This window comes from Rhyacophila brunnea, unplaced genomic scaffold (genome assembly GCF_057557595.1).
Source record: "Rhyacophila brunnea isolate RB1 unplaced genomic scaffold, BYU_Rbru_1.0 scaffold_85, whole genome shotgun sequence".
Classification (NCBI taxonomy): Eukaryota; Metazoa; Arthropoda; class Insecta; order Trichoptera; family Rhyacophilidae; genus Rhyacophila; species Rhyacophila brunnea.
This window is the reverse complement of record NW_028233356.1, coordinates 1,211,328-1,499,685: the sequence shown is the minus strand read 5'-3', so window position 1 is coordinate 1,499,685 and position 288,358 is coordinate 1,211,328.

The following is a 288,358-nucleotide window of genomic DNA, read 5'->3' as shown; positions in this document are numbered from 1 at the left end:
ATTTTTTGTAATTTTTTTTATAGGTGTTAAGCATAATATTTTGTAATATCTTAGCACATATACTTCATATGATACTATTGATAATTTCTCTTTATGGATATAAACCATTTTCAGATAAAAATTTTATTTCATCTGTCAAGCATCTTCAAAGTAGTGTTTCTAATTATTATCTTTATGTTAAATATCATGGCAATAAATCTATTTCTAAGTTTAATTTTGGAAAAAATAGTATTTTAGTAATTAAAACAACACATATTGAACTATTTTTGATTTTAAATGTTGTTAAGTCCATTTATAAAATTTATTATGATATCGCGCATTAAAAGTGAATAAAAACAATAAACAATATAATTTAAAGGATGGCAATTTTTTTTCGACTTAATACGTATCTATAAATAGGCTAAAAAATATGAAGTATGTGATTAGTTTAAAGTATGTAATTAAGCATGCTAAATATAGTTAAATGTATATAAATAGAAAAAATCCAGAAAATAAAAAAAAATTACCATTATATATGTAAATCGTATTTAAAAATAGATACTTGCTCTTTGAACTATTTGTAATCATAGTTTTCATTATTATTTCTTCTTCTATTCTGTATTTTTGAAATACGTTCATTCATCTTGTTATATGTAGTTTTTATAAATAACATATATTTACTTTTGTAGCTTATGAGATTAAAAACCCAAAAATTCGTTTTCTAAACGTACAAATGACAGTTTTGGTTTTTAAATGTTTTTTTTTGAAAGCATAATTTTAAGTTTGTTTGATTTTCTAGCACTTGATAATGTCAGTTGAATAAGTAAATATATTATCGATCAATACAATAAGCATTAATATATAAATATGAAAACATTATTTAAAAAATAATATAAAAGCGAAAACATCCTCTTTTTATTCATGAAGCTTTTTTTATAAAATATGTACCACCTCTAGCACATTTATAAAATTTAAAATTCCGTAAGTGATAAATTTGAAACATGCGTATTATCAGGTTTATAAAACCACAGCAAAACAAATATATAAGCTATAACTAATATGAAACAGCAGAAATGGTTTATTTAGTAAATTTAAGCGCAATTTATGGGTCTTTTCTGACAAAGAAATCGTGGTTTTTTAAAAAGAAAATTTAAAATTTTTGTAAAACCCCAGCATATTTATAACGACAAGTTAAAGCTTTATAATTGCATAAAAAACCAAAAAATGTAAGAAGATGAATTTCGCTTAGTACTTCAGAACATAAGTGTCATAAATGGATAATAAAGGTACCCTATAGGTATTTTATTGCCTGTGCATTTGTAAATATTTTTGAGCGCAAAATTTTGTCTTTTTATACAAGAAAGCCTTCATACAATAAAAAAGCCTTTTTTAGAGTTATAAAGTTAATATCTTTTTATATAAATTATCTAACATGTAAATGCACAACTAGCGCGTTATCTATACTACCTATAACTAATATATATGCTTTTAATGTGATATGTTACTATTTTTACATCATCGAAGCGGTTAACAAGCTTTTCTTTGTAAGCTTACTTCCTTCATATGTGGTTTCTAGTTAAGCACATAATTCACAATAAACTTATTATGTCACCTAGTCTTTTTTGGTTGAAAAGACAGAAACTTTTCTTAGTTGTTAGAATGGCTATATGCAAAATTGTGTTAGTCAAAAATTTTATATTTTAACGAGGTTTATTCAGAACCTTTTAGTTTGATGTAGTTATAAAATAGTCAAAAAATAAGCTTGATTATGCCCAGTGGGCCTATGAATTTAAAAGAAGAAATACTTTAAGATGTGGTTTTGAATGTTAATCATACTAAGTTTTTTTTTTACAATTTACCTTGTAAAAATGATCTTCTGAATTCTTTAATATATTATTGCCGAAAGATCCTTTTGAGTTATCCGTGATTCAGTATTGTTTGTGATCTTTATAGGTGTAAAGAAAGACAAAAGTATAATAAGATAGCACAAAATAAAGGCCCATCAATGAAATATTATATTGAATATTGGAATTTTTTTTCATGCTGAAAGAAAAAAACATATACAAAAAATATTTACTTTAATTACAAATCTTTAAACAATTTAAAGATGGATTTCTATTTAAATTCAATCTTTGTTTGGTGAATCTTTTAAAAATTACAAATTGTCAACAAAACCTTTTTAAAAGAATTCGAATTTACTTTCTAGCTTGAAATTTTTATTTATTCAAAATTCAGTATAAAAGCACTCTTATTGATGTGTTTTCAAGGTTATTGATATCTATATTGTACTAAAATTCACTTGAGTTAAATACAAGATATTCACACAGAAAGTCAAAACAATCTTCAACTTAATCGATGTGAATTGTATATTTTATTTTTAAGATGTTTCCTTAAGGTAATATATTTCTTAAGATAGAATCGTATTTATTTCACAAATTTATCTTTTGAAATGGCGCATAAATCATTTTTAGTTCGTTTTTGTTTTGTTTTTATTATTTAAAATAGATATATTTTTTTCCATGCATTTTCTTTTAAATTTTGTTTTTCTTTCGGCATTTCTACCGAAGCGTACATGAGAGCATCAAGTTTTCTAATATGATTCAGACATTTTCTTAAACACTGTATGTATTCTGAGATGATGTTTTTTTCTGATTTCATGTGATAATATATTAGATATTGCCAGAAAACAGATAAAAACGTTTTCTTTGAATATATGTATAAAATTTTCTAAAGCGTAAACGATCAGTTTTTGATTCTATGTTCTTCAATTATTTGAGGCGTCAAAAATTTAATTATGAGAGTGGCTATTATGCTTTTATTGCCAAAATATCGTGGTCCAATTTTTAAAAAAACAGTAAGACATTTACTTTTTGATTCTACGCTATATTTTACGTATTTAGCTTGCTCGTCTACAATTTTGTTCTTTGTTTTTGCTATCTTTGTGTTTCTCATTAAGACTTGAACCTAACAGATTCTTTTCTTTGCTTTAAATCGTTCTTTTTTTGCCTATATATCTTTCTGATGCATTTAAGGATCCAAGTAAGTGTTAATATCATCAATATTATTTATTTCTTTTGAAAATGATAAAAGTTCTTTTTTGAAGGTTTTTTGGCACAGTTCATTTTTGAGATTTTATTTGATCGATGAATTGAGTTTATATGCCCAAAAATGAAAGAAGAATTTCGAATTCGATATGAGTCAATGTCGTTGACATTCTTATGCGGAAATAACAGTTTTCTTAAATTTTTTTGTCTTTGAGCTCTAGTTTGTCTGTAATTTCATGGTCAAACTCGATGATTTTTGTATAAGAACTGTAATAAAGGGAATTTACATCACTGATACTGTTTGTATATTCATACATAAAATATTTTAAACTTGCGATTTGCTTAGCGTGTCTTAATGGATATAATTGATTATCTTCAGGGGGCTTTTCAAATATTAAGTCGTTCAGAAAAAAAAATACGATAAATTCAATAAATTTCGTTAATATATCATGTTGGGTCAAAGAAATTTAGATCGATACCAGATTTTGTTATTTTAATATCTAAATCACAATCTTTCGGAACTAAAAGTAATAATAGATGTTTATCATAAGTCTAACCATCTTCATTTGTACCTTGTGTATGTAATATGTTTATTAGGCACAGGATGGATGTTATATTTTATAATTGATTTTACAGAAGTTATAATTACATGATTTACTATTATAATCGCGTAGTTTTCCAGATTATTATTTTGACGCCTAGTTACACCATTAATATCTTCTCTTAGATATAAATGAAATTATTTTACTATATAAATTTTTATATTCATTTATATCAGGTCTATTTATATTATCACTGTAGTTATTACTACCGAATAAGTGCACATTTTCATTATAATTTAACTTATAATCGAGATTCCTAAATTCCATGGCAGTTTATATTCTAAACAATCCAAATTATCGTATTAATTTATAAATATAAAATCATTAGAAACCATATATTCGAAGCCTGTATTTTGGTGTTTCTGGCAATATAATTTCTTTCATCTTCTTGATTTGCTGCTATATACAAAACGCACAACATTTTCTTTTCTTTAAAATATTGATCGTTGACACAAAGATTAGAAAATCGAATTCATAATTGAATTATTTATAGCGAAAAATATTTTCAACTGGATAAATTTGCATTAAATGAGAAGTACTGTATGTGTTTTCATAGTATTTTCTGTTTTGCCTTTTTCAATTTATTTATTGTTCCGATCTTTAATTAATTTTTTATTTGCTGTGAACCAGTATTTTTTGTTTTCATCATCAATGCTTCGGATGAATAGTAAATATTTTTCTATAATGATCAATATAATTTCTTTGTGTTTGCAACCCCGCCTTGTAACCTCTTTTGACATCCGAAAATATGAAGTAGAAATCGTATCATATATACATGTCTCTATCCTTATAATTGATTTATTCATCTTTAAAATCCAAAACAAAAAATTTTGCCTTTGATAGTCATCAAAAATTAATAAAATACAGTGATTCTTTCATGCTTATACTTTGAAACATTGGGATCTCGATTGATACAATTATTTTACTTATTTTATTTATGGATTTAATTATAATCCATTTATTGTGATATTTTTATCATAAAAATCTATAAAACCTTTGTTTGCTCTTATTTTTTTTGTATTTTTGAGAAATCTTATCATCGCATTTGGATCATTTAAAATTTAAATATGAAACCCGTGATTATCTATATCTTCAAGAGAAATGCAAAGGTTGCACAACGGAATACAAGAAAAACATTGTTCTATTTTATATATCACATTTAAATATTTAAACTATTTACAAAGCATCATTTTAAAGAGATAAAATTAGTTTATCAAAACAGAATAATCATTTCTTTGAAATTAATAATGGATAGTGTATATTTGTTACTACATGTAAAAGCCTTTAATCTATATCTTAAAAAACAATAAAATAATAACACTGTTATAAAGTAGATATATTTCTTGTGGCTTAGATGTAATTCTGAATCTATTATTTTAATTTCTTTATTAAGAAATTCTTTTTCAAGCTCAAGATTCTAAAAAATCTTGAAAAAAATACAAGAGATTTGATAAACGCATTACTAAATATAAACATATGCAATTAGTCATATCATCAGAAGTTGCAGCATTTTTAAAGCCACTTTTCAAAAATATAAGTTTTTTTATATTTTTCATGGCAAGTCTACCTGCTCCATTTATCATAAGATGCTCAAGCAAATGTGCAGTCCCAGTTATTTCGTTCTGGAATGATCCGACTGCAATAGATAATGAGCAGGGGATATAAGAGAATTGATCATAATATGCAATCTAAACACATCCCAGTTTTGAAGTTGTAAATTTTCATATTTAAATTTATCGTCTGCAGTTTTAATCATTCTGTTTGCTTCAACGAGTAACAATAAAGAGGTTATTTTTTGTAAATATTTTAATCTTGATAACATTCTTGTCGACCACTTATTATTTTATAAATAATAGGGTTTTTAAAATTAAAATTGAGCTCCAAATCGATAACCCAGGAAAAGCCGAAAAACCAGATTTTACTTAATAAATTATCCTGATCAACGCATTTTTTTCCCAGCGTTGAATATAACTATATAGATTTCCAGATAAATTTCAATATGTGTATTTTCAGTGGATCTATATATATATATAACGTGCTTTAATTAACTAAGAAAAAAAGTAATTATTTTGATATCACAAAAAATCATATATCATTGTTTATTGAACTTATTATAAGCAGATATATTGATTTTTCGTGTATTCTTATTTAATTTATATAGTTTGCTTAAACTACACTATATTTCTTTCATGGATTGAATCCAATGAAGTTATTTGAATATAAATATATTTTTATGTTTTGTATGTGACTGTAAAGTGATTTAGGGCTATAAGTCGTAAACATTAATTTATATAATCAACTTTATATTTGTTTAATTCACATTGTCTCGATTTCATTTGCCATATGTAAACATTATTTTTAATCAGCTATTACAAGAAAAGGATAAAGTTTAGGTTATTTTTAGATGAATATAATTTTTGCATACGTTTTATATAAAAATGAACAGTAAAAATTTTGTTATTTTTCAGTGCGTTCTTTTTTTTACCATAAAAAAGCGAGATTTGCTTACATTTATATATATAATTTATTTATGATTCGTGCAGTTATGGTCTAAAACAGATATTCTACAAACGATTTTCTTTATCAAATATTCTAGTCTAGATTTTCTTGATGGAAAATGAAATATTGAAATTGACTGGACAACTATGTGTATATATATAATTTACCCTTCTTGTGTGTTAAATGCAAAACATACAATTTATTGGTGACGAAATCTGGAAAGAGACAAAGTACATCGAAATTTTTCTTGAATATTATGTAATTTTCTTTATAAAATATAACAGATCTCACAAGCATTCTAAATATATATATAACTAGAAATTAAGTTTATGTGTGAGGATTTTATATCTATAAACAATATTATACCTTTAAATGCTTAGTAATTAGAAAATACAGCAAAGAAAGATATAGATAGATAGTAACACACACAATTCTTAAACAGAAATATATGCTATTAAATAAAATTTATTAATAGTAAAAATAAATTTAAGCTTGTGTAGTTTAAAATTTACACGTCAATTACATTTGAATTTGTAAATTTCTAATTACTACCAGTAAATTTACTGATTAAATATATATAGAGAATAAAAAATACCATGGCAGTATAAAATATATATTATCATCGTTATTTTTATTCATATTGCCTATATTAAGAAAAAGATTATTACATGTTAATTTACAAAATTCATCTGTTTTAAATTAAATATAGCGGTATATTATGTTGATTTAAAAAACTTATATAATCAGGTATATTTCTTTTATTAAATATAAAAACCAGTAATATGAAATATTAAGTATATTAAACTTTATTCGTATATTAGCATACAGTCAAAATTATTATTCAAAAGGCATTAAAAAAGTTATTAAAAAATTTATTTCTGGTGATAAATAAAAAACTCAATGTATTTAAAAGCTAACTTCCTTGAAATTTCAGTATATTTACACATTTTTATATTTCAAATATGTAAATAATTAAGTGTTTGCTAGAAATTTTAAAATTATTTGTTTTATATCTATATTACTATGAAAAGTCTTATATATCACGAAAAATATTCTTTAAAGAAACATTTTTGCAGTTTTATTTCATGATGCAGTTGGTTTTGATAAGGATTTCTAGCAGTAAAAGATTTTAAGATTTCTTAATACCTGTTGGATTTACATTATTTTAATTTCACATATATATGATAAAATTATAGATAAAAAACATAAAAGCCAACCACGTGACATTTTATAACAGTTGGATAGATATTTGGTGTAATATTAGCAAATGAATTATTTTTTCTTGTAACAATATTTGCATATTATATGCATAATTATTGTCATAATAAATAAAATGTGTGAATCGAAAGGATTTACATCATTTTTAAAAAAAGGGTAATATGGTGCATCATTATTATATAAAACCTATGATGCTAAAATTAAGCCTTCACTTACATCCTTTAACAAAGATTTTTAAACAATCATTAAAACATCTTAAATTATATTTTAGAAAGTAAAAATGAAAAGTGGCATGATAAATTTCTAATAACATATATATTTTTTATATCAAAGATAATTCTGTACCAATACATTATCGCGATTTTTTTTGTCAGGCATTATTTGCCTATAAAGAAGTTTGTTGTTTATTAATGATATATAAAAAAAACTATAAAACCTCCAAAAATCTTTCTTCTGTCATTTAATCCAATGAAATTCTAACATAATATTTTTCAGAAATATATCGAGTTTAAAAAATTCGATATATTTCACCCTCAAATTTAGCCTTTGTTTATTATAGTCTAGAAAAGTAAATTTTACACAAATCAAAATAGTGCATACGATCGGATTGTTTTTTGGGAATTTAGATTTCATTTAAAAGGCCAATTAATCACTTGATAATTTATTTAATAATTTCTTCTGATGTAATATGCCGAAAATTTTATATTTTATTGTAGATTTCACTAGGTATTATATTATTCTAGTCAATTTATTCAATCAATATAATATTTATATATTTTATTTTGTTTCTTTAACAAAATAAAAAAAAACATAAAGATGTTTATCAGACATTAAATCGATAGGTTAATGCATTCCAAGAAGCAAAAATAAGATTTGATATATGCTTTTGTAACATAAACTAAGTTTTATAATAAAAAAGTAGGATTGAGCTATTTAAATAAACTATCGCATTTTCTAATTTTTTAATATAATATTTTGGTCAAAATATATTGCCAAATTGCCAGCTTCTAAGGCTGAAGATTTCACTTTCTGATTTGATATACGACTGTTTATATTTTTAAATAAATTTTCTTAATCTCAATTTTATATCAGATTAAAATTCTATTCATTTATGATTAAATCAAAGACATTTTCTTTATTACTTTATGATGCTTGTTTTGCAAATTACAGTTAAATTTTATAAATGCATTAATTTTTTTTGGTTGGTCTAAAACTTAGCTATTTGATTTATGTTTTGTAAAAATTATGATATCTCATATATAATAAATTTATTTGATAATGATAAATTTCTTTAATCTTTACATTCTTCCACAATTTGCTTTCTTATAAGTGGTGAAAATCAATAGGATTTATTTAAGCTATCTTAATGTGTTCTTTTTAAAAAAGGCTACCAATATAACATCATGCATTAAAAAATCAATGTGATCAATTTAATCTATAAATTCTTATATATTTCAATAATTTACATGAAAATATTCGTGTAAATATGCATCTAATATGTGATGTTTATTAATTCTGCTACCATTAAATAACTGTTTTTTTTCTTAATTACATAATGACGGGTAAGCTGAATATGGATTTCATTTTTTATTATGGGCTAAGTTACTTTTTATCTATTTAGATATGGTCATCATATTGGGAATGTTAAACAACTTCTTGATGCTTTTTTTGACACTAATCTCTGATATATCTTCATTAACTGCACCTCTTCTCACAAATATGATGAGTTCAGAATTATTTGAAGCGTGAGAGCTTGTTTTTATGCTTCTAATTCGTAATAGATTTTTGCTGTTTAAAATAAATTTATATATAGATAGCGTTTCGGAAAAAAATATTTATTTGTAGAATTACAACTTATTTATTTGATTCTTCTGTATATCACTTTATGTAATTTTGCATAAAATAAGCCAAAATTTAGAATTTTATAGCCAAATTATAGGTGTTTATAAATGCATTGGATACTTTGGACTTTCATAATTGCAAATGTACTAGTTATCGGTATACATTACTTACAAAATTTCCATTAAATATTATTGATTATTTGATATAATTTGAACATTATGATTTAATATTATTATAAAAGACTAAAGAACGTAAAAAAATAAGATTAGGCAAAAAAGACAATCTTTATATCCCTAAGCAACAAAAATATAATTTCATATTGATTTTATATTAAAAAATAATTAGAGATATGAAATTTTATTTATCAGTCTTAAATTTATGTGTTTTTAAATATATTTTTTCTACACACACAAAATCACCTAAAATCCTTTAAAACAATATCCAAATAAGAAACATGAGAAGACATTAAAATAAATCAGACTAATTTAGATCACTATTTTTATAATGTCCAAGTAATGCATAAAATAACCCACCGCATAAAAAACTACATCTTAATATAAGATTTCGATTTTTTTAATGTAAAAATTATGGCTCCCATTTATTATTCATGTATCATCTACATTTAAAATAAAGGGCCATTTGTTATTATTTTTTAATAATAAATTTGCTTATATTACTTTCTATAAGGCAATCGTTTTGATTGCATTAAAAATAACCTAATATCCATAATAGTCTCTAAAACACCTTAACATTACAAATACTTGGAATTTTGATATTTTGCTAGTTTATGGCCCATATTTCACTTCAAAACTATTATTAAAACTTAAGTTTATATTTCAACTACTAAATATTATGCTCATATAAGATCTCTGAAATATTTAAGACTTGAATAAAATAATCACACATATAAAAAGAATAACATAATGATTTAGATATAGGTAGATTTTGTGAAATTTCCAAAAATATTTTTAGCATGAATTATAGCAAATTTTGTGATAAAGACGCTAAAAAGTCCTTTGAAGTTCAAAAATATATACCCGAAAACTATAGATAGCCGATAAAGAGCTTAAAATAAAAAATACATGTGTTTTATATACTTAATATCGAAATTTTATTACTAGTGATTTATTAAAAAGAAGAAAATATGGATGATTTTTTTTTGATGTATATAGAAAAAAACTGTTCACTTTAAAACATAAAAAATAATAGCATTTCTAATGATTTCATCTCAAAAAAAAGAAAATTTTTTCTTGTCTTTTATCGTTTTTATTTTTACTTTGATGTTTGTAAAATTATGATTCCTATATACCTTTATTTGATTATGAGTTTTTTATCATATATAAAAAACAAAAAAAAACATTCGCACGTTATCATAAAAAATTCAAAATTTTTAGCTGGTAGATTTTTTCTCACATTATTATTAATCCATTAATAGTTTAGTATATATTTTTATAAACTAAAGCCACAGAAGTAAATTAAAAAAATTAATCCTATGAAGACAGAAGTTTTTGGACTGTCAAATGTATTCAAAGAGATTCATAGTATCTTTAATAATTATTCGAATTGTAAATACACTGTGTAAGATTTTTTAATTAAAAGTGTATAATACAACAAAAGGGGTTTTTTTGATAATTTATAGCTGTAAAGCTTTGTTCCAATACATCAGCAGTATTCAACGAGAATAGCAGGGTATTTTCTTACGCTGGTTAGTTCTACAGTGTATCATCTTTCTTAGATAAAAGATATATTTATAAAACAAAAAGTCTTTTTGAATAATATATATCATCGCGAAATAAGAGCTAAAAATAACTCAACTTCATCAATCATATTTTTGAATAGTTTTCTTGTATTGTTTTATTGGTTACAAGTGCAGGTGATCTTTATATTTCTATATAAATCAAATTTATTTTGAACATTATTCTGGTTTTAGACATGTAAAATGCGAAATATACCAAGTTTAATTCATTTTTATCGTAATATAATTCAACATATAATCATCATATTATAATAATCAGAATATTCTTTTATGTGGTTCCCAATCTAGAGCAAAAAAATCATATTCCTGTACAATACAAAAATTATTTTTCTGCATATGTAAATTTTTAAGCTGTTATATCAATATATTGTATATCTTTTTAAAAATTTGCTGTATTTACTTTTAGCATCTAAGAAATGTGATGCAATGCAAAAAAAAGGTCAATGGTATAAAAGAGCAAAACATTTATTATTGGAATTTATATTTTACATATTTATAGTTTTTTATGGTATAAAGAAAGAGATTTTTTACTCTTATTATGATAATGAGTTTCATAAAAAAAGCTATATATTATCGTATATCTGAATTTCATGCTAGAATCTATAAAATTGTAAGAATATACGTTCATATTTCACCAAACATATATTGATTTTTTCATGGATTTATTATAAACATTTTATAAAAAATACAATACCTCTATAGATTTTATTATCGCCTAAAAAGCTTATGAATACGTTCATGCACACAATTCTATATACTAATGTGATCCCTAGGTTCTTTCTTCGATATAAAAAGGCAGATGAAACTTCAAAATTTATATGTAGTAACAATACGCATCTATTTTTTTATTAGCATATTAATAAACAAAAATTAAGCATTAAATACATTTTTAATAGATTATCGTACATCTGACATACATAGTGACAGCAGCAAGTGCAATATGCGACTTATATTATACAGAAAACTGTGATTTGGGGCTTTGAATACGAAGTTTTAATTTTTTATGCACAACCGCTAGTCTAAATATAAAATAAACAAATCTATTCCTAACAAATACGATGCACTGCACAAGCGTGGGACAATTAAATTACAAAGATGCGCTAAAACTGCTATACAAGCAACCTTAGATAAAAAAATATATGCTATTTAACATCAAAAAAGTTTTATATGATACGATTATATTTTTTATAAAATGAAAGATGATAAAAAAAGCTAAATTTATACAATGTCAATAGAATTCAGACAATTTTGTTAGGAAAAAACATATTTAAATGTAATCATCCAATGTTATTGTAATAGTAAGAGCCCATCCGAACTACATTGGATTTTCTAAAATAGCTAAATTTATTCTAACCGGCAAGATTAGTGCAGCGCTAAATAGGTTCACAGTAATACTTTATAAAACTAAAAATTACCGATGCAGCAAATTTATCTAATAAATAGCTTGAAACTAAACTATAATATTTCAGAAAAAGGATTGCATAAAAAGGTACTTAAAATTCGGAATGATACTCTCATATACGTAAAATTAAAACCTACGTAGTTTAAATTATATGAATTAATATAGAAAGAGTATCCAAAATCTTCAAAACAATGCGCGTACTAGCATTGGGAATCAAAAATATCTCCAAAACCTTTCACAAACAAAAGTTAGTAACATCTTCTCTGTTTATATAAAAATTTCTTTTTAGACATTAAATTGATTAAAGTTAATATTAACAATAAACGAATTTTAGCTTTGATGTATAAAGGTGCAGACTCAAATAAAGAAATCACAAAAATATACATATAAACAAAAAATTAAATCAATAGTACATATTTAACCTATCAAAAATCAGAACAATAAATTTTAGGTATAAGATCTAATTCCAACCAAATTAAATTTACTGTCACAACGTGGCAATCTAGTACAAAAACAGTAAATACACATGCACAAAAGAACTACATAAATAAAAAAAAGAGAATATACAGGAAACAAATAGCTCTAAAATTTTTTTAATATTCTTAATAGATCATTTTTCCAAATATTTTGTAACTAGCCATAAAATAAATTTAGGTATAATTCCCCTTCAAGAAAAATGGTAAAATTATGATTCGTTGGGCACATGAAATGTAAAAAAAGTATGACTATATAATCTCACACATATGAAAGACCATTCAGATCACAAATCTTGCCTATTCGTAAACCAGATTCTAGATTTTGATTCTACAGCACTAAAGAGTGTTGTAAAAAAAGACCATAAAAATTTCATTTTATTGAAAATGTAGATGGAATAACAGATTATCTATAGAAGTAAATGTATACATAATTTAAAATACTCAATCGGATTTTTATTTATTGCAATCGCGGAGAATGTCACCATAAAAACCGTTTTTATTCCAAAAAATGGTCCATTTGGGTTTTTAAAGAATTATTTACTTTAAAAACACGCTCAATGCCTTACTAAAACATTTTAAAAAAATAAAAAAAAAATTTTATATGAAATGGTATACTTAGATGGTTTAATTAAATTTTATGAATCCTCAAGCAACAGACAAAGGACTCTTCAAATATTTTCATTTAACTTATTTAACAACCATTTTTTTCCGAAATTTAGATCTATTATGACTAAGATCAAAATATTTATGAATAGAAAAATTTGTCTTAGATGGCTTAGCTAACTGAATCTATTTAAAATCACAGCAATATTATACTACATCTAGCCCAAATAAGCTATGGAAAGGCAAATTAACCGCTTTATAAGTAAGATAAAAAATATACTATATTAATACTCGCGATACCACGATCACTTTTAACACTAAGCAAAGTAAAAAAAAAATTAAAAAAATACCCGTAATAAAAGGATTAAATTATAATTTAAAAATCATTTTTTGTACATTACACATATAAATCAAACGAATGTCGATATAAATATATATTGACCATTGACTCCTCTAATTTTGCAATACCTTCAGTTCTATTACAAGCAAAAAATCTATTTGTCTAATGATCTACGATCTTTAGGCTAAAAAGAGCAAGCAAAAAGACTTAGACATATTTTAATAACGAGTTTAGAGTTTCTTAGAAAGTAATCAGGGATTTGGATACTGATCAACAAAAATAAATATGCTTTCATAACGACTACAAGGATTTTCAAACTTGTAGAAACAAAAATCATATACCACATATATATATTTTATTGTTTTACATATAAGTTTTACAGTTTTACCCAAGATAAGAAGCGGAGAAAAAAGTTTAGTGGAAGTAAAGCAGACCAATTAGAACAAATTTGACAAAAACTGCAAATATAAAATTTCATGCAAATTTATTTTTATACGTACACTTACAACAGAGGTATAAAACTCTTTACTTTGTATTTTTTTTGATCTAATTATACAAATACCATACAAGAAATAGAGAATAGTAGAATATCTGTAATACTTCCAAAAAGCATATTTTAAAATATATGCATAAATACATTTATCTTTGCATCAAAATCTAGAGAACAATAGAAATGCAATTTATAGAGAAATTGTCCCTCAGTGTATATAATGCATATTTATTTTTTGGCTGAAGATGTTGCCAAAAATATATTTATACAAGCTTATAAACTATAATACAGAAGATCATATTTAATGCCTTAAAAACCACTTTGTTGACGCAATTTAGACCCCCGATATAAAATTAACAGATAGCGGTCTCGATTCACAATAAAATTGTATTGAAGATATTAAATTGTCACATCATAAACTATATAAAAACTGATTCATCAGTCTCACATAACGTAATGTGTTGTTTAAAAGAGTTATAATTTCTACTAACAAAAAAACAACAAATCATTTCATACGCTTTTGCAGAATGAAAACGAACTAAGAGCTGCTCCGCAAAATATATACTGCATATAAAATTGAATGCTATGAAAGTATTTATGCATTTAAGATACGAAAAATGCAATATATAGATCTACGATATTAAAATCACATAAAAATACGAATGAATGGCAGAGAAGAGACATTGAATTCTTAAATAGACTGTAAAAAGACAATAAATACAAATTTTATAAGATATTAAAAGCTAAAATTGATATAGGTGTGTTATTTTATACTTGGTTTAATATTCGAATTTACATAATGGATATAGAGCGTGCATTTATGGAGTTTTTTTGTGAATTCGGTGTAGTGATAATGATCATATATTATATTACACGCCCTACGAGCATAAAATGACAGACAACAATGACACATATATCATAATAAATTTATCGGATACATTAAATATAAAAATAGACTTACATATAAATCCGAGAAACATATTACAATAAGCATGTGAATTCACACAGACCTCAAGATATCGAATATAAAAGAATGGCTTAAAAATCAGAAATATATATTATATTTCCACATATGAAATAATTAGCAGAAAACTAAATGTTTGAATGATCAGAAAATGTATGATACTAAAATTTAAAATATAATCTATGAATAACAGATATAGAAAGTAATTTGAAAATTTTGCATAAATTCATTGTTTTAAGATTTTATAAGTTCATTTTAATTTTTTATCATGTTTTTTAGACATCCATAGTAGTATTTGAGGATAAAAAGCGATAAATAGATCAAATTCCTTTTTATAATAAAACAAAATTCACATAAGTTCGTGGATGTTCATACATCAAAATGTATTTGCCATATTATTTATTTAAAAAATTTTCTTAAATAACTCCATAGCATTAAAAATCCCATAATTTTACTTATTAAATAAAAATTAAGAAGTTGTCGAATTTTATTCCAATATGTTTGCTTTTATTTACATGCACTACTTACGAATGTTGTTTTATATATTTTTTTGTGATTATTTCTGCAAAATATATAAAAATAAATTTTTCATCAATGTTTTTGTCACAAAGTTTTTTTAAAAATATGTTAAGGTGTTATAAATCCCGCACGAAGGGGAAGCATGCATCACGCTCGCAGACTCTACAAGACACTTTATAAGATTGCATTTGAGAGGAGAAGAGTAGTTTATGATGATGAGTCAGGGAAAGGTGTCAAAAGATACAACAAGAAGTTGTACAATATTCCCAATGTTCTGACCAATCTAAATATATAAAGTGAAAAAAATAAAAATTAACTAATAAATAAATAAAATAATTTATAATTTATTTATTCATTATGTTTTTCTATATAACATGGACTGACAGATTAGTTTTTTCTTTTAGGGAAAGACTACAGTTTAAAAAAATGATTAAATGATACACATAGTATGAATGTTTTTAACTGTGATATCGTATCTTTAAGCATTCTAGATGTAAATTCGTCTCTAAATTCTTATACAAATTTATTTAATATTAAATATAAGATATGATATAATTATTTTTTTAAATGTCAAAAAAAAACACATATGAAAGAAATTTCTAAAAGAATCTATATTTTTTATTTTATTAAGTTTAAATGAGATTCCTGTAAAATAAGGATTCATCTTTTATCTTCGTTTTAAGAAATCTTAATTTTACTATAACAAAAGCCTGAATACTAATTCATTTTGATGAGCCATTATATTCACAAAAACTCAATATTGAGATTTATAGTTTAGATTTGACCGTTCGCTAGTGTTTCTTAGTATAAATATTCATATCATAGCAATAATGGCGTTGATTGATTAAATTTGAGTTTTAAAAACAGGGAAGATACTTCTGAGAAATCACTACTGTGTGTGTTGATCCAAAAAAAATATTCCACCTGGTTTCAGTACACCATGTTTGGTATAATGCTTGGTGTTGGAGAATATCATTGCCCATTTGTATTAGATTCATGTAACTTAAGTACAAGTATTCAAAACAAAAAAAAATCATTTTAATATATAGTTAATAAATAAAATCTTACTAAATTGGCATGGCTTTTGTGTTTTTTATAATTTTTGTCTAATAAAGAGTGATAACCTGGCTGAAATATTCTTTCAAAAAGAATAAAAGTATTGAATTACATCAAATTCATTTTAAACTATAATGGAAATAAGGTGTCAAAAAATGCTATAAATTGATACATTGGTCCTTTATGTACTCTAATTTACAGTTTCGGATATGGCTGTAAAGTTATTAAAAATGTATGTTTCATCTGTACAACAATATACATATATAGGAACGAGCATTTAACTATATATCGGATCATAATACTTTCACAATTCTAAGACGGAAATAACAGCGGTCAGAAAGACTGAAATATCAAAGAACAGTTGACATTATATGTTCAATGGTCATAGAGAGTATATGTGTCGAATTTAAATTTTTTAATCTATAAAATTCATGGGCCCAATTTATTAATACTGCTTATATGCAATTATAATTGCAAATATTATATATTGTAAACTTTGCAAAGGGAATCACATATGTTTAATAAAACATCATTAAAAAAAGCTCGAAATTTAAATTGTGATATGTCGGTTATATTTATTTTATTTTACGCTTCGAATTGAATTTAGAATAGATTTGATATTCATATCTTGTAACTATATACTCGGAAACATATTTTTATTGTAAAATATTGTTCGTGGTCTACAAACAATATGATCTTCAAAGTGAAAATTATAAGGGGTATTAATACGCATTATAATTGAATTTTACATGAATTACATATTTATTTTAAAGTTTTAACTGTAATAATTGTAAGTAAAATGAAAGAATAGATAAAATTATTGTTAAAATTACATATGCAACAATTATAATTTCTTAAAAGAAAAATTATTAAATGATATCAGATATTATTTAATAGAACCATCAAAATACAAAATTTGATGTTTTTTGTTGTGTTATAGGATTAAACTACAAAAAATGAAAATTTTAAAATCCGATTAAAGTAAAATATAGTGGAATACATTTTAATAATTGCAATTTAAGTAAAATTTCAGAATTTTACTATTAGCAGCTCTCAATTAATGCTTTTAGCACAATGAAAATACTAAAATGCGAATTTTATTACACCAAAATCACAAATAACCAAAAATCATCTAAAAATACGGAATTCACTTCTTTTTAAGACAGAGATATTAATAACATCTTGATTCTAGTCTCTATAAATCTATATATATTTAAAGAAAATTTTTAAAGCTTATAGTTATAATTATATAATATTCGTTTTTTTGTACGATTTCTTATTATATTTTTTGTTTATATATAAAAGCCACAATTGTGATATTTTTTTCATTTTTGATGTTAGGTTTCAGCTTTTAATGTAATCATATGGTAAAATAGATAGTATAACAATAATATTACACACCGATTCATCGCATATTTTGTAATCTTACTTGCTGTTCTTCTTTTGTATGTTTTGAGTTCAATTTTCTAAACTAGTTTGAAGATTGTATGTATGCTTCTACTTCACTGGGATTTTGAGCTCCTAGTAATTTTTTTTTATGAAATTTTAGATCAACCATGTCTTAGTTATAGCAAATTGTATTTTTTTAGTTTTAAAAGTAATAATTCAACCAAGTACTTTTCATTATTTTCTTACTTTGTATAGTTTCTATTTTCAGATTCAATTAAGTTTTTAAGGCTAGACTTATTAGAATCAACGCAATAAATTCCATTTTATAGCGTATGATAACCTAAAAAGTCTATTCTGTTAAGTAGATGAATATGTACATATTTTTGGATCTGTTTTATTTCTCTAGTTTATTTAAGAAAATCTCTTATATTGGGTTGTTTCTAAACCTAAAAGTTTTCTTAAAGTTCACGCATCTTGCAAGGAAAAATTTTATACATACAACGATTTTGTACATTCGCATGCAAAAAGAGACGAATATTCCTTTGTATTTCCATGCCATATTATCTATTTTAACATTGCTTCGTAGCAAAATAAACACTTTCCTGTCAACATAGAATTCATCCTCATCTGTCTAAAACAACATTGGCTACATCTTTTATTTTTTTGATTCATTCTATTTCTATCTAATCAAATCAAAGACAATAACGAAAATTATTCTCATAGTTAAAAAGTTTTTCATATAATTTCTTTCTTTTATTGTATTAAATGTCATTTCTTGTAGCTTTTTTTCAGTTCCTTAGTCGATTATGTCGATATAAAATTAGTTAAAAAGACATTTTTACATTATGAGAGCTGTTTTTATTTAATTTTTTAAATAGACATATTCACAAGACTGTTTTCACTGATTTCAGTCAGTTATATTTAGCTTCTAGAAAATTTTCTTCGTTTACAATTCAATATTACATAGATAGGATCCAATAAATTTTTATTGTTAGATATTTAACTAGGCTGGAGAAGATAATAATTTACTTGAAAACATTTTTATTCTTATGATACAGTCGATTTTATACAAACGGTTTTTATTAGGTTTTGCTTTTATAAACATTTATTAGCAGTTATGCATGTTAATATGAAAACTTAAATAAATTTTTACATTTGTTTAGTTTAAATCAATTTCTTAATCTTTTATCATTTAATTTTTATAAAATAACAAGTTCTAGTTTTACGTCACTTTGTTACACTTAATTACTTAAAATGATCATATGCGGCCAGTGCCTCGATAAAATTTCCCACATCTGTGCATATTGTATTGTTAGGGGCTAATTTATTTTTGTAAATTAAAAGGTCTATTGCATTTTATGTGTGACGTAAAATATGTCGTATGCTTAAGCAATTATGCAGTCAAAATCATAAGTTCGAGTTTATTTATAATCAAAATTTATATTTTTTCGCATGATAGTTTTTATTTTTTTACTGCGCCTATCCACTAATTGCATCCACTGTGTTTATACTAAAACTTATAAATACAAACAACAAAGAACAGAAACAGGCTTTCTTCAAACAGTATGGTAGCATTTATAAATTTTTTTAAGATTTCTTTACTTTAGAAGAAGACAAATTAGTGTATTTACGTGTTTTATAAAGAATTAAAAATTAATTTTATATAGAAATTTGTAAGTAATACGTAAAATTATGCTGGTGAAAGTGTATCTTCGCGTGTGGAATGATTACTTATAATATTATAAGTTTAATTTAGAATATTCAGACGTTCTAAGATAATTGAAATTTGAAATAGCCTGTATTTTATTTATTAAACCTTTATTTAAATTGCGTATCGGTTTTCAAAAATATATAGATGTATCTATATTATTTATGGTTTATTTTTGAAGCAGCTTTTGTAATAATATTTTTTAAGGTAAACGAAAGAGGTTGATCTAAATAACATTTTTGTCAATTTTTACAATATAAGAAATTATAAAAATATAACTCTTTCGCTTGATTTTCATAAAACACATATATCTGATCGATATTTTTTTATAATAGGATTCATGATGAAAATTATCTTTTACACTAAAAAGATCTAGAATTATATTTGAATCAGTGTATTTTTGAAACGACAACGATCTTATTATGTCATCAAATACGAATTAAGTTAACAAGCATATTTTTTACTTTTTTGGGTCAATGGAAATAGACACAGAACATTAAATAAATACTTAATAACAAAGCTTTACATTACGATTCTAGCATCTTAGCTCAATACAATCCTTTTTATATTTGATGGGTTGATTATATTGTTTTATTAGTCGTCAAACATCATTAGAAAAATCCCCTATTATGCAAAAATCTATGTTTTCTTTGCATAAAGTATTTTTTTTATTGCTCTATCATAGGATCATCTTTAATGTTGTTTTCTAGATGTTTTAAAATTCTATACACAATAGAAAAGTATAGACAACAAAATCTATGAACGGATAGTAAATTTTTTTGTTTTATCTTGCATTGAGTGTGTTTTTTTAGCACAATCTTTTAATCAGATGGGATAAATTTATACATTCAAGATTAAAATTAAAATACAGACTAGCTTTTATTTGACTATTATTTCAGAGTAACATAATTTGTTTTTCAATAATTAGAAAGAGTTTTATAAATTCATTATATTATCACATTGATTGCTAAATCATGATGAATTCCTATTATTCTGCTAGAAAATTAATTTCAAGGGTCTTAATAAATCTGGAGTTTGATATCTGACTCGATACAGCAGAGATTTTTTACAAATAAAAAATCTACATTTTGAAAACGTGTACATAATATTAAATGGTACATAAAACAAAAAATCGAAAAGCATTATTGTTATTCTTACAAGAGTCAATAAAATTATTGCTATCTTTACGTATATCTACTTATTTATCATCTAAAAATTTATATGATGTTATAAATATAAAAAAAATAATTCCTACAATTTAAATTATTCTTTGATCTATCTTTTGACAGCTAATAATACAAAAGTAAAATTATTTGCTTAAAATCAAACTCTTTCGATTTTTTTAAAGCTAACAGGGATAAAATATATACATTCATGGAAAAAAGACCATATAATCGGCTATATTATACACACAATATTTAAATACTCAATAAATATTTTATAATTTTCGGTTGATATTCATCTAGAATATTATTTAGGTCTAAAGGACTATTTTTTTTAAATATGATCCATGAACGAACGATTAAAAATGAAACGCCGATAAATAATCATGAATAAAAGAGAATCAAAAAAATTGGAAATAGGATCTTTAGTAAAAGCAAATATCATTCCTCTTATCATTATTATGAAATAAAAATGCAAATAGATTGAAGTTTTTTATGCGATTCAATATGTGTTAATATTGTGACTAAAACTGTTTCGTTTTTTTCTTTTGATTTAAAAAAAATTATCTTCAATTTATTTCGACCATGTTCAGTTTAATTGTAATTAAGTAAATCTTTATTGGCTAATGATAAAATATTGCGACACATAAATGATTCGGGTACAACAAAGAATGCAGTAAATAGATAATTTTCTAGAAGACTAGATTTTTATAGTTTTTTAAACACTATTTTTACCCCTAACGACTAATGTGGATTAAAATTATAAGATATTTCGCAACAAATTTTATAAGTAAAATTTTAATAAGGGAGAAATGTTACAAACATATATTTTACAATCTATAAAAACATATTATCCGTATTTCTAATAATATAAGTTATATCATCCATTATCCGATAATTTTGGCACAAAAAGAACCGATTTTTAATTAGGTATCAAAATAAGTATATTTCGTTAAATATGTATGTATATTCTGTGCTTTAAAAATGTTAAATATTTGGCACGTCCAATATCATAAGCGATGTTATTTGTAAAAAAAACGTACCTAAACGATAGAAAACAGCAATCATATCATCGCATTATAGAAAAAAATGGTATAAGTTTTAAGCAAAATAATCCAAATATCGATTATATCTATATAAAATAAACTAATATATACCGAGTGCTTTAATATGTAATATTATACAAAATAACCTTGCTATACAATAGTGTATATATTTTATGTATTTATTAACAGAAAAGTCAATTTATGACAAATTAATACTCACCATACGATTCAAAAACATCTTAAAAAAGCCCTTTAACTCCGGCACTTGGTGAAAAATTAAAAACATGTTTTTTATTACATATTTAATATCAAAGCACATGATTTATGTTTTATTTGCTTTTTAAGTTATTTATATATTTTTAAATTTTAATTAAGCTACAGAAGTATTATATACAAATCTTTCTGTGATACTTACTATTATATTAAGCTAGATAAAATTCGCTGTAAGTATACAACACCTTAGTAATACATGTATCGATTTTTTCGATATTTTTATGGTTTTAATATGTATTTTTTATGTCAAACAATTAAACTGTACTGATATATATGATAGCTTTCTTTTGAATTTACTCATAAGGTATGGCTAAAATATCATAAGGCGTCATATTAATTTAATACCGACATTGGATTTCTAGTGTTTAACATTTTTATTTTAATTATTATATTTTTATTTATGAAATGCAACATAAACCTATGTTTTTTGTCTATTATATAATTTTTGAATGTAGTATGAATGCATGTAAGTATATTCTTCTTTAAACGGCTTTCTTATCTATCATTTTTATTTTTTATTATCAAAGAAACTATATAAGATTATATGCCTTTTATAAATTTTAGTTATATATGTTCACCTATTTAGTATATTTTTATCCTGTTTTTAAATTTTATTATTGAATATCAAATAAATTGATTGATGTACAAAAGTTATTCATATAATTTATAATTTATTTTACAAAAAAATTTGTCTTTTTAATAAAAAATAGAAAATGATTTTAAAATCAAATCTGAATATAGAATATCTTTTTTTATAATTTTTTCTGCGATTATCATAACGTGAAGCGTTTCATTAATTGTTAAAAATAATTTCCTTTTTAAATGAGAAACTATTAAATTAATTTGCATGGCTGTAATATCAAATAAACATAATCGGCATCTGCTAAATTAAAAATTTTTGACCATTTTAAATTACATTTCAAGTTGTACGAACAGATTTCGAATTAACTTATAACATTATTGAACTCTTAATTGTAGTATTGTTATCCATTTTTTCGTTTTTCATTAAATCTACACACATTAAAATTTTGAGATCTATATTAGATTAAGCTCTTTACGGCTATAAATACATGAAAATTTTATTTGTCATTTTTTTTCATTTGCAAACTTATATTTTTAAATTAATGATCTCTGTGATATATATTAATTTTTTAAATAATTTTTTGTAGTGCACAAATTTCTAAAAAACATTTCATTTATTTTCTAAGTAAATATCTTAATATTTCCCATTTCTTTGATCAAGGCAAAAGCTAATTTAATTTTAACAAACCTGCTCTACAGGAAACATCTATCCACATATTCAATCTATGATATTATGTATATAATTTCGCATTTGCTCATTTTCAGATCATTAAAATCTATATTTATATAGCTCAAGGGTATTTTTAGATATTTTTTAGAATACAGCATTTCCTTAAACTCATGAGATCTACAGAATCCAAATTTAATTTTTAGCAGTATGTCAAAATTTTATTTTTAAACCAAATTTAACAAGACAAGTATATAATTCCAATTAAATATACATCTTAACATCATTTTTTTTTGCAGTGGATGGTAAATAAGGCTTCTGTCCGGTTATAACCGAAAAGTGTGATACTGCTTCCAAGTCTTTATGCTCAAAAAGATGACTAAGCTATTCCCGATTTTTTTACAAAATCTTGAGGTTCAAATTTTTTTAAGCAATGCACACATTGACCGAAATGGGCTGCCATCTTTTCTTATCTGACGCCGATTGGCTGGATTAAGAAAGTTTGAATAACACATGGATCAATTCTTGTTTATATCTTTTGTTTAATATTGACACTATCATTTAGCAGAACCGATGATATGGAACATACATTTTAGTAAATTAATTGATGTCTTAAAATTTGCAAATTATCAGGGTTCAACAGAATTAAATATCAAGTATATTGATATTTCATAATAACGAGAAAACATAGTTTAAAAGGAGATAATTTTACGATGATCTCTTTCTAATATCAGCAAATTCAATCTTTGTGGTTGAAAAACGAATGGATTTGTATAATTATCCAAAGATCCAAATCTTTTTAGAGAAAATCAGCAATTACTTTGTTTAAGGTATTTAAATTAATAAATAATGGTTTTAATTTGTAATAAATAAACATAAACTACTTAAATCTGTATAAATAATTTTTAATAAAAATGAATGGGCTTTGGACCTAATTAAACGTTAGCTGTGTTTAAAAATAGACTTTATTGTAAAAAACTCAAATTTTGCCTATATAGTTCTTAATCGCCCACAATGTGCAATTATCGGGTTTAATTTATATTTAACGTGTTATGTGTGTTATTATGGGCATATAAAACCATGTGGTATTAGTGCCATTAATATTTAATGTATCATATAAAAATGAAAGAAAACTTTTATACCTCAAGATTTGGTATATAAATTTAATTTCACATATACTAATGAAAAATGTGCTACGATTAGTATCTGGACATATGGATAAACATATTATTGCTCTGTGTTTAACTTTCATCAAGTATGCATATCACTTTTGTTTTCTCATGATTTTGTGTTTAAATATCCGCATAGGGCGATGTAAAAACTAAAGTAACAATAAATAATGTTCTTTCTATGTCATTTTCAAACTAAATGCAACTACAATATATTGTTTTATTTGAATTAGGACGTTTTTATATACTCATGTGATATAATAGAGAAAAAATATAAAAAGATTCAAAAAAACTTTACAGAATTTTAAGCTATCGTTAAAATTATTGCATTTATTATAGGAAATCGGATTTTCGCTATAATTTTTTTAGGCATGAAAATATCTGCATCTTGTGTATCATTTCTATATTTTAAATTTTTTGACATTTAATTAAAAAGATAATCCTAAATTCATGATTATATTGTTTTTTTATAAGCAGGGAAATGCATCTAATATAAATTTCATTGCATAATTCATTATATATCTATTGAATTGTACTTTTAATAAGAAAACAGTTTTAAAATATTTTTGAACATTTATATCTTATCATGTGATTTTTTAGACATTTTTCATCTTGTATATATAAATATTTACAATTATTTTGTATTTAATAAGCCATTGCAACATGGAGCTTCAATTTTGTTGATTTTTAGTATTTAAGAACTACAAATAAATTGTATTTGTAATTTTAACGAAAAAAGCTTATTTAAGTTATTTTTTATATAAAACATACAATTATTATAAATTGTATCTTAGAAAAAGATGCATTCTACCGCTGTAAAGTATATTATAATTCTTATTCTATGCAAAAAAAGTTTTGCTTAATCTTCAAATAATAAGAGCATAATATATTTAGCGAAATCTAGGTGTTAACAAACTAGTAAATTTTATGTTCGATCAAATAAGTTTGGAATAAATTCTGTGTTGGTCATAATTTAGAGAATAAGTAACCTATATGTTTAACTTGTAATTTTATCGTGTAAATTTTGTATAATAAGTTGAAATGCAATATTCAAATAGTCTAGATAAAAAATATATATTTTAAAAGCATTAAAAAAAAAATGCTTTAAAAAGAAGATTTAATGATTTCAAAAAAATAATTAGATGTAAAAATTTATAATTGAAGAGCAGGAATGTACAAAGATGCATTTATATTATTTGAATGATATAAATTTTTGTTGCGAGTATCTAATAATAAATATTCTAATAATTTCCAAAAGAATATTGCTTTGTCGTAATGTGAATGATATTATTTTTTCTTGCATAGAATTTCATCGGTATCCTATGTATACGTAAATAATTTTTTATAATGCCCAAAATGTTATTTTTGTGATTTTATGATGCATAAATTTGCACTTAAAAATAAACTAGTTGCATAAATATCAAGACATCTTTTATTATATATTTAGTGCTAAACTATAGCAATTAGAAAATATGCGACTTATTTAAAGAATATTGACTTAAAAATTTGGTGTCTTAAAAGAATAGTTTTGCTATTATTCGTTCTTAACATTTATATGAAAATTTTTAATCATTCGTAATATAATATAATAAAATAAATCGATTTTGTCTTGCAATAAATCTATAATGAGCAAATAAATAAATTCAAGCGCGAAATTTATTCCTCTAAAGCAAGAATATATTGTATCAAACCTTCCGTAATTCCATTGTAAGAATAAAAAATATTGATTGTCTGATTTTTCCTTTTCTATAATAATAATAAACATGAAATATACGCTTTGGATAGATAATCAATGATGCTAATATTTATTTTATGTACAATATAAAAAAAATTACCAATCTTATGATTTATATATAATAAATTCCGGTCTAAATTAATTAGCTGATAAATGTATGGAAGCAATATTTTACTAATAAATACTTTAAACATAGATACAAAATCTAGTGATGTACATCTAACTATTGTTCGTAGATTTGTGAAAATTAACAATTACTTCTTAGGTTTTAAAATGATGGTTTATTGTGTATATTAAATTTTTATTTTACAAAATGTGCTATAAAATTTATGATCTTTTATTTTTTGAATATTTTGTTTTTTGAATGATAATGAGTTTGTTATATCTATAAATGCGGTTGAATTATACAGGTGTTGCTTTCTGCACGATTAAAACATTTTATATTTTAAATTACTCCAGTGGTCAAAAGAATTCATTTTTTGTTTATATTTTGCTTTTTGTAGCATTTTGTTTCTTTTTTCTCTAAAAATAACCAACGACTTTTATGTATATTTTGTAGTTGGGTAAAAATTTCTATACATTAAAAAATTTCCTTAATTCATTGTTGATAAAAAATTCAAATTTAATCAAATCTAAAAAATTGTAATTATAAATAAATTATATAAGCTTTTCGTCTATATAAAAATAATAATCTTTTAAATACTATTATAAGATTCTAATAGTATATAAATCCCCATTTAGTTTATTGTGCGCTACAAAAGCGAAAAATATTGAAAATTTTTATGATCATTAACAAAATTACTGCATAAAATTAATGCTATTACCTTCATAATTTTAAATTCGTATGCCATAATTTATATCTCAAAGATGCATAAAAAAAAGATATGGGCATTTATGTTTAAATATAACCTTTAATTATTCTAATTTAATTATCAAATAGCAATTTATCACTAAAATTCAAAGCTTTTGTGTTTTTAAAACGCACGATTTACCGCCAAGTCGTATGCTTTGATCATTGAATATTAAAATTGAGTGTGTATTTTTCATGTAACAATCAGATCAACGATTTTTGTACAAAATGTTTATAATTTTTTCAAAGATTCATAAAGTTAGACATCCTTGCATAAAACTTTTTTTGTTGCTTCATTACATCTTGTTTTATAATCTTATATAAAATGTTGAATAATTTTTTTTTGATTTTACTAATTAGAAATATTAGATTTCCGAAAGAACAAAAAAATATTATATTCTCTTATTTGAAGATTTTTTTCGATAATAGTAAAATATTCATTTCATAATTTTGACATATTCCTTTTTTTTCTTGCATAAAATAAATTAATATCTACTGCATATTAATGATACTATAATTTAAGCCAGATAATATGAGAACGAAAATTTTGTACATATGTATATAAATATAATAAAATCCAATCATATTATGCATTCATAAATTTAATGAAATAAATCAATATTATAATTTATTTATGAAAGTCTTATAGATGCTCATAGAAGCCTGTTATATACAAAGGTTTTGTATAAATATGCCAGCAGACTTTTTTGTTAGATTTTTTGCGCAATTATACAATCATTTTTATTAGACCTAAAATCACTTGGTCTTGATTTAATATATCAATAGAATGATATTTATAATAGAGTATGAAATTTATATGCTTTTTTTATACTGGAATACAATTGATTACTACTTAGAAGAATTTGGTATACATTATACAAATTAGGCTATTTTTATCATTTATCTGATTGTTTCCTTCCTTAGTTCATAGATATAAGTGTTTTAATAGCGTTTTTTGTGTATTTGTTCACCATGGCATTATAATTTTGTTTGGAAAACTTTCTGAGATTGTTAGCAAATAAAGCTTGTATAATACAAAATTTAAATAGCAAGAATTTATATATTTTTTTTTATGAATTAAATTTTACACATTAAATGCCTACAATTTTTTATAAATTCAAACTATGAAATAGAAAGTTAAAAAAGCGGTATATTAACAAAAGAATATATTTTAAAAGGTTTTAGGCATTGGATTTGCACATTTTAATGTTTTTAGATGTACTAAATATCAGTCTAAATATTGCAAATGTAATAATATGATAGGTCTTTTTTCTTAAACCACAATCAGATTCAGTAAGATGTGATAAATTACAGGGCATTAAGACTTTAAAATTTTTATATCTTTTGTTTATTGAAAGTTTTTTTAACAATTAAAAGTCAGATTATTCTTTGTAAGACACCAAATACGATAAAAATAATATAAAAGTAAGTGTTATTGTTATTTTAGATAAAAAATTAGTTTAAGTATAGAATTAAAACACATATGCCATATAGATTTTCTATGCAAGAATTAAATATTGTATTATGTAATTTTATTCACCATTTCTTTTATGTGTACTTTTGTATACCAAACCCTTTACACTAAAAATCAAAACATTTGATTTTTTTATAGAAAGTATAATTTAACGTTAATGGTATAGTCATGAAAATTTATGCTTTTATAGGTACGAAACCTCGGAAAACTAGAATCAGCATATAAGTAAATCGAACAGTGCAAATAGTTTAATAATAAGTATACAAGCAAATTTGAGGTGTGAAAATGTTAATAAGATTCTAAATTGTATCAAAAATATAAATTAGAACTTTTTAATAGTTTATTCCGCATATTATTTTCCTTTTTTTTAAAATGAGCCTACGATCTGTGACTTTTTTTCTAAGAAAAAATTATAAAGTAAGCATTCAAGATACAATTAAGATGATGAATTACTAGCAAAATTCATGTGAAAATATTTAAAAAATTATCTAAAAGCTTAAAAACATATTACAGATCAAATCCAAATTAATTGGTCAAATAAAAATATAAAAAATTTATAAAAACCATGTAGATAAATTTTTGATGGTGTGAAAAACAGTAAATAAAGATAAAAATTTTCTTTTGTCTTAATTAAATGCATAAAAGAAAAAATTAATTTTTTAAATTAAAAATGCTATGAAAATATAATGTTTGATCATATGATAAAAAGTAAATAAAATTATTGTTGTTTCTTGGATTCAACTTATAAAAAATCAAGGAAACAAAATATTTTTAAAAAGAAATATATTAACCTTTTTATATCCATTCCTACGATTTATATTTTTTATGATTAAATTTTCTTATATATTACCAATAAAAATTCTATTATACATTTTTAGCTATAAAAAAACGTTGATGATTCAACCATATAAAGTGGAAGGAGGTGATTTATACATAAAATATGTTTTACTTATATTAGAAATAATTAAATTTCTGCTTATGTACATAAAAAAACAATAGGGAACAATTTTTATTTCTTTATATCATTTTCTCGTAGCAATTTTTTTAGATTTATCTAATCAATAAAAATAATTTTTATGTTTTATTTATTCTAGTCTAAGTTATTTTTTGAATCATAACAAGGACATATTTACACGACGAAATTGATAAAATATATTTTTAAAGTCAATTGAAATTGTTTTGTTAAATTTGTATAGAGAGTATTATCGATGCTTGGTAAACTTAAATATAATATAGTCTGCAAATTTACAAATATACTTAGCTGTCTAAATATATAAAATTATTGAAAAAGAAATTAAGCCATAAATTATTAAATATAATTCGGTATAAAGAAATAATAATTAAAGGGCCGATTATATTTTAAATAGAATACATATGCAATCAGATATATTTGATCTGTTATCTTTCGATTCTGTTCTATTTTTTTAACACCTTTTATTTTTAGCTCTTTGATTTGCTTATTCGTTCTTAATTATTTATAATAAACGTAGAATCAACTAAATTTGCTAAACACGTTAGAGATACCATCTTAGCAATTATTTTTGAATATAAAAATTTTGAAAGCATCCATAAAAAAAATTGTTTTCTTTCTCATTTTTTCCATCTTCATGGAATTGATTTACTGGATACCGTTGAACAACTCAAAATAATCTAAGTTCTGCTGCTATTCAATTTTTCTGTGGCTTTAATTATTGTTTATTTTTAAGATTATGATTTCTTGATTTTTATAAATTACTAATAAATTTTGAATTTTAATATCGGCGTATTTCACTGAAGGTGTTCCTGTATCTTTTTTACCCCTTTTTTATGTCATATTTTGATTATGATTATAAAAAAAAACTCATTATACTTCCTAAAAATGATTTTTTTTTATGTGTCAGTATATATTTCTACAATCAAATAGGTTTTAAATTATTCTATATATTTTTCTTTCATATATATAATATTGATATTTTTTTTTTATGTTGGAAGATATACCAAAAACATATCGAAAATCTTATTTGACGTGTCTCTGCATTCTATTATAATCAGAAGATATTTTTTAGCTCATTATTATATTAGTGTTTAAAAAAAGCAACTAAAACATATGTCTGTGTATTTTTGTTTCATTTAAACCTAACATTATTAGATGTTTTTTGACGTTAGATAAATGGGCTGAAGAAAACATTTATTCTAAAAATTCAATATGAAACGGATCTAATTATAATGCGAATTTGTTTTATCACACATATTCTAGGCTGAAATAAAATACTTTCTATTTATAAAAAAAGCCGTAGAAACATCTCTTGTAAGACCGAATGTCGAATATATTTTTTTTATTCAACCAACTTCTGATTAGGGAAAAGCAAAAACTACGTATTTATTATACGCGTTATAAATAGATTCTAATTTACAGAAATAAAACCTGTGATTTTTTTGTGCTTTCCAATATAGTTTATAAGGGATTTTATACACTATTTAAGGCATTGATATGTTTAGTCTGTTTTTCTATTGAAATAGTTAGTATGTTCGTTTCAAAATTAAATTCGTAATATATAAAATTTGATACTTTTTTTCTTAATGTTTACCATCTACTAGCATCGAAAAACATATAAATTGTTTTGATTTAAAAAAGCTGGCATAAATCATATAAAATTTGATGAAAAATAATCTTTTTACACAATTTATTTCGAACATTTATAGGACTGGTTTTTTTAGTGGCTAGACTTTGAATAGTATACATCTAAATTTGAAACGATTTTTATTGCCTAATATGTATATAGAGTGAATTTAATATTATTTTGTGGGTTAATTTTCTTTTTATCGATTTTATCTATTTTGACGTGGTCAGCGTGTTGGGTATATTACACAACCCTCGATACATATTTTGACACCTTCCCCTATTCTATCTTACTCAACTGCTCTTCTTCTCTCGAATGTGATGAGTTCAAGTGTCTTGTGGAGTGTGAGAGCTTACATGAATGCTTCTACTTCGTCTGGTCTTTAGACTCCTTAACATATTTTTTGTGAGATTTTATGCCGACACATCCCAAGTTATCACATATGGTAATATTCTTGTTTTACATTTGTAAATTACTCTAAGTTCATTCGCCAAGGTGTAATACTCCCTATTACTTTAAGAAGAAAAGTATATTAATATTTAAACAAATCGTTAAGCCTACTTTAATTTTTTTCTTATCTTCTATATTTATAAGACGTAAAATTTAAGAATAAAATTATATGCGTAGCATATATCAACTTTATAGTATAAGGCATAAATTAAACCCATAACATAAACACGTATAAAATCCATTATAATTAGCTATTCTTACGACAAAAACGTGATGTAAGGTAAAAATATTTTTTGGCTTGTTAATGAACTAAACACAAATATAGTTTAAGAATAGTACGGATTTGTATTCGTGAATTGAAAGCTACCAAAAATAAATAGTTAATCTTGTTTGCTATTTTAAAGACAAATTTCTGTTTTCGGATTATAATCAGGTATCTTTTTTTTCTATAGAAAATGCATGTAATACTGCATTATGACTGCTTTTGAAGTATTTATTGCAAAATAAATAAATTAAAGCATAAAATTCAGTAAACTGTAACAGTGATGTTTTTATTTTAATATAGATAAAATATGACCGTAAAATAAAATATAAGATGTTTTAATACGAGAATATATTGCGACTCAGATTATATAATTAATATGCCATAGAAAGCGTCTTCGGCAATAAAAGATTGGAAAGCCAAAGAAGGCCCAGATTATATATTTTTTGATTTAAAGAAAGAAATAATCATCGAAATATAAAGATGTAAATTTATTCAAATATCTGAGCTTACTAAAATGAAAATATTGAAATCATGTACATGGTTATCAGCACAAAGCAATATGATTACTTCGCACCATAGTATATATATTTCCGCATAGAAATTTCAAAATATAATGCTATTGCTATTATGATTTGATTTCAAGCTTCAAAAACGAATTTGGTTCATATTTTAAACATTTATTATCCAATTTTAAACACATCTAAAAAATAAATCTGTGATTTACTCACAGAGTCACTTTTCAATCAAATTTACAATGAATTAGTTTACGCATTATAAACAAAAATGTGTTTTTTATATTTATAAAAATAATGAAAGCTCCAAAGAAATTTATATTTTAGCATGAATAAGATAAATAAAATATTTTAAATTCACTAAACATAGAATTCGTACGATGATAATATGTTTTTAAAATGTTTTAATATCGCATTTAAATAAGAATATATATTGCCATAGAACATAGCTCAAATAAATATTCTAATATTTTAAATAAAATTAAACTGTTTAACAATATATACAAAGATAATAAAGTCTATTAGTTTTGAAGAGGTCTAAACATATTTTATTTTTATTTTTATTTTATAATGTTGCCAAATTCTTGGTTTAAAACTCTAAGAAACCAGGATCAAACTTTAAAAATCGTCTATATTCTATATATAAATACGAGATGATCACAAAGCACTTATACAACTTTTAAAAAAAGTCAATGATCAATTTTTAGAATCTAATGGTACAAAAAGATATTAATATATAAAACAAGCTAATTTTAAAGTTTATATTGCATGGTCATAATTATTTTGTGTATTCACGTAATTCTAGTTACCGAATCAGTTGTTCCATCCGAATAAATTTATATAAACTATCTATAAGTATCAATACATATAAATAATATAATAATAAACTTATAAAATTTCTAAAATTCTTTATTATATAGGATTGAAAAAATACAGTTTTTATGTGTGTTTAGAAAATATTTTTACAACAAAACCATGAATTTGTGCATAATACTGCAATTAAATCGATATTTTTAGAAAAAATGGATTTTTTATTTGAATTAATTAATGCGAATGAGTAAATACCTTTTTCCTAAAATTTGATAATGCATTCTCAAGGGAATTATATAATTATTTTCTGAAATATTGTTCAGAACGAAATTCAGAAGAAATTTCAAATTTTATAATTTCTTTTTATAATCTGTTCTTATTTATCGGAGATAAATTTAGTAGTTTTTTGTAAAGAGATTTTTTTAAACTTAGTTATATTCTATTTTAGACTTTATAAAATTATATGTTTATATATTCCCGAAAATTTAATATATTCTTGCAATAGAATCTGTAAAGTTGAAAAACCATATACGACATATAAAATCTGTATATTATTTACTATAAAAATAGTCAAATATTTTATATGCACATATTATATTAGTCAGCTTTACCTATTTTAAAACTACCTGAATATCAATTTATATCTTTAATTATACGTTTTATGCTTAATTTATATTTTTTAGTATGTATCAGGTTATCAAAAAAGATCTCTTAGTTATAATAAATATATTCACATTTAAAATATAAACATATATTCAATTGCACCCTTTGCATAGTATACTGGAAGCGAGATTCGGTGAAGCGTAATTACCAACCTCATACGTAAATTCAATTTTTATCACATGATTAATAGCACTTAAAACTTCATTGTCTGTTCTTACGCAAATTATAATTATAAAAAAAGGTTTTTTATAGCAGATCCAACTTTTTTTTTATTTTTGAATTAAGCGCTACTCTGATATAAGCAAAGAAAATCCGAAATATTTTCAACAAAACTATGAAGCTTCATTATTACAAAATTATTAAGAACAGATAGATTTATTTTAAATACTTTTTCATACTAAGGCATTGTATTTAGTTTTAAAATCGGATTTTTTCTGGCACGTTAACATATTAATCATCTTCATACGGTCGAATTCAATAGACTTTCTGTAAAAAAAATTAAAAAATGTAATTTATGGTACATGCATAGGAACCTTATATATTTATTGCAAACATTTTTATCTATAAACGTAAAATGATAAATTTCATATTAATTGGATTACATTTTAGCACACCGAACTTTTATGTTTGCTGTTTTTTATATTTATGATAAAATAAAACAATTGAGAAATTGTGAATCATAAACTTGCCATTTATCGAATGTTTTAAAAAGCTATAAAATATGTTTAAACATAAAATTGCGCATAAACTTGTATTTGTATAGAAATTTGCCCTTCATTCTAAACAAGTATACTATATTGATTTAATAAGTTTGATCTTTCTGCTGCGTATATCATATATACAAATGAATTTTATATTCTATCATGGATGCAATACACAAATAAACCACGATAACTATTTTCTATTCCTCCTTTTTTTTGCAATCTATCGTTAAAACTATTTTTTTATAATATTATCTATGAATATAGAAATCAGATTTTACAATACTTAGAGTGTCATATTTTTGTCTGTAGGACATGCAAACACAGTTAATTTTGATTATATTTTCTTTCATTTTGAAAGGTGTAGGTGGCATTATGGAAATTTCATATATGCTGATTTATGAGCAGCGCTAATCTAAACCATTTTTATATATAAATTCTAACAAATAGAAATGGTATTCATATGTTTATATATTTACTTTTAGATTTTATATATTGATATTCCAGTGTTTTGTACTCATAACATGACAATCATGTTAAAAAAATAATGATCCAATTGATGCGTATTTATTGGTTTCACTAAAAGATTAACATAAAAACTAGATCATTCAAATAATTTCGATATCAATTTTCCAGAAATACTTTTTGAGAATAATTTTTATATTTGAAAAGCTTAAAAACTTTTATTTTGTAAGATTTATATTTTTTTTTGCGGTTTTAGTACGATAATAATACAATAGTCAAAAGAAAAACTATTTGTAGAATATTTTGGTTCGCATTATTGCAAATAGAGTGTATACAATGATATTGTATTAGCAAATAAATTTTAAAAATAGATTAATAACTAAATTTTATGATTCTTTGGGAGATATAGCTTGATTCTTTTTCGCAAATTGATTATAACAATTAATTTCAATTTTTTTTGTGTATTCTAGGGCTCTTTTAGACGCTGCTCCTCTTATTGTCAATATCCAAGCATAAATTCTAAACACCCATGCGCTAGTATTTGCTAAAAATAATAATTCTATATTGTAATAATAATATTTTGTCAAGCAAAAAAAGAAGATATTTAAAACTAAAAATCTATGTCTTGTTAATTTTATGATGTAAAAAATTCATATTATTACATATTGAAGATATTATTTGTTTGTGATCTTGTAACTACTATTTTATCAAATATTCAGATTCCTAAAAAATATATCCGAGATATAGTATTATATGTATGATATAGGATTAATATTAATTGTTTATAGAAAAAAAACATATATTTTTTGATATACTACTACACGAATTTTATCTTATATCTTATATAATTTAAATATTGCTAAATTATATTGAAATCAACATATACAAAGAGCTGTAATAAATTTAGATTATTTCTTACGGCTGTGTGTCTTAGAAATAGAAGATATGCCGATAATTCAATGGGTAAATTTCAGGCCAAGAAAATATAAAGTACAAATAATGTTATTAAATGGTTTTGATAAAAAATCCTACAATCTACTCAATAGATTATGTATTATACCCAATAAAATATAAAAAGAATACGATATTTAATTGTTAAGTAGGTAAATTATTACGTAAAAAAAGGATAAAAAACATTCAATGCGCATAAGTATCACACAGCATTGTTTTTTTTTTGTAAAAAATAAGTTTATGTAAACAAAAAAAGATGAAATAACACAATTTATTTAAATATTACAAATATTGTAATAAATATTTAGTGTTTTCAACAGTATTATGGCAGAAAAAAAGTTATAGTGATAATAGGTACTTTTTTGATTGAATATCGCCATGCGAACATAAATAAATATAGAGTTAGTAATTTATGAATTCTTAAATTATTTTGGTGATAAAATTTTACTAAAATCATATAAGAACCATACTTTTTATGTGTATTAGAGTCAGGATTATCCTTGAAATATATTTCTTGATATTTAATTTTTGTTAATACTATGAGATGAAAGTATTTTATTACGAAATAGATAACCAATGAAAAGGTTTTGCGATTTTAAAAAAACTTACAAATATTAAATCATTTTTAAGAAAAAAAAATTTAGTAAACATAAGCTTAGTCACAAAAAGAATTCACCAACAAGATTTTGAAATGATTTACTCAAAAAACAAAAAAGGTCTATTAATTTATGTCATTTTGTTTTTTATATCTTTTATCACGTAATTTTTGTATCTTTAAATTTTCTTACATAATTTTTTAGTTTTCTTGTTATTATAATCTTTGATAATCAATGAAAATATATTTTGATCAATTACATATGACTGTAGATTGTTGTGCTTATAGTAAACGCTTATTTATATATGTACAAAAATAAGATCGAATCTACATAAAATGCGAAATAAAAAATGGATTCACTGATAAAAAAATTATGTTAATCGAAAGAAATCCGTTTTCATATAATATGCTATATAAAATGTAATTTAACAAAGAATTCAGAATAAATTGTTTGCTTATAATAAATTTTTATGCATTTTTATCTTATCTTATGTTATTTTCTATATTTATTTTTAAGATTTATATATTGTAGTGATTGTATAAAAATAGCCCTATCGTTAATAGTAATTATATGTGAAATATAGCTTCGTGTATATTTATTACGCTTAAAATCAACATATTAAATTAATCAGAAGAACTTAAGAGTTAAAAAACTTAATTTTTAAAAATTTCAATTAAGATGTGTAGCATATAGGTTAAATCGTAAATATAATACTTTTTTTTATATTCTGAATTCTAAGAAACCTTTAAACTAATTTTATTGATATAGAAAAAATTGTTTATACTTTAATGTGTATCAGAATCATTTATAATTATAATTCACAGCCTTTCAATCAAATCTTACTAAAAAATATTAAGAAGATAATAAGTTTATTAGGTGTATTTCTTAAAATAAAAATATCAATTGTATGAAAACAAACTTCGGTACCACATAAAAAATTTGTATTTTTCATGTATTAATATAAGGGCTTTATCATTCAAAAATGTATAAATTATACACATTACTTATTGTTATATCAAATATATCCAATACCATTCAAAAACAAAAAATGGTATTTAGTTTTAAATATTCTTTTATAATAATTAAATTATTATTATTTCTGTTCCCAATATGTATACTACAATTGAATTATATGATTTATACGGAATTTATTTATTTTCACGTGATTTTAAAAGAAACTTTTAAGGCTAAAATTGGGTCTTTAATTTTAACATGTTATATACAAAAATATAATATCAGATAAAAAGCTTTTAATATATATGATAGATGTAATTGTGCACATAAATACTATATCTGAATAAATAAACCGAAATTTTCAAAGATAGAGATTAAATAGCTATAGCTAATAACATACGAAATTATAATATAAATTATTAATATATTAAAATTAATCTAAAATTACGACTATAAATATAGCCCATAAATAAAAATTAATATTAAAATTAATAAAAATTGATTTTTATTTTTTTAAAAAATGGAATAATATTAAAAAAATAATAATCCAGCAACTAACGATTGAAGTAATTCGTGCATAAATTAAAACTCTATTTTATATAAACCTATATTTAGCGTATATTATTATTAATCCAGATGCAATTCCGATCGATATTTTAAGCTTAAAACAAATTACATGAAATTTAGCTGGATTTATTTGAAATGATTTTTCATCTTTTTATTTATTTATACGGGCATCCTACATTTATCATATATTGCCTATATAACATATACCACATAGATTATGCATTTAAGATTAAATCCGACGTTTTGATATTGAATTATCTGGTTTCAACATTTAATTCTATATAAAAGATATTATCTTGTTTTTGTATGCATCTCTATAGCTCGTGTTAGATTTAAAATTGTAATTATATAGTTAGAACAGTATAAATTATAAGTTCATCCCTTTGATACTCATAAATATTGCGTGCAGATTCCAATCATCAGAAAAACATATATGCATACAAAATTTCGCTTTTTATAATAATTATATGCATCTATGAAAATAAATGATCGAAGAACAATTCATAGAAAGCAAGTAAAAACACATACAAAAATATTTTCAATATGAAAAACAAAGTAACAGCTAAGCATTGAATAATTAGAATATCTTAGATATATAGTAAAGATGTTACAGAATAAAAAAGCATTTCTTAAACTTTAATTTTCCGTATATAAATTCAGTAATCTACAAAATTTCTACTATTTAGAAATTAGTTATCCAAGTCAAAAGATGTTAGTGACAAAATATTTTTACGCTTATATTATATATAAAAAATATTATATGAAATATTGTTTTATTTTATCTTTATGCTTATAAAAAGTCGAAAAGGCGTTATTATATTATTCAATAGTTTTGATGAATTTTTATGCGCCATGTGCCAAAAAAAATATTATGATCTATGTAAATACCATTATGTATAAAAATATGTAAATACGCAATAGATAAATCATCATCCGTTTACAACCAAATGTAAATAGCAATTGTGCATAAAATAAAAAATATCAATTTTGGTTATGAAAAGCGCGAATTTTTATGTATTTATCTTAGAATCTTGGATATCTATAAATTTTGATTATATGAAATTCTTCGTTTTTAAAAATAAAGATGCCAATTTTTTTATGTGTTAAATTAACTGCTTGGCAAGCTAATTTGTTTGACTATAAATATAAAATCTCAGTACAGCATTTTTAATAAAAAGTTCTATAATCCATACAATAAATCTAATGTCTAATATTGACATAAAAAAGTTATGTTAAAAACAAAAAATAAGCAAAAAAATCGTGTTCTGTACATATAAAAATTTAAAATGATTTCTTTGTCATTTATTGCATTTTATCGTGCATTACAACCCAGTTTTGTAAAAGAACGACTTTTAAAATTTGTGTATCTTACAATTTTGTTTTATTGGGTATTTATTTCATTGTAAATCACATATGATCGTAAAATTTTTGGTAAATGTATTGACATTTTCTCTTTCTTTTGTTCAAATACGCTGTTAAATAAAATATTGCCTGATATAATTATATGACATATAAACCTTTATCGTGACAATTTTCAATATAAATTTATCAATAAAAAGTTATATTTTATATAGAACTTCTACTATAAATGATTACTGTTCCATAAACTATGATTATAGCAGTATTTTTTGTGGAATATTTTCTGGATAAAAGTCGCATTAGAACTTAATTTACTTTTTTTAATTCATAAATGTATGTATTTTAAAGAATATTAAAATTAATCTATAGCAAATATTGATTATTGTTTCTAAAATAATATTTTTTCCTGTGAAAACAAACTAATAAAGATAAATAATATAACTCAATCCTCATTTGTAAAAAGGCGTCACAGAATTCATTTTCAGAAACCAAATTTATGTACAAAAAAGAAACAGTTTAAGTGTTGTTTTTAAAATATTTTATGAAGGGAAAACAGCTTTTACTTCAGAAAATAGACAATCTTAATAATATATTTAAACAGTGATTTTTCCATGAAATCTAACAAAATGTTTGTATAATACATAAAAAATTTTATAAAAAGTATAGATAGAAAGCTTTCTAGCTTTTCTGTTACATAAACACTATAAAAATACAAACTAAAGAGCAATATTTATACATACTTATTTAGAAAAACATACAAGACGAGCAGATATCCATATATAACATTGAAAATGTTATTTATTGGTTCACACGAACTTTATTTATTAAATTTACAGATTGAATAAGTAATTATAAGGATAAAATATTTTACTTGTAATTACTCAGAATATACTTTTTTTAACTGAATTTACAAAAGAATTACCCTAAGTGTTCATTTACGATCAAATATGCAATTTGTATATGCTTCGAGAATAAGAAACTGGCATATTACATTTTTTTTAAAGATGTTTAAGTGTTTTTTATCCGTATTAAAGAATGTATTTTATCCTAATTGTTATAGATTTTTATTTTTTCAAATGTATTTCTTAGAAGCCTAGTAAACAGATATATGGCATATAAGCTCGCTCAAAAGTATTAATTTACTGTCACACCTCCTGAATCGATTCCAGCTCTAAAAGTTGTATATTCTGTTAAAGATTCTGCCTCCTTCGTAAATAGAAAGAACTTTTACAGTTTTTGGTACATCACTTTAGTGAAAATGATCGTAATATTAGGCATTCTGATTGGTTATATTTAATAAATAGGTATAAAACCAATTTAATTTTATTATTAGATCAACAAAATATTTGTTTTTCCTTTTTAAGATTTGTTCTGATCTATTTTATTTTATCAGATCTAAATAAACAGACTTATTTCTTTATATGATGCATTTTGTAGCATTTTCATTAATGTATGTTTCTAGATTACATATTTCATTGTATATTATAAGAAATTTTTGTATTAAAAAGTAACGAAAATCACGATAAAAATGCTTTTCACTAGCTCTATTCATTTTAAAGCCTCAGTTAAAAAAGTCAAAATTTCATTTTATAGAGATTAATACAGTATAAAATACATTATATTCTAAAATTTAAAATATATTGAATTGACTAATAAACAATTTATGTTTTACATAAATATTGCAAAAATTGTTCGATGCTACGAATATTCGAGTTGATGGAAATAAAACTATAGTACCTTATTTATTTATGGAAAGTAAAAAAAATTGTGCAAAATCAAAACATAAAGCATATAAAATATCTAATAAATTTACATTTTTTCTAAATGTGATTTTTTATTCCCAATTTACGAACTAAGAATGCGTTTTATAAGAGTTTTTGTGCTCATATATTTAAAAATGCGCTGTAATGTCAATAGATTAACTATAAAGAAATAAATATTGATACTTTTATTACAGTTAAAATAATTTTTATGCAAAAATGGCTATATAGCATATTAAAGAATATTTTAAATGTGATTTTATGGCGTATTTTGCTTCTTTACTTAGGAATCTCCTGAAATTATATAAGAAATTGCCAAAAACTGATTGAAACAAAGCTTTAGCTCAGTGAAAATGTTTAATATTAGAAAGATTTTGTCATATCTTATTTTGGATATTTATGATGTTGATATTTTATCTAAAGAGCAAGTAGACTATGAATAAGTAATTAGGGTAAATAGTTTTTATTTGTTCTGCGTGGTTATCTATAAAAATATAGCAAAGATGATTAGTAAAAAGTAATTTTTTTCGACTTACTATTTTGATTATATACTCGTATAAATAAAATTTAATTTTCTTAATTGGGTATTAATAGAAATCTAACATATAACCTTCAACATGTATTTAAAAATGATTATGATATGTATGCGGATATCATATTTTTTATATTTTTAGCTTATTAAGATTTTTAGAACCATCAAGCCACATTTTTCTATAATTTCAGATTGCATATGTGAATAAATATGTCTATATAAATAAAATGGATGATTTAATGTACCATAAAATCAAAAATGACAATTAAATGTAAAATGTGTGTTTAAAAAGATGTTAAATTTCCGTTTGCAAAATTACGATTGAATTCTTATAATCATAAACAGATATCGCTTGTTATGGTGTAATTTTAGTATATCTCCATATACTTCGTGGAACAACGTATTATTATAATGTTTGTAATGTGGGTTTTAAATGGGATTAACCTATAATTTTGTTCTTTAAATCTTTTATAGATTAAATTTTGTTTAGGAGATACAAAAAAATATAAAATATTCGTTCTAAGGTATTGAACAAGGTATTGAAAAGGGTATGATTTTGACAATCTTTGATAGAAAAAATGATCTTATATTTTTTATCTAATAATAAGAGTTTCAAATATTAAACTTGTATTTTACTGCATCTTATGACGACTATATGTATAAGTCTTATTGTGAAAATGCATTTTTTGGATTTGTATATAAAACCTATTTTTCTTAAGCATCATTCAAGAAAGTTTTATAGTGAAGTTACTATTAAACTTATTTAAAAATTCAGATACAATATCGTATATCAATCAGTATTAAAAATTTATTTCTTCATGCATTCATTATAGATAGAATCATATCCTTTCATCTTAGTAAATATATATAAAATGCTCTAAACTCGAGTAGAATTGTTTAATAAAGTGGCAGGAATCTTTTGAACAATAGGAAACTGCAAAATTTTATTTTGATTTTATGTTCGTGACATAAAATTGTCATTAAAAATAAAATCATTCCTTTAAGACTTTAATAATTTATTTTTAGCTGTTATTAAATTTTTTGAGCAATTTTGCATCTTATGCATTTTTAAATTCATACATTAAAGAGTATTTGGTATAATTTTCGATTTACAGAAAACTTAAAATACTTAACATCGACATCGAAATATGTATCTTTATAGAATTGATATATATGTGAATTTATATTACTCATTTCGTTTGATATTTTGGATTTTTCAACAAGACATTTATAAGTTCAAAGTTCTGAATTTCAGCATTTCACTAAGATAATGATTAAATCAATAAATACACCTTAAGTTTATTTTTAATTGTCTTGTATTAGAAATAGCAGAATCGTAGAAGCAAATAGAATGGGTAGGGAAAAATTAATTTTTTTAATGAATCTGGAAAGTGAAGCAGAGTTGTAATTTATTAGAAATTTACCAGTGTCATCGGAAATCTATGCTATCTGTTCAATGTAAGAATACAAAACAACATGGACTAAATATATAAAAATAGTATAAAACATCATTTAAAAAATTCATAATGTTATCAAACTATGCAGTTTTAATGATTAAATCTATATTGGATTAATTCATATGCAATTCTACTAGTATTTCCCAAAAGGCAAGACTTGCTTGATTATTCAGTGTATACTGCATATTTATACTTTCGGCTATTTTTTTCTCTTCGAAGACTGTATCAACACATCTCATTTTAAAGACACCTATATATTCTTTAGTCTATCTATACTTCAATGTTTATACATATAACACTATCAGGAACACTTAACAAGTTATTTTCGGGAAAATATAGATCGAAATATGTATTTTGTTATCATCAGTTTAACCCGATGCACTGTGGGTCATCTTATTCGTTTGAAATTTATTTTTAGTAGTAAATTGGTAAAAATTTGATATAATTGTATCAAAAATTACCAATATAAAAACAGCTATCTAATTATCAATATGACAATTTATTTTGTAAAGTTTTGTCTATATTTAATCGAATATTATACTAAACCGATTTTGTTGCTGTTCTGGTGTGTATTCTACTATAAAGATCATTTGAGACTCTAAAGGACACTATTGAAATGGTTTTTTCTATACTACGGTGAATAATTTCAGTTTTAATTTAAATAAATAAATAAATTAAGTTATTGGCTAAAATTACATCATATCACTATGTTAGCAGTTAATAATAGTATAAAAACAAATAAAATAATCTTTGGGGACTAACACTAATGGCTCCAAAAGTGTGATTATAACATAACTCATAAGCAGAATTCTACGTACAGCAATTTCATTAATAAAACACTTGAATTAAAATGTCGGGCTATTAATAAGTAAAAATATAATGTAAATAAGGCGGGAATTAAACAAAAATCTTTTTTATCTGAACTATGTACAAAATAAAAGCCTCGTAATATTCAATATTGAGATTTAAAAACTCAATCTATATCGATACAAAGATGTATTATTATTATTCGCAAAAGATTATATAATTTATAATTTTCTAATGTATATTTAGAAAGATAAAAAAAATCCAACATATACTTAGCATTAAACTCATTAGATGTTTTACCTTTGTAGTTAAATTTTTTTTTTACAATAAAAAATATCCAACTATAAACAAATTATCTGGCAAAATAATAATATTGAAGGAATTTTTATCGAATTCTAAATGCTGTTACAATAAGTTAATTATTCAAATTTAGAAATTATATTGTATGACTATAATACCGACGGGGTAAAAGGGCGAATGTTGATAATTTCACGCAGCAAATAAAAGATTTGAAATAATAAATCACAATACAATTAGCATAAATAAATTTAAAAAAATTCAAATGCACTGTGTACAGCTAAACACTTTTTATGTAATTTGTTGCAAAAATAAGCTAATCATCTGACAAAAACTTCACTTACACATAAAATATTCTTGTTATATTTATATTTAAAAACATATTACATATAAGTCAAATAAATGTTAATCACGTCTATATATTTTGTACACCATTTGTGAAAAAAATATCCAGATTGTTTGATTTTTATGTTAAAATGTCAAAAATATGTGAAAATTGTAGCATTAATATATTTTTCATACAAATTCATAAATAGGTTTGATTCTTGTGTCTGGGAATTGCATTAAGTAGCATATAAAATATTAAATATTTAAAAAAAATCTATTCTTATAACCATAAAGTAGATCATTCAGAATATAAATACCAGATTAAGCTTTATAAACGACAATCGTCTTATCTTTACAAATTCAGATTTTCCCGTTTTTTCTAAAATATTTATTTACATATTTATAATGAAAAAAGCTTTTTGCGGCACTATATAACACTATTCTGGTTTTATCAATACTATAAAAGATCTAACTGATTACGGGTTCATAGTTCTATTTTTATAAACATAATTATCACTATGAACTCTAAAACATCTTTTGGTATAACTACACATATTTTTATTATTTAATAAAAAATTCCATGTATATAAAAAGCATCTTTCTTAAAAATATTTGAAATTTTAAAATGGTAGGATAAATACTTGAAAATGTACCTATATATGAATTCGATTCACAATAAAAAATTTCATCGTCATCTAATTGAATTTTCTCATGGTTTATTTTTATTTAATTCTGTTAATAAAAAAATATTGTTTCTTAAATTCATTTCTTTGGATCAAAAAAATCGTTTACTCCTCAAAGGTCAATTTTAAATATTGTTTCTAATAATTTCATGCGATTTAGATTAGAATTTAGCTCTAAAATTTTTAATTTAGTTTCTATGGTTTGTTCTAATTATTCATAGCTTATAATACCCATAATTTTAAACTTTAATTTTAATCTGAGATAATCTGTCCCTAAACTCATAAAAATTGAATTTTATGTAAATGTAAATGTTTGATTCCACACAAATACAGCAAGTGATAGGTGCTTTTATTATCGTAAATCTTGGTTATTATTTTTAATAGCTGAAATTCTATTAAATTATAAATTTTAAATTTATGGCGATATATGTATTGTCTTAATTAAATTAAAAAATAGTCGGATATTGAATACCTCTCATGAAACCACCCTTAAATTTTGGAAAGGGGTGCAAAAGCTGTTGTTAATTCAAAGTGGGGAGGCAGATGATGTAAGCATCATCTTTAAGTATTTAAACTCTGTCATATGTATTACAAATATCATTCTCTGTGCATCTGTAACATATGTGTCTGAGTAATTGCATTGCAACCATTACAAAGGGTACAATAAAAATGATTAAAATTAAGCCTGTGTTGCTTGAACTTTACATAGAGAGAAATATGAAATTTAATCTACTTGACATGACCAAAATAAATTCTTATTATTGCCATATTTAGTATATGTCTAAAATGAGCTCCTGTAATAATTTTGTTAGGAAAAAGTACTTTTATGTGTCTTTAATTGACAGAAAAAAAAACTAAAGATAAAATAAAAATACTAAAAAACAAATAATACTATAGGAATACCTGAGATCTATATATTATTTCGTGTGTTGATTTCGTGAATTTTTTTATATATATAAAATATCAGATTATGGTTCTAAATGTTATTATATCAATGTTGAAGTGCTTTTTTTATTAGGATAAAAACAAGTTGAATTATTTATATCGCACCTCATGATCAATTATTTATAATATCAGAAGACTTTTAAGGACAAACATTAGATCTCTGTCTCATTATGAAAAAATGATATTATTTACAGCCTATCAACGTCAAAGAAGTCCTTTTAATGAGATAAATCATTTATAATTAGCTATAAAAGCATTTCGCTCACCATGAATTGTTTCAAACCTTAATAATTTTATCTCTTTCTTTACTTGTATAGAGATAGCAATTCAAGTGATAAATATTTTAAAAACCTGTGAAAGTTTTTTTAACATATAAATTGCACATCAGTCTTCGGTAGGTAAATATTTTAAAACAATATTAGACGACATTTTATACATTCCTTCACCCGCTAGCAGCATATAAAAATTTACTTTTATAAAAAGTTTATGTAATATAAATATTAGTTTCTTATTTCGATGCTAAATTGATCTTGTTTTTGTTTTAAGATGATAATAAAAAAAATAAGATATTTTGTATTGTATTTATAGAAGCTGTTATTTAATAAATATAAATTGATTTTAATTCTTGCTCTAAGTATTCTTAATCAGAACATTGAATTGAAGAAATATTAAAAAAATAAATTTCTTGTACTTATATTATCTTAAACTTGAAATGCACTGAATAAATGTTCCATATGGTGATGTATATATTAAAAGTATTATTTTACAGTCTAGCCTTCGTTGATCTTCTTAAACTTATTTCTCTTTATAAAATTTTTGAATCTAAATATTAAATCATATACCACTAAAAAATGTAAAAAAATTAGTTCTAGAATATCGTGTGTTCAGTTCTTATGTAATCCTATTATTATTTACCTATACCCCATTTTAAATCTTTGGTGATGACGACGAACGTGTAAACACAAACAAGGAATATAGATAACTAAGGCAGTCCAAAATATGCGGTCTACGATAAGAAAAGTAGAAAAAATGAAATTTCGTGTCGAGATTACGATTTTGAAAAATTTATAAAACCCATCTAAGTCTATCTATTATATGACTTGAAAAAGAGAAATCAGAACCGAATTAATATAAGAGAACCATCAAAGACCAGTTTATTTTACGTATACTGGTAAATGCTTGCATATATAAGTGTAAAGAAAAACATTTGTATTTATCTTTATCGGGGACGTATTGAGGGCAATTTATTAAAACCAAGCAATATAGGAAATATAAAAAAAGATATGTTGAGTCGAATTCGATTTTCTAGATTAAGTAACTTGGGGCTCTAGAATAAAATAATATATAGTAAATAAATGCAAGTTACTAAAGTATTCTATCTTATGCTAAAAAATATCTTTTAAACGTTTCTTAATTTATTTTGAATTAATGGTATTATACAGGGTGCAATTATAGACTTATTACTTATATTTACTCATGTCTGCATTTTTATACACATTTTCCCTTAATAAACATATTTTTATTTTAATAAATCACCTTTATGAATTCTTCCTATATTTCGGATACATATTTTTTTATGTTCTTTTTTAAAGTATAAAATATAATAACTCACATGTATATATTATTTATGGGTTTGATTTTCCTTTTATCAATTTTATCTATTTATACCTTTTCAACCCATCGGGAATATTTCACAACTCCTTTATGTATCTTTTGACACCTTCATCTGATCTATCTTTGCCAATTGCTCTTCTTCCCTCAAATGAAATGAGTTCAAGTGTCATAAATTAATACTATAAACATAAAAAAATATAAAAACCCATCATATTGAAATATTCTTTGATAAAAAATGCAATTTGAAGAAATAAAATTTTTCTCGTGTTTAAAACCGCAATAATAATATATATTGAAATAGGTTTAGGGATGTCTTGGCATTTGGTATATTGCATAAAATGCCAAATCAATCTTGTTGTCATTTTTGAGAAAATTTCGTGCCATCGGGTTATAACCAGAATTGCTATCTTTTCATAATAAAGATACAAAATACTATATCTATAGCTGTTCTTTGAAGTATCTATGAGAATAAGTATAACCTGAAGGATTAAATTGAGTAAACTGCAACAGTGACTTTTTATTTTAATATCAATAAGATGGCATCGTAAAATAAAATAGATATTGTTCAATACAAGAAGCATCGAAATATTCTATTTATATTAAATGTTGACACAAGATTTCAAAATATATTGCCACTCAAGATTATCAAATTAATATAAAATAGAAAGAGTGATAAGCAAATAAAGTTTAGAATGTGAAAGAAGCTTCAGATTATATATTTTATGATTTAAAGAAAGAAAGTTTGGCCAAAATAAAAAAAGACTAAAACTATTCAAAAATTTATACTTACTCAACTGATAATATTGGAATTATCTGTAAAGTTATTAGCACAAAGCAATATGGTTACTTCCCACCATAGAAAAATATTTCCGCATACAGATATCAAAATAACAAACTATGATTATTTGAATATAGTTGCAAGCAATAAAAACGAATTTAGCTCGTATATATAAATTTGTATTATGGAACTACAAACATATTTAAATGATCATTTAAAAATTAACTCTGAGATTGAATTCAAAGATTTCCGACTTAGCTGTGAAATTTACAATGGATTGATCTACGCATATAAACTAAAAAAGTCTTGTTTTAAATACATAATATTAATTATAATGAAAACTTAAAAGAAAAAAATACTTTAGCATTAATTAAGGTAAATAAGAAATATTTAAGAATTACTTGTAATAGAAGATATATCGATTCTTAAATGTTATGAAAATTTTAAAAATAACGAATATAATAGGTAATAGATAATTATGGAGCAAAGCATAAAAAAAAGATCAAATATGTAGAAAAAAACATATAACTTGATAATAATATAATAGAACAATTAAATCGCTTATTTTACAAGAGGTCCGTAAATACATCTTCATCGTAACTTGCGACTTAATTATTGCCATAAAACATCTAGGATCAAGATCAAACCATAATAATCGTTTAAACTCATAGATAAATACGATAAAATTCTAAAGTACCTATATGATTGTTAAAAAGTTTAAGAACAGATTATATTAATGTTCTGGCAATAACAAAAGGTCATATAAGAATAAAGCTAATTTTCTAGTTAATAAAGTCTTGCATTTTTTCTTTGTGTTCACATGTTCTTGTTATCGCATCTGTTAAAATCCTTCGATATTTAATCTTTCAAGATATATAAAAGTATCAATTAATATAATAAATGTAAATTATATCGTTAATAGTTATAAAATACTTAATTATATATAATGCAAACAAACAAAGACGGCTCGTACGAGTGTTTAGACTCTATATAAACTACAAAACCTTGAATTTGTAGATATAACTACAATAAATCAGATTATTTGTATATCAAACAATGTTTTTATATAAAATAATTTAAGCAAATGTATGATTACATTTAGTAAAATTTTATAATTAATTCTTCTGGAATTATGGATAAAAATTAAATTATTTAAAGAACGAAATCAGCAAGAAAATTTCGGATTTTATAATTTCTGCTTATGAGAATATTCTATATTTTTTGAGGATAATTTTGATGCTTTCTTGGTAAAGGTATTTTTTCACTGCCTGGTTTTAGTTTTTATGTGACTTTTGTAGGTTTATTTATATATTCCTAAAAAACGCATGAATATATTCTTTTTTTATACATTAATCTGTATAGTTGTCAAAACTTCGTATATAGTGCAAAATATTTCTGTAAATTTACCAATAACTTGGCCAAATATTTTTCATATACATAATATATAGACGACCTTCCTTGGTTTGACAATCACCTGAAGATATATTGATATCTAGTACAATATGTATCATATTCTGAATTTATATTTTATGATATAAATCATATTATCAAAAAGATTCCTTGGTTCTATATAAGATTCTTAGTTAACAATTAGAATCTGTAATTAATTTATGCCATTGTAGTAACTAAATGGATAATAGTTCTAAAATATTTTTCTTCACAACTATATAGGTGTAAAAGGTTTACTTTGCAATTAAAAACAACATTAAAATGGCATTTTATATTATTAAGCATAATAAATATTCTAAATTATTTTTCTGTTAAGTATATAATTATTTATATGATAAGCAAAATTCTTAAATATAAAAAGCAAATTTGAATAATTAAAACAAACTTATAAATATCTCATATATAAAAATCTATATAAAATGACAGAACGAAAATTTGATATTTTTCTATGCTAAGACATGATGTTAAATTTATAAAATCATACGTATTGTGACATACTGACAGTTTAATTATCCTTAAACTTTCAAATTTAATAGAAATACTCTGAAAATGAAGGTAAAATGTAATTTGAGGCAAATTTAATTTTGTATTTCGAATTTTTAGTTTTGATATTAGTTCATAAACGTAAAATATTAAATTTTAAATTTTTTATTTTACTCTGAAGTAAACTGAGAATATGTATTTTATTTCTATTTTACTTGATTTTCAATAATTTATATAAATACAAATTTTTAAGAGATCGTGAATCATAAACATTACCATTTAAGGCAAGTAAAATAAGCTATAAAAAATGAGTTTCAACGAAAAATCGAATCTACTTATATTTGAATAAATACTTGCGTATGTATTCCAAACAAGTATTTTATAATGAATTGAATAGGCTTGGTATTTTTACTGCGTATATCATATATAAGAATGCATTCTTGATTCTTTTATAGGCTTTACACACAAATCTACCAAAAATATATATTTTCCATAATGTTAATTTTTGCATATGATCAAAAAATTACAATTTTTTTTATATGAATATCTATAGATCATAAATGCTGCTTTTTAATCCTTAGTATTCTAATTTTGCCATCAGAACATATAAACATATCGAATTTAGATTTTTTTTATATATAGCGACACTTTATATTTATTTTATGATTCTCATATTTAGATGTGTTAATAAAAGCCATTTTTCTATATTTATTCTAACACGGTTAAATTTATGCCACTGCATATCAATGCTTTCTAGTTGCGATAAAATGATGTTTGTAGTACTTTTTGATCATAATATGACATGATATTATATAACATATAATTTTAAGATGCATGTAAATTGTGTTTTATACTTAAAAAAAAAACTAGAATATACAGGTTTTTAAGGTACAAGCTATAAGTAAATATTATAAAATCAAATGTATATATTTATCTAGTTTACCAATAAGATATCTTAGCCATATATTCCGATCTTCGGGGTTTAAATTCTGAAAAAAATATAAAACAGAACAAATATTTGTACGTATTTTTTTAATTTAAGGGCTCGCAAAATTATATTAAATCTTTTCAATGTGAAAAATAGATTCTTATAAATGTCTTTTGATAAAAGCTATATTCCTTGTGCTGAAATATATTGAGCTAATTATTCAAACTTGATTTTTTGGTATTTAAAAGTCCCTCTTGCATACCTGAATCTATGTGTGTCATTTTCAAAATTAAAAGTTTTCTTATTCATGGGCTAAATTTTAATAAATTATTTTTAATTTGTGGATAAATTTTCTTTTATCATTTACATATATTGAGACATAGTCAGTTTAATGTGAACTTTGCATAACTCCTTGATGTATCCTTTGAAACCTACTCTGATCTATATTCATCACTTGTTCTTCTCTCTCAAATGAGATGTGCCCAAGTAACTGCAATAAAATGTAATACTTATGGCAATACAATTACAAATTTCTTAAAATTTTAAGGTGGTCGTAGGTTTTAATTTTATATTAAACCAATGTAATTTTCTTTTTCTAATTTATAAAATAACAGTTTTTGCAATAAAACTGAATCTAATAAGATATCAATATTTTCCTATATATTAATATGTTAGCTGCTATTTATATGCGGGTTTTATTTTATTATGGCGGATTTATTTTGGTAAATACATTTATTATCTTATACTCTTTCTATAAATAACAAATGACAAGAATACGTCATATAAATTTTTTTTTTCATATTTACTAGTTTGAAATTTTACAAAAAATTAGTATTAGGATTTTAAATGGTTTGGTAGGCATAAAAATAAATCTTACTTACACTTCAATTGAACCATATTTATGCATAAATAATTTACAAATTTTAAAGAAAAACAAAAAAAATATATAAAATATAATGAATAAATATGAGATACATAATACGTATATTATATATTAGAAATTCAGAGATTTTGAATTTTTGGTGGAAAATTTAAAGCTCAACTCATATATATTCACAATGCGCTATTATTATAAATAATTTGGTTTTTTTAGGTCAAAAGATATAATTTTGCGCTATCTTAATTATGTTAGCAGGTAGTTTTTTTGAAAAAAAATTCATAATTATGCTTGTATAGTCTTTTTATGTTAACTAGATAATGTTTTATAATATTAGACAGTGTGTGATTAAGATCCAGCTTGATAATACAAGCAAAAATACAATATAAATAGAAAAATTTACTTATATGATCATATAATAAATCCTATATTTTTATTATATGTTAATCTTAAAATATTACAAAATCAAATGTTCATGCAGGTAAATTTTAAATAAAACAGATTTAGTCGTCACATAAGAATTCATATAGTAGACTCTATAAAATTATTTTTATAATAGATATACAAATTATGTTAATTTTGATTTGCTATTATTTATAAATATATAAACATGTATTTTTATACTTTTATATGATTATTTATATTAATGATGCCCATCTTTATGTCAATTTATAGTCTAATCCACCATTAAGATTTTATATATTTTTTGAGCTTCTATGGGTTGGAATATTACTTTAACATAGCTATCTAAGATCATAAAATATAAATATTTTTTATATCTATAATAATTTATACAATATGCATCCCAAAAGACAAGTCTATTATCATAAAATTCATATTCTAATTTTACATAATAAAAGTCCTATAATATAAGTGATCTTTCTAAAGCTACATATGTTTTGCACAGCAACGTTTATTTGCTCTTTCATATAAACTAAACTTATAATATAGATATTTTCTATTTCATTATATAAATGGTCAATAAAAGGGCACAAATTATATAATATTATATTTTTATGTAGAATTTCGGCTGTATATTCATATTTTTACAGCATGAAAATACACATTCGATCTTAAAACTACACGATTTCTCTAAACATATCTTTAATATTACTTTTTAGACTTTAACAGCTATACTTCTTATATTAATTCATGTACTTTATGTTGCCTATTATCTTATTAACATATTATAGATAATGGTAAAAAATTATAGTTTTCAAGGGTCAAATTTATATCATTATTTTTTGATAAAACTCATAATATTGTGCTCTCTATATTCATAAAGCCAATTTAAATAAGTGAATTCTATTTTTATAATTTCGTTTACAGTAATTGTTCATGTAAATCGATAATGCATAAGAAATGATTTCATTAAAATGCGTGTTCATGAGTATAAAAAATAAATAGAATGTTTTAGATTAATTCTTGATGACATTTTTAAAATTAATTAATTTAAATAATGTCGATTATTTTTTTTTTATTTGATTCAAGGCATTGAAATCTCGTTCATTATATTATAAATAATATTTAAACGGTATCTTAGCGCTAGAACGCATAAAAGATATATTTTTTTATAATCCATATTAGAACTTGCATAATTAAAGTGTCAATATGTCATATTAATATTATTTAATTTTTTTTTATTTATGGGCTGAATTTATAATCGTAATTTTAGTTTTTGTTCTCAGGCACAGCTTGCTTGATTCTCTGTACACACAGCGTATTTATACTTTCAACTATCTTCTCCTCTCCAAAGTCTTCTTCAATACCCGTCCTTCTTTCGAGACGTCATATTAATATTATATCCTTTAATTTATTTGTTTGTTTGTTTGTTTTATATTATATGTTAATAAAGGCATTTTAAAGTAGACTAAGCATAATCATTTACAAAAAAATATACTCTTACATGTCCTTTGATATATTTATAATTTCATCAATACCTTTCTTATTTTATTTTTTTATGCACTTATATGGAAAAAGTAGCATTAAATCTACACATAAATTTATTTTTCATAAATCTGGATTAAAAAATTAATTATTTGCTGTAATGTTCCAATATTTATATTTCAATTTGTCTATTCTAATGGTTCACTTGGTATTTAATTATCTTTTTTTGAAAATTTATTTCATATGTTAAATAATGCAATATGAATTCAAATCACGTAAAGATAAATTTTAAGATAATAATTGATTTTATCATAGCTTAAACACTGTGAACTTATAATTTCTATTCAGTCTTAAAGCTATATACGAAAAAAATAGTCGTCAGGATGATACGTCACATAAACATATTAGATCCACAGAAAATCAGATCGGTCGATTTAATTAATTCAAATCAAATTAAATTTATGCAAGCTTAGAATAAAAACATATGTTTATAGTTATAAATTTATGTGATATGTAAAGTAATATAAATTATATTTTCATATTTAATAAGGTCGAGCGAACATAAATACAGCCTAACTTGTATTATAATCTGAATTATAGCATCTTTTGATTTTAACCATTTTGCTTTTCAATCATCTTGTAGATTAAAAGGCTTTACTTAAGCTTGCTTTTGTGTGGCTGAATACGCTGTCATGGTGCGAAAAATCTAGTATATAAATATAATTTTTCCGTGATTTTATAATATTGACGTCGGTTGATGATTCTTTTTCTTAGTCTTCTCATTCGTATGTACATTAAGTATCCTTTTGTGATACTTTTCAAATGAGATTCTTATTTGTAGTTTTAGTTTGTGATAATAAGAACTGAATCTAATCCTAAGACATCTTTTTCACTTGATTCTACAATAATTGTGAATTAAGTATTATTGTTTAACTCTTTTTCTCGATGATGGGAAATTTTAAGCTAATCATTGTCTAATCGCTTAAAAAATGCACCCAGATTGTTATATTGTTCTTATATGTTACGGCAACGTTTGCTTATTGGTTTCTTAATCTAACTTATTATCTGCAGTGGATTTTAAATATGATGTAATCAAGCATTGAAATCTTGTAAGAGGGCTTATAAAATAGAAATGTTTATATTTAAGCGATTTCGGATACTGATATCTAATTTATAAAACCGTTTTTTATTTTTGCTGATATATTAGAAAAAAAATTCACTGTTGGTATAGGTACAACTATATTATAGACATTATAGCTATTCCACGAAAAGTTCAGATGTAATAGTCAAGTTATTTCATATTTAAACCATACAACTTATATCCGTGCAATAAACTCTAATTTATATGCAAAACTTCTTTCTGCTTTTAAGAATATTAACATAACAATTTAGTTAGTTTTTTATTAATCTAAGATTTCCAGTGCATATGTTTTACTGTCATAGTCACGTAAAAATATATTTTTTTTGTTAATAAATATGTTCCATATTTTATATTAGAACTTTAAGGTATGTGTGCTTTAATATAAAAATATATACCATTAAAAATACGTAGCTTTATTCTTCTTTTCTTAACATTAAAATTTGCGGTTTTTATGTGTATTCTTCCGAATTTTTGTAAGGATGTATAAGTATATTGATATGAACAGAACTATTACAGGTCCCACCAATAAACTTATAATAAAAACGCGTTGATATAAACAGCACATCTTATTAAGAATAAATTCTATGTATTCCATGTGCAAGTTTTAGTTAAAATATATGCTTTATACTAGATCTAATATGTAAACTGCATATATATAACAACTATTGAATAGATATCATTATTCATGCCGTATTTTATACAAAATTAAACAATATACTTCTTACGATAATAATAATTTAACACTCAAAATATCGTTTTTATTTTTGAATATATTTTATGTGAACACACATTTAAAGTAAGAATTCTTATGAGGTATTAAAAAAAAATTAATTTTTATGTTTATACTTATATATAATACATAGAAGATATTCAAATAGACACTATCAATAAAGTCATATACTATTATTATAAATTGGGTTAACAAATATGACGAATTCAGTGCATTACTAATCACATGCATATCTATAAAGCAAATCATTTCTGAAATAATCGCTGCATTTAATTTGATAAAAAAAAAACAAATTTTTTTATTGTTGAAAATTTTAAACTAGTAGATTTTTGGTGAGTTTAATCTTAAATTAGCTTAGATAACAAAGGTAAATAAAGAGAATTTTATATAAATTAAATAAAAATTCATGTGTATTTACACGACATCGCGATAAAAAAATAGATTTATATAAGGAATATTAGCATAAATTTACAATTATCTAATATAATTTTTTCTAGTAGAACTATGCTTAGTATGCAAGTCATGCCCGTAAGTGTTAAAATAATTGTTAAACGAAGTCTAAGCAAAAAAAATCTAATTTCAAGTAAGATATAATATTTTCGGTGCTCAAAATATATTTTACGGAACAATTATTTGTATGCATTTGTATTTAATACCCAAATGATTGTTTAGTCGGGTTGTATATCACAGTTTGATTTGGTAGATTATTAAGTTTCAAATATAAAATAGACCTTTTTTATTTGTCTTTGATATTCAATATGATGCATATAATATGCTTTAAACAAAACATTTTTATAATATTTTCATTATCTATAGAAAGATTGAACGCATTTGAAAATTTTTCTAAAACACATATTGTCAAATTATGCTTTTTATTTTTTATTTTCAATATAAAAATCCAGAATATTAGGGTTAATTATGTAAATTAATATTAACATCGGAATGTCATGCATTAGTAACATATTGAAAATATTAGTAAAAGAGAATATAGATAATACGACACTTGCTTTAAAACATATATTTTGTTTAAAATTCTTTTAAGATCAAAACAATTATTATTTTATCCACTAATAAAGTAAAAAGTTGCAAAAAAAATTTCTTGTAAATTTTATAATCCCTTTGAAAAGATATTTTTTTATGAGCTACGCTAAGTCTATATCATGGGGAATTGCATGTAAAAAGAATAAGAATTATCTTATATGTTTAGTTTGTTTTATGTATATTTTAACGTTTCTTAAAATTAAATTTTTCAGTGTAAAAATCAGAACGTTTCCAGAATGATTCATTTGACGATAATTAAAGCTCCACAATTATCTGCGATACATATGAAATATATCTCTTTTTGTATAATATTCAATCATACCTAAAAATATAAAATTTCACATTGCAATTCCAAGTAAAAATAGAACAACAATCTTTCTCGTGTTATTATAAGTGATATTTACCAATTTCAAAAATTTTTCTACAAGCACTTTAGTATCCTAAAATTCTATACATTTCCAAACAATAATATGTTGAGCTAAATTTGTTATACTATACACGCTTCGAAAATAAAAAAGCGAATATAAAAAATGCAAAAACAATAAAAATAAATATTAAAGTTAAAAAAAAAACTAATTAGACACAAAAATTGCATATTTGGTTTCTTTTTTTATAAGAATATTATTGTTATTAAAACTATATTATGTAATAACATTTTTTTTTATACTTTACAGTCAAGATTACCATTTTTCATGCCAGAATCAGTTTTTCAAGTTTATTATAATTTCATTTGCGTAAGAAAAAGGTTTCATACTTTGATTAAATCGAAGGCTATTGCAAGAGTAATAAAAATAAAAAATTAAATATTTTATTTTCTGGGCTTTTTTGAACTTATTATATACATGATTTATTTTTTATCATATAAAATAGCTTCTTTATTTATTGGTTTAAATCTTGCATCTATCTTTCTGAATGCTGTTTTTTAATTTTTAAATTCGAAATTACACACCAGATATATAATATAAAACAATTTATGCATTTTTAAGCACATAAAAATAAATTGCAAAATTAAAATTTTGAACACGCTCAAGATTTGATTACAAGTTTTATTTCTTTTAATTTTATTTTTTTGGTTTTTCCATAGAACCTTGGTATTTTATCAAAATATACTAATTTATGATAATAATTTTGTATGTATGTTTTTTTTAGGTATTATATTAGAATGCAGTAATTATTGCATGGATTTGATCATACAATTTAATTAGATAATTCAAACTATTCGTATAAAGCAATGCAATCTTTTAAAATTGTGTATAATGTAAAAAATATTGAGTAATATAATATTTTGACTGATTGTATTTATGGATTCTTTAATGTTAGTGAGATTCAAATTTAATTTATTGTAATTAAAAGCCTAGAACCTAACTTATTAATACAATATTATACTTAAAAGATCCAATAATATCTGAATGTGAACTTCTTATACTTTTTTTAAAAAAAAATATGCATTCTAATTAATACCTTTATAATTATTTACATTTAATTTTATTATATAATATGCTTTGTTATGTTCTTTTTATCTAAATCAACATAAAATAATTTTTTATAATGATAAAAAGAATTTTTTTACGAAGAATATTTTTTAAAGACCTTTTTTATGCATAGATAAACTTTCTGGGCTGAAATTTTTTGTGCGTTTTATAAAAATGGATTTTTGTGTGATTAACATTATTAAAAGCCTTTTAAAATCAAAAATTACCAAGTATATATTAAGATACATGTAATATGTTCTTATCTACTAAGAAAAATATCGATTATTATATATGGTAAACTTAAATAAAAGATATATAATTTAGATTTATGTTTATGTTTAAATTCCTTTATTACCATTTTTTGTCAATATATTTGTCGTATAAGTTATATTTACAAATTAGAAATCCATGAATTTGGTTTTAATAATATTTTTGTCTTAATATTAGCAAAAATACACTATAAGAAATTTAGTATATAAAAATAATGGTTCTGTACAGTTCATCAAGCTCAAAATATGATTTAATGGAAAACCTTGATGTATAACCGATATAATATTAAATGTATTTTGTAATAAATTGTGCTTTATAATAAAGTGTATGATAATATCGAATAGTCGTAGATAATAAAAAATGTTTTTAGAAACATTGTAAATATAATAATGATAAAATTCTATTAAAAAATCAAGGCTAAGTTATCCGTCGAAAAGCTTATAAATTTTATTAATTCACTTGCTATAATTGTACTTCCTTTTGAACTACACGATATCGAGAAAAACAAATTAAGTTTACATTAAATTGGCACGTGCGCAACTACTAAGCACATGAGTACATATTAAGTTATAAAACACACAATATAAAGTATATGTAGATATCATTAAGCTATAAAATTTAACTTATATTATGTGAATATTTTTCTCCCAGACATTGAATTTTTTTAAAGATGTTGTGTATATTATAAAATTAATAACCTCTAAAAATAGATAAATGTATATTTGATTTATTTTAATTTTTCTGTGTTTCATGATATAAAATAATAGCATAATTTTTTTTTGATACTCTTACAAAATCTATAACAATGAAAAATCAACCATGTATAAAGAGGAATATATGAATTTTATCTTCTTACACATTTAAAGATATAAGTTATCAAATACAAATGCATTCGAGAAATAAAAAACACCTGTTCAATACTGCCTATGTGCAATGAACTAAGAAAAAACAGAGTATGTGACCTATATTATCAGAAAGATTTTCAAGTAAGCTTTGCATATTATTGAGCAGCATGAATTTTGAATCATTCCTCGACATAGAAGCAGTGTTATGAGCTGTAAAATTAATTATTGAAAATTCCCTATACATGTGAACTATCTAAAATTGTGATATGAACCGTTATTGCTTATAGAATTTGGATTTTTAATGTGAGAAAATCCGGATTTCGAACTTAATATTGAATACATTATGTTATACATGTGCATTTAATACATAAGAAACGTTTAAAACATGCCAATCAAATATGAATTGACAGAAAGAATAGACATTTGACATGTAAAATATGCACAGCTCACGTGTGTTTATAAACCACGATATGCTCTATGTATTTCTACTAAAACACAATGTGATATTGGAATAGAAAAAAGAATAAATAAAACTGCGTTTAAATATATAAAAAGAGAATTATTCGCTGAACACAGATCATTAAAATTATATAAATCTATAAATTTATAAAGTCTTACATGTAAAAACATTTCTATCATATTTATATTTCGAAAATTCTTGTAGACATACATTAGTAAACACATCAAAAAAAATTTACAACTTTATTCTAAAACTCTTCTGTATTAATTACATACAAACCAAAATAATTTTTTCGATATCTCGTCATTCCAATTGATTTCTATATTTTTATATAAACTTATTCGAAAAATCAGTCACATACTCATACAAAGACTCAAAATGTATTTTAAAACAAAACTGTAAAAATCAACATATAATTGTAAACAATATTTAAAAACAAATTGTTGCATGTTTATATTACTCGCATCTCATATAAGTATACTTTCACTTTCATCAGAATTCTGTAGCCAGAAAATTTAAATTCCATATTATAACATTACATTCTATGTGCGATCAATAGTTAAAGCAAAAATTTGGTATTAACCATGGTTCTTTATTCTGATTTCAATTTAAAATTTATACATTCGATCAGTTGAGTATATTGTGATTTTTTAACATAATAAGTTTATTTTTATTTTATAAAATTTGATTGATAACTTTAATCTTTCTTTGGCTATTTTAATTTGAACACATGGACAGCAAGAATTATTCTGTTTTATATGAAAGGGATAAAATTAAGTCAAATGATTTTAAAACCGATAAAATATAAATATTTACGTAATATATAACAAACAATTCTAATAAAAACAGGATTGGTATTATTAAAAGATTAATTCGTTATAAAGGTAATAATTGGAGCCTCGGGATGTAAATCTTTAAGCCAATTGTTTCAGACCAATTTTGGCAAATTGATCTATGATTTTATATCTTTTCACAATCATGGAATTTCACATCTGAAATTTCCATTTAACCGTAAAAATTGTTTTAGATCACGTGTTTTTGCGCATGATAAATGAGTCAAATTTATTCAGTGTCATAAACATACATGTTACGGATTAAATGCTATTTGCTGTGAGGCAGTTTACAGATGTATGCTCTAATTCTTGCAGATGGTCTGGATTGAATAGCTGTTTGATGGTTTAAAAATGCACATACCGAAGAATATCTGAAAGTTCAATCTTTAATCATAAATTTATGGTCAATTATACAATATTAATTCATCAAAACTAAAAAAATATATCATCTTTAATATATTATGGTATATCGAATAATAACCGGAAATATATTCTATCTAAACACTGAAAGGTATTGCTTTAATTAAAATTAGAGTCACAAGCAATGGTGATGATAATAGGGCAATAAAATATTAAAACTGATAAAAAATGGTGAAATTATGCACTTTAATTTATAGATTGTGAAATGGGATTGATATCAAAAATATGATTTTTAGATATGTTGATGTAAATAAATATTAAATCTATTTATAATTTATTAACGACATTTTACCTAAATAGTAGATAGAAGTATTCTAACTCTAAATTATAATCGAAGCAAAGCTTGGAGAAGGTGATTTAAAACGTAAAAAATAATTTTATTAATGTTTCTAGAATCAAATATATATTTAAATCGTAATAAAAAATATTTTAAAAATTAAGAAACGTTACATTAATTTATATTTATTATATGTAAAAAATTTCTATATCTGAAGGATTAGACGTCACGAACCAGGTTGAGACATATATACAAACCTTGGGATTGAGAAAAACCGTTGTATGAATAGGTCTCGAAAAAGGTGAAATATTGAAGAATACTTTAAAAAGTGAAGATAACTGAAAGTATAAAAACGCTGTGCATGCAGGGAATCAAGAAATATTAGGTCAAAACTAAACATAAATCATAACCATGAATTTAGCTTATAAAAAAAAATCCTTTCAAAGAAATATGAATTTTTTTCATTATATTTATGATAAAAACAGAAATGCATGAGTAAATTGAGAATATCTATATAAACGCATAATATAAAAATAGTGGTATATCGCTTATGAAATAATTTTTATTTGAGCCGAGAAAATCCAATAAAAATTAAAATATATTTGCAACTTTAGACAAATAAATTATTAAATATAAAAAAAAATATTGTCAATGAAAAAATAGTCAATAACATTTACCTCCTAATCTACCTGCGTGTTATTTTCTCATAAATAAATATAGCAATTTTTATTTATTTATTGTACCAACTTTTGAATCAGAAGTGCAATCAAAGGCATAAAATGAAAGAATAGAATTATATTGTTCTATTACTAGTAAATAGCATTCTGGAAAAGTATATTAATAAATTTTTTAATGAGCAACCTAGAAAAATATCTTAACACAGTCTGTCTACAAAAAAACAGTTAATTTACAGCTTAGATGTTTATTCCAACTGTAATACAAAATAAAAGTTGATCATATAAATACTTAGCAAAAAAAAAATTAAAAATACCCACTTACAGATTTAAATATATTTGAACATATAAATGCACTTTTTATGTAAGTAAGATTGATACACTAATAGTTAATTGTTCTTTATAGATATCCTAAAGCTTATTGTTTTTTTCTATATCCTCCGAATCAGATTTATATCAAGACATTAATTAATATAAGCCAAATAAAGTGCCAATAAATTTCTTGATCTGATAAAAAAAAAAGTTATTTATAGATAAAATTTTATACTTCATACGAAAAAGATATGTGATCATAATTTATAAGAATCGCAAATTTAAACTAAAAAAATTGGATTATTTTAAATACTTTAGAATCATTAAATACCTTTGTGAATTAAAAATGTATTAAAAATGTAATCTTAAAAAAATATACATTACATCATATAATCATATTTCATCATATCAGTAAATTTCTTTCTTAGACTAAAACCAAATCTTACTTTTTTTTATATATTCATATTTTTTTAACATCGATCTGATCTAATTAATGTCTAGCGGATCTCGATTTACAATGTATATTATTTTATGATATTATGCTATACATCCGATAAATAACGTGAAATAATATAAATTAATATTTATAGAGTTAGTATCGATACATCTTTAAATTTTTTATTTTTAGGCTTGAATTTTCAGAAAATGTGCAGATAATATATTCACCCCCTTTAAATATAAAATTTGCTTTGCCATAAAAAAACAGATTTTGAGCTGTTAGCTTACAATTAATTCAATTGACGTTTATTATAATATATCTAGAACATAACTGCCATTATTCATGATAAATAATAAATTATTTTAATCAAATGTAGCAAAATAATATTATTGTATGATATAACAAATATTTATATTAGACTGTTTTGATATTATTCCTAGTATAGGGGCTATTTACGGTATTTTTTTATATCCTTTATATGTTCTCAACAAAATTTACCCAATAAAGAGCACGATTACATTTTTGTGGACTTATGATGTGTAAACTATGTAAAACTAAAGTTATGTGCATCAAAACAAAACATGAAAAATATAATATATTTTTGTTATCAAATATATTAAAACTTTAAATATCATTTTAAAAAAAAACTTTAAACCTACAGTTAATAATAAACACAAAAAACGATTTTATATGTTTCGTTTTTATATGGGTGTATTCTTATTATTTTTATACGGTTGATTCATATTCCTCATAATTAGAGTACAGAAAGGGTAACGAATACAAATTTTAAATTTTTTAATATTAGTGATGTTACCTCTGCATAATTACAATAAAATACTATAAATTATATAAATTTATTTTATTGATAAGTTTTATGAAAGTATGTTTTTTATGTGATTCATTAGCTCTATATGTTTGATAATATAAGAATATAGATAAATTAGCCAACAATCAGTTAATTAAAAAATATTATAAATTGATTATTGTAATAAATTTCCTATTAAAACGGATATTGGTATTTTTAGATGTTTGTATATGCTTATATCCATAAAATAATATTTCAAATTTTTTGTTAAAAATATAGCATGGGCTATAATTCTAATTATGGAGAAATGAAAGGTTTTCATCAATGATTCGACGATTAGTATTTCTCTAAATCATAAATTTTGTATTTTTATACATCAAAAATGCCGATATTACTTTATAAAAATCATCGAAATGCAACCAATAATTTTTTAGAGTCGTTTTTTGTCTAAAGATTATATTTGAAATATAATAAAACGACTGAGACTGTGTACTATCAATCTTTTCTTATTTGAAAATTCATATTTTGGAAGATTATTTATTGATAAAAAACAGTAAATAATAAATAAATTTCCATTAAAATAAAATATGATAGTAATATTTAATTCAAATTTTATTATGTGTCTAAAATACCATAAATTCTTATAACTGAATAGTAAGATTATTTGAGAGAACTTATTCAACCATTTTAAACCACACAAACCTATAAAATCACTAATAATTAGACGTTTTGAATCAATTTTCTATAAATTCGATAACTCTTAAAAGATAAATATTATTATATTCTAGGGTAAATATTGCTTTGAATTATATTACAAATAATTTATAACAAAATTAAAGATACTTGAACTCATCCCATTCGAGAGAACACAAGCGCTTATGCTGATAGATCAGGGGTATGATTCAAGTGTTGGTTCAAGGAATTGTGTAATGTTCCCAAAAGACTGACTACGTCTAAATAGATTAAATTGATAAAAAGAAACTTAACTCATAAATATAAAATATTATATTTGGAATTTTTAACATATTGTTCAGAACTGAACATATAAATTGTTGATATATAGTAACATAGTCATATTATTAAAGATACATTATAATATATTTATCGTAAAGTAAATAAAAAAATCATAACTTGTGATCAATGATAAGTATATTCCCCTTATTTTTATATTATAAAGGCGATGCTTTTATAATATCTGGAAATATAAAATTATCTATTTTCCATATTAAATTATGAATCTATTGATGTTTATTGATTTTTGCACAGTGGCCAGCGCGATTACAGAAGAATTCAGTTTTAAAAAATAGATATATAAAGAAAAAAGTAATAAATACGATTTTAAAGTAACATTTTTATTGCAGACAATGCATATATAACGATATAAAATAAATTTAAACTTTAAAATTTTACTTTAAAAATAAAAGAAATGAACCAGTGGTGCTAAATGATTTAAAAAATGTTTTTGATAATAATATTTATAAAAAATGTTAAATTTGTTTGAATAAGTTTCATATTTTTTAGTTAGTTACCAATTCTTATATATGAAATTTCAACTTTATAAATTATTATCACATATTTCGTACAAATAAAAATATAGCATCGAAATAATTTATATTTTTATATGGGATAATTAACTGGAATTTTATATATTTTATTGACCTAGTATACTATTTTTAAACCATCAAAATACTGAATATTCTGATTTTATATCGATTTGGATGGAGTGAAAATTCACAAAAAGATAATAAGAAAATATAATTAACAGGCTTTAATGTTTTTCGAACTTAAAACTTCTATTCTCGTCAACATTTTTATGATATTTATTTTTCTGATATATACTGACATAAAAAAATTTATATACATAGTGCTTTGCAATATATGTTCATTTATTAAACTGGTATTTTTGTAAAAGAAAGTGCATCTTTATTATTTTGATTCGAAATGCAATTTTCTTTTTATGATCATATATTTTTTCGGCTAAATAAGGAAACCAGAAAAACACATTTGTATTTTATTCTCTATGATTTCAATATTATAAAAATATAGAATATATAAGCCTATATATATCCATGGTATCTCTTGACATATTATTATAAATAAGAAACCTTCAAAATGACACTTATTTCTAAAATCTAAGCATGATAATTAGAAATCTGGTATACCTTTTATTTGTAATATACTTGAATCCTTTTTTTTGATCTTAAATGTAATATAATATTTCTTAGGTAAACTTAAAGTCTATATAACTCAATATTTTATAATAATGCGGGTTATTGAAAAATAAAAAAATCGAAAAGCCATTTAATAACCTAAATCTAATATATTTATAAAATAAGCATAGCCAGGAATCCTCATATGTCATAAATATATTCAAAAAATATTCTTTTAATAACAAAAGTTAGTTCTGGCGATGTTAGAGAATATAATTTTGTAAATTATTGAATGCTGACAATTTTTTTTATGTACCCTTTGTCTCTGAATTAGTTCTGCAATTAATAAAGCTATTTTTATAATACAGATATGTATGTCTTCTTTGAAATTTACTCAAATTATTCAATAGTTCAATTTATTTTTGTGTATAATTAGTATATTTATGAAATTTTTATCTGTTTTCTTCTAATTGGGAATTCGTTTGCATTAAACAATAAATAATCTCAAATATTCTAGCATAATTTTTTACTGAATTATTTTTCATGTACCTACGTATTCGAATATTCTATTACAAAAAAATCACTGCGCTTGGCGGCCACTAATTAGAATCTTTTGTTCACTCAACAGCCATTATTGATCATTATTAAAATTACCATTAATTTTAAGATTTTGATTTGAGTTTAAATCTGTGAAATATCCCAACAAAATTTAGTTGAAATAAAACTTTTAACTCTTTTTGGTGCCGACGATTATAACAAAAACAAGAATGTGTTTTTTAAGTATGGATAAATTTCTAAATAAGAACATTTCCTAAAATAAATTATTGCATTAAGAAATATTGTTTTGGAAGATTTGGAATTTTAGGAAATTTTAATTTAATTTGCATTGTACCAATTTAAATGATTAAGGTCTATTATTAAATAAAAGTATAGAAAATGTAAAAAAAGTAACACTTATCTAAAAATATCTTAAAGCAAGCATTCTAAGATGTATGTTAGACTTATTTATTGGTGTCTATCGGTTCTTTTTTATTTAAAACACATTTAAAACATTTCATGCCAGATTTAAATAAATTTAAATCAAGAATCGGATTTGATACGAAAAAAAAATTTATGAAAATATAAATATAGTGCATATCTGGATATTTTTTGGCGCAAAAAAAATTAAAAAATACAGTTGATTTGGATGTAACAAAGAGAATAAAAATAATGAAAGGTTATTTATTTTTATTTTTACATTTGCACATGTATCGATATAATATTGCAAATTATGCAATAAAATAGTAAAGAAAAATAAAAAATGTTATCACAATAGTTTGTGAACTTTTTTATGTCTAAGCAACGACATTTTTAAACAGTACTCGCACAAAGCTATACTAATTGGTAGATTGAAAAGTTCTTGGATGAGCAAATATGTGTGAAAATCGTGTATTTTAGTATATATTAATATGATTTTAGCATCACAAAGTTTTTCATAAAATTGCATCCATACAAAATTACATAAGCAGTATTAATATGATATCTAAAATGATTTTAAAAAACCAATTGACTTTATTACAGAAGTAAATACATGTGGTTTAATATTTTTGCTTCATATAAAGATTAGCAAGATATGTGTTTTATATGTAGAATATAAATGTGATAGACAAAAAACCAATAAATTTAGATTTTAAATGATATTTATAATCGTGCATTTGGGAAAATATGCAAAATGAGAATTATTAAAATTAAGAAAAAATTATATGTAACATAAGCATTGTAAAATGTGTAAAAGTACTTTTTATTTTCATATCAAAAACACTATTGTTATATAAACTCGAAAAATTTTCGTATTTATAATCATATATTAAATTCTGAAATTACATATAAAAAATTAAGACCATACGTTTATTTTCCTTGTAAATCATTATTATTTGTTTTTTTCTATAATATACGTTTTTATTTAATATTAAGAGCAAGAAAAAATAAATTTATACCATTTTAGAAACATAAAGTCTGATATATGTATTCATTAAAGATAAGAAAATGAAATAAAGATAGAAGGTTTTTATCATAATAAAGGGATGAGTATAGATTGTATGTAAAGTTTATAGTGCCAGGACTATACACATAAATCTTAATTGAATCAGTTTTTTCCTACAAATCCATGGAATTTTTTATTTTTTCGAAAAGCAACAGTTTACTTTTTGTTGCAAATCTTTAATCGAATTCTAGAATAAACTACAGAACAAAGGTTATTTTTTATTGTGGATATCTAGCTTCAATAAACGGCACCATATTTATTTTAAAAAAATACTATACGAAAAAACTATCCTGGTATCTAAAAAAAAATACAATATCTTATAGAAAATATAAATACTTTGTCATTATTTCTAGTATACTGCAGTCATTTTAACTTAGTTCTGGGTTGAAATACATTTTATCCCCAAATAAATATATTTATCGATGATTTAGCGTCCTTATGCGATTTGCTTTATTTTCTTATAAAAAATCTATTTCTAGTGTTTTGATCTAAAAACTTTAAATTTGAATATATAACTTGACTAAATAATTTTATCTGAAATAAAATTTTTGTGTGATCTTTGCACTTTTTTTTGTTAGTATTATAATCTGAAGCATGAAAATCCCATCTTTAATGATTTAACAGTTTCAAGCTATTTGCGTCATAATATTGCGTACATACGATATGCAAAGTTTGTTTAATTGAAATAATTATCTATTCAAGAATCAATTCTTTTTTATATTCTATAAATAAACCGTACAATATTTTCATATACTTCATTCACACAATTTTTTCTATCTTAATAAGTTCATAATATGACTAAATTTCAAAATTTTCATAAATATGTAACATTTTTTTTTCTCGTTGTTTCATCGCAACAGAAAAAAATTTGCTATAAATATATCATTATATCTTATGTTAAAATCCGTGCAAGAAAAAATAATAAAAATTCCTTTATCATCGTAATATTCTAGATATATATGTTTTGACATATAAAACTATATTTATTTTTAAAAACCTTTTTAAAATAATTTAAATTTAAAAAGAAAATATTTATACTACGTTTAAATTCAATTTCTTGATAATAGATAGATTTTTTCAAACTTTGAACATGCGTCATTACTTTGATCTGAAGTTCCTAATATTAATTAGTTGATATTTTTTTATTATAGAAAAAAAAAATTGAGTTGATGTCCATAGCGCTTTTACGTTTTAATATATGTTTTTTATACGATCAAATAATTTTTCATCCACATCTATATATTTCGTTTTTTACAGAGCTTCTATCATTATCCGTTATTTTTTCACCAAAAAACCATAAATGAAATTATTAAAAAAATAAACATCAAAAAATAATGTGCCATCATTTTGAATATGGTATAGATGGTATTTTTACCTTTTTTGGTTGGATTTGTTAATTCAAGCTATACCGCTGACACAAAGAAAGAATCATTTCATTGCACTATCGATTATTATAATTTAAATACATAAACAAAATTTTATATCTTAAATTTTATGGGAGCAAACATCGTTTAAAAAATGCATTTATTTCATAAACTAAAGGGAAAATAAAATTACAGTTATGATGAACGATTTTTACTAAACAAGAAGTTTAATTTGAATTCTTTGCATCTCAAAATTTTATATAGCTTTTTAAACTGTACTTCATACGATTCACGGTCAATCTACGGGTGTGGAATATATTCTATTCTCTTTTATAAAGATAAATGTTTAATTATATGCTGTATCAATAGCTATTTATCACAGATTCAAAAAAATCACATACTGGATATTTATTTTTGCTTCGATATGTATGACAACCAGCTGCCATGTAAGAAATAATTATAATTTGTTATAAAATATATATTAATGATTATTTAAAAGTAAAGTAATATTTAATCCATATAATACATATAACTCAAGAATATAAATCGATTCTTCTATATGATGAAATGAATATTAACAATAATAGGTAAAAAAAAATATGTCTTATGTTTAATCGTTAAATTGACTATCTAATAGCTTATAAACCGACAGAATAAATAAAACAACACTGTAAACTAGAATTTATTGATGTTTTTATTTTATTTTTATCTGTAAACAGAAAAACAGTATTCAGATGTTTAAATTACACACACCTAGCTAGATATAACTATATAACGTCTGTCATGCTTCGAAATATCTACTAACGCAAAGTTTAGTTATATATATAATGTTTCGTATTTATCTATATATCTTTGCTTTTTAATACAATTAAAATTATTAAAACTCTATAGCATCTTTGAACTTTAAATGTGTCAAAATAGAATCCGGGCATCAACGCAGAACAACATCATAATAAATTGATACTGTGACGTATGGTATATTTCCATATTTTTTGAAAAATTTATTGGGCTGAAATATAGCACAAAGGGTAACTTTTATTTGATGCATTGAATTCAAATATAATATATTTCTTGATCAATTCGAAACTAAAAAAAGACAAATAACTTTATGCAATATTTGAGCTAGTAATGAAAATATAACAGATAGTAATTTTATCAGTAAAAAACATTGTTCGACCAATTAAGAATTTTATATCAAAAATAACTTTTAGCATCTACAAGGTGTTAATATCTATGTCTATATTTCTTTGAAATTATATACTTGTCTAAAATTTATCTATAAATATAAAGATCTTCATATATTTCAATAGAAACCTCTAATTAGCAAATATTATAGATTGTTATTTTGTTTTATTTATCATAGTGTATCACGTAAATGAATAAATTATTATAGAAGACTTTTTAATTTAATAATTTATGATTTTAAATTTATTTATAGGAAATTTTGTTTTTTCTTAATTCCTAAGAGCTGTAAAATTGATATTTTGCATCCATTTAATTAATTGGGTTTTTTATTTTGAAATGATGCTAATTTTTTAAAAGTTATATACAGCACAACATCTTTTTCTTAAGTCTTGAGAAGAGTATCTATAACGTTCGTTTTTTTCAATAGTCTGGATTTCGCCTCTTTAATTTTCCAAAATAAGTATCAATTAAAATTTAATGATTAATCGTTAAATTCTGCTGTAATAACAAAAATTTACTGATGCTTTTTAATACGCCACAAAAGTAAATTATATAATTTAATAACACAACTATTCAAATTATAAAATAAATGTGCTATGATTAGATGTAAAAATCGGTAAAGAATACAAAATTAAATGCAACAACATATAAGTGTACGTTGTGTAATTTAAAACACATCCACACTTATTAGCAATTATATTTATGTCAATAATGTAAAAGAAAGAGATCGATAAAATTTCTATTTAAAACATATGACAAATTATTACATTCCAAGCCGTTTAAACTTTTTATGATTCATTATAATGTATTTGAGAAATCTTTTTTAAATAATATTAGCATAATTTATATTTCTAATTTATCACCAGCATTATATTTTACAAAACTAATTATTTGATTGAATTTTCTTTCCCACGAACGATTCTAGTTCTAAGAATTTCAATTTATATCTATCATCTTGTTTTTAAAGAAGGAAATCTAACTTATTTTGCTTAATAAAAATACACAAAAAATTATAATGGCTTAAGCAACATTGAAGAGCAACTTGTGATTGTAAATAGAGTCAAATTTTAATATAAATGTCACGCAAGTAAAGTATATGTATTAAAATGAATATTTTCATAAGTTAATCCTTTGAATATTTTTATATATATATTTAAAGCATGAAAATGGAAATTAACATTACCAAATCAGCCACTAACAATAAAAATTGCAAAGATATTGCCACAGTAATAGAAGGAAAAGAGGGATATAAATACCTCGGCATACTGGAAGATTCGAAATCAAGAACTAAACCCGAAACGATATAAAAACTAGAAAAGAAATGCTAGGAAGAGTTCAAAGCATATGCAAAACAAAACTAAATGGTAAAAACATAATAAAGGCGATAAATGAATATGCGATTTCACTGATAAACTACTATGTGGGTTTATTAAAGCTAGAACCGGAAGATTTTAGAAAGCTAGATGATGAAATTCGGCGAATACTAATAGAAAATGGGATACACTTACAACCATCCAATAAAGAAAGATTATATCTTAAAAGAAATGAACTAGGACGTGGATTGGAAAATATTGAGTTTAAATCCGAAAGAATACTTTACCAACTATATAAAACTCTAAACCAAGAAAAAGGACAATCACCCAGAAAAGCCGCGATATTGAAATTTGAAAATGAAAATGCAACCCACTTATCCGTAATAAATGAATTCCTCAGAACAAAATATGGCCTTGTTGACATAGATCTTTCTACGCTCGAATTTAAACAAAAAGAGAGTTTATTGTGTAAAATAAAACAAAAAACACTACATCAAAAACTCTTCGATGCTCATAAAAATACAACGCTAGAAATATTAGGATCCTCAAAGTGGCTACAATATGGAAATATCAGACCGGTAGAAGAGGCGAGATTTTGCTTTATTCAGGATAGGAACGTATTCTTTGGAGAAAGATCAAGGTGCCCGCACTGTAACGACTCAATAAAAACTGTCGACCACTTAGCAAGCAGATGTAAAAAAATGCTTGTACATGACTATACAAGAAGACACAGCGAGATTGTAAGATGTATTCACTTTATGTTGGCAAGAAAATACAATTTCAAAAAAACCAAGAAAATCCGCAGACACTCTGTACAGGAAATAATGGAAAACGAATTCGCAGAGATCAAAGAAGGTACAAGAGTTAAAACAGATATCAAGCTATCGAATGACAGACCTGATATTTTTGTATATGACAAAAAGAAGAACTGCATCACTCTGATAGAAATTGGCGTGACAAGTATTGACAACATAAACATAGTTGAAAACGAAAAATTAAGAAAATATGACCTGCTAGCATCTGAACTTTCATTAATATACAAATGCAAGACAAAAATTATTCCATATGTTATAACATGGGACGGCGTGGTGACACGATATCATAGAAGGTACCTGAAGGAACTAGATGTCACCAACCAGGTTGAGGCATATATTCAAACATTGGGATTGAGAAAAACCCTTGAATTAATAGGTCTCGAAAGAAGGAGGGGTATTGAAGAAGACTTTGGAGAGGAGAAGATAGCCGAAAGTATAAATACGCGGTGTGTACAGAGAATCAAGCAAGCTGTGCCTGAGAACAAAAACTAAAATTACGACTATAAATATAGCCCTTAAATAAAAATCAATAAAGCATGAAAGGGGTGGTATGGTTGTGTGGTTTACAAGTCTGACCCCTAGGTCAGGGGTCGCGGGTTCCATTTCCACCCACCCCACTAATTTCGAAACGAATTTACTCTAAAGATAAATACCCAAGGGGGCGGCCAGTGAACCATAAAGCACTGACAAGCCATGAGAAAAAGGTGGTTGCTGTGTAACCCGTTAAACTGTGCTTTCAGTATTGAAAAAGATCCTACATTGTTCAGCAAGGATATAGGTAAGTGTAGAGTGTGGTTGTAGCTTGTAGTGACGAACAGTAGATAGAATCACATTTCCTCCACATAATGACTGCCGCCTATGAGAAAGGGCCCAATCCACGGTGATTACGGGTGACAAGAAGTGCTGGAGGAGTCCCATGGAGAGACGCAGCAGTTAAGCAATAGTTCCTATGTATATATAGCGAACTTCCTAAAAAGTAATAGAAGTAAAACATAAATAAATAAAGTAAATTCGATTAGAATTTTAAATTTTTAAAGCATGAAAAATTTAATAGATAAAAGATTAACTTTTGATTTAACGAAAAAGATGGAAATATTAATATTTATTAATGGTTATCTTTCTTTTTATGGATTTTATACCGTTAGACGTGGTCAGTGGGTTTGGAATATTTCAACTCCTTGACGCCAGTTTTGACTCCGTCCCCTGATTCATCTTCATCACTGCCTTTCTTCTCTCAAATGAGACGAGTTAAGTGCCTTGCGGTGTGTGAGAGTTGCATGTGTGCCAATACTTAGTCCGGGATTTTTAACTCTTTAACATCATTTTGTGACCACCCATCCCAAGCCATCACATAAGGATGAAAATGAATGTTATTATATCTAAAAAATTTTGTTTTGTTATTTTGTATTTGATCAAGCTATGATTTATGAGAAGAAAAAAATTTCCGTCCTTATGTGAATAAAATAATAGAAAAACTAAATGCATTATAATGAGTGTATGAATAAATTCTAGATATAAAATAATTTCAATTCGTATACTAAGATTTTTGGTATAATTTAAAACCAACACAATAGCATAAAATACATAGTTTAAACCTAAAACTTTTTATGGTAATAATTACGGGTTTAAAAGATTTTAATGGTTGTTTGCGCAAAATATTTACAATTGAGATTATCTTCAATTTAAAGTATATATAGCAATCAATTAAATTTAAATAAAAACAAATTATTAATTAGAATAACATTTAATTTCGATGGAAAATTAAAGATAAATAATAATATTTTCCGGATGATTAATATCTTTTTTTCATTGCTTTTTTTTATGCTATATATTGAACTAACATTCGCTGATAAAAATAAATATTAATAGTTGATTTAATAAAATTATTTAATATCTAAAATAATAAATATAACATCCATTATTTAAATATCTGATTTTCTGAAGAAGAAATAAATTAACTATACTTTCTGGTGGTTCTATAAAAAAATTTATTAAATTGATTATTTTTGAACAATTTATATAAAAAAATAAGTTTGAACAAGCTAGAAGAGAATATTTATTCTCATTAATTTTTTATATTATTTAAAATCTCTAATAATATCAGTTAGAAAAATGAAGATCAGCTTTTTTATTGTTAGTTTGCTTAAATTTAAACCCTCCAGATCTTTTTTATTCCATCAAATTATCTTATAATATCTAAAAAAAAACAAATATTTATTTCGTCGATATTCTTTTTTTTGTGCATTTGCATTTTGAATGTGCCTTGATGATAATATACTCGGATACTATTTATATAAACTAAAAATAAATTGAACAAAGGCTCTACTTAAAAACATATGAAGTTTGCGAATATATGTCTTTAGATTTAACTGTTTAATATATGAATATCAACGTGATTTACGATCTTACTTCCGTCACAATATATTTTAAAGCTTCCCACTTGATATTCTATACATAGGCCTAGGCTTATATAAATTGAAAATTTTTTAAAATATGATGATTTTTTTTGTACCTAAGAGCTAAATTAGTTGTACGAAAGTTTTATAATAAAAAATCACTTTGACTCGATAATAACATGGAGACATCACTTTGATTTAATTTCATTTTGGATGTTCTTATGCTTTTAACATCAAATGAGACCAGTAGTATATAATAAACTTCATAGATTAATATAAAAGCTAAGATCAATTATTTACTGAGTTTATTATATAATAACATAAAATAGTGGCCGAAGCGTACAGTAAAAATGATTATTTTGGGTTTTAGATGTGATCATATATGCAACTACCATATAAAATAGATCTTTCACGATCATCTTTTTAATGTAATTCTATGCCTAGGTTTTATTCTTTAGAATTAATGAATGTACCATTTACTCTAAATTAGCAAATAAATATAGTAATTTTCCCAATATTAAGATAAACCTGGTTTCAAGTTTTGATTTGTTCAATAAACTATACATGAATAAAACAGGAATATAGTTTTTTGTTCAATCTATTCAATTGATTAAAAGAAATCCAATGCATAAAATATAAATATGGCATTGTAAATAATCAAAAACATATTTTTGCAAATATGAATATTTCAAAATCTACACGAATTTAAAAAGCTCAAACTAGTGGGTGAAAAAATATTAAAACCGATAGAAATTTGAAAACATCAACATATTCCGAATAAAATATCATTATTTGATTCGTGATATTTAATCTTCAATTTTGCTTTCTCTCATGAATTAGACGCTATATAATTAAATCTATCCTTTATATTTATAGCATAAATATTGGATTTCAAATTATCAACATGCAACATCGTAAAAATGATTAAATTAGAATATTAACATGATTTCAGGTGCGGAAAAATTATAGACAATAGTAGATGGATCTGATTTAACACCATAAATTAGTATCCTCTATATCACTTACTTGTTTATATAAATTTGTGGTTTAAGTTATGAGTGGAAGCTTGTTAATAAGGTGATATGTTTTTTTTATTACGAATATAACATCTAAACATGAAAATACACACCACATACGATTATAATATATAAGATATAAGATATATTGTGATAAATTAAACAAGTGTTCAACGTAATCGTATAATAATAATTTTAGAAAGAATAAAAGATATATAAGTTCATAAAAAAATATAGACTGGTTCCTAGAAACGATAGTCGAAAAAATGTGCTCGCAAATCAATATTTTAAGGAGCTAAATTGTTTTTATATCAATATTTTACATGATAGCTAAATTGTGTTTATATCAATATTTTACATGATAGCTAAATTTGTGAACCTGAATTTCGTATATACATTTTTAATGGATTTCTGAATCATACATTGTTTATTTCAGACTCTGATATCACTAAGGGATTCTGTAAAATATTGACCTAAACTATTATTTAATTTTTTATTCTATATATTACGAACTATCGCCTGAGAAAGTAGCTATATACGTATCAAAATTATTATAAACTATGATATTTTTTTGTGTGTGGTAATATTTAGATTTTTGAAAATGTTAAAAATGTGAAAAAAAATCTTAGAAAAGATTGCATGATTTTTATCATGATCTAATAATATGCAATTGACGTTTTATTGTGGATCTAAAAGACATATCTTGTGACAAATATGTGTGAAAACGGAAATTAATAGAGATGCTGTTTATTGCACAGTTTTTATATAAAAATACACACAAATTAATTATGCAAGGCAAAATTACTTTCTCATCTTTGCATAAAAACATATTTAAGCTATACATGTAAAATTTACACATATCATTCTTATTTTTTTCATCAATGCACAGATCCACAAATGCATTACAAATAAATCGCACATTTAATTTTTTTTTGATGCTGTATTATTATATCTCCAAAAATTTGTTAGAAATAACTGTATAAGCGATTAGCCTAACCATGGTCAAATAAATAATTATTGATGAATAAATATGAAAATATTTATAAAAACCGTTATTTACTTAGTTGCTTATATATAAGCAATCGAACGCATTAGTTCATTTGTATGGTCAATGTCTACAAACCTTTGTTATTCTTTTGAGCCTCTAAAACATCTAAAATATATTTAAGATAATAAGCGATCAGATTATTATCGTCTAATTATCTTATATTACAAACGATTTCTTAAATCACCAAATATTATAGCATAGAATAGACAAAAATGCAGAAATTCAGATGAGAAGCGACAATTATATGCTTGTGTGAAATATTTTAAGAACAGAGACATATATAACTGCATAATAAACGAATATACAAAAATTACTGTACATTTAAAATAAATTTCCGGAAGAAAAAATTGATAAATGATAAAAAAAAGACTTGCAATACTCTACGTTGAATAATATTTGGAAACCATAAGACACGATGGATGTAAATATAAAAAATTAATTATATTAAGGTTTGATATAGTGATTTTTAATAATAAAAAAAATAAAATTTCTTACCGAATAAGTGTAAATGTTCAGATTAAAACACGAGCATAATTGCATTAATTTCAATCTGTAAAATCGATATTAAAGTATGCCGAAACCCTTTCATTTACGGAAAATAAAAAGGTTTTTTTAGAGATAGTATATGTACTTATATGAGGATGAAAAACCACGCAAATTTAAAAATATCATAATAAAAATAATTAGATTCTATAAATAAAAGATTTAACCCTCGAAAAAAAAGGAGTAAAATACATATGCTTTTAAACATATGGGAATTTTTCCAATGTTTAAAACATTTATTTTTGGCGAAATTACAATGATATGATTGTCTAACACTTTAATATTTCTGATGTAATTGTTGCGATGCCAATCTTCCAAAGATATAATGACATTTTTTAAAAGATAATTAAAATGCTTTTCGAGAATAAACTGAACAATTTTTATAAATCTACGAAAAAATTAAGATTAATCATAATTTATTTCTTTTCTATTAAATTTTCTTTAAAAAATATTAACACATCATGAGAAGCAAAAAATACATGTAGTATGTCATATTATCGGGATTTATAGATAATAATCAGGTTTGAGTAACTTTAAACCAGGAATTTTATGCCTTAATACATCCCTTTATATTGTTTAATACCAAGTTGCCTACCTATAACTTAGTTTCATTTCACTATAAAAAAATCTGCATGTTCTTTTTAAATTTACTGCTTAAATCCTGCATTGATTCTAAAATTTTTTATATACATCATGAATAATTGTTTTTGTGTTTTGTATTTATTATGAATAATATGCGATTCATATTAATTTATAAATTTATAACCAAAAGTTTACAAAAAATTTAATTCATATCTTTGGAAACAGAACCGATAAAATTGATCATTATTATTGCTTTTTTGTAAATAGAATAACACATTTTTTGTGATAACCAAAATTTGGTTGTTTTGCATACATGATTTTGCTATTTAATAAAAAAACATTAAATACTGTGGTAATTTATTATTTATAATTATCTTTTTATCTGTTTTTTTTCCGTAAACGCAAATTCAATCATAATTTACATTAATTATGCATATTAAAAACTTCTACAGAGAATAAGCATCTAAAATAAACACAATGCAGCATACAGTTGCTAAACTTTTTTTTATTCAACCTTAAAACCGCAATAATTTGTCAAATCGATTTTAATTTTCGATTTTTTTTTAAGTTTTTTATTTTACAATCATAAAACCTACAAGAATATCTAATCTTGCCATATGTTTTATACAGTTTAAAGTAAGCTTGGCAAAAAAAAACATAGAATTGTAACAGATTTTTATACTGTTTTTATCAATACTTCAATTTTTTATGTTCTTGTGATATTAGACATATACAAATGTATAATTTTATCTTAGAATAAACTAGGTGTGCGCAACCTGGGGCATTTCGGTAAAAAATGCCTTTAGAGGTAACTTTTGTGGCCTCATGAGCTTATTCAGTTTATTTTGATTTACATAAAAAATTAAAAAAAATATAACTCCCCCTATACTATGAATTTACAAAAAAGATAATTTTAAAATTGATTGGATACTTGCTATTTTATCATAGCAGTACAATATAAGATGTAACATTTGATTTTGGTAGTATTTACTCTACGTTAAAGAAGCAAAATACAAATATATTTTATGCTTCCTATAAAGAACATAAAGACTTTGCGTTAGTAGGAGAAGTATGTAAACAGAAGCTGTTTAAATTTATTAGACAAACGTAAGCAAACCAAGCTATATATTTACTTTGTTAGCTATAGTAAAAATTCTACAATCGCGAATATCTGAGTAGCTAGTCTAGAAAAAGACAGGGTAAACTAGTTAGCAATATCAAGCTAATCAGGATGAACAACAAAAACAGTAAAATACATTAATTCTGATTTAGTTCGAAAGCTAGCTATGCCACATTATTATGAAGTACCATTACCAAAAGACAGATAAAATTTCAATATATCTTAAAAAATCATTTGTTTATATTTTGTATAATCTTGATATCAATTTTTCACTATTGTCGATGGACGGGCTGAAAAGGTATATTCTGTCAGATTCTTTATTTTGTAAGCATAATTACTAAAGATCCTCCCCTTGTGAAATTTTTTTGTCCAATAGATTTTTTTTGGAGAACACGGACGTTTAATTTTTTTAAAGACAAGGAGTCGATGTAAATAATCATATATTAGTATATTATATTTATAGGTAAACGTACTAATATAGCACCTGCACTGAAAGGCAAAAATAAGGGATATATTGCATTGGTAAAAAAAAAGAATCTTGATATTTAATCTGTTTGAATTCCATAGCATTTTACATGAAAATGTTATTTGTGATATGAAAGCATATATAATTAAATCTATAAAAGACGGTGTTAAAATCGTAAATTATATCATAAAAAGTGAGCACAAAACGTTTATTTTTAAAAATTTCTACTTTTAGAAGAAAAGAAACCAGGGGTTTTATCTTCCCTATCATTTTAAAAATTTGTTTGCAATCGTAAGGGTGTATGTTATCAGTAAGTTTTTGAGCTACAAGAAAACATTATATTGTTTGTAAGTAAAATGGATCAGCCTTGTCGATTGAAAGATGAATAATTCCGTCACGACCTTGCTTTTTTTGTGATTTAAATATAAACAAAATGAACACAATTTGTCGCTATTAGGAAATAATAATAAAAAATTTTATATGTGGAAAAATATAAAGTTGTTCGAAAAAATTATGATTTTTGAGGGGATATCTTTTTAGTGTGAAAGATCAAAGAAATAAATTCCAAAATATTTCAGAATATGCGAAAATAGCGGATATGGGAAGATATTCTATAGATTATGTTTCTGAAACTAAATGTGATAAAAGATTTAAGATTCTTTTAGAACATGTGATAAGCATGCATCTTGCGTATCCCCATCTTTAGGTTATAATGCTGGTACCTGGTGAGACTTCATTTGAGCTACCTACATTAACAGAAGATGATATAACTAAATCACGCCACAGCAATAAGACAGATCCATTATATATCTAAAAAAATATAATGGTGTATCTCTATTTCAAAAAACCTTTTTCGTTTATTCTAATGTTTTTAAAGTACGTAATGTAGGTCTTACTATTTTCACTATACTTAAATTTAAGGTCGACTAAGAAAACAATTGAGAATAATTTACACGAAGATTAATTAAGATAAAAAATGTGTGAATTTGAGATAGATATATAAAAAGCAATACCGACTAACGCACTTAATAAAATGTTCTTAGAAAATTTTTTGCATTTTTTATATGTTCAGGTAATTTATATTTTTTTGTTTATAAATTATCTTATAATGTGGCTTCGCGACTTCTTCAAAACAAGAAACGTGCTTAGGGCCAAAAAGTTCACCCTTCCCTGATCTAGTGATTATTAACGTTCATTTAATATTTTCTATTGCTATATGCAATTTTTATATCACTTAGAAAACTATAATCAATTCTTTTTTATTAGATACAAAATCATATCTAATGATATATTCCTTAGTATTGTAAAATGCTTTATTTCTTAAATTCATTCTTGAATCATTCAATTGCATTTTTTAGCAAATAAATATCCAAATAAATTCAAAAAATCAAACATATTCCTAATAAAATTATTCATAGATCAATTTATTCAATATAAACATCTGCTTACGGAGTAAATATTTTTTTGCTTGCTTGCATGTATAGAACATAATGCATCATCAGTTTTTGCTTTTTTAAAATGCTATGTTTGTAAATTCTAAATATAATTTTAAATTTTCTTTATATACAATTCTTTTCTTATGACGTATTATTCCCCTACAAAAATCGAATTATTTAATTGTACTGTATAAAAAGCCATTTTTATCTTATTTAAAATATTTTTTTACATTTCCATCCCCCATATGTCTTCATCATATGATTAAAAAAATGTGGTTATATATAATCCTATTGCTTGAAAATTTTATATTTCCACAAGCATATTTTAATAGTTTCAAGAGAACCTAAGTGATTTATTATCGCTCCATTAACGTTATTACGAAATATATAATTCTTGTGCTATTGAAAATTTGAAAATAAAATTGTTTAACAAATAGTCTCAATGTTTATTCTTGTAATTTATAGCGTTTTAATCACTATAATTTTGATTTGAAAATTATTGTAAGCTTTTTCTTTTGTTATCCTTAGAAATATGAAGTTAGTATTATAATATTTACGTATATTTCCTTAAAAAAAAATTCAACTTAGGCGCCTAAACTTGTATTATAGGAGCAATACTTTTAATTATCTTTTTATTTTGTTAAAATATTTACCAGAGACTATATGTATAATGCACTAGACCAATAAAATATTTTAGTTTGTGATTTTATACCATTTTTACTGTATCTGGTAGCCGGCAGTTCATATTTGATATGGCTCATATAAATTAAATTTGAAATAAGGCAATGCTATTCGCCAACAAAAAAACAAAAATTGCTCTTTTTATACGTTTTTCCACGAATTAACTGACTTTTATGTTATGTATTTCGTTTCAACTCAGCGAAATCATGGCTATATAGCTGCAAATTTTACATATTTTACATATAGGAAATAAGAAAAGAATAAAAATACCCTTAATGTCTTTGATAAATTGCTGAGAATAGATATCACTTCAATGGGTTTTTTTTAGTTAGCGCTCATGAATTCGGCTAATTTATAATTATTTTAAAACAGCATAAGTTATGCTAGAATATAACCGGTAAAAATCGACATCGTTTTTATGTAATTGCATATAGCTAAATGGTATTCATCGGTGAGTGTAAAAGTATTTTATTTTATAATTATTCATATATATCGTTTAAAAAAATGTCTTAAATCTTATAAATTGTTTAGCATCTCGAAAGACTTTGTTTTGCGATGCAGCTATTTGTAAACATATTAATTGATTAGCAATTTCGCTTTTATTTATCTTTTTGGCTAGTTTTTTGTTTTATTAGAAAATTCAAACAAAAAAACAGACTTTGTATTTCCTTCTGCTAAAGCTCTGGTTGAGTTTCATCCGTGAGTTGTAGAATATTCAGATGTTGAAATGAAACATTTAATCAATAAAAATAACTATCGGTTTAATCTATATGTTACGTTGGTTTCAAGTATTCTCCTCTTTACATTTTTAGATGGTATGCTCTTTTTTTATCTTTGATTATATAGTCAGCGTTATTATTTTTCTCTAAATTCTTTCTCCATATATTTTCCAGAAACCAGACCATATGATGTTATTTAATTTTGGTATATATTTTCTTCATGCTTTTCTCTCTTTAAATTCCAATATTTTTAGTTTTTAATTTGTACTGGCTTTTGCTACATGACAGAAATAATTTTTCTAAAGAACTTGTGATACTCCAAAAATAATAGACAAGAATAACAAAATGAAATTGAATACATAAATTATATATAATTAATTGCATAATTTGTGATATTCTAGCTCACAGGATAATATTGCTTGGTAATATAACGAAATATTTTTATGGTTAAATATTTTCTCTGATCGTTTTTTATGGATTCCGCAGGATCACTTAATACATTTGGATTTTTTTATATATATACTCGAGCTTATTTTACTTTTATTGCTCATTAAAATACATGACCGTTCTCTATGTACCAATCATTGTCTTAAAAAATTTAATGATAATGATTTAAATGGAAATGCTTGTTTTGCAAATCTAAATAAAATTATTGTCTACGATGAAATCTTGCCAGTACTTTACATCATCCTTTGGTTTATTTTTAGAATTTAGTTGTACATCACATGAATCTATTAATCATTCCTATCAGTTTCTATTTTCTGCTACATCGAGTGTGATACATGACTCGTTTGATAGTATATAGAAACGAGGTATTGTGTTTCGCTTTCACACTTATGATGATAGTTATATATAATTTTGCTATTTTTTTTATCTATTCACTCTCCTATTGTGCCATATATATTCCTCTTTATTTGAAGTACACTGGTAAAATATGTATGGTCAGTTTTTATTTAATTTAAAATAAGCATGGAATTCTAATTCTGGTAGTTTTGTAGCAAATCAAACATAAATATTGTATTTAAAATTTTTTAAAAGTTAAAAGCATTAAAAATAAACGAATCAAAAATATAACGATAAATATCTTCAAGATATATATTAAGATAAAAATATAAACCGTATTATATATAATAACCCATCAATATTTTCATTATATTACAAGCCAATGTGTATTTAAACACATAAGTGTTCTTTAAAACAAACTTTTATACACGAAAATATTGATAATAATTAATCCGTAACATGAAAACGTTTTTATATTTTAAAATAACTAATATTCATGCAGCACACAAATTTAATACACCTAACACACATTTTAAATAAACGAAAAAAAATATTTATTATAGTAATATTATGAAACTTCATATTAAATTAAAATACATTATAGTGAAGAATACTATGAGTAGAAGATATTATTTTACAAACAAAAGGCTATAAAATGAATCTTTTTACGCTTATAATATAACAAAAAGGCTTCATAACCCATTTTATTCAGTTATTCATATAATGAAATGATCATCATAATTCATTCGGGTGACTTCTATACATTGATATACCATGCGTCATGTAAATTACAATTAAATTGTTTCATAATGTTATATATTATAATCAAATCCATCATATCTATAAAAATTCACACTTTTCAAGACTCTTGAATAAATATTTTTTGCTAGAAGAAGAGAAGTTAGTAGAGAAAGAAAATTAGGAAAAGCCATGGAGCCTTATAGAGTTGAGCAATGTTCTTATAGGCTTTCTATGTCTCAGCAGGTGGAATTTATATATAGAAGTTACATACCCCATTTATGCAAACTATAAATCTACAGAAATTTTGTCATAACGTGAAAAGTTCAATCATATAAAAACAATTGTTTTGTTACAGAAAGTAACAATATATCTAATGTTTTAGGTTTTTGCTTTTCGTTTCAACTTGTATTCTAATTTTATTTTTTTTATTGTAAAAGAATTAATCCATAGGAAAACAAGCAAAAAATCTTCATATTTTTAGCTCCTATGCTATATTCAATCATTCATGCACCAATACGAACAATAAAGAACAAAAAAACAGTCATCAAGTTCTTAGAGAATTTTCAAAATGTTATATATCATGATATACTATATTTATTAGGGTTGGCGATGAATATTTATTTTGCTTTTAAATTTAAAATGCAATTTTTTCGATATGTAATTGTTTTGAATTTTTTATGGGTGATAAGTAATCTTTTTCTCCATTCTATAATAAAAAAATAAAAAGTTATTTTTTATAAATTCTCGAGCTATAACTTTTGATCCTATTAGTCAAATTTTCTTTTGAGCTAATGCATATTATAAGTACAAACTATAAAAAAAATATTCTTATATTGATATTAATTTTGATTAAAGACTTATAATAGGATTGTTTTAATTTGTTTGTTAATTTACTTACATATTGGGTAAAAATATTGAGATACATTAATTTTTACCACTAGAGTATATAATTAAATGTAAAAAATACAGTATATTAATTTTTTATAGTTTGGAAAAAATAATTTTACGAAATTATATAATTATCTAAAAAACTTAAATTTTTGTTTTTTTTATTTATCTCTTACCAGTAAGATAACAATATTAATAATTAGCTCATTGATAATGATTTTAAAATTTAAAAAATAGGTTCATTGATAATTATTTAGAATATAAAAAAATCTGTTAGACAAAAATCAAACGCGATTTAAATATTGACTTTTATGTTTAAAAGACCAAATCAAACGTTTTTTTCTTAAATGTATAAATTTTTATTGCTTGTAAAAGCCTTTTTTGTTGAATAAGGCAAATGAAATATATCTCTGTGTTTATAGTTCCTACGAGAGCCTATTATCTTCATTTCTAAATATTATCATATAAAATATATCGAACTTAATTAATACATACATTGGAGTTCGAATTCGAAATATTCTTTTACAAAGAAGTCTTATGTTCAATTGATACATAATAAAGCAATATTATTATAGAAAAATGCTAATTAGTTACCTTTTAATTTCTATTTCATCTAGATATTTTTAACCAATTTTCGGATAAATTTTTTTTATTATTTTATTTCAAAGTTTTTCAGTGATTCATATATTTTTATTTGTTCGAAAATTTTTACTTTGCCACATACGTTTACATCAATTTCTTAGCATCATATCACTTATATTAATGTATTTGGCGACTGTTAATGCTTTTTTATATATGATAAAACCGGTGAATTACTAATAAAAAAAATATGTATTTAATAAAATTTATACATAAATGACATCCTCTATTATTTTTTTATTTTTTATTTTATCTAATTTCGTGAATTATTTTTTGGAAAAAAATACGTGAATAATACTAACTCTAGATTGATATAGAATGGCAATATTATTCAATCATCTATCATTACTATTTGTGTGTCTTTAAGGTTAATATTTATTCATATGTTTTTTTCAGACTTTAAATTAAGTCATTGATAATACTAGGTTGAATATTCTAAACTAACCGACAATCTAATAAGATTTCAATTTTTTCTTGTAACTCTATATCTTATATCTATAGTTTTCGTTTATATATGTTTTCATAACTTTTAAAACCACAAATAAGAAATTATATGAATCATAATGTTCTGTTAAATTTTTTTTGTAGTACTTTCTTTTTTGATGTGCAAAAGTTCACGATCAAGCATGTTTTTTGGTTCAACATTTCTATCTAATAAAATATCTAGCAATTAAGAATCAAACAACAATATTAAATTATACAATGGTATTTTGTAATAAAATATCTTATATATTTAATTCTTAAAAATCAAGGAATCTTTTACAATTGAATCCTGATGCTTTCAGATGAAATTTATGTCAGAACATCAAATATAGATATTAGTAACTCTATCAATCTAAGTAAATCAACGTAAATTATTACATGATTACCTTATAAAATTTGCAAAAAAAGCTTTTGAATTTTTATGTAGGAATATCATTTCAAGAGAACATATAACGTGACGTCAGCATCAAATCTTTCTTTATCGAATGAATTAAAATCAAGCAATATATTTTTCTCTTATAAAGATAGATAAAACCATCGCATGTCAGATTGCAATTAGAATGGAATAAATAGAATTCTTTCTCACACATAGATACATTATCTTGTTTTATGATTCTTGAAAAATAGAATAAGGGTTTTAAATATCTGTTTAAATTAAATATTTTACAAATATAAAAAGATATTTTCTATTTCACATATGTCACTATAAAAATATCTAAAGAGACATTTTGTTAGTAGAATCTAATCAGAAATATTGTTTTTCAAGTTTTTTGAAAACATAATTCATTGCAATAAAATATTTGATGAAACATGCAATACACGAAACGATAATTCTACTAAATCTCTTTTTTATGAACAATCCTTTATTTTAAATGCATATAAATCAGTTTTATAGTTTTAACTATGCAATTTTATATTTTTGGTGTTATCGATTTACAGGGATACCTATAAAATCCATTTTAGTAATGTATTCATCAAAATTATGTAAATTTGCCTATTTTTCTCGTGAACTTGGTATGTTCTGCTTTTTCAATACATTCTATACATCATAAATCATTCATAACATATTCATTGGTTGACCTGGATTGATCTTAGGTTTAATTTTCACGGCATTTTAATGGAAATAAAAATAGTAAAAGCATTTTTATATGGTTATTTAATTTTTTATTAAAAAAATTCGATTTAGATAGATGACATGCATGTTTTCTATAATTATATAATATGAAATGACAAAATGCGCCAGAAACTTGGTTTTTACTTATATATTTTATAAACACGGGATTCTATATTTTTTTCTATACTGCTCATAACTTATGTAAAATGAAGCTTTAATTCTAATTTTAATCATGTCAGATACACCTATCTTATAACGAAAACCTTTTTTCTTCTCTAAAAACGTTTCTTGGTTTTTTTAAATTGATATATTGGCTAAATATGAAATCAAATAGAACAAAAAACTGATATAATCTAGTTTTTATATGTAAAGGAATCCAAATAAATATAAAACATTTCTTTTATATTAAAGTACACAAATATACTTTGTAAAGTGTGCATTTTTGAACTTTAATATTGTTATTTACATGTAAAATATCTATTGCACATATAAAATGGTCGAAATATTGACACAATAAAGTATGTGATTTTTCTTAACACCAAACAAAAAACAATACTTCGAGTAATTAAAAAACATCAAAGAGTCTATTATTAGTTATATTGCATTGCAAGTTTGAACAATAACAACTATAAAACTAAAGAATATAAAATATAGCAGTGTAAAAAAAAATACATATTTAAGAGATATATCACAATCTTTACGTATATAATTTATAAACTAGATATTTTTCAAATTATTTAGTTTTATTCAAAAAATAATAATGAATTATATGAAGACGCGCAAAGACGTTGATTTTATTTTAAATGTGTATAAATATAGGCGATTTTTTTTGAGAAGTCGTAATAATATATTTTTTAACCTATGGCGTTATTTCTTATACTAAACAGCTTAACCAACTTATAAAATCGTATTTTGGGGTTTTTAGAAATTAAAATGCAAATATATGTTGTTTTAGATGTTTAATTATTAGTAAAATAATCAAAGCATGTCGTAACATCCTTGCAATATTAGACATTGTAGAATGTACGCGTTAAATATACAAACAATAAACGTTATGAATTTTTTATAAATGCTTTTAATATTAAAAAATAATAGGATTATATAAATTCAATATACAACAAATAAAATATTCTAACTGCAATAAAAAGGTGACTGAAGCCAAAAAAAATTTATAATAATTTTGTGTATATATATATAATTATATTTTAAGTTATATTTTACCCATATTTGTAGATCTGTGATTCATTATAGGGTTTTATAAGCACATTTAAGGAGTAAAATCTCAAATAAATACAAACAAAGAGTCGAAAAAATCATTAATTGAATTTATAAAGAAAAATCGATGATTTATTATAGAATAAAAACCATATTAAACTATACCACGGATCATTTGGAATAACTAATATACCCATTCCCTAGATTTATAAAAGAATATATGTAAATTTGATAATATCATATTGTATTTCTATAATTTTAGGATACAAGGTTACGATTTCTACACATTAATTTTGTACATTTTCATATATATAATTTTTCCTATAAAGAGGTTGCAGCATAAACAATATATAAATTCAAAATTGATAGTATATTTAATATAAAAAGACTATAAAAAGATATATATTTAAGCTATATATAATAATACATGTAAAATACAGTTCAAAAATTATTTATATAAAAATATGGATTACTTTATCTTACTAAATATTTATTTTCATGTAATAATTATTTTTTTATGGATCCATGCAATTAATGTCTTCTATTTTAGAGAAAATAAGATAGTAAAATTATGAAGTTTGATGCAATAAAATTCAAATAAAAATATTTTCAATCGATTATAAATTTTATGTGTGTTTATATACTTTCTATATAATTATTATGTTTAGTTGGAAATCTTGTAAACCTTTCAATCATATTTACTATTTATATTCAGGATAAGTGGCTTTTTTAATTTTAAAAAAAAATTTTAAGAAATTATATAAAAAGTAATTTTATATAATATAAATTTGCAGGGTCAATATTTTTTTCTGTCAAGAAATTCTTAGAATCATAATACTACATTTAATCACAAAAATTGACATATGTCTATAAAAATATTGATATAAAATATAAAAAAAATATATTTTGCACCTGATCTTTAACATAAGTATATTCGAAGTTCAAAACCGTGCAAAGCGTGTGCTAGCTTATTTTTTTAGGCTGAATTTGCATAAAAAATTTAAAAAAACATAAAAAATTATCTCAATTTTAACAACTAAAAGGAAAAATATTTTATATAAATCATAAATTAATCTTTTATGGATAAATAGTGCTGTGAAATTGATATATTTATCAATCTTCCGTTTTGGAATAGTTTTTGATTTAATTATTTTTTAAATTATTTTAGGTTAAAATTAAACCATGGATAACAAAAAGATATCAAGCAAAGAAATATTGAGCTTCTGAAATTTGAATTTAACACACAAAAAGAATGTTTATAATGATTACTTTAACGAAATATACAGTTTTAGGTAATGACATGATTATATGACAAAAAAAACATTTTTAAATATTTATATATCATCTATATAATTATATAAAAGTTTTATCAAACTCTTTTTGCTAAGAAACGCTTATTATTGATTTTTTCTTAATGCTCTTGTCTTCTTTTTGTATGTATATTTATGTCATTTATGAACATAAAGTCTGTAATTTGCATTTTAAATAACAGACTTGCATAAAAGTCCAACTAATTAACAAAATTACTATCCAGGAAAATATTAATTTTCCTATAAAGCCTCTGTAATCGTAGAATTTCACTTATTTTAGTATATTTATTTCGTAAGTTCTTTCAAAGCAAAATAGTATAATTTGGTATAATTAGACTCAAATCATTAAGATAGAATTTAGTCTTCATCGGGCGTTAAAAACGCATTATAGCTGAATAAAATACACTTGATACAAAAAGTAAAACAGGTTTAACTGCAATGGACATAATATAAACCCATTTAGTAAGTTCTAAAATCTTTTTGCATATATTGATGCAATAGGTCATTTATTATTTGTAATCATTATCCCGAAAATATATTTCTTATAAATTTTATAATACATATATGCCGAAAATAATCGAAATCTTTATATCTAGTGACCTAAAAAAAATTAATTTTTAAGATAGAATAAAAAGCGGATTTATAATATATAAAGTATTTTTTAAGCTTTTTATTATAAATACGTGTAAGTTATCGTATTCTAGATTTTCCTGTTTTTGCAATATAAACATAAGATAGGGTATTATATTACAGTAATTCAACACAAATAAACTATTTTTAAAATTTTAACATTTTCATATGATTCGAAAAAAATATTTAGAATATGTGCATAATTTTCCTTATGAAAATAATAAGAATTTCTATCTTCTCTATTTAGTAAAATAAATACAAATTTTTTATTTAATAAAATTATATTTAAATATAAATTTGCAGTGAAACGATAAAAAAAAATAATTTTACATCTATTAATACATAAGAAATCAACCAAATAAACGTTACTTTAGAAATGGAGATTTTTGGATGTAAATACTTTATTCTTGTTTTCAAACCTTGAAATTTGATAATGTAGATAGAATTTGTAATTTTATTGGGATAAAAATCTTACATCTTTTTCACATATCCTAAAATTACAACCACTATACTGAAAACAATTTTTGTATAAAATTCATACAGAAATGCATTATATGGTATCCGAAAATATATAAAAATCATGTAATTTTAAATTCAAAGATGGGCTATATATTATTTTACAAAATGGAGCACTATTATAATATAATAAATCTTCGTATGGTGTAATAAGATTAAAGATCGAAATTTCCAGCATAATATGCAAAACTTTCACAATTTACTTTTTTAATGCTATCATTTAGTCGCATATCAATATATGCTATACCCAAAGATTTGTTTTATTATAAATGAATATCATTTCATGTTGATAATATGTTTCAAACGATTTATTTATACATAGATCATAATCGTTAGCATATATTAATAGAATTTTGTAGTTATATCTTGCGATACTAAATTCGGACTATAAACACTGTGATTGGCAGTTAAATCTTGATGCGATCCTGTTTAAGGCAAAACTTTATATTAGGCAACGGGATTTTCTTCATTTTTTTGTTACAAAGCATTATTATTGTGAATAAGTCCTTCTGTGCAGCGATTCTGCTCACTTATTATCCAATAATTATTATTTTTTTAAGCTTTGAATTTACTGTAAAAGAGCAGAAAAATACAAATATAGATTTAAATAGCCACATTTTGCAGTGATTATCACAATTTTTTATATTTAATGGAATATTGTAAAATCAATTGTTTTTAGATATCAAAGGCTTTTAAAATGCGAAGGAATCTTGATTTTAAATCTATGAATAATTTAAAACTAGAACTGTGTACAAGACCAATATTAAATAGAAATAACGTATTTTTACAAAAATTAATATCACCAATATGTAATATTCAAGGGAATCTACATATAATAGACGCGTAAAACAAAGATTCGCTTTTAATTTGGATTGTAAAAAAGAATTATAGCTAGACATAAAATGTATCCTTGAAAACGTAAGATAGCAATCCAATAAATTTTTAATTGTCAGAAAAAAATCATTTGTGGCTGCAATAATTTTAGGTTTGCTGAATTAATTTTGAAAATACGAATTAAATTATTATAAATAAAATTCATAAAAAGATTAAACCTTAACTAAAACAATCTAGGAAAATTATAAATATCAATTTTACATTTAAAACATGTTTTATCTCCGTGTATAATAAATGCATGATAGTGAAAAACCAATTATTAATTTTGTCATGTTTTATAGATATCTATTTATCTAGTTCAAATTTTATTGTTATCATTATTATTTTAGTAAAAAAATCTTATCTAACCTAATATCAATCAATCAAATGTTGTTCCGTGTAAACTTCAATCTTAACGTAAAAACTATAACTATGGAGCTTCATACAACATCCTTTTTTCCCTATCTGTATTAAAATTTTTAAAACAATCTAGATGCAAACACTCTCAATTTTTTTTGTATTCTAACAATGAAAAAGATACAATGAACAAATTTTCATTATAAAACAAATATGCTATATGTTTCTAAATTGTATACTATCACTAAACCTTAGATTATTAAATTTTTTATTAATAAACATAAGAAAAATTTATCAGATAATTATATTCACTGTATTTTGGTTTCTATCATGGTCAAATATACTTTGATGATATTATGCAATTATTTCTTTGGCGGGTTTATCAGGCTTTGATATTTAATTTAAGAAATGTTTGAAGCGAATATGTATTTTTGTTTATTTAAAACATTATTTAATTAAATAAAATAAATCGATAAAACGTATTTATTTAAATTTTTTATAATATAAAAAATCAAAACATTGCATAAGCTTTAATATCATTTTGATCTATAAAATTAAATTTTTATATTGCAAAAGATTGCTTGAAGACACATTTGATCATATTAATTATTAAAAAGTTTACAAATAGATGAAATATTTTAAAGACGTAATGTGGCTATTTAGATGAAAATATCTGGTCAAAATTAAACGTATCGGCTATCTTGTATTTAATACATAAAATATCTATAGCAATAGAGCATGGGAAAGAGAAAATTCAAGATTTAATTAACAGAACATGTGCTGGAATTTGCAAATACTATATTTAACCCTAAATTATTGAATAGGATTGTGTTTACTTCGACACTACACATACCATAAAAATTTATAATATAAGATTAGAAACCAATCACCAGCTTTTGATATTTATTATATGTTACTATACACAATCAATGGGGCCAAGAAGGAATGTAAATAGTAGACTATAACTATAATAATGGGTATTTAAAAGTATGCTAAATCAAGATAATATTCAATTGAAAACAAATCGATAAATTTATACACTTTATCATGCTTACGTGTAAGTTTTGAAGAATGAAAAATATATCAACATTTATCAACTAAATAAAGCTTTTTATTGAAAAACTATTAATTTAAGATATCCATATAAACACACAAAACATTATGATTGGCAATTACAATTAATTGTTTTGTCGCAAACATTTATTTTCTAATAATTCACACTACGCCTATGAATTAGAAAAATATGAAAATAATTTCAGTATTATAGTAAAAGATATTGTTTACGTAGTAGGGGTAGACAATAAGTTTGGTCCGTCCAAATTAACGTGTGCAGGTTGCGCATAATAAATAAAATCTATGATTTAAAATTTTTATATATGAATTTAATGTTTTTAACTGTATGAAAGTTTGATTATAGCATGAATTAATAAGACAAAAACAATTAAACGAACATAGACAATCAAGAACATTATATGGTGATATGTTGAATGTTTGTTTTATAATCAATAAAAATTAAAAGCACCAATGTAAAAATCCAAGCTATAGCCAATGCCGAACTAAAACAATAGGATTAAGAAAAAAATGAAAATAAATATTTTGATTGAACATAATGATTAATTAAGACAAAATATGATGTGTCTGATAGAAGTTATGATCCTTACTGTATGAATTAAATCTTAAAATTGCATTAGACGCTTTTATATAACTACTGGGTAAATAAAGCAATAAATACAATCCACCAAATGTATATAAATTTTATCATTTTGCCTAATAGAACATTATTACTGCTTAAAAATGAAATTCTGAAATTTTATAAAATTTCTATCGTAAATTTATATTTAATAGCTAAATTTAATAAAATTAAATTTAAATTTGCATTGCAAAAAAAAGATGGTAAATTAGATCAGCTTAGAGCTCTAGATTAATTTGCAAGTCCATAAAAGGAAATTTTCATAATATTTCACAATCAACAGATGAATTGTATATTTTGCATTTAGCATTAAATACATATGTATAATTGTTTTATTGTTAGTTATATAATCCAGAATTTTTATATAGTTATAATCTTACTCATCAACTGAAACAAATTTAAAGTGCAAAATTATTACAAAGTATATGAATGTTCCTTTTATTTAATAACACTTGTTTTTATACAACATGTGATTTTATGCTTGTATATTTCATATTATTGCTTTGTTTATAAACAATTATCCGTTACTTATGAGGTATCTGACGACAATCAATCTATAAGTATCATATCTTAAGAACCGAGTTTTTCCTAGGCTATGCTTAAGTCAAATGGATAATTCATCAATAAAAAAAAACAAATTTAACAATTTATTTCTGGTATTTATATCAATTCAATCATTATACTGATAATTAAAAATTCCTGTGCAAAATATTTTTAATTAAATTGAACTGTATACAAGAAAATTTTATAAATCGAGAAATTTGTAATACCTGCAAAAATTTAATTTTTTTTGCATCAAAAAACATTCGATTTAATGACATATTATCGTAAAGTTTGATTCTTATTTTCGACAATAAAATAAATTATTCAATAAATAAAATATTTATAGTTTTTCCTTATTTATTTAGCGCAAAATAAACTGTGGCTCGGTTTCAATTAGGATATTCTATTTATTAAGATAAGCATTTCTATTGTTTATAAATACATTAATATGATTTTATTGTAGTAAAATACGAATTCATTTTAAGCTGTATTTTTGCTTTTGATAAAATTCTATTTCTTAATAATCATCAGAAAATCATAAGTTTTCATTTTTTTAAATCAACCAGTAGTACCTACATTTTTAGATTATAAATATTATTCAAATTTGTTAAGTCTTCAATGACGTAATTCGAGGTTTTAAATTTGTATATTTTCAGTTAATATGCAAGTAATACCCGTAAGTTGTTTATTATATTTGTATTTTTTACGCATTGCTCAATCTAAAAAGAAGCAATAGATACTTCCGATCCATATTGAATTTATCATTGTTTTTAGTAAATATAACGCTGTAATATCGATAATAAATTATTTCTCTTGTAAAAGATCTTTTTTACGTATAATTATATATAGTCGAAATTCTATAGTCGAAGAATTTGATATGAAATATAAATTCAAGTACAATAACACTGTATATTAGACAATGTGATAATTTCAAATTTTAAAAACATTATAAAAAATTGAAAAGATTTATATGCTATGGTTTATCTTCAATAATTCTATTTTAAAAGCAATGTAGCATCGGGAAATCATTAAATCATAGGCACAAAAAATAAATCAAATTATAAAGCAGCTTTAATTTTCAAGCTTTCTGATACTCTTAGAACTGATCGAAGTGTATTTAAAAAAAAAGATTATCAGGGTGGATAAAAAAATATCTTCATAAAATTTTCAGAAAAAAAGTCTATATAATCTCAAAAACGCAAAAAGCGTTTACTCATTTCATTAAATGGTTTTCTATACCAAAATATAATAACATTCCCGCAAAACTTTTTCTTCTACATCGTTATAATTCCTTTTTTTACTGAAAATTTAGATGAAATAGGCTTGATTTGCTTAGACTATATAGGTTTTACACGGTTCATAATTTCAGGTTAATATAGTATATTAACTCAAATTTATTTAAGGCCTTTTACTTGCAACGCTTAAAAAATTTCAAATAAAATCTTACATTTTTTATAGACTCCGATATTATTTTATTAGTATAAGTACCAGCTTTCATATATATAATACTATTTTCTGTTTTTACGAGTGTTTCTGTGTGAATTGAATTTAATTTTGTTTTCTGATATTGCGAAATGATATGTTAAATATGTATTTTCGGCCTAAACATTATATAAAATGATCTTCTGTTAATATTTTGCGTAATAAATATCTTAGAAACACATATGGAGATAAGCATCAAATCAGCCCATATAAGATAAATTTATTGAATGTGTATTTATTCTGGTTTTTATAGAATGAAATTCTTATATGAATGTATCGCTTCTCTTGCACTTCTTTTGTGTCACAAGTATGTTTTAAATAGAAGCGTATTTATGCATTTTGATTGGAACATCGCTAATATAATTTCACGCGCAAAAATAAAACAGCTAAAATGTTTCGATACATTTTTTATTATAATTATTATCACATGTTCGACTTCACCATAAAAAGATGAAATTCTTTTTCACTTTTGTAGGAAAATTATCATGTTTTAATTTAAATTGTAAGCTTACATATAAATTAAATTCAACTAGCAAATAAAATACAAAAAAAAAATTACCGGAGAAAAGAAAAATATATTTTTGTTGCATTATACTCCACGAAAATGAATTATTCCATGATTCTCATTGCTTTTCCTGTCTTATAAAATTCTAACTGGAACGATTAATTACAGCTCTATCTTTATATTTTTCTATATAGATACAATTTGATGTCAAAATACTAGTTAATTCTTTTTTATTGCATTAAATAGTTTAATAAAATTTATTGTGAATTATTTGCAAATTGTTTGGGTTTTTAAAATTGTATTCTTTGTACCAATGGAATTTTTTTTATTCCAATAGTAAATCAAATTCATCTATTTTTTGAAAAATTTTACTATCAAGTTGAACTGATTATATTTAGTTGGTTAACCTTTGATTTTTTTTTAATTTATATTAAGAAAACAGAAAATCGCAATCAGAAACATTCGGTTCGATTCCGAATATTTTTTTAAAACAATTATACTAGATTATAGTGCTATTGCACACATAAATATCACCAATACATTTTTAAAAAGAAAATGTGAAATTTATATCGTTGAAGGTAATTTTATAGTTAGCTGAAATTTCGAGTGATAAATTGATAGAAAGAACAAAAAATATTGTCTAGGTTTAATTTTAGAACATATGTGTGTAATAAATACTGTCTTCTATATCCAAAGCATTGAATAATTACCATTTCATAACAGTATAAGGGGAAAATTTTCGATCTTTTTTTGTTGCTTCTATGATAACTAATGAGTATCTAAAAAATAGAATAAAATACATGAAAAATAAATTACAATTTAAAAATAAAGATCATATAATTGATTTGCAGATGTAAGTCAAGCCATTGCCGTAAAAACGATAATTGTATATAAAATTAGGGCTTACCAATCATATTAAAATACGAATCTCATTTAGACCATCGTCTAAACAGACAAACTCCGTCCACAAGCTGCTAGAAAAAGTTTTAAAATATGATGTAAAGCATAAAAAAACGACACTTAAACCACAATCTACAAATTGAAAATATTAATACATGATTTTTGATGTAAACATATAATTTTAGATTCAAAAAAAACAATTATCGAGAAATCATGTGGTAATTATTCTATCTTTATATTCAAATACCATTAAAAAATTCAGAAAATACCATTGTACGGATAAATGAAAGCAGTTGCTCGTTGTTTTTTGTATTTTTTGTTCCAAATAATATTATAACGAGTGACGATAGAACCTAGCTGCAATTAAAAATAGAAAATATAAAGATTAATGGATTCAACCCTTTAGGTTTTTTTTTCATAATTTATATCTTTAAGATATAGCATTAGAAAGATTTCTTGCTATTTATATAGCCATATGCACACAGAGCATATAAGTGTTCCTATGGTGTCAAACGTATGCATAGAAAATAAAAATGTCGCTTTTAATATATATAGAATTGCATAACATAATTTTTTAAAGAATTTTCTAGAATTGCAGCTCGTTTTTATATTTTAATATGGATAACACTTTTATATTCCAATTTGTATATTTAAAATACAAAAACAATTTTTGAGATTAATAAATTTTTAAAAAATAAAATATTAGAAGTGAAACTTACAATTTTTTGCTATAACAAGAATATTTATAAGTAAAAAAATATATTTTTTGTTATCTTAAATTCAATTCATGCTTATATGTAAATTGTGTTTAGAAAGGATTAAAATTTATTTAAAATTTTATGTCGCACTCAGATGATGTTTACACATAAAAAGAATTCATTTTTTTTATTTAATTTGCGATATAGATTGTATTTCAGCACTGGTGCACTATCTATATTATAAATTTCTAAATTCCCCTTTTCGGCATAATATTAATATATAATAAATAAACTTTTATATCTATGTTATAAAATATTTGTGAAACATAAATAAAGATATTATCTGTGACTTGTATTTTTTTAAATATTCTCTATATATAAAATGATCTTTGTGGTCCTTCAAAATTAAAATTTCCTACCTTGCGAACCTAGTATGATTTAAAGTACATATATAAAAGGTAGATTGAAAAAATAATGTAATATTTGTATACTTTGAGTTATCATAGCCTGAAATCTAGATTCGTGTGATTATAGTATCATGAGACTGCACTTAAGATAGTTTTAAAATTCATTGTGTATTAGAAATCCAAAATATAATTCCCATGTATATTTTTATTCACGAAATAAACAAGCTACTATTAGAAACATATTTACACAGCCTATATACGCTGAATTATTCATTGTAAACTTTATTTCCAATTACTCAAGCAAAAAAAAAGCGTAGCAGTATTTAAGATGTACATTTATGCAAATCAAAAATAAAAATCTGGCTAAATTATCTAGCAATGGTAATATTATATCCTAAAAAAAATAAGATTTTTATTGTTACACAAAATCACATAAATATATATTATTGTAAAATAAAAGATGTAGAGATAATTATTTATCATCATAAAATTCTTTTTTTTATATTTTAAATGTAAACTTATATATAGAAATATTATAAAATCCACTTTTTTTCTATTACTTGCGTAATTAGTTAGGAAATTTATATTCTTAATCATGGTGTGTTCGTACTTTGGTGTAATTTACACCTGCTGGATAGATTAAATATAGAATTATAAAAACAAAATTTATTATAAATTTATATTCTTCAATATATTTTTTAATGAATATGATAGATGAAATATTAATGAGTTCAATTTAAAACCAAACTATTTAATTTAAGTAAAAAAATCTATTTGGATTATGGCTTGGCAAAATTCTAGATTCTCTAACTAGAAAACACATAAGAAACAAAAAAATAGTAACAAAATTAGTTTAGTACTTTATTTTATTTTAGGTGTAATATATTCCGCTATTTTTGTCGATATAATATAAGGCAAAGGTAATTTTGAATATTACATAGCATAAATTTTGTTTTTGGTTTTTTTTAGAATCTAAAAAATTATTTTTTCGACATAACCTATCTAATTTCGGTAGAAATTTTATAATTCAAGCAACTAAAAAACTTTGAACAAGTTAAGTTCAAACATATTGGCTTTTTTGAGAAACTAAATTTGAAACAGACTAATTTCAGAGGCTTCACATGTACATAAAGACTATATTAGTATTTTAATGAATTAATACCTTGGGTTTTTATAATTTTACAGCTCGATTTATTATTTTTAATATTGATATAATGATTCATGTGATTTTTAACATAATAATTTAGCCATTGAGTCTTTTTTATTTTATTTGACAGATTATATTTATATTTGATCAATTTTCCATCTTGGGTACATTTCTGTTTGGTATATAAACACAAAGAACAGGCTAGTTTTTTTTAATAAAATTCTCTTATTGTTACTATGATTGCATATAATGGTCTTGTAATTTAGTAAAACATCTGAATCAAAAAATATATATCTATTTTTATTTTTATTATGAAAATGCGCCCAACATGTAAAAAATATATAATTATGACTTTACCATCAAAAACTTGAGTTAGATGATATATACACTGCATTTTTTATAGACTGATAAAGGGGTTTTAATTTGGTTTATCAATATTTTTTTTTGTGATAGATCCAATATTTATATTAACATATCGCTACTGTTTTAGTAATTTTTTTGTATGTTTGCATTTTTTTTAATTCATATTCTCATTTCTCTAAACCTGTTCTATTTGAATTTCTAATGTATCCTATTTTTCATTCATGCTAATTATATTAATTTAGTTTAGCATCTATTTAGAGATAAATTTATCTACAAAATCATATATATTCTAAAAAAATGTAATTCTTAATTAAAAAATACATATATTACATCCGATAAAAGGTTTTTCTTTGCATATCCCATTGTAAATTCATAAATGGCGATAGTATAAATTTTTGCCTTCAAAAATTCGAAAAAAATGAAAATAGAATATGAAATTTATGTTATTATATGACTGTATTTGTAACATTATGCTTAGAAAGTCGGTAATACTCTATGGTAAATTCCTGAAGAAGCGATTTGCTACAATTAAATCCTTGAATTATGAAAATTACAGAATAGGTTAAATGATAAAAATTAAATCATGTAAATCTGATCTATTTTCGTGATTGTAGACATGCCATTTTTTGCTTTATAATGTTGCCAATAATGATCAATGATTTTTCTTTTAAAAAGCAAATTTTAAATAGCGTGAGGCAAATATAATATAAAAAACATGTATAATTGATAAATTAAGTGTTTTTTTAAAATATATTAGCAGAAATATTCGATTAAGAAAATAATATATTAAGTTAAATGTATTTAAAAGAAAAACTGCATATGATCAAATATAAAAACAAAAAATTTAATTGCTGAAATGTGTAAAATCTTGATAAATTGTTTTTTGTAAACGAATTTAGACATTTGTTACAATATCTAGAAAATAGCTTCATTCCATATCATATAAAATAAGTATTCTCAAATAAATAATCTTTCATAATTATCAAATCGATTAGAGCCCAAGCAATTACATATTTTAATTTATAAAAGAGTGGTATAAAATACAGAATACATTAATGCTATCTAAAGCTCAATTCATTTTTTATCATAACCCCCATAAAAATATGCCAACATAGAATACACAGAGAAAGTTATATAATTTGAATAAACTAGTGTAAAATATAATTAATTGACTCAAACTACATTCTTATTTATACTATCTTTCACATAATGATCTTTAAATGCTTTAAACTTTAATATATATTCTATAGGTCAAATAATTTTCAAATACGCCAATTTTGATTTTGAATAATACTCCAGAAAATATCATACCAGAAATGAAGAAAAGTGGCTTTTAGTTATATGTATATTTGGTTAGAGTTTCTTTGTTTTTTCAAAATTTTATTTTTTGGATAAAAGTTCATTAAATAAAGTGTTATACAGTTTCTTGATTTTTATTGCTCAACATATCTATAGAAAAATTTAGGCACTATCTATAATTACAGCAATATTTTTTTACAGTAGTATTTTGATTTTTAAACATTTTTTATGGTTTTTTTCTGTTATATTTTGCTCATTTGAATTTCTGAACTATTTGACGATTTTATACATTATCATCTGACTTACGTTAATTCCTTACCTTTAAAACACAAATTATAATATAAAGCTATAATTATCGATAATATGGGCAAAATAGATGTTTCATTTTGGCATCAATATAAAAAATAGAGGAATTGGATACTGTTTATTGCATCAAGAAAACGTTTCTTTTAGTGTATCGCTTTAAGTTATCCGATAAACATAGCCTTTTTAAAAAAATGTTTATGTGATATCTCATAGTAACCCGAACATATATCCTTGTTAAAGGATAGAATGGCTATACTTTACTTTAAATTGATACTTAAAGAATTGATTGCAAATAGGTAAAATAGCAGGAAACGATTTAATCAGCCGTTCAAGTTTTACCTGGTATATTTATCGGTACAGCAATAAATAATAGATTATATAATATAATTGTTTTAAGTAGTATAAATACAAACAATGCAAATATATTATTGATATTGACAAAAAAATACGGATATATGTTGTACTCACAATTAATAAAACGTTAAATTTCTGAATTTATGTGATCAGAATATTATTCTAAATCCAGATAGAAGCGAATTTTTTTTCGGTTGATCTATAAATTAGGGCAGGAATGAAGATATAGTTTCTTATAAAAAAACCTTATGCTTATCAGAATTGTAGTTGTTTATATGCCATGAAAAATATGTTGTGGATATTAAGAAGCACAAATAATATGTTTATAGGAGATAATAATCAACGATACCCGACTGAAATATTTTGACATGTCGCCCTACAAATTTTTATTTTGAATCGAAGAAAAATTCCGAAATATTTCAAATGTTGATAATATAAAACAAATTGTTATTTAGAAGTTTATTTGATTTTTAGCTTTTTAATGGTGCTCGTATAAAACTTTAGAATACACATTGGAATAGAATTGGCTATTACTTGATTCTATTACATCATCTTCACCTTCTTTTTCAATTCATCTTCTTATCTCAATATTTATTATTTCAAATGTCTTTCTAGATCTTATTGTTTGTGGGTAATACAATGATTAGAAGCATTTCAAAATCTTATATTTTGAAATTCCAGGTGAATTCCCTTTATTTCGTATTTAACCATTCATTATATTCTTTTCAGGAATTTCATTTATGACTTTTAGAAATTTTTGATTACCCAACTCTCCTCCACATGTACTTTTCACATTTCCCAGTACCATTCAATTCTCCTTAAATTAGTTCTATTTACTACGGTATTTTTGTTTGGAAGGGAACGGTATTCTATCTACTTTTCGTCACAATTTGATTACGATACCACCACCACTCTCCAATTACCTATATCCTTGCTGAAATAGTAGTTTTCATATGATGCAATTGCTAGCTTTGGGCGTCTTACACAAAATCTTTAATTTATTATCGGTTATCGGGTTTTTCAGAGTATACTTTCTGTTTTGACAGACCGCATTTTCGCTGCTATTGCTCGTTATGAGTAAATTTATATGAATTCACATTTCTTTGCGGTTAGATCACAAGTTTATCCTATAAGTGTTTCTAAACTAACTGTATCACTGTATTGTATGTTTGAATATATATCTATTCAAACGTCACTATACCATGAATTCTTTCTGTTTGAAAATCAAAAATCTGCATATTTTTACTAGATAATTTGTGATAGAAAAAGGATAAAAAAGTCAAATTTTGGGATGTTTCAGTGCAAAAAGATTCCTATAATTCGACTATGGTGGTTTGTAATAGCAAAAAGCATTTTTGGGGATGTATAATATAAAAAATATATTTAAAAGGATAGAAATCAAATTCAATAAAAATAAATTTGATTCTAAAGCAGATTTTCAGTATATACACTATTATTTTCCAATTTTTCAACTAAAGTAATTTTTTATAATTTTAAAAATATACAATCGAATTTTTGTTATTAATTTAATATTTGTTTTAAAATAAGATGGAGTTAATAGGCATCTTTAAAATTATTGAATTTTTTTTTGATATTATTAGATCTTTTGATATCACTATATGTGAATATATACACATTCACTATGTTAGAAGTAATATAAAATTTTAAGTTTAAGTTTACGTACTATTTTATTTGTCTAAAAATATACAATTATAAGCAAGTCCCGAATCTCCAGGATTGTTTCCAAATGTATGATAACACGGATAAGATATTCTGAATGGTGATTTGTGGATAAATTAATATTATTTAATTTAATTTTTTTAGTATTTTTGATGGTTTTTTATGGCTGATTCGTGTGTATGAATGCATTTATGTTGCTACGAATCAATCGTATTTCAAAGTTTTTTTTTGTATTTTAAAATAAAAAATAAACCAAGAATCATTTATATAAGTTTTCTACTTTATTTTTATTAATAAGGTATTTTAGATGCTAATATAATTTTGTTTCGAGAAATATTCGTTCGTGTGCTTTATGGCGTATAGTTGCTACATATAAGAAAAAAATATTCTGATAGTCCTGATTTGATTTTTAAAGTCGTGCCAAAAGAATTAGCTGTAATCCTGACATCAAAATAACCTATATGGATACACATCACTTTATGGATGTATAATATAATTCAGATTCAAGTAATACTAATTTACTAATGAATATTGAATTTGAGCTAGCATAGCAGTCTCTACTTTTTAACAAAGGATGATGGCATACTTAGTCTAAAAGTGGTTCACAAGCATGTTTTACAGATAATTAAGATATATTAGTAGGATTATAATATATTAATGGATCATAGTAGTATTTTTTTCTACTAAAATTGACTTTTAAAGAAGTTTTTTATTATACTTGGTTTGGTGGATTGATTTAAAATATTTATTCCACTGAAATCTTTCTATATAAACTAAAATCTAATTTTACAGTAAATTAAATAATTTTTTGTGTGTATAAATATTTATAACTTAATTATAGATCGATAAAAAGCGATTTTATGAATTTAGCTAATAAATATATAAAAGGCTAAATGGTCAACTTTATGCACAAAGATCACAATAAAAATAAAAAATATTCTCGTTAAAATGTAATTATATAAGTTAAAAAAAGCCATGAAATTTTTTTTTGTTATATAATTTACAGTTTAAATCATAGATTTACAATTTTCGATTTTGTAGTTCATTCTTTAACCTATCTTTTTATTTGTAAATAAAAGTTTTCAAACCTAAAATCCATGATAGGCCTCTTTCACCTTAGCACTAGATTATGAAAGGCTTCTCTAATTGTAAGTTTTTAATTTTAAACCCTCCAGGTGCCTTAAGACGGAAAAGCGCTAAAAATTTGAAATAAATCTTTTTTTTAATAATTATAATATAAATTTTTCATGATTAAAATTTTCTCTAGATATTTATAAGCTTGAGTTTTAATGCTTGGAAAAAATAAATTATCTTTATTATGGCCGGATGATTTTTATAATTTAATTCAAATACATTTAAAACAGTAGAACAATGTTAATAATGACAAAAGAATAAATATTAGGATATTATCATTATTTGATATGTATATATTTATAAATTTGAAATATTCACTTTTCTGTTAAATCTAATATTAAATATGGCATGCAGTGCTAATTTTTATTCATAGATTAATTTTATTTTATGATATTTTACTTTGCTTATCAACAATATTGATTTTTATATAATTACAGAAATGGCTTAATACTTCCCAATACACATCATATTTACGATCTCCCCAATGAATCTTCTTGCAAGACTTATTAATTCAATTCTTTTATTTGATTTTATTCAGATTGTGTATCTTTCACTCCTTCCTAGATTCTTAATATACCACCTATGGTAAATCACGACAAAAAAAATCATATTTATAATGTTTTGTCTATTATATGGCTTCGCGCATAGATATTTCTAATTTTTTCTATTGAGGATCATAATAAATGACAATATTTTATGATCTTTAATGAAGTGATTTTTTTATTTTTGTTTATATCCATCAAAGATAAATATTTATAAAATATACTTGTAAAAATGTTATATATTGATATTCCTAATTTTAACATATGCTATAGAAATAGCCTTTTTTCTAGCTATAGATAAATTTTCAAATATACGAGAAAACTTTTTAAGATACGCCAATATAAATTTAATGTACACTATAAGGTGAAATTTAAGCAAAAGTAAAAATGTATATGATCGGGTTGAACCTGTAGAAACAAAATGAATTATAAATAGTGGAATAAAATACAAAACTTGAATAACAATTTTATATAAAATAAGATGCATGTAAATGTTATGGATATTTAAATGTTAGTAAGTACAGTATAGGCTTATTTTAAGGCTTATAAGTGTTTTTAATATTTTTAGCCCCTGATAAATATAACCTAGCATAAAATCAATAATTTTATTTTGGAAATTAATGATTGGAATATATCTCAGCTATCAATTGGTATACTACATAGTTATAGATCACATTTATGTCATGGCTTGGTGTCTAATGTAATATTTTCTCTTTTCCGGATTATAAATATGAAGTTATCCCAAGTAAATAGATAATTTCATGCAAGGAAAATACTGTTATTCTTTTTTTGGTGTTTTATCTTCATTCGTAAAGAGCTTAACCTTTATAATAGAACTTCTGATTGCGGATATATTTTTGTATGTGATTTTATAGTATTCTGATTTTAATAATTATAGTACTTGCGAAATAATTTTTATTTTAGTAGTGCATTGTTTAGGATTTTATTGGTTTTAAGCAGCATATATTTTAAATAAAACACTTTTTGATTTTCTATTATTTTAATATGTAAATTGCGATAGATTGTGGGGTCCAATTCATGTAATTTCTAGCAGGCGAATACTTGACTTTTGATGATTCGAAGAATATATTTATATTCAATAAATAAAAACTTAGCATAAAGATTTTTTTACCACTTATTTTAATTATATTATATGATTTCAACTATATTCCTTGTGATTTCTTTAGATAGATTTTTCATATCATACATCTTATAGGTGAAAAGATTGTTTCTTCTGGGTTTTTTAATCTTTTTTTTGTAAAAACCATATTTAATTTTACATGATAAGTTTTAATACATCAGTTTCATCTCTAAATAGTATAAATAAAAGAATAATGCCTTCAATGTTTACATTGTTTTTTGCGAAGATTAATATTTAATATCGCATATGTTTTCTATCATTATTTTAATTTTACGGCGATTCGTTGTGTATTATATAATCAGAAGAATAATTTTTTCAAGATGTTTTACAGCGAATTTTCATAGAATATTATATAATTTTGTGTTGGTTTCTTGTTATTACATTAAATACAGCGGTTTTCTAAATATAATAAATTATATCTCAACTCTTATTAATAATACTTCGGATAATAATCAAAATAAAGATGGGTTAAACGTGCTTAACAGTTATGCATGTATTTCATATGTGTTTTAAAATGCTAAACCCGTAAAATCTGGTCGTTTAATCTTTAAAATATTTGTTATTTTCTTTACGATATTTGAATCTATACTTTCTATTTTTAGAGCCCTTACCAAAATGTCAAATAGTTTGGATGAACAACGCCGAGTATTTGGAAAATACAGTTACTGAGCAATTGATCTTAAAGAGATTCAAATTTTTACAAAATTAACGTTTACAGATCTTCTATCATCATTGTTAAGACAACATTTTAAGCGTGTTTTTTCACCAATAGAAGTCATATTAATCAAGAAATACTTATTGATAAACAAGCATGTGTGGATCCAGAAGAAGAACCGTATAATTAATAAGATACATGCATGTTATATGATCATTTTACCTTCTTTGGTCGTCAATAGTATTATTGTTTTTAATGGAAATGTATTTGTTCCTCTTGTGATTAAGCCAGAAAAAATTAACTAAAGGTTTAGTGATTTTATGGCTACTGTAATTACGGGTCGGCAAGGAAAGCCTGTTGTTGGGGCTACTACAATTCTAAGTTTACTCTGTTAAAATAAACTCTATATAAGTATAATATTATAATTTAAAATTTAATCAAATTGTGCACCCAATTTTATCGAATTATTCATATATAAATAAAAAACATCTTCAGCTGAAACACTTGATGTGGCATACATTTTTTTGTAATTTTTAAAGGCGTAGATATTCTTCAATTAAATAAGGAATTTTCATGCATTTATTTATTTATCGAATTTTTGATTTTTTTTAAGCATTTATATAAATTAGCGTTACCGGAAGTTCATGATGGTTGAATAAAAAATATCAGATTTTAATAGAATTTATTCTTGGGTTTTTAAGACAATGTTTACGTATTTATACATTATAGTTGAATCCTCTTCTTTCTTTATTTATCCGTCATCAGCAAGTAAAATTTTCTGATATTTTTTTTTGGCTTCAACATTGTATAAAGAAGCTTTATATTAGTTGATCATGCTTCAGTTAAACAAATAAACGATGTACAAAAATATAGCTTTATAATAAGTGACAGTATTTCAACGTTTTCAATCTAGAAAAAAAACATGTAGCTTAACTTATAATAATATATTCATGCATGGGTCATAATCTTAAAATATAAGGTAAGATTTATCTTCTTCACGTGTATAAAAGTACTTTTATATGAGAAGTCTTAATGGTTTAGAAAATCGAAAACATATCATTTTCCCATTTGTAGAACGATATTATCAATCAAACTTTTTCTATGCAGTTTGTATATATATTTTTATTGAAAACGAAAAATTATATGTACGATTGTTTCTTATATATATCCCATGCGTTAAATAAGAATAAAACTAAATTAAAGGATTTTATTCGACAAAAAAGTTGCAAATTCAGTATTTTTTAGTCTATATCTAGATAAAATTTTTAGTTTTCAAATATAATTATAATATCTTTATATATATAATGAACACCCCAATTTTTTGACATTAAAATGCATCGCAGAAACACAAAATTTAAAAAAAAGGCAAAGTTATGCATAAATCTTATTAACTAATTTTTAATGTAACAAAATAAAAAACTATTTGGTGTATCTTTTTATTCCTCTTTTTATGCGTTTTAACCTGTTAAATTAAAAAAATGTATTACATTACCAAAAAAAGATTAATGACGTAACGATATAAATTTAAGGTATCTTATGTCTTGAATCGTTTATTATATATTTTTTTGTGTATTTTGTATTTGGGCACAAAATTTTTAGAATTGTAAAAATTTTGGTCATTCTATGCATTAAAAAATATTATCGAAAAAAGAAGTCACCAAAGGTTGCTTCTAGTGTATCTTTCTCTTATGCTTTTTCCAGCATTTTTTGAAATTAGATTCAAGGCTCATTCATCTTAAAATTTAATTTTTCTAATGCTTTAGAAAGTTTCGACTTAAAATCTAAAGTTAAAAAAAATCATTTGCTTCTTTTCAGAATATGCTAAGATTCAAGTTATGATTTATTATAGTTATGTTGCAACTAAATGAATAAAATGTACCTATAAGAACTCGAACTCACAAAATAAACTGAATCATATATAATAATTACCATTGGGATATGATCCTAAGTTAATAGGCCCATATAAGTACAGAATTATTATAGAATATGTAAGAAAGATGAATGAAAATAGTATAGAAATGATGTGTCCGCGGGACATATATCAAGTTAAGCTTGAGAAAAATATTATAATTGTTCTTCAAAATTTAGCCATAATTAAACTTATGGAGCAGATATTCTCCCAATTAAAACATATTCATATTTATTCTATAATTATAAAAATGATATATTATTATATAATATAAAAATTTGACAATTTAATTCTAGCTTAATTGAGGTATGCGCGATGTTTATGAAATTACATATCTTCTTATATTTATGTGCTGCGTTTCTTCTTTTTTTGACCCCTTCATCTGCATTTGGTACACCCTTTTAACCATTTTACAGCTCTTTAATACATCCTTTAATACCTTACCCTGATATTATCGTTATCTGCGCATTTTCTTCAACGAAATTATATCAGTTCAAGTTTCATCTGAATTATGAGAGCTCGCATGCGTTCTTCTACTTCATCAGGGATTCTTAAGTCCGTTACATATTATATATGAAATTTTTTAAACACACTATGAACGAGTCATTACATGTGATTATGATATTTTTTGAATAGATCACAGGACATTTTGGATTTTTCAAGATTTAATGCTTGTTTTATATATAAGTTTAATTTTATTATAAGCTGTAAGGCTTATTATACCAGTTTTAAATAGCATAATAATACTTTTTTCATATTGTGCAAGAAAAAGAGCCTTTCATTTTTGTTTTTATAGTATTTTCTATAAAAATTATAGAAAAATACTATTTTTTTAAGTTAATATAGCCAATAAAAGTAAACTATACACACATTAATTTATTTAAATTTATGGTTAAAATTTTATGCATGATTTTTTTCTAAAAATATATAAACTGGTTAAATTTTTTTAAACAAATACAATATTAGTATTATCCTAAATAAATAATATATTGTTATGGGTTATTTGATGGTGACATGAATTAAAAGATCCTTCTACTGGGATAAATAATATATATTATATCTTACTCTAGAAAATAATTATGCTAGAACTATGAAAAGAATATTTATTTTTGAGTCATCGAAATAAATCACATATTGTAAAAAAAATAAAATTAATAATCAGAAATAATAAAGTATGAATTTTACTCATAAACTATATTCATTTTTTTAACCAATATTTTTAATAGGATGTTAAAAGAATTTAATCGGTGTAATTGCATATCTCATAAATTTACCATATTTAAAAATCTGTAATAATAAAAAGTAGTTTGTAACATATCAAATAAAATAAGCTGAAGCAACTTAACTTTTAACTTTATTCATTGGTGTTATAAACAGAAATTGTTCATTAGCTTATTTGAATGGTCTATTTTAGATTTTGTTCGATTATCATGCACTATTGTACTATCATGAAAAAAAGGAAAATAGACATTCTGTAATGTTTATGATATGATTAACACCATCCCAAAACCTTTTTGAGGATTATGTTGCACTTTTCACACTTCATAGGATTCAATTTTTTTTAAAATCTTAATATAATTTAAAATTTCTTCTTTTATACGATAAAAAATTGGAACAGTTCTTTATTATCCCTTTCATTTTCTGATCAGATTGTTAGTTTTGGTGCAATAAATAAATATCTTATACATTTTAACAAAAATAGACATTGGAATCTATCATTTTGAATGATTGATATGTGTTGCATAAATATAAGGATATCATAAACCAACACGCTATAATTATCATGTATCTACTTTTTAAGTTTATAAAATATATATCGTCTTCAATATATATCGATTTAAGCCACATAGAAATCATATTGAATTAATATTTTGCCAAAATATTTATCTTTCGATATTTACTTTTTATAATTGAATATAGGGATTCGACCAATGTTCATAATAATATACTAAATAACATCTGAATAAAAAACATTAGATACTATATTGCAATAATTTATAGATCTCAAACCAAAATAGAATTTCTTTGTGTTACAATAAGAAACAATATTTTAATGTTTATAAAAAAGAATTTGCGCTTCACAAGTGTCATGGCTTTATTCATCACCATTTTCACCAAATACCATACAATGCGATCCCATGGATTATAATAATTGTAATCTGTATGCCGAGGCCATGTTGTATACAAATAAATTTTAGCTTAGAACTTGCTCTATACAAAGCTATTATTTTTTTTGAATTTCATTCAATCGTGAATAAGTATTTAAAGAAAAGTATAACAAATTTTAAATATCATTTCATCATACAATATATAGGTTTTCATATCGATGAATGATCATAAAATCATTTTTTCAGCCCAATTTTAAATATATCTCATTAATTGGCAAATTAACTTTAAATCTATTGACAGATTTTATTTATATAAACTCTTTTATATTTTCTTCAAAAAAATATTGTATATCTAGAAACAGAATAAAACCATAAGCTTAATATGAGATCCGAATATTTTTATATGGATGGATTGACAAATCTTTAAGTATAGAGCTTATAAAAGTAAAATAAAAAAAATTGTAAATAATTCTGGAAATAAATAATTATACTTATGCTTATGTTATTCTGGGGATTATGATCATGGTAACATCGTAAATATGCTTCTTTATTTATTTAAAGATTATTTATGCATTAATTGATCTTTTATAGAAATACTAAATTAAAACATGATGGTGGAACATTATAGAAATTATTAGAGCAAAAATTAGTAAATATATATAAAAATAATCATTGCAAAATTTTATTGAATGCACTTATATTTTGCTCGTTTTAAACATTTCCAATGTAGTTATATATTCCTAAAATAAAATGTTGTTCTATTTTTTGCCAAATCATCTCACGATTTTTTTACAATATGATTTATAATTTGTAATATTTAACTTCTGGTTTTCTTTGTACCCTTAAGTACATAAAATTCACTTGTTTAACAGTTCAAAAAATTATTTTATAAAAATAACTATAGGTATTAACACAGTTAGCATCAATATAAACATTAAAATATGTTATCTAGAGCTTTTATCTTTAATTTAAACGCTTGAATATATTTTAAATACAAGATGTTTTTTATGTTCTAAGAAACTAACGTATTTAATTAAAATATATGGATGTATTTTTGATTTAAATTTAAAATTTTCTATATATGTTATATGTCTAAAATTTCATAAAATTTTTTTTTGTGGTATTATGTATTCATTTGCACTAATCTTATCTTTAATAAAAATTCACTTGACTTAAAATATGTGACGATTTTTTTATTGTCCACCCATGAATATTATGAATAATTTGCTCATAAAAACCAGTGACATTTCCTACCGAAAATTTTTTTTTTGCTTATTATGATAAGAAGATGTGTGTATACCAGTGTAAAAATTTTATGCAACATTATTTGCTTTCTATAGATATATTTTTTTATTGAAATACATAATTTTTTATATTAATAAGCATATTTCTTTTGGGTGATATAGACTATATCAATCTAAATATTAATATGTAAGAATATAAGTTTTGTAGTTGCAGCAATAAAGCCCGCGTTTTCTCAATTGTATTCTTCATATTTTACACGTTAAATAACTATATACAATCTTTTTCTATAATGTATCTTCTTTTGGTTTTTAGCTCATAGCATTAGAATGTAGTCGTTTTTTAGCGTTTATATACATTTTTATCCATTAATTAGTAGATTATACCTGTTTTTTCCTAATATAAACATTATTTTGGTACATACTTTAATTTTCTACATTTTTAATTTAGAAAATCTTAAAAAATAAGCCTTTTTTTGATGTTTCTAATTTTTTTAAATATCAATTTTATAGATCATATAAGCTTTTTTATGTTTATAAGCTGTTATTAAAGATTCTTGTTTTTTTAAAAAATGCTTAGAGCATTTTAATGGGGGATTGATCATCCTTATAGTTTATAATGCAAGTAGGAAATGTATTTTGCCATAATAATCTTGAATATAACACGAATCTAGTCTATAAAGATATATATAACATCTATTGTAATTTAAAATTTAATTTCAAATATTTATTGGTTTCTCTTTTGCTTTTTCTCCAAATTTTAAGACATAAACTATGCGTTGATTTTTTATTTTATATCAGAAATACGACAATCAGCCAAAACTAAATATATGGAAAAATTCATTTTTTTGATTTATTTTAGCTGGCTAATAATACCGTGAAATAGTTTTAAGGTATTATTTAATGTATAGTTCGCGGATTAACTTCCAATAATAATACCGAATTTCGAGATCAATATGCAAAGGACAGAAATACTAAAACGAGGTGATTAATGTTCTATAAAGTATTGTGTTTTTTACAGATTAAAATAAAGTTTTAAATAGGTGGTGGCAATTTATTTTTGAATTCACATTTTTATCCAATCTGTTGCTATTCGTTATATCAATGGCATTGCTAGATATAAAGTAAATATGACGTTTAATATACAACGAAAATAGAATAATATTATAATTTCTTATATATATATTACAACCGACTTTGATATGTCATTTAAGAATTGTTTGTACTTCTATATTGAAGTAATATTTAGATGAAAAGCTAACAATAAATTCTATTGATAGAATGCGAAGTTCTCATGTAATAATATAAATCAAACTATGGAGTGTTTAAATAAAAAATAATCTAAAATGAAGAAGTAAAGCAAAGAAAAAGAGGAAATGATAAGAAACCGACTTTAATATTTATATATTAACTAAATAAAATATTTAATCTTAGCTATTTATGTCGTAGGTTATAATTTTGAATCTCCAGCAATGAATTTATTCGCAAAAATTAATGGTTTAAAATTTTATGAATGAATACATTACAATGGATGATCTTGTAATTTTAAGTTCTGTATATAAATGCAAAATATACCATCAAATTTTTGCATTACAAATATCAATTATCATAATTTATTTTAAATTTTTTTTCAAAAGACACATTCCATTGAGCATACAAAGAATTGAATAATTACTTTATGCATACAAATTTTTTAACTATAGAAATTTGTGTATTATTCAAGAAATTCTCGCGGCTTTTGCCTGTATAGAACAATAATTTGTTAAAACAGAGTTGCACGGTTAGAAATATTCAAAAAACAATTAATAAGTTCTTTTTAGTCATTATTATATTTAATATATTGTAAATTCAATTCTTTCGGTTTCATACCATCAAGATATTGTGTTTTCTTTCAAATAATTATGTTTTATTAAAATTGCTAGTTTATATATTTTGAGAAAATGAAATTTATATAATTTTTCATATGCACATATTCCTTTAATAGTAAATTACCTTTTATAATTTCCATAAGTATCTGGGATTGTATAGCATTTGTATACACTACAAAAGTTATATTTTTTCGAGATGCATATAAAATTTGATGATAATTATATGTTGAGATTTAATATTGAATATATTGCAAACATAATTATAATAAATGTATTTCAATTCAAAATTCAATAAAATTCGTATAGCAAGACTTTGTACGTTAAAAAGGCATGAATACTCTTTTAAATGCGTAATTATTGTTTTAAACATTTTTATAGGAGGTGACCATATTTCTTTGTCTTTGTATTAATATATATCCTTTTCATTTAATAATAAAACTTTTATGTAATGAATATTGATTTATATGCCGTGATATTTTGATAAGGACAAGAAATTTATATGCGCATTGTAGTTTTTTTGTTTAGATATCATATATTAATTTAATTTGGTAGTTTCATTTATTTTTGTTTACATGCTTTTATCATCAGAAAAATATTTTATGAAGCTATAAAGTTGTTTTCGATAAATTGAGCAAATTTTTGTCTTTATATAATATTATTACGCTGCAAAAAATATTTTTATGTATATAGAATCCATTAATATGGAATAAAATGCGTATTTACAATCGTTGTGTCCTTAAATATTTTGCAAACTTTATATATTTCCTAAGAGATAAATGATATATGCAGCATAATTGATTTATCACAAAGAAAGTGTGATTTATTTGATTTTTTTAAGCGTTTCTTTTCTTCTTAGAAATCATTCTGCATTGTAAATGCTCAATCTTAAGATGTTTATTGCTCAATTACTTTCTTAAACATATCTATGGAATCAATATAACACGCTTTCTTTATTTTTATTTATAATTTATCGGGATTTTTATTGCTTAAAAACGCATCTTTGTATTATTTAATCTGGTTGACCTCGTAATGTATGTGCAATCAATTTATTCTGGTTATATTTTTAGATTTTTTTATCACAACTAAAATAAATTAGATATATCTTTTTGTAAAAATCTGATTAGTTTATAATTTTTTTATAACGGATAATTTATAGTCAAGAAAATTTTTTCATAAACAAACTAAGCCAATATTAAAAATCCTTTATTTCGTAGAATATGTGTAGTAGTATTTTTTTCAAAATTCCATTTAGTAAAAAGAGATTTAATTTTATAAAAGAATATAAAAACAGAAGTTTGAACCATTTTGTTTTGATATATATATGTAAACACATTTTTTTACTAATAAGAAAAATCTGTCTAAAAATGAATATGGGAATTACATTGACCATAATAACATTTGGGTAATGCAGACAAAAAATACTTGTTGTATTTATTACGCACAATAAGTAGATGTATGACTTGTTACATTATAAATTCAATTATTACTCCTTTGTAACTATTGCTTAATTTGCTATTTTAGATCTTTTTTTAATATAATAAATAGCATAAAAACACATCAGATAGAAGAAAAGTATAGTCCGTATACATAAACACTTTTTAAAGAAGAAAATGAATTTAATTTTCTACGCGTATTTAAAACACACCTATTGGATTCATTTAAAAAATTCAATAAAATTAGAAATTAGATGGAATTTAAGTTAGACTTTTTTAATAATATTTTTAAACTTTAAAACCAGAGTTCGAACCATCATATTTTTTTGTATCTTTTACCGAAATTTTTGTTTTGTTTATGAGTTTCTATGCCCAAATCTTTTTTATTTCTAGCTAAGCAAGATTTATATAGATTTTGCATTTGTGTCGATAAAATGTAGTAAACTACATTGCAAGTCTTAAAATAATTAAAAAGAGACTTACGTGAAATTATATTCAAGCACACATAGCTAAACAAAAACCATTCATATTAAATAAAGTAACAAAGATCTTTTTTATGATAAAAACGTTTACAGAGATAAAAGAACTTAAGTAACAGATTTTAGCTCAAATTTAGTTTTGCTATCTTTCATTTTTTCTGGTGACTCCACATAAATTGACAACATTCAAGCCATAGGGATTTTATATGAGTTTCATTTATTTTCATATTTTTAAAAACTAACCAATGTATGCAATCAGATAAACTAATGAATTATCTTCTATCTTATGCTTTAATAACAATAAAATATAAACGTTAAAAATAAAAATAGTTGAATAGGTTAACAAAAAACAGATTTATAATAGGAAAAATTACTCTTTAAGTCTGAAGTTTAATAATAAAAATTAGTTTTTTTTATTTCACTCTTATTCAAAAATAATTTTTATGACTTAAGCCGTCTTAGTTACAAGTAAAAAGCATATTTAAATAGATTAATAACAAAAAAAACACGCAGGACAAACAAGCATATCAACTTATAATTTTAGAATCACATATTTTCTGTGCTTAAACTATATTTCATAGAGCAGTGGTGCATTTTATTTCACACTCACACATATTTTTATTTTTAATATGAAAAAAAAAAGTAATATACCGCGTATTTAAATTCTAAATTGACCGTTATATTTAAAACATACATGAAATATATTATTTAGCCGTGGCTAGACCAAAAAAGTGTGCATTATGACTTTTCAAACACCAAATTATACATTATAAATAAACACAAGTGAATTATATACTATTTAATAAATGATAAGATATAAAAACAGAATTTTTACTATTATAGTAGATATTAATAAAGCTTTGTTAAGTGTAAAAAAATAAAAAGATTAAAATAAACAATTTAAATTAGTATATTCCATTATGCTCAAATTTATTATATCTGTAATAAGAAAAAGCAAAATAAAATACACATATGACATAAATAGGCCAGAAAATATATTTTAAATGCTTTAGGTTGTTTTGTGAAATTTTTTTTTTAGGCACACATAAAAGATTTTTTTATTTTTGATACAAAACAAAATCCGATAAAATTTTTAAATTTATGTGATTTCATATATAAAAAACATATTCGATATTTTAATCAAATATGTATACATTAAAAAGCACTAAAAACATTTATCTGCTAGTTTTAAAACAATTATGAAAATTATTAAAGCAAAAATTTTACCATTAGTTTGACAAATTTTAAACTTATAAATTTTTACATGTATTTTTTTAAAAACAAAAGGTGTAAACAAATGTTTCATATACAATATTAGAATTAGTATTCATAAGCATATTAAAGCCTTTAGAACCAGACGTATGGTTTGAATTACCATTGTTTATGAAGTTTAGAACGCATGAAAAAATAGATCTTTCATTGTATTCAGCCCTTTATTAAAGCTAGTCAAGATCTATCAAAATATTATGCTTGGCATATATGTAAACATTTAGATGTATTAGATAAAATTTTAGTATTTATGTATTTTTAAAATACAAATGTAGTGATATTGATACTATTTTTTTGTTGTGTATGAAGCGATAGAACAAAATATCAATTGATTTTCTATGTAAATAACGAAATAAGAATATAAAAAACTATTCCTAATGACACTTAAAATAAAATCTATCATATATTTTGCAAACACAAAATATTTTTATTTTTATGTTTTTATTGTGATAGTTATACCTTATTTTTACATGTGTGAAATATCATTTATTTATTTCTTTTATAGAAAAAAACAGAAGAAATTATATTGTCACAATTCTTATCCATGCAACTGTAGACATTTTCTGTTTTTTTAAATCTCAAACTATGCAATAAAAAAGAGAAAATTAAAGGCTATATATAATTTTTTTTCTAGCTGATCATAGTCAAAGAAAGCTTCTTTTATTGTGATTTTATTTATTTAACAATCACAAAAGGGTTTCGCAAGCATTTTTTTTTGCTTTAAATAACAGCTATTTTCTTTTTAAAGTATTTGTATATAATATACTTGTAGTTATATATTACAATTGATTTTAATATAACAAAACATTATTTTTTATCTATATTTTATATTTAAAAGTTTCACATGCTTTAAGATTTGAAAAATGAAATTTTTTAAGTTATAAAGTAAAGTTCGTCATTATTAATGTCTGTTGCTCTATATCATACTATAATATCAAAGGTTATCAATTTTTCGTATTTTATTTTAGTTCTTTAATCTGTTTTATATCCTTTGGAAAATAAAAAACGCCTTTATGCTCTAAAAAAGTACTTTCAGAACGTTTGCATTTATAGCCAAGTAAATTTTTAAAACTTTTATTTTTACACGATTTTTTAAACTATTATGGATAATGCACATCGTCAAAATAGATTTATTTGTGTTTTAATATAAATCAGCTTATTTTATTTACCGATGATAAACTAGCATCGTATAAAACTTTGCATATGTACAAACCTCCTACTACCATAGTTGCAATTTGATAAAAATTATGTGTACATATATTTTATGTTATCAAAAAAATATTGATATTTTCAATTTAATTTTATTTCTATTCGATATAGTGTATAAATCTCTAATGTATTTTAAAACTTATTTAAATATTTTTCTGCTATTATGAAGAAACAAACTTATAATATTTTTTTAATAGAAAATATTACTTACTGTAGTTAAACTTTTTTAATCTATAAGATATATAATTTGAAGTACAAAAATAGAAAAAGACGGAAAAGCATTTCGTGTTAAGACTTTTTATATAAGTTGCATTATATTCTATATTTTTTGTACCATATATTTCTAGATATTATGAATTTGTAAGCTGATTTGAAAATTTATTATCTAACAATATATTTAATAATATTTTACCCATGCCTTTTACAATATTTTTGTAATTTGCAGCATTCATAGGGAAAATCTAATTAACAGTACATAATCAAAACTTATTTATTATAAAAAAAATGCCATTTTAATACCCTTAAAAATTAAAACCGAATATAAAAATGCGAAAATCTCTATGTCAAGACCATTCTATAGCTTTATAATATGGAATTTTAAAGTAAATAGTCGAATATTGCTAGTTAATCAAAACTAAAGACATGAAAAAGTAATATAATAGTATTTACAAGAAATTTTTATTATCTGTGTGTTAAATAGAACGTTAAAAATACATGTTCGGTTAAATCCGACTTTTTGAAGCTCTTAAGTTTTTGCATAGCTAATCTAGACAATGAATTGTATTTTTGTCTAGTTTTCAAAATATTCAGCGCACATTTACGATGCCTTATCGAGCTTAAAAACATTCATTTCATTCTGTGTGTTTATTACAGTATTTAAAAAAACTTTAGGGCAAAAATATGTTTTTTTTTGCAATCATAGTAAAAATGACTAAAAATAAAAAGATGAAATACATGCTGGTTCCTATTAATTAAGTTTGCAGCTTATTTGGTGGTGTTTTCGGCGGATTATTTTAGATATTATTTATTAAATCCCAAAACGGTTAACAGCTTAATAATGTAATTAGTCTATTTTCTTTTTAAACTAAAATTGAGGAATCAATTTTATTATAGTACGAGCCTATGAAAAAATAATAAATTTTAAATATTTCTACAAACATAGATAGGACGATTAGTATTGACTAACAAAAAAAAATTGAAATTATAATTATAATTGACTGTTAGTATATATTTTATAAAACAACAATTTATTAAATCGAGTTTTTTACTATAAGAAAATCGATTTAATTTTTGCATATATGCATATTGAAATGATAAAAAAAAATTCGGCAATAAAAAAAGTAGATACAATTTTAAGTACGGATTAACATCTAATAATTAAAGATGAGTAACAAGTTTCATTCTTATTAAAAGTGAATATAATATCATCTTTAGGTATTGAATTTGCCTTTAAGGCACAAACTATAATTGAACAGTTTACAATGAGACAAATTCGTGCGAAATAAAGATGTTCATTTTATCTATATTGGTTGAATTTTTCGTTGATGATTGTATGATAACAGGTGAAAAACCGCATGAAAACATTTTAAAAGATTTAAAATTAATTACATTCTTTAAATGTTTTATACACATATTAATAAAAATTTATTTATTGTCACAAATCATGCAATAACTATTGCTCATCGTTTGGACTGTATAACTTATATCTTTTCTATTGAATTGGATTTTATAAACAATAAATTGTCTGATATTAAGTATACAATCAGAATTTGTTACTTATATTATAGGAAAAAAGTACATGCATAAAAATCTCATAAGATTATCATATACTTCTCGCAATAATTCATTTATAAAGCAACCTGTTTACATATTTTCATTATGATTGTTTTTATTTATCGAGATTTTAAAATTTTTAACCTATGATACTATTTTGAACTATAGTTTCTATCTTTTATTATGTTCTAGTTGTCTTAACCTTAGATTGAATTTTTGCGATGAGAATAGATTCCCAAAAACTCAATGAATTTTTATGGTTATAAATATTCATGATAAAATTTAAATAATAATGTGATTTTCAATGATATTATATAGTTTTTAGATCTTATAGTTTCATTGTTATCTAATTTCACACAAATAGAAGTTATAAAGACAGTGCTATAATAAAGGTTAGAATATAAATCAAAATTTAATTTAAACATACCTTTACAATAATATTTATTTTTACACATGATAATGGTAAAATTCATTTCCGGTCTGCATTTATATCGGATCTCTTTTTTATTGTATATTCGTTTATTCTATATATATTTTATATTCTTGAAGAAGGAAGGGTATTGAATAAGACTTTGGAGAGGAGAAGATAGCCGAAAGTATAAATAAGCTGTGTGTATAGAGAATCAAGCAATTTGTGCCTGAGAACAAAAACTAAAACAGCGACTATAAATATAGCCGATAAATAAAAAATAATTTAATTGAAATACGTTTAAATAATAATATCAGAACGAAAGTATAAGTAATTTCGAAAAATGGTTTATGATTAAAAGTTAATTAGATAAGTTATAGATTCTTGCTCGTTTTATAATTATTTACATATGTTTAGAAAAATTAGTTTATATCTAAACGACACTAAAATTTCCGAATAGACATGCAATATAATATGTTTTGATAATGTTTAGTGGCTTTTTTGTTTTAATTTGCTTATTTGAGTTTCTAAAATTATTTGATAGTTTTATATCATTATCAATATGATTTGCATTAATTTTAATTCGTAAAAAGCATAAATTATAAAGAAAACTATAATCACCGAAGGTTTTTATGATAAAAACCATATATTTACATAAATATTATAAATAAAGGCATAAGATTCTTCTTCTTACTATCTATAATTGAATTTATTATCAAGATAATTTCTTAGAAGCGCCGTCGCTTTTAGTTTAAAAGAAGATATTTATATTTTTAGCTAATGATTTCGAGATATATAGTATTTACCGACTTAAAATACCTTGTTAAAAGAAGAAATCGGTTCGCTTTACTTTAAATAGATACACGATTAATTCGTGGTAATAAGAGAAAAGGTGAGAAACTATTTATTCGGCTGTTCACGTTTTACTGCGGTAAATATTAGTACAGATAAAAAGCCTTTAATATCTTAATGAAATATAATATTTTAGAGTAGCATAAATATCAAACTATTTTATCAATTTATGAATAGATACATAGATACGTAGTTACAACTAATGTGAGAGCTCAAATTTTATACCTATGATTATAATACCCGAGAAATACTTGTGATCAGATTATTATTTTAAATCTAGATGAAAGCATATTTAATTGTTATTAATCTATAAATTGTATAATTAATTTATATAATTTAATATAAAGAAATTTTAATATTTCGAGCAATTTATATGGTTCATAGGTTAACTAAAAGGAAATAATAGAAAAGTATGTCTATTAATACAGCTAAAATTAACATGTTTGTAGGTAACAATAATTATAGACACTCGACATTAATATTGTGATATGTAGCAATATAAATTTTATTTGTGATACGAAGGAAAATCATGGGAATACTTCAAATATGGATGATATCGAAAAAAATTATAAATTGGCTGATTTGATCTTTAGCTTTTTAATACTGTACAAGCAAAATTTTAGATTGATCTATAGAACAGACTTGATTGATACGTCTTTAAAACACACCATTTTTACAAAATTATTCAATGCATATTCTTCTCTTAATATATTTTAGCTAAGTGTCTTCCTAAATGTTATTGTCTGTGTGCATGGTTATAGTACAATTGTCATTTATATCGCATAAATACTTGGCTGTTTTAAAATATTTATTTATTAGAATAAAACATCAGTATATTTATTATAGTTTAATACTGAAGATTTGTATTTAAAATCTAGAGGTTTTGATTGCGCATAATAAATTAAAAATTGATATTTTATAAATAATAAATAAACAAAATTACCACGAAATTCAAGAAACCATGAGTATCTTAAGTTGTTAAATGAATACGGGAATCGCGTTATATCTGAAATAATAAGATTAAATAAATTAAAGTGTTCTTTAACGTACTATCTTAAAGCAATTGAAAAATATGGTCAAAATTCGTGCAATAAGTGCACAATATGCAAAATCCATCACAATTACGATATAACTACATTGAGATACACCCAGTCATCAACCACAGAATATAAAAGTGGAATATAAAAAGAACATAATTAGTATCAATTTAAACCAATTCTTAAATATCAAAATCTATACGTTAGATAGTTTTCATCTATTTTGCTAGTTCTGTGTAGGTCTATAACAAATGATTCATATTAAAATAGCTGGTTTAAGATTTATAAAGATTTGAGACATTTCTTTAATCCATCAGTGTTGGGTTAGCTTGATGTTATTAATATATAAGGCTATTCAAAATTTTAAAAGCATTGATGGAAATTTAAATAAAGAATTGGGTTTTAAAATATAAAAATATCAAAAAACTTGTGAAAAATAAGATAATTGAAGTTTATTTTAGTAACTTTACAAATGATAATACGCCATAATCGTGCTATGTAGTAGAATTGAATTGATTCCTATTTAGAAATTAAATAAATCTATGGAAAAGGGTATAATGAATATTTCATACTATATCTACTAAAATTATTCACTGTTTTATTTGAATATATAGATATAATGAGAAATATTATAAATAACAATTTTATGAAAGAAGTCTCTTGGATATTGAGCTTCTGCCTATAACTAAATTTTCGATCTTCAAAAAATTAATTTTGATCGTATACCTATATATTTTTTCAGCATCGTATTTATTTTCAAGCACATGAAGCAATTGATATTATTAACTGTTCACGCAATCTTTATTCTATTTTTGATGCTTTAATCTCTTAATTTTATGTTTTCAAATCCTTAATAATTTTACTTTCAATCGAGACCGAATCCTCTTTTTACACAGAAAAACATAACCAATTCATATTTTTAAAAATTTTACAGTATCTAAATGATATCACAACAGTCTAAGAAAATATACCGATTTTACTATGGATTGCCTTATAAAACAAATTTAATATTTTTAAAAATGTGAATTGGTTCTGAAATTTGTGATATAGACGAGTAGTTTACAAGGCCGCTCTTTATGTGGGGTCGCGTGTCCACTTCCACTCACCCCCTTATTTATCATACGAATTTCAAATAATAAATACCTAAAGGAGGCGACCAGTGATAAACTTAAAGCTTAACATAAACGCTATAAAACCATAAAAAAAGAGGTGCTGTGCAAGCTGTTGAACGACACCTCTAGCATAGGAAAGACTTTATGCCGTTAAGTAAAGATATAGCTAAGTGTGGTGTAGCTTGTATAATTTAGAAATGAAGAGTAGAAATAATTTATTCCACCATCTGTTGACTGCCACGTATAAGAAATGGCTCAATCCAAGGTTATTATGTGCGAAAAGAAGTGCCAGAAGAATCCCACATAATTATACAGCAGTTAAGCAAGGTTCTAGAAGTATGAAGCGAACTTCCTAAAAAGTAATTTAATAAAAGAAATAAGATAGGCAAATTTAATTGAATTTTAACACGGATAAAATATAAATAACATAAATATATATGTTTCTCCATTCAGATGCAATATATTGCCGATATTTTATATTTTTTAAGGTCTAAAATTATAAATTTAGATAAAAAACTATAAGTAGCTTGAAAATAGTGGCAAGTAAATTGTAGATATTTAAATGTGTAAGTTCAAATGCCTCAAGCAATATTCTTCTTTTATAAGATTTTAATTTCTTTTTAACAAAATTATCTCCCGTCGATCCGTAAAAACAACATTATATGGTTCGTTAAATTTCATAGAAATACTTAGACTAAAATTATATTGTTTACATAATAAATTCATATAAATATGTGGATCACAAAATCCATACCATAATATACATTTGAATTCTATTATGTATGTAGCAAATAAATTCACATAATTTGTGGATATAGCTACTATGTATTTAAATCTTTAAATATTGTAATTGTAATTTAAATTCTTATTTGACAATTAAGTATAAAAACTTATGTATATAAAACTCAAAGATTGACTATTAGATGGCACAATGCTTTTATTTTATGCACAAATTTTTGAATCATACAATTAATATGGTATAAATTTATTAAATAGGATTTTTTTTATGGGTAAATTTTCTTTTTATCAATCATATCTATTTAAATGTGGTCAGCATACTAGGAATATTGCACAACTTTTGATACATCTTTTGATAACTTAACCTGATCTATCTTTATCAACCATTCTTCTTCTCTTAAATGAGATGAGTTCAAGTGTCATGTAGGGTGTGAGAGCTTGCATGTATGCTTCTACTGAGTTCGGGAATTTTTAACTACTTCTCATATTTTATATGGAATTTTGTAACCACCCTATCCCAAGTCATCACCTATGGTATTATTCTTCTTTTAAATCTGTAAATTAAACCAATTTCATTCGCCAAGAAGTCATACCTCCACATTTTTCATTCTCACTACATTTAAGTTGTCAGGGCTAGTTATACCCATTTCAATCAACGTAATCATATTTTCTTTGTTGCTGATTAAAAAAATATTCTTGTTTATTTTGTTTGATTTAATATCTGTTTTATTCGGGTATCAACCTTTATTTCTGAATTATGTGTTCGCAGATCTCTTATACTCAGTGATATCTGATATCTGATCTTTTATTTTTTATTGCTGTCTTAAATAGTAAGAATTAAGAGTTTTTATATCATATGTTTTATGTTTTATTGCTGTCTTAAATAGTAAGAATTGATGTTTTTATATCATATGTTTTATGTTTTATTACTGTCTTAAATAGTAAGAATTCATGTTTTTATATCATATATTTTGGTTTCAGATAATTTACATGAGTAAAAATACCTTTATTTTCTTTTTTTTAAATAAAAAATTTATAGTATATTTAATTTAATATGCGCGAAGTAGGGAAATGATACTTATTTTTAGTATTGTAATCTTATTTTTATACAAATTGTTTTGAGCATATACAAAATATAGATTGATTGACCAACTCAAATTGTATCTTTTAGAGAGTTAAAATCTTATTTAAAATGAATCGGCTAAAAAAATGTTTTATGTATAGATATAACTATAAGATCAAAAATTCAATGCAAATTTGTAATTTCAATAATTCTAACGAGGACATGGTTGACTTTGTTTTTGCTTAGGCATTCTTTTTATTTGGCTATCACACAAAAACGGCATAAAATAACTAAAATTTTATTAATACCATGGTCATTGTTGAATACTATGTATGTCTTTTTCTTGTATCTTTTTAGATTAAATATTAACTAATATGAAATGCGAAGTAAAAAACCGATCTCCAATTTAAATTTTATGCGTTGGTTATTAACATCTTCTATGCATAAATATGGAAATTTTGAACAAAAGGTGAATGTTCACACACAATAATGTAAAAATTGCAATGTTTTCTGCTGATTTGCATTTATATTTAAGAATTAGGGTTCAGCTCTTAAGGGAACTTTATTGCATCTAGTCATACTTTTTTTAGGTCAAGAATATATCATACACATTTATTAGCAGTTTTAAATAAATATTATTTTTTGAATATAATTTTACTATAACATGAGACGTTGTGGTTACACGATATCATAAAAGGTACCTGTTTAAACTAGATGTCATGAACCAGGTTTTGAGTATATACAAACCTTTGGATTGAGAAAAAACCTTGAATTAAAAGGTCTCGAAAGAAGATGGGGTATTGAAGAAAACTCCGGAGAGGAATAGATAGGCAAAGTCTATTTACGTGTACGCACGAGAAATCAAGCAAGTTGAGCTCTAGAGCAAAAACTAAAATTATAATCATGAGCGTGGCCTAAGAATGGATCTAATAATAGGTTGAATATAATTTTACTATTTTCGAATATACACTTATCGAAATATGTAGGTGAAGATTAATTATAATCACAATTTCTGGGCCCTTGAATGTTTCATGATAGAAAGATTAATATTTTGGATTGTAAGAACTCAATGCTCGTTTTTAACAATTTAATCGAGAATTTTATATATCTTGGCCTTAAGTTGTATGTTCAAGAATATTTTAGGTTTTATGTTTGCTATAAGTCTTTAGTATTTATTGAATTCTGATTGGATATTTAGATATAAGAATATATACAAGCTTGTAGCTTATATGGTCACTTAGAGTTTGCTATACATATCATTATGAAATCATAATTGTCAAAATAGAATGTGCTAGTTTCGATCTTTTTCAAATGTTGATAGTAATAACTTTAAAGTTTTGCTTGACTTATGATCTTATGTTTACAGAGCTGCAAAGCCGAATATTAAAAACCTCATATCTTATAAAGCGTAAATATGTGCTAAAATTCACAAACGTATGTAGGAATGTGGAAAATAAAGGCTAAAGGATGTAAAGCAGAAACAGAGGAACATGTAAAAACTATATATATATATTATATTAGAAAGTAGATTTTAGAAAATTTAATGATAAAATAAATTAAATGAATATATCAGAATATTTGACAATAAAACCATCTTGTAGTTTTACCTTTCCAAAGGCTAAAAAATTCAAAGAATGTAAGGCTAAATTTTATAAACATTGCTTTTTAGTTGGAATATAAATGTGAAATTTTTTTATTTATATACCGAACTAAATTTTATTATGTTACGCAAATTTGAGATAAAAAGAAAAATTTCAGGAAGAAAACAAATTGTATATCTGATTAGAACTTGGAAATCTTAATCTAAAAAATTAAGTAAAAATTAAAATAATTCTTTTTATAAATGTTTTGTGTGTTTATAGCATATTTTCATAAAATAATTATTGTGTTTTTTTTATTAGAAACAATTATATGTAATTATATTTGAAAATGTGCCTAAAATGTTACCAATAAGTTATTTTATATTAATCTGGTTCTGGTATCTTTAAATTTAATTTTTTTACTCATTAAAAGATAATTCGAAATATTGTTTAGATCATTAATAATAATAAATAAAATTATTTAAAAACGGTGTCAGAATTATTATCTTAGAGAGCATAGATTATCAAAACGTCCGAAATGATTTTTGTGATAACAATCTACCATATAAATTGAAATTTCCCAGTAAATTAACTATGTCTCAATAATAATGCTTATAAAATACAAGGTAGCCCTCGAAAATGTAATATCTAGTCAAATATAACAGATTAAAGTAGTTTATGATCAATAATAACACTATTATGAATAGAACCGAAAATAGTTGGCAAAAATAAAATATGATTATTTTACCATGTAGCTCCTACATCTTAAGGGACAGCAATAAAAATTCACCATGTGTCTTGAAAGAGAATGATCATACACGAAAACAATTACAAAGGTTCATAATGCTAAAAAACAAAAAAAAATCATTTAGCGATAAAAAAAATATGGAAAGTGTATTAGTATTCTATATATTAATGTAAATGAAATTTTTTCTAAATAATTAACAAAATATAAGTATGCTTAAGAGTTAAAAACAAAAAGATTGTCTGCTATATGTTTAGTAAAGCGTAAAATTTTGTTTTGGTAAAGTGGCCAGTATTATACACCCAATTTCATTGCACATCGTATGTGATATTGCCAGTAAATTAGCAACTTAAAGAAATGGCTAGATAAGCCAATAAAATTACCAATATTATATTAAAAACATATTTGATGTTTTAATATTCGAGATAAACGAGAAGGATTAATATAAGAATACAGATTTCTTAAACTAATTAGGAGGGCAATAAAAATTAAGTTTGAACATAATTTGTGCTGTATTTTTGTGCATTTAAAAAAGATTATACATAATATTTAAAATATTTAAAATAAAAACGGAAAATTATCAATATTTAGGTAGATTGTGCAAATTAGAATATTAGTTCAAGTAAATCTGTTGGGATTTTAGTACACTTCCAGCCCAATATACCGTTACATTTATATTAAAAAAGCGCAACGTTACAGTTTATTCTTTAAAAATAAAATTTGAAAATTGCTGGAAAATTCCGGACATTTTAGAAGCATACATGCAAGCTCTCACACTCCGCAAGACACTTAGACTCATCTCATACGAGAGAAGAAGAGTAGTTGATGAAGATAGATAAGAAGAAGGTTTCAAAGGATGCAACAAGGAGTTGTGCAATATTCCAACACGCTGACCACGTCTAAATAGATAAAATCTATAAAAAGAAAATCAACACAAAAATAAATTATTTTAATTAAAATTGCTGGTATAAAACGTGTCACGAAATATAAAAAAAATTACAATTATATTCGAATACAATTATAGAAAACGCGTTTTTAAACATTGAAACAAATTCAGAAATCATAATATCCAATGTTGCGGAATTTGGTATCTTTTGTTTATCAAGGGATATGATACAAATAGATGCAGATTTTACATATATCCAGTCGCATATACATATAAAAAATATTGATAAATTGGGCTTTTCTAATTTATCATGAGAAACTATTACAAGAAAAAGTAACGTAATTGAATCTAATTTTATGTTCATATCAAGTAACTTTTTTTATTAAAATAAACAACCGCTGAAATAAATGACAAATGCTTAAAATGTCTTCTATTAAAGACCGTATTGTAGTTACATCTTGAAGCATTTTTAGATTACAAAATACTGATATACTTTATAATAATTTTTTTGCAAACTGCTAATATAAAATATCTTGATTTGTAGCGCACTTTATTTAAATGCCACTCTTTTATATGATTACCACTTTTATCACATTGATTTTTACAAATATAAATACTGATGGGTGTGTAATCTACACTATAAGAAACAAATAAAAAAATTTATGTTATTTCTTAGGATATTTTTGCCAAAAACATTATAGAAAATTGCTATGTATTTTTTTATTGTAAATTCTAACTTGATATGGTTTGTCTTTTTAAGGATCTACCTGGCAAAAATACTCAATAATTCATTTTATTACATGTATAACCATTAAAGGTTCATTAAGCATATTTTTGTTTTATAATCTAAATACCTGCAAGTACTAGACAAACATACATTAAGAAAAAAAATTAATTAAATTACAATCTAATACAATATTTTAGCAAAATATACCAACATAAGGTACAAGATACAGTTGTATAAACTTTATTAAAACAAATTTCAACGTGATAAATGCCGTAAAAAATAACAATTTAAATATCAATAAAAAGTGGTACTAAAATATGCATGTACAAACACAACTTAAGGGTCAAATCAAAATAATTAAGGGCTTTATCAGTATGCACTGTCTAATATATTAGTGTAGTAAGACACAGGTCGAGTGATTATAATGTATAAATTCAGAATAAAGAAGTATGTTCGGATGAAATGGCTTGCAACTGCGTTTTCTAATGAAATATAAATTTCAACAAGAAATTAAAAAACTCTATCTAAATATAAATAAGCCTCTTAAAGTTGTGTAATTGAAAGATTTCCATGTACGGTTTGTAGAGAAGAGCAAAAATAACCATATACAAGAAAAAAAAAACACTTCTTCAAGGTAAAATAAAATACGCCGAAAAATGTATCGACTTTACCTGAATATACAAAATAAGACTAACAAGCAGATAGCGAGTAGATTGTTACGACTTAAAAAAGAAAATATATAAAGCTATAATAAGTCTGTATAAATCAAAAAATTTATAGAAAAATTTTATATCCATTATATACGGAGTAAAAAAGAAAAACACCAAATAAATATATCTTTTATTTTCTAAGATAAATATATAAAAATCATATAAAAATTTAAATGCCAACACTGTAATTGACATAAATATCAGCCATCATCTTGCGAGATGATAGATTAAAACAATAGATTACGACAAAAGTAGAAGATAATAATATAAATAGCGTGTAAATATAATAAAATAGTCATGTCAAATATTAAAAATTTGATATAGTACTAACATTCAAATTAATGAACTTTCGGATTATAAGTTAAAGGCGGAATAGATAGTAAACTAAGGCAAAAATAACTAAGAAATAATAAATGGTTAAAAAACATTAATCATAATGAATTAGTTGCATTATCTTAACAAGCATGGCAATAAAACTCAGGCATGATTTTCTAATTGTACATTACGTGCTCTATTGTTTGAACTGTTTTGAGAAAAACTATAATCAAAATGACTACCATATATCGTAAAATGGTATGATTAAGTGCAAAATATCCTTAAAAGCATAAAAAATTACAGTTTCGATAAAATTAAATTACATTCCTAAACAGTAAATTTATAAAACTCTTGAAATATATTATTTAAACATTGATGTAAGAGAAGTAAAGAATACAACAAAATAATCTTTGAATTTGAGCATGATGTATTCTATATCACTGTAGATATAGAATAAAATCTAAAGTATAAACAAATATATATGTGCCTATAAAAAATATATTTTTTTAGTAGCAAATTAAATTTTTATGAAAATATATTATTAAAATAAAATTGTAGCCAATTTTAGAGTAAATCATCAAAAGATGTTAAAAAAAGAGAATAAAGAAATTTTATATGTTTCTATTTCTTATATATATACTTTGAATTTATCATGGCATAAGAGACTAATACAATGTTAAAATATCAATAAAATATGCTTTTTTCCGTATAATATTATGCTACCTTTAAGTTCCAGAAAAATCTACCGAACAGCTACGGCCAAATATTTTGCAATAATAATGTTATCTAAACACCTTATTAGTAGATAAAACCAATTTTTAATTACTAAGATGGCCTTCTCAATTTTTTCATTGATATCATAAAAAAATAAAGACTTTTTTTAGCCTACGAGATCGGTATATTAATTCTTGATTAAAATTTGCTGTGTTTATTTTATAGGAAAAATACAAAAAAAATTATATCCACTAATTAAACAATTAAAGAGTTTATCAAAATAAAAAAAACCTGGAATTTCACTTATAATGATTTTTAATTTATATTTTATGTTTACACATTTTTTTGTAAAATATTAATACACATATAATTAAGTGCGGTAATATAAATAAAATGTCGTAAAAGTTGAATATTGGAAGAAAATGGTGCACATCAAGATTTGGCACAATTATAAAAGTTTTTGTTCAGGAAATAGACATTATACCATCCAAAGAAGATTTCAAAATCAAAAAAAATTCAATTTAGGCTAAGATATGAGATAATTTTATTTACATTTTTATGCACAAAACGCTTTATTTCATTTTTCACGGCTTATTTATACTTTCACCTATCTTTTCTTCTCCCAGATCTACATATTACCTCTATTTACAAGACCTATAAATCAAAGGTGTTTTCTCAATCACAACCGTTATTTAGGTGGGTTTATCTAGTTTTTGACTATGAATTTCTACAGTTACGCGTACATATAATTATGATTTAAAGTTAAAACATCCATACATAATTTTAAAGTTTTTACATACAATTAACTATATAAAAACAGGCAAATCTATGATTTTATTATTATTTTGCGTTTATTGCTTCTAAGATCTCTTTTGTTGCTTTATACATCATATGAGTCATATAAAAAAGATGCAAAATTGTTTTATTCAATTTTTCGAAGTTTTTTTAGGGCCTTTTTTATGTTTTTATGATTCTTTTTAGGAAGAGAATAATTTTTTGTTAGTTTCTATTATGCTACTATGTTCTTTATTTTCCTAAATCCAGGTACAATATTATAATAAATTGTATCTTTTAATAATTACTTACAATTTTATAACCCTAAATGTTGTTTTTCTTGTTTATTATTTTATTAATTTCAATCCAACTGTGCTCTATTTTTTTAAATAATTTTACTATAAAGTAAATACTCGAAAGAGACTGTTTGATATATTTTTCATGAATATATAGTTATTCATATGTTTTTATTATGAATTATTCAGCAAGAATATTTTTTTTATATATATTATAAATATTAATTGCGCATTTAAATAGCTTTAAGTAAGAAATTCTCGTCAGTATTTTTTTGTAGGTGATAATATTGGTGCTATAATAGAATTTAATTTTTAGAAAATTGAAATTGTAGGATATTGGTTCAATCTAAGTAAGAAAATTTTTAATACAATATTTAATATAAGCAAGAACATTTTAAAATGTTTTCATTTATATTTGTATGTTTAAATTGACCTAAGGCATATCAAAATATAATATTATATCATTCTTATAGCAATATCTTTTGTATTATGTGAAAATGGCAAAAAAAAAGGCTTAAGCTTGAATATCAAAAGAACCATTAACTTATTAAAACATGCTATAAAAATTCATATCATTTATATATGAAATAAAAATGACAGCGTTATATGTGAAAATATTTCATTAAGGTATTTATATTCACTTTTTATACTTTATAAAGTGAAAAAAATTCAAACATCTTATATGACTTATAATATTAAAAGATATAAAAAACTTGATCTGTGCCCCAAAAGTGTCAATAATCCTTAATTTATACACGTCGAAAACAATTGCTATGAAATCAACAAATACTATGAAGATATAATAAACTGTTAATTTTATAATTTAACTAGGTTATATGTTAGAAAAATTTTAATTTTTTTTACAGAGAAAATAAAATTCAAATTTTTTACTTGAAGTGACATATCTCGCCATTTTTAAGACCCGAAAATCAAAATTATTCAATGTTCGATTTTTTGTGCATTGATATCCGGAAAACTTTATAAAATTTTAGGTAATCATATGGACAAGATTCAAATATGAATCTATAATTTTTACTTCAAATATTAAAATTCGAAAAAATTATTTCGGTTTAATAATATTCGTGAGTTCTATATAATTCTTAGTTGACAATTACTGATGAATAAATAGTGCTGCAAAAGAAATTGCATTCTACGCATCTAAACTGGAAAAAATAAGCATTTAATTTTTTAGATTGTGCTATTTTAGTTAAAATCATAATTTTTATATACGAGGCAATCATGATACTACACTTTTTTATGTGGCAAAGATGAATTTCATTATCTTTTGCACTGTCTAGATAGTTTATTGAATTTTTATAGAAGGATACACAGGCATTTCCATATTTTTTTTTTCTGCCTCTCCAATTTCTAAAGCATTGCGAATACTGAATACTTTAATATTATAACAATTTTATCATAATGATAAAACTCGACCGAATGTTAATAACCATGTTACCGAGTGGCTTCTTGTATATTTTTTTATTATATTTCAAACGTATGAAAATCCTTGAATTTTTTGAATTTTTTTTTATATGCAAATTTTTAATATTTTCTATAAACAAATTGTGCTTTTAAATTTATGATCGTTCCTTTTAAGTTGGTTTCTTTGGAACAGATAAGGTATATTTTTAATATAAATATAATGTATTCGTATTTTTTTATCGAAAATCTTTTAGACGATCAAAATAACTATAGAAGTACTTTTCTATTGAATCTTTATGTTTTCGAGTTTTTAATATACTAAGTACCGTAGGAAACAATATTCTTCCATGGGTACATTAAAAATTCTAAAATGTAAAACTTCAACTCAAGCATAAGTATGATGATTAAATCTACTATGTTTTTACTGTAATTATTTTAAATTCGCTTTAGTTTATCTTGGATTAAATTATACTAATCTCGTACAAGATTATCCCATACAAACTCAATCTATATAATGCAGGCAATTAAAAAGTTATATATCAAGATGATGAATAGAATAAAAAGCCAAGTCATCTCGTAAAATTAAATAGATAATAAAAAAAAACTTTGTAGTTTTTAAACAATATTAAAAGAATATTCATTGAACACTTTATTCATAATTTTAGTTTAGATGAGGCTGTTATAGAATCATTATCGATTCAAAGATACTAACCGAAAGTTTTTTAAATATTATTTTATTTTAATTGTAGATCATTTTCGCGTGTCCTTTATTTTAAATTTTATGCTTCTATTTTGTTCGTTTTCTTAAAGCAAAATAAAAATAATCGATCTGTATCTTTTTCGTGTTCAGTTATATATATTAAATATACTAATTCGGCATTCAGCTGTCTTTAGTATCCATTAAATGTATCAAAATATTATTAAATATCATTTCAAATATTTATCATAAAAATCAAATATTAGTAAATTTATTTTTACATGAAAGCATAAATTTTGTTATAATCTTTATTAGATTATTATTTTAGAAAACGTATGTTTTTTATATCAAATATTTAAAAAAAAAGGTACGTTTTGATAGAATATTTATTTTGAATCTTTTATTCATCTTATAAATTTTTATTTATTTATTCTTAAACAAAATTTATGTTTTCATAATAAAGTCAGAATTAAATACTGTATAAATATAAAGTATATATTTAGTCTACAACAACAAAACCGTTTTAAATTATTCGTGATTATATAAAAGAAATTGATGTATTTTTTACTTGAATTTATTTGTGCATTCAAGTACATAACTGTATATAAATGATATCGAAGAGAAAACATTATGTTTATGAATTAAATGAATATTTTATTATGGACACCGAAAAGACGAATTTTCTACTTATTTAATTAATTTTTAATCTTAAAAATATGTATTGTTACATCCTATTCTAATATCTATATAAAATGCTAGTAGAATAGAGGATAAACATTCACAAAGATCTATTATAGTTACCTTAAATATTGTCAGATATCTTACATTCTTTTTGGTTAAAAAAATAGAATTACTAGAAAAATAGAATTAACAAATGATAAACGATTAAAAGGTTTATATTCAATTTTGTAGATAAAAAGAGTGGCGATGGTTTAGCATAAAAACATTTGATCTGTAATCTTCAACGTATTTTTGAAGGATCTTATCCTTTTCAGACAATGTATTTATAAATTATCTAATCGGCAATATATACCTTCTACTTTAAAGGTATGTAGTACATATTATGGCCGAATCACGTAAAATTTGGCTTTACTCTTCATTAAAACACTTAAATGTTGCTGTAATCTAGTTTGACTCAATATGCGAACACAAGTGACCTTAGCCCGTTGCGGAGCCCCTTTACGTGGTCAGCATTCTTAAACTTTTCTAATATTAGAAAACAATTAAATCAAGATGTAAAAATTTTGCGATATAAGCGATATACAATGGAAAAACATTTTTTTGCCTACTGTGTTTAAACATGCTCTTCCGGTTTTTAACTTAAGTTCGTGCAACACTAAAACCAGAACTAATAATTACATCTCAGAATTAACAAATATATGCAATATATATTTTCTATATTAAGTTCATTTCATGTATCTAGTTTTACGATTAAATAGTTATGCGAGTAATTTTCATAGAAAAATTGCGTATAATACAACTTTTATAGACATCAAGCAAATATATATTAAAAATATGGAAAATGAGTTTACACGATAATATTATGTGCCCAGAATTGTTGATATAATAAATTTTCTTTCGACTTTCTATGGTCATTTATTTCAAAAATAAAAATTTAAAAATTTAAAAGCTCAAGTCTTAGATCATATCAAACAAAAATTTTTCAACTGCATATTTTGCCGCCTTGTTAGTAATGTGAGATTCATTTATATTATATAAATTGCTTCGTTATTTTAAATGATACTTGAAAATTCAATTATTAATTTTTCGCTATAATAGATTTGTGCATGATGTGTGTAAAATTATAGCGAAATGAAAATAATAAATTTTCGAAAATTAGGTATGGAACAGTTTAAATTGGATTTTTTAATTTAAAAGTTCCAATCTACAAATATGTAGCATATAATATCTAATAAAAGCGGTTTTACGAATATTATACTTTATATTTTTTCTGCAAAATTTGAGATACAGAATCAGATTCAAATAATTAATAAAGATATAATATATGCAACACATGAAAAAAAAATCGGTCTTTGTTTTCAATTATTAGCACTGATTACATCTATATAAAAATAATAACCCAATACTACCCGATTTTCTTTTTAATGGAAATTTCACTATAACTTTTATGAGACTTGAGTAAATATTTATTGGTGATCTCAGGTATAAAAACTTGGTTCGGGTAATATATAATTTTAAGCTTCGATAAAAAAAAATTGTGGTTTTTTAAGCGAACAAAAAAACACCCTTATTTTTTTCAAAATATATAAATCTTTTAGATTGTATCGATATGAAATATTTTATATTTATTGCAAGATTTGGGAAAATATAACTTTTAAATCAAAAATGCGTAAAAGAGTTGATACTTGTATTTTTTGCTATTTAAAAACACTCAAATCATGTCTTTGATATGGAAATTATTTTTGAGCCTTATTTGTTACCTTTCTTGCATTGATACGTTATGGTGAGTTTATTCTAACAAAGATATTATATATTCGTTGATAAAATATTCAAGAAAATTTCCCTATTTCATAACAATTTTGTCATTTGGGTTTTGTGATTTTTTCTAAGACTCGTTTTTTTTCCGACGATTAAAACGTAAAAAAATATGAGATAGACCTTTTTCTCCATGTTTTTAATTCATAATAAAAAATTTGGTGAAAATAAATCCATATTCTTTCATTTCTAAATCTAGACAAAAATTAAGTTTTTATATATTTTTAAATTTTTGCGGCTATTCTTAAAATTTAGAGGATGTATGATTGATTTTAGTTAAATATTAATCTATCAGGAAATTTATTTATTTCAATTTGAACGCATTTTTGTTATAAAAAATTCGTAATATATATTTTGTTATTCGATATTCAGATATACCAAAAAATTAATTGTAATAAGAAAATAAAAATGCCAATTTTAACATTTTTTTAGCTTGTATCTACACTGTTTTGTTCAGAGCTTCTGATATATTTCCATTATTTTCGTCATAAAATACATAATTTCAATATTTAATAAATAAAAAGAATTTTATGACATAACCGTAAACAACATATAGGGGGATATAAATTTAACTTAGTTTGATTGGCATTTATAGCAATTGGCCACCAATAAAAAAACCATAATTTAAAATGAAAGATTGAAAATTTAGACCACCGAATATTTTATTGGAATTAAAAATTACGAAAATTATAGATTAAACATTTTATAATTAACAACTTCCTTTCAAGAACATAAATAAATGATCTAGATAAAAAGGATATAAATTAAGGCTAAAAAATAGATTAATTTACTCTAAAAATAATATATATATTTTTTTTATTTTACTTAAAAATAGCTTCGCTTCATGTGTATTCATATGATTCATGGGCATCTATGTGTCCGTAATTTATATTTATTTTTTTACTCTTGGAAATTTATTATAATAATTACAATACAAAGAGGCAATAAATAATCCTAAATTGTTTTTCTTAGCGTAGTTTTAAAATTCTTCGAAAAAAATGATAGTCAGTAGCCATAAAAACTAAAATTATATATATGTTAACAAATATAAACAGATTAAATAATTTCTTGTAACAATACCATGCATCTATATCAATCAAACACCTAGAATCGAGTGATTTTTATAGAATGGTTTTATCTTAAAAAATGTTGTTTCGTCATTATATTTTAAACTGAATAATAAACCCTTATTCGCTCATAAATTGAGCCGTTTGTTCTTACCTTATGCATACTTTATATTGGAATCTATACCACTTGATATATCAAAAATACTACAAAAAAACAGAACCGATAAGATTAAACTAAATTTCAAGTGAATTTGTCCGTTTTTTCTATTATTTAAAACATGTTTTCAATTTTTATGTTCGAATTAAGCTTTGGTGTTTTTCTGTTAATATTGTTATTTCACTCCGATTCAAGATAATTCGACCAGAGTTTGGAGCTCTCTGCGGCATCAAGAGATGAAATCGGCTTAAATCATAATACAAACACTGAATGCTATGAAAATCATTATGCGTTTTTATTGTGGCGCATAGTATATATTCTCATCTTATAAAAAAGTATCGGGCTTGAATATGGCATAAGGTCTAATGTTATTCTTTAAGTAAATTCAAACACAATGTAGTCTTTTAGTCCATTAAATACTGAAAAGGCGATAAATAATTATATGCAATATTAATTTTATATTTGAGCAAAAAAATCAAAGATAGGTCTTCTATTCATATAACTTAATTCGATCAGTCCAGCGATATATGCAAAATTATACCTATATTATTAATTTATTACGGATATTAATGTTTATTTTTTTATTTCACATGGCTATGAGAATGCACTTCTAATCAAAAAGTATTTTCGAAATTTTAATAGTATCGCTTAAGAAAGATTATATATAATGATGCGGCTTTGTTCATAAATATCAATTTTTACACGTAACTAGAAGTTAAAATTTAGAATTCACTTTTAATAGTATAAAATCGGAATTCCTTCAACAAATTTTTTATATTTTATTTATTCTAAATAATTAAAATCATAGATTTTTGCAAGCATTTACATATTATTATGTTTTTGAAATTTTTGCAGGACTTTTCAGAAAAGTATAATTTATGTGGATTTTTCAATATATTAAAAGCGAAACTCTTATGCATTGTACGGATTTCATCATTTGTATTGATGCTCTTTTTTATTTGCCATTATAACATTTTATATTTTTATCCATACATGGGAATCAATTATTAATACATGACAATATCAAAAATTATACATATACATATATACCTTGCCGAAAAACCACAAAAAAATATAAAAATATGTATATAGATTCTACTTTAAAACTTGGTATTTAGATAAAAATAAGAATATTCAAAAAAATTATAACAATAATGATATAATTTAAATTAAATGTATCTACGTGCACTCCAATGCTTCATACTATGTTCAAATCGAAAGCAAGAATAGAAACATTTTTTTTTTGTAAAATGGGAGGTCTTTGTAGCAAACACCATAGGTCGTATAATAGGAAATGAGAATTCTATTTCATGCAGAAAAATGCGCACAAATAATTGAATGGGGGTAAAATTGTAAAATTATTAGATTATAATTAGAAGTGTTATGTAATGTTTGAATATAATGAAACACAAGGAATTAAAACGAATATTTCTAAAGAGAATTCTTCATTTTCCTTGAAAAACACATTTAAATAGATTTAAATACAACCCAATTATTTTTTTTTATTTTCTAAATTTTTTTTTCATTATTAATAATTATTACGCCTATAAATTTACGAGCTTTTAAGTGCGGTGCTTTGATGGGTGGTCGTGGTTACCACTCTATGAATTCAAATTTCGTGTATGATAATTAATGTTTCTAGATTTGAAATAAATTTATTACACTTTTTTTATAGGATTTTATTTAAAGTTGGTGTTTAGTCTACCGATCTTTTTTAGAATATGAAAGGAACCCTTATCTTCCAGTAAAGATATAGATTGCATAGAATATAATAAAAGTATATTCATTATGCGTACAAAAAGTATAATCTTATACACTCCTTTCGAAATATCGACTGTATCATTCAAAAACTTTCTAATCTATAATAATTATGGCCAAAAAAAAATTAAGGGTGGATCCTACAAGCGATTCTGCACATAAGTAATGTTTGTGGAGTAATAAACAAACCATCTTAAAGTATATTTATGAATATAATACAGAAAGAAAATCACACTCATTAAAATATTTATTTAATGAATTTTATTTAATATATTAGAAAGAATAAATAAAAAACTATTGATAAATCCATAATTATGAAAAAAAACACAGATTCATTAGAAATAAACGAAAAATTTGAATGAATAGATGCGAACAAATTAAATTTTCATAAAATAAGGATGTAATAATATAAACATAAAAGAACATGCTTATAAGCAGGAAGAAATTCACTTATATCTAACATATATAAATGAAATATAAAAGATACAGTTTATGGTAAATAGCTTTATTAAATTCCAAACTAAAAAAATATGTTCATTTTTATTGTATGAATACTTTAAATATGCAATAAATCAACCTTTAGGCATACACCGTTTGTTATAATTACTGTTTTATTTGACCTTACATGCGGACATATACAATTTTATATTCGGTATATATACAGAAATAGTGTGTAAAAAACCCGGATTCGATGCATAAAAACCGTTTTCTTTTGTATATGATTCTTATTTGTATACTTATAGCAAATGTTAAAATAATTAAAAAGAAAGAAAAACGGTGATGATTTTTTACATCTTGCACATTAAATAACTAATTTTTTATGATAATACGTTTCTATGTAAATCTAAAGCCAATTAAGCAGTTTTAATGGGAAATCTAGGTCTTCATGACCAATAATATAGGTATATATATTGTAGAAAATTGAATTTTTTCGCTAATTCTGCATTTCTAAAAGAAAATTTCGTCCAACTAAAAGCATATTATTATTCATTTTAATATCCAAACAAAAAAAATCAAACTTAATCTAGGGATGGATATTTTATAAGTCGATGATGGTTTTTGTTATAAATTCCATGTGCAATCGATATTTATTTTATCTGTTTACTTTCTATGGTATCGAGTAATTCATAGGGGTTTTCTTGGGATAAAAATATTTATCATACCAATAATAACTATATTTAGTTGCTTTTGAATTTTTCATTTGAATAAGGTTTTTGTAGCTGATTTAATGTTGTATTTCCAAATATTTTGCTTTTTATTCCCAGGCCGTGCTACGAGGGCTCTATATTGCTTAGGAGCAGACGGCAAAAATTATGATATTTGTAATATGCCTATATACCTTATGTGAAGTTTATTCAAACCTTTAATCACTAATTACGGATTCTTAATTTAATATTTATCATTACATTAATTGCGTTACTATTTACTAATTTTTTAAATTTTTATAAGATAATCTTGTAATAACGCGCAATATTATCATGTGAAAAAAATAAAAATATATCTTTATGGTAAATATACGTTTCATGAAATGATGGGAAAAGGTAAAAAATACAAATATATTCCCAAAATCTACACTGTGAATGTATTTTTAAATATGGATGGGGCTGTAAAGTCATGATATAATGAGTTTTTACATGTAAAAATAGAAAATTATATATCTAGTAATTAATCAAGCCTGATGATTTGATTTAAACAGATCATGATTGTAAAACTAATATTATCACTAACAAGGGGTCAGAAGAAATTGAAAATCTAAATAACAACCAGATTGATGCTTAGTAGTCCAAAGAAAGAATATATCAGTTTACAAAATTATATATCACAAAAATTCATGCGTCTAATAAATTTACATTCGTTATATATGATGTAAATTAAATATTATCATGTCAACAATAAAAGCGTCAAAGAATTTGCTTGTTGGAAAAAATCATTGAAAGACCCTCGAAATTAAAATCGTGTATGTGAATGCTACAAATTTTAATTTATTCTTAAAGCCCGATACGGGTACGATCCAGATCAGGATTATAAAACATTAGACATAGACAAATATACATATTTTGAAATTATTGATTGAAGTAGAACAAACATTGATCTTTGAAGAAAATATTTATCACTTGAATAGGTTTCGCATAAAAAATAGATATCTAATGTTTTATAAATAAGTTTGGATTTTATTCTTTAAACTGTAAGAATTATAGCCAAACATGGAAAAATTGAGAAAATCTAAATTACAGAAACATAAGCATTCATGAAGATTTAAAAAATAAAAAACAATTACAAGCATTGAAAGAAGATTTAAATATCCACTAAACAATAAAACCGTAAGATAATACTTTCTTATGTGTCAGAGCTAAAAAAACATAAATAAAGAAAGAACAGAACGTTATGAATATATTATAATAATATATATTAAAAATAAATTGCGTTATAATGTATATCAAGGCACACTCAGAGCCATAAACTACAGTTACAAAGTAGTTTAAACAAAACGAAAACCAATACAAGTCAATTATTACTAAATAGAAATTTATATATAAATAAGAAAAATAATTATTTTATTTTATCTAAGAAAGGGTAAATGTTCTTTGCCTAATTAAATACAGATCTTGGTTGATCTATTATGTATAAATGGCCGATTTTACCTTCAAAGCACAAATTATAACTCTATATCATTCGTATTTATATTTTCACACCTTGAATTTTTATTTTATATATATATGAAAGTAGAAATGAATGTTTGTGTGCTATATAAAAAATAAATGCGTTCTAAGATAACAATATAGTGTTAATTTTTTATTAAACATACATTAAAAATTGTATGGAACCTAAATTTCGCTGGACTTAAATTTGATTCAATACATATTTATAACGTGAAAAATACTTGTCTCCTTATTATTCTTTAATGGCTGAAATTACAAAAGAATTTGAATGCAATGTTTATTGGAATTATATTCTAAATTACAGTAGAATAAAAATTATGCACAAAATTCTTAAATTATAATTTCAGACTTAAAATATTCTAATTTGGGTTTAAATCTAGTAAATTTTAAATTGAAAATTTTGATTTTATAAGTTATTTATAGTTTTGGAAAATATGCGCAATAAGTATATGTTCTTATCTGTCGATATATATTTAAAAATTGCTTTGTTTGAATACCATGTCACGATTTCTATTTTGTATTATTAAGAAAATTTTACCTTGGCCGAGACTGAATCTTTCTTGAATAAAAAATTACATTTTATGAAAATCTAGGGGAGATAATAAAATTTCCATAATATTTGCGTAAAATCCATCAGAATAATTTTATTCATTTTAAAAAAATCGTAAAGACTTTTAAATGATTATATTATATTAAAATGTTAGAACTGTTGCATTAACTATTTGAAAAACTAGAAAGATGTTATTTGATCATGATAAACATATTTAATTTGAAATGCGATGCTATATTGGTGCTTAATTTAATTTATATATTTATAGAGTGCTTTCTTACAATTGCATCTATTTTATATAAGTATATATTTAACGGGATATAAACAACCTAATTAGGATTCTTCCTAAAGTAAAATATAACTTTTTTATGTATAATGATTCCCTATTTCTTGCATAGTCGAATATTTTTATTCTTTTTATTATATAAAGATTAAATTATATCTTTCCAATCACATATATTTGTGGCCTATTTACTGATTTGTCTCACGACGTAATAAACGAAATTTAAAATAATGAATTTAATTATTATAATCATAAATCTTTTATATATTTTTGATTGTCTAATATAGTAAATTATAAAAAATTTGCAAAATGCTCTTAAATCTAACATCTTTTTATTGTACTTATGGATACAATTGGAATTATATTATGATTTTTCGTGTACCTGAAATCTTAAAATCTTATATTTGTAAAAAAAATTTTCATAAATACTTTGATTGTATAATGAATAAAGTAAATATTAACCTATAGAAATCTTTATTTTTGAAATTTTTAGTACAATTTATTTTAGAATCTTATTATTTATCAGGTCAAAAAATGTATAAAATATAATATAAAGGTATATGTATACTGTTTGCTAATTTAAATTTCTTTACAGGCTCAAACACTATCATACTTTTAGATGAAGATATTTAAGTAGATTGTAACTGGTTTAAAAACAAAAAACTGAACTAATATAATATTTTATGCTAAGTATTTATATTACCGAACACTAAAATATAGCATTAAAACGAAAAAAAAAATATTAAAGGAATTTGCGTTATGAATTATAATAAGAATCTATTTTTTTTGAAGAATAAATTTTTACCCGTAAGCTATATCCATGATGTTTCAATTCAGCTAAAGTAAAAATTCGATGATATTTTCCCACAAAAAATCATTATAATTTATTTAAACTACTATTAGAATCATATCAAAATAAATATGTTTTTAAATCACTTTTATATAAAAATTCAGATATAAAATATTAAGCTTATTATATATGCAATATAAAGTGCTAATTATTTGATTGAAACTAAGATTTTGGAGCAATTTGATACTTTTAAACGTCGTAAATATAAAGAAACTATGCATTAAAATAGGAAACTCCTATAAATCATATCAACTTGATATTATTGTCAAAAAATATTTTCATATATGAATATTATGGAACAGCTTGATTACATGCGAAAAAAATTCATTTTCAAATCCGATCCATAAATTCAATAAATATACAACTTTTATTAAAAGAATCTATATGATTAATTTTTATTCACTTTTGAAATTTCTTAGATAAATATCATATTTATATATTATATTGACTTTATTAAAATATCAATAAACAGGTAGTTATTTTCTCAATATTTCAAGTCAAAAAAATATTTTTATTTATATTGTTTGATCACTAAGGTGCGGTCGGCATTTAGGTGTTAAACATATAAGGGGTGGTCTCTTTTAAACTGCAGCGCATTAATGAATTCACATGAATTACTGAAATGAATGATTATCGCATAGAGCCAGGCCGTCATACTAGAAAGTAAATCCAAAACAAGATTGATATGCTGACAAAGATTAGGTGAATGTGTATAAACGCATCAAGTGTCCGAACATTGAATATATGTAGCGCCGAATAGCATGGATGTGGGTAGTTGCTGACTTTATTAGCATAATTTATCGGTGAATTCAAGTAAATAAAAATACATTCCCTCCTTATCGACTACTGCCTGTTAAAACAGTCTAATTCACGGGAATGAGCTGGTCGCAGATAATTCGAAGGATCAAGTTCGAGGTACATCGGACAAGCGAGAAAGTTTTTATTAATTATAGCAAACTTCGTAAATCAAATTTTACGAATAAATAAATGAAAATAAGGAAATCCACCGTAAATTTTATATAATCTATATGAATATTTTTATATGATTAATATTTTTTCAATCTTTAGTTTTTTGTAATATTTAATAAATTACCTAATATTCCATTATTTAATGAAGCACCATAAACCTAGCAAGTTTTGTTGAATTTTGCTTTTTTTGATCCTATTTATTCTCTTTGTTGATGTATACCTTTCTAAACACATTACAATTATAGTATGAATACATAATATCGAAAACTAGTTTTTGCTTTTTCTAATTTGGATTCTTCCTTTTTTAGTTTACAGCATTAAAGAATTCACAAAATTGCCATTCCTAATTTAATTTTTAGTTAAATCACTTTTTAAAAGAACATATTCACTGGCTTTCTTAGTTTTTAATGATATGAAAAATTAAATTTATAGTAATGCATTAACAAGATGCAACATATTTTATAATTTCATTGCAATGATCAGAAAAATATGCATGTATATTTAAATAATATTAAATTCCAGTCAAAATACGCCCGTTTCTCATTTTTGCTATATTTGAAATATGCTAGGATAATATATTTATAAATTTAATCATGCAATAAAAAAAATTTACTATGTGTACTTTTATATCCAGTGACAGAACTATAAGCCTGTTGATACATAATTTTAATTATTGGTTACGTAATATTTCCTGATTCAATAATTGACTATGAAGCTCAACCAACTGTACTTTGATACTTCATTAGAATTCAAATTCCCAATCATAATTATTTTAATCAAGCTAAAATGAAATGTAGAAGGCTGTATTAGCACATGAGTAAGACATTATAGTATGAAATAAATTTAAACCCATAAAAAAACCCAAGTGAATAATATTAATAAATAGACCCCAGGTTTATGTTTCTTATTGCCTGTACTTCATAGTATCATGATTCGTGAAAAGCTGTACACTAGATGACATAACATTCTATTAATATATTTTGAAGTCTTTCTAGGAATGTTTGCTGATCTTTCACATAATATTAATGGAAATAAAAAGTAGATGATTACTTTCAAAATATATAGTTATTTTTCTAACTATATCAATATGTGGGTTTGTGAGTAATATTGAAGATTATCATCTATAGATTATTGGGAACAAAAAGTCCTGGATATTCAGGTGATGACCACAACGAATAATTGGCAGGATTTCTTCTTAAAAGGCTTTTAATCCTTTATTTTTCATACAAATTATGTTAACCCATTGAAATGACAGAATACAAACGAATGCATTGATTTTAGTAATCGGTTTCATTTTCATACACGATATTAAAAATTTGATTACACCCTTCAAATCTAGAATTAGACTATCAGCAATTGAAAACATATGAAAACGAGAAATTGAAGAGTATGCTTTTCTTACGAATGAAGAATCGCCAACTTTAAGATGCTTATAAAGAAGAATTACCCATGCCTTTACGCAAGATATTCTGATCACATACATCCATTTGTAATATATATATAGAATTGGACGTGTCGACATTGCGCCTTTTAAGGCAGGAAACTTGGAGTTCTATTTGTACATTATAACCATAGACTTTTTTTGAATTTATAGTGAAAGTTGATGAATATATGGTGAATTACTAAGGTTTCAATATAACATAATGTTTCAATAATCCAAATTTTTGCTGATTTGATATCATAAAAAGGTTATATAATAAAATAAATCGATAAATAATTTAAACGAACAGTTAACTCTATTGTCATTATTTATATGATAGTTGAACATAACAATGAATATTATTTAGCGCATAAAATAGACGAAATTTGGGGATGTTGATCATCGATTGATTTGAAAACAATTCTTGCATGATTGAGTGATCAAAGAAAAATAACGAGTATAGTTTGATAAAAACAAATTAAATTGTTTTAAAAATGAAGATCATTTATATCGAGATTCAAATTTAAATTATTTTGGCTACATATAAAAAATCTTAATATAATTACTTTTTTTGTTTGAAAATATTCATGTTGCCATTTTTTGGTTTGGTGTTATATATCGTTCCATGTTAAAGCCTAATCTGAAATGTTAAATTTGTTCTAAATATTAAAAATCTAAATCGATAAAATGTAAGAAAATATGTGATTGTATTAAGCTCAAATGATTTAATTTAATTTGGTGATTATAAAATGTTTAAAACAGTTTTTATATTTTAAAAATATAAAAAACACAAAAATTTTTATTTATATATCAGTTATTGTTTGGATTACAAACGATTTAACATTCTACGGTATATATCAGCAAGTGTCGAACAGCTATTATATGCAAAATTTATAATTTCAGTTTACAAATTTCATATTTGTGGCGTTTAACTTTTTCGATGTGAACCAATTGTTAAATATGGCATATATTTAAAGGTAACGCAAAAAACATAGAATTCTAAAACTACGAGAAAATGTTAACTGGCACAGATTCAAATCCTATTAAACAACCTAATTTTTTTTATTGATTTTATGCATAGAAATGTACTTTAAAATTGCCATAATTACATTTAATTTTTTATCTGTAAAAAAATGAGAAGCATTTATGTTTAATTATTTCTTTAAAAAGAATTAAACAAATTGAAATTTACAACGGGGCAACATTTTGTATCTTATGCTATATGCGTTAATTTTAGTATTATAAATAATGATTTTTTCTTCATTCCAGACCATTGATTTACTTATACATTAAATATCTTTACTCTTAGAAGTATCCCAATCTCATACATCTTCTTGGTACCCCTTTTCAAGACCTATTAGTTAATACAAACAGAAAAATATTGATAGAAAGTCGTGAGATGATCATATTTTTTGATCCAATATAAGTTTAATATAAATACTAACTAAAATACAGATATAATTTACTTGATTTTAGCCCCATAAAAAAAAATATTTATTGTATAAAATAATTTTGTTAAAAACCCAGAAATTCAGGTACCCAGTATTAATGAAAAAAAAATTTTGCTGGAATAAAATATTTCTGAAGTACTGTATTTTTTAATATTTAAATTATACAAAATTAAATTTTTATTTTTTGAATATAAAATAAAGTTAGCGAAAAAATTATTTATAGGGGTTTTCTGTTCGACACCTGACTGATTTTATAACACATAAGTATCATATAAATGCAATATGTTTCAATAGAAAACTGTCAAAAATTAAAATATTGATAAATTCAGACTAGTATTTAGATTAAAATTGTATTTTCTCCTTTATTTTGCAAATAATGTATCATGCGAGCTAAAATAAACTTATAAATAATTTTTATATTCCTATTTATGATTTATTGTAACTCTAACCCTTATTAATCACGTTATAAGTCTTTAATTCTGAGTTTTTATTTATTTAACTGTATCTAATTCCTTAGACCACTGGATATAAATTTTTTGGAATTAGTAATATGTGACTTTTTTAATTGTATTTATATGAATTTTAATAATTTATGTGAGCATCTATTCACACGATATCTTCAAGTGAATACGTTTAATTTTTTTTATCAGAATCCCAAAGTATATTATAAAAAGGTACATTTGAATGATCAATATTTTTGATATAAAAATGCCACAATATATTATATAATCTAAAAAAATTCATGCCTTTTCTTATATAAAGTTTGCATAAATAAGGCACAAATGTTTTTATTTTTTATTTTGAAAATTAAATTCAATAGAATCTATCAGTTTGCATAGAAAATTAGCTAATGCGGTGCAAAAACACGATTGAACATAAATCACCATCCAATTTATTTACATTTAAATATAAAGATTATATACAAATATCACCCGTTCAATAGACAATAAACAAAATGATCATAGAAATGAAATATTTTAAGTGTGCAAATATTCAATATTTGCATAAAGATATCAAAATTATAAAATTTTAAATTATTTATGGTAGAAAGCTTACAATTTATATACATATAAAGTTTTCGGAAAGTAATCTTTTAAAACATGTTAAGTTAAATTTATAGTAAAATACATTCCATCTATTTCTGACATATTTATTGTGTTTTTGTGAAAGCGATATTTTTTTACCTGTAAATTTTTCTTTCCCTTTAAAGTCTGTTTAAGAACAAAATGGTTTTTTTAAAGACATTCAGATCATTTTCAAAACTGGACTCTTTAAATTTTTTATTAAATACATTCATTAAACATGAACAACTATTAGAGAATATTTTGTACTTAGGATATATTAAGATCAATTAATGTAATTTAAATTTGTATAATCGAAAAAATATCAAAATAAAATGATTTTAGAAGTGAAATTAATATTACTTAGAAATCTTTTTACTATATTATATATTTAAATGTTAGTATTTATCACAAAATACAAGTAATATTAAATCCAGATTAAGAATTTCACATAATAATTATAAATATAAACATTTATCATCTATGATTTCAGCTTTTTATGCATCATTCTATTTAATTAAATATAATAATTCTTTCACTACAAACTATTATCTTCAAATAAAAAGAATTCTGTGATAAAAGTAAATATATATTCACCACTATTAATACGCTAAAAAATAATAAATAATTGACTTTTTAAAATATATAAAAAACTATACAAGCAATATTCATTTGATACTCCAATAAATATCAGCATCCGAATATTTTATCATTTTTTTATTGAAATCATCTTTAATATACAAGCGATAAAAACCACTATAAAATGTACTCAGCCTTTCATATATCTGAGATATATTATAAGCAAGAAATTGTTAAATTAAATGGATGTAATAATTTTCACTGGCTAAATGTGACGTCTTTTTTTCGACATGTTGATTTCCAAGTCCGTTATGAGCCTGAGAAACGACTAATTTAATAATAAGTAAGATCTAACACACAAATTTAACTCAACAATAGCATACTTGCACATATACATCAATACTTCAAGTCTTTATGTTGATATTTATTTGTTATACTTTGTATATATGTACTTCTCATATCTAATGCAGCATAATTTGGCACGCCAAAAAGAATAAAATTAATCCAAGAGTTTAACTTGAATTTATTCGTGTTTATGCATCCAAATTTCAAAAATGCATTTTTTATATAAGAAAGATTATTATTAATCCCTTAGAAAATTTTTTATCTGAAAATGTCATTCCGTGGTCTTTTTCTTCATAATGTGTTACTTTTAGGTAAATTAAGCATTTGTATTATTTCCCTTAAATTCCAGGCAAAATGGGTATGTATAATATCAAAAGGCGCATATTTTACCCAATAGATATTTAGAAATCCTATAGAATCGAAATCTGCTTCATAAAAGAATATAGATTTAAATTTCAATTTTTATTTTGTATTCATTCGCAATTTTTTTATACGCGACTTTCTAGTACAAAACCATGAGTTTTTTTTATTGGATCTATTCATATTCGAAATGTTTAAACAGCACTAAAAATCTTCCTCGCGCGATTTTTTTTGTCGGACGTAACTAGAATTCTACTTATGAGGTAGATAGATCAAAAAAAATTCAGCTCTTATTATGCAGTTTACTTAGGCTTGTGGCGAAATAATATAATCCTCGGATATTATGATTTAATTAATTTGATATAATTTTTTCGTGAACTAGCATAAAATGCTTTCTAAATTACAATAGAACTAAGAAAGACGATTGAACCGAAAAGTCTCAAGATAAGAAGATTAATCATTGAATAATAAAGGAAGAAAGTGACTCTAAAATGCATTGATATAGTCAACTTCATACATTGTATCACACAATCTGTTCATATAAATATATTTATAAAATTGAAATTAATTTATAAAAAAACAAAAAAAAAGCTTGGAAATATTAAGCGGGATAGAAAACCGAAAAATGTTTTTATAGTTGTATTTATCACATATTTCTTCATTTGAATATTTTTTATTTTATTATGCTTATATTAGATCATCATTCTACAATTACGAAGAATATTTGAATAAAAAAACCGTTCAAATATCAGAGTTAATCCGATGTAAAGACAGAATCTATTATTTCTAGCTTTTTTAATTAGTGATAAAATACATTTAAATATAAAAATTGACAAATTCACGCTCTAATTATATACAAACTTTCTTTCGCTTGTTCCATTGCGTTTATTCTAGCCAGCTGTATAGATTATTATGTGTGTACTATTGAAAAAATTAAAATATGGCTAGGAATTTTTTTTTTGAAAAATATATCTGAAGTTAGAGATTATCAGTTTTTAAATGATGAATTTTAGATTCTAATTCAGTAATGCATAAATAGTAGAGAATTTGGTGTAAAATTATTGCTTTTGATGTGAGTTAGCATGATATAATATATTTTTCACGTATATACATACTCTCATCAAATGTTAGATGTTTGATCTTCAATAAAAAAAAAATTTAATATGATTTATAAAAAAAATTTATGCCAGCATAATTTAAAACATTTCTTAGGCTTAAATAATTTGAGAATAAATACATGATAAAGATTTAATCGTATAATTTAATTTAGATGTTTTTTTTATAACTTAGATCATTTAAAAAGCGATAGAACCTGTCCAATATATTATATATTTAACCATTTGAATTTTGTTACTATATCTACAAAGAGCCTATTTTAATATTTTTCATTTCTAGAATATATATCTGTATTTTGATAGAAACCTCGAATTTTTTTTAAGTTACAGTTTTATATCTAAAACCCAGAGTTAAACTTTAAAGATTGTTAGCATAAGTTTCTATATTACTTTTTTTAAGGTAAAATAATAGCGCTAAAGTTAAATAATACTATTCTATTGACTTTGGCTTAGCAAGTGTATTTTTAGAAACTTAATTTTATTTTGTTTTTTTTGTTTTTGTTCTCAAGCCCAAATTGTTTGATTCCCTGCGCAAAACAGCGTATTTATACCATCAGTTATCTTCTCCTCTCCAAAATCTTTATCAATACCTCTCCTCTTTCCAGACTTATTAATTCAATGTTTTTTCACAATAAAATGGTTTGTATTTGTGCCCTGATTTAGTTAGGACATCCTGTTCATTCGTTTGACATTCTCTTAATTAATTTTCTTTTTTTTTATTTTGCATTTATTGGCTAAATTTATAGTCGTAATTATAGTTTTTTTTCTCAGACACAGCTTGCTGAATTCTCTGTGCTTACACGTTTATATACTATCGGCTATCTTCTCCACTCCAAAGTCTTCTGAAATACCCCACCTTTTTCGAGACCTATCAATTCAAGGGTTTTATATATGCCTTATTTAGATTCATACCCTTTTGTACCTCTAGGATGATATTTTATTATTATTTTTTTGTTATTTTAAATATATTCAGATAAAATAAATCATTATTTTGCGATCTTTTCCACTATAAAATGAAAATATTTCTTATAACGTACAAATAACTGCAAAACATACAAAAAAATACAGTCCTTTTTTTCACCGTTTTTTTGTGTATATTTATTACATAGCAATAATACCTTTTCGCGTGATGTATGCTATAATATTTTATCAGCTTTTTTTAATTGTGATTATTGATTAAATGAGTTAACATGAAAAACTAAATATGTAGCAGTTAGCCTGTAAATAAGAGAAGTAAATGCCAAAAAAAAGTATTTAAGCATATAAAAAAATGTTTAAACTTATGTAGAAAACAAAGGTCAAATATTTGAAAATTTATATGAACAAATTCAACTTTTTATTGTGAATAAATCAGCCAGTTAGTTTTTATAGAAAACAGAAATATAGAAAAGTTCATTTATAAAACACATTATATATAGAAGACAAAAATTAGACTTTACTTGCGTTTACAATAGCATAAAAAACTAGACCTCTGAGAGCAGGAAGATATATATATATAGACGCAATATAATATAGTACATTAGCATAATTCCAATATAGAAAAAACATTCAAATATGCATAGGAATGAGTGTGCACAATAATAGAACTAATAAATATTTAGATACTAGGCTATTTACTAATAAATTTTACCAAGATAATGTATAACGATAGATTAACGGTAATTGTACAAACAGAAAATTGAAACGCAACCAACTTTGTATTAGACAACTTTTTAATGTAATCAGCGTATAGCTAACTATATTCTTTATCTGCCTGAATTGAAAAGAAAAGTGGATTTTACCGTTCAATTAATTATAAAACGCAACAAGAATTTTTTTCAAAGTGCTCAAGAACTCAAAAATCGAAAAACATTTTGCCTCAAATTGTCTTATCATAGGAAAATATAGACTATTCCTATAAGCTTACATTTTTTTTATAAAAGATTAAATATTTTCATTATTGAAAGATAAATATCCACGCACAGTAACGAATCTTCTAAACAGTTTAAAAATAGCAAAGAGATGTAAAAATGCGGAAGTATACAGAAGAAAAATAATATACTCAGTTTTCTAAAGATTTGTTTACCAATAATTCAATTAAAAAACCCATGAAATATATAACAACCCATAAGAAATGATGGAAATACATGTTCGTGACCATCATGATAGTTCTAACAATATAAAGCAAACATGAAGGACTAAAATGCTAATCTCTTTACTTATCTGACAGTAAGAAGAACTGTAGTACTCTTATAGAAACAAGCTTGACATGTATTTAATATTCAAAGGGCGTTCCTTATATACATAAAAGTCTGTTTTATTGGCTAGCATATGACGATACTAAAATATAGGTGTTAAAAAATATTTATCACACTATAATAACTTGTGTAATGGTGGCACATAACACCACAAAAGAAACGTAAATGAACTAAAAGTCACAAACTTGATCAGAACTCGAACATAAACCTTGGGTTGTGTTAGACTTCAATTACAGATCTCTAAGGGTTGAAAGGCATTTAAAAAGACTTCTGCTGGAAGAAGAAGGATGAAAGTATTATAAGCTGTACCCACAGGAAATCAAAAAAAGACATGCACGAGAACAAAAACTATATATTCAGCCATAAATAAGCATATATTAAAAACTTAAATAATAAATAAAAAAATTTAAGAATTTAAATTTATTGTTTCAAATTACACATAATGATATATTACAAGTTTCTTCTGTAAAAAAGCTATAGTAAATATAACCTTGATTAATTAATACATGCTTTTTGGAATAGTATTTAGATTTAGTACTCATTTGATATACATTTAGGAAAAAGTTTGGCAAAACTTTATTAAAATAAAAAATTTGTTCTTTATTGATTGTATGATCGTTTTTTAGACAAAATCATAGAAAAAAAAAGATTCTTGAACTGTTAGGTTTAAATGAAATAAGAGATACTTATGATAATCAAGAAAAGGAAAAATTGCATATATTTTATATAAGTTTCTCAAAGTATTTTATCAGAAAAAAAAGTTAGACATAATAAAAAAGACAAATTAAAAAACAAACCAATGCCAAAATTTTATATTTTAAAAAGAAAACTTTCTTCACAATAAGAAATTTATAAATTTTAAAATTAAAGTTTTTTTTAGAAATTATAATAAACAAATCTATATAAATAAATATTTACAAAAACATAAAATTTTTATATTACCATGCGTCATTAAAATATGCATAAATACTTCATAAATAAAATTTTTTGTCATTTATAAGATGAAGGAATAAATAGCTGCTATTGCAAGCTATATTAGACAAATTATTGGCAGGAAAATTCTTTTTCTAATAAAAAAACCATCATACTCAGTTATAGACATTTGATTAATTTTCATATAATGAAATCGTGCAATTTTTTTTTTGGTTTTACTTTTATCTTTATTGGTTTTAATTGCAGTTATAGAAATATCAAGCATGATTTACATATATATGAGTCATATAATATAGTGTTAAAAAGCAAAGCATGACTAAATTTTACTTGTTAAATACATATAAATAAATGCTCATTAAGATACTGTATACGTCAAATATGCAAGAAATGATAGCTTAGACCTGTATGAGTAATCCAAGAAGAATGATTTTATAGGTTTATGGCTCTAAATGTATATGAATAAAACATTAAAAGTACAGTTTTAATCATTTTCTCGTATACCCATGGCCCAGAAGACTTGAAAATCAATATAAAATTATAAAAGGCATTTGAATTAGGCAAATAGGTAAGATACGGGAAATTGAGCATAAATAAATTTAGTTTTTCATTTTTTCGTCGTAGCAATGATATCAATATAAGATACAATGATACATCAATAATATTCTTAGAACTTGAATAAATGACACATAGAGTGTCGATAAAAATAGTAAAGGAAACATTATATAAACAATATTTTCTAATAAGTTTATTTTTATTTAATAAAAAAAAATAGGCCAAGCTATATAACTTAAAAAAAATTAATTTTAACACGGTTTTGAATATATTTCGCACAATAAAATTGAGAACAGATGCTTCAAACATTTTAATTTTTACAGTGATGCATGCTTTATAACATTCAATTATTATAATATATTTTGCTTTTTTAATAGACAAGATATTTTAATATACATTTTTCTAGAAAATTCTTTACAAACCTTTTGTTATTTTAAATATCAATAATATCATTCGATAATCTATTTTAGCTTTTATAATTTACAGTATTATAATTTCATGTAAATCATGCCATAAAAATTGCTTAAAACCCAGTTGTCACAACGAAATAAAGACATCTATTCAAACTAAGGAATTTGGAAAAATATTGAACTAATAAGTCGTTTGAAGATTAAGGTAATGAATAAAAATAAAAGAATGATAATACCATGTGTACATATATTACGTGCCCATGGGCAATCAATCATGTTAAGTTTATAGAAAAAATATTAAATTAAAATGCAAAATTGAATTATAGATAAAGTTCATATTATTTGAAATAAATGTCTTTCATACTTTCATTCAAATTAGATACATTATTTGTTTATAAACAATCAACCTATTTAATCTTACATAAGATCCACTTAAAAATGCTCTTTATAACAGAGTTAGTCGATACTCATTTTCATTCATGACTTTATTATATTTATTAATTCACCTTCTTATTCTCCAGACTTATAATTCAAGTATTCTCGTTAACTTATTTTTTAAATATACCAAATCGCCAACATTTTCATTTTTCTCATTTAAATATAGCTTGTTAATTAAACTCCCTATTTAAAAATGCCACAAAAACAGATACATAGAAACACACATAAAAAATATGATAAAGCACCAGATCACACCATTTAGGCAGAAAAGAAACAGCTCGTGAGTAACACAAAATATAGAAAATAGGCCTTAAGTTATATGGTCAAAAAATAAATTTCTTTAACAAGAATTGACGTGGAGAAAATATCGTGCTTAATGAAGAAATATAAGAGAAAACGTGGGAAAAGTGACCTTAACGTAAATGCTGATAAATCTCACCCAGAATTCTTACTTTTTAGTGGTTATATATAAAAAGAACAGTTAGTGGTGCAATAAATCAGCAGCACCAGTAAGAAACAATATAGAAGGATAGTAGCAGAGCCTTGTTTTGTTGGTGAAGGTTTTACGAGAAACCACTAAAATATGAACGTTGTATTCGACCGATGGCCATGCGATATAAATTTGCACATGTAGGTCACTCTGAACTAAAGGCTACTTCTAATCTGTTAATAATTGATGCAAAACAAAAATCAAAATAGTTCGATTAGAAAACAACTTGGAATATCACAAAAAGGGACAATAATTAGAGTAAATGTGAGAGAATTAGATAATGTTTGTGGATGATAAATGTGCGGGGAAAATATACCTAAATCACCCATCCTCTAGAAAATGATGGTTGCGTCAATGCCGCCGTCTTTTTATTATAATAAAATAAAATATTTATCTAAATTTAATTTATATCGCCAGTCAATATTTTCTTTTCTATAGCAAATAAAGCTTTTAATTTTACTGCATCATAGCCTATAGTTATATACTCTTAAAAAAAATACTAAGCTTTTCGAAGTACATAATAAAAATAATATACTATTTGTGCATCTTCTCCATATAAACCCAAATATACTTTGATTAATTTATAAGGATTAATATTAGTTTTCCCTCAAATTATATTACTCAAACACAGAAGGTCTATAAAATAGTAGATAAGAGGCGAGAATCGAAGATGTATATATTTGGCTGTTTGATAGAGTCACCTTCAGTTTTGTTAATAAGAAGTAATAAAATCAAATAAGCCCATAATTTAATTTTATATTAATTTATTTATAAATTACATCTACAGAGATAATGACTACCGATAAGAAAAAGTGCACAACTCTTTAATGCATATTTGGGCACATTTCTCTGATCTTTCTGGCTCAAATGCTCTTCTTGTAGCATATGATATACGTGCAAGTGTATTGTAAAGTGGATATGCTAGCATGTATTATTCTACTCTCGTATGATTTTTAACTTCTATTCATATGTTTTAGGGATATTTCAAACCACCCCACTCTAAGAAAACAAACCCATGATATTATTTATTATATTTAGGGGTAAATGTTGCTTTAAAATTAAATTCCTAAGCATATTATGTGATAAAATCCTTGATACAAACTTTATCAATCCTTTTAACATTCTATTTATCTGCTACCACCTCTTCGATTACCTTTTCTTCCTAAGACTTATCAGTTCAAGGGTATTTTTTATTCCCATGGCTTGCGAATATGCTCAAATCGGTTGGATATTCCAAGTTTTCAAATTTTTTTATAATAAATTTAGAGACTAGCGCATCCAACGTTATTACATATATTAACATTTTCGCTTTAAACTTATAGATCAAAGGCAGTCTAATTGAAAGAGATAATTTTTGCCTCAATTTATCGTTTTCTACACAGGTTATGCTATCGATTTTAGTAATAAATAATTCTAACAGTGCTATTAAACTATTTTCTTGTCATAAATTTATATATTAGGTCATCATTTTAAATCATCTCATTTTTTCGTAGTGCCTCAACTTTTATTTCTGTGAATTAATTATATATCCTTTCTTGCACTGGGTCTCTACGGATTTTCTATGTTTTTTTTTAATTGTATTTTCTTGTATCAATAAATCTAATCATTATACTATTTCATAGTGTTTTCATGTGTAATCATGACTTAAAATTCTGATGCATCTACATTTTAAGTGGTCAACAGTTTTATAAGATTCATTATGCTGCGAGCACTTTTATCTATCCCCAAATATTAATTTTTTTCCTTTTAAAAAAAAAAGAATCATTTGTCTTCTGCCAGTTCAATTTTGCTACATAAAATATATTTGTAGACTAAGTATCTCAAGTATTGAATTTATGTATATGCTAATGAGTTTTTGTTGCAAATGCTTATTTTTTTTACACAATAAAATCACAGTCTGTTTAGCAGTAAGTATTTTCAAATAAATCTATGTATAAGTATATTGTATCCACATTAGTTTTTATCAATTCCAAACGTTTAACATTATCTTTTTGAAGTTAAAGATTAGCGGATTGCTATTGGATAAATGGATTCTGAATTTGTGATCTTTTTGATTAAAATAACATCTTTTCTATGTTAGTAATCCCTCTAATCAATTAAATTGTTTTTTTAAATAAAATCATTGTTTTATTGCTGGTTTAATATGTATTTTTTAGCCACTAAAAAATATGTTCTATCATCATCAAGTTTATTTTAATCTTCCGTGGCGAGCTTAATTACTCATTGTGTTGTTTATCAGGGAAATAGTGCATTCTGTTATTGAATATAAAATATTTTGTGCATTCAATCTTGTTCTACATAAATTCTTCACCCTAATGATAGTTCTTTTTTTTATTTTATCAATGGTATGTGGATTTATTTTTGTGTTTGATTCTTTATAAATTCCGAGGTATTTGCATGTGTCTTTTCCTTTAATAACCGTAGATAGATCTTTAGAATTTACGTTAATATTTGCTGACTTTTCTTTGTTGATTTTTATAACTATTTTTGTAAAAAACAAAATAGCTTCATAAGGGATTCATTTCAAAATTTTGATGGTCATTTACAATAATTTCAATGTCATAAATACAGACAAAATGATTTATTCTATTCGAGCTTTCGTTTACTGGAACGTAAACAGACGGATATTTAGGGTTTATTTTCGGACTTAATGGATCCATACATAAAACAAATAATATTGAAGATAACATATACTCCGATAATATCTTTGTAATTCTTCTTTTTTAAATCTATGTGTGAGGTTGTAGTTTCCAATAAGTTAAAGCATAAAATACATCCTCAAGTCTACGAAGGTTGTGTTTTTTATAACAACTTAAAATATAATCGTGGTCTAGTTGTGAAAAGCCAATTTGAATAAACTATGTGGCAACAAGCATATTGCTATGGTGATTTTTAACTGCTAAAAATATGAGTGCTTGCTCTTTGATGCTTTTTGCTCCCTTACTTCATGCCATTTATATATCTGCTAGGTGATTTCTTGATTCGATCCCATTTTTTTGCCAACAATGACAATATGTGTGGCAGGTCTATGCAAATTTGACATGCAAAGAATGTATCGTAATTCTAATTCTCGTATTACATCCTTTTTCATGGGATGAAATGTAATACAGGTGTAGAACCAATTGTTTTCATAGTTGTTCTAAAAGAAAATATTAATAACATTTTTTTACAAACTCGAGAGGAGACTAATCAGCTTTTCTATAATAAAAGTTCTAGATTCCATCATGCTCAGCAGCTTTTTAATGAGAAATTTTTTTTTACAATACTATTAAATCTATTACGAGATACAAAGCATATGCCTTTGTATTCTTGGTAATATAACAAGTATAGTTTGAAATCAAACTCGTTTGAATCTTATATCTTTATTTTCGTCAAGTATCTATTGTTTATTTTATAGCTGCCTTTTTTATGTTTTTATGTTTTACTATACTGGTCTAAAGGCTAGCCAGTTTGATAGTTTAATTCATATTCGTTAACGTGAATTAATAACATTTTACATGCTGAACTAAATGCTTTGCAAAATTCTTAATTTTTTCATTGTTGATATTTATCAATTATTTTAATAATGTTTTTTTTATCGGGAATTTTATGTTGCTGTCAGCTTATTATTCTTATGAAACAAACTTTATTTTTACACATGTGTGCTTTTCTATACATATACGCTTATATACACTATTCATATTAATAAAATTGTCTATTTTTTTATTTTTGTTAGCTTGTTAATGCTTGTTTTAATTCGTTTTCCGTTATTCTTTCGTATTTTACATGATCTTTTTGTATGTGTTTTGCTATTCGCCCATATTTTTAGGTGGGTCGTTTTTAATTAAGCATTTAATCACAATTATTTCACACATATAAGAATTTTTGGGTCTTTATTGTTCATTCTTATCTTTTTGGTTCTTGAGAAATACATTATGTTCTATTTATCAAGGTCTGCTATAGTAAAGATGAACATTTTCTTGCATCATTCAAGGGTACCTAAATGTTTTTTTATTTTTATTTCAAGGTCTTTGTCATCTTCTCTTTTAATTCATTAACATTAAAAATCCGCATCGATTTTTTTCTTCCATCCTTGTCGTGAAAATTTTCTAAATCATCATTTTAAGTTGATGTAGGCTTTAATGCATATCGAACCTTTTTGTATAGTGTTTTTTTGACTTTATCATACAAATATAGGTATTTTGAAAAACGCATCAAGATATTTAGACATACCTCTTGAATCCTTAAGTTCTAGCGTAATGTGATATATAAGGAAAGCTTAAAGTATAAGAGCTTCTGCTGTCTCATTTGGTTTGCTCCAATGTAGTTTTTGTACTTCTTTGTTTTGATTTTTTCGAGACATGATTGGATTTCAATGGTTTATCTTTGTCGTTACCTTGTCATGGTTTTTCTGTTTTACCAATTATCAAAAAATGACAATATTGATTCTATAATAAATAGTACAGAAGAGCAGAAATAGATAATAGATAAGAAGTATGTAGAAAACGACAGATTGATATAGTTATCGAAATTTTCAGCTATTTTTATAGGTGTAATGATGTAAAACCCACTCCAATTTGATGTTAGGAGTCGCAAGAGGCTATATTTTGTTTATAAATTGTGTTTTTATAAAAAAAATAACTTGCTTGAATTTCCATGTGCAGAGTGTACCTAAGCTCAGGGTATTCTTCAAATATCCAGCATTGACCAGCTTTCACGGCATAATAATATAAAATCTTCCTTTATTTTTATTTTAAATTTTTTTCTATGATCTGATTCATGAATTTTATTTTTCGGGGGTATCTTTTATGATACTGTGCAACCATCTCGTCCAAAACAACCTATGAAATTGTATATTATATGCAAAATTATATACAATATAGTGTGAAGAGAATTCCTTTGATCTTTTTTATAAATAAAAAGAAGCTTGATAACGTTTTCTTAAGTTTTGCTTAGCCAAGAAAAGGTGATGATTTGATAGAACTAACCTCCGAATTCTATGAATATAGAAAAAATATTATAAAAAAGGATTGTACGATGGAATCGATAGAATTTTATATAATGTGACGGCTTGATATAGCCATTTTTATAATATTTTCTTGTAAAATGTGATAAAAATAACTATTATCATTAAAATTATATTGCAAATTTTTTTTAGCCATTATAATTCTTTCAAACGTATATTTAAATTCGCTCTGTTATTTATTAATCTTCTTCATGCATAATCATACCTATGATATACTTTTTTCTGGCCTTTTGTTATTATTTTTTGGTAAATTTTTATATATTTATAGTAAAATTTATTTTTTATAAAGCATGGGTTTTACATGTTATTAAGTATAATTCTGTTCTATTTTTTAACTTGTAAATTAGGGATAGTTTACTTGCTGTAAGAATACCTTTATCTGGATTTTTTTAAGATAAACAGGCTTTGCTCAGATCATGTTAATTACATTACTATTCATATAGTAGAGTTTTTATTTTTATAAAAAAAAGATTACTGGTTTTTAAAAAGCTTATATATAGCGATATTTCAAAACTAATGCACCTTTTTTCTTCTATAATTCTACAATTATTTCTTGTACGTTTTTATTTTATGCTATTAAAAAATTTTGTGTTTTTAAAAATATAAATATTCCTCTGTGTTATCGACTGGTTTTTTTACAGCCCATACATTCTTTAAAAATTATTTTTCTCAAATTTTATCTTTTATATACAAACTTGCGCCCCGAATTTTTTTTATTTCGCAAACACACGTTATTTTTAACGAAAAAACTGTTTTTATTTTTTCTTATGCAAAAAAAAATTTTTCATTCAATTTAGTGATCCTTCTGTCTTAATAATCGAAATGCCTGACATTTTGAAAAATAAATTATTTGAATCCTTTTTAATATTTCTGCTTATATTTTTGATTTAATTTATGATGATTTTATAAAATCTTTTTTTATTTACACCGATGTATTTTCACATGTCTTCTATTTTACTAAATTCTGGATTTATATGTAAAGATTTATTATTGGTAATTATTTCTAATTATTCGAAAATGTATGTTATCTTGTTATAATATAAAAAGACTAATTACTTCAAAAATTTTGAAGATTTTTTTTTATAAATTCGCCTGTTTTAGCTTTTATATTTATTTGTTCATGGACTAAGAATTCTTATGATGATCTTCTAGTAGCAAGTCTACGTTTCTAGCGCAAAAATGCATATATAATTTTAAATTGTTTTTCAATATATACAAACTTATTTACAAATTTTTTGACGCTAAGATTTTTTATAATTCGTTCTTAATTCTACTATAGTTTCTAAAATTTTGGTGCGCGATTGCAACTTAATGGCAATCATATATACTTTAAACACAAAAAATCTAGCCCAATAACTTTATCTGCTTAAATATTAAAAATATACATTTTGCACCATATGTTTCCAGATCTTATTTTTAATTTCTAGAACTATGCTTATGAGACATATCTTCTGTTATATGTTTTCTTTTTAGCTTATTCTCTCGTTCTATACAGTTTTATGGCTAAGTGGATAGAAGTGATAGATTTAACAGAAGAAATTTCAATAATATGCTTACGGAACAGATAAAACTACAAGAAACTTGATTAGTATGTCTCTGATAAATACATTTAAAAGATAAAAGGTTGCAACTGTAACATTTATATGTGCATAGTTTGACTAAAATCCAAGAAGTTTTTTGTCATAACAAAATATGTGCAATAATTTCGATTCAAATATATATATTATTTACATTAGAAGATATTGGATTTTTTTTGCACTAAAATTAAATTGTCTCTATAGAATGGATATTTAAAAATTTTATTATAGCTCATTTTCTACTGTTTGACGTTAAATTACTGTAGATTATAGTTTTATTTATTACATTCTATTTAGGTTCATGCACAGGCGTACGTTGTCACTTTGATTTTTTATTAGAAATTGCATCGTGTTTTTTTTCTTGCTATATATAGTACAATTTTATTCATAAATCGAGTATAAGACTAAGCACCGATATTTTTTCTCTATATGATAAATATTTTCGAAAAGAGCTTGCATCTATATTGAAATATAAATAAAACATATTTATAGATTCGTTTCATCCATTAAAAACTATAGAAATGGTATATTGTTATGATTACGTTAAATTTACATCCGTTATGGATGATTTCCTTTCTGCAAAATAAATTTTATTTTACACATTATTGCAAATTTGATAATAAATTTTGGCTTTCCAATCTCATTTGAATAGTTTCAGTGCCAAATAATCAACCATTCATAGCACGCATTTTCTAAAATAATCTATTAATTTTGTCGTGATCTATAAATATTCGAAATTTAAAAATCACGCAAAAAATATGTATTTCTAGCTTGAAATAAATTTTTTAATAGTTTAAATTATTTTTTAATATAATTGAATAGACCATAAACTTGAATTTTGCTATAAATTTGGCATTCGAATCTCGTATAACTATAAATAAATAATATTTTGCAGCTCAATCTGTTAATTTCATAAATATTTGATTTTAAGGGATTATGCATTTTATCTTTATTTATATGCATCTATGTAAAATTTTTTTTCAATACGTTTTACAGATCGTTAAAAAATAAATGTAATATTTGACCATCGCACAAATTTTCATTTTTAAATTTTATTTATAACCAAAATAATTAAGGAAAAAACTTTCTTTATCTTTACAAAATTCTTTATCATCTGATACATAATATTTTCTAAATTTTAAACCAAACTTTATTCAGCAAATATTTTGGTTTTAAATCAAATTTGCATAATTAAAAATTTATTTTAAGTACAGGTGCCTTTAAACCAGTATCTGTTGTTAGTAATTAGTTTTAGAGAGTTATATGGGAAGATTATATAAAAATATAAATGCATTATATATTATAATATTTAAATTACATAGTCTTGAGCGTTGATAATCTATTGAGGAAGGCTGTAAACGGATGTTTAAATAGAATATACTGCAAACTGTAGTCTAGGCAAAAAAAAAGGTTTTGTGCATATGAAAATGAAAGTAAAAAGAAAAAAATAGCATATAAATATAAATACTTGTTACTCTGGACTAATCACATAAGCAAACGAGCTTACTTATTTAAAAAGTTTGTAAAATACAATTGCTCATAAAATATTTAGTTCTATTTATGCGATCAAAATAGAATTATTTTCATGGAAAATTTATTGAGATATTACAATTTTAAAATTGGAAAGATTATACGCTTAATTAAAAATTTTTACAATTTTGAACGCTTAAAAAAGACATTGCAAATGTTTAAAAATAATCGAAAGGGATATAAATAGAATTCATTTATAGGGTATAACTACAGCAAAACGAAATATTATGATTGATACATTAATTAAGCAAAATGAATCAAGTTTGGCTCTCTAGAATAATTAATGGCAGAATATAAGCTTACGATATATGATCGAAATTTTATTTGGAATGAATTCGTATGATTTTAAATTATTCGTATATTGTTTTTTACATATGAAAAACGGGTTATTTTTATCAATAGAAGTATTTTTTACATTTTCTGGATATTAAAAATTTTTCACTGTTAAATATCAAAATGAAAACCAAAATGAAGAAAATTGATCGGGTATTAATCAAATTTTAAAATCAAAAATCAATAAAAAATCAGTCAATATAAAAAAAAATCATAATCTTATATATTGTGATTTGCGGAATATATAAAAACTTCTGAATCAAATTTCATAAAAAATTATATGTTATTATTTTTATTTCTATTTACATACTCTATGCCAAATTACAGAAAATTGAGGACAATTGATGAATCCTGCATGAAAGAATGGAAAGAAGATGTCTTCAAAGTTATTTCAGATTTACATGAAGCACAAATTAACGGAGCTTACAAAAATAAAGACAAGATTCTCTTATCAATAAAATATCCTATAGATAAATTATCTGGCGTTACTTACTCTGACATCAACCATGCCTTTATAGAACTACACGATAAAAAATTATACGCTTCATCCTTTTCCACAAATTGTATGTTATCCACAGAAAAAAATTCTAGAATTATGGATATATTGGATTCCTTTCTATCTTATACTGGGTGCATTGATGAGAAATCGGAATTTTACGAATTGAAAAATGTAATCCAAAACCGTTTTGATACTAATAATCCAGATTATTTAGTACTTTTTTCGACTGTTTTTAAGAAAATTTTATCAAAAAAAGATTATGAGAAATTTATTCCTAAATTTTCGAAAGTTGCTATCTACCAGAAAAAAGAATAAGAGTTCTTAATAATTTTGTATTCTTTCGAGATGATATTTTGGATGATTTTTTCATTTGCATTTATTTACAGGATCGTGAGCGGCTTAATATTTGCAGAAAATAAAAAGGTGGAAGAAAGAATTGACAAATTTATTTCGAATTATTTTGATAAACTCGAGGCTAAATTAAAGAAATGTAGAACGAATTGTCGAATCAATACTCGATTATCTGATGAAAAAATAGGCTGTATGTATAAAGCATTGGAAACGTGTAAACTTGCACACTCTATAAACAAAATTGAGAATATTATTTATAGCAAAAATGAGATAATAGATCCAAGAAAATTATTTGTGGATAAAATATTTCTGGATGTTTTAAAAACTAATTATAACGAAATAGAAATTGAAAACTATGGATATTTATTTTTTTATATCAAATCTAAAACTTTAGATGGCAACAAAGGTTTACTAAGCTCTTTAGAAAATTTATTTAATAAATATGATTCCACTGAAGATTGTAGCATCGAAATATTTCGAATTCATGAATTTGATATCAAAAACGCTCAGCAAGTCGATATTATACATGAAGAAATAATAAATTCTATGATTACACATACAACTAAATTGATCCTAACCCAAATGAAAGTTCAGCCTGAACATATTGAACACAATTCGTATTTTTATTCTAGTATATTAAGTGTGAAAAATCTTAATACGGTAAACCCATATTTTAATGATTATGTGAATGTCGAATTTGAGCTTAAATTAACCAATAAGGTTTTTTTTAGCGTAAATCGTAATCGTACATTGACGTGTCATTTTTGTGAAGAAACTGGGAAGTACAATTTGAAAGAATATACTTCATATTATGATCCTTCAAATACTAGAAAGATTTTTCCATATAATTTAAAATCGCTCATATCATTCAAAAATAATTTTTGTTATTTTTTAAAAAATATGGACTCAATGATTAATATCAAGAAATATGATTTTTGTTTAGATTTCAGCCACAATTACCTAAAATATATAAAAGAAAAAAACGTATTATATTTCATAACAAATTTTCTTCGATGTGAAACTAACCTAGTAATTCAGAAGATAACAAATTTCATGTGCAACTTTTCCAGATTTTGTATAGACAAGGGCTATAAAGAAGTTATTTTGTCGTTGATTGAATTCCATCCACATTATAACTGTTTTTCAAGGTATATTGAAAATAATTTTGGTAAATATATTGAGATAGACATGATGAAATACGAAGAAATTGAAGTTTATCAAAAAATAAAGTCAAATCTTTTACGGAAATTTCTAAACTCCATTAGAGAAGTGGAAATTCAAGGCCAAATTACAATAAAAGCATATAATAAGAATAATAACCAAGAAGAATACACTTTTTACTTTGAGCATAAAAGCAACCAGAAATTATGTAAGTTCAAAAAAGAATTACTTAATTTGATAAATACGCATTTCGAGACTAAGATAACAATAAAATCAGGGAACGAAGCGACTTTAAGCGCGTGTAAAAAACTTGGTTTTCGATACTTCTTAAATTTGTTGAATGATGTAGATATTATAAATGGCATATTTTCCGCAAAAATAAATCGTGGTTACGATCCGATTTTTCGAATTTCAATGTTTTTAGAAAAGGTTATTTTACTATTACGCCAAGAAGTATCAGAATTTTACCATCATAATTCTTCACAATGCCAAACAAACATCGGAGATAAAGCTTATAAGTATTTTTATACTTACTATACCTATGCTAAATCACGTATATCCATAGAAAAAATGAAACATAAATTTTTTTTAGAACAAATAAAATTATTCTTAAAATCTGATACAGCAAGCTTAAGAAAAATAAATGCAAGTCTATTACACAAAAACGAATATATTAGGACTAAACTAGTTCCATCTGAAATTGCGGATATTTATAGGCGTACGAAATTTCTAGATGGTTTTTTTGAATTTTTAACAGATTTGTCAAATGATTTTCTGCGGGAATTATACAAAACAGTGATAGTGTTTCCGCATCAATATGATAGAAATGGAGAAGATGTAATTTATTCTTGTGAAATAAGATCAAATAAAAACAAAATAAATATGTCGATAATTGATATAAAACGATATATAGAGGAATCAAACATTTTTGAATGTAATATTGGCTATATTCAACAAGAATCCGATAATAAAAGTTCCTCTCTATCTACAGCTCAAGATAGGTGGAATATGTAGAATAAAGTTTGAAATGCATATATATTTTTAATCACATACGTAAATCATGTGCTCATTTAAAAAACCTTTTGTTTGTTTTGTTAAAAATGATGTTAAAAGAGAATCAACGTTTTTATAATACTTTATTGAATGAGTTATAAAATATATAGCTATTAGAAATTAAAATATATTATTAAACTTCTTCATAAAATCACGATTTCACATTTGTAAAATTAATTTTGTAATACATTTGGAACTTTTCTAAATAACATTAAAAGTTAGTAAATAAGATTTTGATAAATAAAAGTGTTGGGCAAACTTCTATATAATAAACGAAATCCATATACAGATTAAATAGTTAAATCAAATATCATTTATAAATTCTTCGATTTTTTATAGGTTATAAAGAAAATTAAATTTATCGATATAGAAATGTACAAAACTAGTGTTTATTTCTTATAAAAACAAAAAATACAACAAAAATTATAAAGTAAATATGCTGGAACATATGTAAACAAATAAATAGACGCTAAGAAGGTACATCGTATAACAAAAATGAAATATTATTTCATGATTAATAATAATCTTTTTTTTACGATTTTCTGTATACCAGAAAAGACATAGATTAAGAAAAAGATTTTCATAAAATTATCGTTTTTCTAATTCTATATACTATATAAATGCTAGACTAGACTTTTTTTAGGCATAAATGTAGTAAATTTTAGCATAAATGGTATGGTTTTGTGTCGTATCTACTTTAATTGACAATATTTTATCATTTTATGAAAATAATTGTGTTTTTTTGATATCTACTATATAAATTTTCGCAACCCAAAAATACCTATAAAATTGCAAAGATGACAAACATTACCTGTTCAAAATATTCCGTTCGTTATTTTGTTTCTAGGTATACATTTTTTTATACAATATTATTGTTAAAACGTATATCCTATAGCTGAAGTTTTATCTACTTTTTTTCTCATTTCCATCTATTCTAGATAACATGTTTGTTTTAAGCTCATATGTGTTTATTTATGCATATTTTATAGCAAAAAAAAATGATTTTAGATGCCTATAGGCAACATAGCAGAATTTAATGTGGAATTTATATTATAAAGGCGTCATTTCATATTATAATCGTAAAACATACGTTAAATTTTGGTTTACCACAATTATTATAAAAGATTTTATGTTTAAAGTCGTTAGTTCAAACTTCATCAATACTTTATACTATCTTTATATAAAACATATCCATATCTGTATCTTTTCTTGCTTGTACAAAAACAGTTATGTAGTCATTACCAATACACTAGTTATATAAATGCCTTAACTTGATAGATATCACAGGTTATTTTCTTCAATCCTTGTAGAATTTGTAACCCCCCCCCCCATTCCATGTTATTAAAATACCATCTTTCTCGCTATAAATTTATTGATCAAAAAATTTACATCTATATGAAAAACATCATATATATTTTTCACTTTCTTCTAAATTTATGTTATAGACGCTATCGACATTACTTCTATCGTTGTTATCCATATTATTCTTGTCAGAAATATAGCATCTATATATTTTTTTTGTCTAGGATGTATGTTGGCTACATCGTTTTGCATTTTATTTCGGTAAGTAATTTTTCAATATTTCTTGCTCTGATTGTCTATAGATTTTCTTTGTTGCTTTAAGTTAAATTTATTGATTTATTAACACATTTTTATATATCACCTATGTTTTGTTGTTTGAGGTAATTTAAACAATAAAAAATTTAATTAATTAATATTTTTTATTTATGGGTTGTTTTTCTTTTTAGCGATTTTATCTATTGAGACATAAAAAGCCAATTAAAAATATCCCTCAACTCTTTGATACATCTTTTGATTCCTTCCCCGATCATTCTTCATAAACTGCTCTTCTTCTCTCAAATGAGATGAGTTCAAGTGTCTTGAGGTGTTTGAGGGCTTGCATGTATGCTTTTACTTTTATAGGATTTTTAAGACATTAACATGCTTTTATGTATTTTGTAACCACCCCATCCCAAGTCATTAGATATGGTATTATTCTTGTTTTATATTTGTAAGTTATACCATATTCATTCGCCAAGATGAATATATTATAAAATCATTTTTATAAATAACGTTGCTAATGTCTTATTCTGTTTAGCTATTTTTTTTCGTTTCAATTTATGAAAATATATCTTAATGAGTGTTCTTGTTATTTAAATTATAATAGTTTGTTTTTAATCAAATTTTTATAGTCCTAAAATCCAGAGATTTTTTATAATATAAACTAAATTTTTGATTTCATATTTTTTTATCCGGAATTTTTTTTTATATCAAAAATAATCTATAAAGAGACTTTATTTTTTAGAATTTTATCCGGATATTATGCTTCAAGTCTCTAATTTTTTGTGTTTTGTTTCTATTTAGCACATTGTTATGATAATTTGCATTTTTGACATGTATTATTGTATTAGAATATGTGTATTTGCTTAAGATGTAAATTTAAATAACTTTTTTAAATTATTATGAAACCTTGGGATTGAGAAAAACCCTTGAATTAATAGGTCTCGCCAGGAGGAGGGGTATTGAAGAAGACTTTGGAGAAGAGAATATAGCCGAAAGTATAAATACGCTGTGCGTACAGAGAATCAAGCAAGCTGTGCCTGAGAACAAAAACTAAAATTACGACTATAAATATGGCCCATAAATAAAAAATTAATATATTATGTAAACATAATGTTATTCACTATCTTACCGTTCAGTATTTTCATCAAATTTTAGTATGTTATATATCGTTTTATTCCTCTACGAAACAGAAAAAAAAACTTTAAAATCTTTTTTATTTCATAATCAGAATAAAATTATTTGTAGCTGAAAAATCAGAATCGACATACAAACTTATATTTCTTTCTTGATTTATGTCTTTTCCTACTTATAAGTAGATATTTTTCACTTTTATTAAATGTTCTTATAAATTAAGATTATATAGCATAATAATGTTGAATAGTGATTTTCGGCTGGATTTAAAATATCCTTTATAAATTATTGATTATGAAATATCTTTTAATTGAATATATAATCCTAGCACTAAATTTTGGGAACTTCATAAAATAAATGGTTTATAAGTTATGACTCACTACAAGAATGCTTACATAACAGATCTTAGTTTTATGCGCACCATTCATGGTTTAAATTTATAGAACAAAATTTAAATTATCTTTAAATGACTTGTGCATTTGGATTTATGCACGTTTACATTTTGAAGTGCAAGCAGTGAAAGCCTTACATATTGAATTAGTAAGCACAATAAGTGAAAATATTCAATTTGAAAAATCAAATCCGAAAGTAATGTTACTTTTTTCACTTATTATTTATTTACTATTTTGCAATCATTATCATTAAAAGGTTGTTTTTGAACATAATGAATGTCATTAAAGCATTCAAATGACATTTTATATTTGTGCCGTTTTATATTCTTCTAAAAATCAAATTAGTATATTTGGATTTATTCTTTATTAATAATATAAAAATTACTTATTTGAGGATTCTACGAAAATATACGATTTTGTTGAATTATAGTCTCAAAAATATATTATATTAATCGACATAAAATTTTTACCATGAACTATATATTGTGTTTAAATCTTAATATATTCCATATATTTAGTTCTAAAAATTTTGGGTATTTTTTTTACAGTATTTATATCCGAATATGTCTGTGATATTATTTAATCTGTTATAGCCACGGTTAGCTAATTAAGTGATTTAAATTTTTAATTATATTCGTATTTGGAATATTCAAGAGAATAGATACGCAGATATGCCAAAAGTTATTGCATTCTATTATTTTTTGTCGAATTTATTATATGCGTAATTTTCATAGTTTCGAAAATTATAATTTACGAATTATACTTCGCACATCTATAAGGTCTCCATGACGGTATAATTTGTAGAAAATCGAATACAAATGACAGTGCAAGATTGTGATATTTGTCACTATGTATATTATTCAAAATTATATCAAAAATTGAATTCATTATTTTTATGGATGATCAATTAACTCAACGAAGGACTATCTCTTCTTTATAAATTATTGACCATTTCTTAATGTTTTTTAACGCTGTGGATAGCAAATAGTAATCCCTATTTCAATTATAAATTTCTTAATTTTTTGATATCTAAAAAATAAATCATTATTCTAAACTCTAAAAACATCTAATAAAGATTTCTACTAAGAAATTATATAAAATCTTTTCAAAATATCTAAAATTTATGTTTTGCTAAAGATATATTATGGTGAATTTCTGATAAAAACTAAATGGAGAAATCAAAATCTTTATATTTATCATTTTCTAAAGCTCATCGGAATCGTATTTTAAGAACCTAATTAACTAGCTTTAAACGTATTTCATTCGATCATAACTCTGGCTAAGATATAATTTCTTCATTTTATATAAATTATTAAAAATGTAATTAATCAATTTAAAAAATTGTCATTTTAATTTATTATTAGATAACCACATAATATATGCGAGACCTCTTATGCATCATTATCGCTTAAAAAATAAGCTTGGAATTAAAGCCAAGTAAATACTAATTTTTGGAATATCAATCAACATATTGAAAATAATGCACGAATAGAATTTTAAATGACAAAATGTGTAATTGTAAGTATAGAAAAAGTACTATTATGAAATTGATATAAATGAAGGTTTTAAATAATGATTTATCATGTTCATTATTGAATTTACATAAATTTACCAATATATAAATAAAAATCTATTTTATACAAATTGATCTTAAGTTATTCTGTTAATTATTAAACTTTTATTTATAGAAAGAAAAGCATAAATGTTACTTTGCAAATAGAATAAAGATATACACTAATCTTGAAACTTAAATATACAATTTTTGAAAATTTGATGTTAATCACGATAATAATATCGATTGACAGACTATTTACTTTGACTTAGATCGTTTTAATATATATTAGCATATTTTTTGTCTGAAATTGTTTTTTTTGTGAAGTTGTCAATAGTTTCAAATACTTAATTCTTACAGTAAATATGGCAATGAAAACACCGATCAAGGCATTCGATCTTCTCTTTATATATAAAAAAAAAACAAGGCGACAAATATGTTAAAAATAATTTGCGTGGAAATTTTTATGTAAAAATTATATTTTGCTTGTTTTTATGATAATAAGAAAGCTATTCTATCCCATTTACTTGATAGACTTTATTTATATATAATTATCAAAAAAGTATAATAACGTTTATTTCTAATGCATTTATGGTTTAAGTATACATATAAAATATTTAATACCCTATTTGAAGCATACATGCAAGCTCTCACACTCCGCAAGACACTTGAACTCATCTCATTTGAGAGAAGAAGAGCAGTTGCTGAAGATAGATCAGAGTAAGGTGTCAAAAGATGCATCAAGGAGTTGTGCAATTTTCCCAACACGCTGAATACGTCTAAATAGATAAATCGATAAAAATAAAATTAACCCATAAATAAATAATAGTAATACCCTATTTTATAGTTTTATCTCTAAATAAATATTCTGCTGGCTAAAAAAGAATGAATTTTTAATTATATTTTCTGTTTCATTTTTCTTCATATGGTCATAAGCTTGAATTTGAGGATAATTATTAGAATAAAATATGACATAAACCGTTTCTAACATGATTGATATTATTTATATGTATTAATTCGGGAATGGATATCTACAAAACCACTTGAAATTTCGCGAACTCCAATATAAATCTAAAATTTAAACTTTAACTTATTATTTTAAATCGAAAAAATAAAATTTGTATTCTCTAAATACTTGTTGCATTTTTCTTCTTACCAGATTATACATACTCCTTTATAAATATGGAAATTCTTCTATACTGCATTGCTATTGGTTGGATTTGCTTCAGAAAGCGTAGAAATTCAATTATAAAACTTATCTATATTTTTAATATCTTTATCCTCGTTATTGCAGGATGCTTATTTCAATCATGATATCCGACTACAATTATTGTTTGAAATGATTCTTCTATGATGAATAGTACCATTGTCCGTTTCTGTTCATTTGATTGCATACTCACCACTACCTTGCTTATTATGTCAGATTCAACACTTTCATTTCGTAATTAACTTTCTATTAAATCAATAGAAAATTTTGTCAAATAATAATCCTAGCGTTGTTGTCGTGTGTTAATATATTTTCTCAATTTTTTAAAAAGGTATTGTATATTTCATATATTTAGCTAGATTATAAAAATTATAAACTAATTAAAATTATATTTATTTTAAAATTTTGGCAAATAATAGTTAAAAGGTTTTACCTGTCTTTTTAAGAATTTAAATGCGGCAAGCCCTATTATACTTTATATGACAAACATTTAATATCAAAAATGTATTGTTTTCTTAATTTTAGGGCTATGACAGTAATTTCGATAATTAATATTTCTGCTAACTAATTAGACGTTTATTATAATAAATATCTAGCGACTTAATAATAATAATTCGTTCATTATATTTCACATGTTATAGTTTGATTTTTTTTATCTTTATGGTTTAGACCTGTTTTTTAATTTTATAGATAAAATCCTGTTTAATATGAAGAAAGATAAATATCACGAAGGAATATAAGAATTAAAGCAAATTAATCTCACTTTTTTTAAGCAAGAATCTATATTAGATCATTCCTTTTTTTTTGAAAACATACAATCATCTAATTTTTCTTCTCGCTTTATAGGCGTATTTCAAAAGTTAATCTTTCATATATATATAAAGATGTATCTATAAAATATATTAAAATTGTTTGAGTATTTATTATATATAAAAAAGTAAAAAATAAACTTTTGTTTTCTACTGTCTCGACTTAGTGGAATGTATGAAAAAATATTCAATTATTTATTATGCTCAAAAGCAACTTTTATCAAACTTTATAATCAACTTACTTTTATTAATTGTTTATTAAAGCATATTTGATATCTTTGAATATGTCTAGTATATTTTGGACCAAAAAATATCATATTTTTTTTACTTCTCGTTTGAAAAAAATACTGTTAGCAAATAATCATAATTGAAAATATATTTATAAAGATTCTAATGTAAATACTATATAATATAAAACAACAAGAACATGTAATCTTTTTATAACAATTTATTTTGGCATAATCTGTATTAAATTATATTAGACTACGAAAAAAGAAAAAAATTATTAGTTTGGTTTTTGTATAAATCTTTAATACAAGTATACCAAACTACTAATAAGCTAAACATTTTTGAAGTTATATGCGAAAAAAAATTGAATATTATTTATTATAAATGACTTTGCTAAGATTTCAAATGATCGGTTTTATTCGTTTTGCATAGATTTTGCATGAAATCTATCGCCTAGTGCTAGATGTTACTAAAAAATCAGAAATCTATCTATATAAACACAAAAAATTCAGATCCCCAAAAAAAATTGATTTTAAGAACTAAATTTAGTTCTTAAATAAAAATGGCCCTGCATTTGTATATGTATCTTGCATTATTTATTTTTCCTAAAATACAGATTTTTTTTACAACCATACATGTATATCAAAAAACCAATGGTACAATAATTAAAGCACAATTTTTCATAAATCCGCCAATATAATGTGTAAAAACATTAATATAAAATGAATGCTTTTTTTCTTAATTGAAGAGCATTCATGTATTAACGCATCGATGTGCACACTAAAAAAATGTAATATTTAAAATGATCTAAAATCAGAATATAAAATTACAATATTTGATTCTATGATAGTATATTTTTTTATCTATATTTACTGGATCAGTTGTTAAATAATTTAGGAAACAAATTCAACATTCAAGGTAGTTAATATATGTCAATTCTATTGATTATTTTATTTTTTTAAGGTGGAAATGCACATTCGTATTGACATATAAGCATAATAAAGGTTTGAAACTAATTGAAAAACATATAATTCGCTCAAACAGTATCAAAAATTTTTTACTATCCAAGTTTTATATGGTATAAATAATCATTTACAAATATAAGAGCAAATCAGGGTATATAATGATAATCAAAAAAAAGATTATTACAAGTTCAAACAATATTTACTTTATGTTTGTTTCATAATCACACTTATAAATATTTAAATAAAAGTATCAAAATTACGAAATAAAGATTAAAGAATGAAAATAAATACGGATGTCTTTCACAATTTTATACGAATAAAAGAAAATTTTCTGTGTAATAACATTATTAAGCTTTAATTTGTCGTGATTAAACCAGATTTGATATCTATTTTTATATACACAAAGCATAAAATATGATATTTATATTATAATGTTTTAAACTTATAATATAAGTCTTCTATAAAAAAATTTTTGATGTATCTTTAGCGGTGATATATAATTAAAAGTATTGATAAGTTTTACAACCAGAATTCTTTTACAAAATCTATTTGACAAAATATAATAGTCAAACTAAATAAAACCCATTAAGTAAATTTATCTTAAATATAATCAAAATTTAGAAAATACGGTATATGATTTTGCTTACTTGTAAAAGAAAAATATCAACGTTATCTATTCATCTCTATAGAATTTCTGATCTGATAAAATTAATGCTTAGAAAAAGAAAAACTGTATGATGTATTCCAAGAATGTAAACCCAATATAAAATGTTTATTACGTTTAAAATTTATTCGTTAATTTTCCTTTAAATATTTATTTTTTTATATTAAAATTACATTTATAAACTATATATAATGTTTTTGATAATAGTCATAATTTTATATAAACTGTTAGGATTTAGTACATTGTAATGTATAATTATATTTGTGGCAATTTTATTGTTATTGTCTATGTATAGGATATAGTGGTAACAGAATCAATCGGAAAAAAAGAAAGAGCTCGAAATAAAAATCCAAATAGAGACATGTAACAAAATATCTGCATGAAGTCATCGCATGGAATCGTATTTTATTTTAGAAAAGATATCCATAAGAGCATACATCCAAGTTTACCCTTTATCAGCACACGGGAAATCGTTTACGTTTTTTATATAGAAGAAACCTATATTTACAATTCCAAAGATACCTATAAATATTTAAACGGTGTTTAACAAATGATCTAGACAAAATAAAGTTGCGAGGGTGATATTTAAAAAACTAGACGGGTTATTAAGCCACCACACCATATATTCTATATATAATTACAAAATATGGAAATCCCGATCAAATATTTAAAAGTGCAAACATATTAAAAAAATATAAATATATAGACTTAAATGATATTTAATGAAATGGGATGAAGTACTTGAAAAATTTCATAAAAATATTTTTGGATTTTAATAATCCCAGACGAATAAGAAGCATGCATGTAAGCTTTTACACTCTTCAAAACACTTGAACACGTCTCGTTTGAGAGAAGAAGAGCGGTACATGAAGATAGATCAGGGGAGGTGTCAAAAGATGCATCAAGGAGTTGTGCAATATTCCAATTTTACTGCTTATGTTATATTTGATAAAATTGATAAAAATAAACTTGACTGATAAGTAAAAAATTATCTCCAAAACACTGTAAAAATGGGTGTTTTGAAATGCACGAAATGTATAATAGTTTGGAATTTTTATAATATACCAAAATAATTCAATATATGTATGGAAAGAAACATTATATAGACCATTTAAAATATGATAAATGAAACGCAAGCTTTATATTATTAAATTAAAGCTTTATTGTATATTGTTTATCTTTAAAAATCAATAAATACCAAATTTATAAAAAAAATCGCTGAAACACTATGTAAGCTCTATTTATTACTTTTACATATAATTTTAAGCACGAATGGCATAATTTGACAGAAAAATTAGACTTTAAATACGTGTAACTAAATTTTTTTACGCGCTAAAATTTAGTTCATTTTTTAGATCGTATCTTTAAAATTTATTGTTCATTTTTTTATAAACATTAATTTAATAAGGAACTATAAATAATTGTAGACCATATGTTTTTTGAAACCGACTGTAAGTATGCAAACATACAATTAAATAATAATGTTTTTACGTACTTTGTATAATATTAACATACTTATCCAATATAAGCATGTTATCACAATCATTTTTATTATAAAAATCTAGAAAAAAAACTATAAAGTGGAGATATATTATGATATTATATTTACATATAAAATTATTAGCAAGGAATATTCTGTTGATTTTGGTCTTTTAAAATGTTCAGCTTTACCTAGATTTTAAAAATAAATTTGTTGCTTAAACAATATTGTATCGGTTTGCATACATATCAAACATGAGTTTAGAGAAAATTTGTTTACTTTTATTTCAAAGGTATGAATTTTGTCATAATAAATCATAAAAACAAAAGAAAATGTTTACATTTGCGTACGACTGCTCATAAAAAGAATATGCAGGTGAAAAGATTGTCCGCGTAGCATTTTAGTTATTTAATTATCAAAAAATATATTTCATAAGCTCTCGTGAATTTACATTTAGTGCCATGAAGTATAATATAAATTGTGATAAAATGATGTATTGTGATAATTTGACATGTCAATCGGACTATTGTCTAGAAAAAAAGCATCGTAAAATATGTATATATTTACATACATTGCTTTAATAAAATGAATCAAAATATTATAGGACTATAAAAAGTATATATATATGATGAAAAACGATATCAAAAAAAAAATGTAATCTCACCGGTATTTTCCGTATTACTTGTGCATAGAGGATTTAAACCTAAGATTATTTTAATTTAACATCTAGATCGAATACATTATTAATTAAAAATCGACATATAAATATCTATATGCGTCATAGATTTGGTATCATAAATCAAGTTAAACGTATCCGATAATTCTTTTTCGTAAAAGATTCTAGTATTGCTTTCTTGAAATTCAATTCCTAAAAAAAAGATTTTATATAGGATTCGTGAAAAAATAAACCTAAAATTGGTTTAATGATATACCTATGTATGCAATTTAAAGAGTGGATTATCCAAAAATTATTTTTCATAGATAATTATTTCGTATTAATAGTAAAGCATTTTTTCTCTTAAGCATAAAAGACCCAAGCTTCAATAGTAAAGCAGCATATAATGTGCACTTGAATAAACCTACAGAAATACAAAAACACATAAAAAAAATAAAAAGCTATGACAAGCGTTATCATGCGAGAAATCGATAATGCGAATATTAATTCGAAAAAAAGAATTTATTATAAAAAATACTTATATTTCCAATAAAAAACATTGCTTTTTTTATTTAAATTTAAAAATCAGTAAAACATGCTAGAATCAAGAACGGAAATACATGTATTTAATTTGAACCGTACTAAAAGAAGCTCTTCCTAAATTTTCTGTGTTATTGAGAATAATCCATTCTATTGTCTCTGAAATTATTGATATATGCTAGAGCAAATAACATAGCTATATCACAGAAAAAAATTTATATTTTTAAATAAAATATTTTTTGTGGTAGAACTAAAGATTAAATTCGTCCCTTTTCTTTAATAGGTTATGGAAAATTTATAAATGATAAGTTTTTTACAAATAAATTAAAATAGGTACGTATTACCGCAATTATTTCTGTAATGTATGTGTTATATAAAATATTTTAGATAATATACAGAATTTCTTATTCTATAAGCATTTAAAAATTCGAAAGTAAATTATTTCAGTTTTAATCTAAAAGGAAACAAACGCAAAACTAAGTAATAGTCGGTATGTAAAGAATAGATTTTTACAAAATATTGGGATATAATTTTACAAAATATCGAAACACAATCAGCATTCACTTGCTGTCTATGAGTAATTATATCATACTTAGGAACTAAATGGAAAGTTTCATAGAAGTCAAATTTTTTATTAAACATAAAAACCTAAAAAATTCAATCATAACTATCCAAGGCTATTAGACATCCGGTACCATTTTGAAATAAGTTTTTATGGATATAAATATAGAAACTGCCCTTTTGAAATCATATTTACATGCTTGATTTCTCATTATCATTCATATTTATCTGTTTAATGGCTTTCGATGGTATAATATACATAAAATAGTAAAAAACATCATGATTGGCATTAAGAAAAATACATATTATGCATGAAAAAAAATCAGTCGTAGTAAAACAATATTAACACCAAAGAAATTAGTATTTTTAAAAAATTATAATAAAATAAAAATTTAGCTAAAACAATATATAGTTTAAAATTTGATTCTTTCTTATATTTTTATTAAATATTATATCTTATTTAATATAAATCAGTAAATATTCCGCATCTGCATAATATTTAAAATTCTTTGAGATATTGCATTATAGATCATTTATAGTATAAAATATTAAACATTTACTGATTATTATACCAAATTATCTCAATATGTACTACAATATTGCACACATTGATATAATTTATTGTGTTTTAACATCTAAAATGTATTTAAAAATAAGAATATTATACTATAAAATTATATTATATTTCTTTGAAGCTAATAAATTGGCTTTTTATCCTTTTATTTCCTGATTATTATTTTTTAAATTGTTAATATACTTAGTTTGTGTTAAAGCCTAATCTTTTTTGAACCTTTAATATTCATTCTATAAATCCATATTTTTAAACATATTGAGAAGCGTAAAAAAACATCTAAACCCATACCTTTATAAACATTTTTTCTCATTTTATGCGCTAAATTATAAAAAATCTTTAATTTTTAGTAAAAACAACTCAAATTGTTGTAAAAACTATAAATTCTAAAAATAATATACATTAAACTAGAAATAATAAAACTTGTGATGATTTTCGCACCAAACCATCCTAAATAGTTGCAAATAGCTGAAAATCATCAACATATTTGAAACCATAAATGCGTGCTTTTATTCGTATTAAAAAATATATTTAAAGGCGCTTGATCTAAACTTTATTTTCTTTATGCTAGATGCTAATCTTTTGGATTCTAAATATATCAAACCTAGTTCCATTTGAATTAAATATTTCATCATTTCTGATAGAACATATTTTTTTATTTGCATAAATAAAAATTTTATTTCTATTTATTGTGTTTATATATTTTAATTTTGCAATTATAGTGATCTCAGCAATCTTACATTTTTTAATATCTCATGAATGGATAAAATGAAATTTTGAAAAATTAATATTCATTAAAAAAAATTCATTATATCTCGCAATATATATTATATTCACATGCTTCAAATATACCCAAATGAATAATTACCTTTAAATTATAAAATCCACACATAGGTATTTATTTTCAATTTATATATTTCATTTTTATATATAGAAAAGGTCCCGAATACTGCAATTGATGATGAATTATATTTTATGAAGCATATATATTTAAATAAGGAAATTACATTCTTTGGTCACGAGTTAATGATTTACGACAAACAATTAAAGACGAAACATAATATAAATATTTTTTATTTGACAATATTTTGAGCAATATTTTATATACAGTCTCTTTAGTTTTCTTATTTTTTAATTTGATTGATTATTTGATTTTTATATCATCAAATTTGATTTTTAACTTTTTATCTTTGTAAAAGCCGAAATTTAGATTACTCTATTCTATTGAACAGATTTTACCTAATATTCTATTCACCTCATCATATTTACAATCTTTCCAGATGCATCTTCTTCCCTTAGAACTGATTGGTTAAAACACCCTCCTCAAACATATTGTTTGTGCGTGAGCAAATGCTTCACTTGACATTTAGTAATTTAATAAATTTAAATATATAAAATTGAACATCAAACTTAAAAATGATAACCATTTACATCTTCAGATATATAAAGACGACAATTAAACTAGATTTAATCTTAAGTATAACTTTGTAAATTTTATATGTGATATAACAGGGGAACCATGAAAATATTCACATTTGCGATTGGCTGTGCCTATATTACTAAAAATAATATCATGCATTGATACGTTATGAAGTATGAATTTATAGATAAAAATAGCAGGATTTGTACGCATAAAAATTGGTAATATTACACAAGAAGTTAGAACCCAGAAACACTAGTTTTATTAAAAAACTTAAATATACAAGTATATGTGTTTAAACTCAAGTTAGATGGTGTAGAGTAGATGTTCTTGGAAAAAAAATAGCACGGTCGAAAAATTGACTATAGATCAATCTGTAGTTCTACACATTTCAAAGAGTAAAGTATTATGATAAGCTGGATCATCTTTTATAAACATTAAATTTATGATTATATCACCTTGGAGAAATTAAATTTGAATATGTTAGATAAAATAAAAATGTAAATGAACGTAAATACGAGTTAAAACAAATAAAAGGTAATAAGTATTATTATAAATAATTGGAGGGAATAAAACAGTGATGAATAGTTTTTAAAAAATGTTTGTACTTTAGACTCTCTATTTAGAAAGATCACACGAAGTATATTGTACCGATAGATTTTTCCACTTTTTATTTCAAAATATGATACGTAATTTTATTTAAAATGTCAAAAGTATCTCCTATAGTTGTTCCGATCTTTCCAGTTAAGTCTATTTTATATAGATTAATACTTCAAATGCTAAATTAAAAATTCTTGATTGAAGTAAGGAATACAGATTAAGATGTATATATAAACCACAAATTCAGATGTGATAAAAAAATATACTTCATATATATAAACTATCTGGTATTATTTTTATGGTGGAATAAACGGGTATTGGCTAAAATTCCTTCGTTTCACCGCTAGCCATCAAATATTAACTCTTAACGTGCTCGAAGCAATCCTCGCAAGTATTATTATATGTAAACTTCAATAGGTAAAAAGACTAATGATTAATCAAATATATTGAAGCGTTCTAATGTGGTGTACGAGATTTCTATTGAACCCGCTTTATGTGAATATTAGTAAAATAGGAGATATCAAATTAGAGGGATACTAAAAATATATTAGAAGTGACAAAGTATTTTTAGAGGAGTACATAGGTTAGAATACAAAGACTTAATAGAAGCTAGTTAAATGGAGTAAATTATTTACAATATAAATATAGTATACATACTTAATTACTTATATGCAAACTTTTTTTAATAATTTATTCATTTTTTAGATTATAGTCGTAAATTTTAAATAAAATGCAAATTCATTACAAAAAGGTTCTAAGAACGATAATTTTGGCCTCAAAACGAGTTAGTGTTTATACAGAGACCATCCTTCATATCGGCTGGACGATTCCTAACTATCATAAAGCAGTCAGAACCAAGAAAAAAGTTATAGAATATCCACATCAGCAAAGCCAACACCACCATTTTTATAATGAATTTAAATAGAAAAACCATAGTTTTAAAAAAAATTTTGAAAGAATTGTATACAACTCAAATATGTATAGAAATTGACATATTTTTGAATATATTAATACGATGTTCTAGAGACGTGATTTTTTTGATATATAACGAAAAACAAAGAATGAAAAAACTTTGAAGTGTTATTTACGAAAGTTTATGTTTTCTAAATATCTAATTTGAGGCCAATAGAAGACACTTTAAGAATAATTAAAAAGAAATTTGAACAACAAAAAACCTTTGTAAATATAATTTATAATTCATAGCCAAAAATGAAATTAAAACCCCAATAAAATAGAGATGATATATAAGAAAGCCGCAATATTTACATAAGAAAAAATATCTATATTTTAAACGTTTCAATTTGTTTTTAGAGCACCAGATTTCAGAAATATAAAATCCTATATAAATAAAATCACCAATTTCTACATGTAAGATATAATTTGAAGTTTATGGATCAAAAATACTAGAAATCATACTGGTTTATATTCTAAAAGCATATCTTATTCAAAAAACGCTAGTAGCAGTAACTAAGATGTTTTAATAAATTAGTGTGAAAAACAAATCGTGAAAACTAAATGAGAACAAAAACATAAAATGACAAACAATAAACGAAAAAACAATTTTAGATAATTTAAACACAATATATAAAGTAAATGTATGTAAAAAAGGTTTTCAGACAAAGCAATTAATTGATTCAATTACCGGAAATTTGATTTTTGGTTTAAAAGTCAGATCATATATGAATAGGTGATACCTTTATATGTTTCTCAATTAAATATAAACTGATATTTTAAATTACATATCAACATACTTTACAAGAAAATTATTGCAGGTTAAAATCTTAGTATATTTGATTTCACTAATGTTTCCATATGTGTTTTGATACACTAGTTAAAACTAAATCTTAAACCTAAGCAGAATATATCTAATTAGAACCCTTTTATTGAGAATCATTATGTTCATAATTATTTACTTGTTTAATACATTTACAAAGCAAATTCTAATCGAATTTACTTTATTTATTTATGTTTTACTTCTATTACTTTTTAGGAAGTTCGCTTTATATACATAGGAACTATTGCTTAACTGCTGCGTCTCTCTGTGGGACTCCTCCAGCACTTCTTGTCACCCGTAATCACCGTGGATTGGGTCCTTTCTCATAGGCGGCAGTCATTATGTGGAGGGAATGAGATTCTGTCTACTGTTCATCGCTACAAGTTACAAGCTACAACCACACTCTACACTTACCTATATCCTTGCTGAACGGTGTGGGATCTTTTTCAATACTGAAGGCACAGTTCAACGGCTTACACAGCAACCTCCTTTTTCTCATGGCTTGTCAGTGCTTTATGGTTTATCTTTTACGGTCCACTGGCCGCCCCCTTGGGTATTTTTCTTTAGAGTAAATTCGTTTCGGAAACTAGTGGGGTGGGTGGAAATGGAACCCGCGACCCCTGACCTAGGGGTCAGACTTGTAAACCACTCAACCACACCACCCCTTTACAAAGCAAAATATATAATTAAAATTAATCTTTGAAGAAACTGCAAGTTTACTGAAACGGAGGATTAGAATAAAGGTTTTAAACAGGCACCAATATTATATAAACTGTATTTAACATGCATATTATACCTTATAGGATATTTTAAATGCTCAAATGCATAAAAATATTTCAAATAAGTCTGAAATCCTGCAACAAATATCAAAATATATAATGTTACCAAGAAAGTGATCATATTTTTGTAGTATATATACAAAAGCAAGATTAATAATAAATGAATTTACCATGAAATTACCAAATTATAGTCGGAGAAAAATATTTCTTAAAACAAAGTAGTAAGATTTAATAAATTGGTTATTTAATTAAGAAATATATTCACCCTAAAGAAATCTTACATCCACAACCTTGTAATAAATAGATCAAGTTGCAAGTGGATCAAAAAATCAGATGAAATATATAAAATTTTACACATGCATAATTAAATAATAATGACAAATTTTTGTTATTGCACATAATATCACAAATGCCAAAATTAAAATAATTGCAAAAAACAATGACCCGGGTAATCTAAGCACACAAAAGGATATACTTATGATATATACATATAAAGGTGGCATCTAAATAACGAATATTCCTATTTCATAACTCAAAATAAAAAATACATCTAAAACTCTAAGATTTAATGAAGTATTGCACCTGATAGATATTAATATCTCAAAATAAATAAACAACACACCCATGGAATAATTCAGTTTACTTTTTTAAGGACCTACTATATAATGTAAATAAAATCTCATATTGCAATCCATCCTTAAAATCGGTCGAACGACTGTTACTAGATTCAAAACGATATAACGTAAAAAATTATAAGAAAGCAAATGTAAATGAACTATGTGAATTTTTATATCGTTTCAGAAATTTATTGAATAAAAATATAAGTAACTTGGCACAATTTTATAAATAAAGTTTGAATATCAAAATACAGAGAGCAAAGTATAATAAATGATAAATAATGACGAAAAAAACATCATGTTTCATATTTGACATCTTCAAAAACATAAGAAACTGCAATTTATGGGATAATTGCAACGTATTATTTATATGTAATAATAAATTAGACGTAGATAAAAATTTATATATTTTTAGAAAGTATATACTGCTAGCGCCTATATTGTTCCACAATATATGACCAATAAAATTTTTAATTGTGGTTTTGTGTGTAATTATGAGGGTAGAAGAAATCACAAAGAATCAGAAAATTTAAAAAATTAAATTGGTTGATTGCATGAATGTAAACTATGAAAACATAATTTTTTATATAGATTAATTTCAAAAATAGATTTTTTGTGTATTTAACAGTAGTATCAGTATATGAGAATGTACATATGAAAAAATTCTTGTTACGCTTATAGAAATTTATCTAAAGCTTAAAAAAAATTCTTGTTATAATAAAAAATTTGCATCTTTCTAAATGAAAACACAAATCAATTCTTACATATTAATAAATTTTAAATCAGTTATATAATCCGTAAATCAATAGCGAAAATTCCTGGCAAATAACTTAAAATAAATACAAAAATGATTTACCTCTAAAATATATATTTTTATAAGCCTATATATCTAATCATCTAGATGAACCATCGACATCAGAATTTTATGAAAAATTAAATTTATATTGCTTTTATCTGTTTATATTACGACGTGACTTGTTAAAAAAATCACATATAAATATAGAACTAATTATCAGTATATTTTTTTATAAAAAGTGGTTTTCAGTGCCTTTTTGTGTAATAAGCTTCTTAAAAGCCTCGTGTGGTGTCTTAATGCTGAAATTGATATATATATATTTTTACCCCATATAGTATGTAATCGAATTTAATCTATGTTCATTCGTTCTATAAACAATAATATCAATCATCTTATTAATATGTTTGTATTTCTATTCTTAGACTATTCCAGTAAACACATGCATAAGAATATTTTCAGGTTTTAGAGATAATCGCATTTATGTTTTACGATATTATATCGTAATAAGAGCTCTTTTTGCATATCTCGTATATTTTTACTACATAATATCATTTGTGAACATTAAATGTTATTAAAATTTATAACGATCTTAATCATCATTCCTTTTTTACGCTTTGTCTACTGTGTCATTTAAATCTAGACTGTATAGAAATTATAAATCGCTTATGATTTCGGCAATATCATGTGTTGATAAATTTACACCGAAATAACATTGTAAAAATATGTATATTACTGAGAAAAATCTTATGTGGAATTTTTGTTGTTAAAATTTAGTATATTGCCTTTTTTTTTGTTTTTTAATCAAGTTTTTTTTATTGTTTTACGTTGTTCTCAATTTCTTATATTTGCCTTAAATAAGTATATTTATTTTATTATTTTTAATATATTTATTGCATAATTTGTGTACTTCTTTAATAAAAAATCTTTTAAATGATAGTTAAATTTGTTTTTCTATCATGGTTTATAATTTTTTTATTATTTAAACAAAAAAAAAGTTCGAGAATAGATATTTGTTATTTTATTGACATAACGGCTAGATTTTTTAGTTTTAAACTATTAGATAATGGATTTTAGCCGTGATAATTTCAAAATTAATTGAGGTATAAAGGCTATAAATAAACACGTTAATTGGTTTATTTTGTTGCGTAAAACAGTATTTGCATTGAATCTCATTTGCATATAGATAAAATCGTAATGATAGGATATAATTTCTAAATATTTTCATGAATTTTCAAAGCTAATTAAAGAAAATTATTTCATTGTTAACTTTTTTAATGGTGAAAATAAAGTATTTTTTAATTGAAATCATGACTGTTTTTTTATCTAGAATAGATATTTTGCGTTTTATTGTAGAAATTACAAAAATAAAACTGAGACTGCTGTATTTTATAAAAACTTTGGATCATTTATCAAAATATTTTAATACATTTTCGATGTTCATATTTGAAAAACAATGACAGTGATCATATTCATTCATCTTTTTACAGTTTGATAACGTATTTTAGATTGACTTACATCAATTGGTAGAAAAAATATGACAATGAATATATAAAAGCTTTCAATGAGCATTGGCAAAAAATTAATAATTATTAGAAAAAATAATTTAGTATAGAAAAAAAATTACATTAAATTCTACTGTTATAAAGAAATCTTGATAATCTAAAAATTTTAATTATATTATTTGTTTTAAATACTAAAGTTTTGTTTTTTAGAGTTAACATTACACATATAATAAATTTTAATTTTCAGATATAAATCGAAAAATTCCAAATATATTTAACATGTTAGAAAAATGAGTAAAGTGGAATATTACGGATGTTAAATCTTGTTTAAAAATCATTTTTTTTATGTTTTTTAAATACTAAAATGTAAGATTATTTACATGTGAATATATATACCATTACATTTCGATCATAAATTGTAGAATGTATACAATTTAGTTTTTATATATTGTCATCAGAAAGACTACAAAAGAATTTTGTCGTGTAATTCTGTTATGATAGTTGTAGTATAAAAATATATATAGATACGTCTCACCTTTTTGATGAAATATAAAATGCAAAATGAATTATAATTTCTAATAAGTCAATTTTTCTTTTTTTGGAAAATATTAAAAAAAACCCGTCGTTGCTAAATACAAACTATACAGAAATAAAATTCCGAATAAAAAAACAAGTTTTATTTTTTTAGTGTTTGTTTAAACATATTTTAAATATTACTTGCATTATAAATGTGCCAATCTAGGCACTTTTTATGTTTTACACGTTTTTTTGATTGGGTTACACGTAATTTTTTGATTAATTAAGCAAAATTTGCCGTTAGTTGATTGTTTTGGAATACTATTTTACTTTATTAGTTTTATGACACTTTATAAATCGATATGCTTATCTTCCGAAAATTAAACCATATGACATAAAATAAAGTCGAACAAAATGATTAGGTCAAGGTTTAAGCGTATTTTTACATATATTTTAAAATTATCATTATCTATACATTTTTAAAAATTTGATACTTCTCTAATATAAGTGTTTTAGAAATTTTTGAACTCAATGTCCTCAAGATTTACAATCCTTTCTCTTAAATTATTTTTAAAAATTATAAAAAATTTTCTGAAGTGCGTATAATAGATATTATAAAATTTAGACACATATCACTTTTTTTTTATTTGACATTAAATGCACTACTTTTGCAATTTGTTTATTTTATATTTTTTCTTTGCTTAGTATCAAAAGAAACAATGTATTTAATATGTACACGTAAAAAGGGAGTAATTTGAATGGTATTTTCAAAAAATTTACATCTTTATAATAGGATGTTATATATTACTCGACTCTTTTTTATGTATTTTCTTGCTTTCTATTGATTAATCTTTATTTTAATATGAAAATTAAATAATTTAATGTTTTTCTTAAATATGCAAATAGCTTATTAAAATAAAACTTTATATTAATTTACCTGACTATTACATTATATAAAAAAAACATTCACACAAATTTTATAAATAAAAATATAATAAAATAAATTAAAGTTATTATTTTGTTGTAATATTTCTTTGCAAGTTTTATATAATAAATATGATAAATAAATTCTTTATAATTCTTGAAAACATGGAAACCTTTTTCTGATATTCGTCTATTTTTTTATTTCAAATATTAAGATTTTTTTACTATGATGAAATGTCTTTTATATTAAAGTCGACCTTCAATCTTTTCGTATTCATTTAGATATTTGATCTACAATAAATATAAAAAGTTCCTGCCGAAGATAGTCACCCACATGAAGTGGCAAAAATATAATTTTATATGGGCAAAAAAATCCATTTACAGCAAAACTATTTTTAAAAAATTTAAAGTATTTTTTTTTCAGCTTATTAAAAATATTGATTTCACGCAAGAATAGCCATAAATGTTCATTACATTATCTATTTTTTCTATTCAATGCATAAAGTGTATTCTTTTATTATCTTAATGTAAATAAAAATTGTGTAAATATGTTTTGGACATAAATATTTATATGGTAAACGTTTTTCACTGGTAGTGAAGAGTATACTCAAAAACATTAAATGCATTTATTGATAGATTTATTTGTAGAAAAAAATGAGGTATGACTATATCAATAAATATATATATAAGAAATTCTCTAGTAGAATATGCTATAGCTTTAATTGAAAAATAATTTTTTTAATTTTTACGTGTAAGTTTAAAACCAGGCCGAATTAAAAAAAGTTAACTTACACACAAATAAGAATTTAGATTAAAACATAATGCATGCGATATTTTTCTATTGATTTTTTACCGTAATATATTTACTTTTTATAGAAAATAATAAATATACAGTAAATGCATTACTGAGTTATACAAAATAATATGAAAAGCTATGTCGTATATGAAAAAAGGGGGTATAATATTATTTTTTTATAAAAATATTTTATTAACAAAGCCACTTGATTTAGCGTGTTACAAAATAAAAATTTCATATATTTTTGTATCTGATTTAGTGCATAATTAATTTTGAATTTTTGATACAATTTGCACTTTGGAAAATAAAAACTTTGAGTTGCACAAAAAAACGAATAAATAATCAAAAATTCAAAAGCATATATTCAATACTTATATATATTGAATTATGGTTTTTGACTTATTGTCACACAAAGTATACCTAGATAAGAATCGTTAGTTTTATTTTAATAAAATATACGTAAAGAGTCTTTGAAAAAAGTTACTGCTTTATATATAAAACCATATAAAATTTTTATTAAATCACAGTTATTGAAAAAACCACTAAAAAATAATATAAAAAACATCATACATATATAAATAGGCATTAATTTCTAGATACCTTAAGGTGCTTATTTTATGTTAAAATATAATTCTCTTTTTTTCGAATGTAAAGATTTTTTTTAATATTAAAGCATAATTATCGAGAATATTTAACAACATAATTTCACAGCAGAAAAGCTTATAACATATAATAAAGATATGCTTTTATTGACGTAATACCATTATATTTTTATATAATGCTATATTATATTGATTCATGATGCTCTAGATGTCTTTGTATCGATTTTAAATCAAATAAAGCTGGTATATGCATAATGTATGTCAACTTTAAATTATTAATTTACGCTTTTTCATGACATATTAAATGCTTATGTTAGATTGTCAGTTTATATATTTCCTAGGCTTTTAGCACCATTTTATATTTATATAGACCTGTTTACTTGCCTTTATAGTAAAAAGTGATCGGTATTTTATATATAATTGTTTACTCATTTTGTTACAAATAAAAAAAGGAAAAAAAAAATTGTACGAAGCTAGAATGTATCTAAAAAGATATAAATAAAACAGAGTCTGGATACATAAATATCAAAATTATATATGTTTTACTTGGTAAAGAGAGGTTAAATATGTTTGATCTTTTATTGTGGCTTTTTAATGATATAAATTTGTATTAGAAAAGGATTATCTGGCTTTATGGCTATATAGAAATTGTATTCTCCTTTAGAAAGCTATATAAAAAATATTTTTTTTTATTTTTTGGCTTAGGAACAGTATGTTGACCATTACAACATGATACTATTATGTTAAGGTATTCAAAAGTTAAAAATTTTATATTTTACCTTAATGCTAAAAAACACAATCTACATCAATTTAAATGATTTTTAAGTAGTACTTTAAGATTTTCTTCGTTTCAATAGCGCATATTTACAAGGGGTAGGGTCTCGTAATATTGTAATACTCCGAAAAAGGGTGGGCTTTTTTGGCAAGCTCATAAAAAATTCATTTCCTCATATAAAATTGCAAGATTTATAGTGTTTAGAGTATGTGCATTTTTATCTGATTATGGGCTTGTAGCTTAAGAAATATGGTTAAATAATATTTATGAGATCGTTTATTTTATATGTGAATTTTGTTTTCCTTTGGTTTTTGTATATAAAAGATAGTCGAAAATCACTTTTCATGCTTTAAAATTTTTTGAGCTTTTTATATCGTTATCTTTGCTTTATAAAATTGTTCATCTTCTGTGTAAACAAAAACATTTTGTATTCCAAATATAAGAAAACAAATCAGCTATATTTAATTATGTATTATCTATTATTACATAATGTTTATATTTTATCTATTCAAATCTTATGTATATTTATAAATTTTATTTCGCCCTTTAATCTGTCTTTAAATATAATTAAAGATCTAAATTCTGTTATTTCTTTTTAATTATATGGAATAGATATCAGAACAAGATAATTTATTGCTGAAAATATTTAAAATATGGATTTTTTTAAGAATAAAGTTATTAATTTACCTAAGACACTTGATAGCCATACTCTTAGCTATCTCTTCTTTGATACCTCTTATCTTTTCAACAATTATTAGTTTAAGGGATTTTCTCAATCCCATAGTGATATTGAATTTAGCGGTTTTTTATATTTTATAATCTCGACAAAAGAACCACTTTGTTATATTAAAAAACATGAAATCCAATATTTTTAGCGAAAACTAAATTCTGTTTCATAAAAATTTGTGATATTTATATGAAAATTGGAAATCTAATATTTATTTTAGTCTTTATTTTTTTTTGTGTTGAATTTTTAATAAAAATCATCATATGTCTAGACAAAAGAAGCTGATTTTGTAATATTACTTGAAATATTCGCTTTTTTATACAACACCAGTTTTATCTTTTAATTTGGCAAAAATATATTTTTTATCTCATATTTAGTTTCTATTCTATTGTTTTTATTTTCTATGCCAATATAAATTTAGTTTCATTTAGAGCTTGTGATATAATTATATTTTTTAAAAATCAAATACGTGGATATGTAAATAAAATAATCCTCAGAACTTTGTATCATAATCGGTACCGCAGAGTATTGTGCATTTAAGTATTGTATTTTAAGAATTCTATATTATTTCCTAGCTGTCGACACTATAAAGACCTAAATATTCAAAATAGAATAGGATTACCTTGTCATAAGTTTTATTAAAAAATAAAATACGATAATTAATGTCAAAATTTTAAATAATTGCAAGATTTGATATAGACGTATTTTATGGCTTTAATTAGAGCAGAATCTCGCATTATACATGGAATATAAAGTTTTGAAGAAATATGTTACTCTAAATCACATAATTTTAGCTTTAAAATGCATATATGCTTCTTCTCGTGATATTTTATTGTTTTATCTGTCCTGCTAAGTTCAGCATTTTTTTTAAATCTCTTTTGTTTATATTGCACCCATAACAATTATTCTACGATCAATGGTTTTGTACACTGCTCGTTTAAAAACCATGGAATCCAAGTCAACCTATAATTAATTTTTTCTTTTAATTCTTTATATAATAACATGAATGCTGTTATATAACCAGAATAAACTATATATTTGGATGCCAGCAAAACATCCAATCATCCAATTCGATCTTTGTAACAGAATTACATTCATGGAAAGTGCATTTATTTTTACATATGATTTGCGGTGATTATGATATCGGTATCAAATTGAGTTATTAATTTATCCGTGACTAAGCACGTGTTATATCGTTTTGAACTGGTTGTATCGATTATATATACTTAAACTAGAATTCATTGACGGTATGGCTAAATGAATTTATTAATAAACTAAAACCAAGTAGATAATAAGAAAAACCAATACGACTTTATTTTTCCGACTAATAAATAATTTCATTATTTCACTACTTATATACCATCTAGTTTTGTGTTTTTTTTTGGTTTATAAACTATTTTATTGTTTATATGTGTCTTGACTTTGTAACTACTATTAAAAGGAAGACGGGAATGAAATACAACTCCAATGCCCCTCTAAATTCGAAATCGTCTAATACTTTTAGATTCAACATGAACGGATAAATCATCGTGGTTTATTGATATTGTGATGTTTAACATATATGCACTTCTTTTGCAATGTGTATTGGGCTAAAATAAACATATAGAGCTAATTTTATTTGGTTATAATTAAATAAAAATATTTTTGGTTTCTTATTCCATTTTAAAATGAAAAAAAATGCATATTTCAGGCAAGATTTACAAAAATATTTGAGGAAAACCATGATTAGCAGGTAAAAGAAATTAAATATATTTTTTGTCTAAAATATCCAAATATATAATCTTCAAAATTTTTGAATAAGTATTTAGATATGCTCATGTGTAAATTTTTTAATATTAACGTGTTTTTATTCAAAGTATGACCATTTATAAAATGATTTTGTGTTAAATATAATCTTTTGAGAAACCATACCTTTAATAAAGCATTTTGTTTCTACTTTCTAGTGTTTTGCAGGATATTTATAGCAGGATAAAAATCTTTCAAATAAGAACATTTTCAGACTAAAAAATATTTAGATAATATTTGACTTTCTAAAGGTATTTAAATAAGATTTTTTGCAAGTTATTATATAAATTGGGGTTATCGAAAGTTATATAATGCTTTCATAAAAAAATATTATACTTTCGTATAATTTCTTCTTAGGTTATGTAAGAGAAGGCTTATGTATTCAATGCATTCTATAGTTTTATCCCCGTTTTTTCTTTATTATACCGTCTTCATAAGTAAATTATATGATCTTCTGATGGGTAACAATATTATATATACAAATTTTAATCGTCGCTATTTCTCTAATTACGCAGAAAAGTAATGAAACAATTGGTAAATATAATAAAATAAAAACTTTAAAATATGACAATATTTCAAAATTTCTAATATAGAACAAAAACCTTGTAAATAAATTTATATTAAATGTGTCTATTCCAGGGTTATTGTGTTCTAATATGATGCTAAATTTATCTTTACCACGTAATTGAAAATGTGTTTTTAGGGGAGAGATTGTAATAGCTTAAGAAATCGAAAATATAATTTTGCCCGCGTTTATGCATTAAAAAAAAAGTGATATCTTTTATGCAGTTTATATATACATCTTAGCTTGTTTAGGAAATATTTATTGCACGATTTTTATTTTATTATATATCTCCCGTGTTTTATAAAAATAAAACCAAATTAAAAAATAAACCTTGCAAACATGTTAAAATATTCATTGATTTTCATGCTATATTGAAATAAAAATTTTAGTTTTGTAGTCAAATATAAAATCTTTAATAATACAGAGAAAATTTATATTTTTTTATACAAACTTAAAAAATCGAGGATTTTCTCGGCATTAAATTGCATCTGAGAAACTCAAAATATTTTAACAGACAAGAGTTTTACGTAGAGCTTATATATTCATTAGATGTATAATAAAAAAAATATTTAGGGCACCTTTTTTCATATAATTTTTATGCATTAATGTTGTTGAATTGAAAAAATGGATTACATTTAAAAAAATCGATGAAAAATAAAATTATAAAAAAATTTATGTTCATCAATAATATAAAGTATGATCATCAAAATTTTTGAATCGTTTACTATCTATTTTTTAGAGTAATTTTGTATTTGAACAACTCAAATTTTTAAAAATGTTTTAAACGATGAAATTCTGCCCATTTTAAAAAAAGTGTTTATATTAAAGGCAAAAACTCGTATCTCTAGTTATTAATTCAAATTTTTTTCTATCTTGTCTTTATTTCAATTGGTTTTATTACTAATCCATAAAATATTTTTTTTCTAATAATTTAAAGGTTTTTTATAGAAAAATCCTAAGTAAAAATTTTTATTTATTTTCTTGCAAAATATGCTATTATTTAAGTTATTTTTATTCAAGGCTATGTCGCATCTAATAAATATAATTTACCTCAAGAACTTGAATTCACAAGGAAACTGAAGCATAAGAAGACCTTATCATTTTAATACAGCCCTAAGTTAACAGTACTTGATAAGTAAAAAATTATCACGAATATAAGAAAAGTGGACATAACCAATTGAATAAATATGATGGGCCCGTCGGACATTTATCAAGTTAAGTTTGGAGAAATTTTTTTAGAATTTCTATAAAAATTTAACCAATGATAGATTTGCAAAAAAAAATATTTTTCACCTAATTATAATGTATTTAGATTTTTTTCTTTCACTATAAAAATACTATATGATCATTAAAAAATAAAATCGGTCAATTTTATTTTAGCTTAATTATTTTTGCATAGAGTCCTTAGAATAGTTTGGTTTTTTTATTAGGTTTTGCTTTTATTTGATAAAAATTTATTTACTGTGTGTAAACAGACCGTTAAAAACATTTCACATCACCTTTTTATATATTTTTGCACCCTCCCCTGATATTATTTTGTATACTGCTCTTTTTCTTACAAGCTATATGTGTTAGAGTGTCTTTTATAATGTGAGAGCTCGCAGTATGGTATTACTTCATCTGTGATTCTTAACTCCTTTACATATTTTTATGTAATTACGTCCCTATAACGGGTAATTACGTATGAAATATTTATTTTTTTATTGGTATATTATACTTATTTCATTTTCAAAGATTACAAACTTTCTGTATTCATTATTTTAATGTTAATTAGAATTGTTAAGGCTGAAGGGATCTGTTTTAATCAACGGGATAATATTTTCTTTTTTATCTTATAAAAAAATGTTAGGTCTATTTTGTGTATTTTATGTTTCCTTATAAATTCTAGGATATACTTTCATTTGCTTATTAATATTTTTGTAGAATGAAAGTGAAGTATATTCCTGTTGATTTAAATCTTGAATACGTATTTAAACCATGAAATTTTATAAAAATATATAAACATAATCATATACATTCCTGAAAGTATAATATTTATATACTTAAATAGATAATAAAATAATACGTAAATAGGAAGAGATTTGAATTTTAAAATAATTCTACTAGGTACACAAGAAAATCAATTTCAAATTACTTTTGAACATGTTTATGCTAGAACTTAGAGAGGAATAAATTTATATATTGTAGAAGAAAATTATTTTACTGCAGGTAAAATAAATATATATTGAAAAAAAATTTGACAGTGAATTAGAACGAATAAAGTAAGGGTTTTTAATCATAAAGTTTATTAATAGTCTATCCCGACATTATATGTTTTTATAAGATTAACAAAGATAAACATCGGTATAATTGCATATCTTATTATTTACAAAAGTTTTCAAATATGAAATGTTATAAAGTGGTTGGTTTAACATCAAAAAAAATAAGCATCAACAACACAAATACTGGCAATATTAATTTATAGTTTTCTTTCAATGCTTTAAATCGCTTTTAAAAATCATGAGAAAGTAGGGGCTCTCTTATGATTATAATAAATATTTTAAAGATTTATCTGATTATTATATGCTCGATATACTTATTTATCTGTAATACTGACGAATTCTGCAATTTTACCCCTATTTCTAGATACATAAAGATTTTTTCGTCTATATTAATACGAAATTGTAATTTTTACTGTGCATTCCCAGCAGTTTAGCATTTACATATCATTAATTTCTATTTTTTTTCTTTTTTTTATATTTCAAATATGGTGGGACTAAATTACGTTTGTATTTGATTGTACTAATTTTAACCAAAATATATATTTTACTTTAACTTATGCGAGGTCATAATTCATATTTTTTCTTATGTTTAACTAATATGTGATTTGAATTTAAATCAACATATATTTCAACCAAGATGAAATCATAATTGATGTTTTTTCTCATGACTATTTGTTTAAGCGCATATAAATATAATTTTAATTTTCTGATATTTTCACTTAAATTTTTATTTTGTGGGTGCATAGATTTTTAAAGGTTAATTTTTATTATTTAAATATTGTAATTAATATTACTAGAAGAATAAATTTGCTAGAATATATTTCTAGTTGTTATTTGTCCAAAACCACTTATTTATCTTTAATTATTATCACTCTCATGGTTTTTTTTCGAATATGTTGCTATATGAAGTTTTTGAATTCCTCAAAAATTTGATCATGCATTTTCGCAATGCAAAAAACATTAATTAAAACAATCAAAATTTCTCACATAACTCTTGGTACATAAATCTTAATATTGTTATTTCGTGTGCAATGAGTTAAAAAATATGCAGATAAATACATATTTGTATATCTTATATTTCTAGGTTATTAATTTTCAGCAGTTTATTTTTAATTATCGAGGTATGAATGCGCTGTTTTTAAAAACATATTTTATTAACTTTGCTAATGTAATGTTATAATAAACTTTATTTATTTAAATAATCATGCTTTTCTTTTTTTCTTAGAATGGCATACATATGACATAAAATTTATTTGTTATAATATGCAGCTATTTATAATCTAAAAATTTATATGCTGAAAATTTAGATTCATAAAAAAATATTTTCTTTTCCAAATTTAAATTCATGGAATTTGATATACACTACGGATTTTTTAATTCATGTGTTATTTTCCGTACAGTAATTTTGGATTTTTTCTTTTAACATAGCAGGATTTTCCCCCATTGTTACATAAATTCTATTAATCTTTTTTATATTCTCTTCTCTTACATCTTATTGATATCTCTCTTCTTTTCAAGGCCTATTATTCGAGGGTTAAATTTAATTCTATAGTTGGAATATAGACCCAATTTCATTTGTGACTTCGATTTACATTAATAAAATCTTTTGCTTATAAAAGGTCTAATTTTTCTTTTGATTTTTGTGTTTGCTTGCGACAAACTTTGGATTTTTACACATGACAGACCCGCTGTATAATCATAAACACATAATCTTACAGTCTTTCTCAATACATATTCTATGTTTAAAACTTCATAATTTTTTTTAAAGTATCTATATAATTAAAAATATATGATATAAGCTTAGAAACATAAAAGAAATTTCTCAAGTGTTGCATTCCAATGATAATATTTTTATATGTTTTTGTTATTTAAAAAAATAAATCTTAATGAATTAAATATATGCACGATTCTAGAACATATTCGATGATACTTCATCCCACCTCATTATTTTAATTTTTTAAGATAAAATTTCTTCTTTCCAGACTTTTTAGAAACAAAGTCTTTCTCAATCCTAATGTTTGTATGTATGCCTCAATTGAAATTCCTATATCTTTAATAGAAGACAAACATTTTAATTATAAATATGGATATTAAATACAGCTTTTAATATTCATGGGTTATTTTATTATATAGTTTTGCATTTTCTTTTCATTCTTAACTCCTTAAATTATATAACTTTTTTATTCTTGAATTGTGTTAATTTTGGCAAGGCAAATTTTGATTTCTCTATAAGCATAACTCAATATCATATATTTATATTAAAGAGGGTAATTTTGGTATTGTAATTTTTTGGATTTTCGTTTCAAGCCTAATACCATAATTTATATCATATTTTTTTACGGGTTGGGCTAGTTTTGGCATTATAATTTTTTATTTCTCTTTTTTAGTTTAGGCAATCGATTTACTATGAAAGTATAATATATACTCCAGTCTATATGATATTTTCCCATCTTCTTCCATACCTATCCACTTCTCAATACCTATTAGTATAATGTTTTCTTTAATTATATAGTTTTTACATATGTAACAATTTGTTTTGTAAATTCGAGTTCTTCATGGCACCTTTTATGGTATTGTGCCATCACTCCAACCCACGCTAAGACATACGCTATAATATCAAATAACTATATAATTTTTATTTCTAATTTAATGTTTATAAATACAATTTCAATTTATTAAATATTATCATAAAGGTTTTTTTTAATTTTTGTACGTATAAATTCAATTTTAAGTTAATAATAAAAAGATATATTAATATTTTTGTAGATTATGGTTAAATACCTATAAACATAATATAAATAAAATCATTTTTGTATTCACGCTAATATTTATAAATGTCCCTATTTTTAATTAAATATATAAAAGAAATTGTAAGAAAAGAGGATATAGCCAAGAGTATAGATATGATGTATGTATAAAAATTATACTTATACTCAAAGAGAGAATCTAAACTTACAATACATATGTTAGACCATAAACTAAATTTTTTCATTAATTTTCATAAATTGTGCTTCTAAATAATTATTTAATTTTCCTAATAGGATAAAGAAAGTTAATTAATGGTAAATTATTAAAACGTTATATGAATATTTTTGGATTTCGATTTTTATTAGACAACCAATGAATAGTCTTCTCGTGTTTCGAAAGTAATCATCTTCTGCCATAGATAGATGGATTTAGGCATTAGTTTTATCCATTCATGTAACCCCTTTGCTATGGCTAGAATAGCAATTATGAAAGGCGGTATTAAGCCCAGTTTCAAAAGCAAGTCTGTCTTTATTTGACCAAAACTAAGGCATCCTATTACATAAAATGTTATTAATAGGACAAACATTGCTTTCGTTTTTCTTGGTGTTTGTTTCTTGACAAAGACGGCAGCAATGGCTAAAATAAGGCAACTGATGCCCGCTTTCCATTTCATATCTATTGTTAAAAGAAATACTAGCATGAATATCAGTCGTAATAGAAAATTCAAGGCTATTTTTAGAGATCTTTTTTTATATTTATATCCGCCATATCGAAATTCTTCAACTAAAGAATTGATAGTTTTAGTGCCATCAAATATAAAGTAAGGTAATAGCCAAAGTGTACGATTTATCGCTATAATATTGTCTATAATTAGGAACACCAAAACATACTGTGATACTACCAACATTATTTTCCCAATTATAACAAGGCAATTATATATTTCTTCTGAATAATCATCTTTTGATTCCCTGAGTATTTTTAAGGTTCTTATCCATAGCATACATAATAATACTGCTGGCAAAATTAATGGTGTGAAAATGATTGAGTACTTTACTTTCAGAATATCATTTTCTTTTAAAAAGATTACCCATGGTGTAACAAAGTATAATAAAACCATGGAAGAAATCGTCCCAAGTATAGCAATCAAGTTTGTTTTACACAAGAGTCGTGTATACAAAAATATGCTCTTTTCGTCTTTTAAGTGTGATAATCCGTTGGATCCAAAGGAGTCGTAAAAGTATCTTCGTTTTTTATCACGAAGGAACATATGGGCTCTCCCTATTCTATCAAACTTTTCATTGCTTCCATTTTTTGTGTCTGGGTGGAATTCTTTTGACAGAGTATAGTATTGCTTTCTGACTTCTTCTGTTGTGCATCCTTTGTGTAAGTATAGGTCCTCATAGAATGATTGATTCATTGTAATTATGCATTCATTAATTGATTTTATATATCAAATCGCTGAAAATTTGTAACTTCAATTAAATTTTAATTTAAATCGCAAAAGCCCACGTTCCTAAAACAAAATTGTGTCGAAAAGCTGTAAAATTGGTATCTAAGATTACAATATATTTTTGATTATGGAAATAAAAAAGTGAAAATTTATTATTTTTTAAAAATCATTAGATTTATAGATAGAGAAAGATGCTAAAAATATTTGTAACTGTAAATTTTAAATTAAATTTATAGAACTTGAGAATTATAAATTATATATTTCTTCATTTATAATAAATCAACAGATAATGTTATAGGCTCTAATCATTTAATCATTTTTCACTAAATAAAACAATGGGGTATTTATAAACTTAAAGAATAGCTCTAAAATTAAAAATATGATTTCATATGCTTTATTTGAAGTAGTAAACTGTTTATTTATGAGTCAATCTTGGTATTTTAACTTTCAATTATCATATCAAGCATGTCTCCTTAAATTAAATTATATTTTTATCTATGGGTTAATTTAGGTATTATATATTTTTAGATATCCCCATTAGAAACAACTCAAAAAATTTATTATATTTTATCTATGGGTTAATTTAGGTATTATATATTTTTAGATATCCCCATTAGAAACAACTCAAAAAAATTTATAATATTTTTATATATGGGTTAATTTTGGAATTATTATAAATTTTCATCTCAAACAAAACTCCATGACTTATATTACATTTTTATTTATGGGTCAGTTTTGGTATTATTATCATAAAATTTCCCCAAAACATAACGTAATTGATTAATTGTAATTAATCATATCTAAACACTTGATTATATCTTCTTCGATACCTACCTTTTTTCAAAACCTATTAGTTCAAGTGCTTTCTTATTCTATAGTTTGGGTACAAGCCTGAATTAGATTGTGACTTTGATTTTCATTTTTTATAACTAAAAAAATGCATATTATGGGAGATATGACAACAGTAAATTATTTTTTTCCTAAAATTTAAAAGCATATATTACTATAAGTTAAAAATACTTAATAATTCTATTAAATTAACTTTATAATAATTATATGAACTATGTGCTTTTATAGCTATCAGCAAAAGATATTTTCTTTGAAAAAAATTAACTATTTTATGCTTCTAAATTTGTGAAAGAAAAGAAATGATTTATGTGGACTTTAACTTGACCAAAAATAAAATCAAAATATCTCATTATCAGCCATCGAAATGGTACAATAAAATACATTTGAAATTTTATTATAAAAAATAAACAATATTTGTGGTTTAGATTGAATATCATTTCAAAATAGAAATTAAGAATTCTAAATTATTTAAAATACAGTGGCAATTTTGAAGATATGTAAATATAAATCGCATTATAAATTATATTAATTTTTTGTTTTATTTTAGCAGTAATATATAATTTTGTCGGCTATAACATTTTTCAACATCTTAATTCAAATAAACAAAAATATTTAACACGCTGTGAAATTTTCATTTTTCAAATAAAGGTATGTATGATCCTCTTAGTCCAGAACAACACAGAAAACCAAAAGAATTTTTCTGCGACACGAAGCCAATTATCCCATTAAAACAAGCTCATGATTATAAATATTTCAAATTATGATCGAGATCTTGTTAAATGAAAGTCAAATATGTAGTGAAAGATCGGTGTATTCAAACAGTAATCCGCACTCGGGATTATTTATAAACGATTCTAAATGGGAAAATGAAGCTTTAAATACGATGTCTTTTACTGAACTTCTTTGTAATACCAAACTTTTAGGTAAATTCTGGATAACCAAATCTAAAACCAATAAAGTTTCTTAAGAAAACATTGTTTATAACTATCCTAATTTTTTCAACAACAAATATTCAGTAAAGGATGTTGATTTCCTAAAGTTAAGATCAAAAGCGAATGCATGTTATTGATAATTTTTAAAGCACAAATAATTTCAAATTAAAGGCATATATCTAGCGAATAAATAGCAAATATAACGTGGAGATGAACGATTACAATATTGAGAAATCCATCAAAAAATCAATTTAATAGGAATTTAGTTACAAAATATATTTAAAAAACATTGATACATATTTTTTAAGGCAAAGATCAACAGAATACTATCAAATGTTTCAAAAATATAATTATGAAGCTTCAAGGATAATTTTATACAAATCTATGCTGAATAGAAAAATTGCTAACAAATCACATGTCCTGAATTTCCATTATTGGCATGTAAAAGAGTGTTTGATGTTTTTAGAAGGTTAAATTTATGCTTACAGAAAGTGGTTAACAATAGGTTTCTAATTAGTATAATAACCGGTAATATCGAGTGAATCAAACCGGCTATTGAACATTTTGCTGTTAAAAGGTTCATGGTTTGATGTGAAGATTATGTTAGTTTTAACATAAACAATGATGAATAACATATATTTTCACATATAAATATCGGATACGTTTGTAAAATAAAATATAGAGCACGAAACATTTTTTTTTGATGTCATTTATGATACAGATAAAAAATTGATTTTCTGTATTGAGTTTCATCTTTACATTCTGTGGAAATCTTTTTACTAATTTTATTGCGAGGATAAAAAAGGTTTATTTAAATAGTTTATGAAAATACAGCACCATACACACTTCCTAAAAGTATTTTTATTTAATCCGTATAAATGTAATAACAACCTTTCTTTTATTTGTAAATCTATAAAATGAAAAATAAATATTACCAAAAATAAATAGATAGATCGAAAAAATCTTTTTTATATAATGCTTTATATCTCTCTTAAGTGAAAATAATTATACGGCTTCTTACACTAAAATAGGAATTTATTCGACGATGAGTATATTTGATGTGTTTGATGAGCAGAAAAAAATATTCATGGCACTTTCTTGTATACTTTTTTTGCGCAATGTGCAATGAATCAATTTTACATCACTATATTGGTATTTTATGAGTCAAAAAGTATAAACACAAGTTGGTAAACTATTCTAATACGTATTCTAAATACGTAAAAAACAACAATTCAGCTATAAGTAACGTTATTTGTGCAAAAATTACATAAAATATGAATTTAGTGGAAGAAAATAGCCTTGTCTGTATAATTAGTCTGCTAATATAATTTATAATAATTAATTTTATTTTAAAAACATTTCCAGAAAATGAAGCAGATTAGATATAAGATAACGACAATTATCATAAACTGTAATATTATTTTTTGTTGTATAGACAAATTACTTCATATTATAAGTATAGTAAGCGAATACAAAAAAAATTCATATAAAATATATAATATTTCTTTGCAAATATATAGGTTTTATATGAATTTTGTCTTTATTTTAAACAGAGGTAAAAAAAACATGCATACATAATAAATTTTGATGTATTAATATTAAAAAAAAATTCATATGATAAACGTATTTTTTATAATGTAAAGTCAAACAAAAGAATTGGTTTTCGGTATTCTTTTTATAGTTTTGACAGGCATATATTTTTTAAAAGAACATGCAAAATATTATAAATTTTTGTTCTTTCGAATAGCAAACTGTACAGTACATATATTTTATTATTTTTAAAAATAAGCTAAGTAAGCGAAATATTAAATATTAGGCAAAAATTATAATTTCTTGATTAACAATAATACTGGATATACATCGATTTTGCATTTAAATTAAGCAATTTTCACTGTCGATTAAACGTAAAAAGCATACTAAATATTGGTCACAAAAATAATTATTTACATGTAAATATATCCAATAAAAAAATTTTCATTAAATCATAAAAACACAAAACTTTAAATTATTCATAAGGGAGTTATATTATTAGCTGTGTTACTAATAATCATTTTTCGCTGATTATAGCAGATGGCTTCTTGAAATTCTGCAATAAGACCAAAAAAATATTATATAGCACATGTTTAATTATTTGGATTTATAGTAGAAATAACTTTTTTTGTGATTAAAGTAGATAGTTTCTGTCATTAAGAAGCAACAAATTTTTTTTCTATAGAATCTGATAATATCTTCAAAGGCTTGTCACAGAATATGATTAAATAGATTTTATGATGTAAGACTTATTGCAATTTTAGATACTATTTTATAAAAAAAAACACATGTTTCAAAAATTTTCAATTAAGATAATATGGTTCGTCTAAATATTGTCTTTATAAATAAATAAACAGATTAAATTTTGTAGTTTGAATAAAATATACTATTTAAACTATAGCCTGATATTAAAACCATATAAAATGCAATAAAGATTATATATTGTGTACGCTGCATACTTGACCGTGGCATATATAAATAGAAATACACACGAAATTTTATAGAATCTGGTGTGTGTGGTTTTTTCACGAACAATAGGTAATCAAAGGAACAATAAATAAAACAATCGATATGTGAAATAAAACGTTTAAATATTATAATGCTTTTAAAAAAAACCAAACCTATTAACAAAAAATAATTATGATCAATAAATATCAATTACTGAAGTTTTATGTTAATCACGCAATAGGTAATTGTATTCATTGTTACGATAAGTTCCTGAAAATATATGAAGCAATAATTTTTTTAAATTAAGATTTAATATCTTAGGTAGAAAATCATGAGAAAATTGTATTTTAAATCGCTTCCCTTTAATTAATTTCCATGAATTTAGTTCATACATAAATTTAACCATGTAAAATTTAAGTTTGTTGTTTTTTTATGTCTAGTGATTAATCATAATATATCAACTGCATAATATGCATGCAGATAGGGTATAAAAAGCAAATGAAAATGAACGATTGAATACAAACAATTTGAAATTATATCATCATTACAACAGCCTTTTTTTGTTATTAAAGTATGGTTTTCGAGTATCTAAAGGCCGTATCACCAGATTTTATTAATATATGGTATGTCAAAATACCATTTATCTACCCTACTATTATCACAAACCATATTTATTAGAAATTCTATTTACAACATGTGTCGTAGTAATAAATGGTTTGGTAACACAATTATATAGAAGATAATAGAAGAACTTGAAGTCACAAACCAGATCAAGGGATAAAAGAAAATGCTAAATTGAAGAAACACCTTTTACGAATAATGATGTGAATAGTGGTAATAAAGATGATTAAAGAAAATCGGATACGGCCAATATTTTATATATGATATACCTTTATTAAATCAATCTCGTTATAAAGGAGGAAGAATATCGCAATTATAATACAAAATCAACACTTAAATATTTAGATCCATAAAATATGTTCCAATTTGTTAAAATTGTTGTAAACTGGAAGTAAATTAATATTAATCAAATTTAGATAAAAAAATCAAATTTAGTAATATTATTTTTATATATTGTTATGATAAAAATGTGCATTCAAACAGATCTAGAACTTTCGCAATAAACTAAAAAAGTAAATATGTTTAACATTTTTTTTACCATTAAAACCATCTAGAAATCAAATCACAGACATTTCGCTTCCTTAACTATATAAAAACATGAAATTTTAGAGCTTTTGATTTTTCTTTAGAACATTATATTGAGTCTAAGTTCTGATATGATTTTCTTTACAAATTATAATCGATAATAGTATTCCGTGGTCTATCAATATGAACAGTACAGTTATCGCTTTATAGTCAATACTCCTTTAAAAAATTAGTGATTAATAAATATTGATAAGTGTTGTTCATTTTTCTATGAATGAAATAATTATGTACTGATGTGCCTTTTTAATCTTGTGATGTTAAATAGGACCAATCATAAAATATATGATCATTACCATAGATGCTTAACCCAAAACCCTATATTTTATAGATGCGACTGGGTAGAATTTAAAAAGATTTTGTACTTGTAATTCTATAGATATAAATCCCGAATATATATAAATTCATTAAATTACACACCGTATTTTTAGTATTTTACTCTCTTCTATATGATTGATAACAATTCTGAAGGTTTGAGAACATTAATGATAATACGCAATATATACTCGGAGGAAATCCATAATGTGTATATTTAATAGAAAAACACATCGTTATATAAACTTTAAACATATGTTCTATTTTTTATTTTTACATCAAGAAAGCAATTATTAATATTGGTTGATAGTCTACTATTTTTCAATCTTTGCTTAGATATATTATGAAAAAGTGACGTCATAACCATTGATTTTGTTCTTTGCAGATAACAGAATCACCAAATTTTTATATGAACAACAATTCATTCGTTTTTTGCTTTAAATTTTTTCTATACGTTTATCAATGGTTTTCGTGGTTAAGTTTAAATATAAATTTTTGTTTTATTCACATCAAATTTTTTTTAACATTTAGATACCAATTATCTGTCTTTTTTGGGTAACAAACTACAGAATTTAAATATATTTTTGTAATTTTACTATTGTACTCACATCTTTTTGATCAATAATACCCATAAGATTATGAATACACTAAGTATAAAACATACAAGTATTAGTTTACCATTTACTGATGTGAAATTTCCGAATCGCCATTATATCATAAAAATATAATTTTAAATAATTATAATTTGCGGCAAAGATCAATCGATACTTTCTTCAGATAACAGGCTAACAAATCCATGTTTATATTTCTGAATTTTTCTATCATTATTTTTTTGTTTTTCAATTACTTTCTTATATTATTGAAATTTAAATATCATGAAAATACGATAATTAGCTTATATTTTGAGAAACTAGTTTTATTTGTAATCTTTAAATTATAAAAAACATTATTTTAGGGTGATATTTGTATAAATCTATTTGGAATACACGGATATTAGTCTAATTAAATTAAGAATGACTTTCATTTGTTTTAAATTATATCATAAATAATTCTATCGGCACATAATCCATAAAAATCTCGGTATAATCAAATGTTTAAACGGTATCATCTGCAGCATTACATTTTTTTAAAAAACAAACTTATAATATTAAATTTAAAACATCGTTATATTCTTTTATCTGACCTTTTTATATGATTTAAATTTATTTATATGTGAATACCTAGTTGAAATTAATGCATGTTATATAATTTATCTAATTCATGAGCTGAAATAATACATCAACCGAATGAGAAATAAGGTTATAGCCTAGAATCACATACAATTTTATTATTAAAGGCTTCAAAATAATCAAAAATTTTTGTAAATTTAATTTACTTTATTCGATGATTTGTGTAATCGTAAATAAGGATGAATATTTATTTATGGTAAATGCAATTCATATTTTATTATTTATTTCAATTAAAAGCATAACTTAAAAGAATTAATTAGACTTAATTTTATTTAAAATATCTATAAAGACATATAACATAAATGGAAAATCATCTTATATTTGTATTTTATAATTACTTACTTTTTTTCGTTTTTTTATGTGTAAACATCATGAGTTAAATTATATCTCTTTGTATAGAATCATGTAGGCTTATTACTATTCTCTCTTAAAACATAAGTATTTGATGCTGATATTTTTTTTGCTAATATAAATAATTTTTTCTAGATATATGAGTGTTTAAACTTTTTTTATCCAATAATATATATTCTGCGAATAGTAAATAACTAAAAATTCGGTGATTTAAATAGATGGATATTACTTCATGTATAATTGACGTAATAGAAATAAACGCGTAGCATATTGAAAGATTTGAAATTTTTATATAATTTCGCAATGTGTTTAGTTTGTGATCATATTGAAAATTTCGACTTTTCGTTTTAAAATTTAGATATACTTTCGTATGTAGATATCTATTGGCTTTGTAAAAAATATTTACAGCCTTTTCAATTGATCATTTTCAACGTCTCATTCATATTCAAAAATCTATCCACTATTAAATACTTTCAACTATGAAAAGTATAGGCAAATTAAAGAGGCAAGATTGAAATGTATGATTGTATTAAAGTATATGCTGAATGTACGAATTTACGCATTTTTATTTGTTTAGAAACCCCTTTAAATCTTACATAAGGGTTTATTTTTAGTACTTTATATTGGATTTTTCAAGAATCATGATACAAAATTGAATAATTTATACTCTTAAATAAAGTTTATGCTTTTAAAATATTATTTCAAGACTTTAAAGGCTTTTTTGTTCTTTGCATTTTTTAATATTGAAATAGTTTTGAGTAAGTTATAAGTGCTCTTGAAATAATTTAAATATATAAAATTTTAAGAGAACTATAATAAAATATTTTTATGTAAAGTTTTACATACCATAATAGTTTATTTATTTCGTTAACGCCAATCATATAATTAAAATTGGAATTTTCCAATTTTATCTTATACGTTCAAATTAGAAGAATCATGTAAAATTAGTATTAAATAAAAAAAATTACAGAATAAGCTTATAAATTTATTTAATATTAATATTTCTTTTGTACAAAAATCAGTAATTCTAGGATATTTAGATTTATTTACACCACATGGTCCCATATTTACCAGAATTCCTATAAGTTTTTTTATATTTTTATGTGTATAGAATATAATAAGTAATCTTTAATTTGTGAGAACCTAAGATTATTATTCTCGCTATTTTGTTTAATATGAATTACAATAATTAAAGTTATCTAAAAACATATTATAATCAATAGGCTTGCCTATATATTATTTAAATTTTTATATTCTTTTTTTTAATATATTTATTTTAATTTATGTTAAATGGCTTAAAAGGCCTTCATTATCTTCTTAGGATGCAGTGAAAAAACAAATATTTTTATTTACCCTTGTGTTTTTTTCTCTAATAACTAGTGTTTTCCATGTTATAATCTAATGGGTTCCTTTATCTATTATATGATAAAAAGTGGCCAAAGGATATTATTTATTTTCTTATGTGAATTTTCTATCGGTAAATACACCGAGCACATAAATTTTTACAGGCAAAGAATTTTTTTGCGAAAACCTAATAAATAGTATCTTTTAACGTTATTATTCTTTCGTATATTCTTTTGATCTTTAAAATTCACTTTTTTTGCCAAAAGTGGCATAAATACAAAACTCTGGCCACACAACCTTATTTTATATGATACATAAATATTCTGTTCTTGAATTTTTTGTAGTACCAACATTATAAAATACGTGCCCTTGTCTAATATGAGAAGATAGATGTAAATAAAAAGCATAAGAGAGAAGTTCTGCGAAGATTATGCATAAGCTATTAAAAAATATTGACCCTTAGTGGATATTCTATGTATATTGAAACCAATTTCATATAAAAAAGCTTTGAGTTAAATGAAAATTAGATTAATATTCTTATTTATATTTATTATAGGACATATCGTCACAAGAGTCTAAGCTTAAACATAAAAAATGCAAAAGATTTGGCATAAGATCAAAAAAAAATTAAGATGAATAGTTTTAAAACTCAATACGACATTAAGGAACTTTATTGTATGAGAAATACATAGAAAATCTGCTTCCTAACTTATAAAAATATATTATCACAGCACTGGGTTAACCGAATCAAAAATGAAATGCAATAAAAGTAAATAGCATTTTTGCATTGTTTGGATTTATTTTTATGACTAGTATTTTTCTGCTCTCAATAAACGAAATCGGGAAGATTTTACGGCTTATTTGATTTGGTTTGCAAATAAGAAACGCCAAAAACCGCAAATATAAATTTATAAGAAATAGATTGGCGTTAACTTTAAATTTGCAATCTATATAACCTTTAAAAAATATTCAACAGTCAAAAATACAAGTTGGAGCACATAAAAAGTTAAAAAAATAACTATTTTATCAAATTTACAAATTATTTAGGCACGGTATGATCATAATGGCGGATTTTTATTCCAGTTCATTAGAGGGAAACCTTAAACCATTTAATTTGTTAAAAAAATGAACCGAAACACTTCATTTAGAATTTTTTTGGGCAATATAGTCAAAAATTATCAGGTAAAGAAAAATACACAATTTGAAAGCTCTTTATATATATAAAAATTTTCAGATGGATAATTTGAAAGGTCTGATGCTTATAGTAGATTTTCTAACCAAATATGCGATATTCATACAGCAAATAAAAATTTTATAAATTAATTACACTGTATGAAAAAAATTCAGTTCATTTTATATGTATACAGGACTATAATTCAAGCATACAAAACTATCATATATTTGATTGTTTTCAAATATTTTATTAGCATAATAATATATTATTCTTATATTTGTATTTAATTATTATGAAAATTTCTTTTGGGTTGAACATTTAACCTTTGAAAAATATTTATAATTTGTCTTTACAATCACAGAGGTCATAGAAAAAAATAAACATCTATTTTCATCTAACTGCCTTAATAAAATAATAAATCAGTAAATAAATTTATTTGTATACCTTTTTGTTGTGAAATAATATAAAAAGAAAGTAATTTACCTTTATTTTAATTATAAAAAGAAAGACATATAAATTTTAAGATATTAAATTCTTAGTTTATAAGTTTTAATATGCCTGATTTGCAAAAATGCAATTTTATATAAAAATTACCAATTGAAAATAGTAAAACCAATAACATAATTAGCTTATATATTCAAATAATATACAACAAGTAAAAAAAGATTTCTAAAAATGCAATAAAATCTAAAATTGGTTTTATATAAGCTTACGTTAGCTATTTTAACATATAAGAATTTACGTATATTCATCAAAAAAATTTTACAACAATTATATATAGCTTATATTTTATAACGTAAACTGTAACATCATAAAAGATATACGTTATTAGTTGTAGTTTCTTGCCGTGATTCGCTTTTACTTTAGAGAGTAAAAAAACTTTTTGAATTCTAAGAAAATTATGCGCTAGGTTCTGTATTCCTGTATTTTGGTTTTAATTAATAAAATTACTTTATTTTCATATTTGAGATGAATTATATTATTTTGATTCGATTGTCAGATCTTTTTATGTATTTGTATAAACTTAAAATTCGGTAAAAAACCAAATAATACTTCTATATCTAGGAAAATCTAAAAAGTCTGACAATCTTTATATATAAAAAATTTTTTATAAATTTAAGATTTTTATACGCACAGAAACATCGTAAAACTGTTTTTCTACTAAATACAAGCAGGAATAACATCCTTTATTACAAAAGAGTACAATTAAAATACCAGAAGTCTGTGTTAAAATATCTTAAAATTAATTGTACTCATCTTGTCAATTGTTTTAATTTTTTTTTGGAAGAGCTGTAATATTTTGAAACATGAAAATGTATACAGAAGTTAAAGCATAAACATTATAATTCGTTAAATATTTTATTTGCAGTCTATAGAATACAAAAAATAAAATCCGTTTTAGTTTACAAAAATAAATCGAAATTTTGATTTGCTCACAAATATTGTTTTATTTTTTTCTTCAATTTATTCTTTGTTTTAATCTTGTATTTTATTTCAATTTTTATATATAAAGTCCATAATATATATTGTTAAACTGATGAATTTGATTTCTTCTGCTATAAACTGTATGTGGTAAATGATGCGAACATGTGCTTTATTTTTAGTCTAAACTGCAAGACCCTCTCTTATCATAAAGAAAGAATCAGGTTATTGTACTTTCATTGATTTTGTATATAGATTGCAAAATAAGGAACCCAAATACGAAACTATTTTTGTTTTTTATATTTATTTTTAGATAAAACATAAGACTTTCCGGAAAAAAATCTCTGAGCTAAACTTTATAATAAAAAAATATTATTCTGATATTTACCGAAAGATCAAATGGTACCATAAGAGCGTCTCAAATAGCTAGCTTTATACCATTAATTGAACATTATATATTGAATAGGTTCTTTATCTTTTTAAATCATATTTACTTATATTCTAACGATATCTTAGAATTTTAATCCAAAGCTATTTATATACAACCCAACCTATTTGTGTAATATACGAATACATATTATTCGGTCATATATGGCGAATAGTCAACGTAGTATGGCATTCTATTCCTTTTAAGGACTAAAATCAGATGGCTATTATGAAATCATGATTTAACAACGATTATTCCACATAAAATCTAATTAATAGAATTACATGCTAATAATTACTCGATTGAACATAATTTTTGAATATATTGATTCTTGTATAAAATCGCATTAAATATCCCATTTTTATGGTCATACTATTTGAGTGATCGGTTTTATGGATTAGCATCATTAGTTTTAATAACAAATGGGTCGATTATAAATAAGTACAATACATTGGTTATTGATGGTTATATTTCAATATAAGGAAACGATAATCGAAGATAAATTTCATAGAAATCTACCCGACTACTATAAAAAACAAATTACATGTGTCCTTCAATTTTTATTGGGTTATTTCGTAGTTCGGTGTCACCGTTCTGCAGAACATAATTATTTTATATTTATCTCACAAATTTTGCTTATACGTTACAACAATGAAAATCAGATGGTATGTTTAATAATCTGTCATTTGAATTTCACAATTTTCTAAAAATTCATAACAGAAGAAATGAACATTAGAAATGGCAAATAAGAAATGCTCATGTGATGTAATATCTTGTATTTCCACGTCTTATATAATTTTTTTAAAATTGTTTACAAATAATAAAAAAATACATTTAAATATAAAATCCAACCACCATGCTAGCCAATATTTATATTATGTAAAATAATGAAGGGTTTTTTACGCCAGATAAATACATATATGAGTGTTGAACCTTTAAATTGTATATAAAAAGTGGTTTTAGAAGTACAAATACATAATAATCAACAAAACTAATATGATCAGCTCAAAATTTAGTAAAATACAGATAGATGATTTACAATTCTATTTTTTTGTTATTTAATTACACGTTTTTCTAGCATTAACTTTATAATAAAACATTTTCTCGACTTTCTTTAATATTATACATGCAAACTTGCTTTCTATGATGAAACTTTTATCTCCATTTCTAATGTGTGACACATAAAGAATATAATTAAGTAGAAAAATTGACTAGTATGATGATTCTAATGCATATAAGGCGGATTTATTGGTTTTATTGATTTAGAAGCACAAAGGTATGAGTATTTTACATGAATTTATATTGAATTGAGCTTACTCATGTAATATGATACCATGCCAATTTTTTGGGTTTAAAATTAAGGACAAATGATTTTCTTTTGTATTTATCAGAAAGTAAATACTAGAAATTTTTGTAATTATATGTGGATTTCATTTTTTTAATATCATGGCAATAGAAACATGCCTATAGAGAAAATAATAAGGGATATTATAAAAAGTTCATATATTGTTTTGATTGAGCTACATAATACAACATGGACAAATTTAAAAATTATAACGCTCTTTTAATTATATTGGCACTTAAATATATTTAAAAATGATTTATATACCATTAGTTATTATTGGGCTAAGTTGCTTCTTGTTTTCATTTCCACCAGCTGTAATGTATACATGTCAATATGATATCGCTTAACTCTTTAATGCATCTTTTAAAACTCTTCGAATACACTTTTTCTGTCAAATAATACGACTTGGATGTTTTGTTAAGTAAATGAGCTTGCATGTAAGTCCTACTTCATCTGTAATTCGAATCTTCCAAAATATATTCTATATAAATTGCATTCCACAGCCGAGTCATTACATATGGTATTAATATTTTTATCTATTTGACCAAGTACATATGCCAAGATTTAATAATTTATAGATATCCCTTTCCCAACTTCAGTTATGTTTTCAGGGCTACTTATACTTTTTTCGATTAGCGAAAATACATGTTCTTTTTATATACGATAAACAAATTTGTTTTTTATTTATTCTATTGGCTTAAGAAAAATGGGTATATATATGTGGTTTAAATTGAATATATACAAATGTGCCATATCATTTTGTGAAGAACTTTAAAGGCTGAAAATCCATCTATCATAATCATATATACACATTAATAATTTTCAAGTCGGATGTCTATACGCAGAAAAGACTAATATTATATAACAAAACTTTATGAATTTATAATCTAATCGATACTTGGATTGTAATTTATTATAAAACTATATGCATATAAATTCAGGAATTCTTATGCAAAATAATATTTGTTCTAAATGTTTTATTTAAGATCATTCATGCTGCTTTTACAGATTATTCAATATTTTTTTTATTTTTAATATTATTTTTGCATTAAAGACATGTTAATATTTCTAGTATTTATATGATTATGTTGTAATGGTGTCATTATAAGTCTTTTTTTTAAAAATATAAATCAGTTTAAAAAGTCGGTGTTAAAAATATGCGCATAGTAAACCAAATAATAATTTAAGGAAATGCAATCCAAAATTTATAATTAATATTGTTTTTCTATTTATTTGATTTTAATATTACAATACATATTTCTCTTCACCTATAACATGATTGATTCCCATTGGCACATCATATTTTTATCTTAACTATATACTCATCTTGCATCTTCTCGATACCTCTTCTCCTTTAAGAACTTCAAGTAATTATGCTTCAAGTATCTCTTATTTTCATGTAACTCAAAATTTGTAAATTACTTTTACTTTCTTTCTAGCAACATTAATAGTATTGTGTTACTACACCATTCCATGTAACTAAATAGGGTATATTTAAAATATAATTTCGCTACAATAAATGCTATAACGCAAAATTGGTATAATTAGACAAAAATATAATAATTAACATAGTTCATCAGTTAATATAATTTAGCGCTTATAGGTTGCAATGATATTTCAAACAAAAGGTGTTAACTACGCCAATCGCTGAGCAACCCAAAATCACTATTAATAACATTGTTGCTTTATTTACTCTAATCTACGTATAAGAATTAATTAAAGTATATTTTCACGCTAAAACATGTATATTTTCAAAGTTAAAGGCTCTCTTTTATTGGGTCTGCTTAAATGTGCCAGCTGTATGTCTTGCAGATAGACGGCATATATTACGGCATCGAAAAAACAGTTTTTCTTTGCACAAAGAAACTAATTTTTTCATCAATCATCAAGTAGACTCATGATAGAATATTTAATCCTAACGTTACGCACCACATAATATAAACCATTTATAGAAGCAAGTTCAAATATTAATCAAAAACCATTATGTTGTATATATGTTAAATTTTATATTATAAATACTATGCATTGATTTTATAATTTATTTGTATTTATGATGTAAATGAAATATCTTTTTCAGTGGATCAAAAATAATAATTATAAAGCTTCGTATACTGTAATTTATTAAATGTAAAGTTTCTTTTTGGTATATGATTTTTGAATTGCTCATATAAAACTATTTCGGATTTTACTCGTAAATGTAATTACAAGCATGTCTATTGCTAACTGGATATAGATTAACAAGAATATTCAATTTACATAAGAACTGGGGTTACAATTAATATAATCCTAAAAGCAGTGCCTGTGTTTCTTACTTTTAATAATAGGCTTGAGACTTTAAACTATATCTAAAATCCAAATTACGGTATTTAAAGATTATATGCGTGGCACATGTATTAAAATTTTTAAAAATACACAACTAGTGTTATTTATGTAAAGAAATATTTTCTTTGGCCAATGATACCATATTTAGTCTTATAGAAGTAAAACTATGTACATTTAACCTAGGAAAATACCAATGTAATCTACAATATATTTTAATAAAATATGAACTAATTATTGAGATGAAAATTGATATAAAAGCGTTTTGAAAATTATATAATCTATGTCCTATTAATGTAGTATGAAGACATGTGCATCTTTAGTGTTATTATATTTAAGTGAAATATTTAAAATGCATTTAAATATGAAATTATAATATAAAAATGAATAAAAAACATGAGCAGTTCAAGGTGAAAATCATACATAGAAAATGTGAAACATAAGTTTTGTAGATATAAATATGTAAAAGTAGAAATAATATGAATTTAACACATTATCATATAGAATTATAAATTTTGTCAAAACATGCATCCAATGGCCAAATATTTTTGAGGTGTTTGAGGTATATTACTTCGTTAACATCCGTTAAAAATAGAAAAACAGAAAGTGGTCTTTAGATCTTCAAAGAATTTTTAAATTACAAATTTTATAGAGGCTATCAAAATTAGAAAAAAAAAGCTTATTTGAGTATTACTCGTGAAAATAAAGATAATGTCTAATAGTAGAAAAATAAACGCACATTTTTGCGACGCTATTTGTCGCAAGTACACATTTAAAATTTGTAGTAATATTTAAAAATAAAATCACATTTTTTTTCCGTTTACCATGCTGATATTTTTTTAATATAGATACAATTGATTGTGCATATTGGTTTAACTAGTTTCGTCTTGATCTAATATATTTTATAATGAATAATAAATATTACATTGAAAAAAAAGCCTTCCAGAGAAAATTTTTTTATTATGATATTATGTATGTGGTTATTAGATTAGATTCGCTGTAAAATGCGATAAATACATGTATAACAATTTAAAAATGCATTATAAATCGTGTAAAGAAAAAAATATGGAATAAAAATACATAGTTCACTGTTTGTTGTATAAAAAGCATAATATTTGTGTTTAGAAGTATACAATATTTTTTTTAAGGATTACAATTTTATGTTTTTGATTTCATAAATTCATATAAAGCAGGATATATAGGTCATATGATACATAAAATCAAAATGTTACAAAAAATTCTCTTTTGAATATTTTATAAAAAATAGAACTTCATATGACGAATCTATTCAATATATGCATTAAAAAGTAAATTAATGCATGTAAGTAAAGAATTTAAAAGATTTTGTAAATATACCTTATAAAAACAATAAATTAATAGATTTAAATACATTTAAAGACCGCTAAAATATCTTCAAACTAACTTTTTTGTTAAGAAAGGGCTCTTCTGCACAGCTTAAGAGTATTTCCGCAATTTATTTTTATAAAAGTGCCCGAACATGTTTTGAAAGGTTTCTATTATACATTAAAAAATGATTATTTCCAGAACAAAAAATACCGTGTAAAATTCACTAAATTTAACAAGCAAGCTACCTGACATGCCTCTATAATAATAATTACAAGAAAGTATAGAATAATCATACTATATTTGTCCAATATCATTAATCATAAAGATAAAATATAAAGTTTATTCTCTAAAATATGTTTTTCTAAATTCGAATTCTTTATATAAATTCTGCGCACAGGCCAGTTGTTAGTTTATTAAAAATTTTGCATTATTAAATGATACTTAGTTTTAAAACCAATTACCTAAGCCTTATTTATTAGACAAACATTTTCTACAAAATATAGCCATATTTATCATTTTTTATTCTGCATTTCTTGTCATTAAATATTTATCTATACCCACCTAAATCCTTTTATATATCTTTTTAACTTAAAATGTTTGAATTTAAAGTTTATCATATAATATCTTATTAGAATATTGTTGATGTCATGTATAAATCCTAAATAAATAAATGTTATATATTACACATAAATCTTTCTATAATCAAAAGGATATAATGGCTGATTCGAAAATCTATAAAAATTATAAAATATTGATAGACGCATAATTATATATTATTGGCAATTATAAATGTGCTTAGTTAGGATAGTTAACAAGGATAAGTCTAAAGGGATCAAGCATGGATTAAAAGGATAGCAAAATAATTATAAAATATTTTACAAAATGAATCTTAAAACGATTGAAAACAAGATTTATATATTCAGAACCGGAAAAAATGATTTTAAAGAACATGCAATCAAAAAATTATATAGACATTTATTTGCATAAAAAATGGAAACTTTTGTTTTCAGCTAATGAACACTTAAACATATAACCACTAGGTATTTATAACGGTATTATTTTCTTTATATCGATTTTATCCATTTAGACGGGCTTAATTTACAGGGAATATTGCAAAAAAATTTGATGCATCTTTTGACACTCTCCACACCCTTATTCATCAAATGCTCTTCTTCTTTCAAATGAGATAAGTTCAGGCGTCTTGCTGAGTGTGAGAGATTGCATGTATGCTTTTAATTCATCCGGGATTTTTAACTCCTTAACATATTTTTTATGACTTTTTGTGACCCCTCCATCCAAAGCCATCACATTTAGTATTATTTTTGTTATACATTTGTAAATATAACCAAGTTCATTCGCCAAGATAGCATACTTCCTGTATTTTTAATTCACAACTTCAGTTATGTTATAAAGGCTAGTTGTACCTATTTAGATCAGCATAATCATATTTTCTTTTTTATTGTATAGTAAAATATAGGATCTGATTTTTTTTAATTAAAATGTTGTTATCATTCGGCATCAACTTTTATTATTGCATTTTCGTTTTTGCGATTATCTTTATTGAGTGAGTTTTGATCTTTTTAAACATATAAAATAAATATTCATACATAAAATTTGGGCTGATATTTTACTCATAAATGGAATGCGAAATAGAAAAGAATTTACAAAAGAAAAATTATATTTATGTGTGTCAACTTTAAAAATGGTCTGATATTTACATCAAAAATCATAGAAATATTAAAAAATCAAAATATTATATATGATGAAAGTTTATTCAAGCTTCTAAGATCAAAAAAAAATAATTTCGTATATTAGCTATCGGAATAAAGGTTTTTAAGAATTGCTTGAGATGAACATTAAGTCTTAAAATATGATGAGACCTCTGACAACGCATTTAAAGTATCTAGGATTAATAATCGTCTAAAAATTTATATCGAAAGATTACAAATATATAGAAAATATATTATAACATCTAATCTATTCTGCATCCGTTTATTATAATTAAAATACAAATTGTATATGATTACAAGCCGTATCTATCTATCGACGTCTAAGTGTATATCTATATTGAATTTAATATTTGTTCGAAAATAATAGAAAAAGGTAACGCTGAGTAAATGTATAAAATATTTATAAAAGAAACCAATATTGTATATTTTAATTATTGTATTGCTGTTTAATACGTATTAAACATTGCGGCTTTTGGAATTATAAAATTATACATACATGAAAAAAGAAAATAAATATAAATATAAATTTTAAATTTCTAATTTACGTTTTTTTACTTTGAAAGTATTTTTATAAAATTTTTGTGCATGAATTTTACATTTTTTATCATAAATTTACATAATTTTAAAAAAGCAAATTTGAAAAAGATTTAATTAACCATCTAAGTAATTATAACTATTTAGCTTCAAGAAAATATTCTCACACATAATCGCTTCTATCACTAAATAAGCACATTAAGTGATAATTGCAGAAAATAACATTAAATATAAATTAAATTTATTGACTTACTGCAAAATAAATATTCTTTCGTGGCTATATAGCTTTTACATCACGTGTAAGAAAACAGAATTGTATGACACTTTGATGCCAAACTTTTGATTTCACAAATAAAAGAAAAAATAAATTTTATAATATATCATTACAAATTATGTTTAAAAGTAAATATTTTTTTTTGTTATCACATATATTTTCCAGTTCCTATACAAAAATATATGCATTTTTTATATGCAGCAACTGTTAATACAATCGAGATTATGCCAATTTAGTAAATTTTGTTGCGTATTATTTATGAAAAGATGTCTTAATAATATATGTTAAGGTGTTATAATTTGTTAATCAGTCGCACAAACTATATTTAAAATTAATATTTATCTGTTAATCACTTCCTTTGATGCAAATAGTAAAAAATGATATTGTAAAAAACGAAATTTATAAAATTATCATTTATTTATCTATTTTTGGGAAAATATATTTTATTTTATTACATTATATATAATAATTCGCGATGGCAAGTAAAAGAATATATATTAAATTATATTTACATTTTTAAAATGTTTTTTTGTGCATTTTAGACGAATAAGTAAATAATTGTGCAGAAATCGGTAGTTTTTTTGATCTATTAATTATTTTACGAAATAAGTAGACTGTAGGATTTTATAGGTTAAATATAAATAGCAGTTAAAGCATTATATTCAGGTAAATGGCAAGTAAACACATTATAAATATTTAAACTATGCTTGGAAATTAGTTTTTTTTTATTACTAAAAATATTTAGCATTTATATCTTTGTTCAAAGTTCAAGATGGCATAGAAATATTTCTGCTAATATTTCATGCATTAATTATAAAAGAAAGCTACTAAGATTGTTAATATGTAAGTGAATACGTTAGAAATTTTTGTTAAACCATTATTAACGCATTATTCTTTATGTATTATGATATATTGTCTATCTAAGGAATCAATGGTATTTTGACACGTTTTGTATATTATAAAATCATGTATAAGGCAAATGTGAGCCTTATGCACTAAAGAATTTTATTTAATCTTTTTCGTGTTATCAACCAATACATTTGCCTGTTTTGTTCTTGTTAAAATGTGTAATATATTATAAGAAACAAAATTTTGATGCAAAATAATTGTATTTTACCTTACATATTAAACATTCTTTTGCCAAATTAAGGTTATTAATACTAAGGATTTATTTAAATACCCATTAAATTGTATTTGTGGGTATTTTAGCAAATGAATTCTTATGGTAAACATACAGCTTGGGCTAATTTTTTTTTATTTAAAAAACAAATACATTTTTATTGGATGATTTTACACCGCGATAAATCAAAAATACATTTATAAATTCTTTAATGCTAAATTTTACATATTATGCAAGTTTCTACATATGATTAAAAAATACGAGGGTTTATAAATTTATATACTGAAGATGACATCTTGCCGAGTAAATATCGATATAAGCTCACTTGTGAATCCAAAAAGTTGAAAATTAAAATATCAGCTACGGCGTTCTTTTTTTCATATAGTATAATATGGTTTAAAAGAAAACAATAAGATACTTATAGATGATTTTTATTATTTTTTTTTATGGGAATTTATAGAAAAAAAAGTCTTACTCATAGATACAAATATAATTTCAGGGATTTTTCGACCAGCAAATCACGGTGAGTTATGAAAAATATAAAACTTTTATTATTTACCATAAAAACTAGTCTTTACCTTTAAAAATTTTATATATAATTTTTGGATTTAAGGAGCATAATTTATAATCATTTGATATATTTAATAATGCTAAAGTGCAGACAACTCTTTGTTTCGAAAAATTGAGCGTGTTTCATATGTGTTTTCTCTTACTTCATGCTATAAAAAGTCTTAATATAGTTTAGAGATATAAAGGCGTAAAAACCCGGCTTGATATTTCCATATACATCAAAAGACTATTTATATCAATAATAATCTTATAATTAGATACAAGAATTGCATTTCATATTACAAGCTTGTTTTTTTACCGTATATATTGTGATTAGTTTCTGTGCTGTAATGTTATGGATTAATTATATCGAATGCAAGTATAATATTGACAAAAGAAACATGCATGTTATATCAATTATGTCTGTGCACTTTAAGAAAATTCAAACTGTGATTAAAACTATATTTTCTATAATTTATGAATTTAATATAGACCTAACATCTGTCAACCAAGTATTAAAATGACCGAAATAGAATATAAAAAGCAAAAATTCTCGCTCGAGCGTATTTTTTTACGATACAAAAACATAAAAAAATCATGTTTTATCCTAAATGACTGTGTAGGCTCAATATATTTAGTTGTAAATAGACGAAAAAAACGTTTATATTATATTATAATATGACATATATTTGCATGACATTAGTCTTGGATATTATCTGTGTTTTAGATGTCATGAAGACTTTATTTTTTTTAAAATATTGACGAATAACTTTATAAAAAAGTATTTACGATTAAACCAACAGTTTTTATCCCAGATAAAAAACATATTCAATGTATTTATTCTGTAAGCACTTCTTTTATTAAGTTTCGACGCAAAAATAATAGCTTTCTATATTGTATAGATGAACCAAACAATATTTTTTTGTGTAGCTAACAAGATTATTTTAACATGAAGTACAATTTTGTGCTACAAAATCAAAAGGCAAAGGATCTTGCGTTATAATTCAATTTTTTACAATGATATTATGATATGCAAACTTTTTTTTGTTACTTTTAATTTTTTATACATATATATAGTTCAAATTATTTGCCGAGAAATTTTTAATATTTTATCTAAAAAAAGATTAATGTGGTAAAACTTTGGGTAAAAATATTGTGTAAGTTTTTAATGGGTATCAATAGAATACAATGAATACAAACATAATTGCTCGAAAAAAATATTTTTGGTTGATATAACTATGGTAAATCTCAAAGAACAATATAAAAAGCATTTCATGCAGATATATAGAAATTCTTCTAACTTTGATTTAATATAATTCAATGTCTTAGAAAACATGCAAATTGATCAAATGAATATAATCCCACCAGATATAACCAAAAAATTAATTTTTAATGCATTTTATATGTTATTTTTATTATTTTGTAAATTTCTATCTCGTTTAGATGTGGATTTAAACTGTTAAATATATTTTTATGAAATAAATATTAAATTTAGTACGATATGCTTTATAAAAGATTTGTAAAATAATTTGTATTTACTGATATATAAAATTTTCACATATTTTGAATTAGTTAGTAGTTTTTTCTGTTTTCAACTACAGTTTTTCATAAACATAATCATTTGCTTTATTACAATAAAAATTAAAAAAATCATTTCGAAGAACAATGAAATTAAATTAAAATTATAAATAAAAATAAATCGTAATTATACAACAGATTTCAAGCAAAAATGATAACAAGTTAAATAGTAACAGGATTTTAATACTTACTGGCATAAACCCTAGTATAGAAATTTCGGCTTGCCGCAAAAATATTGTAAATTTTATTATAAATAAAGCGTATTTTAAAGCAATCAATCATAAAAAAACGCATTTTCTTTGTTTTTTATATGATGCAATTTTTTTTCTAATATCATATTAATTCAATTTATACACATATTTTTTTTTAAACATGTGAAAATCACTACTTGATAGACTAATAACATAAATCTGCAATTTAGATAATAGAAGGCTCAAAAAAATTTTTTAAATAAATTTTAAATTTGTCCTAAGGGATAATCATACTGGTTTGATAAAAACAAACCAACAAATATTATGTATAGACACAGTTCTTAGTCTTATAATTTGAATAGAATATACTTTATCGGATGCTGATACATTTTGACTTGATTAGCGAAAGTAAATGTAAGTTATCAAAGAAATTTTTTGTATAAGCAAGTTAATCTAAAATATCATGACCGTATCATAACAATATAATTTTTAACATACACTTAATACAATAAATTTTATTTTTTTATATTAAATAAAAATACAATTCACCTGGCAAAAAAAGTCGATAATTACTGCCCAGTCAAAAATCTTAACTAAAATCTAATTTGTATATTCCCTTCTATTATCTAGTTCATAATATAATTTATTTTAGGCTTTATGCCTTTTTTTCAATTTACAGCAGCTAGTTTTCAAATCTATAAGTACCTAGAAAGAAATTATATGAAATTTAAATTTTAAATAGTAAAAAACATATATTGTATAGATTATAGATTTTCTAAATTCTTTTAAAAAAATTAATTCTAAGTTTTAACACAAAAAAATAGCGCCTGTTTTGTAGATCTATTTTAAATTTTAACTTTAAAACAGAGTTTACCGCATATATGTCAAAATAAAGCTATGTATCTAAATTTTTGTATACTTTTTAGTATTAACTGCTAAGAGAACATTGCATCTACATTTTTTTCGTTCATAAATGTATTTAAAAAAATACACGTAACAGTATATGAGCATTCATTCACATCGAAATACTAATACACGGAAGCTTCTGTTAAAAGCCAAACTATAACTAAAAAATCTGTGTATAGCACATAATTTATATAAATTTAGTCCACTCAAATCTCGCATTCGCGTTACATCTCTATGATTTGTTCTTATATCCGAAACCAATATAATTATTGAAAAATCTATAAGCTATAAGTTTCTATCTTTTATTGTGTTTTGTAATAGAATGATATGTCTTTTATAGTTTACTTGATATCAATTCAAAATATTTAGTATATTTTGAATATATAACATTCTAAAGTATTATAGGCGTTTTTTGTATTTATTTGTTATGTTTAACATTATTTCTACGATAAATACAGATTTAAAAATAAGGATAGTAGAAATCCGATCACATATTTGGTGAAAATCATAATTTTTTTAAATAGAAACCATACAAACCGAATGAGCGTGTTAGATAAAAGCATACATTCACACCAAAATTGAAAACAGCGGAATTTATTCCTTTTTTGGTTAAAGCAAAAATTAATTATACATTAAATTTTTTTAAGAAGCCGTGTTACTTTACGTTTTTTATTTGAAATAAAGTCGAATTTCATGAATTTTATAAATTATCTTGTGTATATAGTAGAAGACGGATAATAATATTCTTGTTGGGAGTGAAAACATGGATAAATTTCATCTGACGGAAATGTTTTAGTGCGTAATTTATAACACTACGATAAAGCCATCAATTCTTATATATAATACAAAATATTTTGAGTGCAGAAAAATTAAAACAGATCATCTATCATAAAGTAGGCACAAAATTTTTAGCTATATGACAGCACAAAATTTTTATGAACATAATACTCCAAAATCTTTGCGGTTAGAAGAAGATTAAAAATATTAAGAAAAGCAGATTTTCCATTTTTGATGATCTATAAAATGGAGTATTATTAAAGATAAAGAATCAATATAAAAAAATATTTGCATCGTTTTATTAATAATTATTACTTAAATGAACATTTAAGATAATTTACTAATACTGTAATATATACCAGCACAAATCAATACATTTTTTGGGGATCATAGTTAAAGACGGCAGAAAGTAATATTTTTGTGTGTTCCTTATGCAAATTTTATTTTATGTATTGAAAATAAACACATAAAAGATAATGCATTTATATATTAGTGGTTATTATAGTGGATTAATCGTCTTTCTTTAAGATAATTGAATATAATTTTTTGAAATCAATCAATCATTGTGTCTATTACAAATAATAAACACAAAAAATATTTCATAAATAAAATATATCTTCTATAAAATTCAAGAATTCTATTTTATAATGATCGGTATAAATAATTTAAAATGAATTGTGATGCATGAACTTAGGAAACCATATTGGTCTTATATTACTTGATGAAATTATAAAAATAGCGATATATCTTAAACATTAAACCTTTATAGATCAATATACATCTTAGCGCCTCTATCAGAAATAAATAAAAAATTATGGTTAAATGCATATAATTAGCGGATATCGTTCAATAAAAACATTTATAAATAGATGGGTAAATTGTCATTATAGATTTTATCTATTTAAAGGTTATCAGCATTTTGAGAATATTGCACAACTCCTTAATGCATCTTTTAACAATCATCCTTGATCTATCTTCATAAACTGCACTTTTTCTCTCAAATATGATGAATTCAAGTGTCTTGCAGAGTGTGAGAGCCTGCATATATGCTTCTACACCGTCCGGGATTTCTAACTCTTAATAGAATAATAGTTAATAGTGATTTTACAAAAGAACTTTTATATACTATAAATAATATTAGAAAACAAAAACATAAATTTTTGGTACATGAGAATGCATAAATTAATTTTAAAATTTAAGCGTATATAAAACATAGATTTTTTATATGACTAAAATGCCACTACACAGGTTTATATTAAATTGTATACAAGCCTTTGAAAATACTCTAGATACAATACAAAAAGTGTATTACAAGCTTTAGAGAAATATCTAAATTTTTTAAAGAAAGCTAAAATATAATATCTGTTTTTAGCATGATAGAACATCTATCAATCACAAAAAACATTGGAAATAACGGTTTAAATACATGGCACAGATTTGTTTGCCAAAATAATTAGCACACATATTTTTGAGTAAACTTTTATCGGAATTATTATATGGAATATTCGGCTTAAATTCATTTTGATGGTATATATTGGTGATCCTATTTGATTCAGAGTAATATATTTTGTTATAAATCAGTAAAAAGCGATCGTGCTCTTTCTATATGCTCATGAAGATGATTTATAATATATGAATTATTTAAATATAATTGTGCTGTTTTGAAGATGCCTATACAACTGTCTTTTTTAGCATTTAAAATTTTTTTTATATATAGTTTTTAGGATATTTCGTATCATATCAAAAAAACATTTTTTTTGAATACATGTAGCACTTGCAACTAGCGTAGATATTATTAAATACGCTTTCCTATATATTTTTATATTTTTTTAGAACCTAGAGCTATGAGATAAATTTCTATAAATATACATGTGAATACATCAATTTGAATTTTTTTAAATCTAAACAGCTTTAATCACGTTTTTATATTGCAAATCTCAGTCATGATTTAATGTGTATTAGTTATATTTGTGAAATTTAGAATGTTTTTCAGATGGCACAATATTTACTTATAAACTATGAGTGCTAATCTTTAACGTTTTTTATACAAGAAATTCTTAGTTTTCTTTTAATTCTAGCTTTTTTTTGCAATTTATGTAGAAATTTTTAATTTTTTTTTATAATACAAAAAAGATCTTGATCTATATTCATTTATTTTTGTGTGCAAAGAATGAATATCAATATATATTATATATTAATTTGAAATAAGTGCACAAAATAACAAAACACTATATTTTAAAACTATAAAAAACAGATAAATATATGATCTTTTCGTACAAAATTTATCAAAGCATTAGATTTTTGCCTATATTTGTGAAGGTTAATACATAATTACTTATTTTTCGTTATAATTTTTTTCTATATATGAAATATTATTAACCTTAGACGTGTGCAATAAGGTTTTTTTGGATATTTATAGTATTAATTTTTTTATGTACCAAAACAAATTAAACGGGTCGGTGATATAAAAAAATATTAAAATGCTATATATATTTGTGATTATTATTATTTTAGTATGTATCAAATATTTTTTTGTTTATGGCTTGTGATATAGAATATTTTCTAAAAAAAAATCGATAAATTGATTAATTTAGCATAAAAAAAATAAAAGAACTTTTTGCGAGTTGCTTTAAACTAAAAAATGAATGGAATTTTAGTAGAATAGTATACAATGGCAATTAATATAAACTGGTAAAACAATGCAAGATCTGCATTCTATAAAAAAAACAAACCAATTATTTAAATAAAATTAAGGATTAAATAAATTATATATAAATAACTTATAATTGGTAAATTTGTTTGTAAAGATATTTATGTGACCTTAATATAAAAAAATGTCGGATTTTACCATATAAAAAATAACTTACTGTGTAATAAATTCTTACATATGTATAGCTTTTTTTGATTATATTTGCAATTCCCGGCCACTCTAGGAGTCCGAAATTTATTCTAAATATTATATTAGTGAAAAGTTATTTTGAAATTACATTTTAAAATGTCAATCTATGATACTAAATTGTTTTAAGTAGGAATTTTCAGATAGATTGGTATTTATGTCAACTAGTAACAGTAAAATAAAAATTTATTATTTGTTAAAAACATTTTCATCAATGATTGTTTTCTAATCCAATGCATATATGCATCTAAACACCGTCATACAAGCATATCAAAATGTATAATTACAAAAATATGCCCTATATTTATAAATATCGATTCTTCTATCCATTTTGCACTGAATATGAAACCTTGATGGGTATATAAAATGTGCCATCGCTTTTACCATAAATTGGCTTTATATTAACTCTTATATCATTTATATAGATTATACATGTATCAGACTGAAATTCATTGAAGCCACGATCGGATCAGTTTTTAAGTTTCTTGATTCTGTCATTACTCATCTGTTAGCGCAAAAGTTGCTGATAATATTCGTTTACTGTGCTTATGATGTTCTAAATGCGAAGTTGCTATTTCCCACTAATTATTGGATATCAGACCAAATTATGAATTCAATGTAAGCACAAATTATGAAATCTATTTAAACCATAATATAAATTGTTAACACTAAATAACAACATTATATATTGATACTGTGGGATATAACATATTTCCAGATCTTTTGCTAAGCTAATCAGGCTAATTTATACTACAAAGGGTAACTTATATCTGAAATTTAAATTCAAATTCGATGTATTTCTTAGTTAATTTAGTATGATGCTAAAACGTAAAACGCTTTTAAAGAATATTGATGTAATATTTGTGCAAAATAATGGAAATATAACAGTTGGTAATTTGATTTGATAGAAACTCTATTCAATAAATTCTTGCGCAATTATATCCATTACCCCTGAAAATACATCATAAATATAATTGTCTTATTTGTTTGAAATTATAAACTTTTCTAGAAGAACATATTTTCATATTTGAAAACGATCGCTCAAGCAACCTAAATTGAAGATACTACTTTCGTTTATTATCACTGTTCGTCACGTAAATATATAATTCAACTAAAATCTCAAATACAGCATGATTTTATAGAAAATTCATTTGTCGGCTACTGCGTGATTTTATATTATTATAAGGGTATATAAACTATTCTTATTATTTTATGGGTTAATTTTCTTTTTATCGATTTTATATATTTAGACGTGTTCAGCGTGTTGGGAATATTTCACAACTCCTTGATGCATCTTTTGACAACTTCCCCTGATCTATCTTCATCAACTGCTCTTCTTCTTTCAAATGAGATGAGTTCAAGTGTCTTGCGGAGTGTGTGACCTTGCATGTATGCTTCTACTTCGTCCGGGATTTTTGACTCCTTAACATATTTTTTATGATATTTTGTGACCACCCGATCCCAAGTCATCACATATGGTATTATTCTTGTTTTACATTTGTAAATTAAACCAATTTCATTTGCTAAGATGTCATATTTCCTATATTTTTCATTCTCAACTTCAGTGAAGTTATCAAGGCTCGTTATACCTATTTCGATCAGCGTAATCATATTTTCTTTTTTATCGTATAGAAAAATATCAGGTCTATTTTGTTTGATTAAAATATCTGTTTTAATTCGGGTATCAACTTTTATTTCTGCATTTTCGTTTTCGCAGATCTCTTGTACTGAGTGAGTTACGATCTTTTTAGTATTACTATATTAAATATTTATAAAAAAGGATAATAATATTAATTAATTCACGGAAAATAATATGATGTTTAATTGCACAATTTTGTAAATATTTCATATTATTGCTTTCTTTAGAAGAAATGAACATAAAATCACCAATAAACTACTGCGTTTGTTTATTAATAATTTAAACTGCTGCATTTTGAGCTATTGTTGTCATTAGACGCATTCTAATATAAAAACAGATTATATGCGCAATCATCCAAAAAAAACCACATCATTTAAGAAATGAACTAGGTCACGGACTTGGAAGTATAGAAAAAAAATCTAATAGATTCTCTGCCGGCTACTAAAATTAGCTATAAAGAAAAAGAGGTATATTTCCAGAAAATTAAAAATGCTAAAATTTAAAAAAAAAACGCGGCACTCCTGGCATTTAAAATGAATTTTTGATGAAGAAATGCAAAATTAAAAAACCTTATCTACCAGATCTCTAATAGTAGTAAAAAGTGTTTAGACTGTCTAATTTATTTTAAAACGCTACACAAAAACACTTCAACGACCCATAAAATAGATCGCTTGAAATACTAGCATCTTCATTTCAAGTATAATATAGATCGAAAGTACCTTCAGAAAGTATAGCTTAAGTTTTATACTGAACTGAAATATTTTCTTTTGTTTAAGAATAAGATTCCCACCCTAAAACTTCTTTAAAAACCGTCAACCAACTACATAGTAGATTAAGAAAAGGCTTAGTCATGAGTATACAAGAAGAAACAACGACTATAAATCACTTAAATAATGTTAGTACAAAAAAAATACGTAACAACCCGTATTAGAAATAATAGAAAAAGAATTCGTGGAAATTAACATAGATACAAGAATACAACAAAACTCAAATTTATATATAAAAGGCTAAATATTTTTGCATATAATAAAAAAAGAACCTATCTTTCTTATCTAAATTGGTGTAACTAGAATTGATAATATAAACATATTGAGGAAGAAAAATATGGAAATTATGATTTCCTAGTATATAGACCGCTATAGATGTACATTACAAGGCAAATACAAATCCATATTTTATAACTTGGGATATGCGGTGATACAATATCGATAAATAATACCATAAGAATTAAAAGCTACGAATGCTGTCGTTGCATACTTACAAAACTTTGCAATGAAAATGACACATTCAATATAGAGTGTCCAGTAGGACATAACAAGATGAAAGTTAAATACGCTATATGCACAGAAAATCAAACAAGTTGTGCTCTGAATAAAAAAACGTTAATAACTATTTTTTTGGACCTAAAAAAAAATACATTCTGGTGTATGCTCTGTATGTCATCCTCAAGGTAGATAAACAATATAAATCATATATATTTTTAATATTATTGTGTAAATTTTATATTTTTGAGGCCTATCTCTTTTAAAAGCTTTTTATTGTATTATTTAGTATTAGCTAATTTGAATTACAACTAATATAATTTGTGATGGAACTTTAATATTGCTTATAGAAAAGTTAATTAAGTATACTCACAGCCCTACTATCTCATTCGTCTAAATTTGTGATATTTATATTGAGATCTTATAAATATACGTGTTTTCAAAAATTTTGTGTTTTATATGCGCTTATGCTTTAGCATTTATTTCGAGCTAAAAAAAATTGTATTTTATATAAGATGAGCATATTATCCCATACTATGAAACTTGATACATAAGCGCATAAACTAATTAATATAGAAAATTCTTTTGTGAGAATTATAATTTTTTTGCTTACAATTTCTAACAGGATTAAATTATATATGCTATTGACTCCTATTCCTTTGATGCTATAAAGTTTTTATTTTCATCATAAACACAAATTACCAGTCTTTCATAGGATATTCTGATTCTTTTTGAATTACAGAAATTAAATTTTTCTGCTATATTCTTTTTTGTAATTTTTTGAAAGTTAGCCTTCTGATTAATGAAGATGCAAATGTGAAATCAACGTGTTTAAAAAAAGATTTATAAAAATTTTTCCTGATTTTTCTTCGTTTGAGCCGTTATAAGATTATTCATGCAGAAGTTCTGGCTAGTATGATGTTTTTATGTATTCTTCAATTTTTTTGCTTCTATTTTTCTAAAAACATATTGTTATAAAGTATAGACCAAATTTTAGATTCAATTTGGCTTGGCGATTCTTTATAATTATAAATAAATTCTTTCTGTTATTAAAATCATGAATTTCGTATTGATTATATATGGTGCAAACACAATTGATTTGCCTTTTTGAAACGTAAATTTATGTATTTTATTTCTAATTACATATAGATCATATTTTTATTAGCCAATCGGTATATTATTATGCTCGATAGTTTGTCTAATACGTGTTTTTTCCCCACCTTCATTTTATTTATAGCTATTTTTCTTTTTGATATTCATTTAAAATGGTAAATAATTTATTTATCTAATGGTCATTTATTCTATCAGAACTAATGCTACATTGCATTCTTTCCAACTTTTCTTCTTTATATTACAGTTTTTTATTTAATTGCTGGATATAAAAAAGATTTCTTTCCTAATATGACTTTTTTATATATTATGCATCTAAGCTAATAATCTTGTTTTTGAGCAATAATATAAGAGTTTATAAGCGCATATAACTAGAAGTAAACTGAATTTACTTTATTCTTACTGTTAAGAAGATTTAAGCTCAATTTGAAGTCTTTAATTCATTCCACCCCAATTTTAGTTGTAATTTGCTGTCTATAGACTAATGTACATTCTCCTATGATATAAATGATATGCAAAAAATAACATAATATTTGGTTTTCGAAGCATTTAGTGTATTTTAGAATTGCATCTGTTTTAATCCGAATTCGACAAGAAGCTATTGTAAAAAGGATGAATCTGCATTATAATACAAAGCGTTCTGTGATGTAAATATCACAGTAAACCCAATTTGCAACAAAACATTTTTTAGCATTAAATATAGATTATTTATAAACAGAAAATCAACTCTGAATTTTAAAATATACGTTTATATCTATAGTTTCTATAGGAGTTGATTTTTTGCTCAAAAGATAATATATGCAATAGAAAGATATTTTCTACATGGGTGAGTATCTTACGATTTTTTTTTTGGATTTTATATATTAGAAAAATTATAGCTCAGAATAAAATTTTTTTATATAAAAGAAATAATTTTAGAAAACTAGAGTTTCTAATTTTTTTGCGTTCAATTCAAGGCTTATTAATACCTAAAAATGTGAAAAGGCAAAAGAATTTTTTTTTGCTATAAATAAAAACAAAAAAAAATTCGAACCATATTTCTAATAGCATAAAAATACGTATTTGTGCTTAAAATTTTATACAACTCTAAATTAGTCTAATGAAACATTGCGTAATATTCAGTGGTTATCGCTTGTTTACCTATTTGCGGCAAAAGGAATGTATCGCTTTGCTATAATTTTCATGTATATTTAAAAAAGCAATGCGAGAAAGAAGTTTTAAAACTTGATCTATTATGTTGTGTATGGTATATATAGACAATTACTAAGATGCTGTCTTTATGATTTGAATAATTGAGTATCAGATTAATATAAAATCTTATATAATATCTGTTACTAATTTAGAAACAAACTTATAAACTGCGTTTTAGTTCACTAGCTTTTAATAAATTGTACATTTGACAGCTCAGTACCTTAGAAAGGTTCTAATAGCTAGGGAAGCCGAGTTTACTATTATAATATTTTAAAAAACGGAATCTTTGATAAAAAAATTAAAAATTGGAGATTATTCTATCTACATGATTTAATTGCATACTATGTGGTCGCACTTATAAAGATAAAATATGATAGAATATAGGTTTTAAAAAAAAGATAAACAGTTCAAAAACATACCTCCTAATACATAAGAATCCTGTTAATCCTATTTTTGCAAAAATATTTTATATAATCGTAATATAAAATTCGCATTTCATATGAATAACAGGGAATTAAACAGCTAGAAGCATACAATCATATGTCATACTAAAATAAAAAAAGATTCCGTGGATTTTAATATAAATTTTGATTTTAGGCTATAAAACTATGAATAAACGATTTTAAGATGAATTAATTGAGCTGATGTAAACTTAGAATCCTTTTGGAACATAAGATTGATAATGAATAAAAAAACTGTGTGTTATTCATAAAATCAAGAATTTAGTAGAAACTACGCGGAAAGTTGCCTTGAGCAAATAAAACCTAAGATAAAGAAAGTACAACACATGAAAAATAATATATTTATAATAAAATTTATTAGTCTTTTAAATCATAAAACACATTCTAAAATCTACGATACAAATAATTGCAACCAAGCACACTTAGAAAAACAAGTTAAGGTGCATATATTTGACCAAATTTAATAGTTATATTTATAAAATTTATAAAATACACAATCTGCTTATATAAGAAAAGTGGTGAAATGACAGGTTAAAAGTTATATAGACTTTGGTACTATCACTATATCTTATATTTTTATTTTCTTTGTGTAGTTTTATTTTATTGTAATTAATTATTCAGGCTTTTAAAAGCCATTAGCGTAATATTATAATGCTTTAATAAGATTAATTTTATTTAAAATATAAATTTTGTATTAAGTATGTGATGAAAAATTTTTAACTTGTTTTTGTAATAATTATATTTTTGAATTCGTTTTAATAGTCTGATTAAACGAAATTTTTTTCTGAAATCAGATTTTTTCTTATTTAGATATAATTGTGCAAAATGTATTTTTATTTTTGAAAAGTAGTATAATTGTTTTTAATAAAATATAATCCGTAAGTTATATAAATTTAAATAACTGAAAAAATAATAAATTAAATTAAGATTTACAATTCCTCCCTAGGAAGTTTTTACTTTTGATGAAAAAAACTTTCACTGTTACGTTCTGATTTTTATATATTTTATTGCAAATTATTTTTATATAGACCGTATGATAGTATATATACATTAATGACAAAATATTAAGCTTAATATGAGTTTAAATTATTCCAGGAATTTTTAATCTAGTAAAAACTTATATTAACTGATAAAGTACATTCAATTATTTAAAACTATGCAATATTTTTTGTATACAACTATATAATTGTTTTTAAACTAAAAATATAGGGTTTTGCTTCATAGATAATGTACAAGGAAGGTTTTAATAAAACAATAAGTGCATTTACAGCTATCAAAATAAGAAATGTTATAATCGGGAACGAGCTTTTTAAACTATAATATCTTTATTATATTTCTATCACAAAAATACGTTTTTAAGGCTAAAATATAAATTAAACCCTGAAAAATATAATCACAAAGCAAGCATTTTAATGTATATATAATAAATGGAGAAAGAACACACCTTCAGCATAATATATACCTTTTTATCAACCATTACGTATGTATTCTATGCATTAGATTAATTATGGTGGACTAGAATGAATGTTTTATGGGCAAAATAAAAAATAAACAATTGCATCGCAAACTCATTATCATTCCCAACGACTTGATCATTTAGATGGTTGTATCTTGTAGGTACGTAGAAGCGGGCAATAAAAATATAAGTGATGAGTATTATTGTGATTCTTTATGGATAGGAATAAGTTTTTCTGGAAAAAAATGAAGTATAAATATTGTGATAAGGCAGATAAAAATGATTTACTTGGAAATTAGATGTGAAAGAAAATTCTGTCGTTTGTTCATACAGGCACATAACGAAGTTTCAAGATAAGAATCCAGTGTGTTCGTAAGAAAATTCGACTCTATAATACAAAGAAAATCGAAAGAAACTATCTCAATAAAAAATATTTATTTTTTTATAAATTGAAAATTAGAAATAAATGAACATCATACTCCAAAAGAAGAAATAGATACCTCTGTGTATTATAAAAGGAAACCTGATCTGAATAATGGAAACAATAAAAACTTATATTTAAAATATAATTTTTCAAAAATATATATTGAGTCTTTATTAAGAATACTACATAAATATCTTTTTTTCAAATTTGGTTCAGAAATATTTTCGTTTTCCGAAATCCCATAATTCGTGTAAAATAAGTTGGCAGTATAACTGAAGAAGGAGCACCACACAAGAAATATAATCTAGTAAAACATACTAGTTCCTAAGTCTTGAAGAAAAGATTGCGTTAAAGGGGAATTTAATATTTTTTGACTGAAAAAGCACCAAAAAAAAAATTGTTTTATAGAGCAACCAAAATTTAAGCTATAAAAATATAATAACTTAAAAACCAATTAATATATTATTAGAAAATTTAAAAGTAATTTTTTTTATTGGAAATGAGAAATGCCTATAAAAATATCAATAAATCTTAAGAATATTTTTTCTCTATAATTTTTAGCTTCCTTCTGTTAAATGTTCATTTTTTGCTGTCTAAAAATTAGTAAATGCCAAATATAAGACAATAAAATGAGTTTTTTAGTCTAATGTTTATATAATATAATATAATATATAGATATAAGTGCTCGAAGAAAATTAAATCATGTGCCTAAAATTAATCCTATTATTTGTGAGATATTTGAAAGATTGTGATACTTTAAAATATTGATAATCTTTTGAGAAATCCAAAAATTATATGAATTTAAAAACACAGATGATATTATGAAATTTATAAAACTTTCTAAAGATCAAATGCAACACATATGTACACGAAATTTATCTTTCATTACATTATGAACCTAATTTAGGATCATTTTTATGCAAAAAGTAGACCTTTTTGTCATTTTGGCTTCTTTCCATACACAAATAAGATGTCTTTTTATAATTCAGGTTCTAATTTTATGGCGTAGATTATATCTGCATTTTGTATATATTATTAGTTTTTGCAATTATTGTAGTAAAAATCATTTTGGTTAGCTCATAATTAAATTTCAGGGGAAATATGTGAAACTATCATTATTTTAATAATTAATATTATATTTAGTGGTTGCGCAAGACACTTGAACTCATATCAATTGATTAAACAAGAGCTGTTATCGAATGCACAATAATGAAAAGTGTCAAAAAATATATTAATAAGTTGTCATGATTTCTAATAGACTGACTAATTTCAGTAGATAGAATTCACAAAAGAAAAAACTTAGCCCATAAATAAAAAATTTATTGGACAGTTGCCAAATATTAGCGTACATTTATGTGCATCTGTTTGATTTTTTGAAAAAATTTAGGATATATCTATTAATTTTATTTTTAAATAACAATTAAAGCTATATATTTCAATTTATGAATTGTGTCTTGAACTCTTATTTCAATTTTTTTTTAATAGCTGTCCTTTTAGTATTCAGAATCAACCATATCTGATATTATAATGCAGATTTTACACTTAAAATATGACCTGCAATTTAATCCACTAAATTTTTTTTGCTGAAATTGTCATGTAGTTAATCTTCTGAATGAAAAGAAAACAATTTTATAGATTTTCAACGGCTTTTAATAAAAAGCTTGTGTGAGAATATTCACCTCGGTCTTATATAGTAAAAATATTTAGGAAATCAACTTTATTTATGTGAAAATTGTGAGTAAGGTTTTTAAATGGCATTTTGTACCATATTAGCGTTTCAATACAATCTCAGTTTACTTATGTATGTTATCATAATTTTTTGCCTAAAAATTATTATGCTCCAAAATTATGATTTTTATAAAAAAATAATTTTACTTTAAAAATAAGCTGCTTATTTTGAAGTTATTATTAGACCATTTTTTTGTTTAATACATGTTTACGACCAGATCTTACTTACCTCAGTAGCTTTAAATATAATAAAATATATTATGACTTCTTTAATTGAACAAATAAAAAAACTTATGGGGTTTTTTTCATATTCTTGTTAAGATTTCGCAAAGAAAACATAATTTATTTGCTTTTTTTCTCAATCTTTCTCATACATACACATTTCGTGCTAATCCTATATTTTTTTTCTTTGTTTTACAAAAATCCGCTTAGTGTGCCGATGTAATGTTATGGCTATAATATTGCAAGATAAAAGGTATTTTATTCTAATTAAAGTTCCAAAATATATGTTGAATGTATGATGTCAATGCTTAATTATTTAATATTAATGAAATAAAAAACGGTAATTCTACAGAAATGGCTTAATGAAAATTAATAACTGTAGAAAAGGCCTAGATCATAAATATTCATAATTTAATACAATTGCAATTGATTAAAACAAAAGCTTTAGTTTGTTCCATACATACGTACAGATTTCTAACATAGGATCAACAAACCTGAAATAATCTACGATTTTCATTATTTTTGGAAATAATATTCCTAACTTGATTTTAAATTTTCTATATATTTGGACATATACCCTATGATCGGCTTCTCGATTTTAACTTTTAAATCTTAAAAAATTCATCTAATAATGGGATTTTTAGTGTTAAACTTCTTTTTATATTGTTTCTTTCGTATTTTTGTGATATTTAATTATTATACAATTTAGAAAATTACTACAAAAAAAACGATAAGGTTACCTAAGGTTCAATTTCTGATTTAATATAAGTAAACTTGCAGAATAGTCCTATGATTTTTTATGATTATATCCATAAGAATTAATATAATTTAAATGTGTATTTCTTTAATTTTTTTTCTTTGAATTTACATTTTCACTCGAGTCCCTGTAATTTTTCGTTTCGTGTTTTTTATTATCGTTACTGAGTGTCAAATCGTAATCATCTATATCGAAACTATCTTCAAGAAATTTATCCTTCTTTGAATCTTTTCTATAGAGGTTATTAACATCAAGTTCAATTTTCTTCTTTTTTTTGACTGACATTATATCCTTCAAATAATCTTTATCGTAGCAGCAATTTCCAAGTGCGTTTCCAAATTGCCTAAGTCTCTTTTAAAAGCATCAGTGGCTGCTTCTTTTTTAGCCTTTTCATATGCATCTGATTTTCTACGCGAATTTTCGGCGGATCCAAATCCTATATCCTCTCTAAAAGTACCATCTTTTAAAATAATTCTTGCACTTACACTGACGCCCACAGAAAAGGATTTCTTCTCTGAATTGTAGTCAAAGTAATCTATTGTGGTCGATTTGATTTATGTTGACCATTCATTGAATCCGAATATTTGGTTTGCAAGACTCATTATAAGCCAGCCTTCCACATATGAAAGTTTCATGTTGCCGTATCCTTGTCTGTAAGAAATATATTCTGGCCATAGTTTTTTCTCTAAACTTCTTGATATCTTGTCTAATTCCTCCCTTTTCCATTCGGATCTCTTTTCTTCCGCCATAATTTTTTAAATTCAATGCTGGGATTGAATATATTTTGGATTCAGTCCATAGAAGAGTGATTAGATGATTGATTATGTAAATATTTATGGGTCCATTATATTGAAATATCATGGCTAGAAAAATTTTATTATAATATATGGCATACAAATATTTATATCTGATTTCAATATCGAAAAATATTAGCTAAATAATTTGTGTTTAATAAACCTTTAAATCCAGAAATGGCTATTTCTGAATTTTTTCGGCTAGATACTTTTTTTAATAAACTATATTTGAAGAAATTAATTCTTTGGCTAAAATATATATAAAAAATACTATTATATTTTCAAACGCAAGACACTCGAACTCATCTCATTTGAGAGAAGAAGAGCAGTTCATGAAGATAGATCAGTTTAAGGTTTCAAAGGATGCATCAAGGAGTTATGCAATATTTCCAATGGGCTGAATGCGTCCAAATAGATATACATGATAAAGATAAATTTATGTTATAAATAAAAAATAAATATATTTTCAAATGTACTGGTTTTCTTGTAAAATGAATTAAATGCTTAATTTTTTTTTGTTTTTACGTCTATTCCCAAATAAAATATCTTTGGAAATTTTTTTTTACTGTGATAAATTTAACTTAAACCATTTTATTCTTTCCTTAATGGTCCTATAGAGACAAATTAAATCTTTAGGTCTAAATAGTAATCTAGTGACATCAATATTTATTTCTTAAAAATATTACGCATATAAAATAAATTTGATCAGATTTTTAAATAATTTCCGTTTTTCTGTCTTACATTTATGCATCAAGTATTTTTTTATAAATAATTATATTTTTTTAATGGTTTTAAGGTATTTTAGCTAAAATCACAATTTAAATAAATTTAATTATAAGATATTGTGTATGTTTATTTTTTTCATTGGAATGCGCTAAAATCATGCATTAAAACATTTTTCTAAAATTTGAAGCATATATAACAATATTTTCCGCATCTAAATAGTATATCGAGTTAATCTTCATTTTGATTTCGTTATAAAAACATGTTTATTATCAGCATAAATAAAAATTATATATCTATAGTATTTAGTGTGTTCGAAGAAACTTGCTTTTTCGTGTCGTATAGCATAATATTGTAAAATTATTTTGTCATCAAAATGACACAATTTATTTTGATTAAATATTTTAAAACTGAAAAAATATGTGCTTTAAAATTACTATGTCACATATATTAGGGACATAAAATTTGTAGTATTTTTATCCTTGAAAGATATGTTTAAAAAAAAATAGTGAAAACCTAGCTGCTTAATATTCTCAAATTATAAAATAAATTGATATATGATGATTTAAGATAAATGGATAATAAAAGAATAAATATTATTATATGTCTATTGTTAGAAATAATACACTATAAGGTTTTTGGTGAATTCAATCTTCAAATGTGTAGTATATAAGATTCTAAAATAATTCGCATATCAATTTTACGTTTTATTTACACTTGTTCTGTTATCACGTCGTAAAATGTGATGAAGTGGCAGCATAATTAAAAAAAAGTTACATAAAGAACTCGAAGTCACAAACCTTAAGGACATACATCCAAACTATAGGATAGAGAAAAAACTTTGAAATAATAGTTATTGAACAAGGAGAGGTATCAAGAGGATGTATCTTAGAATAAAGATATATTCTGCCGATGGAAAACCAATCATAAATGCTTGAAAGAAAAATTTGAAATCACAATACAAAACTAATCAATAATTGTAAAGAAATAAATATTTTGTTTGTACAAAAATTAAACAAATCTAACAATATGCTGTAATTTTATAGACTTCTATCATTATATTTAATGGGAAAAGACTGCTTGGTATGAATTTTTATATATTCATACTAATAATAATACTGGAATGTATAAAAGAAATTTATATTATTACATCGATACACCAAAATATTTTTTTAATTTATTGCTATAGTATAGGACGTCAATGATGCTCTAGTTTTAGATTCTGTTAATATGCAATTTATATTAAAATATTTACAAAGTTTGTTTGAAATTTCCTCAAGTCAATTTATAAACGTTATAAATGCTTGATTTATTTTTAAGTGGATTATGTCAATATTAGAGGTATAAACACATGAGCTTTGTGGTATTAATAGTATTTGAAGGTTAATCTGCAGTAAAATTTCCTAAATCTTTAATATACGACGCTGTATATAGAATATATCAAATCTAAAAAAAATTGATTTTTATATAATTCCTTTTTAATCATGGAAATTAGAAAAGCAAAGTCTATCTATATGGATTTACGTTATGTAAAGAGCCTAGATAAGTTTAAATTTTCCATTATTTTAAAAGCATAGATAATTTCTAATTTTCTATTATTTTTGAAGCATCAATAATCAAAGATTTTTTCCTTGCGCATAATTGCATAAATACTCTTTATAATTGTCATTTTTTTTTATTGAAGAATGTGTAAACACAATTCGGCAAAAACATAAACTTTTTGATTTTATTTTAAATCTTAATTTTTTTTTCAATTTTTTTTAGTTTCGGATGAATAAATATTAAATTTTATGATTATACTCATTTAATAAAATATAAGAAATATAAAGCCATACAAAAACACCTAAAAAAATAAGATACCATTATGTAAAAAAAAGTAAAAGTGATACTGTTTATATAACACAATTCTGGAATCTTATATGCAAAGGTTATTTAAGATTTGGGTTTTTGATAATGTATCATATAAAGCACTTATACTATATGTGTGATATAAGTAAATTAAATATTTAATTATATATAATAATATCTGATTATTTACACTTATTTAATGTGAACTGAAAATTTTTGAGATTTCGATTAATACACTATTATTATAAACAACTCGGGTAATTGATTATTTTAATTTTATTCTTTGTACAATACTAATTTATAAATTATTTTTTTCCCTGAAAGATATTTTAAACTATTGAATCTATCAAGTTTATTTTACTTGAATTTTTCCTTTATGATCTTCAAAAAAGTTAATATTGTGTTAAATATAATGATATAAAACAAAATGATGCACAAATGGCCTTGTTTTCTATATTTTATTTTAAAATACCAAATATAGTAGGTCTATTGTAATTATTATCGATCAAAAAATATTGATTTTGAAGTATATTATTTTAATGTTCGGAATATCTTTAATTAATGCTTAATTCTAAAAAATGATATTTTGCAACGGTGACTAGAATACAAGCTATGCATACTTGTTTAAAGCCTCATGCAGACGTATTATGTATAAATGGATTCTATATGGCACAATATTGATACGTATCTCAATAATTCTTTCCAGTATACCAGTATCATAATTTTTTCTGTCGTTTTATACAAAACATGCTGAAAATAATGTTCATTATGACAAATGGATGATCTAATAATAATGATATAAGCGATTTTGACTGATTTTCATTATTTTTTGTCATTTGATGATTAAATCGTATATTTTTGTGCATCTGACGTATATTTTATAGTTATGAAATGGATAAAACGGGAGAATATTATTTTAAACGCATAATTTATCTTGCCTAATTTTTTTATTATAGGTTAATTTGGTTTTTAGATATTTAATCTTAATCGAGCGAAAATATCGGGATTGTATTTAGAACTTATTCGGAAGTTTTTCTTATAAAATCGTCATCTTTACAATGTTTATTTATTATTATTTTTCAATTCAGGCTTAAAAATTCAGCTTTCTTCCTCAATCCTAATCTTCGGCTCTACTTGCTATTCTAACTCCTTAAAATGCGACTCATATCAATTGTAACGACAAAAGTCATATTTATGACCTGTGGTAGTATCCTTGTTTTGCATTTGTATATTTGTTATATCATATATTTATTTAAGTAAGAGCTAATATTTCAATAGACTTTTATGTTTGCTAGCCTAAAACTTTAGATTGTTATAAATTATAGATTTTCTGTGTCTTATAAAGCGCATAATATTCTTCCTGTCTTCTAAATACATTTTTTACGCTCAATACTTATACGTTAAAGTTTTTTTATAAATAATAATATCATTATAAGATATATTTATGCATAAAAAACCTGTTGATGCATATAATGACTTTTTTTCAAATGTAGTAACTATAAGCCCCTGGTTTTAAGGTTTAAAATAAATCCAATCCTTAGTCTGCCGACATTCTATAATTTTATTATAATGAGTTTCTCCTCATTATGATATTATTTTATCAACAATCATATTTCTGCATTTTTTCTTGTTAAAAAAATAGCAATTTTATAGCAAATTAAGACTTTTATTGCCGGCTTTAGGCTTGGATGGTATTATTATTCTTTTCATATCCCATTTATATCGAAATTTTTGTTATAAATACCTAGATTAGATAAGTGTGGATTTTTATTACATTTTTTAAGGCGTTATTTCTTCATTAATCTCTTCTAGAAAATAATTATAATCAAAAACCATATTTTATTAATCTTGGTTTTCGGATTATAATTTTTTCATGATTTTCCTATCAGAAAAAACCTTTAAATATATTCTTATATTCTAGATAAATTATATTTCCATATATTTGGCTAATTTAGAGTATCTACTGCTTCATTGTGCGTGCTTGTATTTTAAATTCTTCTCAATATTTTCTTGTGGTTTTTTATATTAATTGGGGTTTTTAATTAAATAACACAACGTCTGTGAAATCCTCTAATTGCAATAACTAGTTCTTAGCATTAAATATAACAAGTAATCCATACGTTATATATACTTCGAAGCAATGTTTTTTCTACTAATTAGAGTCGCGCTCGGACAAAGATATCATATTTATCTCTTTAAAGATACTGTAGTGAATAAAATTGATTATATATATTGAAATGGGAATTTCTAAAATAAAATATATCTTAAGATTGTTTAAAGCATCATTTTATATCTCTAATCAAAAAGTAAGTTCTCCATGAGTTACTGAAATGTTTCACTACAAATGGCTTTTAAAATCTTAATTGCCGAATATTCCAAATAATATAATTTACCTTATAGGTTTAAATATAATTTTTCAGACATCTATTCAAATAAACTGCTAGGAACTGAATTCATATAGCATAAAAAGCTATAGTTTATTAAATTTATGGGTTAAGTTTATTTTTATCAATTTATCTTTTGTGATGTACTCATTCAATTGTGAATATTGCACAACTCCTTGATACATCTTCGGCAAATTCCCCGGATCCATCTTCATCGAGTACCCTACTTCTATCAAATGAAATAAGTTCAAGTGTCTTAGGAAGTGTTAGATCTTGCATATATACTTCTACTTCTCCAGGGATTTTTAACTCCTGCACATATTTTTTATACAAAGCTAGAGATATTTATATTTTATACGTAACTAATGTTTTTCATTTAAAATAAATTTATATTCCATCAACTGTATTCAAAACTTGAAAAATAATACTAGTGAATACAAAAATGGTCTATATTATAATTTTTATAATTTCATGTCTAATATATTTTGAAATCTTTATTTTAAATGATTAAAGCTCGAATTAACCATCCGCAAAGACATTGATGAATTATCCAGTGGTAATTAATGTCGCATAGCAGCTGTAAATACAGAAAACACGCTCGGCAAAACTATTGTAAATAAATATTTCAGCTTTAACGTACGCTCAAATGAAGGGCTAAATTACTTGACACGATTCAAGAATGCGAGTGTCAGTAATAAAGGCTATTATCGGTATGATGGGGATGTTTCCTTGTGATGGTGGTGTGATTTAGGTTGTCAAAGTCAATTCATAGAAAGTTTTTTATAAATAATCGTAAAAATAAAATTTTCACTTTGATTTATTTTATCTAGATCTGTAAATCCTACACAAAAAAATAATAAGGACTTGATTATATAATCTTTCTAACTACTGAAATTACCCATATATTTAGCTCTTTTACTTTTATAATATGTAGTTTACTTGAAGATGATGAAATCGATGTATGAAAATATTTTTTAAAATTAAAATTTTACAATCTTAATATTGCTTCGAGAAACTTTTAAAAAGTCAAATATATATCAAAAGTAAATTTAAATGCCAAAAAAAATTAAATTTGTTAATATAAAGTTGGAACATACATTTTGAAATATGCGAGTGGATATTTATTTCTTTTTTTGGTTTTATTTAATGCATCAATTGGCCAATGTTTTGTGAGGACAAAACTATGATAATTTTGCAAGAACAAATTTTATGTGTGCTTAAAGAATATTATATGATATAATTCGTGATATATCTAAATAAACATCTAAAAAGGCCACTTGCGTCTTCAAAAAAAAAGTTGCGAAAATATATTTAGATATTAATATATAGCACTTTAAAATAGATGGGGATTAAGAAAAAACAGGAGATGTGAACTACAAAAAAAAATCATTCAAAAACCTATCCCGTAAAGATAATCTATACAGAACACTTTCCTCAACCTCACACGGCACAGGCACTCATAACACGGCTATTCTTACTCTCATAGCAATCTGCAAGAATACACCCGCCGGGAAAGAGCAATGAATTCAAGAGGCTTATACCTCGATCCTAAAACGATATGAAAGAATGCCAAGATCTGGCTGACAAGAGTTTCTAAAGAGTCACAATGATATTTTTAACTATTATATGTGTATGAATGAAATTAAAATATAATCAAACGTTCTAAAGGATAATGATAGGAAAAGAAGACAAGTTCCAAAGTACAAAGAAATAGAAACGAAAGAAGAAAACAAAGCGATAAGATGAAGAATTTAAAAGAATAAGTTATCGCATTAACCTCGATAGATGCAAAAAAAAAATCTTAGAGTACTGACGGACTTAGAATATACAGACCACACAAATCATTCTAGAACAAGAAAAATACCCTATACAAAAGTTAAAAGCGATATAATTGAAGGTTTATATATAGCGGTTAGAGCGCATATTTAAAACCACCGCACAGAAGCATATGCGATATAGCAAAGATATTACAAGTTTTCAAAAATATTACGAAGAATTAACATCGAAGCCTGCCCATGAAGGAATATACTATGCATTAATAAAAGAGAGAAAAATATAAAGTTACGATCAAATAAACACAACGTTCAAATCCTTCGTAAGTTTTATAGGAAAACTTTCAGAAAGTGAGACAAGGCTTCAGAGAAAAGTCATGAGAATATAAAACTTATAACTTGACAAAAAAATGATGTCCTTGGAGTGATTAGTAAAAATAACGATAGGATAAGGATAGTATAAAAACAGATAGAGCAATATGAAAAACAAAAGGGAGCTGCATTAGAAAATTGCCAGTTGGAGTCAAAAGATGACAATTTTATATGGTAGTGGCAAATACAGTAAAACCGAAAATCTAGTCATACAAAGAAAATAACGTAACTTTCTGTTCTAATATATGCACTAAAAGCACAGAGATTATCATATGCGTTACTTACCTGAGCAAAGACGCGCTAGAAAACATATGCAAATGGTTTTTATCTCTAAAACAGTGTTTCTTCCTGATCATCAACTATCTATCTTACTGAAAAGCTGTTAAGTGTAATGGTATATACAACTTCTTCATCAAAAAAATTACAAAATTGCACCCATATTATATGTAACAGTAAAATCTGTATGCGTTGAAAACGAAGAGGTAAAAAGTTTCAACATACTCTGGTATCTAATAGCTCATACCAAAACATGAAGTTTTTAATGGATCGGAATTAAGACCTATAACATATATGTCAAACTTATACGAATTGAAAACGTAAACTGTAATCTTGGTATTACATAAAGACGTTGAATCCCAGATTCAGATATCAGAAAACGAACTTAGGACGGTTAGAAGAGTACAGGAAGCTAAAGAGCAGGCAATGATATACGTTGCAATAAACAGTTATCATAAAAATAAATTACATGTAACATTTTTCGACATAAAAAAGCATTTGACTCGATCGACCACGAGTATTTTCTGTGTATGCTTAAAAAATCTTTACATACAAGGTTGGATGATTGCCTTTATATCTAAACTAACAAAAAACTAAAAGTTACTCTAAGATTAGACAATGAAGAAATTTTAAAAAAAAATTAAAAAAGGGATTATACATACGAATATTCAATCTCCACTATTGTTTGTTCTTTGTATGGATCCCGCTCAGCCAACGATTAAATGGAAAGTTCATAGCAATATTTATTTATCTTATTAAACCCATTTACAATTAATGATTTCCTTTTCGTTGACGATTAAATATTATAGCAAAAGAAGAAATTAACTTAAAACTTATATCCAATGAAGCAACATAATTCTTCGGATGTATCGGAATAGAATTTAACGAGGCTTATCCAGCCACTAGAAATATCAATTGCAAAGATATTGCCACAGATATAGAAGGTAAAGATAGATATAAATATCTGCGATACTGGAAGATTCCAAATCGAGAACTAAACCCATAAAATAGATAAAATTAGAAAAGAAATGTTTATAAGAGTTAACAGCAAATGTAAAAAAAAACCAAATGGTTTAAACATAGTTAAAGCCATAAATGAATATGCAAAATCACACATAAAATACTACTTGGGTTTATTAAAGCTAGAACCAGAAGATTTATCTGCTTAGAAATTTAAATTAGGCGGATACTAAGAGAAAATGGAATACACTTTCAAATATCTACGCAAGAAAAATTTTATTTTAAAGAAGTAAACTAGAACTTATATTGTTTAATGTGAAGTTTAAATCCGAAAGAATACACTACAAACTATATAAAACTCAGAGCTAAGAAAAAAGACAATCAACCCAAAAGCTGCAAATTAAAATTAGAAAATGAAATGCATAACCTACCCATAATTAATATATTCCTTAAAACAAAATACGATATTCTTTACATAGATCTTCATTGGCTTGAATTTATATAAAAAAAGGTGTTTCTTGTTAAAAATGCAACAAAAAACACTAGTTCAATAATTCTTATGTTCATTAAAATTTGTCGCTTGAAATATCTGGATAGCAAAGTGTTACAATATGAAAATATAAGACCATCAGAAGAATCAGGTTATTTTTTTAGGAAAATAAAATATAAAATGGAGATAGATAAAGATGTCAGCAATGTAACGACTTTTCTAAAAATGTTGACCATTTAGCAAGCAGATATAAAAAAAAGCTTGGACATGACCCTAAAAGAAGACACAACGTGATTGAAGATGTCTTCAAGTTATGTTGGGAAGAAAATATAATTTCAAAAAAACCAAGAAAATGCGCAGACACTCTGTACAAGAAATAATGAAAAAAGAATTCTCGGAGATCAAAGTAGATACAAGAGATGAAAAAGACATTAATTTAATGAATTACAGACCTGATATTTACGTATCCGACAAAAAGAAGAAGAGCGTTACTCTTATCGAAATATGCGTGACAGACATTACAGTTTAAACATAGTTGAAAATAATAATTATGATAATATGATCTGCTAGCGTCTTTTCTGACATTAATATACAAGTGCACGACAAAATTATAACATTTCTTAACACATGGTCGGTGTGGTGACATGATATCATAAAGTTGCATGAAGGAACTAGATGTCACCAACCAGGTTGAGCCATATATTAAAAACAGCGATTTAGATTAACCCATCTATTCATAGTTCACGGAAGAAGTTGTGGTATTGAAGAATTCAAAATAGCTTTAAGTATAAATACACTGTTGGCAAAAATAATCAAGCAAGCTGTGCAAGTGAACAAAAATAAAAATTGCAACAATAATTTTAGCCCATAAATAAAAAATACAATATTTATATCGGCAATATTTTAATTTATAAAAAGATGTAAATTTATACATGATAGTAGAATCTTAGGAAAGATTTTATAGCATAAATTAGTAAACAGAAGACAAAATAATTTTTTCTAAAATTTTATCTAATTCACATTGAGTATAAATTCTTTATAGTAAAAATCAATGTGATAAATATTGTTCAAAGTGCATGCTTGATTTATATATTAAAAATGTTGCTACAGCCACCCATGAATTTTTTTAAACGCTTAAAGGGCATATAAGCTCTTCTCAATTTATTTAAATAAAATGTAAACTAACTAAAAGGTACATTTCTGGCTTTCTTAAACTTTTAAAGTATATAAAATATGCCGTTTATATGGTTCTTGCAAATAGTGATATAAATAAAACGTTATGAGAAGAGCATAACTGTCTATATTCTAAATTTAAGACTCCTTTCTCTGAAATTTACGGAAATTTTGGGTGTTAAAATTTTTTTTCACAATAAATTATTTTTTAAATTGTATTGAAACTAATGATAACTAAAATCCAATGCAAAATTATCTAGATTTTCCTGTCTCTAAAAAAAATCCGTAAAAATAATTTTTCTTGGTTAAAAATATACTTATACATCTATTCACGTGTCTTTAATATGTCGGATTATCTTAAGTTCCAGCCATGAATATTAGATGTAAATATGTTTATAATACCCTAATATATTCTCTAATACAAAAAATGTTTTTTAAAATTTGAATATAATAATAAATTGATACTAGTGTATAAAAAACGATATTTTTTGATATGCTTTCTATAAATATTTTTTTTATTGGAATTTTAATTTTTAAGTATTATTACGCAAATATTATTTTGGAAACATAATTTGTATCTATAAAAAATTTACAAATAAAAATGTTTATTATCTTGTTTTATTATATTTCCTTTATATTACACTTAAATAAATTTCATATATATCTTTTTCTCTATTTCACCTCCTTTAGGTTTACATATTTGTGCATCTGAATTTAGTTATTTATATGTGAATATGTTTAAATTTTTACCTTTAAATTTCTAAATTTAGATTGCGATTTCTATCTTAAAAAACATGGTTTCAGCACCTCCTAAATTTCGTACACTATTAATTACAAATTAATGAAAAAAGCATAAAAATAAACCCCATAAATTTTCCCATCTCATCGGAATCAAATTTTCATATCATATAAGCTTTTTGGGTTTCTTTCTGTTATTACACATTATAGGTTTTTAATAAAATGACTAACAAATTAAAATGTGTGATTCATTATTCTTTTAGTTTTGAATGCATATAGTAAATATTTTTCTGTTATAAAAATGTTTATAATATCAAGAATTATGTTTATTAAGATATATTTAGCATTTATTTTAATTTCATCATTTTTAATTGTTAATATTTGATTTTTAATTGGGTTTTCTTGCAAATTTTATGGCATAAACTATTCGTGAATATTTTTTGTTGTACATCGGCTTTTTGATTACTAGAAAACCTTAATTAACCAAACGTGATATTTTTTTTAATTTATTCTAATGGGGTAAAGTACATTGATGTGATTAAACGATAATTATTTATGTAAAGTTGTGAATTTGTTCAATACATACTGCCAAAATTAATAATTTATATGCAATTAAAAGGAAAATGCTAAAGAGATAGTTAATGTGTAGTAAATAATATATGTTTATAAGAATTATAAGGTAAGTTATATAAGATGGTCGCAATTAAATTGTCAATATGCCAATCTTATTAAATTGTAAATTCAAATATATCATTGATAACTGAAAATGTAGAGTAAAATTATGCATTAAATATACGGCGAAATAAGTATTGTATTATAATTTATTTCATATATTACAACCTTTTTTGATAAGTCGTTACTGTATCGTTAGTACATGTATTAAGAATGATACGTAGATGAAACAGCTAGGGTTAAATTCTTATATGAATATACGAATCTTTTTAGTATTTAATTAAGCACAATGATAAGAATTATACAGTATTTCGAAGTAAAATTTATAAATTAAGACATAAAAAAAGGAAAAGGGTTTAAATAACAAGAAACAGACAGCAAATATATCTAATTAAGCAGATAAATATATGTTTATGGCTATTTTGATCTTAGTTTAGAAATTTAAATTTGCTGTTATAAATTTATTCGAAAAAGTTAAAGGATACAAATAATATAATATAAATTACATTCTTATAATTAAAAGTATAGTAGTAAATTTATAATTTTCACTAAACAGATTTCATTGCAAATTTTAATATACTTAATTTAAAAGAAGCATCCTAAAAAATACCAAAAATATGACAGATTGAATAATTTGGTTTAAATCGTATGAATTGCATAAAAAAAATTGGCGTATTTATTATGAAATCCTGGCGGTCTTATTGCTGTTTAAAGGGGTGAATTGAAAAAAACCGAGACGCGGTATTCGAAATATTAGAAAATTGATAATAGAGTTTTTATGACCATTATATCTTAAAAGATCAAACAATTTAGTTAATATAACAAGCTATAATGTTTACTTTCAAATAAATTTGTTTATTAAAATCGCTGGTTTAAATATTTTGAATCAATAAACACAAAAAAATATTGAACTTATACGTATTGCTTTAAAAATAAATAATTATTTTAATATCTTTGGATTTATATCATTATATATAATTTGCACGCAGTACAAAGTTTTAAAAAATTTACGGAGCTGTATGGAGTTTTTCATCATAATTTTATGTAGAGATTTATAATTGAATATATCGCAATCAAATCTTAATAAATTCGATACTATTTAAAAGATCAAATAAAATTTGTAAATCCACATATTAAGCCATAAAAGCCACAATACTCTTTAAAATGTGTATTTATAATTTTTTACGTTTTTCTCATTGATTCGCCTCATTTCTGTTAAATATATTTCTTTTTTATATATTAATAGAACTTTCATCCACTGAATATATATTTTAACGGCATATGGCTTTATTAATAACAATGAAATTTGAAACCAATCTGACAGATTAAATATGTATTTCATTTAATATTGGATTTGAAAGGGTTATGCTAATTTTTGTATATATATGTGCAGTTTATTTATGAAAAAAATTTAGTTGATGTTAATGCTCTACAGAATCAATTTTTAGATATTAAATATTTTATTTTCCGATCATCTTGTAGTCAAAGTTGTCTTAGACTTTCTGAAAATTTATATATTTTATGATATTCGTTGCATTATTGATTTTTTGAATAAAAATAACGATATGTTGGACTTGTTTTTTTGTGTTTCTTCTCTTCTTTTAAAATATTTCGCATTGAAAATTCTTTATTTATTATACTATTGATTTCTTGAATTTTTCTATGGAATCAAAAAAACTGCATTCTTAATTGTTTACTATAAATTCATCGTCATTTTTACTTCTAAAAAACATATCTTTTGTTTATGTGATTCGGTCGAGCTGTCTGTGTATATGAAATTTGGTAGTTCGGGTTTCCTATAATAGCATGCTTTTCAGAACTATAATCAAATATTTATTTGCTCTCAGTAAAATTCCGATAATGCCATTTTATGGTATGCAATTATAGAATTATAGCTACTAATTTTTTTTCATATACAAATAGGCTATTATATTAAATCTTTTATTTCAAAAGAAAGATGAAGTATATTTTTTTAAATTATATTTAGTAAAAAGAGATTATATTTAGATAACTATTTATAAAAATGGAAGCTAGATCCGAATTGTTTGACATGTATGCATAATTCTTAAAATATATAAAATCTGTCTAAAAATGGATATGGAAATTAATTGACCATCACATCATTTTTCAAGGGTACAGATAATTATAACTGTATTTTAATATATTGCGCACAATAAGTAAATGTAATAATTTTTTAATTATATATATCATTATTATTTTAAACATTATTGCTATATCTGATATTCTGAACATTTTTTTATATTAAATAGTACAAAAAGTACAAATTATATCAGTATTCATGAAACATTTTATCAATGATTTTTTACACATAAGAACAATTTTAATATGCTTTATATGCAGAAAATTTTTATTCTATTGTAGATTTTTAGAATAAAATCCATCTTTATAGAATTTAAATTTATCGGAGATTTTTATATTTATAAAATTTAAGAATAGATGAAATCAAACTGTGATTTCATTGCTTTAAAATAGATTATTTATATGAATAAAATTATTTTTATATCTTTAAACAAATTATAGTTTTGTCTTGGTGCGTTTCTATACCTAAACTTACTTATTTATAGCAGAGAAAGATTTAAATCCAAGTTTGCACTTTTGCCAATAAAATGTTTCCGAAATTTCATTTATTACTTCGAAAAAAGTCAAAAAAGGCTTATAGTGACTTACATTAAATTCTATTTATTTAGAAATAGCTATAATAAAATTATGATTATTTAAAAAAAACTAAGTCTTATAACTATTTTACAAGCGCCTATATAAGCGGAAGCAACTTATTTTTATGCATTTTAATATAATTTTGTTGTTATTTTGTAGGTTATCTCGTATAATTTCTTTAATGTCGTGTCTATGTCGAAAAAATAAGAGAATATGGCTATAAATCTTATTTTAGACTAACTGGCGTATCTATACAAAACAAATACTTAATTTACGTCAATCTTATGATTTAAATATTAACAAAATATAATACATGAGCCTGCAAGAAAAGATGAATAGTTTTCTTTGAAGAAAGAATTACAATTTCACACATTGAAAGCAAATTCTATGGTATAATCTATAATAAAGAGAAAAAATTCAATTTCTTTCTTATTAATATAAATTTTGAAGCCTTCAAGGCTTCAAACACATTAAAATGGTATTTTTCGTAGACTGATGAAAAAAAATACAGAAAAATAAGTTTTTTCAATATGTATATTTTGATAGCAAATATTTTCTTTTCGCGAGCAATATCTACTAAAACATATGTGAAATGTAGTTCAAACGAACTTTTTTTTGTATATTTTTAATTTAAGAAAAAATTGATATATAGCGTATATATAAACTAAATATGTCCGAATTATGTAAACCGCACGAGTAGTTTAACTAAATTCTTGTATTACCAAGAAAAAAAGACATAACTTTTAAACATAAGAATGTTCATTTTTATAAACCACAACTGAAATTATCAAAGAAAAAAATAGACATACAAATACAGATTTAACGTCATATTAGATAGAAAAATATTGCCTTTTATGAGTAAAAAAACGTGTCATTTTATCAATTCATATATACCGAAAACACAATTTTTCTTTTTTGCAAGAATTATTTTATGCGTTGGCGCTTTAACTAGTAGCATAAAAAATAAAATTAAATATATATGATTAGAAATGGCTAGATGATAAAAAAAGTCCTGTATATCGTTTCATTATGCTTTATTATCGGACACACAAATTTTTTAGCATCCATTAACACATAAAAAAACTTAAAATTTCTATACGTAATGAAAAATTGTGAACTGTAAATATAAAATCGACCGATAAAGCTGATTTTTATAGATGTTTAATATTTATTTTGACAGGAACAATGATATAATACAAGATTTCTAGATCAATTTAGAAAATACATAAAAAGAATTATTTCCTGTTTATTTGACAAATTCCGGACCTAAAAATAGAATAAAATATTGTATGCGGAATACATCCATATAAAATACGAAATTTATAAAATTAAGAGTAAGATATACATATCACTTCAAAACTGCAGATTTGATGTTTGGTTTGAATTCAAAATGTATACAATGTACAGATAAAAAAAATATTCATTTCTATTTTTCATTCTGTAATTTTAAAAAGATTTATATGGTTAAAAAGCACTATGGCTTTTTATGTAATTTCATAGCACTTAAATTTATTTCACAAAGAAATCCTTTATATGCAATTCTGTTTTTAAGATTGTAGTGATGCTAATGTTATTATTTTTGTTGCGTATTTAGCAAAAAAAAACACAGTAGAAACCAAATTTATACAAAGTTACAATGCGCATATATTAATAATATTCTAACAGCACTTTTACAATAATTATCATATATTATTTGGCAGAAAAGATTTTTTCTTTCATGTTCTTTATTGGAATATATACTCTAATTTTGCAAGATCTAAATATTTTTAACATTATTTCTTCTATTGCAAACAATGTAGAAATACGATTATAGAAATGTCTATACTCGCAATATCTATAGTTCCTGTTTTTTAGAAACAGAAAATAAGCAGAAAAAGATGAAATTAAACGGTATAATATATAAGAAAAATCTTTGTCAGATAATTAATATTTTCTACGTGAATGCATTTTTTTGTACTAAAAAAAAAGTTGATAGTGTTTTTTTTCTTTTAGTAACTGTTTAATGCACTTTATAGTTTCAAGATAAAATTTGCCTATGCAGATATATTTTAAAATTAATCTTTAAAAAAAAATATTTTATCTGTAGTTATTTTGTGAATGCTAACACATGCTTATAAATATAATATTAGCTAGTTTTCAATATAAAAAAATAGCAAATTTTATCATTATTAATGTCGGATGCTTGTAATCAGGCATTATTGCAAACGTATCTTTTATCGTATTTTTTTGTTTCCAGTAATCTTTTTTTGATGATAATGAATTTTAAAATGATTTTTGTGTTTTTAAAAACACTTGTAGATATTCCACATGCTTCAACCAGAAACTTAAATTTTTCAAGATATAAATCTGCTTATTTTATTTGAAGATGATAAACTATTCTCGAATATAAATACGAAGAAGAACACACATTACAATACTTTTTTAGCAAATTGCATTAATTCTGCTAGAATCTGTAATATGCATAGAAAAAAATATTGAAATTTATTTTTATTTATAAATGTTCTGTTTACAAGTCGACGAATGATAATATTTATTTTATGAACAAACATTCTAATTATAATCTCTATAATACATAATGTTATTTACGGTAGTTTAATATTGTTTAATCCATAACATAGATATAATTTATAGCACCAAAATTGAAAAAGGGAAAATCTATTCGTGTGAAGACTTTGGATATAAGTTTCTCATAAATTCTATACATTTTTACCCTTCAGTTACAGATCTTATAAATTTGTAAGCTGATTTATAAATGAATTTTCTTAGAATATATTTAAAATGTATTACACATGTCTTGATTAAATTTTTTGTGATTCGCAGAATTCCAAGAAACAATCTATGCATCAGTACATAATCGAAACTCTGAATTTTAAAAATTAATATTATTTATATAAGATAAATTAGCAAACAGATTAGAAAATTACCGCTCTTTATTTGTTAAGATCATTTTATAACTTTAAAATAAGGAATTATATGATTAAATATATGAATATTGTTAGCTAATCAAAAATAAAGACATCGATAAGAAGATAATTGTATTTATAAAATATTTTAATTATCTTAGTACTTAAGTGAACGTTACAATATCAGCTAATTCTAATTATGACTTTTTGAAACCTCATCAATTTTTTAAATGGCAAATCTTAATATTGAATTGCATTTTTGTCTAGTTTAAAAAATATTCAGCGTTAATTTATGACGCCTAATCAAGCTTGAAGATAGTCTTTTACCGGATTATGTTTATTACAGTATTTAACAAGCGTGTGGCAAAAATATGGTGATTATTTTTTAATCATAATAAAAATGACGAAAAAAAAATATTTCTAAAATAAGAATCCTAGTTCACTTTGATTAAGTATAAAGCTTATTTTTCGTGGATTTTTTAATCGGCGTATTTTAGATATTAATTATTAGATGCCGAAAAGGTTATTAGAACTATTTAGTATCAGAATCAAGTTAATTATTATTTCGAGCATATACAATAAAAAAACATTTTTTATATTTTTACACATATACATGTGAAGATTTATATAAACAAAAATGCATCAAATGTAGTTTTTGTATCCTAAAAAGACGGATTTTATTTGTGTCATATATGTATACTTAAATGATTACAAAAATGTATTCGATAATAATTTCGGCAATAAAACAATACAATACAGCTGATAAGCACTAGTAAACATCTAATAACGAGAGTAAAGCGACGAATAGTCTTTTTTTTGTGATTTTTAATTCAATTGACCCGAAATGTATCTTTATTAGGTATCGAAATAGTTTTTAAGGAATAAAAAACTACAATTGAAAATAATGTTATAAAACTAAACACATGCGAAATAACGATGATTTATAAATCTACATCATAGTATGTAACCAATTTTGCTTTGTGAAATATACATACATGATAACAGGAAATATATAATATAAAAAAAGCGTTTAAAAAATTAATAAATTTTTTTGCGTGCTTAATATGTTTTATATATTTATAAATCTTTTTTTTTGTAAAAAGTCATTAATCATACAATAATTATTGCGGATCTTTTCGACTGTATAACTATAATTTTCTATTTAAACGGCTTTGCTAATATTAACTTGTCAGATACTAAGTATACAACCAGAATATGCTATTCTTATATGATACATTAGAAGTAAATACATAAAAATCTTGATGGATCACTTATACGCTAAACAATAATTCATTTATAAAGAACCTGTTTACATAATTTAATTATATAATTTGTATTCTATTACCTTAAAAATTTGCAACCTTTGATACTTATTGAATTATGATTTTCCCTTATGTAAAAAAATCTTTTTTTGCTTGTTAATAGTTGTCTTCATATTAGATTTCATTTTTGCGATAAGATAGATGCCCAAAAACATAACTGAATTTATGTTATGTCTAGAATATAAGCACTAGAAAATATTATTATGGAATTTGCTGTTTATTCTATGATATTTAGCTATTTATAGTAACATTATAATTTAATTTTGCATTTATAGAAAGGTATAATTACAGCACATTTATAAAGGTTAGAATATAGATTAAAATCATTTTCATCTGTACTAATACAATATTTCATATTTTTACACATACATAGTGAAAAATTTATGTATTTTAATTTCTTTCCGATTTTTATTTTTTTATCGGCTCTCTATTTATATTGTAGACTTATTTATTTTATTTATATTAGAGATTAATATATAATGTCATCATGGTCATTCTTTGAATCAAGAATTAAGTTGATTTTTAATTTAGCCCCTTAATTGTAAAGATGTTATTTTGTTATTTTATTTTTTATCACACGCAAGAATTGAAGTTGATCAATATCGGATTATCTTGAAATCGGAAACTAAGCCAAAATATAGTCGACATGTAGAGTTGCCTATCTAAAACGCTGGTTCGCTACGATGGTAAAGATATTTTTTAAAAAACATTGATGACTGATCTAAGAAAAATTGTGGTATAGCACTGATTTTTTAACTACCATGGACTGAAATTTGCATAGATGATTATAATATTATTTTTAGTACATAGAAATACACAGTTGTAAAATACGATAATAACATCATTAGGTTAGTTCTCCATTAAAAATCCAATTCACGCGTTTATTTTTTCTGTGAGCTTCACTGTTCATAATATTACCATAAAAAAACCAAATTCACATAAAAATTACTGAGGCTAAGAGATAATTTTTACTATTCATACTCAATAAGAAAACTCTTATTTGCTAACATGAATTAAATAACCTTTATAATTGTCTAGAAAAGTATAAACATCTGTCTGTTTCTTACTATCATGTTATATATCATTTGATTTTTATTTGTTTTTATTGTTCTCGATATTATGCCATACCAAATTATATCATATGTCATAACATGGGACGGAGTGGTAGCAAAATATCATAAAAGGCAAATAGTAGAGCTGAAGTCACAAACCAAATCGAGGTATATATTTAAATTATAGGATTATATACAATCCGGACTAATTGCATATTCTAAAGAGGAGAGGTATAGAAGAAGATTTAAAGAGGGAATATGGTCAAGAGTATAAATATGTGTGTGCTCAAAAAATTAATCAAGTAAATCAGAAGAAAAAAATATTATCCTATAATACCAAAATTAAATTTATTAATGCAATAGAAAAAGCTTTAGTTTGTTTTCTTGTAAAAAAATATATGTAAATCTGCATATAAATTTTTTAACACATACAAAATGTGAAATATTAAAAACTCTTTAATCAAAACATTTTACGAAATAATAATTAGAATTTAAAATGTTTTTTTTTCAAATTTCGGGATTATAATTTCATTTATAATATTTTCATATTATTTACATTATTTATTATAATAGTCAAATATCAAACTAGAATTAAATATAAAATTGAATGCAAGACTACGTTTAAAAATCTTGTATAAGTTGCTAAATTAAGTAAAATGAAATATAAACATTTCATTTTTATATTTTAAAATCAATATGTTTATAGATTATAGATTTTGTGCACTAAAAATAATTTTATGGGTATCATTATATTTCATTGGATATTAAATAAAAAATAAATATTATACAAAGATAAAATGCATATAAAATTATATTTTCCATATAATAAACTTATGTAAGTCTGTTAATATGCAAAAATCTAATTGACATGCAAAATTAAAGCGAAATATCAAATCTTATTATAATTTAAAATTTCTAAAAACCTATGTGTATTGTTTATCGCTAATTTTGAACAAAAAAATATGATAAATTAATTATCTTATAAAATTTATGTGGCTGTTTAGTTAAATATAAACAAAGCATGCAGCAAATAATACTTAAAGATATCAAATTAAGTACAAAAAAATAGTATTTTGATCAAAGACGATTTTCATGCAAAAAAATGTTTAAAGATGTATATAAAAACCAAATGCAATTTTTAAGGACCATACATATAATCAAAAGACATGATATCTAAAATGAGTTATTATTACATTTTAACTTGTTATTTATTTATGGGTTAATTTTCTTTTTATCTATTTAGACGTGTTCAGCGTGTTGGGAATATTGCACAACTCCTTGATGCATCTTTCGACACCTTCCTCTGATCTATCTTCATCAACTGCTCTTCTTCTCTCAAATGAGATGAGTTCAAGTGTCTAGCGGAGTGTGAGAGCTTGCATGTATTCTTCTACTTCGTCCGGTATTTTTAACTCCTTAACATATTTTTTATGATATTTTGTGACCACCCCATCCCAAGTCATCACATATGGTATTATTCTTGTTTTGCATTGTAAATTAAACCATGTTCATTTGCCAAGATGTCATACTTCCTATATTTTTCATTCTCAACTTCAGTCAAGTTATCAAGGCATGTTTTACCTATTTCGATCAGCGTAATCATATTTTCTTTTTTATCGTATAGAAAAATATCAGGTCTATTTTGTTTGATCTAAATATCTGTTTTAATTCGGGTATCAACTTTTATTTCTGCATTTTCGTTTTCGCAAATCTCTTGTACTGAGTGAGTTCTGATCTTTTTGGTTTTCTTATAGTTATATCGTCTTGATAGGAGGAAATGAAGACATCTTACAATTTCATTATGTCTTCGCGTGTAATCATGCCCTAACATTTTCTTGCATCTTGTTGCAAGGTGATCAATTGTTTTCATAGCTTCTTTGCATTGTGGGCATTTTATCCTCTCGCCATAAAACACATTTCTGTCATGAATAAAACAGAATTTTCCTTCCTCACTTGGTTTGATGTGGCCATCTTTTATCCATCTTGATGATCCAACAATAACAACCATATCATTATTCTTAGCTTCAAAAAGTTTTTGGTGTAATGGTTTTTCTTTTATTTTTCACAATAAACTTTGTTGCTGCTTTTTCTCAAGTGTTTCGGAGTCGGTGATATTAGCATTATATTTATTTTTAAGATATTTTTCAATTAGTGAGAGATGTGTCTTGTTATCTTTTTCTACTTTTAGAATTTCGGCCCTCCTCGGTGAGCTGTTTTTACTGTTTTCAAGCAGATTTTTTAGCTGGTAGATCATCTTCTCAGCTTTAAATTCGATATTACACAGCCCACGTTTTAGTCCATTTCTCTTTATATATAATCTTTGTTTATTACTAGGCTGGAGGTGAATAGAAAATTCGTTTAAAATATCTCTTATCTTATCATCAAGTTTGATGTATGCTTCTGGTTCTAATTTTAATACGCCTATGTGGTAATTTATGAGTGACGTCGCATGTTCATTAATGGCTTTAAATAAATTCCCGGCATTAAGTTTAGTCTTACATAAATTTCTTATTCGATTTAATATTTGTTCTGCAATTATATCTATATTTTCTTGCTTTAGCTCTAATTTGCTATTCTCAATTACCCTAAGATATTTGTAGGCTGCCGGGCCTTCTATAAATGTTGCTACATCTGCACATATTTCATGGTTAGTGGTTATGTATTATATATTAGTATTACTGGTTAAAAAAATAATTTTTTTTACCATATAAAATTCAATATTTATCCTATAAAAAATATGAATTTTGCATCATATTTAAGTTGTCTATAATAAATTTAGATATAAAATGTTATAGTATGCCTAAAATATTTATTCAAGGCTTCTTTTTATACTTACATCTAAAATTAAGAATTTCTTTGTTTGTTGATAATTTATACATATACTTTTACTATGTTTCCAAGCCACATATATTATTGACATAGAATATCAATAACAGCCATCCCATTTATAAAAACATCTAGTCGATCTAAAAATATCTAGTTTATAAAATATTCATTAGTATGTAATTATTAAATGCTATAAAATACGTTTTCACAATGATTTATCCAACTATAACTTCTTTTGATTTTTAATCACATCTTTTTTTAAGTAAAAACCTATAATTTTATGATAACTTTCCGCTTCCAACTATATTAAAAGAAAAAAAGCAGTGTTACAAAACAAATAGTCATATTAAAAATGTGATTGAGCATTCATAATTAATCTGAAATAATGATAATAGAAGCTCTCGTAAAAAACAGATTTTTATTAATATAAAGCTAATATTATGAAATTCATTTAGAACTAGATAAAACGACATGAAATCAAGATAATAATATTTTATAAAATTACAAATTTATAAAATCGCATATGCTAGAATTTCATTTATCTTTTATTTAAACATTCATTGTAGTTCATACTTCTCTAATGTTTTAACACTTGAATTATCTATATACTATGATGCGTTAATTAGAATAAATTATATATATTATGATTCTATCAATGATAAATACCAATCATATTTATTTTCAATTTTCTGTTATAGGTTAGAAATTGTTTATAAAAATTAATGGAACTTATAAATAAAGTTAAAAATCCCGGACTTAGTAGAAACATATATGCAAGCTCCAAAACTCCGCAAAACACTTAATTCATCTCATTTGTGATAAGAAGAGCAGTTGATGAAGATAAGTTGGGGTAAGGTTCAAAAGATGCATCATGGAGTTATGCAATATTCCCAATAGGCTTACCACGTCTAAATAGATATTATTGATAAAAATAATTAACCCATATATGTCTAAAAATATTTATAAAGACATCGATTTTATGGTAAAACAACTATAAAATGACCCAAAACACATAAAAATTTGATTTATAAACTATAAATGCAATTTAAATCGACATACTTGGGTTTTTTAATGCTTCGTTAAAAAATTAACTGTTTTTTAAATAAAATTAAATTAATAAACGAAATAATCTTGGTTCTTCGTATTACAAAAATAAATTTAATCTGTGCTATAGAACTATGATAATGGCACAAAGGAATTTTTACAAAAAAAAAGTACCCATCAAATTCTTTAATATAAAATATTAGAGATAGTACATATAATAGACATCTATATCAAAGATATTCTTTTTAATTTATAATAAGGAAAATTTAATAAATGCAAGTAAACCATGTATAGTTATGTTTACGAATGCATTTTTTATACTATAAACATTTCTTAATATCTACAAGTATCTTATGTTACTGGAATAAAAAATATATTTAAAACAATCTAATTTTTAAATAACTTAATGAATATTTTTTGAATGAAAATTGTTCTAAATATTATAATTTAAAAATACAAGTAAGAATATTCAAATATATAATTTTTTCTGCAATATTTTTTTTAGCATATGATAAATTTAAAACAAATCTTACTTTGTTTGGTATATTTTTTTCAAATTGATCAAGTTTAATTATATTCACGCTATATTATCGATTAGTAATCAAGAAATTATAATTGGAATTCGTTATAAACCAGTCACATATGATTAGATATAAACTAAAAGCATATTACAAAATAAACCATCTTATGAATTAAAACTTCTATAATCACTATCTTATTCTCATTCTGTATACACAGCATAGAAGCATAATTTCTCCATTATTTTATTGTCTGTTAGTAACGAAAATATATTCAAAGATAGAGTATTTTATAACTAATGCGCGCAATATTCAGATTGAATTACATCTGTTTATTTTTTTATAAATTTAAAAGCATAGTAGAAATCTAGCTGATAATAAAATGCAGTTTGATTTGCTATAATCATCGTTAAATAATATTTAGATTTCATTTTTGCTTCTTAATTTACGGGTATTACATATATTTCAGAATCAATGGAAGTAAATCGGGCGAATTTGTATTCGGATTTTCGTATATAAAATATATTTTAATAAAAAAATATCTATGTTAATGATAATATTTCATGCCAATTATTTTATAAAAAAATATAAACAAAAGAACGTGATGTTACCGTTTTTATCGATAGAATTAAATTCACTTAATTGAAAGAATTTTGTGAAGACCCGTGAATTATAAATTTTAGCATGAATTTAGAAATAAATATTTTATGTTTATAAAAAACATTATGTGACATAGCGTGATTTCTAGCCAAAATATATATTTGATTAAAATTAAACTAATTGGATATCAAAAAATTGATGTAAGATATATGTGCAAATAGGGCGAAATAAAAGAGAAAATACAATATTTTGATAACCAGTAATGTTTTGTCTATCTAAAATACTTAGATTATGCCATAAGGTATTGTGGCTTGATTTTATCTAAATCAGTAAGAATTCCTTGAAAATCTCTATATAAGATGTAGAAACAAGCTTTGAAACCGATCAATAGCTTAATATAATGAATATCTGCTATACATTATAACACATAGACCAAAAGGGATGTAAACAGTAAAACGTATCCATGATGATGGGTATCTCAATGCATACATATTCAAGATAATAATCGATTAGATAAAAAGTCAATTTATTTCAGGAATTCATCATGCTTATGTGCATTTAAATTTAATTTTCAATAAAGTTAAATTAATCAACTTACGCAAAGTTTTGTGTTTATAAACTATATCTTATAAATATCTACATAAAATACAAATTGCAATGGCATTAACAAAAATATTTTATTAACGAAATTTAATTCGATGAATAATTCTTTTACGGCTATGAATTACATAAATTTGAAAATATATTGGCAAAAAATTTATTGTTTGCTATGGACTAACAATAAACTCTGCATTCTCAAATTTTTCATGGGTGCAAGTTACGCATAATAAATAAAATCTCAACATCATTCGTATATTTCGCGAATTTCATGGTAGAAAGATGTTGAACTTGTGCTTTGAGCATGAATTAATAAAATAAAAAATAGTACAAAAAAATAAACAATTAGCAAGATTTAATGGTGATATTTAGGATAATCAAAAATTAAACGACACAAATATAAAGCATCAACATAAGTAATTAAAGCTGTAGCCGACGTACAGACGATAGTATCTAGAATAAGATTAGTTTACTGTATCTTGAAAGAACAGGTAGATTGTAAATAATATTTTAACATGGCAATGAAATTTGTGGCTAGAAAGCCCATAAAAAGCAGAGTACCCTTTTCACTATACGCTTTTTTATGGCTATTGTTAATACAAACCCTTAAATAGATTGTATGCATGTTATTATTATATTTTCATAATAAAACGTATTCATAGTGCACAAATTATAACATTATATTTACTTAAACATGAAATTCCGATTTTTTACAAAGAATCTACATAACTTTAAAATTTTATTCATTTTGATTTACGTTTTACGGAGCAAATTTAGATGAAAATATTATATGAATTTACGGCTCTAGGTTTAACTACAAATTAATATAAAAATTTTGAATATAATCTTATAAGCAGCTAAAAAATATCTTTTTGGGCATTTTATCATTTAGAAAAGTATATAATCGCTTTTTTATATTAGTTATTCAATCCGAATTTAAAAATAGGTATAATCTCTCAAATCATGAAAGTTAAATTATAAGTTAAAAAAATTTTGGGAGTAACTGGGGATATATTAAACGAATTACAGCTGTTCTTGTGCAAATTGAAATCTTTTGACCTGTAAATTATATATCTATGGTTTTTGTAAAAAACAATTCTTGATTAATTTAATAGCCTGTATTTGATAATCTGTTTATAAATACTGTATCGTAAGTCAAGAGTTTTTATAAGCCCTGCTAAAGCCAGATGAAAAATTTTTCATTTAAAAAAACAAATCTTGGAAATTTTTTCTAGTTTTTTTATGCTCACCTATTATAGTAGATATGAAAAAATCCATACATTGAATATTTTCTATTTATGGGGATATTTCACCATACAAACCAATAATCAAAAACATTTGTATAACCAGGAATATAGTCTTTTTTTTATAATTAAAAAAATTATTTCTTAAGATAATTTTCATTTCGTCACATTATCATTTATATATCTATACATAACAAAAAATACATACATTCAATGCCTCAAATTTTTTTCGCTTTTTCTAAATTAGAAAAACGTGAGCTGAATTATGCCACGGTTTCTATATGAATTCGTAATTTTCTATGTTATGCGATTTCATGGACTAAATTAGTGATGATATTTACTTTATTGTAAAAAAAATTGTAAATCATTTTAACCATGTTTTTACATGCTTTAGTCTAAAAAATTATCATTTCATCTAGTTTGTCTCTATTACAAAGAAACAAGAAAGTTTTTGTATTTCAAGATTAAAAATCGTATTCTTTTCGAACATTTTCTGCGATAAACAAAATTCAAGGCTCGAATGTAGTTTTTTCTTTAATTGCACGTATAATCTAATAGCTATTGACTATATATATATTTTTTTAATCCGAACAGCATAATAAAAATATATTTATAGAGTTGTTTAAAATATTAAAAATACTTCTTTAATTTTTTCGTGATATAAATCGCTTTTTTTTTTGATGAAGACCCGCATATTTTGTCGGTGTCGCTTTCTGCTTGTTTTAATTAGTTTAAGTCTATTTTTAAAATCTGGATATTGTTTTTTTAACTTTATATGGTCCTACTAAGTTCATTTACCCCGTGAATTTTGATTACATCTCCTCTTTACATTTTATCAAACATTTAAGTTTTTTTTGAATTTATTGACACTGTAGATTCGCTTCAATCAAAAATTCTAACTGTGAAAAAGAAAGAATCTTGATACAATTTAAAATAATTAGCTATGATAAAATTTTCAGGTTATATGGTCAAACCTTGAGGTACTATTCAAAATACATCAAACTTTTATTAGTATATAGAAATCTTATATAAAAGTATTTATATAAAACATTTTTTTTTAACTTATATAAATAATAGAACTACTGAGCTGTATTTATATAAGAGAAGCGTTCTTTTATGGAATATTGAATATTTTCAATAGCATAAATAATCATATAATTCGAAAAACTATTTCTTCGGTTGAAATTTTCTATTTTGCGCTGGAGATATTTTATAAACAAAAGGTGATTATTGAATATTATTATTTCGGTTCACACAGGTGAATAACTGCTTATAAATATAGTATTAACTTTAAACAGAAAATTTTTGATTATCACGAGTTAACTTATTTTGTTCTAATGTTTCATAGATAATCTACACAATAAAAGGTTTTTTTTTTGATTTAAGATACCTCAGTGTCAAATATTTAGCTAATTATCGATGGTTTGGATAAATTTATATATTTTTTTTGTTTTTATATATCCAGTTTCCCCATTTAGTTTCATTTACTGAACTAATTTCATTTGAAAAACTTCTTAGAAACATATATGAGATCAGTATTATATATTTGCTTATATACTTAATAGATTTACTAATAAAAATACATATTTTTTTTTTATATAAAATGAAAAAAATTCAGGATAAAAATCCTACTTTTACTCTTTAGTTTGCTTTAAGCATGTTTTTAATGCAAACAAATTTCATATATTTATTCAATTGTAAATTTGAGAACGTTATGTCATGTGCAATAAATCTAAATAACTATTCATTATATGTGCATTTTACTCTTAGAGAATTTTTCCGAGATCCGGTTAAACATATAAAAATTTAATTATAATTATAAACACAATATGCATTTTTTTTTTATTTAAATACAAATTATACTAATGTTCATTTCAATTTAAACTAAAAAAGAAAAATAATCCAATTTATGGAAAAAGTAAAGAATTGGTAAATAATTTACCATATAAAAATAAATTAAAACATTAGTTATTACTTCTTTTTTTATTTTGTCTATTGAAGTTCTCATCAAAAAACCGTTTATAAAAGTATGTCAGTGTATATTTTCTGAATACAATCTGACGTCAAAATAGTAATTTTCTACATTTTTTATTACAGTCTATACAATTAAAACAATAGATGTAATTTATTTGCATAAAAACTGTGTTTTATTTAAAATAATTTTTTACACCTTAATAAATTCTTTTTTTCTTTGCATAATTACATCATAAATGTATAATACAAATATTTCGTTTTCTAATTATATGAGAACTAATTTTAGCTCGTTTATTATTGATAGTTTTTTAAAACTAATGTAAATGTGTAACTATAAAAAATAGTTTATTTCTGACTATTGATTGTATTCAGTTATGCCGACTTAATATGCCCAAAAGTACAAAGAAGAATATGAAATGATACTCAAATTTTTTAATGAAGCCTTATATCTTTAATGAAATCTTTAATAATAACTTTATAAAGCAAAAATATGATACATAGAATAAAAAGGTATGCATAAAACAGACATAATCACATTTAAAAAGTAAGCTTGAACATATTCAATGACGCTAAAAGGTAAATTTTTTGTTTTTTTTGTGGCTTCAATGGGACTATGTAATAAGCAAAATCATGACCGCATCTATAAAAAAGACAAAGTTAATAAATCTTTACACATACATTATATTCATATTTTTCAGATTTACGGTGGACACTTTCACTCATCTCATTTGAAAGAAGAAGCGTAGTTGATGTAAATAGATGAGGGAAATGTTCGGAAAGATATATCAAGAAAACCGAAATATTCCCATTAGACTATATCATTTCATTATATATAATTAATAAAAATAAATTTAACCCATAAATAAAAAAACTTAAGTTTATCGATAAATTAAGTTAAAGAAAAAAGCTTTGTTTTTTTAAACCAGAATTTATAACATTGATATAATATAGCCCTAATCTGTCATAAGAGACAAAAAATGGCAATTAACCACTGAATAATAGTATTAAAATTAGAAAACCAGTTAAAAAAACAACTTTCTTACACAGAAAACCACTTTATTATTTAATAAACTTATTTGCATTTATTTATTACGTAATTTTCTTATTAAAAAATTTTTGAAAAAAAAATAGATGATAATGCAATGATAAAAATACTTATATTAAAATAAAACAAAATGTAAAATTTTATTCGATAGAGAGAACTCGAAAAATTCTATTTCAAGATGTTTATATATATAATTTTATTGAATTCGCGAAAATTTTATTTGGTTGCAAATGCAAAAAAAAAGAAGATTTAGATGACATGGATATAAAATTTAATTTTTTGTTCACAAATATATATTTCCAAATCTAATATGAGATTTATATTTTCTGTTTATTTGAAACATACGCATATAAAATCTTTTAACTATTATTTGTGTCGATTTGCACAGAAATAAAATTTTATATAAGCATAATATACATAAATCGCATTCCACTATTATTAAAAAGTCATACTATTCTAAAATCAATGCTTTTATAGATTATATTCATAATATTTTAGATGTATGATATTTTATATTTTAAAAATGGTTATATGTTCGCGGATCCTAAAAAAAATATTAGCAGTGGAAAAAAATAGTTTTCCAAAAAAATATTCTACAAGTATAATGTTTTTTTATAAATTTTTTTACTGCATGCATAAATTCATATGCCATAAATATTGTGTTGAAACTTAAAGGCTTCTATTCCACTTATTTCATCGCGTCTTCGATAAGCATATCGCTAGATACAATTACTTTATTTTGTTTCTTTGTTATAAGGAGTCGATAAACAGAGGTCATAATATTTTAAATATATAAGTTTAGAATTGAATTCTTCAAAAATATTGATTCTGTAATATATAATTGGTAACTATTAGCAGGTGATTTTTAACACATTTTTTCAAAATTAAATATGCTGTAATCCGTCCTAATTTTTTGGTTTTTTTACATCATATTTATTAAATTTTCTTATTAATAAAGTTTTTTATTTTGTAATAATTGAATTCATTGATCTAGGATATCTTGCAAAAGTATATTTTTCTACCATTTGATATTAAATCAAGATAAGAGATTAAGGATAAGTATATTTACTCAAAAAAAAATAGAGATATGATTATACACTTTTTTTATGAAATTTTTCATTTCCTATTTTACTTTATGCAATCAAACCCTCAAATATAGATACGTATGATAATAGCAATATAAAACTGTTTTTAAAGTAAATACAAAAAAATCCATAAGTTCTAGACATCTAGAATATATAGTTTAATTTATTTTTATACAAATATATTCTAATACGGTGATATGCTATAATACAATGATCTAATTTATATTCGCTTAAATATGCAAAAAAAAATACATTATATAGATGAAAAAAATTACGTTGCTGTTTTCGTCTGTAGCAATATATAATAGGGAGTGAAAAAGCTATTTATTTTTAAGGCAATATAAATTGGTTCTATTTTTCCACGATCATTATTGTATAACAAATATTGATAAAAATAGAACATCTTAATTAAAGAATTCAATATTTTCTTGTCTTCCTTATTTCATTCTATATATTTTTTTGAAGCGTACTAGTGTATCGTAATAAGATAAAAGTCACTTAATTATGATTTTTACTTGACACATGGAAATAGAGCATTCACAACGGTGTGTACTTTTTTATTATTATTACATAAAATAAATATAATTCCTACATTAAAAAAAAATATCAATTATTACCGTTTGTATCTTATAAAATATTTCATGTGTCTATGATATTGTAAATATATATACCTATAAGAAACTTTCTACCAATAACAGATTTGAAATATCTTATTTCAACTTATCAAAAATGCTAAAATTCTCTATTTGTAAAATTTCGCAAAAAAATGCCTTGTATGGATTTTGTTAGGATGCAGTATTTAATATGAGGTTAGTTACTGTTTTCAGAATTATCGGATTTTACCAAAAAAAAATTATTATAACATATTTAAAATACATGCATTTTATATTTGGTTTTTAAAAGCATATTACAAATCTTAATATTTTACACAAGTAGGCGTGTTTTTTTGTTATTTTTTACGTATTGGCAATCATAATTAAACACTATAAAACAAAGTAAGAGGTATTATTTTGATTTTTTTACGCATATATTTTGATCTTTATCGGCTTTTTCGAGAACTTAAATTCACAAAGTATGAGCTCGGAGTAACAATTAGATAAAGGCCTAATGTGTTTGTATACGATTTTAATCCATAGTTAGATTTAATATTATGTTTTATCGTTGTTCAATAAAAAGTTTGGACTTTTTTATTGAATATATTGGCTAATTTATTTGCTAACATCAGCATCTTTAATATATTCACTGATACATAATTACTCTGGCATATTGTTTTAAGTGTCTCTAACGATCCCATTGTTTGTGCGGGTGCTTCCGCTATGGTGACCTTCCAAACTTCTTCATATACAACTTATGATACTCTGTCACCATGTTTTCCCAAGGCAAAACATTTTAATATTCGTGTTATACATTTGTAAAATTGGATGACTACGTTGTCTTTATAATGAATTTTTATAGATTCACATTTATAACATTCATATATTTATCAAAAAAGCTTTTCCTTTTTCTATTAACGTGCAAAGGTATGTTTCTTATCATCAACAAAAATTTCTCGTAAATTTTGTGATTATTAATATCCATATTTTTATTTCTATCGATCTTGATGGGTGCTGGTTCATATTTATTACTTCTTAAATCGAAATATATATAATTTTCTTCTGATTTTTACTGGTTTTTTGTGAGTATACAGTTTATGCATGTTAAAACGTCTTTATACCTTCGACGTAATCTTGGTCAAGTATTCTTTTACATTAGGCTGCTAATTAATCACAAACTTATATATGTTTCCTTACAGCCATGTCATTTTGACTAATCTCTGTTTAATAGTTAATATCTCGAATAAAACATAATCTTGCTTCCTTTTTGGACTTTTCTAATCGATTACCAGCTACCTAATAGATCTGGCTATTGTAATCATTGAGTTGTTGTAGATACTGAAAGATTTTTAGATACCAGTTTTTATTTTTTATTTTTTATTTTATACATTAAACATTTTTTTGCCACAAATTTAATTATTATATGTATAGATTGTCTAATGTTATTTATAAATCAAATATTATTTTAACAATGATCGTTGTTTTTTTCTAATCTTCCATAATGTACATGAGTGCTATGATTGGTATAATCTTTAATTGTTAGAAAGTGTCTTTTCAAGATTAAAGGTAATTTTATGCATAAAAAATTATAAACAATATAGTCTTATTTTTATCTTACTTTTTTTTAATACTATCGTTATCTTTTGCTTTCTGTAAGCTAATCGATTCATTCTCTTATAAAATTTTTTTTTGAACAACTCTTGTAGCAAAGTCTTTTGTTTCATATCCAAAAACGCCAATATGATGGTATTATTAGTATATTTTGTCCTGATTGATTATTTATAAAGTTTTTCTATTAACGTTTGTTTTAACTATATATGAAATCTTTGTTATAATTTCTCTTAAAATGGCAAATGTTATATCTTTTCCCACTGATATACTATCTTAATGTATCTAGAGGTACATAGATCCGACTAATCTAATATCTAATCCGCATATTGAACGTAACTTTAATTGTTTGTTGCAGTATGCATTTTATTTTTTTATAGTTCATGCAATCGAAGAAATACAATTTTTTTATGGTCATTTATTTATTAACTATGAATTTGGTCACAAGCTTCATATCAATAATAATAAGAAATGATTTTTCTGAAAGATTCATCTTTTATTTATTTTTCTAAGTCAATTAAACGTTAAGTACATCAAAAAATAGATCTATTTACAAAGCAAATAAGGTTGTAACGTTCTCATACTGTCATTGCATCGCTTTTCTACTTTTTTTCTGTTTTGTTCTTTCTTGCATAATAAAATTTCCATATACTCGTTATCACCCTTATAAGGCTGTATTCCTACCCATTATGATCAAGTTTTGACAAAAATAAAATTAAATAGAAATGAATAAAGACAACATTTTGGCCTGCATTAGTACATTTAGATTTCAGTTTTTTGCAATATTGCGTTTTTATTGCCGTTTTGCGTAGCTTTTTCTACAAATTCTTTGTAAGTCGTGCGGTACTAGTTGATTTTCAGACAAAGGATTACGCTTGCCACATCTAACTACTAAAATATCTTCATAATTTTAGTTTCTAATTTATAAATAAGTTTCATATAGGTTTTTGGCATAAATTCCCATACAATTGTAATAGGTTCCTGTGGAATTATATTTATTTTTTATTAAAAAAACCATTCATATCAGTATTTACTTCAAAATTGTCAGCAATATTGTCGTAGATTTAAAGTTAAAAGATGTAATTGCTTTATATAAAATTTATAGATTCCCTCAGGCGATGCATTTTTCATATTAGGCCAAAGGTTAATAAAAATTTTTTAATTTTTTTGAAAGTCAACGTAAAAAAACATAATTTCTTTATAAAATAAAAAAAAATAGATAATTGGTAAACATCTTTTTTATATTATTTTATTCATACTTATTAGGCCATAGCCCTGCATCAAACTTCCCATCAGATTTTATTGTTTTTTTCTCATTTAAATAATTTGCGATGCAATATCTTTCATTTTTTTTATATTGATTGTTTGGTTGCTAAAATATATTTTTTTTATTCTTCGGTCTTTTTGTTTTATTTTTATAAGTATTTTTTTTACAGTTTTTTATTATTATCAACTTATAGTGCTCTAATTTTTGGTCCACGATTTTGAGATAAAGTCGCTTAATGTAACGCTGTTTATAACGTTTTTTTTGTGCTGTTGATTCTTGTGCTATAATTAAGCTCACATTACGTTGGATTAATGACAGTATTTTTTTAATTTTGATTCTTACATAGGAAAGATTTTTTTTAGATGCTGATTCTCTTTTTTGGTGAGGTTATCATAAGTAAACTGGATTCTCTGTAATATCTTGAAATTTACTTACATATTTAGGGTGTTTGCTACTGTTAATTCTCTATACGACAATATTCAGATATTCTTTGACTATCTTATTTATTTGTGTGATATTATTTTCTTTGTTCTTGTAAACATACAAATATTATGATATCTAACTCTAGAGTACATTATATATTTTGTTATATTGCAAATTAAAAAAATTTATTTGTTAAAAATCTTTGTTGTGGTTCAAAATACTCACACTTTATATTTTTTTTGGAGTTTCGCAATCGAATTTTCGTTCGGGCCTGACGTCATTTCTGTCTACTATAATATCATGTCTAGCTTCTATACTTTTTTATATAATAAGAGCGTAGCAAATTATTTGTTATAGTAAGACATTATTTTCTGTCAACTAAGGCGTATATATTCTCAAAGCGTAATCGGATTGATTTGTAATTATCTTGAATAAAAATTAAATTTGAAAAGAGCATTTATAGAGTTAATAATTTACCAGAAGAGCAAGTTAGTATCTTGAAATTTATTTTCTAAAGTGTTTTCTTCATTTATTGCTCTCTTCGTTCTTTATAAAATCAATTGTTTGAATTGCTACTATAGTTCCTCAGTCCTGTTCTTCTGTTTCAACTATTGATTAAACTATCATAAACATGATAATATACATATGTACAAGTTTTAATACGAAGATGAAGCTTTTAAAAACAAAACTAAAGAATATATGACGAGAAAAATATGAATTTTTAAAGTAAACGGTAATTAGTTCAGATACAAAATTTTTATATGATCCAAAACATACAGTTTTACATTAGAAAATTGCCTAAACAAGTCATTAAATTTTACATATACTATTAGTATAAGAATAATTTATTATAGACGGAAAAGGAGTCAGTATATGGGATAAAGTTACTTTATTTGTATAATCTATATAAAAAGGCAAGAAAGCGTATCATAAATAGGTAACTCATTCTATATACATTTTTCTATGAATTAGTATATTCAATTTTTAAATATGGCGTAAAGGCTTGTGGAAATACCAGCTAATAAAAGTTTAAAAGATAATTATTCGACATTATATCATAAGAAATCATAAATAGATGTATATTTTTCTCAAAGCGTACTTTTATATTTTATGAGGCTTATCTAGACATCACAATGCTTATTTATTTCTAAAAAAAGACGTTCAAATCATGTTTTCTAAATAAGTAATAATATGATTCAAGGGTACAATCAACCCATTTGAATACTAAGTAAAATATTTTTTAAATATCCACAATGGTCTGATATAATGATACTATTATGTATAAATTATTATAAAAAATTGCGGATCAATATTTTCTTCCTTTTGTATTATAATATATTAAATTGTTATAATTATTAAAATTATCCAATATCTTTTTCCGTGAGTTTTGTTACACTTAAAGTCTTAGATCATTAAAAACATATTAATATTTGATGATTCTAATGGTTAAATTTTTTTTAATAAGTATCATCCTTAGATTAAAAAAATCTAGAATATTCTTCCAATCTTTTATTTTCTCTTAAAAAATAGGTAAACTGTTCTTATAAAACATTAAATGAATTTAAATTCTTGTGATATACGTAGCATCAATGATGACATATATTATGCAGGAAAAAAAAAATTCGGTGATAAATTTATTTTTTAGTTTTTGTAATATAGTTATGTTGGGATATCTACATTTTTTTTATATTTACTTCGAGTAACCGTGTAGGTTTTTTCCAATCAATCGATGATTAGATTATTGGGGTGTTTAAATATTATCTGTCATTCCTCTTTGTTTAAATGTGAAAACGGATTGATATTTGATGTTTTTCTATGGCTTTAATTACATATGCACATAATTTGGTCTGAAAGTGAACATTTTATTGTTGAATATTAATACTCAAATGAAATTTCGTTCGTATCACCAAGAAAGTGTAGTAGAGCCCAAATTCTTAGAAATAATTTAAAAATAAAGATTATCATTAAAATTATAATAAACTATGCTTATGTGGCCAACTAAATATCATTTAGGTTCTTTCGGAGTATAGATATATGGGTAATGTTTTTTTAGTTTAATCATATAAAATTGCTAAGGAATGTCTGTCATATATTTTATAAGATTGTTTTAATGAATTGTAAAGTAATTGTAATAAAAAGAATTACTTTTCTTAGGATTCGGAATGCATCTATATGGCATGAAAGTTACTATTAGTCCGATTGAAATATTTAATGTAACGAATATTTGTCTTTTATCATCTTTCTAACTTAGTACCTCTTGATTTTTCCATATATAAGGCTGCAGAATTTGAGTTTTATTTTATTTGTGGATTGTACAATAATATATCACATCCGAACTTTTTTGATAGTTAAATTTATTTTATATATTTTTTTTTGTTCTTTTATCCTCTGGATATATTTAAGATCTTTGAATTTAAACTCTCCCCTTCAAATTTTTTATTATAATCAAAGACAGTTCAATTTTTGTTTTCAATAATTTTTATAACATTTTATATAAAAATTTTCAAAGTCAGTTTCATTATATAAATTTAATTCTAGACCACCCCTTTTCAATTAGATTTTTTCTGTGTAATTGGATGTGTTTATAAGCTTACTACGATCAGAAAATTACATGTATTTCATCAAATATTTTAACCTTCTGTTTTAAATATATTAATTAAAATGATTATTTACTTTCATTAGTTTGCAATAACAATTGTGGGCTCTTTGCTTTTTAGAAATCTTTATCACAAATATTTGTATTCTTTAAAATCCAATCCTTCAAGAATAGACGACAAGAGTGTAAAAATATTTCGTAAAGAATAATAAAAAACTACAAACCTGTCGAGGTTAATAAATAGGACATCCCCGTGAAATACTTTCCTGCTGCTGTAAGATGGCATTGGCCAGAGATTAAAGACCTCTCACCAGGTGAATTGATAAAATTGATGAGAAGCTTTGATTGAGAAAATGGGGTGTTAATTATGCTGATACAAATGTAATTTAAGTTTTTTTATACATCTAAGGTAGTGCAAAAAATTTTGTCAGAACGCGTCATCATTTGCTCGAATCTTTAGATAAATTTTAAATTTAATCTTCAATTTTTAAAAATTATATATCTAATAATCTTTTTTACTCTACGCTTCTTTCAAACTTACTTTTTATCATTAATCTGATTATAATTATCCAATGAATTTCTAATTATTTAATTTCAAAATAAAAGTCACATCTTAAAAATAAATGAATATATGTTGTTGGGATATGATATATAACATTTAATTTGAAAAATCCACAAAAAAAAATTTTGAATAAAAATATCGTCTTTTCAAGCTGGTTTTAACGAATACTTTTTTTTTATAATATCAATGTTTAATTTATACGGGAAGATATTAAGGTTGCAACTGATTTCATTATCAGAAAAGTATGGATTCATATTTATTTTAAGATTTTTTTTAATTATGTTGCTAAATGTAACAAAATAATTTATTCTGTCCATTTATATACCTATACTTTATATAATTATATCCCATGATTTATTAGATAAACCATCCCATATTATTTATAAAAAAATATATTTCATCTGCCATAGCACAAATAAATGCTTTCAAATACAATTTATTATTTTAAGGGTTTATTTAAATCTGAAGTATAAATAAATAACATCCTTGATCAAATATATAAGAATTCCCTTAAAAATAAGAACTTTTTAATAAATTATTCAGAAAAAAATTGCTTCAAAGCACTAACTACATACCTTTTGATTATAAAAAACCAGCTAAAATATATGTAAAATTTATAATTTATCTTTCCTTTGCGTAATTTCAAATAAATCCACAAAAAAAACCCTATTTAATATTTAAATAAATTTAAATTTCCATGATAATATTTTTGTTTTATTATCACAGCAAAGAAAATATACCGATTTTTGGCGCTATGAATTTGAAGTTCTAAAAATGTAAGTAATTCTGGGCTAATATTTTAAAATAAAACAACATTAAAAGATGCAAATAAAATGTAGTTTTTATAAATAAATCATATAATTTTTTTTAATCTCTGTTATATTATAGTACAGCATTTACTTTTATTAGTATAGTTTTTTCTTCTTAATATTTTTTATGGTTAAAAAACGATGAATGTCATAATTAAAGTATAGCTACTAGTTTTATTTTTTAACAGGTTGCATTTTTATATTATTATTTTTCAGTAAAGATTAGGACTTGCAGCTTTATGCAAAGCTTTTCTGTCAATTAATATATGTTAAATATAACATTGTGCAAAATTTTCAATAGAAAAAATTACATGAAGATTAAAACCAAAAATTAACCGTTGATTAGATTACATGAAAATAAATTGTATGTAAATTGCTGTAACTCGCTTTATTTCATTAGAATTAAATAAAATTTATTGATTAATTTATAGAAAGTAGATCAAAAAAAAATTTAATCAGTAATTAATAGATATTATTAATTTATTTTATATCTTTAATTTTTATTTTACCAGAAAAAAACGTATATAATTTATACGAAAAATCTTTGATTTCAGTTCATTTTTAAACTTATGTTGATAGTTTCTGTATTTTATTGCTTTTTTATATAAAAAACAATAAATTTCAGAAAAATTATAAAATAAACTCTAGTTATCATACTGCATTTTTATATATAAAAAAACTAAATTTATAATTTCAACTGACAATATTTTAGAAATTTAAAAACGTTAGGAAGATAAAATATGTTTGTAAATATTTTTATAAAAATAGGTGCCTTAAAGGTTTTATAATAATATTAAAGCTAATAAAGAATCATACCTGTTATTAAAGACATTTAAAAACATTTTTTATGAAAAAATACGTATTTATGATTTTTATAACAATTATTTATATTAAAATAGATGATGTGATTAATATAATAAAAATTATTATAATCTATATTTCTAGTTTTACAAAACAGAATTCGCACATGAAAAAGTATACCATAATAGTGCTTAATTAAAAATAGTGTTATTTTGAAATCCGCCACAATTATACTACGACGGATACCTGTTTTTATATATGCTGATATTATTTTTGGTTTTTAATTATTTAAATGTGATTAAAACGATCTTTGTGTTACTTTATAGATCAAATAAGGTTAAATTAGATATAAATAATTTTGTTTGGTAATAATGTAAATATGAATCATAAACATAAATGCTAGACATTTAAAAAATATAGTATTCAAATTTTATGATGGTTTATATATAACAACAAAATATTATTTTAAATTTACTATTAGAAATTAACAAGGATAAAAAAAATTATTGGATTGTATTAAAGCTATAATCAAAAATCACGACTGTTATTTTTGTTATTTTGTACATTTTTATATTCAGAAACAATTATAACTGTTGGATTTATTTCATTTCTGAAATAATAAACACTTTTTATGTAGTTTGATGTGCTCATTGGCAAATAGTCATATAACGATTGAATTCCATATATCTTTGGAAACAAATTTACAATATCTTTGCCTCTGGAATAATTTTAAGATAGCTGATTTTTCATTACTGTCATATGAATAACTTTTCTCGTCAATTTACTGTTTAAAAGTACATTCTTTCAAAATAATAGAAACACATAAATTATAAATGTACATAAAGGATAAATTCTTTTGTATTTCGGAAGATAAAAACACCAATTAGCGCATTAAAAACATGCAATTATGTAAATTTGTTAAAGTTATACTGTTATTCATAAATACAACAAAATTTTTGTTTCCGTATTTTCAAAGTTTGTTGATCAGCATCAATTATGCATTTATTATTGATATTAAGCTGCGATGGGTAATATAGTTTCAAATACATGTGAGTAATTTCGGTTTTAAAATCTTAAACTTTTGTATTTTCTACTAATCTATAACCATCTTAAATAGAAGAATTTAATTAAAATATTCATGTTTCTGTTCTTAGTCATGTTCAAATTATATGTAAGCGTTGAATATTGCTACAAATTCCATAGCAATATTATTCTTGGTTCTATCTATACCAAAATATTTAAGAGATGGGCATTTGTGTTTAAATTGGTCATAAAATCAAAAGTGACACCATCTTATATTATATGATTCAACATAAAATGTGTTCATTTAATCTTGATTCATGCCTTTGAAATAAGTTTTAAGCTTCATCATTGTATTCTAAGTATCTAAAAAGCAATATTCCTTTATTCTGCAAATAATAATATTTCTTAGCCTTTCCAAGTTAATTTTGTTATCATTTTTCTTTGTTGCTTCTATCGATGCACTTTACATTTTAGAGTACTACGGCATCTAATCTTAATTTTTTTACATCTTCATATCTAGTTCGTCTATATTCTTTTTATTTGTGGAATAATATTTTCTATCTTACGTGTTTATATATTGGCTTGTAATTATAAATCTTGATTCATAATTTCTTGGGGTTTCCTTAATAAACATACATATTATTAAAATAAGATCACGTATTTCTTTCATCAAAATTATGGAATAAGTTTAATTATATTGCATACTTATATGCTATTTATCTTCTTCAAAGATGTAGTTTAATCGATTACAATATATACTCATTATATACATTGAGTTCTATCATAGTTTAAAATAAATATGTGCTCCGATATTTTTATGATTTACAATTGATAATTATTGGTAAGTTTCTATTATAATACGATTTTATCACATTTGATTTTTTAGGACTGATTTGTTTGATAATTTTTTTTTATTACAATTCCTAAAATAAACCTTTTTATATAATGCAGGTTATTTTCTTTTATTTTTAACAAAAAAACCCTTTCATGCGCAATAATATAGAATTTTACTCTAATTACTAGGATCAGTCATTTAATACTCTGGTTATATGGGACATATTTACCCTAATATAGTAAAGCTATAAGCGGAAGATCTAAAATTTCCTTTAAGTAGTATAATATTTTTGATTCTACGCTTAAAAAAAATGTTCATGTGAGCTTATAAAAGAAAATTCTGAATTATGAACTATAATATATAATTCGAAGGTTCATCTATTTTTCATATGTTATAATTGAATGTATATATATTTATATTTATAACTTTAGATTAATCTAGAAGCATTTGTGCATGTTAAAACGTTATATATGATCTAATTTTTTTTCATTAAAAAAGGTCACTTAGATTCCAATTTATAGACTTTAAGGGTAAACAATAGTTTCGCATGTTACAAAAACAGTCAGTAGATATTATCGGATTAAAATAGCATTAGGCTATATATTAATAGTTCTTATTGAGTATAAAATATTTAATACCGCACAGAACAATAATGACATAAAAGCTGCGCTGAAAATACTATCTAGCTTTTACTTAAGTACAAAAACCGATTTTAATATTTAACCTGTATCCCAATATAATCCTTATACACTATTTTTAAATTGTAGAAAAATTTGATAATATTTATAAATAATGTTAACTGTGGCTAGTATTAAATATGAAGCGTCAACAAGTAGAAAAAAATAAATTATAACTCTTTATAACATCTTTAATATGCAAAAAATCAACCACGTATATATACATCAATGTCTAAAGATTTTTTGTTTTTGATTTAAAAAATTTATTCTTACACAATTTTATGGTTTTATATTACATTCTTTGACTAAAGACTTTTATTACGTATAACATCTACATATAATATATTTTTGGACATGAAATATAAAGTTTTTACAAAAATTAAGCATAAAAGATAATTAAAAAAAATTGACCTAAAAATATAGATATATATATAACTTTTATTATCTTTTTAATATAAGATAGAGATTTATTCTTTTATAAAAAATTTCTGTTGCTTGACGTGATCTTATTTTAGCGAGATTTTTCTGTGATATTTTTAGTTATATTTAGCACTAACTTTTAGAATAAGAATCTAATCATATATTTTAAAAAATTTAAATAATACGAAAAAAGTAGTTTTCTTATTTTATATTAAATCATGGTTTCATAAAACACAAATATAAAGCTTATTTATTGAAATTTTGTTGTGAGATCTAGATGTTGTGAAAATATATTTTTATTATATTATATTCGCCTATATGAAATATAAAATTCAACAATAAAATAATATATAAATGTTTTTTCCAATATATAATTTTTATAAGTGTATAATGTTCAAATTTTGCAGAATCTAAATTTAGTATATGTAAAATATATATTTTCGGGTAAAAACATAAAAATCCAATATGATTAACTATTTCTTTATTATTTATTATATTAAATTTAAAGAAAATTATTTTTTTGATGGCTGGCATTTAATTTTTACATGGTGTATAATTATTTCTTCTAAAAAAAATATCATATCTGACAAATATATTTTAGGTAATATTTTATTGTTTCTTAATAAATATTTTGTAGATATAAAAAAATAGTTTTTTCTGCATAACTTCAATATTTATGCTTTTATTTGCTTTTTTTTAAAGTTATAAATATAAAGTAATTTATAAAACCTCTCGGGTATTATCCAATTATTCTAAAACAGCTAAAAAATCACTAAATATGCTAAATTTATTTTTTTTCTTCATGCTTAGTATATAAATCTGTAGTACAGATAAACTCTAATCACATGTAACTAGAAATATTTTATAGCATTATATTATTGCTGGATCGCGCAAAAAATCAATATAAAAATTTGTACATTTTTTTACAAATAGATTATATAAAATGCCGAATCATTTTATAAAAATAACATTTTTTCTATTTTATAGAACTATCATTGCCTAAAAATTTCGTAAATACTTTAGACCTATCTTAAGATATTGATTTTATTACATATTTATTATATTTTAGTTTTATATTAATATATTCGTCGTTACAAAAACTTATCACAAAATAATAAAAATAAGAGCGCAAAATTGCAAAAACTGTTCTTGTATGCGTATATAAAATTAAGATATGATTTTTCGTGGTGTATAATTTTACTATGTCTTTTATATGATTTGAGAAATATAACACAAGCAGAAATCCGAATCTAGATCCTACAATTTATATATAGTTCGTAAAAAATTTAAAATATTTCAATTAAAATCATGAAAAATGAATTATATTATTAGACAAAATATATGCTTGGCAGTATACATTTTTTAATTCATTAATCAGGCATTTAAAAGATATACTTTTGCAATTTTACAACAAAAAAAAGAAAAATGCCATTTTGTGTTACATGTAACTTTATATACTGCATTTTTATGATAAATTTTACCCATTGGACAAGGTTATCGATCAAAAAATGAATAATAACTTATAAAAAATTAGTATCTGGCATATTATATTTGTTGTACGCTCTAACCGAAGCATATGAATCAAACGAATTATTTTATATGAATATAAACAGAACAGAACATAAAAAACGATAATTAGATTTTTATATATGTGGTGACAAAGAAAATGTGCATATTCTCTAAGAGTGTTAAATTGTTCTTGCATATTTTCATTATAGTTGTTATTTTAATATTTTTCTGAAGAGCTTTCATATTTTCTTCGCTTTATAATTCCTCTAGAAGTGAATTGGATTAAAAAACAATCACATATGCTTTTTTTGCACATATGAAATTGCTTTAGTATATATTTTTTTTACGCTCATTGCATTATTATGTAAAAGCATTCAGGTGATCATTATGGATTTAGAATAATAAATTTATTTTATTTACATAAGACAATACATTTATGCTCGATTTCAATTAAATAAAACCTTTAAAAAACATTCATAAAGACTAGAATCAATCTTATAATAACTGTTTCCTATTATAAGATAGAGATGATATTTTTATATAAATCATTTCACATAAACATGCAAACAGTAATATATTTAAGAATGAAACTTATAAAGACAAAAAATCAAACGAATGAAATATAAATATTTTATATTCTTAGAATAAAATATGTGACTATAAATAAGATAATTCATATTATATGAAAAGCAGAATTGTGTATAAATTGAATACATTTATTGAAATCTTACACGTACAGCTATATTTGATTCCAGCACTTTCAATACGAATGTGAAGGCTTAATTGTTTTAAGTAGATAATAATTAAACATTTTTGTTGTGAATATTAGTGATCAAAAATGATTACGAAATTAAAATTGTACCCCCCAATACATCAAATATGCAATTACTTATTTGAGGATTATACAAAAAGACTTTACGCAATTAACAACATTGGGTTCGTTTTTATGCAGTCTCAAAACGTGAGATCGATTTGATAATATGAGGCGTAGTCAATATGTTACAAAGTTGATATTCTGGGATTAAAAGACATTTAAAACAATTACAAGACTTATTTACACTGTAATCATCATAGTCAAACCTTCACGTATGATATTTTTGCTGTAATACATCATTATAATATAAAATTTACATTTAGAAATATTATCTGCCTATAAATCACTGAAGAAGCTATAATTCTTTCATTGTCAAAATATAATGTGTTTTTGTAATGAATTATGGGTTGGATATATTTTTATTAGACAATAACAATAATAAAGTTATATAAATTGATTCGAATTATTATTTTTTGTTTAAACAAATAAATTGATATATAATCTAATTAAAGATTTTTTTATGTCATCACAACAATTAAAAAAAATCAGAACATTATTTATGTAAATAGCATTGAGATAGCTTATCCGACAAAATATTAGGCTTGAATCATGGTCTATCATTTTTGTATTACGGGTGATGATTTAAAGTATAGATGAAAAAAATTATTAAATTTAACGTAATAATCAATAGTGAATAGGAAATTCATTTTATTATTTTACATTTTCTAAACATTACCATATACAAAAATGCTATATAAATCGAGTAACCTGAAGTATTAACTTTGTAGATATATATATTATATTTTGACAAGTTCATAGGCTATTTGATCTTTCGATATCTTTTAATATCGTATATTTGCATGCAAAGATTTTGTAACATAAATACCCCTTTCAATCATTAGCCAGATATTGAGACGGTTCAAATGCCCAAACCTAGAAAATTCACGTAATCCACTTATTTACCACAATTTTGAGGACAAATCGATCGATAGTACAGTTAAAAATTATACATAGCTGTTGATAATTTTAGAGGCTGTGTAAATATATGACAAAGGAGAATTAAAATTCAACTTTTATGACAAATATAACACCAATATACTTATAATTTGCGTAAATTTTTTTGAGCATGTTTTTACTTTTAACATAGCTTTTAGCGCATAAAATCAGATAAGTAATAGAATGAATGTATATAAATCAATTTTTTTCTTTTTGTTTCATCAGAAAACAGAGTCAATTTTGTATATTTTTAAATAATACTGAAAAACATATTTTCCATTTCTTTTAATATATAAACCAATTTAGAAAATTACAAGAATAATATAAAGGCTACATAAAGGATCTTAAAAATAAATTATAATCCTCCGTGCTAGATAAGTAATATTTTTTTGATTAAAAAATGAAATGCTTCAATAATAAAGAAAATTTATCTAAGAAGATATCTAAAGTCTAATATTTGTTTTATTAGAAATCAAATGTAGTTTGTAATTCTATTTGACGTGTACAAATAATTTAAAAGGATTTTATCACATATTTATTGCTTAATTTTGCGGACCAATACATTAGGTTCATATATCGAAGCCATAATATCATCATTAAATAGCATTGAAATGAGATTTCTTGCCTATTTATCATTAAAAAATTAAAAATTGCATATTTACTAGGTATCTTAGCACGAAATTCATGGTCAATGCATTATTTTACATACTATCTGTTTAAAATTCGAATCTGCTTAAGAGTGAATCAACGATAAAATTCATGGAACATTAAAGCGTCAAATATTAGTTAGAAAAATATATTTTCTCTTATATTGTTTTACTTTATGAATAATAATACTTGGATAAATTTATTAAAATACAATATTTTTATGCTAATTTAAAACTCTAGTACATAGTATGTATTTCGTTTTTTGATTATCATAACAATCATGGTTATAAAATCATTATATGACTTTTTAAACAACGAGGATCTAATAAAATATTATTTATAAAGAAGGCTCCCAGTAAAAAAAAATCTTATACTGATATTCTCTATTTTCTATATTTGTTTTATATGATGAAACATAATAGCCTTGGCTTTCATTATTTAGATACTTCTATTCGAATAAATATAAAAAAAAAGTCAGCTAATTCTATTTTGGACCATCAGATAATTACAGTAGAAATCCTAGTAATATCATCAGTTTTTTTAAAAAATTAAATAATAAAAATTTGCACTGTATGTAACAACAAAAATATTTTTTACTGCTGGAAAAGTGCCCTCTTCTGGATTATAAAATATTATATTAAAAAAAATCATTCTGAAAAAAATTTATAAAATATTTCTAATTTTTGCATTTTATACTGCTAAATAAAGAAACCTGATATTTTTTCAGTTGACTTGAACTTAGATTATTTGTTACTTTAAATTTAAAATTACGAAATAATTGTTAAAAAGACTTTTTATGTTCTAATTCTATAAAATGGCAGGCTTATCACAATTTTTTCTAATAATTTCGTGTAATTTCTTATTGAAATCAAATGCAAAATTATATGCTTATTGAATAAATTTAGCATCTTTTGCAACGATATTTTTATTTTTCTGGTTCATAACTACATTATACTTTCTTGTCATATATCATTTATTTCTTTATTTTCTTTTATAGATAGATTGGCAACAAAAAAACATAAATGGACGTAATTTAATCGTAATTAATGACTTATACTAAAGATGAAACATCCATGTTATATTATAAAAATATCAAAAGTACATTATATATTATAAAGAAATGATTTCTAAGGGTTTGTATCTTAATATAAAATAGTCTAATATGTCAATACTAAATAAATTGAAAAACATTTGACAGAAGACTTTGCGAAATAAAACATATAGTTTAGCACATACCCTATATTATAAAATATAAGATTTAATGAAGAATGCTATCATTTAATTATACACTACATAAGGAATGTATAGAAGAATTAAACCTAATCTAGCACAAAGATATATAAAATATATTATTTGAAAAGTCTAGAAATGATTTTTTACAGGATTATGTTATAGAAAATAGTTTACAAGTCTGTCTCGTTTTTTTTAAAAACTAAGTTTTGGCATAAAAAATCTAAAGGATCAGTAAAAAATATAGAAACCATTAGAAAATAGAAAAATATTATACAATAACAAGCTGGCGATTTTTTGATAGATATTTGAAAGATATATTATTTTTGAAGGTCAATATAGCTAAAAGAAATTTTATAAATATTCAAAATGATGATTTTAAGTACGAAAATTCATTTTGAGCTTGAATTTGTATTAAAATTTGGTCTAATATTTTTTTTGTATATAATAAACAGTAAGGTGACTTTTTTTTAAACATATTAGTAGAACTGTTATCTGATCGACTATTTTAATTAGCTATTTACATTGAAAAAAAGAATTTTTAGATAGTAAAAATATAGACATAATATAAAAATTCAATCGGAATCTTTATAAAATTCAATTATCATGCATCTAAAATCTTCACAATTTAAATGCATATGTCAAGCCATATCATTATACTTTATAATATATTAGATCGAAGTAAATATTTTTTATTTATACAAAATGTGTTTAGTCTATATTCATCTTATCTATTCGAATGCTCTGATAATCAAGGATAACGAAACTGAGATATTAGTTCATAGGATAAAGCTAGATTTTACGTTATGTGCAATGGATTTTATTGGAAATCGTGGTAATACCTCTAATTACAGGCATAAATGGCTTTTTATCGCCTATTAATAATATGATGAACATACTTGGCATAATAAAACAAGAGAAATCTAGAAATTTTAAATCCGAATGACTTTTTTTACAGAATATTTCAACTTAAAGATAAATGAAATAACAAATACGCTTCAAAGAATATATATAAAACGAACCTGGGTAAAGAAAAATATATGCTGAGATTCTAAAATATATTGTGTTGATTTTTGACAGAAATACTTTTTAGTCAACTATGATAATCCAAACTTCATAAATGCATAGAAAATGCTGTAAAAATATGCATGATATAAAAGTAAGAAAAAAAATCACATATTTATAATACAAACACGAGAATGCCACACAGTAATAAATAATGAAGGTTTGCCTACTAAATACAACTCGTCATATATAAAAAAATCAGAATCGTTAGCTCCAAAAGAATTTACAAAAATTTAATATAATAAATAAATTAGAACAGCATTCTTTTGAAGAAGAAAATCATTTGTAAATATCGCATAAATCATTAAT